Source organism: Chelonia mydas, chromosome 7 (genome assembly GCF_015237465.2).
Source record: "Chelonia mydas isolate rCheMyd1 chromosome 7, rCheMyd1.pri.v2, whole genome shotgun sequence".
Classification (NCBI taxonomy): domain Eukaryota; kingdom Metazoa; phylum Chordata; order Testudines; family Cheloniidae; genus Chelonia; species Chelonia mydas.
The window spans coordinates 109,354,539-109,642,896 of NC_057853.1; the positions used below are offsets into that span (position 1 = coordinate 109,354,539).

General features: G+C 41.5%; 1 protein-coding gene across 1 annotated transcript; it reads left to right on the forward strand.

Annotated features, from left to right (window-relative positions):
* The first annotated feature begins 19,039 nt into the window (after positions 1-19,039).
* GFRA1 (GDNF family receptor alpha 1) lies at positions 19,040-208,214 on the forward strand. Its single transcript, XM_007056322.4, has 10 exons — positions 19,040-19,687; positions 19,943-20,200; positions 21,218-21,520; positions 23,092-23,175; positions 137,220-137,559; positions 164,321-164,430; positions 172,920-173,054; positions 176,846-177,024; positions 202,534-202,587; positions 203,921-208,214. The coding sequence occupies exons 2-10, from the start codon at positions 20,161-20,163 to the stop codon at positions 204,080-204,082; spliced, it is 1,407 nt and encodes a 468-aa protein (XP_007056384.2). The 5' UTR covers positions 19,040-19,687; positions 19,943-20,160; the 3' UTR covers positions 204,083-208,214.
* The last annotated feature ends 80,144 nt before the right edge of the window (positions 208,215-288,358 follow it).

Below are 288,358 nucleotides of genomic sequence, written 5' to 3' on the forward strand. Positions count from 1 at the left end.
TTGCAAAGGAAATAAAGTCACTATCATTTAAAAAATATGTATTCTTTATTAATTGATTATAAAAATAGGGAGATAACTCACAAGGTAGCCCAGGTGGGGTGTGCGAGGAGGGTAGGAGGGAAGGAAAAGGCCACTTTAAAACTTGTTGAATGCCAGCCTTCTGTTGCTTGGGCTGTCCACTGGGGTGGAGTGGTTGGGTGCCCGGAGCCTCCCACCCCGCGTTCTTGGGTGTCTGGGTGGGGAGGCTATGGAACTTGGGGAGGAGGGAGGGCAGTTAAGCAGGGGCTGCAGTGGCAGTCTGTGATCCTGCTGCCGTTCATGAACCTCCACCAGACACTGGAGCATGTCCGTTTGATCCCGCAGCATCCCCAGCGTTTCCTCATGCCTCCTCTGATCTTCCTGATGCCACCTCTCCTCATGTTCATTGGCCACCGTCCTGTATTCTGCTATTGTGTCCCTCCACACAGCTCTGTCAGTGCCGGACGACTGCATGAGGACAGAGAACATGTCATCGCGCGTGCGGTTTTTTTGCCGCCTTATCTGAGGTAGCCTCTGGGATGGAGGAGGGAGGCTTGAAACATTTGCAGCTGCTGGAGGAAAAAAAGGGAGTGAAGTATTTAAAAAGATACATTTTACAGAACAATGGCTGTACTCTTTCACGGTGAACAACACTATTCACATGAGATTTTGGTACAAGGTCGCATTTTGCATCTTATATTGAGTGTCTGCGGCTTTGGTGTTAGAGATCACACACGCAGTTCCGGGCAACAGAATTCAGCTTGCAGGCGGCCATGGTAAGCCATAGTCTTTCGACTTCTGCAAACTTCATAACAGCAGCCCTCTCCTTTCCCATACTAAGCAAAGCCCATTGAGTTGGCCATTTACTGCTGCAGTTTTCCTGTTAACGTGCAGCAGCAGAAACCAAACTAATCCCCTCCCACCATCCAATTCTCCAGGATGATCGCTTTTCCCCTCCCCCCACCGCCTGGCTGGTATCAGGGAAGATCCCTGCTAGCCAAACGCGAACAGCTCGGCACCAATGGCCCCCCCTCCCACTGCATAGCTAACTGCGGGGAGGATTTCTTTTCAGCCACAGGCAAACAGTCCAGTAGGAACGGGCACCTCTGAATGTCCCCTTAATCAAATTCCCCTATTTCAACCAGGTTACCATGAACGATATCACTCTCCTGAGGATAACACAGAGAGATAAAGAACGGATGTTGCTTGAATGCCAGCAAACACCAGGACCGTACGCTGCCAGGCTTTGTCATGCAATGATACCAGATTACTTGCTACTAGCGTGGTGTGGTAAAGTGTCCTACCATGGAGGACGGAATAAGGCTGCTCTGCCCAGAAACCTTCTGCAAAGGCTTTTAGAGTACCTCCTGGAGAGCTTCATGGAGATGTCCCTGGAAGATTTCCGCTCCATCCCCAGACACGTTAACAGACTTTTCCAGTAGCAGTACTGGCCACGAATGCATCCCAAGTCCTCAAAGCTACTTAATCATTAAAAAGCGCTTGCTTTTATAATATGTATTATATTTAAAAAGGTACACTCACCAGAGGTCCCTTCTCCGGCTTCGTTGGGTTGGGAGGGTATTTCAGTCAGGGTGATAAAAAGATCCTGGCTGTCGGGGAAAACTGTGTGCTGTGTGCTCTCCCCAAACTCATCCTCCTCCTCATCTTCCCCATCAGCAAAATCTTCAGCCATGGTGGAGAGTATCCCATCCTCGGAGTCCATGGACAGGGGTGGGGTAGTGGTGGCGGCCCCCCTTAGAATTGCATGCAGCTCAGCATAGAAGCGGCATGTCTGGGGCTCTGTCCCGGAGCGTCCATTTGATTCTTTGGTTTTCTGGTACGCTTGTCTGAGCTCCTTAAGTTTCACGTGGCACTGTGTTGCGTCCCTGATGTAGCCTCTGTCCCTCATGGCCTCTGAGATTTTTTGAAATGTTTTGGCATTTTGTCTTTTGGAATGTAGTTCTGATAGCACGGATTCCTCTCCCCATACAGCGATCAGATCCAGTACCTCCCGTTCGGTCCATGCTGGAGCTCTTTTTCGATTCTGGGACTGCATGGTCACCTGTGCTGATGAGCTCTGCATGGTCACCTGTGCTGATGAGCTCGCCTGGCCAAACAGGAAATGAGATTCAAAAGTTCCCGGGGCTTTTCCTGTACACCTGGCCAGTGCATCCGAGTTCAGAGTGCTGCCCAGAGCAGTCACAATGGTGCACTGTGGGATAGCTCCCAGAGGTGAATATCTTCGAATTGCGTCCACACTAACCCTAATTCGAAATGGCTATGTCGATTTCAGCGCTAATCCCCTTGTTGGGGAGGAGTACAGAAATCAGTTTTAAGAGCCCTTTATGTCGAAAAAATGGCTTTGTTGTGTGGACGGGTGCAGGGTTAATTCGGATTTAATGCTACTAAATCCGACATAAACTCGTAGTGTAGACCAGGCCTAATAAAACTTGAATTTCTTGCTAGTGTTGCAAAAGATTCCTTTTCTGTGTAACCAATTTACAGAATGCAAGATGATCTGTGGGCACAGATACAACAATGTTCCACTTATATTTTTACTTATATGTCCAACACATATAGTGCTACAGTCTTTCCTTCCATTATGTAGGAAATATGAATGATAGATATGTATACACATCTGCAAGAAAACAACTTCTTGTACATGCCACTCAGCAGTTGATTTTACATTTGTATTTCACTTTTGTATCTGAAGTACGCTGAACTTTACTCACTATAAGCCAGATTCATTCTTGGTGTAACTCCAAAGACTGAAGTAACACTGGGGTGAGATTTTGCCCTGTAGATAAAGGTATATAACAGTTTTTTAAGTGATAAACTATAAAAAATTAGGCATAGAGTGCCTGTTTAGTGTTCAGGAGACTGATTTATCTTTCAGAGTTTTGGCATGTTTTTCCATTTCACATTAATGTGTTTATTAGTTCTTGCAGGAAATCAATTCAGTACCAAAAGCTCATTAGTCTGAATATACATTTCTTAATTAATGTGTGGTTAGTTCTCATAACTCTAGTGAAACTTTTCAAACTTTGAACGTGTCTGGGCAGTAGAATAATAGATTTGTTGTTTTTTTTTTAATTTGAAAACATAAGGTGAAAAATTAACACTTTCTCTGTCTCTTTCCCTAGGTGGCTCCTCTACCTGACCGCAGGCTTGTTTGCCATCAACTGGTGTCTGGCACCCATAGAGCAATGCAATCAGCAGCAGTTGCAGGGAATCTGCTGCCAGATGCCCCCTAGTACAGAAATGGGATCCAGACTCTGGTGTGACTGGTGAGCTATTGAAGGGAGGATGATCGCTGAGAATGGTTCAGGCCAGGTAGTTGCTGGACACCCCTACAGAAGAACCTCAGAGTTAGGTTTGTTCATCGTAACTGTGAAATGTATGTAACTTTGAACAAAACGTGATGGTTATTCTTTCAAAAGTTTGCAACTGAACATTGACTTAATACAGCTTTGAAACTTTACTATGCAGAAGAAAAATGCTGCTTTTAACCACCTTAATTTAAATGAAACAAGCACAGAAACAGTTTCCTTACCTTGTCAAATCTTTTTATAATTTTTTCCCTCATTGTTTTTAGTAGTTTATGTTTAACATAGTACAGTGCAATGTTTCCTCTTTTTTTTTGGTCTCTGTTGCTGCCTGATGGTGTACTTGCGGTTCCAAATGATGTCTGTGATTGACTGGTCAGTTTGTAACTCTGGTGATTGTAACTTTGAGGTTCTACTCTATCTTATGGTGGAGGTGGAGAAGACAAAGGATTGGAGGCAAGGCTCCTAAAAAAGTATTCTGATTAAGAGGGAAAGTTGCTGAGCAGAGAAGTTTCTGAGTGGAAAGCAGAAGCTCAGCAGGTTCTAGGTAGGGAAATAAAACAGCAGGGCTGGAAGTGCACAAGGCAGCCGATGAAGCAGTTGTTAGAAGGCTGGGAAGGAAAGGAACAGAACTAGTGTTTTTCCAGTAAATTGTTTCGAGCTCGGCTCCCTCCTTCTCCTTCCTTCTGCCCATTTGGATACAAGGAGCTTCCCACAGAACTTCCCAGTTGAGTAGTTTTCGCTGAAGTCTGAATCCTCTTCCTGAAGGAGAAGGTGGTAGACAGCAAATCCCCTCCATCTGTTGCTTATCACCCTATTCAGAACTGCCGGATCCCACTTCCCAGCACACAGTACCAGTTCCTTGGATGTCATAGGATTGCAACCAAGAAGTGGAGCCACCTAAGGGAGAGAGAAAAGGTAAAAATAAAATACTTCAACTTTTTTTTTTTTTTTTTACTTTCAGGAATTAACTAAAAAACCTACAATTATTGTTCTACTGTCCAGGAGACTCCCCAGAGTGTGAAGAATTTCATTAGGAATTAAAGCCATACTTGACGATAGTACAAAGGACCTTACTTAAGAGCACTATAAAGAGAACAATATGCAGTTCTGCTCTATTCCACTATACATCTATATTAAAATGCTATTTTTCTGATTTGTGATCAGGGTGTATAGCTCAAATAAAGTATGAAAAACCCACTTTTTTCTATTGACTAATAATACTTATACAAGTATGATAGATGTGCAATATTATGATTAATACAGCTCAGCCAAATTTTGTAGCCATTCCACACACAACTCCTATGGGTTTTGCCCGCATATAACCATTTGCAATAAGGAGCCCATTTATTTCTATATTTTGTTTCCTCTCTTTCATGTTCTCTAGTCCTTAGATTTAAAACTGCTTTTCTATGAAACAAGACTGTAGGTTGTATTTGTTCAAACTTCAACTAAGCTACTGAGTGTCATATTTTAGAAGTAACTAGAAACTGTTTGTATTAGATGTGAACCTGTCATCTGACTTTCCTTTTTTCAAACTTTGTGGAATTCAGTGAAAGTTGCTGTGCTGAGACTCTTCTGTCCACAGAATAGGTACAAGACAAACAATGACAGCACAAGTTTCTACATACTGCTCCACGAATGTGCCACAACCTTCATTTAGCAGCACCAACTATGAGAGGGTTGTGGCAAGTCTCTGTGACAATCTTGGCACAATTCTTGGCCTCTGTGCTAAAATCACCAAGATTGTCAGTTAATGCCAGTGATGTTTTGCAGTGGGTACTAGACTGAGATTACCAACACTTTTTCAAAGACATAATCAAACAGCCAGCAAATGGAAAACCTTTTGGCTACCAAAAACCTGAGCTGGATTCAGACTTGCAGCCTAGAGGCGAATATCTGATTTTCTATTATTGACCTCTTTTGACATTCCATTGCCCTCTGCTCTAGGATTTACTTCTGACAGTCACAAATGAAAATGGTTAGTTAGGACTAATACCAAAGAAGTAGAAGATACTTGAGGGAGCCTTTTATCTGCCTGAGATTTGTTCAGGTTTTGTTAGTAAACATTTGTCAGCTGTGACATCCACATAACAGGTACATCCCAGCTGGAAGTTCCTTGCTCTGTCTAAAAGGCAGAGATTCTTCCTCTGTAGAAGAGTTATAACTTCCCCCCTCCACACAGTATAAGGATTGAATAGTTAGTTTTATTTTGATTTTTTAAAAAATCCTCTCAATAATTTAAAATGACCGTTAACCTGTCAAATAGTCACAGTTTCAACTTTTCACTAGTATAATCATGTCTGTATTGTAGTAGGCTATTACAGCTGTCTGAAAAAGTATTGTTTGATACTGTAAGCATGGACAATAAGCAATAGCTTGAAATTTGTGCCATTTAAATCCTTTCAGATTTGGCACATCATTTTTTATTTAATTCAATCTGCTTACTGTAGAATAAAAAGAGTTTTGAACCATTGCAACAAGAAACATTTATGTGTGGAAACAATATTCATTTATATAGTGGCAAGTATATCAATTTTGACATTTATTTTCAATATTAATTGTACTTATTGATTGTTTTGTACAAATTGTAAATTTATTCAAAATATCATAGTAGATGACAATATTTTGGTAGGTTTCAGAGGAGCAGCCGTGTTAGTCTGTATTCGCAAAAAGAAAAGGAGGACTTGTGGCACCTTAGAGACTAACAAATTTATTTGAGCATAAGCTTTTGTGAGCTACAGCTCACTTCATCGGTAGTGATGCGCAACTATAGAAAATGGTCACAGTTGCATTAAAAGCATATTTCTGTTAAATATTTTAAGAGAAATTATAAAATCTGTAATTAATAAACTAAAATACCCTTTGCAGATGTTTTGACAAGGGTAAATGGAATGGCAAATCGTTGTTGTAGCATTGCTGTCAGTGCCACTGTTGTCGAAGCTGAGAAGGGTATTGCACATAAATTCCTATCTTGTGCAACTATTGACGAGAAAGAAATAGGAAGCTGCATTCTGGGTGATGTATGCCCCTATAGGAAAAGTCTTTTGAGCTGGAATCCTGCTTACAGATCATATTCCACATACACCTACACATTAAAGACAAAGTTTAGTCAACTTTCTTAAGTCTGTACACAGCTTCACTAGAATGTTGATGTTGTCTGTTGAAAATTCCACTCAACTTAATGTATATAGTGCTAACAGAACATTGGGAGAGCTGTAGTTTATAAAGTAACAAAAACTCACTGTGCATGCACAAACTACTGATTTTTTTAACCCCTTTTCACTCTCTGAAGTTGAAACTGATGTTCATGTACCACTGAAAGGCACATATGCTACTTGGAGATTGTCCCTCTGAGAGTTGAAGTTTCTACACTCTCCTCCTGAGACACTGTAGTGATTTTATATATATATATATATATATATATATATATATATATATATATATATACATACACACACATACACACACACAAGAAATGAATGATCCTACAGTTTTTCCAACTTGAAAATGGCTGAACTATTTTTGGTCACACTTTTTAAAAAATGACTTCAGACCGAGCACAAATATGCCAAATTTCAGCCCCCAAAGTAAAAGTCTGAAAAAGTTTAAGCATCTGGAAATGGAAAAAATTGAATTAATATAGAAATCTAATAGCATTAGAATGAAAATACTTGTGGAATCTTGAGCTTATAGGCTTAACATTGTAGGCTTCATTACACATTCCACCAAAAAGGTACGGTACTGTATGTGTGTTCACTTTCAGATATGGCTGTGATAGTGCAGTCTAATAGACACATTTGGCACCCTTTTCTTTCTTTTTTTCCCCTGCATCCCAGGTCTTCAAACACATTCCCACCACAATGGAACATTTTCCTCAGTAGTGTCTTGTCTCCTACTGATTCCTTCCTTTCAGTTAATAGCAACCAAAAGATGCTGGAACCTGCATCCTATTGGTACTTCTATGTCATTTCATAGGAGACCTAAGATGAAGAATAACCATATCAGTGTTTCTCCTTATAAACCATTTCTTATTATTTTATTTTAATATTAAAGCTCCAACAAGCTACAAGCTACAAGCTCCAACGAAGATTGTGGCCTTCCTATGTTAGGCACTGTGCATGCACATAGTAAGAGAAATTGGGCTGCCTCAAAGGTCTTACAATTGAAATGAGCAAGACAGACAAAGAATAGGAGAAAGAAAGCAGTAATATCCCCAGTTTACAAAGGGGGAACCTAATCCACAGAGATTTAAATGCAAGGAGTCCAGTAGAAAAAGGCAAACTCCCCCAATACTGTATTTTGAAAAGCTCCTTTTGGAAAACAGAAGCTAAGACAGAGTTTTGTGCAAGACATTTTGGTTGTCTGTTTGGAGGCTCAAGCCTGACTGTTCCTGTCTGTTTTTTCTTTTTTCTGTTTCTTAGACACTTTTTGAGGAAGAAAAACACTACTTAAATGAGGTGTTTTGGTGCTTCATAATACCCCTTACTATGCTTCTGTCAGTCTGGCCAATCTTATCCAAGATTACACAGATTACAAAATAAACACGTTCAGAAAGAGATATTGTTCAAATTACTTTATATTTTAGCAGCTTTGTGGGCTCTCCTGCTTGCATTCCCTGGTAGGTATCAAGATTTGACTTTCTTTCTTTCTTTTTTTTTTTTAAAGTCTTGCTCCATCTTGTTACGAATGGTGACCAATCAGAGAGTTAGCCAATTCAAACTTGGAGAGGTCAGTACTTCAGAGGGGTGAATACTTTGCTGCAGCTTTAAATTTAATATGAAAATCTATATTTTATCTTGATATTTGTTTGTTTGTTTTTGTCTCATCAGCCATAGTTTCTTGTGCTTTCTTCATGATCTCAGTTATTGTATGAAATTCAGGAATGTTACAACTTACTAGAGACTTCCTGTTCTTTCTCACTTGAGGCTAGTTGATTCCTAACCTTTATTCAACTATAAGCAATGCAGCTCAATTGGCTCTCTCTACACTACAGAACTTGCTGTGTTCTGAAACATGGTGTTTAAATAATACATGTGGGGTTCCAGTTTGGAAGAGACAGAAAATTAATTTTCAAGGCTTGGTAATGTATTTGTTTTTATTGTTTTTTGTTATTTAACATTCATATTATAGTAGTGCCTAGAGGCTGCAGTCAGGATCATGGCCCTATTGTTCTAGGTGCTCTACAAACACCAAAAAATACACAGTCCCTACCCTGAAGAGCTGTGTTAGCTGTATATTAAATAATTGTTCAAAATCAGAGGTGATGGGTAATATGGTGTAAATGGAGACTCAGACTCCCTTATTAGACTAGATTTAAAGCCATTACCCATGTGTAAAGAAATCTCAGTTGGTATAACTTACACAAACAGGAGTCAAAAGAAGGTGTAAGTTTAAATAGAAGAGGGTGCCTATTTTGACTTATGTTTTCTTAAATGCTCCAATCAGTTGCTTCTTTCTGTACTCCTTTATTTTGACTATTGGTGTGTAAATTACAAACTTTCTTAGATTCACTGGACGAAGTTCAGAGAATATACGTATGGGAATGTGTGGGTGTATATTGCATGGTGGTAATTTGTTATAAAACTACCTCAGGACAAGAGGGAGTCTCAGGCCTGATCTACACTTCAGAGTTACAACACTACAGCTGTGATGGTTAGAGGTGCAATTTGATTTTTTTTAAAACCAAGTTAGCTATTCTAGCATAAGCCCTAGTGTGGATGCAGTTGTTTTTACATCACGGGTATTTTTATGCATCCATATTAGGAGAGTTTTGCTGGTTTAACTATACTGATATGGATAAACCAGAAAAACTTTGTAATGTAGAGAAGGCTTTAGCTGTGTAAAGTACATATTGATGGGGAGGATGGAAGATGTAACGTACATCAATTTTGACTCATTCTAGACCAGGGATCTCAAACTCAGATCACCGCGAGGGCAACATGAAGACTAGTACATTGGCCTGAGGGCTGCATCACTGACACCTTTTCATATAAAGGTACAAAAGCCTGCACCCACACCCCCCCTCCCCGGTCCGGCCCCGCCCCCACACTAGCCCTTCCATGAGGCCCAGCACCTGCCCCTCCTCTTCCCACCCCTTCCCCGCCCCCATTCCAACCCCTTCCCCAAAGTCCCACCCCAACTCCACCCCCTCCCTGCTCCTATTCCAACCCCTTCCACAAGTCCCCTCCCCTGCCCCGCCTCTTCTCTGCCTCCTCCCCTGAGTGTGCGGCTCCCCGCTCCTCCCTCCTGGAAAGCTTGGCGGGCCACAGCAAATAACTCTGCGGGCCGCCTAGTGGTCGTGTGTTTGAGACCCCTGTTCCAGACTTAGACTCACCTCTAAATTTGGCCCACCATGTTTAAAATCCATTTCTGTAGTGTAGATGGGGCCAGTCAGATCTTGTGTCGTCAGAAGGAATGCAAGTCTTTCCTAAGTAACAGCAGAGAAAACAAATTATTATATTAATGCCCAATAATTTAGGGGAGAAAACAGGGGACTGTTTTTCAGAGATGTTCCCAATGACTTCAGTTGGTGTACTGAAAATCAGACCCTGGTTCTCTCATGTCCATTGGTAACTAACTAAATCTAAAATGAGTAATCTGAAAAAGGGTACAGAAATTTGATCTTGTTTGTATATGAGAAGGTTCTTTCTGCGGTATAAAATTAACAAATAGAAACAAAATATACATATTTTAATTAAAGGGTCACTGGCACATAATTTGGGCCCAATATTTAGGTTTTGTAAGATGAAAGTCTTTAAGAAAGCCTAAAATTGACATAAATATTTTCATGACTTTAAAAAAATTTCTGTGAAAGCTGTTTTTTGTTGAGTTTCTTTGCCCAGAAGTGATTACAAAGTTACCCAGGAAGCTGTACAAATGATATTCTTCATGTGAATGAACTAGCCATCCTGAAGCAAAGGCATAAATGGTATAAATTGGCTAAGCTCCATTGGTTCCAAAACAGTAAAGCTACTGAGTCAAAAAACATAGAACATAAGAACAGCCATACTGGCTCAGACCAAAGGTCCATCTAACCCAGTATCCTGTCCTCTGACAAAGGCCAGGTGCTTCAGAGGGAATGAACAGAACAGGTAATCCTCAAGTGAGCCACACTGATTTGCACCAGCTGAGGACATTATTGTTAGGTAATCACTTCCATTTTATCTCTTAACCTATTTTAACAGTGTACCTTCTTAAAATGTACAAAAAAGAGGTTTTGATCCTTGCTAGCTTTAATATCCCATATTTGCTTTATGAATAACCCTTTATTACTAACACGAAAGGAGGCAGATTTTCATTTGTGTTTGCATCATGATTATTTTAAAATAGCTAGGGTAGTCAATAGGTATTTCAATAGATTAAACTATCTATGCATATTAGGAATAAAGTCTCAAATTTGCAGTTTAGGAGATACCCAACTATAACTGTTCAAATGTTCTCTGTATCTGCGATAAATATGTTGATTCCCTTGCCTGTAAGTTTCATTTACATATGAGTCCATATTTAACATGTCATCATCTATATTGTTCCTCTTGTATGTTTAATTGCTTTACAGCAAGTTTTTGTTTGCTTACTATCACTGTTTGCATTATTCATTTTCATGTATTGTTTTATTGTAGGAGCATGAATTACTTCCAGTAGCAGCTAGGGGGCTCTATCAGTCCACCTTTTGAGATAATAAACAATAGAATGGTATAGATAGACTATCTGTCTAAAACATACTTTTTAGCCTATATATTAATGTACTGTATATACTAGCTAAAACTAGTGCAGCTAAAATCGTATGGTTTTTAAGATACATGCTCTTATAAGTGGCTAGGATTTTTTCACGTTTTAATTTCTCTGTCAAAGTAAATAGATAACAGTTTTATGTTTTCTTCTGATTTTTACTACTCCATATTTGTGAATTCTGGTGCAGTGTTTCAGTATCGTTATCCCATATCCTGTTGAAATTCAAAACCAGCTGATGCATATTAATGGGGTCTATTCTGTCATGTATAAGATCACTGAAGAACACAGCAACTTTTGTAGTTAACTGGCCAGATAATATTTAAAGCACAGCATTTCTGATGATTGTAGCTGGCAACTGTGAGCTTGGAAAAACTATTGGGTGAACAAGCTCACTTAAAAAAATTGTTCTGTGAATTAATAAACAGCGCAGGCTCAATTAAATCGTATGGAGGAAAAAAGCACTGAAATGGAGGATCTAGAAGCTTCATCTTCTCTTCTCATACAATCTGAAGGGTTGGGGGGTGGGGAGGAAGGGTATGGCACTTAATGGTAATACTTTGAATCAGTCTTCCTGTCTTTGTGCTCCGTTTGTTCTCTGACACTTGTTGAAAGCACTAAACCCACTTAAATGACAGGTTCAGTAAAAACTCCATCTTGTTTCCAGGCCACAAAAGCCCTTTCAAGGCTTCATAAACTCCTCAAAATTGATTTTTTGGGGGGGATAGTGCAGGTTTTTGTTGTTTGAAGGATGGACAGCATTGTTACTTAATCTGGCCTTTACAAAGGCTAAATGTCTTGGGCCAACTCTTTATGACTTATTCAAGCAACTACTTGTATTGCCTTCATGGAATGAAGGTAAATTCAGGACAAGTAAAGCAAACTAAACTCCCTCCCCTTAATGATTTCTGTATCTTCTTTCTTCTTCTTTGTCTCTTTCATACTGTTGGAAGAAAAGTGCCCGTAAAAATAGTGTTTTCTGGATCCTTTCCCACTAGTCTTTTGTTCTCGCTCCACTCTGTGTCACTCATTAATTCAGCCTCAGATTCACTCCACCTGTTCTTTCCCAAAAGAATTACATTTAGAAGTTCATGACATTGTTCTTTTCCCCAACATACTTCCGCTCAGCAGCTCTATCAGATCCACACTTAATAAAATTTATATTTCTCATGGCTCAATGGCTTTGACTTCAGTATTTTCATTCAAGTTCACTCCATGAAATGAGTCTGTGGCAGGGATGACAAACATGTGGCCTGCAGGCTGGATGCAGCCCAGTCAATGTATTAATTCAGCCCTTACATCAATTTACCATTCCATTGTCATCGTGGACTGCTGCCAGCAATAGCAATTGACACAGTGCTCCAGCACTATAGCTTTTGCACATGGAAGCTGGCTGCAAAGCAAAGCTGACTAACATTTTAGTCAGTTTAATTTTGCAGATGACTCCTTTTTAAGTGTTTGGTGTAGAGTGACCATTCACTTACATATGGACGGGGATGCAGAAGGAAAGCCATTAAGATTCCGCATGGAACAAGTACAGAATGTGCCTTTATATTTCTAACACTGACCCGTGGATTCCATTTGAAAATGTCCTTTGGCCCTCAGCACAGAATGAGTTTGATATCTCTCGCCTACTGAGTGCATCCAGTTTCATGCAATAAGGTGAGTCTAACCTGAAAACTAGAAAGCTAGTAAATTTTGAAGGATCTCTTTGCCTAGACTCACTTTGAAAGAAAGTTTTCTGAAGCTTCCCTTTTACAGTTGACTTAGTATGTCAAACAGTCCCCTTATCATCACTACGTTTTATCTTAGTAATAGTTGTTGTTCTTTCTTTATAGAAAAAGAAAAGAAAAATATCCTTTGAATTAAATTAGAAAATGTCTATGAAATGTCGGTGCCAATTTTTTTTAATTGACATAGATTTAAAAGTTAGCAAACTGAATGAAAAGCTTCACTTTGTTATAAACACTTGATAAAAATGTATCAGCCATCACAGACATAGCTTTAATAAAAAACCCTTAAAAAGTGAAGTACCAACAGCAATGCCAACAATCAGGGCTGCAACCAGGATAGGGCGAGTGGAGCAGCTGCCCAGGGCACAAAGTTGTGGGGGTGGGAAAATGGGGCGGAAACAGAGGCAACACCCTCGACTCACTTCAGCGGGGCACCCAGTCTGTTTGGGTTGGGAGGGGCAGCTAAAAAATCTGGGGGGTACGTGACCATACACCCCCCCACACACACGTCACCTCTGGGTGAAAAAATTACCAAAAAACACAAATATGCTTGCTCACCCCCGGCACTAAAATGCCTAGTTACAGCTCTGGAAACAATCGACCATCCTTGAGGACCAAGAGGCAGTGGAGTCATCATCATGGAGGCTGAAGCTCACAGTGAGCTTGGTGTCTGCCTTGTTTCTAAGGGAACACCAATCCACATCTTAAAAACCAGCATTATAATTGGTAGCATTGTTGTCAGTCTCCACAGAGACAGAATAAATGTGGAGTCTGGCGAATTGCTGAATTGACAGATTGGACTGGATTCTGGTACACCAGTGTAAATCGGGAGTAAGCCTACTGAAGTCACCAGTATAACTGGGAGCAGAATGTAACCAGAGGACTGAATTTCCCCCTCATTTCTAGAGGCAGTCTCTGCAGAGCAATATTTTAGGCATGTTAGGAGAGCCTTGTGCTTTAACTGCCCGTGCTATTCCTGTTCTGTAGATAATGGGACATCAGTGTCTAGTGTTTTCAGTCTGGTACCTAAACACTAAAAAAGAAAAAAAGGTGACTTGAAAACATGATTTGTTGCAGCGTATATTTAAACAATACTAATAAGACATGACAGGCACTTCATTTCAGTAGGGGTGCATACTGTGAGTGCCTTCTGAGGCATGAGGCCAGTGTGCAAGTGACTTTAGGTATCCAAGAAATACAATACTCTCTTACAAAGGTTCTATAATACCTGCACTGCTGGACGGCTAATAAGAAATTAAAATTAGTTTAAAACTAAGGGGGGGAAAGTGATACCCAGAGATTTACTAAGGACAAAATTAAGTCAACAATGGTACATTAATGACAGGTTTCAGAGTAGCAGCCGTGTTAGTCTGTATTCGCAAAAAGAAAAGGAGTACTTGTGGCACCTTAGAGACTAACAAATTTATTTAAGCATAAGCTTTCGTGAGCTTCAGCTCGCTTCATCAGATGCATTCAGTGGACTGATAGTTTAGTGTCCTTTTTCTTTTGTAGAGAAGCAAAGTGTGTGTTGTAAATGGCATGTCTAGTTTTTGTAAAGTCCAGCCACGAGGAAGTTTGTATGGAAGGTTGGTTTTTTATGAGAGTATCCAGTTTTGAGAGCTCATTCTTAATCTTTCCCTGTTTGCTGTAGAGGATGGTGATCAGATGGTTCTGCAGTTTCTTTGAGAGCGTGTGGCACAAGCTGTCAGCATAGTCTGTGTGGTATGTAGATTGTAATGGATTTTTTACCTTCAGTCCTTTTGGTATGATGTCCATCTGTTTGCATTTGGAAAGGAAGATGATGTCTGTCTGTATCTGTACGAGTTTTTTCATGAAGAACTCTAAGTGTAGAAGGAGTTCAAAAAGATTTAATCATTTCTGTTACAGTGCAGAAATCCTTGTAATTTGCAACTAATTTTCTTATATACACTGTCCTATCAAAGAGTCTATGTGAAGGGGAGCAGTTAGATAGTCAGAAAAAAAATTTATTTAGCACTGTGGCTTCTGCCTTGGCTTTGTTTTCAAAACATAGAGATGGGCTGTTAAATCTGTTTGAAGTAATGGGAGTTTAATCTTTTTCACCTTTCATGGGGTGCTAGTTTTTCAGTGTTCACCAAAAAGATGTGAAAGAAAAGAACAGTACTTACAGAATATCTGTAAAACTTTGAATGCACAAATTTCTAACTGGCTTTTGGGGGTTTCATAATCATGTCAATGACCTCCTATATCTGACTTTTAACACTATTGTCAAATATAAATTCAATTTCATAATAGTAGCAAGACATTCTGGAAAAGTATTCCCTGGAGGATCATTGCTCCTCTTATGTGGTTAAGTTACTCAGACCCATATCCACAAAGGCATTTAGGCACTTAACTAACATAGAAATCAATGGGAATTAGGTGTCTAAAGACCTTTGAAGATCTGGGCCTCAGCCTTTAGTTTCATGGTTTAGAACGCCATCCAAAGTAAGCGGTCATTAGCTCAGAAGAGCCCTGTTACGTTATTTCTTATATATACACCACGTAATACTGTTAAATATACTACATAACAGTAATATCGTATCAAGTTGTTATATTTTTGTGGTGGTTTTGCAAAGAATGAGCCTGATTTTCTTCTCACCTGCACTTATTTTACTCTGGTGTAAAATCTCTTTAAGTTATTCTTGATTTATGCCAACATAAGTGAAAGGTGAATCATGTCCGCTATGCCGTAAGATATTTATACCATCTGCATCATACACATTATGTCGTGTGATAATGTCAAATTTGGAAATGAAAAGAATAAACCTCATCATCCACTCCAATTTGTACTGAAACATTTGCAAGGCCAACTTGCTCCACTGTTTTAATTATCAAGTGTTTCAAAAGCTAGAAATAATAATTTGCTGAACATGACACTGTAAATGTAATTGCTAAATTAGTGCAATGGACTCTGAGATTTAGCGATAAATTAAAATATTAAGGACTGAGATTTAAAAAATCATATGTTATGACTATTTGCTCTCAGTATCATATTATGAATATACCTTCTGTAAAGTATGCAGAAGTTAATAGATTTTTTTCCACCTTAGAATAATATACATTTCTCACCTCTGAAATGTTAATCCTTTGTGAGATACCAGTTAGTTGCACTGTGGCATCACAAAGATTTGGAACTCATCTATGGAATAAGCAGCAGGGATGGATGAGATTCTGGGGAATCAAGATTCCCTTTTCATGCAGATTTGCCTGTTCAAGAAAGAGTGATGGAAGAAAAAAATGGGAAAACTTCCTATTTAAAAATAATTCTGCCTCTGTTATATTTTCTATATTTCCCAACATATGCCAGTGATTCTGAGCTTGTCTTAATGACAAAAAGTATCCTACAAACTTGTTATAAATGGTCAGCCTGACTCACTTTCTTATAAAAAGAAACCAACAAAATTCACCTTAAAGAAAAGAATATTCTTTAGCCAAATGGGAAACAAAGCTTGTTGTCAAAAATACATCAGGAAGTATACTTATTTTTGTTGTTGTTGGCGTTTATCTCAACTCCAATGTATAAAAGTGGAGAAATATAAACACTTGAATCAGGTTTTGCTGTTTTTGAAAACCTGAGAAAATCTGGAAGTTAGCGGTATTTTAGCTTAATTACATTTTTGTTGGGTTTCTGGGGAACTCCATGTAGTAGCAACTGTGGGGAAACCACTAAATAGCTCTCTGTTTGAACCATCTGTCATGAATATGTGACATATGTTTGCTTTGTTTATTCAGGAGCCAAGTGTAAATTGATACACTGAACTAGAATTCTGTCCAAGTGGTGGTATATATGGACTCATCTAATAAACCTGTGTACACACAAATATCTGTAGATCTATGAAGTTTGCTAGTAATTTGCAGTTAATTGAAAGTGCTGCTGTTTGCTTGTTTACAGACTGTGCTATAACCAAACTAAGCACATTATATACAAGGTGGGTGACTTTCTATTCTGTAAGTACCTGAGTTGTATTTGAATGTAGGACCCCAATATAAAACGGAACTAAGCCCTCTGCTCCTCTAAGTCGTCTTTGTACTATAAAGAAGAAAAGTGCATTTTGATTACTTGATGATTGCCTGTTCTGTTCATTCCCTCGGAAGCACCTGGCATCAGCCACTGTCTAAAGACAGGTTTCAGAGTAGCAGCCGTGTTAGTCTGTATCAGCAAAAAAAATCGAGTACTTGTGGCACTTTGGAGACTAACAAATTTATTAGAGCATAAGCTTTCGTGGGCTACAGCCCACTTCATCGGATGCATAGAATGGAACATATAGTAAGACATATATATACGTACAGAGAAGATGGAAGTTGCCATACAAACTGTAAGAGGCTAATTAATTAAGATGAGCTATTATCAGCAGGAGAAAAAAACTTTTGTAGTGATAATCAAGATGGCCCATTTAGACAGTTGACAAGAAGGTGTGAGGATACTTAACTTAGGGAAATAGATTCAATATGTGTAATGACCCAGCCACTCCCAGTCTCTATTCAAACCCAGGTTAATGGTATCTAGTTTGCATATTAACTCAAGCTCAGCAGTTTCTCATTGGAGTCTGTTTTTGAAGCTTTTCAGTTGCAAAATTGCTACCCCTTAAATCTTTTACTGAGTGGCCAGAGAGGTTGAAGTGTTCTCCTACCGGTTTTTTAATGTTATGATTCCTGATATCAGATTTGTGTCCATTTATTCTTTTGCGTAGAGAGTGTCCGGTTTGGCCAATGTACATGGCAGAGGGGCATTGCTGGCGCATGATGGCATATATCACATTGGTAGATGTGCAGGTGAATGAGCCCCTGATGGTGTGGCTAATGTGATTAGGTCCTATGATGGTGTCACTTGAATAAATATGTGGACAGAGTTGGCATAGGGCTTTGTTGCAAGGATAGGTTCCTGGGTTAGAGTTTTTGTTGTGTGGTATGTGGTTGCTGGAGAGTATTTGCTTCAGGTTGGGGGGCTGTCTGTAAGCGAGGACTGGTCTGTCTCCCAAGATCTATGAGAGTTAGAGATCATTTTTCAGGATAGGTTGTAACTCTTTGATGATGTGCTGGAGAGGTTTTAGTTGGGGGCTGAAGGTGATGGCTGGTAGCGTTCTGTTATTTTCTTTGTTGGGCCTGTCCTGTAGTAGGTGACTTCTGGGTACCCTTCTGGCTCTGTCAATCTGTTTTTTCACTTCAGCAGTTGGGTACTGTAGTTTTAAGAATGCTTGATAGAGATCTTGTCAGTGTTTGTCTCTGTCTGAGGGATTGGAGCAAATGTGGTTGTATCTTAGAGTTTGGCTGTAGACAATGGATCATGTGGTGTGTCCTGGATGGAAGCTGGAGGCATGTAGGTAAGTATAGCGGTCAGTAGGTTTCCGATATAGGGTGGTGTTTATGTGACCATCGCTTATTAGCACAGTAGTGTCCAGGAAATGGACCGCTTGTGTGGATTGGTCTAGGCTGAAGTTGATGGTGGGATGGAAATTGTTGTACTCCTCGGTTTTTTTTGTCTAAAGACAGGATACTGAGCTAGATGGACCTTTGGTCTGACCTAGTATGGCCGTTCTCATGTTACATTTTTATATTTCGTAATGAAATATTTAGTAGAGGGTCTTCTGGGTGTCTCTCTGGTCTCCCCCTATGCTTTAATTCCTACATTTGCAGTTGGAGACTGCAAAAATAAGACTGGGGTATATGAACAATCATGGCTTTCATGTGGGAACGGTATGAGGTACCTACTAAAGCATGTCCTGCTTTCCTTTGGCAACCTATTTCTCATTTCCCTGGAGCCCAGGGCACCCGAGGCTGACTGTAGGGGGGGAGTTTTCCTCCTGGACCGGAGGTGAGGAAAATAAGTTGCACGTTTTAACTTTTGAAGTAGCCAGGGTGGGAGCATGTATTTGAGATCGCAGCAGATGCTTGTTTAAATAGGTCTGGTTCTTGCTGCATGGGTCCCTGTTTGCTTCCTCCCACCGCCCGTGGAAGGGAAGAGGGTGCGCGCCGCTCTTACATGCGCTACCCAAGTCCAGACTCCACGCTGGAGCCACGTCCAAAAGTTTCTTTTTCAAACAGCAGGGGGGAGTTGATTCGTGTGTGTGCAGAAGAAGGAGGCACCTTTCCGCAGCCACCCTCCCCCACCCCCTTTTTGGCGGTGGGGGTGGGGCGGAGGGGAAGGAGTGGGAGGAAGAGGCAGTTTGGGGTTGGGGGAGGAGGTTTCGTCTCATCAAAGCGCAATCAGGGTTCACCGAGTGACTCCCACCTTGCTGTCAGCAATTCATTAACAAGTCCGGCGGAGGGGATCCGGAGCGGAAATTGTCCCGGCGGCTCCGGATTTACAAAACCGAGCCCTGGGGCACAGCGCCTGGCTGGCACCTTTCGGTGTGTCCCGGGAGGCGAGGAGCGCTGGTGGTGGGGACGGCCCTGCTGGGGTCAGGGCCGGAGCAGCTGTCCCCGTGGGTGCTTTGATCACCTTGGGGGCGGGGGGGGGGCAAAAAACCAACCCCCCCACCCAGCCAAACTTTCAGCGTCCCCTCCAGGCGATGCACGGCTTTGCCTCCGATGGAGCCGCCCGGCAGCTGCACCTGCCCGACTGTTATCACACCCAGCGCCCTGTGCGGGATCAATAACTCCGTCTGCTAGCCGCGCAACAGAGGGGGCCCGTTGTGAGCGCATCCCAAAGCCCCGCTAACCAGCGCGCCCGCTCTGCGGGCTGCCCGGCCGGGTCCCCGTCCCCTCCGCCTCCGCCGCGCCCTCCGGCAAGCGAGAGACAGACCCCCAAAGCTCGCGGGTTTGGGGGGTGGCGGTAGATTCCGGGGGGGAGAGGCTCCCACTCGGGGTAGCCGGGAGCTGTGTAGACACCATGACCTGGAGGCGGCTGAGGCTCTCTGTGTAAGTGGAAAATCATTTATTTTGTGTTCAGTCCGGAGCAATCTTTGATGGAAGCCAGGCTGTGGGACTTGGGGGGGGAGGGGGGGGGGAATCTCCTGGATTTTTTTTTCCCCTCCCTGTTTCCGAGTCCCTCCCTGGGAAAAAAGCGCTGCCCACCCAAGGAAGCAACCGAATCTCCTTCTCTGCCTCTGTCTGGCTCACACGCACCGCGTGAGTGTCTCGCTCTCTCCTTGAAGCGACTGCTTGTGTTTTCAGGTTGCTCGGACCTGAAATCTAAGCGAATAATCTCAGCGTTCGCGTAGCTGCTGGTGCTGGTGATGTTATTGGTGAAGAGGAGGCGAGGGGGGTTTCTTTCCATTCAATGGATCTGAAATCAGAGTCTCTGGACCGCCGTTGTTTTGGAATATCTACATGCTGAGCCTCTTTGGGGTGGCACATCAGCTCATCGGGGTGCACCATCTGAAGAGAACAAGATGTTTCTTGCTACCTTATACTTCGTTTTACCCTTAATGGGTAAGTTGCCGGCGTTTACATTCGCTCTCTTTACAGGGCTTCGTAACGCAGAAGGTTGCGTTTATGAGATCCGATGTCTGCGGTCTGGTTTAAGGTGAACGGGGAAGTTGCCAGTAGTTTTGACGGATTTGAATGAGCACAGACCACATTTAAAGCGCTCTGAGATGTAGCTCTTGCCTGGGTAGCCCGTTATTAAACTGGGCTCTAGTAAGTTAGAGGAAAACTTTTCAATAGTCGCTTTTCATCTTAATAACACTGTGGGGTGGAGGTGTCATCAGTGAGAAGAATGATTGATTGCATCGCTTACCTGAACATGCCTCCCTGCCTGGTTGCAAATATTGTAACAATACATGTTTACTCTGTGTGCGTAGTGAGGAAGGGAAGGATTTTACTGGCGTTGGGGAGTGGAGAAGGGTGGCTCATATCATTCGCTGTTTCCTTCTGCAAAAAAGCATCCGACGTGTCGAGAAATGTGGGAACTGGGGGGGGGGGGGCGGGGGGGACATAACAAGCAGCCTTTAAAAAGTGACTTCAGTAAAAAGAGCCAGTATCAGTCGGCGAGGAGACTTCTCCGCTCTCGGGTTCCTCATGAATGTAATTGAAATCCCAGCAAAACCCTTATGGGAAGCCAGGGCAGATATTTAACCCCTCAGTGGAACATAGGGAGGGAAGGGTTATTAATTAAATGAAGGCTGATGTAAGGAACAGTGAATATTTTACCATGCACATTAACCCTCTGTCTTCTCTGCGGACTTTCCGTAAAGAGATTTGAAGGCGAGCCATCCCCTTGAAACCTCATTTATCTTCCCAAACATTCAGAACAAAGCTCCTGGCTTGGCCGCGGGCTGAGTCAGCTAGCGAGCGGCTGCCTTTGGAAAGGGGTCGTGCGTTCATTTTGTAGGGCGGTGGGTTGCTCTCCCCAGGTTGGGCTGGCACGGAGCCCAGTGTCTCAAAACGAGTTTGTTTTTTTGTTTTTTTGTTTTTTTTGTTGGGTTTTGTCTCTCTCTCTCTCTCCAGACGTACTTTTGTCCGCAGAAGTGAGCGGGCTGCCTGGCGGGGACCGCCTGGACTGCGTGCGAGCCAGCGATCAGTGTCTCAAGGAGCAGAGCTGTAGTACTAAATACAGGACACTGAGGCAGTGTGTAGCCGGCAAAGAGAGCAACTTCAGCCGGGCGACCGGCCTGGAGGCGAAAGACGAGTGCAAAAGCGCCATGGAGGCGCTCAAGCAGAAATCTCTTTACAACTGCCGCTGCAAGAGGGGCATGAAGAAGGAGAAAAACTGCCTGCGCATTTACTGGAGCATGTACCAAAGCTTACAGGGTACGTTGCGAAACCCAGAAACAGCCCACTGCCCAAAGGCAGGGTGGTTTCCCAGCCCCTCTCAGCCGCAGCTAGCCACCACCGCGGAGACTAAATGGAGGGCCTGACCTCATAATTCACATTGTGCTCTTCAGCTGAAAAACTGAGGATCTTTCATCCGACTCAGGAACAGCTGCTGCTGCAGTCTCCCGTTGTTGGGCAATCCACAATAAGGGTTTCCTCCAGAGGACCCGGTTGACCTTTCTAAACCAAAGTCAAAAGATTAGGGCATTAGCAAGTGCCAAAGCGCCAGGAACAATCAATCTGTGACTTCGCCCTAACGGAGGAGTTTAAACACTTGTTAACTAGATCTCACTTCACAGGGACGCGGTGGGAAACGAATTAATTAGCTCCTGGGTGTAAGATAAAAGTGTAAATATAAGAAAAGGAAGAACAAGATACAGCTATGTGAAAGCGGATTTGGTACTTTGCATAGCATGCAGAGGAGAGAACAAGAAGCAATGGTCTCAAGTTGCAGTGGGGGAGGTGTAGGTTGGATATTAGGAAACACTATTTCACTAGGAGGGTGGGGAAGCACTGGAATGGGTTACCTAAGGAGGTGGTAGAATCTCCATCCTTAGGGGTTTTTAAGGCCAAGCTTGACAAAGCCTTGGCTGGCATGATTTAGTTGGTGTTGGTCCTGTTTAGAGCAGGGGATTGGACTAGATGACCTCCTGAGGTCTCTTCCAACCCTGATATTCTATGATTCTATGAGAGAGTTGCAGATGGTATGCCAGTGTTAAATGATAGGGTTGACTTTATACCCATTAAAGTCCTTGTCAAGTCTCCCAGTGAGTCTACTTGGAACAGAATCAGGTCCTTAGGTAATATTGCTATGTATCACCCACCTGGATTTTGTATTGCTGAAGAACCCCAAATGCCTTCTGAATTCAGTGGAAGTTTAGGGCCCCATCCTGCATGTCTTGTTGGCCAAGTTTGCCTCAAACATCCATTCTGAAGGTGCTTCCAGCTTTATATTGCTCCCTGGAAGCCATACAGTATGTATGCATTAGCCAATGAAAATGTCAGGTGGAATATTTTAATGGATTAATATATGTCTCTTTGTTCCAACTTTCATAATAAAGTACATTTACTGGACATTTGCTACATTATAAATCAATTTCCTTCCCGACTATTTTTTGTTAAAAGCACCTCTGCTCTTTCTCTTCCAATAATGAGTTGATGTAAGAAACTTCCTTTTCCCCTCCCCCCATCTCTTCTCCCTCTGAAGATAGGCAGTTCTTGTGATGCCACAGACTGCCTCTTCTGATTTGTGACTTCATTCCATGCTGAAGGAGGGGAGGGAGTTAATGGCAAGAAATGCTTCTTTCTTTCAAGTGTTTCCATCTTCTCCCATGGGGAGAGAAAATAGCATGAGCAATAAATGGGAAGCCCCTTGTAATATTAGCGTAGTTTTCTTTTTAACCCAATCTAATTATTTTGAGAATAAAAATAATGCCATCATGTGAAGTAACGAAACCTCATCCCCAGAATAATGTGTAAAAGAAACCCAACTCTTTTGTTGTCTTTAGGAAATGACTTGCTTGAAGATTCCCCCTATGAACCAGTTAACAGCAGATTATCAGACATATTTAGGCTAGCACCAATTGTATCAGGTAAGCAGATTTAATATTCTTTAAGTGAAACGTGACTACATCACTTCTGTCAAGTTCGGTCTATGTGAGTTTTCTGAGTTTATGGAGTAATCCTCTTCTGTAAGTACAGAGCAATGTGATTTGCTTTCTGGATCTGGGAAAGTCAAGATATGGTTATGGTTCCAAAATATTTGGAAAAATACTAAAATTGAAGAGGGTAATTTCCCTCCTCCCCCCACCCCCTTGTTTTAGCACTTGTTTTCAGAAATTGACAAATTTACCTGTAGGTGGCAATCTGATTCCCTGTGTTTGTAATTTACAATATAATGCCTTGTTGGAAATGTGGCTATGTAAATTACCTCCCATTAACATTAAGGGAGGTAGTGGGAATGTCATATTATTTTATACCTTTGTGTTTAAAGAAGAAGTTTTAGGATTAAGAATTGTCTCTTTTAGTTAGATTAACTGTCTTAGTTTTTAAAGATCCTTTCTTTCATAGCAGTTTTGCTTTTGAAAAAATCTGCTATGTAGTTGCCTTGAGCATTTTCTTGTACCATTCAGACTATACTGTTTGTATTTCCAGACTTAAATATTTTTGGTCCCAAACTAATATAATTTATTGGAACAATGGATTTTAGACAGTGAGATGTGTTACAGAAGAAGTCATTATTCTTGTTTCTAGTTTCCAAAATGTCCTGTAAGAATGCGGTCTGTATAAAATACCTTCAATTATATAGTGATATGATGTCAGCACGTTGAATATAGTATCATATATCATAATTTATATACAATGTAAACAGTTAATCTTGCAGCTAACTGCCTTTTTAAGGAAAGCAGCTTTGTTAATCACACTTTGAAAGAGAAAAGGTCAAAGGAACCAGAGCAACAAGAAACTTGGGGTGATTTTTCAAAAGAGCCTAAGTCCCATTTTCAAAGGTGACTTGGGATGAATAAAATTTTCAGCAGTGCTTAAGTAAGTTAGGAGCCCAAGTCTCATGGAAAGTGACTGGATTTTAGGTTCTTAAGTGCCTAAAGGTCAGAATTTTAAAGATATTTAGGTGCCTAAAGATGCAGATACGTACCTACGCACTTTTGAAAATCCCACTAGGAGTCTAAATTCAGATTTAGGTACCTAAATATATTTAAAATTCTAGCTCTGAGTTACTTTTGAAAATGGTATTAGGTGTCTAAATCACTTAGATGCTTTTGAAAAAAATTGCTCTTGGTCTAAAAAGCTACTAGTAGGAGAGACAGAAGGGACAGGAGACAACAGATTCCTGCAGGAATCTATTGTCAAAAAATACAAAGCCATTTCATTTTGGTGTTCTGGCAGCAAGCCACCTAAACTCTGTTCTTAAAGTTTATGGTTGATCTACTTAAGACCAAATTTTGATCTATGAAATTCTTCTGATCTGAATGGAAATGTCTTTTGTTACAATTTTTCTTTTTTCGATACACTGTTTCTTTGCCAAGGTAGTTTTTAAAAATGTGTTAGATTCCTCAGCTGCTCTGCAACAACAAATTATATACACTGTTCCAACAGCTGTAATGATTCCTACAGCCACCATTTATGATCGTGGTGCACAGGCTGAGTCTGAATTCTTGTGTACTTAAAATTCCCATTATCTCCAGTGGAAGTTTTTGGGTGTGCAAGGATTGCAAAATTAGATCCAGAGAAGTAAACAGAATTTGAGTTGCATTGTCTTATATTTCATTACATATAGAGGAAAAATGCCAGTATTTAGTAAATGTTTAAGGAAAAATTAGTAGGAAATATTTGTATTGTTAAGATTGTGATTTCTATTGTATATTATACCTTTTTGAAGCCTTATATAACTTTTTTCATGTCTGCATTTAACCAAGGTAGCAGAATTTATACAGGATTCTCAGATCTTGATTGTTTTCTTTTTTTCTGATTTGTATTAGCAGAATTGCCTGTAGGCAAGGTTTTCATATCTCGTCTTCTGCCAAACCTGGTCAGTGTTTACGTGAAATATAATTAGGTTCATATTCACCCTCATCAGGTTTATGTGGCTATCAATTGAAGGCAGAAGTTTGGCTCCATAGCTTTTATAACTTATTTTTGTGTATAAATACATATGCTTTTTACTAAGTGTACAGTCCAGAACAAGCTTTTTAGTCACTTATCAGAAACAATTATTATGACTTTCTACATTATTTCTATTTTACAAGACATGGACAATAAACAAAAGTTTGACTGAAAGTGAATGGTCCATACACTTCATCCAGCATATGCATGCCTAAGAAATGGAAGTGTGAGATTTTTTTTTTTAAAGCATCTTGCCCTAATTGTCAGTATTAGTCTCATATTACATAACCCAGGAATGATTTTAATTTGTCCATTCTGTATTTTCTTTTCTGTAGGCAATTTCCATAGTGTTTTGTTCTCTAAACCACATGGTGTTGTCAGACAGTTAAAACTTTAAAGTAAAATGAAGAACTTCTTTTAGTAGGGTCTGTTACACTTCGATTAATTACTGTATAAATAATATTCAATCTGAAAAATGTCACTAATGTAAAAAACTAAAAAATTCCAATGCTTTTTAGTAATCCATTTATTTGTTTATGGACCCAAAGGGTGTCTCATTGTGATGAAGTCCACGACAACTAAATTTTGCATTTGTACCTCTAATAAACCTGCAAAGAAGGCCTGCATTCTTGAAAAATAAAAAGGGTAAAGTGGAGAAGTGGGCTCAGTGTTAGTTGCAGCTGACTTAAATTATTTTTTTCCCCACAAGTCCCTTCCATAAAAGGAAGCCTATGACACACCATCCTCCTAACTCCAGGCCTGTGACTCTCCTCCCAAGTTAAGGCCAGGACCATCTGACCTTATAGATCCAGACCTCAGATTTGTCAGCCATTGTTGTCACAATGTGAACATGCAACAGAATCTGAGCCTTGGTGCTGGGCTCATGTAGGTTTGTTTTAGTAATCATGTCCAGTTCTGGAGCTTCTCTGTTTCCGTTGTGAAATGCATGCTAAGATTAGGGTGACCACCTGTCCCTAATTGGACGGGACAGACCCGAAATGTACATTTCCAGTCCCGGTCATGGGTTGAATGACTCCGGATCAGCATTTGTCCTGGATTCCCTGCACGCCTGTATGAGGCTCAGGGGCAGTGCCAGCCTCTTCCTAGTGTGGCGGCGGGAGGGGAGGCACTCAGGTGGGCCTTGCCCCCCCGGCCATGAGGCCTCCATGCTAGGCCAGAAGCCTGGCAGTAGTAAGAGCCACCCAGAGAGCCCAGGGCACTGCGGGGAGCCCTGGACTCTCCACCTGCCCTGGGCAGTGCTCCCCGGGGAATAGGGACATGGGTCGGGGCTGCTCTTGGGCATCCCAGCCTGCTGCCCAGGGCAGATGAAGGGTCCAGGGCTCTGCACGGTGGCCTGAGCCTGGGCGGCTCTTACCACTACCTGGCTCTGACTTCCAGGCTGGCCAGAGGGTAGGGCCTGGGGGAAGAGGAGGGGTAGGGGGTGGGGCTACTGCATGTGTCTTGGTTTTGCATTTTGAAAAGGTGGTTACCCTAGCTAAGACGCAACTTTGTAAATTAGCCTAAGACCTGGGTGCCTTTTTCAGATAATAGCATGTAGTTAATTTAGGGGTTTCATTAAAATTCCTGTTTTTTGGCTAAACCATAACTGCTTTTGAGAGACACCTTTTGGGACATTTATCTCCATTACAACTATAGTGAATATACAATTGATGAGGTTTTTGGAGATTAGCTTTATACCGTTAACCTCCATGCCTCAAGTGTGATCTTTCATTAGTATCTCAAATGTTTAACTTATTTAAAATTCAGCGATTTCATCTTCAACACAGAACAGTTTGGCCTCCAGCATGCAATGACTAGTAACCCACCTCTTAAAATGGCATTTGACGTTGTTCGTTACAACTGGAAATATAAACTCTAAAATAAATATTATAATTTTTGTATTCATAAAAGCATAACTACGTATAGTTGAAGAAATATTTACAAAAGGGATGGTTTCTGAAATGCATCATTCACAAAGTAGAGAGCCAATGAAGCAGAACAAAACGCTTAGGGCCATTTCTGTGCAGTGGTGTAAACAAAATACATAGTGGCAAATAGAAGAATATTTAATTCTACTCCTTCAGATGATCTAATGTTATACACACACAACATTAAACTCGACTTGCAAGTTGAATGGTTAATCACAAACTCATTACTTTGTTAATCTTTGTATATCCTTTCTCATTTATTTATTACTTTTGGAAATATATACTGATTTGCTGCACGAGGCACATTCTACAACAGTGGTTCTTAAACCATTCGTGGTCCAGGGAGAATTTGCTGGTGGCTTGTGGAGAATTGGTTGGTCACATGCTCCTGGCTCCTTATTGTTTCCAGCTGTTAAATCACATTCAAAGACCCCTAAAAATAAATAAATACTTTCCTAATCTTCCTTTTTCATGTAACTGATCGCTGTAGTTACAACATGGATGTTACATAAGTGACAACGTGCATAAGAGCAGGGGTTCTCAAACTTCATTGCACCGCGACCCCCTTCTGACAATAAAAATTACTATGTGACCCCAGGAGGGGACACTGAAGCCTGAGCCCACCCAAGCAGGGGAGCCAAAGCCTGAGCTCCACCACCCTGGGTGGGCGAGCCGGTCAAAGCTGAAGCCCAAGGGCTTCAGCCCTGGCCGGGGGGGCAAGTAACCTGAGTCCAGCCATCCAGGACTGAAAATCTTGGGCTTCAGCTTTGGCCCCGGGCCCCAGCAAGTCTAATGCCATCCCTGGTGACCCCATTAAAATGGGGTTGCGACCCACTTTGGGGTCCCAACCCACAGTCTGAGAACCGCTGCATTGGGGGAAGGTGTCCATGAATCAATCTTTTATAAGACATGGGTCACGCTGTGCAAAAGTTTGAGAACTTTCTGTTGTAAAAGATGTCTATAAGTTTGTAATTTGACAAACATGGTGTTTTTAGAATTTATTAGAGTATTTTTTACATAAACTTATAGATTTATAAAAGCAGAATTTAGGAGACAGCACATTATGCTTCAATAAGAATCTTTAAATTCCATATCAGCAACATAGCATGTAAAGTTTACGTTTGATTTGCACACTGAATCAGCTGTAAGTACAAATAAAACAAATTATTTTCAGAAAGAGATGGTCTCTTATGTATTAAGAAGCATAAGGTTATAAAAATGGGAAGTGCTGGAGTTATCACATTAATTATGCACATCAGTGAGATAGTTTAATAATCTCATGTACACTGTAAATGGAGAATGTTTAAGTACACCTCTACCGTGTTAGGGAAAGTTAACCTAGTTAGCATATGTGACTCCATTTTGGGTTTCCTCTCGGCCATTAACTGGAAGCGAGCACATCACATACCAAGGGAGGATCCTTCAAGGTGGACAGCTGGACAGTTTCAAGATAAGGGAAACAAAGGAGACAAGAACCAGCCGACGTGCCTGAAATAGTTGCTAATTCAGCTTTTTTGCATGGGGAAGGTGGCTGCAGGGGATTGGTAATAGATAATAAGAAGGCCTGTTTATTGGTTTAGGCCCCCCCAAGGCACACAGGCAGGATGTTTTGCCAACAGTATATAATCTTTGTGTAACCTGTAATCAGGGTCCCGTTCTGCTTAACAGATCAGTACCACACTCGAGCGTAATAAACCTACAAACTTTGAGACACTCTGCAGTCTGTCTTTATTTGGTTGCCTCAGCCTAGAAACGAACTGTATGTGTCCTAACTGAAATAATTTGTAACAACCCTGATATAATGCTGTCCTCGGGAGCCAAACAATCTTACCGTGTTATAGGTGAAACCGCGTTATATCGAACTTGCTTTGATCCACCTGTGCATGCAGCTCCGCCCCCCCCCCCCCCCCCGGAGTGCTGCTTTACCGCGTTATATCAGAATTCTTGTTATATCAGGTCGTGTTATATCGAGGTAGAGGTGTATTTTATAGTGGTAGGTTAGATTCTGGCTCTCCTTCCCCTGATGCTAGCACAGGGAATCAAACACAGGAGGGACTGGGGTGTTGAGCAGAGAAGAAAGAATGGGTTGGTGGCATTCTCCCTCCAATTTCATGAGCTTCAGAAGCCCCTTTCTAGATATAGTGTGTGGCTGGGATTCCCAGGTGAGTATGTCAGTGATGAGAGAGGAGAAAATACACTGCAATACACTTCCCTCAGGACCTGGTGGAATTCCATCAGGAAATCCACATGAGTTAATGCTGCTATGAGCATTAACAGCAATAAAGAGACAAGGTGGGTGAGGTAGTATTTCTTATTGGACCAACTTCCAATGGTGAGAGAGACAAGCTTTGCAGCTACATAGAGCTCTTCTCCAGGTCTGAGAAAGAAACTACAGGGGTGTTAAGGGGCCACTTCCCCTTGAATGGTCCCTTAGAATTTTTGCAAACTGCTATTTAGCTGTGACACACTTAGTGCCTTTCCCTGATCTGAAAAAGAGCTCTGTGCAGCTTGAAAACTTGTCTCTCTCACCAACGGATGTTGGTCCAGTAAAAGAGATTACCTCACCCACCTTTTCTCTCTAATATCCTGGGACCAGTACGGCTTCACACTGCATACATTAACAGCAATAACAGACAGACCCATACTCTTCTTCTCCGCAAGAGTAGAGTGGCTCTTCATATGAATTTCCTGGTGCATTAAACACAAAAGAAAACAAGTTTAAAGCTCAATAGGGTTTCTATATCTCACCCTTTCTCCCTCTGTAAGATCAGGTTTCCCTACCTATAGAGGGGAGAATTGAGAGGAAGTGCCATCAGGTGAACGCCGCAGAAAGTCCAGCGCTGGTTTTCCCAAATTTTCACAATCATGACTGATTTCTTCCTTTTTTTTTTTTTTCCTCTCAACATTTTAATATGTTTGAGTCCATTCTTCCTGACCCCACATTTCTCGGCTGTAATTCTTCTAACAATGTAAGTTAAGTATATCCATCAAAGGAAGAAGATGCATCTTGTAATTATTGTTTTACACTTTCTCTATGAGACAATCTTCTTTCCTTTTATGTAAGCCCCACATTGCCTCTTTCTTCCTTTTTGTCAAAAAAGATAAGTTAGTTTCTGTACCCTAGCCAATGTGACACTTTCTCCTTTTGGATCCTGGTGTATAATAAATTAACGGCTTTTCCTAGTGACTTAATATTGTATGACATACCCAAATCCTCCAGCCTAGGGCCTTTAATCCTGGGTCCATTTCTAAATGTGTGTGTGTATATATACATATCACATATTATATATTTTTTTTTATTTAACATTACCTGCTCTTTTTGAGAAATCTCTATAAGAATATTTGAGATTCACTGTATTTAAAAAAGAAGTATGTTTATGGTAAATATGTATTTGCTGGTATGGTAAATATTAATAAATATGTTTATTGGTTTCTCTTGACAGCTTAAGGTACACCAGTTAACTGTTATCTTTTATACTGTTGCCTTTTTAAAACATTTTAAAAGATGAGGCATTTCATATTAGAGTTACTTTCACCCAGTTTCAGATACAGTGAATCAGTTCTTATTAGGTTAATAGGAGTCTTGCAATTTACTTCAGAGAGGGAACAGGCATAGTACATCATAATATTTTAATTGATTATGTTTCCTATTGTAATTTTTTGGCTTGTGTCCTATTTTTTTGATGTGCAGAGAGGCCTTTTGGGTTTTGAGCACCATAAAAATAAGAATGCATTATTAATTATGATTGTACTTGTCTGATCACAATACATAATTGTATTTTTATGTGTGAGATGATTTTTGTATTAATCAGAGTAATAGTCCCTGAGCCAGTGTGATGTTGGTTACACTGGTATAAATCTGAACTAACTCTTTTGTTTCCAGTGAAGTTTTGTGGCTGTTTTCCCTGTCCAAGAAAAAAGCAGGAATCCATTTTAGTGGCATTTAACAAAGGACAAACAGTTTAATAAAAAAAGCTAATATGAAAATACACAATGACATTTCGTCTGCACATTCGCTTTGCAGAGACAAGGTTTGGTTCCAGTGAGATTGCAAGGTATCGAGGGTGCATAAATACTAGTTGCTGAATTCTACTTCTCCTTTCTGTAATCAGATTGGACCACATACGAAAGAAAATCGTGGTGATTGTTGACTCTCTGAAGCTCTTTGAGTTTCCTATTTTGTGTTTTCCCCATAGGATGAATCTGACTCTGACAGGGGAATTAAGTACTCTTCTGAAGTACTGGCCAACATAGGGTCTACTCCTGTTCCCATTGACCTCAGTAGAAGCAGAAGGGGGCTGTCTTTCCCAGTTATTACTCACCCAGTGCTTATGGGGCAGGTAGATTCTTCTCCCTACCAAGAGTCCAGCCTAACAGCTTCATGAACCTAATACACCATAGGAGGTAACGCAAAGGCCATTAATAAGGGGAGGGAACCTCCAGTAACATAGCTGAGAGTCTGTGCAGGTAGACCCAACATCTTTATGTATGCTGTGGAGAAATATTTTGTAGGGACTGCTTTTGTGGGGCCACTAGGGAGACCATTTTGGGAGGGCCAGTTGAGAGACATAAACGTAGCCAGAGGTTCTGTGTACAAGGTGGAAATCCTTGCAAAGTGCCACATCCTCTTTTTTCCATACCCAGGTATAGTAGCTGCTTGCTGGCTTCATGGAAGCATTGGGCCTTACTTCAAGGTACAGGGAAAACATCTGTCCCCTTACCACTTCACATAAATCTTCCAAGAAAAGCTTGTTTACTCAGCCTTTGTATGGTGAACAAGACATCACTCTAACATGTCAGTCAGTATTCTTTTTTGCCCAAAAGACTATCAAGTACTTTATGATTATAAAATTGACATTTCAATTTAGAAAGTTTCTCTTACTGGTATGTTTTAAATTATACTGGAAAATTCGTACTCTAAATTATTCTTGTCAGCCCAATTCCAACTGAGAATTCTTCGCACACTTTTTACACTGTCTTTTTTGTTAAGGGCTGGATTCTCTCACTTTTATTCATGTTGAATAGTACCTTCCTCCACAAGTAGTTCCACTGATTTCAACGGGATTATTTGGAGAGTGAGATAGAGAAAGGGAATAGAGAAGTCAGTGAGACAGTCATCCCAAGCTCTCTGTTCACAGTAGCAATTTTAGATTGGCACAGGGCTTCTAGCAGCGAAGACCTCAGCAAGAAGGATGGTATGGCACAAGGTGTCTGCAGGCTGTGCTCTGTTGTGGGCACAGGCAAGCAACCACTGAAGCCCCAAAAGCAGGCAGTGCTGGTGGTTGTGGACAGGACATGTCAAGTGTGGCAAGGGGAGAGGAGGAATGAGAGAACAAACCACATCTGACAGATTTTAGTCGCATTGTTTAATTGACTACTGTAAAGCACTCAGATAACACAGTGATGAGGGTGGTATAAAAATGAGGGTGGACTGATTAGGCATATTCCTGTGGCAGCCTCCACCACAGGACTACTGTGGTGCCCTGGCAGACTTTATGCTTCGTCCCTTGATGGAACCACAAAGAGCGAATGGGCAATAGGAGCAGCACCCTGGAGTGCTGTAGCTCTGAGTGGCATAGTGAGGTGCAATTTACAGCAGGTGTTTCTAGTTCTCAGTCTTTAATGTTAAAATCATTATAAAATTCATTTTAGAGCACTGTTTTTAAATGTGACTCTTAGAAATTATTTTGACAGTACTAGTAGTATCTGTCAGCTGTTGACAGTAAGTTAAAAATTCTGTTGGTAAAGTGCTTGTGGTTTAATGAAGACAGACAAGAATTCTTATATTGTAAGACGGAACTTATTTGTCATAGGATAAGATAATGTATGTTGGGGATTCATCTCAGTTGAGCTTCAGGAAAGAATGTTGTTACAGTATTTAACTTTAAAAGTATGATCTCAAAAGTTTTTGTTTATAAAATAAAGAAATTTGCCAGTGTAAACTTGGTCATATATTTTTACATTAGTATTTTACTGACTTTTAAAAAATACGTATTTTGGCACATTCTATCATTTTCTGTGGATGAAACTCATGCAGTAACTTAAATCATTGCTGCTGACATAGTTAGCTCATTAACAAATTTTATTATATTTTCTCAATAGTTCTCTAGTTATGACATGTAGTGCATAAAGCAATTTTTACACCTTTCAAGCTATTGTCCTGTACGAAGTGTACTCGAACTACAAATGTAACATGAGAGATACATTACACAGTTTAATGGCACAGAGAAGGCTCATCCTATGTAGAAATTTGCAGAAATGATGGGTTGTAAAGAGAGTTGGAGATATCAAACAATTTGAATAGAGCCCATAAATAAAGATGAATTTCTGCATTCACTGGCTATATGATTTTATCACTGTCTGGTGTCTGTAAAGTACATTTTTCCATTAAAGTTTTGTCATGCAACTGATGAAGTTCAAAAGTGTTCATGCTTTCACACTCTTCTTTTTAAATTCTATATCATAGGGCCCAGTGCTAAAACTCAGGATGGCAAAAACAGAGCTTCTCATTTCTCCTCTCCTCTTCCATCCCAATAGATAATTCCACTATTCTGCCTTTTCCCCAGGTTCACAACTTACATGTCATTGTTGATGCCTCTCTCTCCTTTACTCCTCTTATTCAGACTACTGCTAAATTTTGTAATTCTGTCCCTTTTTCTTTTACAAAATATCTAAGGCTTATTCCTTCCTTTCCATCCCTGGTTCCAGATCTCATGTCCAAGTGTTAGTAAACTCCTTTGACTTCATTAATGTCCTTCTCTCAGGTCTTCCTGACCCTCATCTTGCACTCCTTTGATATATCCAAAATGCCTCAGCCAAAATTTTCTTTCTTGTGTATGACTCTAAACAGAGGTGATGTATGGGGGGGGTCATGTGCCCCCCAGATTTTTTGGTTGCTGGGTGGATGACCTGTGGGGCTGGTGTTGCCGCTTGTGCCCCAGAATGTTCCTCTACATCCCTCCGGGGCGTGCTCCATAATTTGAAAACCTCTCTCTGGCAGTCATGTGCCTGCTCCCATGAACCTTTAAATTGTGCTTCCCCTGTGCTATCAACAGTTAGGTGTTGTCTCTGAACATCCCACCTCTATTTTCTGTGACCCTTTGCTGGCTCCACATTCACTCTATCCTTCTTTTTTTTTGTTTTTTTTTGTTTTGTTTTTTTGTTTCTTTTCCCTTTCAAGGCTCTGCACAGCTCTGCCCTTTCTTTCTTATAACTGGTCCCCCGCAACTCTCCTGTTTCTTCTTCTGTGCTGGTCCTGCACCTGGCATATCCTTTCTTGTCTGCCAGCCAACCCTCCCTTTCTTCCTTCAAAGCTTTCCTCGACACTGCTGTTTTCAGAACCTTTAAGTGATTCTCTGATTCTCTAGGAGCAGTTTCAAATGTAATTTAAAAAACAAAGCAAATGTGATGTGTACAGTTCTACCCAAGCAATCCCATAACTCATTCCTTCCACACACTCACTCTTGTGCCTGTCATATGCGTTCTTCTCACACTCTTTGTATATTGCTACTATTCTTCTTTTTTTAAATCAAACCTACAAAAATATGCTAGAGATCTCAAAAACCAAGTGAGGATGCAGCTCCAGCCCCTAAGAGCATACAGTCTAAACTCAGTATGACACCACAATTGAGGGTCATAAACAGACACATGGAGACAAGGGGGAAGAGGACAGAAAATGAAAAGGTACAAACAATAAAGCCATGTGGCTATTCAGGCACATGGCCATCCTGACAACTATTTATTTTTGGTGTTGTCGCGCTTCCTCCATCGTTCCTCATACACAAAATGAAGAAGTGAATTTTTGGGACAGATGACAATATTACATGGAAGGCAGCTGAGTGAATGGATTTCAGGAGTGTGTTTGGTGTTCATATAGGCCTTGATTCTGCAAAGACTTATGTATCTGCTTGACTTTATACACATGAGTACTCCCATTTGAAGAGTTAAACATCTACCTTGGTATTTGCAGGATTGGGGCATTATAATCTGCCTTTTTGGGGCATGGCCTGTCTTATTCTGTGTCTGTAAAGCACCTAGCCCTTTTGGGTGTTAAATAAATAAAAATGCAATGGATTTAAAATGTATAGATAAAAAAGTACAGTTTGTAGTTAAGTGTTACTCTAGGCACTTGAGTGTCACAGGATTCCAATATATTTTAATAGATTAAAGAGGGGGGAAACAATTTAGTTATTTAGATTAGTGAGCATAAAGATTATGCATTTGGATTTAGAAAATAAAAAAAATCCAGAAGATGTACAATTATTTATAAAACATAAATATTATAAGTAGCAAACTAGTATTTGCTAATGCCATTTCATCTAGTATGGGGATCTTATTTTCTAGATACATTATCTTGGAAGAATATTTTTAGGAGAGAAGGATAAATTTGAGATTTTTACAATTTTTGCTATTAAAGAAATTTTGAAAGCAAAGTTATGAAAGATTTTATTTGCTGTTTTGCTAGTAATCCCAATGTATTGTTCAAATATAAAGAGATCACCAGTTAGAACTTGCAAATAGATTAGGAATCTATTCTGCAGAGGAATAGTTTGTCATTATCATTTAAAAAGCAGATTAAAATATCTGTTAATATTGTTTAGTGCAGTATAGGAACACAAGTCTTGGATGTTAATAACAATGGAGATTACTTTATTAAGCAAATTAAAAGCAATTAAATCTTAACCACAAAAGCTTTTGTAAAATAAATACCTGATCGGAAACCCAATCCTGTGGGCTTATTCACATTCCTATTGCGGGACTACTCACAGGCCTAAGTGCTGCAGGATGTGAGCCTGACTACAACATCAAATTGTCATTATTATTGAAGATCATTTATATGGCCCTGTAAATGTATATGATACTGTACATTAGGATCCAAACAGACAAGTTCTATCCCCCAAAAGACCTACTATTTGCCCACACTAGTGAAAATAAAACATGACAGAAGAGCACAAAGTGTCCCTATTATAAAAAATTCTATTATAAGTTGATAAATCTACTTGTCAAATTCTTTAAAGGTCTGCATAGGTAAGGGCTGCACGTATTATTCCCTCATGAAAATTATGGGGGTTTATACATAAATTCATATAGATGGAAAATATGTGTCACTTCTTTCACTGACAGTCACTTCACTTAATTTTAGTTTTCCAAAGAGTGAAAAGGAGACTGGAAAACTTGCAATGTTCTAATGATGCTTAAGACCTGATGAAGTAAGCTACTTTGATATTTTGAGAGGTCAAATTGTGTGTGTTTCTAAGCAAGCATTCCCCAAGGCTGATGATGAATGAGATGTCTCTTCCTGTTTTCAAATTTCCCACCTTCACAGCAGAAAATTAAAGGGGACTCTGCAAAGAAGCCCAGCATGTTAAAATGCACTTAATCTTGTCTATAATTTGGTGTTAAAACTGTTGGAGGCTTGGGTCTTTTGCTCAATTTTAAAAAGCAGTCTAGGTTTGACAGCCTTGCAGTGCAATTAGTAGGTGAAGATCTACATACAATTATGCCTAGGCAGAAGGAAAAACAATGTTTTCAAAATGTAGGAAATGTGGACTAATTGTAATTCTGATTTGGGGAGTCATTTAGCTTTTGGTCCTGTTTTTTAGTCCCTTTCTACTATAAACAAAATATAACTTTATTTCCAATCCACCATGACCTTAAGTCTTGGAACACTACAAAAACAATGGCTGTGAGAAGAAGCATAAATGGGAAGAAATGCCTTCTCCTCAGTTTTGTTAACTTATCATTCTAGAATTGTTATAGTTTAATTTGTTTTTTACATTTTTAAGGAAGAATGTGGTCAAGAAAAGTCTCTTCTTGACAACCCCGGAAACACTATTAAGCTATTTCTTTATAGAACAGGTATGGCAGAAGCAGAGCTGAGTAAAACTACAGCATTGCCCTGCCAACATGTCTCGTTGCGGACCTTAAGGCACAATCCTTAGGAATGGAAGGGTAGTTCAGTCTCCATGTCTATATGGTTCTTGGCTGCTTTGTTTGGACTGACAATATGGGGACTGATCATAATAGTGATTTCTGAAGCATGGACACCCATCCTCTAAGCAATGATCATCACCGACTGATTCCATGTAGATTACTACACTTCTATATAATGACTATTTTTGGTTACTGCCTACTTTGACTCTGTTTGAACCAGTGACTTAGAGGTGAAAGGTTTCATATCTTTCATGATTCTTTGTTCATTCCTTGAGTAATCCAGTGCGATGAACAATGCATAATTCTGTTACATCTTTTTTATTATTTACAAAATGTGTGTTATGTGGTCATTTACATTACAATGGTAACTGTTGTGGGGAAAAGCTGTATGTCACTAATTATGTTCATCTATAATAAACCAGGAGATGTTTACAGTTATGAAATTGTCAATTTTTGGGTTTCTTTCCATTGCTCTGTGGCAGATTTACAGTATGTAGGTAACTTTCATTAATGATGATTGGGATTAAGCTTGTAAATTCCCTATGCTATCAATAGGAGAGTATTCCTTTTTCTTTCATTTATTTTAGATCTTAAACTTGATAGATTATGGTAATACTTCAGAGGAAAATATCAGGATAAAAATCTTGTATAAATCAACGTGTCCAAAGCCAACAAAACAAAAATTAACTATGACTCCACTTTTCCTTGTTTCAGAATTAAATGTGTAGTGTTGCAGCTGTAAGTAGTTACAATTCAGCTTTTTAAAATGAATTTGGGAGATTTAAGCGTGTGTATTTAACCCTAGACAGAACAAAACAAAAGCCACATCTGAAAGGTAATCAATAAGTGACTATACCTAGGACAGTGACTTGAGGCAAAAGAAATTGATTTGGTAAATGGCAATCTTTTCTCCAAAGCTGTACTCACTGGGATCTTTGGAAAACAATCACACGTTCCTGTAATGCAAGCAGTATGCAATATCTGGCCTTGGTATAGTAAACTTAAGTGAATTAAAATGCTGTCATTTAAAGTAAACCCATTATTTACAAGATACAGAAATAATTTTTTCCACAAATGTATAAAACTGGATAAACGGCATTGTCTCCATTAATAGCTATTTGTGTTAACTGAAGGACTCAGGATTGCTTTGTAAGAATCAGAACTGAAGCATGTAGACTGCTTTAAGTGACTAGTTTCAGTCTGTAACCAGAATAAGAAATATCTGTAAATGGGCTTAGAGTTCACCAAAAGGAGCTACTTTAAACATTTCCTATTCTTATAGCTGCCATGGGAAGAATTCTTTGTAACAGATAGCTACAGTATCTGCATAATGGGTTACACTTCTTTTGTGGCAAAAGGTGTCACTGATAGATGAAGGTGATAATTCATAATGTTCCTCACAGTACATGCTGCATCTTGAGCCAGATCAGAGACTCACAGAGCATGTCTTACAGAAAGAAGTGTTGTTACTTATCCTTCCTGGTGATTTTCTACATTTTTAAAGGATTTTTCATATTTAAAATATATTTTAACTCAAAAGTTTTGGAATTTGAAATTTATTTTACAAATCATCCGTTCCCTAAATCTTCGCTAATTGCAATGGTCTAATTTTTCACGACAGCTTTGTTGTGAGAGATGCTATTAAACATTGATAATTTCCTTGGTTTAGTTCTAAAAATTCCTATTTTTATTAGGAATCCTTTATGTGAAAGGGAAACTCAGTTGTGTGGTGGGGGGGGGGGTTACGTTTTTTTTAAAATGTGGTGACTTCTTAAATGTCTCTTACTAGTGTACAGTAAATGCATTTATTCAAACTGTTTGTTTTTAGAGAGTAGCAAAAGTATTTAAAATACACATCTCTCTGAATCTTCCTGCAGCTACTTAAAAAGGGGCCTTGGCCAGCTGCCAAGTAATACTATGTAGTATATATTCAACTAGAGGAGATCTCTCTGAGGATTTTTTACCACTGTGGGACTCCTGCTGTTCACATTACTTCTGAATAGTTTGGAATATCTTTAATTTGTTTTAACAATTTGAGTTCCAATTTGCATTAAGGGCTCAATGTGTGCTTGCACTGGGGGATACACAGCATTTTTGTTTGATAGGAGAAATACAGGACTTCTCCATTTCACATTTTTAATGCAGAAATTAGTATTGTTAGTATTTCTTCAAGGCAGTTTTTCTGTGCTTCTAAAATTAGCACAAAAAGTTGTACTGGTTTGTATAAATTATGACTTGAGTTCATTCTTTTGACAGCTTTGCCCTTAATTGTTTGAAGGTTTCAGTAAGAGATTGGCAGGGTTCTAACTTCCTTTCCTCCCAAGTAGCTTTGTGTTCTGCTCCAGTTGAGCAGATAGGGTTACCTTCTGATTCCTGTGCATGCCAGGCCTGACTATATTCATGATTGGCTATCCTGGTGAAGGCTGTATTGCTGTGGCTAACAAAGGCTTTTGAACGCTTTATGGCTTTATAAACAGGGTCATGAATTTGGCCCACAATGTTTTCAGGAATGACTATGTAGACAAGTTACATGCGTACATATGCAACTAGAACAACAGATATTCTTTTCTTAACTTGGTCATATTTATATTTCGAAGTAGCTTTTTTAATAGTAAAGAACCAAGTCATCCAATATATAATATAGTGCAGTAGCTGTAGTTTATACTATATTATTTTTGGTCAACAAATTTTTATGAAGACATTTGTAACCATGTAAGGACAAATGTTCTCAAATCAATGTACTGTAACTGGGTCCACAAACAAAATCAAGTTCTGCTTCACGACATTGATTCTGCTGATTTTCCCGTCAGGTCACAATGGAACCAATTTCAAAGGTTAGTTGTTGCAGAGTTTAGAACTAACTCTCTGACTTCCTTCAGTTCCTTCATTTCCACAAGCACCAGTGGAACCCAATCTGCTTCCTGTGTTGAGCTTTGTGTTAAAATATTTAGGGCTATATTTTAGCTTAAAGTATTTCTTTAATGGGAAACTTTTAGTTAGCTTTTTCTATTTTTTGTTAGGACTTTGTCTATTTGGATTGGTCAGGGTACAGCTCTTTTTTATTCCTGGGTCTCTCTGAGGGTCCCGTGAAATCTGCAGTACTGGCTTTGAGAGACTCCTTGTCTCATGTATTGTGCAGGGGAGGATCTCTCTGCAAAGGCAGAGTTGTGGTTTTTGTTGTTGTTTTTGGTTTTTTTAAGAGGCAAAAACTCCCACCCTGAAGCTGTCTATACATATGGCTGTGTGGAGAATACATACACTGCATGCCTCCCTAGCTGGGGTATAAATAGAACTATAGACAAGAGGCACTGCTTAGGTGAGTACAGTAAAGACACAGCAGAACCTTAGGGTATTTACCTTGCTTGGCTCCCTACATGTCCCTACATGACATTGGTGAGGCCTCATCTGGAGTACTGTGTCCAGTTTGGGGCCCCACACTACAAGAAGGATGTGGAAAAATTGGAAAGAGTCCAGCGGAGGGCAACAAAAATGATTAGGGGGCTGGAGCACATGAATTATGAGGAGAAGCTGAGGGAACTGGGATTATTTATTCTGCAGAAGAGAAGAATGAGGGGGGATTTGATAGCTGCTTTCAACTACCTGAAAGGGGATTCCAAAGAGGATGAACCTAGATTGTTCTCAGTGGTACCAGATGACAGAACGAGGAGTAATGGTCTCAAGTTGCAGTGGGGGAGGTTTAGGTTGGATATTAGGAAAAAACTTTTTCACTAGGAGGGTGGTGAAGCACTGGAATGTGTTACCTAGGGAGGTGGTGGAATCTCCTTCCTTAGAGGTTTTCAAGGTCAGGCTTGACAAAGCGCTGGCTGGGATGATTTAGTTGGGGATTGGTCTTGCTTTGAGCAGAGGGTTGGACTAGATGACCTCCTGAGGTCCCTTCCAACCCTGATATTCTATGATTCTATGATCTGCCCAAGAAGTGCTTTCCCCATTAATACTGATATTTTTAGCAGTGTAGCGTCCCATTGCTGGAGCCTTTCTCCATCAAGGGGAAAGGCTCTGGCAGGGGGGAAAGCTGCTTCATCCCTCTGCTGGAGCCTTTCCCCACTGCCTTCCCCTTCCAGAGCCTTTCCCTGTCATGTTTAGCTATACACTGCAGTGTGGACACAGCCTGCTTTTCACCATGTCATGTAGCTACACATACCCTATATGCTGCTGCCATGTAGACAAGAGTCAGTGCTTTTGGTGCAATAAGCACTGACCTCTTTTGGGGTAGCTTTTGTTAGTGCTTCTTTGGAGAAGAAGGACCCCCCATTTCCTGAACAATTTCCTGAATGGAGTAGACTGAGAATCTGCTATTTGAACACAGAGGAGCTAGAGGACTCATCTGATGCTGAATATTTCACGACAGAGGAAGACTGTGACTCTGCAGGGGAGGATTCTACCTTTCTCCAGGCTTTACACAAGCAATCCAGGTCAGCTAACTTTGTGTTAGAAACTAGTCCAAAAATCTACAAGGTATGCATCTGAGCCCTGGTCTACACTACAGGGTTAGGTCGAATTTAGCCGCATTAGGTCAATTTAAAAATGACACACAACTAACCCCGTTCCGTTGACCTAAAGGGCTCTTAAAATCGACTTCTGTACTCCTCCCTGACAAGGGGAATAGCGCTAAAATCGACCTTGCTGGGTCGAATTTGGGGTAGTGTGGATGCAAATCGACGGTATTGGCCTCCGGGAGCTATCCCAGAGTGCTCCGTTGTGACCGCTCTGGACAGCACTTTGAACTCCGATGCACTAGCCAGGTACACAGGAAAAGCCCCGGGAACTTTTGAATTTCATTTCCTGTTTGGTCAGCATGGCAAACTCAGCAGGACAGGTGACCATGCAGTCCCCCCAGAATCGTAGAGCGTAGAATGTTTCTACGCTCCTCCATCATCTCCATCCCTGTCAAAAGAATGAACTCAAGTCATAATTTATACAAATCAGTACAACTTTTTGTGCTAATTTTAGAAGATTCCCAGAGTCACTACCCTTGATAACAGAAAGTCAATGATTGCATTGGCTACTTGGATCACAGCAGCACCCCCCAGGAGACTTGCCCACAACAGCAGCTGTGACAGTGAGCTGAGTGGGCTCCATGCTTGCCGTGGTATGGCGCCTGCATGGGTAACCCAGGAAAAAAGGCACGAGACGATTGTCTGCCGTTGCTTTCACAAAGGGAGGGGCGACTGACGACATGTACCTAAAACCACCCGCGACAAAGTTTTTGCCCCACCAGGCATTGGGAGCTTAACCCAGAATTCCAGTGGGCAGTGGAGACTGTGGGAACTGTGGGATAGCTACCCACAGTGCACTGCTCCATAAGTTGATGCTAGCTACGGTAGTGAGGACACACTCCGCCTACTTAATGCGCTTAGTGTGGACATTCGCAATTGGCTGTATACAATTGAATTCTAAAAATCGACTTCTATAAAATCGACCTAATTTCATAGTGTAGACATGCCCTGAGAAGTACATGAACCAAGAACATCTGTCCCCTAGGGATGCAGTGTCCAGGCACTCTATTCTGGACCAGCTGATGAAGGTGTGGCAGATCCTCATACAGTTGTCCTAGTCTTGGAGGTAGTGCATCATCAATGACTACGAAAAAAAAAAAGTACATTCTCCTTGAGGATGCTGCCAGCTACATCAAAAGACAAGATTTTGGTGGCAGAATGGTCATGGCTAGAAGGAAGACCCATCCATACCTATGGTACTGTCCTGCAGAATCCTGAACAGCCATGCTGGGACTCATTTGGATGACTGATTTATCAGGTGACCTTTATTGTCAAAGGTCAGATGGAACAATGGAGTATAAGCCTTCTCATTTACAAGAGAAATGCTAGAAGCTTAAAAAGTTAGTTCATGAGGATGTAGAGCTGGCTTGGGATGAGATACGGGGACTTTTAATCTGGATGAGATGATGGTGAGAGCTGCTGCTGGAGAATGGATGCCTGTAGGTACCTGTGTTCCACCAGGAGTTCCAGAGAAATCATGAAGACCTGCCTTACACTGGAGAGAACTTGTTTGGAGAAGAGTTATAGGCTTCCTAGCAGAAGACAAAGGAGAAAAAGGCCACACTGGTTCTGGTTCTGGGGACTGTATCTCATCCACTACATTCTTCAAGTGAGGGGTCTGCTTTAGAAGCCTACTTTCATGTTGATTGGCTTCCGAGGATCTCATTTCCCCCCTGCATTGGGTGCTTGGCCTCAATAGCACCATAAGCTGAAGGGTCTTAAGCCCCCTCTCAGCGAGGACCAAAAAAGAGAGTGAGTATGTGTGTGTGTGTGTGTGTGTGTGTATGAGGTTCCAATGTGTTTAGTGAGCCACTATCAATAGCCTGCCAGGACTCCTCCTTGTTGAAGGGAGCCTGGGAGTCTTTTACCCTCAACTGAGACACATGCATCATGAGCCTTTTTTGATAGGGCAACAAACTCAAGATTTCAGAAAACTCACATATTTCCCCTCCCATCCCCATTCTATTCATGCCCCTGAAGAATACTGTTGGGCTCCTTAATATTAGAAAGAGATGCTGCCGTGAATCCATTCCTCCTGGCAAAGAATGACATAAATCCTCTGCCATTGGGCAAAAGAAGAGAAAAAGTGGTACTCCAGATGCTTCCTGATATTCAAAAAGAAGGGAATTTAGAGCGACAAGGAAGAAAAGCTCTGTTTAAAAATGTTCTCTCTCACCAACAGAAGTTGGTCCAATAAAATTTATTACCTCACCCATCTTGTCTCTCTAATATCCTTGGACCAACACAGCTTTGTATAGATCATTTTTCTGTGTGGGCTCATTCAAGAGCATAGTGGTGGTCTGGTTTCACCCACATGGTGGTTTTGGGGGCATTTAGTGCACTGGATGAATTGTGATAGATGTGTATAAGACTCATGGATCTTGAAGGGCTGGGGGGAGCATGGATCGTCATAAGAGTGGAGATGTGTTAATGTTTTGCATCTGCTGTTATGGTAAGCTCTGGTGCTGCTTTGACTTGGTGTGTCCTAGTCTGTAGGGAGCTTGCTTCTGATAATGAGATTGGGGGGTTGCTTGAAGGCTAGAAGAGTGGGTTCAGGAAAGATTTCTTGTTGGATGTGGTCCCCACAGAGTATGAGCTGTATTTGTTTAAGGATTTGTGTGGGTTCCAGTGTGGGGTGGTAGGTGACAATTAGGGGGTGGTGGTCAAAGTTTATTTTTTCTACATTGAAGCAGGTTGTCTTGAAATATTTGGGTGGCCAGTTCAATGGTACAATCTATTTCTCTGGTGGAGTGTCCTTGTTTGGTGAAGTTGGTTTTAAGTGTGTTTAGATGTGTTTCCTGGACTTTCTTCTTGAAGTGTATTTTGTGATATCTGAGTGCCTGGCCATAGTTAACAGATTTTTTGGTGTGTTTGGGATAGTTAATAGATCTATACAGGTAAGTGTGGCAATCCATGGGTGTCTGTATATAGTTGTCTGTAGGGTTCCATTGTTGAAGCTGATTGTGGTATCCAGGAAGCTGATGCTGGTGCAGAAGTCTTCTAGGGAGAGTTGGATGGTGGTTGAAGTTGTGTTGGAAATCTAAGAGGAAGTTTAGGTCATTTGTTCAGTTGATGAAAATATTATTGGTGTATCTCAGGTATATCATTGGTTTTGCGGTGCATTTGTCCAGTCTGAACAAATGGACCCACCCACCCAACTCTCTCTAGAAGAGTCTTGCACTAGCATCAACTTCCTGGACAATATGATCAGCTTCAACAATGGAACCCTAGAACCCATGAAGAGGTTGGCATACCGGGGAGCTATCCTAGTACCCATGGACAAAGTGTTGTTGAATGTAAAATTGTTATAGGTGAGAATGAAATGGATGGGTTTGGGGTGGAGATCTGAGTGTTGTTCATTGTCTTATAAATATTTGTGGCTGGCAACGATGCTGTCGTTTGAGGAATGTTGGTGTATAGGGAGGTTACATCCATGGTGGCAAGAATGGTATTCTGTAGGAGGTTGTTAACTTAAAACCACTTTCACCAAACAAGGACACTCCACCAGAGAAGTCGATCGCATCATGGAACAAGCTACCCAAAGACCCCGAGAGAATCTGCTTCAGTACGAGGGGGGGAGAACCACCTCTGACTGTGTCACCTACCACCTCGCACTAGAATCCATATGGAGTATCATTAAAGAATTACAAATCATACTCAATGGGGACTACATCCTGAAAGAAATCTTTCCTAAGCCCCTTCTTCTGGCCTTCAAACAACCCCTACCCCAACTTTGTTAAGCTCGTAATCCGAAGCAAGCTCCCCATTGACTAGAAATACCAACTCAAAGCAGTTCCAGACCTTGCCATAATAACAGATGCAAAACCTGTAGACATATCTCCACTGCTACAATGATCAATACCCCCTGCACCACACCTTTCAAGATCCATGGGTCCTACATATGCCGATCACAACATGCGGTATACCTCAGTCACTAAATGCCCCAATAATAACTCTGTGAGTGAAACCAGGCAATCCCTATGCTCTTGAATGAACTGTCTCAGAAAAATAAGACAAAAACACCATCTCACCTGCGGTTGAACACTTTTCACAAAATGATCACTCCATAACTGACCTCTCCATCCTTGTCCTCAAAGGAAACCTGCACAACATGTTCAAAAGATGAGTCTGGGAGCTTAAATTTATAACTTTGCTACACACTAAAAATCATGGTCTTAATAAAGATACTTGATTTATGGCTTATTACAGCAATCTGTAACCTACTAACCCCCTTTTTTTGTTCTGACTGAAGAGGTGTTAATGGGCCACTTTACTTGGAATAGTTTCTTCCTATATGTGTTAACTACTTATACTAAACAGTTTGTTCCACCTTCTGTTTAGCTGTGACACTGAGGGCAAGTCTACACTACAAAATTAAGTCTACTTAAGTTACGGTGTCATACAGCCACCACAGTAATTAAATCAATTTTTCATGTCCACACTACCCTTCTTCTCTCAGAAGTGTGCATCCTCACCAGGAGTGCGTCCACTGATTTAGCTGACAGCTCCCCACAATGCCCCACGCTATCAGCTGTCATGGTCTGACAGCCGGAACAGTCAACGCAGCGTCTGCACTGACACTGCCTTGACCTAACTACATTGACTGAAGCACTATGCCTATCACAGTGGTGAAGTTATTACATTTGGTGGGAGCAACATTGTAGTGTAGATGCTTTCAGTTACATTGCTGTAACTCTGTAGTGTAGACCAGGCCTGAGTACATTTGTCAGACCTGAAGAAGAGCTCTGTGTAGCTCACAAGCTTGTTTCTTTCACCAACAGAAGTTCATCCAATAAATGATATTACCTCACCCACCTTTTGTCTCTAATACCCTGGGACCAACACAGCAACAAGAACACTGCAGAAAAGAAGGGAAGGCTCTTAGCTATCCTAGAACTCAGGGAACTGAATTAATATCTGGACAAAGAAAAGTTCTTAATGGTCACCTTGGGAGTTGTTCTATTTTTCTTAGTAGATAATGACAAGGTACAAGTTCTGGACCTTGCAGTTCCGGGGATACTTTCCAAGCAGTGGATGTATCTCAGATTTATCATCGTGTACTTCCAGTTTTGTGTTTTGTTTCTTGGAGTTACATCAGTTTGGCCACCAAACTGAAAAATCAATTATTTGCCCAGCTATAGTAGCACAGACCATGCTTTATTCTAAACTGCCCATGAATGGAAAAATTACATATACCCTTGTCCCAAATGGTTACATATCTAACCTCAGTCTAGTTGCAATAACCATTTTTCTAAGCAAAATATTAGTTCTTAAGGACACCTGAATCAGAGGAAAACAAATGATGACTTGCAAGTTTAAATCTGTAGCTTTGCCAAGCAGACACAAATAGTTGTGGGAGAGGAGAGGTGTGGGTTCAAGTATTTGTATTTATGTATCAAGTGTTGTTTTTAAGTTTGTGTGTGGTTTACAAGGCTTTTTTTTTTTTAAATGCTTGAGTGAAGTGCAGAAAATCTTATGTGAGATCTGGTCTTTAACTGTATTTCAGTTCTTGGATGGTGGAAACACTGCAAGAAAACCAAATATCGTGCCACTCTGGCCTTATAAATTGCTCCTGGAAACAACAACAAATCCTTTTATGTAGGGAATTGGAATTCACAGCACTACATCATGATAAACTGTTTGTTATGGACTTAAGATATGGACTAAAATGATATAGATCTGAGTTTGGGTTTTATACTTAGCCACAGAAAAGAACGTAGAGACCTTATCTCCCATCCTTAAAGAGGGTCTCTTATGTGTTCTGTAGGCCTTCAACTCCCATTAAGTGAATGGAAAGACTCCAGTTTACTTCCATAAGAGTTGTCAGGTCACACATGCATATATAAGTCCTGTTAATTTCATTGAACCAGATTTTGTAGTCCTTATTCAGGCAATACTTCTACTTGGATCAGAATAGAGTTTTGCCTGAGTAAGGAGCGCAAAAAAATATAGTCCATTGGCAGTAGTGTGTGTGAGTGAAACAAATATAACCCATAACTAATTAACTTATCACTAATGTATAACTCATTACATTACCCCAAACTGTACATACAGATTCAAGTTAAATGTTTACAATATTTTTTCTTTGATACTTATCATTTTTATCATTGTAAAACTTGTTTTTAATCACTTTTTAAAAATAAATGCTATAAAGCTTTGGTAACTTTTCAGTATCTTTCAATAAGCTTTCTCGACCCTGCTTATTTCTAGAAAATGTATGCTTTATAAATACCCAGTGCACCAATATTTAAATGGCCATGTATTATCTGGGAAAACTCAAGCAGAGAATCAGCAGCTCTAACTATAGGAATCAATCAGCATAGTACTGCAAACGAGGGACCTCTTGTTACCTCTAAAAGAGCAGAACAGCATGAATTTTATAACTACTGAGTGTACTTCCAAGTTAATTACCATTCAGAGTCTAAATAAAATAATTCACCAGAAAAAATTGGGGATGAAAGAAATTTTAGCGGCATATAAACATCCTATTTATTATTTATCAAAATATAACTGGAGTTATGATCAGCATTATGTTTGAGTCATAAGTTGGGGGAAAGTGTATCTAAGTGACACTATGAGTAATAAATGTTTACAGTAACATGACTATGGGACTGTCTGGGCATTAAGCAAAAAGACATGGTTCTTCTCTAAGTGAAGTGTTGGAAGCATCATTCCTTGAGAAATTTTAAAATTATGCTGGAAAACATACTAGAAAGTATATTGCAGGGAAGAATACTACACTGATGGATAACTGCACTGATTTGATCCCCACTTTTGAGTCCAAGTTGTTTCGTTGAGGAACCAAAGAATACCTCAGAGCATGGGTTCAAGTCCTTTTCTGAACGAAGCTCTGAACCAAGGTGGAGTAATTCTCTTTATGAAGCAGAAAGGGAGATATCCAGAGTACTTTACACACTATCCAGTGAGTCATTTCTTTCCACTGATTCTTATTTTTGGAATCTTCAATCCCTCCAGTGACTCTAGTTGCATTTTGGTGAGAATCAAGTGACCAAATTTTCCAAGCACAAAGACACAAGTGGACCTTTTGTGTGGAAACTGGAACATGCTTTAGTTTCCTTCATTGATTTTTTTTTTAACTTTTTTTTCCCTGTTAATTGTGTCAGTCAGTTGAGGTTTCTTATGCTAACTCCATGTGAGTCCAGGTTAAATTTTGAAACCTGAATAAAGCAGCACAATGCCAATTGTATTTTAATCAATAAGCTCATACACAACTCTTTCATAGGGTACCCAAGTTTTGTTTGTATATGTAATCATTGCTATAGATAAGCTATTACCAACAGGAGAGTGGGTTTGTGTGGGGGGGGGGGGGGGGGGGGGGAGAAAACCTGGATTTGTGCTGGAAATGGCCCAACTTGATTATCATACACATTGTAAGGAGAGTGATCACTTTAGATAAGCTATTACCAGCAGGAGAGTGGGGTGGGGGGAGAGAAAATCTTTTGTAGTGGTAAACACCCATTTTTTCATGCTTTGTGTGTATAAAAAGCTGTACTTTCCACAGTATGCATCCGATGAAGTGAGCTGTAGCTCACGAAAGCTTATGCTCAAATAAATTGGTTAGTCTCTAAGGTGCCACAAGTACTCCTTTTCTCATTGCTATAGAGTTGCACCAGATTTGTAATACTCTTATGTATTTCCATCTTCTCTTACTTAAACATTGACTCAGTCCCATTGTGTTTAAAAACACAATGCTTCAAAAGTATCTTTTCTTGCTTTTTGGTTTCTTTTAGCCCTGCTTTTGGAAAAATCACATTTTTCTCAAACAGTTGACTTGATTGTTGAGTCAAGTATGTTATATTCCATCTTGCCAAATAGTCATGAAATGTGACTGATGTGGACAAATTGAGTACATTTAGAAGCATAATCTGTAAGAAGGTGAGGTGGAAAATATATTGCTTTCAACAATAAAGAATGCCCTTAAAGATTTATAAAATGGCAGTGTTTAATTATTTACTTCCAACTGGCTTTGACAAAAATGTCAATCTCTTTAAATTAGTGAGGTAGGAGTTTGCAATGTATTATGTGACGCAATTTACCCCTAAAAAGGTCATATTTTGACACGAGGAAAAAAGAAAGGGCAACGCAAGGGTACACAATTAAGTTGTGTTCCCCTAACTGTCCATCTCTTTTTATTTCCAGTGTCAGAACCTCTCAATTTTTTTTTCTGTCTGAAGTTTTATGATGGTGGTATTTATTATTACAGTGTACAAGGGCCTCTCTTAGAGAGAATCATATAGGTGTAGGACTGGAAGGGACCTTGAGGTCTTTCAGTTCAGACCCCTGCTTTCAAGGCAGGACTAAGTATTATCTAGACAACCCCCTGACAGGCTTTTGTCTAACTTGCTCTTAAAAATCTCCAGTGATGGAGATTCCACAAGCTCCGCAGGCAGTTTATCCCAGTGCTTAACTACCCTGGCGGTTAGAAAAATTTTTCTAATGTCCAACCTAAACGGCCCTTGCTGCAGTTTGAGCCCATTGCTTCTTGTCCTATCCTCAGAGATTAAAGAGAACAATTTTTCTCTCTCCTTGTAACAGTTTTCAAGTACATAAAAGGTTATGCCCTTCCTCAGTCTTCTCTTCTTCAGACTAAACAAACCCAATTTTGTCAATCTTCCCTCATAGGTCATGTGTTCTATATCTTTAAACATTTTTGTTGCTCTTCTCTGGAATATGGCACCCAGAACTGGACACAATACTTCAGTTGAGGCCTAATCAGCGCTGAGTAGAGCGGAAGAATTACTTCTCGTGTCTTGCTTACAACACTCCTGCTAATACATCCCACAATGGTATTTGTCTTTTTTTTTTCCCCAACAGTTTTATACTGATGACTCAGACTTAGCTTGTGATCCACTATAACCCCCAGATCCCTTTTTGCAGTACTGCTTCCTAGGCAGTCATTTCGTATCTGTGCAACTGATTGTTCCCTCCGAAGTACAGGACTTTGCATTTGTCCTTATTGAATTTCATCCTATTTATTTCAGACCATTTCTCCAGATCATTTTGAATTTTAATCCTATCCTCCAAACTCCCATCTTGGTATCATCCACAATCTCTGTAAGTGTACTCTATGCCATTATCTAAATCACCAATGAAGATATTGAACAGAACCGGACCCAGAACTGATCCCTGCGGAAAGGGTATTTTATAAATGTATTGTCATTAGATATTCTAGTTTCTAGGGTTTCAGAAGCATAGTGTGCTCTAGAATATAAATACTAGGAAAACAAGGAATAGTATATAAGTCCACAGTGGTAGGACCCCAGTGGAGGGGAAGGTTCTTGAATCTTTCTGCCTAACTGCTGCCATCAGAAGAGGTGAATTGAGCCACCTGATACTTCTTTCCCCGAAGAAGAGCTGTGAAAAAGAAGGGAAGCAAGCTCTACAACTCCCATCAAAAGACACTGTTGGGAGACAACCACCTTTTTGCTACCAATAGCAAAAAACTTCTGAGATCAGTGAGGCAGTCACCTTTGTTCCAACTCTGATAGTCTATGAGTCTATGAGTCCTTGTCCCAGAAGAAATCCTGCTGCAGCAATGATAGATCTTCAAGGGTAGGGAGGGCGTAGTGCCCCTGTTTGCGCAGGTAGTGTCACAAAGGGAAGGAAAAATATGGGACCTGATTTAAGAAGTGGAGATCCAAACTGTCTGGACAAGACTTGGATCCAAAACTTTACAGTTTGAGGGTTTGCTTTATCGCTAAAATATTTTCCTTAGTATTCTCTGTCCCCGTCTTAATTCGCATTTTATTTGCTATTTTGACATCTGCTGCATATTAAGCAGACATCTTCAAAGAGCCATCCAAAGTGATGCCTGGATCTTTCCCCCAAGGGCTTAAAACTAATTCATATCCTGTCAAAGTGTTACAAGTATTTTAAACTGTTCCTTCCAATGTGCATGGTATTTGTCGACATGAATATTATTATTATTTGTACTACAGTAGTGCCTAAAGGCACCAATCATGTTTGGCACCCAGTTGTGCTAGATGATGTACAGACATATAGTAACACATGGTCCCTGCCCTGGAGGCACTGAATTTCATTGGACCTGATGATGCTCAGTTATTTAGCTTGCTTAGGATTTTTTTGAAGTTCCTCTGCCCTTGTATTGTACTGTCTGCCCTTGTATTGACTAATGTCAAGTTTGTATCCTCATCAGATTTAAATAGCGTATCTCCAAACTGGAATCCATAAATATTACGGTGAGATTTCATGAGTTCTGTGTGACTTTCTCAGGGTGCCCAGGACTGAGTCATATCGTTACTCCTGAGAGAGACTGAGTTGCTGATGCTTAACTAGGTGTCATTTCCCTGACCCCTCCAGCCAGAGCTACACCAAACAGTCTCCTCTCGGCAATGCTAGCCTCAGTTTGCTGTGAAGATTAATAATAGGTGCACCCTAGTTCCCCAGCCCTTTTCGAGCATTCCCCTGTGATATCCAGCCCTTGTCACTGGCTTCTCAGAAATACCAGGTTTGCTATGTACACTAGCTTGCTTGATTCAAGTGAGGATCAGCTGTATAAAATCACAGCACTGAGAAATATTTATAGTGAAAACAATCATAACCTTTGATAATAAACTTAAGATTTAAGAGACAGTGAGCAAAGATAATAATGGAATCAGAAAGGTTACATATAAAACAAAATCATAACAAGTTTAATGTCTAGAAAGCATCATAACTTAATGGGCTAACATTCTGTCTAAAGCAGTCTGTTCTCACCAAAGCCTTCTCTAGCTAGAAGCACTGTAGGGCAGGTTGGGAACCCATTTTCATGAATGTAATCACAGTGTCAATTATTTCCTCAGGTGCAGGATAAAGAGGTGTCCTTTTGCCTTTCCTTATCCTCAAAACTCATGGTTGGGTCCCCGACTTAGGATGACCCCTCTGGGTTTTATTCCCTGGTGTGCTGTTTGCATGTTGACTTGGTATGCAAATAGAGCTTCCATTGTGTTGGTTTACAATACTTAATTTACATGTGGACTGGGGCAGACAGGTGAATATACATCCTTTGTCCAGCAGAAACCTATTTGTCAACCCTGCCTTGATTCAGACTTTAGAAACCTATTTTAATTATACATATATAACTTTTTACATAATGTCTGTATATACATTTCACAACAATATTAATGATCAGCATGATTCTGGCTTTCATTTAAGATCTTACGGTGATATCGTTTATGGATAAAAACCATGAAAGTGGGACACTAGATGTAGTGAGTTTGTCAGGCCTGTTGGGAGTCGCTGTCACAGAACAGTGAACCTCTTGCCATTGAGGGGGTCTTAGGGTCATGTTGTGCCATGGAGGAGCCCATGGGAGTAAAATGCTTAATTGGCTTTGCCTCATGACTACTGGGTATTCACATTTAATAATAACTTTGAGTAACATTACAAATACTCCTAACACAAAAACACAAGTGATTGCCATATATTGTTTGTAAATCTTTGGTAACACACTTTGGGATCATTCTGGATGAAATGTGCAATATAAAGGTAAGATCATTATCAATATAATTATCAATTTTATTGATAAAGCTACTTTTTGGAGGCTATTGAGGGCTGGGACATGTCAACAGGAATTTGCTGCAGAATCAATCCAGTCAGTACTTCAGGATTTTAGGAACCGTGTCTCAGTATTTAAACTTTAATTGCCTTTGACACCCAGAGACTCTGACTAGACAGTACTTTTGTACCAAGCCATCATCAATAATGCTTATTGACATTCTTTTATATTTTTAAAATTGCACATTAAAATAAAAAACTAATCAGGAGCAAGATACTCTGTACAGTGAGTATCATTAGACATACAATTTGAATTCAGGCTTACAAGTTGTAAACATTAGCTAACATCTTTGATATACCTCATGGGTTCTCCATAGGGAATATATAGATGTGATTTAAATTAACCAGTTGACTCATAAATACAACGGAAAGAGCATTTTTCTTGAAGTTTGAAAAATAAAAAAGGATTTGCAAAGTAGTCAGTTTCACCCTAGAGGTGATTTGAGACATAACCACTATACTGGGGAAATACTTCCCTACAGACAATAGATTTTGAACATACTTTGCAATGTCCATTTCTTACTCTGTGTGTGTGTGTGTGTGTAGGAGTAGGGGTGGGGGGTAAGGAGGAGGCTGCACATTGTGAAGATAAATGTGTTTATTAAATGCATTTTGTTGAGGGCTGTCACACTCCTGTATGTATGATATAATGAAATGTTCAACTTAGTTTGTTAAATAAACTTAGTATAGTAGTGTGTATTCTGGGAGATAGCTTAGTCACCAGACTTGCCTGTTGTTTGGACCACTGGTAGTCTGCAGAACACTCCCAGGTAGTCTGTGGTGCTGCATCAGTCTGTTACACGAGTGTAACACCTGCCAGACTTCAAGCAATGACCGACCACCCTTCCTGCTGGTTGGTGTCCTTAGAGTTTGTTTCATGAACTAAACTAAAAAAAATCACCTTATGCCTCATGCTTCACATCTATCTTTACTGGGTGTTTCTTTGATGTAATTGCAATAATTAAATCTGTGGGTAACACAAAAATGCATGGGCAGAGAATGGTCTTGTAGCCAGGCCAAGCTTCAGTGACTTCAAGAGATTAGAATAGTGAAAGCTGCAAGAAAGAGAAGGAAATTAGATTCTAGTAAATGTAAAATTGTACATATCCAGGGCAAAGAAATAAATAGCACAGATATTAAAATGGGAGGACCTGACCAAAGAGATTGTCATCTTAATTCTATCCCAATATATCTTTTTATGTAAGCAAACAATTCAGACTCTATTGCAACAATAATCAGGATTGTGATTTTGGAAGGTAAAGCTGAGTAATGTGAACCAACTCTCTCATGGGCACCACATGAAAAAAGTGTGTAAACCACTGCAGTAATATAGTCAGGTAGTTTACAATTCAACTTTCAATATGACCTTAGCAGGGACTTCAGAGAAAGTAATCTATGTTGCTTTGCTAAACTAAGATAAGTCATCAATGATTGTTAAGAGGGAGTGAATTTAATATATTTTTATATTCTGGAGATTTTAATAATACAGCCTAAAGTATTTGTACTTGAATTTGTTATGCTTGAATTAAACTTATATTTGCTTTAAAAGCAATTCAATTGAAAAAGTTTTAACACTACATTTTACATCCATTTAACATAGTACTACAAATTCCAAATTGAGGTTTCATGTTCTTCAGGGTATGAACAAAAAAAGAGCACTATATCTACATATATGTATTTTAAAAACATTTTAGTGATTAATTTTGACTGTCTGTAAAGTTTCTTATGAACTATACCAATGAAACAATCATGCCTTTTTAAAAACTTACTGCTTAGAGCTGTATCATTTGTTTTATTTATGTCTATAATCTATTGACAATCAAAGGTTTGAAACAAATAAAATTTAAAATGTGATTAGCATGTGTCTTGGTAGTTTGACTTTTTTCTGTTCTTTGTGATCTATTTTGTCAACATTTTCTTTGAAGCGGGGGGACGCTAGCATTTGCAGGCCTTGCAGAAGAGCTGTATTTTAAAGATTTGAAGGAGGAAATCATAGAGCCCTGGCAGACTGGCCCTGCATTTTGTACTGTAGTGAAAACAAGAAATGATTGGGAGTTGATGTTCAGAAAAACACAAATTGCGAGTGATGCTAGCAAAATGTCTAGAAAATGATTCATGACAATATCAGATTGAGATGGTGGAAAAATCTTCAATTGTACATACTACTAGGAGGCAGAATAAGTACAGAAGTAAAGAAAATGGCAAGTAGAGGCTTGTTCCTAATCATAAAAAGTGAAGGGAGACCAAAAGTAGAAGAAATGGCGAAGCTTTACACAGCATTTATCAAAAACAAGAGAATTCAGTGAAGCGAAAGTAGAAGAACACGGTCATAATTGGTTTCCATAAGACAGGAAAAAAAAAAAAAAGACTTGAAGACCTAGGGAAGTTGCACTTTTCTGACCAGAAATTTTAACATTTCCAAGATGAGCAGGCTTCTCAGAAAAAAACTACTTTCGAAAACATGGAAAGGCACAGATACTGGGATTGCAACCAAGCAACCTAGTAAGCAAAAAGCTGACTGGTTTTATTACATTTTTGAAAAAATCAGTCCTGGGTTCTGTCTTGTTTTAATGTCATGCCTGGGGTTATGGTTTTCACTTTTATAGAACCTTTTACCTTAAACACTTTCATATTCTATGAGTATTAATTAAGCCTACCCAGATGTGGTAGGCACTCCTTTATTATATACACATGGAGAAGTCATACAGCCTCATTGCCTCAGTTTCCCAAATGGTATCATCTGGATATAAGGGTTAACCATTTGTAAAAGGTCTTTGAGATCCCCAGATGAAAAGCAAAGCATTGTTCTCTTTCTGCAGCAGTGATGGTGCTGGGGGGGGGAGATTGAGCATCATGAATTTGTTTTTAAAAATGAAATAATCCCCTCCAATCCTATATTCAAATATTCCAGTTCATATCTTGTTTTAAAATGTATTTTATTTAGTTCCCCCCTTCCCAAAATAAATAATAATGGGGAGGGCAAAGACCAACAAAAAAGCAAAGGAATGGAAAAGGGAGGTGTAAAAAATAAAAGGGAAGAAGGGGGGATGGGAGGGAAAAGGAGAGTGATCTGTTTCCTTCCACTAGGAATTAAAGATGTCTAAAAGGTTAGGTCAAATCTTTTCAGATTTGCCTGAGGTCTGTCTTCTTCAAGATGTTACCTGCTGTTTAGCTGCCAGGTCAGTCAAGTTGCTATGTCACACTTCTGTCCTTGGAGGCAATCTGCTCTTCTCTCTAAGCAATATGAGTTGTTGGCCACAAGCACGGCTGGAGAGAGACCCAAGCTTTTCATGAGCTAGAGAGTTTCCAGGATGATGGGGATATATTCCAAAACACACGTCTGGGAAGTAACTTTAAAGGAGGTATCCTTAAAATCATACTGCCTCCTTCTAGTCAAAAGGACAGTTCCAAAATATGTTTGTCAGTGTGGCTCCAGGAGATCCACCCACATCTTTAGCGGCAGTCTGTTTTTAAGGCTCATGCATTGTAACCTATACTGGGACGAGTATGAACAAACTCTAATTTTCTGCTGAATCAACCTTAATTGTAGATAAATAATAGAGTTTTAATGCTTTGAAAGACACTTTCTCATTGGCTAGGGTTCAAGGATACACAGAAATCTTTATTCCTGGTCAGGCACAGGCAATCCAAATTAGGGAGGGTCTTTTCGGTCAGGACGTTGTTAATTGTTCACCTATTTTTAGCCTAAAAGATATTTTAATATACCTTCTTATACAAAAATATTTCCATAAAATACTTTCCTCTAGATACCTCAGTGCTAAAAGAACAATAGACACTTCAAGTTTCTTTCCATAAAGGCAGATCCACAGTGGTGTTGAAGAATTTTGAAACTTGATTTGTAAATTTTTTTTCGAATCCTAAAATGTATTGGCCTCTGGGCGGAAACCTTCTGTGAGAAAGCAGAGTCTTTGTGCTGGGGTGCTCTGCAAAAATTGGGGAGGGTGGAACAGAATTCAATTTCCAGGCTGCAAGTAGTGATTGAACTGCCTGTGAAGCAGTTGTTAGAGCACCTCTCTTGGGATGTGTGTGTATGGGGGGGGGGGGGGGGAGTTGGGTTACACTTACTTAATTTGCAAGTCATCTGACCCAGTTTTCCTGACAACCCTCCTCTGGGCTATTGCAGATGCTCTGCAAGGCACAGCCAAGGATGTACGGGGGTACAGATCCTGCCTCTCTCATGACTTGTGTGTGAATTGCCTTAGTTTTGCAGAGCAGCTATTTGTTCTGCTGCCTTTCAGGCTGTAGGGGGAAGTGAGGGCAACACAGAGTGGATTTGCGGCTCTGGATCATAACCTCAAACTGCCCGTTCCTTTTCTTCTGTAATTGTGAGGTGAGGTTCAACAGCTCTTGCATCCTGGATGATACATGTGTGAAATTATTCTTTCCTTTCTTTCCTTCATAGCCCTTTTTTCTCTCCTTTAAATTAGGTAACTTTCAATGACTCCCTTTTAATGGGACTGGCTTCTTGTAGGAAGCACAGAAATGAGTTTCTTTGTACAACGGGACTGCAGCTGCAGAGGACCTTTTTTCTAGGTTATAGTCTATTGTATTTCAACAACTTTCCATTTAATTTGTCAGTCTTAGTTCTGTACTGATAAAATTAACAGTATAGTATCTGGCTCTTTGAGATCAGGGATTGTTTTTAAACAGAAATTGGGCAGCAATTTTCTTTGAGAGGATTACTGTGAAAATGGTTAAACTTTCAAATGAAAAAAAAAACCATTATCAATTGCATGAATTTTTCAGAATATCTAGATTCTGTGTGCTTCCCAGTAAACAAATTTTATAGACTACACACATTTTCTCACTGATTCCCATCTACTGCAAAATATTCCAGTGTATGATATGCATTAGACTTGGGCTCATATGTTATTATTTTGGAATTCCTTTTTTTGTTAATAAAGCCAGACACCAGAAGAGGTGGCTTTATTTATTTATTTTTACTGTGACATGTAGCTTTAATATTCTTGCAGTGCATGATATGTCTAAACCCCGTGTTATCTGGGCTATTTGAATGAACATGTTAAGGAACACAGTTTATATGTTTATAGAGTTATTTTGTTCCCTTAATGATTTCTCTAATCAAAGCAATCATTTTTTGCATTTCCTCCTCACCACCACCCCCCCATCTTTTTAAAAGTGAATTTATTTGTGGCACATGGTGTTTAATTTACTGAATTTGAGAATGTGGTGTTCTATCCATCCACAGATCAGTAGAAACATTCTCCCTGATCAAGACACAGATTGTAAGAATGAGAAGGGGTGGGGGGGAAGAGACGGAGGGATAGCTCAATGGTTTGAGCATTGGCCTGCTAAACCCAGGGTTGTGAGTTCAATCCTTGAACGGGCCATTTAGGGATCTGGGGCAAAACTTGGGGATTGGTCCTGCTTTGAGCAGGGGGTTGGACTAGATGACCTCCTGAGGTCCCTCCCAACCCTAATATTCTGTGAGAAGGGGGTGCAGTTTCCATACTAATTCAGTCTTTGGCCTTTCTATTGGGACTACAAATAGGGTGAGAATAACACACAGATGTAACAAATAACAGTAACTTACTAGGCAGATGTGATGCAGTAGACTCCACCGTGAATAAAAGTGGGAATAACCCTCTGGCAGAGAAAGCTAGGAATTTGTCTACACTTATCTGCGCTGCTGTAGCATTTCCGTGTAGACGCTACCTATGCCAAAAGGAGGGGTTCTCCTGTCAGTGTAGGTAATCCACCTCCCCAAGAGGCAGTAGTCTAACCGTGCACTGGACCCAATTAAATGTGTGGTATGTGAGATAGGTGGACATATACTGTCCCAACCCAGTATTACTTTAACACTTAAAATCCATTCCAGGGCTTGACTACACAGTGTGTTAGTCTGCACCAGAGAGGTGTAAATTCTAGTGCGCACTAGTGTGTCGCGCATTAACTGGACCAGGTGGACCTTACTGGCCACACTAAAAGTTTCCTAGTGCATGTTTATGTAGTTCCGTTTCAAACAGTACGATGTTAATATGCACTAGGGAACTTTTAGTGCATGCCAGCAGGGTCCAATCAGGCCAGTTACTGTGGGACACTCAATTGCACACTTGGGTTTACACCCCTCTGGTGCATGTAGACAAGCCCCCAGTGTCTCTTACACCTCCATGTCCTGAGGAATAAAGCCAGACCCTAGAAGAGGGGATATATTTTTACTTTGTGAGTGTAACTTGTTTGAAGCTGGGTGAAAGCTGTGTCGGGGGCCAACTAGTACTATTTGTCAAATGGGCATTTGCCCAGTAGGAACTGGAGTAAGAAGTGAGTTCACATAAGCCATGGATATATAAAATCTCATAATCATAACTTTCAGTCATTGCTCACCTGACCCACACTTTAGCTGGTGATCTAGGACAAAATCCTCACCCTATTCAAGTCAATGGGAGTTTTGCCATTAACTTCAATGGGATCAGAATTTCACCCCTAGAGAGCAACAGTTCTGCATCTCAAAAAAGAGTGAGTGTATCCCTAGAGCATCCAATGGCCCGTGGAAATTTTGGCATTTTCAAAAGACAGAAGTTTGTTAGGTGGCTTCGTCAACAAGTGAGAACTAGTCTAAAGAAAAGTCAAATGTTTGCTTTAATGGGACTTGTATGAACCCCATTAATAAGACAGTTTTATCCCTATTGGGTTCACTGTTCACTGAGTTCTTTGAAGCCATATTATTCATTGTAGTAAACACTACACCAAATAGTAAATATTTGTAGGAAAGGCTTCTTGTTATATTGAAGGGGCTGGAATGGGAGGAAAAATGTGACTACATTGCTTGTAAACTAGTAGCTGCATCCTCTCAGAGTTTACCAGTGCCACATGCAGATTTACTGATATCTTTAGTACTGTACTATATAGCTATATTATTATCCAGAAACTCAAGTACTAAAACAATACTGTGTAGATTAATACAACATGGTTATGGACTGAGATAGTAAACTGTTACACATGGATTTCAAATGCAGTCAGATTGAGTCTGTATCTTTTCACCTTTATCTAATGAAACAAAGCAGTAGACAAATGAGGAGGAGCAGACACGCTTAACTTATGTGGCTTGTACAGTATGCTAATTATTAACTTAAACACAGGCCAGGGGTTCATGGCTGTGCAGAACAGATTAAATCATATTGGAATAGGAGTCAAATTCTACTTAGAGATATGCAGATGGGACACCTAGTGGAGTGCATCTCTCTGTGGGCAGATTTTACCCATTATTGTTTTTGATGAATATCATATTTCTTGATATTTTTATTTATAACTAGCAAAATATTTCTTTCACTTATTGGGATAAGTATTAGCAGGGGGAACTTTGAAAATGATGCAGAAATGTATCTGAAATTTACCTGAACATTTTTTGGCTTGAAAATAGGAATAGGGATCAGAGTAAACTTGTCGTCCTGCCTCAAATCCCGAGAGAGAGAGTATGTTTTAATACTTCCTAGAAAGATATCCATTGTATCTGACCTCACAAAAAGGCTGAGATGTATTATGGCTTCTAATGACTGAGACAGCCCATACCTGAGACAGCCCAGTTTTCGCTACATAATGAGAGCTTTCCATTGTGGATCATTGGTTGTTCAATAACAGTATCTTTCCTCTAAAAACTCACTAGAACAGCCCTTCTTGAGAGATTGCCAATACATTGTGATTTTATCGGGTGCAAAAATCTTGTGATATTTCTCATATTTCCAGTCCTTGCCCCAGACAAAGCCAGAAAGTACAAGGGCATGCCATTTTAAAAAATATTCTACTTGTAGGCTCTATCGATGTATATTACACATACATTACAACCACCCAATGACATACCAGAAAGGTACATACATAGTTCTTAAACATCATGCCTGCATTTGGTACTAAATTCTACCTTGTTTGGCAACCTCAGCAGAGTCTCTAAGGATTGCCATGCTTATTGGCAACATCTGCAGAGAGCTCATGTCTCTTGAGGTCTGGGTTTCATCTCACTGATGTGGCAGTATGTGCAAAGCTTGCAATGCCACTAATACTTTCAAATTCATCATTCATTTTAAGGGATTGTATATGCAAAAAGCCTTGACTAATATTCCAAAACCAGATCTTTGCACTGGGTTAATTTGATTTTTTTTTATTGGACCAGCTTTACTGTTAATGACCATTCTTTGAACAACATAATCCTAAATTATTTGCTTGATTGAGATTGATTTAGTACTTTATATAAGAACAAAGTGAAGCATATGGACTGGAGTTTATAAAGTGCCTACTTATAGTAGAGTACAAAGAAGACACTATTTTTACTTTGTTCTTGTACAGGTTCCTCTTCTTTTTTGGCCGTAGTTGATAGCTCCTCTAGCATATATGGTATTTCTGCAGTGTGAGTGGTGATTGTGCTCAAAAACTCAAGTTTTGGGAAATAAATGGTTGAGTTTATATATTTGTAGATTATAATCAATGACAACATTTGGTAGACATCTTGCTGGTGTGCAAGGGGAGGGAAAAACAAAAGGACCCTCTTCCACTTCTGCACGCGTGAATTTAGTCAAGTAGAATTCCCCTTTGCACACAACAGTCCACTGGAGGATATGCCTGGCTAAAAGGAAGGAAGCATACACTGTTGAAATAGGGCCATGTTCAGTCCCCCAAACGTGTTGTATAGTGTATCTCCAGACTTACTTTTTGGAATCCTGCGTTACTCTGGCAGAATTCGTGTTACACTGAATGCGCTGGTCAACGGCACCGCTTATCTTCATACTAGTGCTTCTACCAAATACAGGTGTAGCACAGAGCAAACAATATTTCAGAATACATTTATATTGGATCATTCTGTAACCTGTAAAAATAAACAAACCAAAATGGAGTTTTTCCTGAATAAGGACTGCTGGATTTGATGCATAGCTCTCATAATGCTATAATGATGATATTGCTGTATATTCAAATGATAAATTACATTAAAGGCTCAATTCTTCTCAGATTGAAGTGAATGGGAATTTTTCTATATACATCAGTAGGAGAAGAATAGAGTCTTTGGTTAAAAACAAATGGGCCATATTCTCTGCTGCCTTACACTTTCTGTTGTAATTACACCTGTTTAAAGTGAGTATAAAACTCTATCAAATCTGAACAGAATACACAAGTTGCAAGGCAGTGGATACTCAAGGCCAAATGTTTTAAGTTCTGATTTCCAAGGGCATGATGGAAAAGGGGTACTGGAGAAATCTACACTCTCTGTAGCATTGACTTGAAGAAGAGGCATTCATGTTTCTCTTCCTATTGCTGATTTACTTTGTTTTGTAAGCCTTTCTATGGAAAGAGAGATGCCTAGGCATACTACTGACCTAGATTTCACTGTCTCATCCTGATCCTATGAAACCATGATATCCATTTCTGACATTCTCATGAGATTATTCCATAGTGTTACCTAAGTTTGAGGCATGCAGGTGGTGTCACCAATATCTGGGAAGCTTCTTTGTTAAGTACATGAATCAGACAATGAATACATTTTACATTTAAATATCCATCAATAATAATGCATTTTTAAATTGTTCATTCACTTGAAAACGTGTGCATCTTTCTTTTGAACAGAAGGAAATTTCAATGATTTTGTTGGCATATAGTAGAGAAAGGAGATGTTTATTGTCTGTCAGCTATCTATTAATTTTTCTATTAGCACCCATAATGCTATGGTTTCCTCCACAGACTTGCTTTGTAAGGCATACATTCCAACATGCTATAAGTTACATTATAAGTTACATTTAGCTGAAGTCAAACAAATGAGCAAAAGAGAAAAGTTGCTGAGATTGTTCCTTTAATAAAAGAGCTTTTGTGGTGATGTATTTCTTTAGGGCACCTTTCTAGTTGATGTAAGGCATCTAGATGGCTTTAGGTGTAATATATTCTATAAATCAGCAGTAACTACTACCAAGAATATAGATTGTATTTTTATGTTAACGCGGTATACATTCGTATTGTGAAACAATCTGTGTGTGCAAAACACATGACGGATTTATCATTTGAGATGATAAAGCACTTACATTTTATCTGATTTTTGCAAGCACTATTTGAGTACAAAGAATAGATTTAGGTTTATTACAGCTATTACTAATAGCTTGCCACACTTTGTGAGATTTGCTGCTGTATTGATAGGATTTGCCAGTCAGTAACAATGATATGCTGAATAAGCGTAATCATCTTAAAATCCCTGGCTATCAGAAACTTAATAAAAAGAAAAGGAGTACTTGTGGCACCTTAGAGACTAACAAATTTATTTGAGCATAAGCTTTCGTGAGCTACAGCTCACTTCATCGGATGCACGAAAGCTTATGCTCAAATAAATTTGTTAGTCTCTGAGGTGCCACAAGTACTCCTTTTCTTTTTGCGAATAGAGACTAACACGGCTGCTACTCAGAAACTTAATAGTATATTTTAAAGACTGAAGCAGCAAGCAGTCAATTGTCACACATTATTATATGATGACAGTTTTCTTATTGGGACATATCAGGTTTATGAACTCTAAAGAAAGTAAAAACATATTTTAAAATTATTTACTCTGCTGTTATGTAACATGATGTTTACACAGACAGGTACTGTGAAATAATGCCTGAAACTGTCTGATCACAGTCTCACTCTTCTGCTTCTGGGTATAAGGTAAAATTACTGGGCTAGATCTACAGCTGATATCAATTTGTGTATCTTAACTGAATTAATTGTATAGATTCAGTCTTTGCGTGCAATCTTAAAGATCAAACAAAGATTTTCTGTATTTAGCAAATATGATATCAAGAGTACCATAACCAGTAGCTCCTGATGGAATACCAGCATATTGTAAAATGAAAATATTTGCAATATTTTATTTTAATTCTCACCTAAAATCCAATCAGTTTAACTAATAAGGGCTTTGTCAAGGTTCCTTCCCCACTCTGAACTCTAGGGTGCAGATGTGGGGACCTGCATGAAAAACCCCCTAAGCTTATTTTTACCAGCTTAGGTTAAAACTTCCCCAAGGTACAAACTATTTTACCTTTTGTCCCTGGACTTTATTGCTGCCACCACCAAGCGTCTAACAAATATAACTGGGAAAGAGCCCGCTTGGAAACGTCTTTTCCCCCCAAAATTCCCCCAAGCCCTACACCCCCTTTCCTGGGGAAGGCTTGATAAGAATCCTCACCAATTTGCATAGGTGAACACAGACCCAAACCCTTGGAACTTAAGAACAATGAAAAAGCAATCAGGTTCTTAAAAGAAGAATTTTAATTGAAGAAAAAGTAAAAGAATCATCTCTGTAAAATCAGGATGGTAAATACCTTACAGGGTAATCAGATTCAAAAACATAGAGAATCCCTCTAGGCTAAACCTTAAGTTACAAAAAGGCACAAAAACCGGAATATACATTCTATTTAGCACAACTTATTTTATCAGCCATTTAAACAAAACAGAATCTAACGCATATCTAGCTAGATTGCTTATTAACCTTTTACAGGAGTTCTGACCTGCATTCCTGCTCTGGTCCCGGCAAAGGCAACACACAGACAGAGAGAACCCTTTGTTTTTTCCCCCCTCCAGCTTTGAAAGTATCTTGTCTCCTCATTGGTCATTTTGGTCAGGTGCCAGCGAGGTTATCGTTAGCTTCTTAACCCTTTACAGGTGAAAGGGTTTTTTCCTCTGGCCAGGAGGGGTTTGAAGGTGGTTAGCCTTCCCTTTATATTTATGACAGGCTTAATTCAGAATCCTTCTTGAAGAAGACAAAGGAAAAAAAATAGAAATCTACCTCTGTATATCATAAGGGCCACCCAAATTCCACCACTGCAAATACTGCTATTTGTATGTGAAGATAAGACTCAGAGATGATTATCTTGGAACTCCTTCTCCTTCTCTTGAAGTATCACTCTGGTGTACAGTTAGAGTTTCAGTTTGTGAACTATTTCATTATTTCAGATTGTGTAGCATATACTGTTATGCTGCATAAATTGTACAGAGTATTGTTTAGTTTCTAGACCACTTTAAGCTGTGATTTTAACATCTGAAGTAAATCAACCAATTGTCAAACAGTTGGTTGCAGTTAGTTTGCATACTTCATTCTCATAGGTTAAAATGTTCTAATATTGTCTTTCTGGCACTTTAGAAAAGTCATAATGTATTTCACAGTTATGACTACCTAGCCATAAAACATATCCCTTTGATGTTATCATAGATGTGAAACATGACTTATTTGCTAGCTAGAGTGTGATTTTTTTTTATTTTTATTTTTTATATATATATCCAATAAATATTGTTTTAGTTTTCTGGTAAAAAGCCTGAATTTTCATGTTTCTGTAAAACTAGCAAAAATTGAGTGAAAGAGAACCTTTGTGTGTATATTTGTGTGTATAAGTTGTTATAGTCATATTTATTCATATGTACTGTGCAATTCTCCAGAGATATTCCTATCTCAATAGATTCCTCAAACTTGAATGCTCAGGGACGTCTATAGTTTCAAAGTTTTAACCTTAGGATACTCATAGGAGCATCTTGTATACTCTTGACTTGGTGACATGAGATGGCCTTCTGCAGTTCAAAGTCCGTGCCTTTCCAGCATGTACAGAGGAGGACTTCCTGGGAACCATCAGTGTTTCACAAATTGTCTGTGCCTGTCAGCATCTACCTAATCTATGTATTTATGTGGCCCCCCCATCACCATAATATCGGAGTATCTGTTCTAGTTTGTAGCAGAGTTCTTTTGGCATCCAGCAGCTCTTTCCATGGTATCTTTTTCTTTTACTGTCTTGATGAGTTTCTTGAAGAAATTTATTTCTGGTCAAAGCCCCACCATCATTAATGAAGTGCTAAAGTCCCTCTAAAGGTTATGAAATAATGGTGTAGGGACTGAAGTCTCCAAGAGCACTGGCAGCTTGTGCAGCATCCATGCTGAAATGGAGCTGATATATCAACACAAGCTCACAGTATGTGTGAACTTTACGGTGTAGTGATGGAAGTTTATATTAAGTATAAGAATTATGTGGTGCTGTGAAAAGCACCCTACATTCTCTTCAACAGTGGTGATCAGGTTCCACCTCAGTGAGCCATGCTGTGTGACTGATGCCCTTCTGTACAAGTGGGGTGTGAAAAAGTCCACCAGAATACAACTGGAGACTGTAGAAAGTTGACCCATCCTTTTGTTTTGTTTGCAATGCAATAGGTTCTGTTGTTACAGACAGACAGATGTGGGTGTTTTTTTTGTTATTTTTGTATGATTGCATCTCTCACTGATACAGTCTAAAATCTCTCATTGATCAGCCTAGCAGAGGTGCAGTTTGAAGGTCATCTGAAAACTCTCTTTGGGGGATGAGATTTTTCAGTTCATTGGCTGCCTCAAAGAATGGGGAAATAAAATCATTTTGGGATGACCCAAAACAAAATTAAATTTTTTTTATACAACCAAAAAGTTGAAAATACTTCGGTTTGTAGTTTAAAAATTTCATTTGAGTTGAAATGAAACATTTCATTTTTATTTTTAACCTTTTTAACAGTGTAGCAATGTTGCAAAAGAAGTGAACATCATTCTAAGATGTATTAACAGGAGTGTTGTAAGCAAGACACGAGAAGTAATACTTCCTCTCTACTCCATGCTGATTAGGCCTCACCTGGAGTATTGTGTCCAGTTCTCCGTCCCACATTTCAGGAAAGATGTGGACAAATTGGAGAAAGTCCAGAGAAGAGCAACAAAAATGATTTAAGGTCTAGAAAACATGACCTATGAGGGAAGATTGAAAAAATTTGGTTTGTTTACTCTGGAAAAGAGAAGCCTGAGAGGAGATATGATAAATTTTCAAATACATAAAATGTTACAAGGAGGAGGGAGAAAAATTGTTCTTCTTAATCTCTGATGATAGGACAAGAAGCAATGGGCTTAAATTGCAGCAAGGTTTAGGTTGGAGATGAGGAAACATTTCCTAACTCTCAGGGTGGTTAAGCGCTGGAATGAATTGCCTAGGGAGGTTGTAGAATCTTCATCATTGGAGATTTTTAAGAGCAGATTAGATAAACACCTGTCAGGAATGGGCTAGATAGATAATACTTAGTCCTGCCATGAGTGCAGGGGACTGGACTAGATGACCTCTTGAGGTCCCTTGCAGTCCTATGATTAACCTTCTTTTATAAAATGGAAGTGCAATTCAAAATTAAAAGTCATTTGGTTGTTTTGGAAATGTGTGTGTGTGAGGAGGGTTTTTCTTTTGTTTTTTGTTTTTTTCCAGGACAATCTGGTGAATTTGCGAACTGTTTTGTTTGACTGGCAGAAAAATTTCATCCAGCTCTACTGGACAGTGTTATAAAAATAAAATAGTTTATAAAAATAACAGTCTGATGCTTGGAAATGCTGAACACCCACAACTTCAGCTACAAAATCAGACTTTTTTTTTTTTTTTTTTTAAGAGATCAGATGTCCACTGACCTTTTGGTCACTGAGTCTGCTCTGGTGAGAGCCCTGTGTCTGTAGAGATCTGGCGACTAGATTTGTCCTTTAAAATGAATAGGAGAAGGAAATCAATTATAGAGGTGAGCTCTCAGTGCAACTAAAAAACCTTCAATTAGACAGTAGTGTCAAAAAGATATGTGAAGGCCAGATAAACATACTATGATGTGCAAACTCATTTTTTCATTAGTGACCTTTTCTACAGTAGCTCTCAAGCTGAAGATAAATTGAAGATGGCATTGTGCTCTCCCTGATTCAGAACACTGTATGGAGTTCTCTTATCACTGAGAGAGACGCTGTAGTAGTGGGACATGTCATTGTAATCATCTTCCTCCTCTTCCTTTTCCCCAGCTCCATAAAGAAGCACTTAGAAAGAACTGGCCCACATGATTGCCTAAAGCTATCCTGTCCTGCCCAGCTTCAAATCTTAAGGGGCCACCATTTTTTTACATTATTGCCAGAAGAATAACTTTCTGAAAGTTGTACTCCCAAGCATTCTGCTGGTATCAGTATGAACAGAAAACATTAATCTCAGTGGTACCCATTTACTGTTTCAGAGGACAGGCATGTATTCCAAATTACACACAGCGTCACAAAAACCCCATTTGGCATTAACTGGAATCTTTGTTGGCAGTCTCAGCAGAGAAGCCAAAGACTGAATGGCCACAGAGGATGGTCTATCCACTTGCCACCTGAGATTGTCCTTCCAGGAAAGACTGATGATGTCTTAATTCACAGTAGAATGGTGGACCTGAAATAGTATTTTTTTCTGAAATGTATATAGAGGAAAAGAGAAGAGGTCTTAGTGATTCTTACTATAAACACATCGGAAGTTGAAGTAGAGGAGTGTTTGTTTGGGTTGGTTTCCCACATACAATGAGTGAGAGGCAGTTTGTAGATAGTATGGAAGGTGAAGGATGGTCTTTGAAACAGGGTCAGAATTTTGGTGGAACTTAAACTAACGAGTTACAACATTCACAGGTAATCTTTAAACTTTATTCTTAGAATTTTTCAGTGTCAAGTTGTGTTTTAATAACTACATACTTTCTAACAAGTTTTCTTTGAGTAGCTGATATATATTTAATGCTTTAATTTTGTCGTAAGTTTTTATTTGGGACTTCTCCAAAAGTGCAAAACCTCTCATTTTTTAAAAATCTTTTTATTTCCCCAATGTCTGTCTGATTTATATTAAACTCCATGAGGGGAAAAAAAATCCTGAAGCAAGATGCCACCTCTGAGAAATTTAAGACAAAGGATTTCTTTTAGTAATTGAGAAGGCCAAATTTATGACATGCAGTATGTCCCGGCACAGAAGAGTATGAGGACATGAGCAGACTACTCGCATTGCAGATCACAGTGTAGGTGGGGAGAATAGCCACAGCAATGCAGGGCTAATACTTCCCCTTTCACACAAGGTCAGGAGTGGGCAAGCAAGGATGGAGGGGGGGGCTGGGGTCTTACTTCTACCCTCCTCCCAACGTACCAACCAACGCAACTGAAATTGAGCCGCTGTTGTGGGGAAAGTAAATTGTGCCAGCCAGGTAAAGGCTGATGCAGTTACCTCCTCCACTGGAGGAAGAGGAAACCAGAGACTAAATTGTGCCTCTGTGAGTCTGCTGTGTAGTTGCAGTGCCTGTTTTACTTAAAGCTCAGGCTAACTCCACAATCTAGCCCTTAATGGTCAGGTGAAAGTGCTTGAGCACACTGATCATGCAATGATCCGGCATTTCCATAGTACTTTTGTTAAACATAAAGGTGCAGATTCAGTGTTAATTTTAAAAAAGTGATAGAAATTGGGCTCTCTATATTAAGGGTGTATGATCCAACATGTCCTGGTTAGTCCAGGTCATCTTCTCATTCAAATCTCACTGGAAACATATTCATGGGTTTTATGTTAGTCTTTGGGTATGGGCTCTGTAGTTCTGTCACATTAAATATTGCAGCTTTTTTTTTAAAAAAAAGATGAAATTAAACTTTCATGAAATATTACTGGTTGTTAGGAACATGACAGAATCATCTAGAAATCCGTTTGTGCTATTTGTGCCAAATTATGAAGCCGCATTGATTGCTCTTGGTGTGTGTGTGTTTATCACTTTTGGCTGGGCATAATCCTTCCATGTTTCCACAGTTTTATTTCCCTTACACATACACCCCTTCCCAGCTGCCATCACCAGCTCAGTAATCACCCTCTAGCCAGTGTGTGGAATGTGCCGTTTCTGCGGCTGCTAGTAATACCTCTCAATAGCCAACAGACAGGACACAAGCAGAGATGTTTGGCATCCACTTCCTAACACTCTAGCTAGCAAGCTTGTGCCACCTGGTACCCACTGACCCAGAGTTCCCTGCTCGTTCTGAGGCCCAGTGCTCCAACAAAGAAGCTCTCTGTGGGCCAGATTCATTGCTGATGTAACTCCACTGAAGTCAGTAGAGCTGCAAAAGGGAAGAATTTGGCTCTATGCTTTATACTTCATACTGCTAGCGAAGCAAAACACTGAGTAATATTTGGTATTGCTTCACTGAGATTTTAGTCACAGCTGCAGGCAGAGTTCTCAGCTTGCGTGGAAATCTGAGATTTCATGGATTTTTTTGCTTTCAATCTGGCAGCTCCCAGATTATATGGATTTCTCTGCTCTGCCTCTTACACTTCTCATTGCAGAGGAATCTAATTTGGAGTGCATAAAAGCTCTGATTACACAGGGACTGCAAGATCTGGCTGGTGGAAGAAGGTCGTTTCTGTTCTCACAGGAGCTCCTCATCGCTCATGATGATTTTTTTTTTTTATTGAAAGTTTGGTATTAGTTTACTTAGAAAATGTAAATGTGAATTCCCTTTTCGTGATGCCAAAGCATGTGTTTTTACCATGCCAGAGATGTTTCTCCATTATTCCATTAAGTAGTAGGCAATCAGTGTGGCTTTCATATTTAACTGTGTTTATGTAAATACCCCAAGCGGCTTCTGTGATGCATGAATATAAACAATAATATAAACAATAAGTTCTGTCATAAATATAAAGGGAAGGCTAACCACCTTTAAATCCCTCCTGGCCAGAGGAAAAAAACCCTTTCACCTGTAAAGGGTTAAGAAGCTAGGATAACCTCACTGGCACCTGACCAAAATGACCAATGAGGAGACAAGATACTCTCAAAAGCTGGGAAGAGGGAGAAGATCAAAGGGTCTGAGTCTGTCTGGGTGAGGCTTTTGCTGGGGACAGAACAGGAATGGAGTCTTAGAATTTAGTAAGTAATCTAGCTAGATATGCGTTAGATTATGATTTCTTTAAATGGCTGAGAAAATAAGTTGTGCTGAATAGAATGAATATTCCTGTCTGTGTGTCTTTTTGTAACCTAAGGTTTTGCCTAGAGGGATTCTCTATGTTTTGAATCTAATTACCCTGTAAGGTATTTACCATCCTGATTTTACAGAGGTGATTCTTTTTTACTTCTATTAAAAGTCTTCTTGCAAGAAAACTGAATGCTTTTTCATTGTTCTTAAGATCCAAGGGCTTGGGTCTGTGGTCACCTATGCAAATTGGTGAGGTTTTTTTTACCAAACCTTCCCCAGGAAGTGGGTGCAAGGGTTGGGAGTATTTTGGGGGGAAAGGCGTTTCCAAACAACGTTTTCTCAGGAACCCAGAGAAATGTTTGGTGGTGGCAGTGGAAAACCAAGGGCAAGGCGTAAAATAGTTTGTACCTTGGGGAAGTTTTAACCAAAGCTGGTAAAAGTAAGCTTAGGAGGCTTTCATGCAGGTCCCCACATCTGTACCCTAGAGTTCAGAGTGGGGAAGGAACCTTGACAGGTTCTTCAATTTAAAATTCTTCCATCAGCTTTCCCTCTCAAAATCACCGGTGATGTTTCTCAAATGTTTCATTCTGTGGACTACTGGCAGTTCATGGATCATAATTTAGAAACTGATATACTCAATACAGGTGCCATTTTATGCTTATTGAGCAAGTGGTATCATATTTTGAACATTTTTACCCACTGTCCCATATTCTCTGTTTAGGACATTGAGAAATACATGACTGTATGACCATTTTGAGGCAATTTCCTATATTACAGAAAGGTGGTTGTAATAAATACCCTAGATTGCTAGGATGGTTGACCTGGGTGCATATATCATGACCAAAGTCTGTGTTCATCCAAAACAGTATTTGCATTAAGATAACACAGCAATCAGCACATAATCAAAAAAGGACCAGATAAGCACCTAATATGCAGTAATCAGTGAGTATTGAATTCATATTTCCAAGTATAAATGTATGTAAGTGTCTTTCACTGACAGGTTTATAATACAGGTCAAAGTAAAACAGATAATGATGATTGCAAGACTTTTGCATTACTTACAGATGTAACATTCTCTTTGAGGCAAATCCAGTTCTTTGTTCCCCTCATGTGGAGGAGCTGAAAGCCTGTAAAACAACCTAACTGACATGGTTCTGTTGAAGAGGAAGGGGGGGAGAGGCTGCAAAATCCATTCCAGGGGAGTTGTCCAAAATACAACCCTGTGGCAAAGCACATACCTATGTGGTCAATGGGAAGTGATGATGATGTGTTCACACAAAAAGGGGCGAACGACAGACTAGAATGATAGAAACAATTATTTCAAGGTCTCAAGAGAATGATTTTAGTTTGTGTCATACTTGATTCGGGAGGAGGAATTCTCAATTTTTCTAAAAATGCACCATTTTGTCTGGAATGTTGTAGCTACATGTCACTTGCTATGGATGGATTTGTCTGACTTCATGTCAAATCAGTGCTTATCCACAGAAATCTAATTTTGTTGGGGTTTTTTACACAGAAGGCTGTATGCTGGTGAGTGTCAGCTGGTATCTCTGCCTCCACATCTGTATCTATTTCAGTCCTCTCAGAGGACAAAGACACAAATTTGATGTTTTTTTCTTTTTTCTTTTCTTTTCTGGATCTAGATGATGGTCATAGCGACTGGCTATTGACAGGATCTGAGAGGTCAGATTTAGGGCCAAAATTAGTTCTTTTATAGATGGGTCAAACTCCATTGAATATACAGCTGTACAGGAAATGGCTGAATTTGGGCCCTGGAGTCTGGATGGATGACTTCTGAGTAGAGATGGAGGAAATTGGTTTGACTGAAAAAAGAACTGACTTGCAAAAAATATTAATGTGGGTTCAGTTCAAGTGCAAAAAAGTTGAAATAGCTTTTTTCAAATTACTAATACAACAAAAAGCCTCTTCTTGTCATAAACCTGGCCCGACTAGAAGTAGAATGTTCCAGAAATCTCAGAAGACAGTTCTTTATGAAAAACTTCTCAAGCACACCAAAGCAGAGTATCCTTAGATGACAGCCATCAGCTATGTTCCATACATTTGATATAGAAATAGACTTCATGTTCATCTCTAAAAGCATAGACCTCTATCAGTAGTGTTAAAGGAGAATCTTTCACTGTCAGTTACAGATACGCTTATAGCTTCTAATAAGACAGCCACTACACTCAAGAAAACCTCAAATTAATTCCACTCTAGCAGGTCTGACTCTGATTCAGTATCAGGCAGTGACGTTTTGCCTTTCTGTGTTTTTTGTTTGTTTTTTTGTCTCTTCCCTCTCCATGGAACATGTGTGTGAGAGATTGGGAGCTGTAATTTGTTTTAACTTTAGGGCCCAATACAAATTCCATTTAAATTACTGGGATTCCTGTCATTTAGTTTAATCCGAATTGTATTAGGCCTTTATCAGTAGTGACTAGGAATAATCAAATTAATGTAAATTAATACTGTTCTGAAACCAAATAACAGCTTTTATTGGCTCATGTACTAAAATCTCAGCACTGTTTATCCTTTGAATCCTTAAAGAAGACACACACGTGATGAGGGAGTCTTAGAAGGCTTCTTACACATGCTTAAGAAGCAGGTAAATGGATTTTGAATCCCTGCAAAAACATATCCCAAAACAAAAGCAGGGTATTCCTTAAAGGAGCAAAGTAGCCTCATGATGCACCATATGGAAGGAATGTATGTGTAAACTCAACCATCTCTGACCCCCAGGTGGAATCCCTTCAAACTTGTTTCACTTGGAGATCTAGAAGTTCTAAAGCTAGCTCTTAAATACAAAAGCAAAAAATGTACGCACTTTTTCCCAACCACTAATGATGTCAAAATGTAGTAATTATTAGCTTTCATGAAAATTAGGGCTACTTATCTAATTCATAAATCATATAGTTCTCTGGTGCGGTAGCAAAAACTAAATGACTTTAATGTAAATGAAATCATTATACAAACCAAAGTAGCTGCAGAATATGTAGAAATTAATTTATTTGTTAACCATATTTTTAAAAAAATCAATGAACTGCTGGACATTTACTCCTCAATTTTTGAAACAGTTCTCAGAAGTAGCTAAATGACTGCCATTATCCTGAGTGGGAGCCACATGTCTAAAATCTATAGGCAGTGCTTTGAAAATTTGAGGGTTAGTCCTTTCTTCTGCTTGTTTCCTTCCAATTACTCTAAAATGTTTTCATGTATTTGGAGGACTTCAGAAGACTGACATTGTGTAGTTAAAACACTACAAGTTAGCACTTGTGTAAGTTACCATTTCCCGCAGAGAAAAAGGTTATAGTTAAAAATACATTGTGTATTTGATGTTGCAAGATTTAAGACTTCTGCTTGCTCACAGTGTAACCATTGAAAACTTTATTGTCCCTTGTCAAAAAGTCATTTTAATTTAATTTTTGAAACTTGAATCTAAATCTGAGAGCATGCTTCCTTTATAATTATACATACTTATCTGAACAGCATATGGTGAAAATATATAAGGCTTTCCAATATAAAAGAATAGAACAGGAACACTAGGCTTTTATGGTGATTGCACCTATATGGGGGCTTTATAAGCTTACAATTTGAATCATTTATAGATGCACACTCAACACAGTTCTAAAGTAACTAGCACTGTGTGGGTTTTTTGCTGACTAAATGATAGGCAAAGCAATTTTCAACAAATGTCTCCCAGTAGGCTGTCATCATAGAAGCCTTCTAATATTGCTTTTCAACCTTAGTCCTGGCAGCTATCCAGAAATTATTACATTTATACCAAACTGTTTTGCACCAGGCACTTGCCCTTTTACTGTATGGGAACAGAATGAACTTTAAGGTTTACCTCCCTTCCCTCCAATTGTTTTTGTTGCAAGATTTTTTTATCTGTTTTTGCTTGCTGGAACATAAAAAATGATCAAACACTAAACAGATCCCTTTCTCGTAACTTTCAGGATTGTTTTAATTTGATTCTGTAGGGAGAGATTTTGAAAGGAACAAATGGGAGTTAGATGCCCTTCTTCCATTTGGGCCTTTGAAAATCTCCACTAGTTACAGTTAGTTTCAGAGTTTGAGTATTACACAAATAAACTGTACTTTGTAATATTTAAATTGTATGTTTAATTTAAATGTATTTGATTTAAAAGCCATGTTTAAGCTGTAGTGGGTGGATTTCAAGTGATTGTGTGGTGACTTCTATAAAAACTCTTTTATGGTTGTTACTTAATAAATGCATTCAGTTAGCATCTGTTACTATATCACTGAAGGGTATGAAGCTTTTAAAAAGTTAAGTAGAAATGACTCAAGGATGTAGGGTTTGGAGCCGTATTACCTTTAAGCTATATTTCAGGGTCAAGGCCAACTCAGAAATAAATTTGGGTTCAGACTTGCTGTCACTAGAATATCACAAGCTTTTAGTGTCTCATTTAGAGCACGTTTGAAATGGAAAACCAGTTCATTACAAATTTAGATCCAACTTGGAACCCAAACCCCAAGAAATCAAAAGAATTTGGAATTGAGGTTCCCATTTTAGCCAATTTCTAAGTACAATTGTGCTTTTTTTTAACTAAGTAGAAAAGCTTTTTAAAATCATACAATGAGACTATTTGACTAGATTCTGTAACCTTCCTTTTTTTCATCATTATACATCGTGCTCAGTATTTTGAAGATTGGGTTTATATATGTAGTGTGTAGTAACGGACATATTTAGAAATACATAGTACTTCACATTAATTTTCTGTCCTCACATAATGAAAGCGAAATTGTAAATTCTTTCAAAACTTGCAGGAGTCAAAAATCTAAGCACTGTTCACAAATATCCACAAATTCTGCCCTATGCAAGGTATTTGAAGACAAGTAATGCTAGATATATCTTGTTTTACAGAAAGCCAGCTGCCTGGTCAGTGCCCCAGTGAATTAATTTTCTTTGTTTGTGCAAGCCTTCTCTGAAATTAACTGCAAATGGAAGAATTTGCCTTTCCATGGATCTTTAAGTTTTATTTATGTTGTGGTTTTCTTGGTGGTCCTCAGACATGAAAATAATTCTTTAGTTTAAGAGTTAGTTCATTCGAACTATTGCCATGTTGCTTCACCTACTCTCAGGCAGCCTGATTTCAAGCCTTCCCTTCTACCACCAATGAGGTTTGGGAGGTATGTTGTCCAGTGTATAGGACACTGGACTGGGAATCAAGAGACCTGGATTATGTTCCAAGCGCTGTCACTGACCTGGTATGTGATTTAAATTACCTAGATTAAAAGTGCTACATATGAGCTGTTGTTATTTTTAAAGAGCTGTTGGAGCAGGAGAACTGGACCTTGAGTCCCCAGCCTCCCAGGTGAGTGCCTAAAGCATCAACCTATAGAATTATTCTTGCTTGCTCACTCAGTCACTCACTTGCATGCACGCATTCTCTCTCTCTCTCACACACACACACACACACCCCACTGACCCTTTCAGTTTTTATCCAAAGTGGAACAGCTTCAGCGGAGAGATCAAGGGAGCCCCACACCACAGTATCCCATATCTCAGTGCTCAGACACTCTGCTGAAAAGTGGGAGACCCCTATTCAAATCCTTCCCCCCCCCCCGGCCCTTAAGGTAGAGGGGGGAAATTGAACCTTGGTTTCCCACATCCCAGATGTGTTAGCGCCCCACTAGGCTAAAAATTATAAGGTGGGGACCACCTTCTCCTCAGTGTTTTGTATTGAATAAGGCAGGTGGCAAGCAATGGCTTGGGAACCTAACCCATCTGACTCCAGGAGAGAGGTTCCTGGTTGTGGATCACAAGCAGAGATAGGCATCTCCTTACAGCTTGGAGTTAGGTGCCAAACTCCGTGAGAAGGATGGGGCGTAGGACCCACTACTGTCATTGGCATCTCCCATTGGCTAACTTAGGTGGGTCCCCACCTAGCATGCTGACTTTTAGGTGCCTGTCTCTCCCCATTTAATGGTACGGGGAGCCTAGGCACCCAACTCAAACTTTGTGGATCCCAGTGTTGTTCCTGTGGTTTTATTGGGTATCTAAAAGTTCGTCACCATGACACCGAGCATGGCAATGCGAAGACCCCTTTGTGGATCCAGGCCTAAGAGATTTTATGGGCAGCCAAACTTTTTAAAGGTAACCTTATAACAGACATTTATGACACAGAAGAAGGGAAGTGTTTCTTAATGTAAACAGGAGAAAATTAAGTTTCTAGAGTTAGACTTTTTGGCTCCTATAAATAACTAAATAGTAGTGTTGTTTGAAGAGTTTCACTAATTTCCCGTTTAGATGAAACAGACTAATCGTCATGTTCAGTTCCTATGCATTATTTCTATCATCTATAGGGGATAGTTAGCCAAGTATGGCTGGGAAACAAGGCAAAGTTACAACAATAAGAATTTCACATAGACTATTAACTTAAAACTTCCAAGAGGCTTTATTAGTTGCAGAGAGAAGGGTCAGGTCTCTTTGTGGATATATCTCACGCTGGCTTTTAGCCTAACAGCTTTAAGGGACATTAGCTTGGAACTGAGCAATATAAGCAGAAACACGTCTGTTGCTGCTGCTCGGTGGGAGCTCACAGGTGCTTGTAATAAAATTGGTTATAAATCGTTTCATTAGTTTGCAAAAAGCAGATTTCTTAGAATACTGTACCCTCATTTGCCAGAAATACTTACTTTGTTTTAGACTGTATATATGAGTGAAAATGCTAATAGAAGTTTGCTTACAATTAATTAAGATGAGGATATATGGCACTTACAATGAATATACTGCATTTTTTCCATTTGCATGCTAAATACAAAAGATAATTGGAAAGGAAACAATATGGCATTTAATGCATCTATTCTTTTTAAAAGTGGCACATTTTCCAAAAAAAATAGATATCAGCCTTCTAGAATTATATAATACTCTAGACCCATGAGTAAAACTAATCAGATATGCCACATGCCCTCATTTTGTAAGTGCAATAGCTCATTTGGCTGTTAGCAAAGCCTTGCTTAGTGATGCATCAGTAACTAGAAACTGTCATTGTCTATATATGAAATAACACTTTTTTCTTTCTTGCTATTTTGTTCCTTGGGAAAAAAAAATCACATATCACATTTCATCTGTAGTGTAGTACAAACATATTTGGACACATCAAGATGGCTATAGACCATTTTTTAAACATCAGAAAGTAACTATAGAATTTTTAGGATTGTAAGTATGAAAATGTATTTTTACACAATAGGCAAATATGAGGGGTTGTTCACCCTAAGGTAACTTTTTGCATTGCACAGAGTACTTTATACTGTGCAATCTGAAATTAATATACGTACAGTTACCACACAGTTGAGAATATACATTTTAGAAGCATGAGAAAGGGTTATTTCATTATAAACAATATATTTATGCATATTACCCTGTTAGAAGAGCCTCAGCAAGCTGTTCACCAGTGAATTTAGCAAACAAGTCTTTCCAAGCTCATAGCTTTCACCCATTAGTCTGGCAATGAGGAGCAAGTTGCAGTTGGTGCCAGTCAATGGCTAAGCCTCCAGAAAGCACCAAACCACTCCCAGTACAGAAACAAACAGAGCAGAAAATGTTGCTATATCATCCTATTTTAATATCCTTTTCTTGGCAGATCATCATAGCACAATTGAAAGACTACCTTGTTATAAATAAGCTTTTATGGGAAGTTTCAGATAAGAATGAGGCAGCAAGTCATGGAGCTCAGCTGCTAGATTTTGTCCCTAGCTGCAAATGAAGTAACTAGGATAAGTTAATTGTTGTCAGCATTCACCTTCACAACAGACCCATATTAGACCGCATTCATCAAGATGGCTTCATTATTAGAGATCAAGCTGACATAGAGCTTGGCTGGCTTGTGCATCTTTCTACTGGAACAATTAATAAATTCATTTTCTGTCGGTCATTTGAAGGAATAACTTAATGTGATGAAGATTAATTTAACATATTATTTATTTGCCCCCTTATTTTTGTTAAAGTAAATTCAGTGATCGTAATAAAAGGCACTAGAGAGCCTCTGCTGGAAATGGAAGTTTTCCACAGATAAGATACAGTGTGGACATTGGCAATATAAACCTCCCTCCCAGTTACCTGTTAATGTGTACCTCTGTGATACAGAGGTCTACTGGTGCCAGCTGGCAAGGGGTTCACTGTTCTGACAGCAGCTCATAACAGGCCTGACAATCTCACTAGCACCCCGCTTTCATGGTAGTTAGCCATAAATGTTTTCATGTAAGATCTTGAATAAAAGCCAGGATCACACTGTCTGTTAATATTGTTGTGAAATGTATCTACAGATACTATCTAAAAATCATATTTGTGTGATGAAAATATGTTCCTAAAGTCTGAATCAATCCAGGGACGACAAAAAGGTTTCTGCCAAAGGATGTATATTTACCTGTCTGTCTCAGATCACAAGTAAATTAAGCATTGTAAGCCAACACAATGGAGCCGAATTTACATATGAAGTAAACAGAGGAGACAAGACACCAGAGGTTCAATCACACAGGGTTGTCCTGTCTCTGGGGGCAAACAATCAACTTTGTGTAAACTATAAGGAGAGTGCAAAAACACACTCCTTCATCCTGCCCCTGAGAAAGTAAATTGGACAGTGCGCTTGCATTCATGTTGTGGAAGAATCAACATGGTTTTTGTAAAGGGAAATCATGCCTCACCAATCTACTAGAAATCTCTGAAGGGGTCAACAAGCATGTGGGCAAGGGTGATCCAGTGGAAATAGTGTACTTAGATTTTCAGAAAGTCTTTGACAAGGTCCCCTCAAAGGCTCTTAAGCAAAGTAAGCTGTCATGGGATAAGAGGGAAGGTCCTCTCATGGATTGGTAACTGGTTAAAAGATAGGAAACGAAGGGTGGGAATAAGTGGTCAGTTTTCAGAATGCAGAGAGGTAAATAGTGGTGTCCCTCAGGTGTCTGTACTGGGCCCAATCCTATTCAACATATTCATAAAGGATTTGGAAAAAGGAGTAAACAGTGAGGTGGCAAAATTTGCAGATGATACAAAACTACTCAAGATAGTTAAGTCCCAGGCAGACAGCGAAGAGCTACAAAAAGATCTCTCAAAACTGGGTGACTGGGCAACAAAATGGCAGATGAAATTCAGTGTTGATAAATGCAAAGTAATGCACATTGGAAAACGTAAACCCAACTATACATATAAAATGATGGGGTCTAAATTAGCTGTTACCACTCAAGAAAGAGATCTTGGAGTCATTGTGGATAGTTCTTTGAAAACATCCACTGAATGTGCAGCTGCAGTCAAAAACGCTAACAGAATGTTGGGAATCGTTAAGAAAGGGATAGATAATAAGACAGAAAATGTCATATTGCCTCTATATAAATCCATGGTACGCCCACATCTTGAATATTGTGTGATGATCTGGTCGCCTCATCTCAAAAAAGATATACTGGAATCGGAAAAGGTATAGAGAAGGACAACAAAAATGATTAGGGGCATAGATCAGCTTCCATATGAGGAGAGGTTAATAAGACTGGGACTTTTCAGCTTGGAAAAGAGGTGACTAAGGGTGGATATGATAGAGGTTTATAAAATCTTCACTGGTGTGGAGAAAGTGAATAAGGAAGTGCCATTTACTCTATTTGCCATTTACAAGAACTGGGCATCACCCAATGAAATTAATAGACAGCAGGGTTAAAACAAAAAGAAGTATTTCTTCACACAACACACAGTCAACCTGTGGAACTCTTTGCCAGAGGATGTTGTGAAGGCCAAAACTATAACAGGGTTCAAAAAAGAACTAGATAAGTTCATGGAGGATAGGTCCATCAATGGCTACTAACCAGAATGAGCAGGGATGCAAAACCATGCTCTGAAGTGTCCTTAGCCTCTGTTTTCCAGAAGCTGGGAATGGGTGGCACAGAACGGGTCACTTGATGATTACCTGTTCTGTTCATCCCCTCTGAAGCACCTGGCATTGGCTACTGTCGGAAGACAGGATACTGGGCTAGATGGATGACCATTGGTCTGACCCAGTATGGCTGTTCTTGTGTAAAACAGGATCTCAACCAGTCTTGGTTGAAATGCTGCAAAAGGCATTGAGATGCACTTCCTTAGACAGAAAGTTAGTCTGTTAAATTTAATCTGTAGAAAGCGGGTTGTGTTATGGTATGGTTTTATATATAATCCTTTTCTTTCCATTATCCTTACTATCCTTTTAATCTTGATCTTTGATAATAAACTAATGTTTTTTTCGGTATAAATATCTCAGTGCTGTGAAGTTATATTAGAGCTGATCCTGAGTTGAATCAAACAGGCTGATGTGTTTAATGTTCCTTTAGGAACAGCATACCTGATATTACTGTGAGTGTTCTGTGGATAAGGGGCTGAACACCACACGGGGGGTGCTTCAAAGGGGCTCAGGGACTGGGGTTGCACCTAGTGTTAAGCTGCAAGGCAAAGTAAGGGGCATAGCCCGGAGGAGATTGTTTCAGTGGCTAATAGATGAGAGGCGTCCGGGAGCTTGACACCCAGTTAAGCACAAACAAGTCTTCCTCTCACTGGAGGCAGGGGAATAACAAGGTAACCTACAGTCCTGGGAACCCTGAGAACCATTACAACCACCTGTACAACTGAAATGGCAGCTCATTTTCCACAGGTATCTGTTCCTTGAATTTTCTGTGTAGACTGCTAACAGAGGTGCCATCTTATTATTTGTTTCAATAATTTTGTGTATCACGACTGCATCTAGAGGCCCCAGGATTCCAGGCACTTTACAAAACACAGACTGTACCTTCTCCCAAGATTTTACATTTTAAAAAGAGAAGACAACCCAAGGGAGGAGTACTATCTGAATTTCACAGGTGAAGAACAGAAAGGTTAAGCAATTTGCCCAAGGTCACACATGGAATTCATGGCAGAGCCACAGTTTGAACGTGGGCCTCCTGAGTCCTGGTGTCGTAGATTAACCATTAGACATTAGGCTTTTTAATTGTTCTGAGACTGGAATTCCCAAGTAGATTCTTGCAGTTGCAGTGCTTTTGTCTGTCACTTATGTCTTATGGGATGATTCTGTGGACAACTAGATACTGGGTAATATGTTCATCCTTTCTGATGACATAAATGGCTGGAAAGTGAGACCTAAGAAACTGTTATACTCTAGGTTAGCATTTTTAGATGGTGCTCATAGGTCCAAACGCAATGGCATTTTCTTCTAAATACACCATCTCATGCAGAGGCTAGTAAGCATGCAGTTTTCTAAAATTGGCGTAATTCAGAGCTGGATTTTAGTCCGTCAGTACACACTATGAATTCATGTGTATTTTGGCAGCCATGAATGATGTGAAGAATCTTATAAATCAGAGACAAAAAGCTCTTCAAGAAGAGTTGAAGCTGTAGAACTGAAGATAGGAGTGCAAGTCTAAAACTACGAATTTTAATACCTGTTTTTGCAGTATTTTCAGAAAATATAGAACCATTGTGAAAAGAAGTTCTAACAACACTGATGGCTCTTAATTTCCAAGTCCTTAGTGCTGTTGTTTGCAGATTCTTTCCTGGGATCTCCAGTCCTACAGCTCCCATTATGTATGAGCAAGAGTGAGTGAAAGTTCTGATTAAAGTGATGCTATCAACTTAAAAACCACACTTCTCTCTGAAAATGTGTTACTATTGTTACAAGTAACACCCAAGATAACTATAATTGAAAGAGATTAGAGGAAAAATAATTTCTCTTGGTTTTTCCGTTTGTTGACAGCATTTTTGCGCAGTCATTTTCACTGTTTCCCCTCTCATCAGTTTCTCCTTTTGTCGTGTGGGTCTTTCACACAGCAGTGGGGAGAAGAACATTCCATAAAAATATTGGCATATGATTGTAAAATCACTGGCAGGGTGATTCAGGGCCAAGAGTAGCACCTGAATCTACTTTTTACTTATATTTTGAAGTTAACTCTGCCTCTTAAGTACCATCATATATGTAAAAAGCTCTTAACCAAAGTTCTGACAAAATGGAGAGATTTAATCCAACATTCTTTTAAACCTGTCAGCATCCTTGATACCCTTGATCATGGGTTTATTAACCTGCCCATGGGCTGTGGTTGAAGTAGACAGGATGGTGCCTGAGTGTTTCCATTCTTTCCTCCAAGAGAGATCCAGGAGGATGGTCTTGGCTAATTGTTCTTTCATTCTCTCCCTGTCTCACTTTCATGGTGTTCCTCAGGGGTATATTCTGTCAGACAGTCTGTTCAACATGGACATGAAGCTGCTGGTGAGACAGTGAGACTTAGACTGTATCATCATTATGCAGATGACATAAAGCTCTCCTCTTCCATCAAAAGCAGATGGTGCAGTGTCTTTGCTTTCCTCGTGTCTAGCCAAGATCAGAACTAGAATGACAATTAGATGATTGAGGTTGATAGAGATGATGCTTGTTGTCTGGGGGAATGGCATAGTGTTCTTCCCATTGGCGGGCGGACAAGAGGACAATTTAGGAATGGAATGCTTTTCGATACAAGAATGCATTCAGATTGTTAAGGATTGTTAAGAGACATCAGTTGCCAGAAGCACCTTTTTCGTCTGTCTGATTAGGTGATTATGATCATTTCTCTCTGATATGGATTATTTATGCCTCCAATTTTATTATTGATATGTAGTGTACAGGGGGCTTCTCTTAAAAGCTATTTAGAAACTACAGCTAGTATAGAATGTGACTGCTCACATTCCTTGGTGGTATTAGCTTCAGGGAGTATACATGACACCAATTCTTCAAAGAGTGCACTGGCTCCCTATTCGCTCATGTGCCATTCAAGCTGCTGATACTGATTTATAAAGCCCTGCTTGGGAGACAACGTGTCTGATGATGCACTACTACGGAAGTTTAGTTACCTGGGGCCTTTTTTGCTGACAGTCCCTCGATTCTAATATCTGGGGACTGAAAAAAATGTAGCTAGCTACAAACTACCATTGAAAGATTTGGTTTTAATATGTAAACTACCTGCTATCACTGGAAAGAAGATGGTTCTTCTACATGGAGTGCTGGAGTGAAACAGTTATTCAAAGCAGGGATAGAAAATCTTCCCTCACTTCTATGCTCCCTAGCCCCATTCAACCTCTTCACCTGCTCCAAATTCCTACTTGCCTCAGACAAGCAGGCATATGGGATTTTGAAACCCCGATTCAGAGAGCAGCTGCCTCTGTTGATTGGAAAGGAACTGATGTGGATGATGCTATGGACTCTTTTATATAACCTAATGCAAAATGTTTGGATGCATGATAGGGTGTGGACATAAACTGCTTCGGACCCATCTTCCTCGAGGGTTCCAGGACTCTTGGTGCCGAGACTTGCACTCCCATGCATGGGGATCTTCCGGGGCAATTTGTCTTCTCCTCCAGCCGGAGGCATAAATATGAGAGGGGGTAAAGAAGATGTGCATCCGGGTTCTGTTGTTCACAGTCACTAAACATTTGTGAGTGGTAAGAAAATACACCTTCTGTTATTTGCTACTCAACATGAAATGAAAATATCTCCCACACACAGGCAGGAAGATATTATTACAACAATGGTGATGTTGAAACACATTTTATGAATTATTGATATATATTAGAACTTGATGACACTTTCCACTGATAGGGTTAAAAACAGAAATAAGTGTAGCTATACCAGTCTATGCCAGGTGAGGATCTGGCCCAAAGGGCTTCTCCCAGTGGAACCCATAAAGGCTGGCTAGAGCATCCAGTACTGGATGGCCATTCAGGGCAATGGATGGGTTGAGCACTGTGGTTGAATACCTTTGCAGAGACAGTAGCTCACGTGGGCATTCATGATAGATAAACCTGTCTGAGGACCCCCATTGTATTACAGGGCAAAAGTGGCGTTAATGACTAGGCTCACCTGAACTAGTCCATGTTCACTACTGAGAACAATGAGTGTTGTGTGATTCTAGTCCTTTGTGTCCCTATACTCTCAGCACAGTCATTGTGCTGACTGGAGGACAGAGAGAAAAAAATCAAGGTGCAAGAGGGCATACAGACCCCATGCTGTAGCAGCTACTAAAGGGTTAATGGGGAGCCAAGCTGCCTTCTCAGCTGGGTCTGATTGGTGGTACTGCAATAGCAGGGAAGAAAAAAAGGCTGCAGGGTGTAAGGAAGGAGTGGTAGCCAGAGAGGCTCAGAAACCACTGAGCACAGGAGCCTTCATCAGTGAATATGCAGGAAGCCACCCAGGTAGGTAGACCTCCGGAAGAAGAGGATCACAAAAGTGAGTCTGGGAAACAACCTACAGGAGAGGCAAGATAGGAAGCAGTAAGGGATTAGGAGAAACCGGTTCCAGCTACTTCCCACAGGGTTCCTTGGACTGGAACCCATAGGAGTGAGTGGGCTTGGGTTCCCCTACCAGCCCCAGCAGTTGGGTTAATTAAGCCTGAAGCACAAAGGACCCTGAACCCCAAGATGCTGGAGACTGACGACCCTTTACTAAAGTTACCGGCCTCCTGACTTAACAGCCTGTCCCCTCTTGAGAGAGGGGAGAGACTGTTAATGATCTGGCCAGAGAGCTAGAGTCACAGGAAGGAACTACCAGACATGGCACTGAACAGCGATTGGCTAAACAAAGAGGAAACTGAGGCAGATTTGCCCTAACACCCAAGTCAGTCATATGGGGGTGTCAGCAGCTGAAAGTAGCCCTGGGCACAAGGCCATATTGACACCAGGAAAAATGCATTTTTATGCTGATACCTATCTCATGTGAGCTGTTGTTGTAAATCCCTTATATAGATAAGGGGAGTCAGAGTGAGGCAAAATTACCTCTTGCCTTGTCTGCACTGAGATTCTGCTGTGAGGTGGCTTTTTCATGTTAGGGGGTTTCAGTATAAAAAACTCTTTTCATGGATCAGAGAGGAAGTTGTTTTGCCTATAGGGCTGAACACGGTAGTATTCAGGGATTATTGAAAATGGGATTATTGAAAATGGAGTTTCAGTTGTGCAGTTTTGGTTGTTGCCATTGCATATTTGGATATTTGTTGTTGCCATTATAGATTTGTATATTTTGTGAATAAAATAGGAAAAAATACTGAGTTTGTGTGACCAAATTTTGTTCCAGCAGGAACATGACCCACTGTCATGCCCCCAGTGTCTAGTTCTGTTTAGCAGTGGGGCAACAATATAATACTGTAATCATTTTTCTCTGCTGTGAGCCCTACAGAAACCAGTTTGAAACCTTGTTGAATTTGTCCCTTTATATTTCTTTGTTTCTAATGTTGACTGATGCAGTCTGCTAACCTTATACTAGTGCATTATAATTCAACCCACAGAGGTTCATAAGAATCTATCACACGCTGTTAAAGTGGCTGAATAATGAAGGGTTGATGTTCAATAGTCATAATCACTTCATTGTGCTTTTCTTTTCATTCTATTTGTGTACGTGCATTAGTGCTTGACTGAGCATTGATAAGGATGAAGATGTTTGGGTTAAAATATTTGTAATGTCACAGCTTTTGGGGGATATACCTATGGAAAAACAAAATAAGAACATCTGTTTGAAGGGCAATATACATTTCTAGATTTTATTTATTTCCTTCCCTTTGTTGTACAAGTAAGTTGTTGGGTTTTTTTGTCCAGTGTACCAGAATGTATTTTGGTACATATTACAATATTGCAAATTGAGCGGTGTGAGTTTTCTTTTGGAAATGCCATTGCTTTTTCTGAATGTTCACCTCTGCCCACTGCTTTAAAAGCTTTGGGCTAAGATGTTATTGCCTGAACTGATCAGATGTTTGATCTAAAAGAACTACTGAATACCTACAGTGGGTTACCATAATGAATATGCATTCCTTCCTGTTCAACGAAAGGAATGCTCTGAATACTGTATTATAGCAACTAATGGTTCATGTGAAAGACAGATATTTACAGTATTAAAGTTTCATGTCATGGGCCTAATCATGCAGTCCATGTTCATGTTTCATGTGTCTTCATTTGTTTGGAAATGGCACCTACTCTGTAGCATCCTCCAGATGTGCCAGTCCTCAGATTGGACGCATACATGGCCAAGAGCCTGTGTTGTTCAGACAGGCAGACTCATCTGCTGGTTAGATCATGGGATTATGCATCAGAAAACCAGAATTCAGGTTCTTGTTGTACCACTGACTTTTTTTTTTATTACCTCTTTGTCTCCATTTCCCATCTGTACAATGGGGATAGTAATACTTGCGCATGTAACTGATTCACAGGGGTACTGCAAGAATTAATGTTTATAAAGTGCTTTGAACATATACATCACTATATAAATGCTTATTATTATTTTATTGTAACTCATAGATATTAAGGTCAGAAGGGACCATTATGATCATCTAGTCTGACCTCCTGCACAACGCAGGCCACAGAATCTCACCCACCCACTCCTGCGAAAAACCTCTCACCTATGTCTGAGCTATTGAAGTCCTCAAATCGTGGTTTAAAGACTTCAAGGAGCAGAGAATCCTCCAGCAAGTGACCCATGCCCCATGCTACAGAGGAAGGCGAAAAACCTCCAGGGCCTCTTCCAATCTGCCCTGGAGGAAAATTCCTTCCTGACCCCAAATATGGCGATCAGCTAAACCCTGAGCGTATGGGCAAGATTCACCAGCCAGATATTGCACATGGGGCTAAGATGGATTGATTGAAATCAGTTATTTAAATCATGAATTTTAATAATGATATAAATCAGCAAGCAGGAAACCTTGATTTAAATAATAGATTTTAATCTTGGTTTGCATTTGTACTTTTTCATTATTTTCCTTAAGAAAGGTTGATTTTCATTGATTGGTAACCATTAAAACGTGTTGACTTGCAACTAAATATAGCTTGTATACTAAATTTGGTGGTACTTTTTGCTAACCAGGAAGAAACAATATATCTATACAGATTTATGTAAACAATTATATAGCTTAACGTACACATTCATATTTTTAATATACACATTTTTTAAAGTTAGAAAATGGTGAATGATGCATTTCTTAACTACTAGATGATTAATTTTTATTTGGATTTGTGTTAATCTCCATTCAATTAAATTAACAAAATTTAATTAAATATTGAATTAAAATAAAGAAAAATAGCTTTATAAAATTGTTTTTTATTAGTTAAATAAAATTAAGTTTTTAAAAACATGTTTTGCATTTAAAACTGATTTATTAAAGATAGTATTATTTGTACTTAGTGAGTTGAACTGATAGTTTCGGCCATCATATCCGTCAAGATTTTAGAACTAGTAGATTTCATCCTCTCACACTTAATTTTGATTAATAGATTGCAAGACGAAAACAATGCTTGCTTTTTTCAACTCCCAATTGGCTTCTCAACTTTGATTGAACTAGTCATTGAATTGAACTCATTGAATAAACTGAAAGGAATAATATATTCTCTCCTGCACCTGCAGAAGAGACTATTGCTATCAAAAGTTGATTTAGCACTTCATCACTTCCACCGGTTCAGTGGTTTCATTTTTAAAAAACTTTGGAAGCAAACATGCACTGCCTGAATATAGATCTTTATTTTATTTAAGTGATTTTAATAGATTATAGTAAGTTTAGACCTTAACCTACTTCGTGATAATTTTAAGTTTAATTTTAAATGTTCATTTTTAAAAAGAAAATTATATTTAATTTAAAATAAAATCAGATTTAAATCATGAAATGTTTTAAAATAATTGATTTTTATCCACCCTGTATTGAGCTGTCCATGTGAATAGTTCTGGTAAACTCTACTTAATGTACTTTGCAGTTTACACATGCTATCACAGTGACAGATGTGTAGTAATGTTGCTTATTGAACTACTGGAAGATGTTCAGATACTTTGGTGATGAGTGAGGTATGAGAAGCTATACAGACTAGATTAAAATGTCTTGCAGATATGCTGGTCCTTACATTATAAGCTAAGAAAAGTTATATTTACTTGTGTTATCTAAGAATTGATCTGAATCAGATTTGCCTATGAATCCCCATGCTGTTAGCTCAGGAATATCTGGTCAATACAAATACAAAATACCAGAAAGAAAAAACTCAAACACCTTAATGCAATCTACACAGTATTGAAGACACTTAAATTCTGATACAGCTTCCTAGAAAAAGGCAATAAGGAACAGAAAATCAAACAGTCCCTGTCTAGCTCAGTGTAATATGACATTCTAACATTTCTTTTCTCATAAATCTCTCTCTGGAGGATGGGAGCATGCTGGGGGTTTTCTTTGCCAGTCTTCCTGATATATATTGAAGAACAATTTGGGAAGCTGACATGTAGTTTGTTTTTTGTTAATAGGTCATTTGACGTCTAAGGATAGTATTTTATTTTAAAGGTTGAAGAATGTAGCTGCTGATCTAATGGATGCTTCTTGGTAAAATTGGTATTGTAATCTGTTTCGGCAAAGTCCATATTTTCCTTCTGGTATCATAATCATACATTTTATTGAAGCAAATATCACAATGGGAGAGGCAGGTTGTCAGAATAATTATTTGCTGTTAAAATTTAGAGGTTCTAGATTATATTAGTGCTGAAATTTTCTGCATATTGAATTGCATTTGGCATTTGGGTCACCAGCATGAGGTGTCAGGCAGGCAGAGATGTGCGACTGCATGGGGAGGAGGTTGAGGGTTCAGATCTGGTTGAAACTTGTCATCAGCATAGAAGTGGTGTTGGATAATGTGAGAGCAAGTGTGCTCGTAGAGAGTGGAACTGGGGAGGAGAAGCTGGTGAAATTATGCATCAAAGGAGTGATGGAGATCAAGAAGAGAACAATGACCTAGTGGAAGAATCCTAGGAAGGACAGCAGTGTCAGGAAGAATGAGTCATCACCTGTTGTAGATGCAGCAGAGTGATTAAATGGGATGAGTACAGAGACTTAGATGTTATATTTTTCCAGGAAAAGGGCAATGCTGATTTTACTAAGAATATTGTCAATTGAATGTACGGATCAAAACTTGCATTGAAACTGATTTCTGGAGAGAGCTGGAGTTGAGATAGTAGAAATTACATGCTGAAGGAGTTTGGAGAAAAAAAGTGTGCTATAACTGAAAAGACAAGTTGGGACAAAAGAGTATTTTTTTAAGGTAGCAGACCTTACTCCTAATGCACTCAATTCCTACACCAGTTTCTGATTTGAGGAGAAGGTCCTTTAATAATTAGTGGAGCCAAAGTGGGACACATCACCTTATCTGTTGTTGCAGTTCTCAGCGGCTTAAACATTTCCTCAGTTCCCTTTACAAATTTAATAGTTTTGACCCTATGTCTAGAATTCTTCTTCAACTTCAAACTATGCATACTTTATTGTCTTCCGATGAATAAAAAAGGGATATCAGCTGATGCTGTCAACAAACAGATAAATAACATTTTAAATAAGCATATCAACACTCAGACATTACATAACAAATATAATAACTGTCATCCAATGTTGCAGTTTAAATAAAACAAACTCAAACTGTTCTACAATGCCATTTAGTGACATTGAGGCGGGCACGATTTTCAAAAGTGACTAGGGACTTTAGAACTCAATTTCTAGGTACCCAACTGGAAACACCCTAAAAGGATCCGATTTTTAGAAGGAAGATGCTCAGCACTTTCTGAAAATCAGCCTCTTTTAGAGTGTCTCAAATGGAAGACCCTTTAAAATTTAAGCACATAAAATGAATAGTTGTTTTTGAAAACCTTGGTCAAGCTTCCAAAATCATAAATGTAACTATTACAGCATTTCTCCATGATAAGTTGCTTGTGTATGTTTGTTTGTGCTCAGAGTTATCCTGTTCATATACTATTTGCTCATATTGCTTCTCTCTGAATCATAGTTTTTTTCTAATACATTATGAACTGGCACCCATTCTTTGCAGGAATTACAGTCCTTAGAGAGAAATATGCACATGTCACTTTAAATTGATTAGAGGAGGACATTCTAGAGTGAGCATTTAAATGTTCAGGTTTCTCTTATATCATAATATAACCTGCAGGACTTTTGAACGTGTAAGATAAATCCATAATTCACTCAAAGACATTAAATATTATTTTTATCTTCAAATATTGGGAGAGAAATCATTTTAAAAGCTTATTAAAATGTTATATTTTAAAATATATTCATATAATTTATATTATCACTGATGCATAACCTTTCAAATGAATAATTCACAGCCGTGACTAGTCACTTTTGATAATCTATGGTGGTATGCGGTGTTGGTGTTCTACTGAGAGATTAACACTTATGGCCCAAGGAATAAAACTGAAAAATCCAATTCATTTGTTTGCCTATTCACAGTGACAGATATTTTCTTAAATTAAAACCTATTAGTTTGAGTTCAGAATCTTAAAATTGAATCAGTTCTAGCTCATTTTAGTCTTATAAAACATTATGATATATCATGTATTGCAGCCACAAAAGCAGTCAGACTATTGATTTTCAGCAACAGTTTTGCTATCACAGACAGAGAAGAATGTTTCTAACAAATATTAAGGAAAAGAATGGTTTGAAAAGGCTATTTGGAAGATGCAGGAAATTAACTAGCCTTTGCCTGCTCGTAATTGGATATTATACTTTTTCTTTAAAGTATGTGACCTTTAAGAGGTCCTTGGTTGCAAATTAAGGTTCCACAGTTAAAATAAAAATAAGTAACAAACGTTAATGCTGCTACCACAATATTAATTCAGACATATGCACATACTGTCTCTTTTATGGTGCATTTAACTACAAATGATAACATGTTAAGATGTAATGTTTACCAGAAAAAGTAGGAATATGTCTGGAGTATATGAAGTACAGCATAATTAATCCTGTTGGAAGTTTAACTTTTGCATTTCCTCTCCATTTTCTTTTAAGTGCCCAACCCTAAAACTCTATTAATGTTTGTTGTTGTTGTTTTGCACTTAGTTTCTATGTTGAGGATGGTGGGTAATGTACTGAGTGTAGAAATATCTGAGTTATTTGTGCAGTATTTACGAGAAATACAAGGGAGGCAACTGGAGAACAGTTCCCATCAGGTTTCAGAGGAGCAGCCGTGTTAGTCTGTATTCGCAAAAAGAAAAGGAGTACTTGTGGCACCTTAGAGACTAACAAATTTATTTGAGCATAAGCTTTCATGAGCTACAGCTCACTTCATCGGGTGCATTCCCATCAGGACACTGGAGGAAAGGATAGCTTTGGGAATCCCACTTCAGCAATAGGGGAGAGGGCTCAAGGCATGCCAGAGAGAAAAGGAGTGGTCTGGGGTCCCATTTCTATATCATCTCGTTACAAATCTCCTGGACTGTGGAGGCTTCTGAACTGAAGAGAAGCTATATCTTCATGGTAAAAAAAAAGAAAAAAGAAAAAAAAAGTGTGTTTTTACAGTGAGATAAAACTACCCGTTTGCATCTCACTGAAAAATCTAGTGAAAAGGAGTCTCTGTAGTTTTTACTGTGATGTAGTTAGGCAAGGTTAAATCCACTTGAGGGGGTATTGTGTTGGCCTCATCTAGGTACATCACATTAAAAACTGAAAATGCCTGAGGATTGTCTCTGCTAGGGATATAACAGCAGAATAGCTAACGTGTTAATTATCCTATTGTAACCCCCCTTCTTCCCCCCCCCCCCCACTGCTTTTTGTCAAGGAAGACATAGCCCGAATGTGTGAAAGAATGATCTCATATTTAAAAAGACATGTCTGGTGGGAGAAAGTAAGGGGCCCAGAAGGCATGGCTAGTGGATGATAGGCTCTAGGTAAATAAAACAGTAGTCAGGCTGCTTCTTGTCTTTAGAAAGTGTGCATCTCCCCACATTGCACATGCATGCACAGTGAGTCTCTCTGGAAGCAGACAATAATTTTAGATGTTTCAAATGGTGAGAACATAGGAATTCCCATTCCAGATGAGGGATCTGGCATCAGACCTATGGTCTAGTCCAGTATCCTCTCTCTGACAATGGCCATTTCCTGAATAGGACCTATAATATTTAGCATGTTCATTTATGGTCTAAAGAAAAAAGTACAAAAATGGCATTAATCAAGTTTTTCATTAACACCAAAATCAGAATGACAACAAATATAAAGGCTAAATGACTTGGAGAAATAAAAACAGGAGGTAACTTACAAAAGGTTAGGATTCAATACTAATAATTGCAAAGAGAGGAAGTAAACCACATAGCTACACACTGGAAGGCAGCTTTATAGGAAGCAACAAGTCAGGTTTCCCACTGAATGCATCCGATGAAGTGAGCTGTAGCTCACAAAAGCTTATGCTCAAATAAATTGGTTAGTCTCTAAGATGTCACAAGTCCTCCTGTTCTTTTTGCGAATACAGACTAACACGGCTGCTCTGAAACAAGTCAGAGATAGCGAGAGATCAGGGATCAATACTAAAGATGAGTTTGCAGTGCCATACTGTTGCTTTGAAAAAACAGGCAGTACTCTTCTGGGAATTATGTTCAGAAATATATCATGTAAAAACTAACAGTTCCAATCTCCCCAATGTGGAATTTCAACTTGCAGAATTTCCTTTCAGTTTTTATATGGCGGGGTACCCCCTGAGTTTTGCCACCCGAAAGGTGAATTCTGAGACATGTAGGATGTGAGGTACACCCACGCTGAAACTGCTGGCCTCTCTTCTGCCAACTGGCCCCACCAGCTCTTGGAGAAGCCATTCTTCTAGAGGCTCCTCTTACAGCTGCCCCTTCAAGGTGCAGTGGGGGAAGCAGTGCCCCCTTCCAAGTGCTTGTTGGTAGAATTTCCATGGGGCTGAGGAAAAGGGGAACATTCCACAAAGATGTAACTCCCCTTCCAGAGGCACAGACCCACACCCATGCACACACTGTGGAGGGAAGTATGGGCCCCTTAAATCCTAGCGCTGCTGTAAACAGCCCTCTAACAATCATAGTGTATCTGGAATATTTTGAACAACTGTAATCCCAGCACTTAAAACATTGAATAACGAGAGAAAATAAGAGATGATACAAGAATTGGGCAATAAAACATAAAAATCCGTGGGTCAAATTTATAGTTGAGATAACTGAATTGCAACTCGTTTCCATCAGTGGAGCTGTATCTGTTTATGTCAGATGTGAATTTGGCCATAAATGAGCCTGGTTAGGCAACTCAGAAAAATACAAAATGTGGTGCATGATCACAGTGTATAAATTACTTCAAAGATATAACGTGAATAATCCCATTTCCTTATTGACAGTGATTTGCCATTAAAAAGACGATATATTCCAATAGTAGAACAATTTGGTATCTGGTATACAACCATTACTTCCAATTTTTGTATGAAGAAACGTATTATCTGACATACATCTGAGAGGTAACTTTTGGCAAATGTTGACCCTTTTTATGGGGACCTCTATACACAATGGAACAAAAAGTAGTGGCCTAAAAGTGAAGTTTGAAAAAGTTGAGGCTGTGGGTCACAATACATTCTCTAACAGAGAAACTGAGTATCAGACTAATTTTGACTGAGGGAGGTGGTAAAGACCTTCAAGAGAAAGTTAGCTGTTAGTGGGACTGATGAATAGAGTAGTCCTGCAAAAGATGTTTCCATTCTTTTATCCTTTCCTTTGTCAGATGCTCTGAAACACTTCATATTCGAGCAGGCTCCCTGGATCATGCTGAACAGCAAAAAATCTATAAAAGTAGGATTCCATAGTATATGCTGTAAATAACAATACATGACATTGGGTAAAATGCCAAGGGTGTACTTAAGGACTGGATTCTGCTAATATTAATAAATCATTCAAAATGTGGGGTTTTCTTGTCATTTTTTCATGTCTGCTAAAACCTTTTGATTTAATTACAGCAAATTTAATAAGGGAACAAGTTTGTCTATACATAATTACTCTAATAAGTAACAAAAAGGAAACCAAATATTTTAATCTGTTTTCTGAATCTGACATGGCATCCAAAGTCATTTGAAAACAAGAAGCAGAGGAGATAAAAACAGATGTTGTTATATATTTTGTGTTAAGATCTTATAATTATTCTGCCTTTCTTTTCCCCAGTCCCCACCTCTCATAGATGTTATTTCTGAGTGAAGTCTCTGATCAAATGCTTTAAGTGGAATCCTCTTTCTTTTATAAAAAAAAAATGCTATATTATTTGTGAGTCTGGTCTAATGTACTTACATCAGAAATAAATGTATAATTAACCCTTTTTCACGATAAATTACAGTTAATTTTTTTAGGATTAGTGGAAAGTAGCATAACAAAGGGCAGATTTAGCATTCATGGTAACCATCACATGGGACCTTTAACACTCTTACAGGATTAGTGGAGGCAGTGATTCATCCTGTTACCATGCACACACAAATAGTGAGCAGCTTCTGACCATCAAAGAGGCTTTCCTAATTATCAGCTTTTACAAGTGAGCATAGAAAGATTAGAATATAAATATTAGTAAGATGGCTTTAGGGTTCTTGAGCAAACAAGATAAAATGCACTCTCCCCTCCAGCGAATAGTTGGATTTTGAATGAAATTTTGCATATTGTTTGAGATACCATATTTAGGAAGATCATTAATTAAAAGACCTGGTTTCTGAGAAAGTGTGGTAGGGTCTGTTCTCCCCCCTGCTTTTGTGAGGACATTATGTGTATTCTCTAAAATCTTGATTTTTCTTCCTAAACTGAGCATTCTTCCTTTATAGAAGAAAATGCCTGGGGCTCTGTTATGGGTTTTAAAAGAAATGGCCATTTGAGGGTGGGGAAGAGGAGTCAAACTTGAGAGGCAGTGGCTGACAGCCACTGTGCCCCTATGGTACTGGCAATTAGGTTAAATTTAGTTGGGTATTTAAATGTAGATTTGGTCCCTACATTTAGACACTCAGGAACATTCAGAAGAAGAATTCTTTTGGTTAAAGACTTCTGAATTAAAACTGAACATAATAAGTTTTTAAAAGATTATTTTAATAATCCTATTAACAATGGTAATTTTCCTCCTGGACTTTCTTTTGTGTTTCTGTAATTAGTACCTGTCTTTTAAGTTATGAAGAGAAAAGTCTTTATTTCTTATTAGAAATGAATTTACCACATTTATCTGTGTTTTGAGTTTGGGCTTTTTGTTTTTGTTGTTTTTGGTACCACGGCACAATGATGTCATGAGACCAAAATACACGAGAGAGGAGTCCAGAATTAGGTTAATAGAAATTAAAGGTAGAGATGGAATGAACCTTTTAGACACACTGTGCTTTCCCCTTCCCTTTCTAGGTATAGGATATAAATATTAGATGAATAAGTATTAGAAAGCAAGAATTTTCAATCAGTTCATGGCACTAACACTGTAGCACTGGTAGTATAATCCATAACCTGTAATACTGTATTTCAACTCTGCTGTATTCAGTTAGGGTTATTAGGTACTGGCCCATGTTGGGGGCAGCATAGAGCTGCGTTTCCTGAGTATTGGTTCAATGAGGCATCACGAAAGGAGGGAAGTATACTCACTGCTACACCTATTAAAATGCTGAATGTTCCTTTTTCCACAGCTGGTCAGCTCTGCTGGTTACTTCAGAGATTGTTTAAGTCAGGAACATGGCTCTTCTCTGACTGAAAATCAGTATTGTCTGGAATATCAATGCATGTGTCTATGGGGGTTGTGCCATCTGTCTTCCCCCACATAATTTTTTCTTTCTATAAAGCCCAGTCTATGCACAGTATATACAGTGTAGTATTCAGCTGTACACAAAAATGCATACGTATATGGGTTTGAGCCATTCATGTGGTTAACCATGTACTTGAACACATCAATTGTGGTATTGTAACAAATCCTGAGTAAGAGGCTGCATGTAATTGCACTTCCCCAAGAGCAGACCAGTGACAAGATTCCGACTCTCTGAGTCACTGTCTGGTCTCTGGTTCCCCCCATGCTCCAAGAGAGGAGTGATCTCAGTCCTATACCTGGCCCAGTTTACTTCCCCGCTCCATGTTGTTCTGCTGTACTGTCTGCCGTATTATGGGGGCAGAGCCAAGGTTGCACCCACTTCTGTCCCCTAGCCTCTGTACCTGCTGTACCCTTACCCTGCTGATTGTACATTCTCTGCTGTTGGTGGCACTTGACAATCTGTGAGCAATGGGTCAAAGACCACAATCTTGATCTTCACGTGCCAGGATGAAGAACATCAATCTTAATGACACACAAGATAAACAAACATACGACTATAGAAAGTCATTAAACAGTTCCAGTTGCTCAATAGCTCTTTAAAATCCTGCTAAAATATATGAATAAGCAATGTGACTCAGTACTTAAGTAAAAAGGAAATCAACAACTTTGGAATTCAGCAAAAGAAACTTAAAGGAAATGAGACATACAGGACTAGATCTGATCTTAAAGTATCCAGAGTAACTTCACTGATGTCAATGGAATCATTCTAGACTTCCTGCTTTGTGATGGAGATTAGAATATGACCCACAGAGTTAGAATTTTGTTTTGTTTTGCATTATGCAGAATAAGTGTGTTTACTTGGCGGTGGGGGGGTGGGGGACTGTAATGTATGCTGGATGTGCAAACTAGCCTGTTTGTGCTAAATATATCAGAGAAATTGTTCAAGAACAATTTATCCATAGGTAGTTTGCCATTATAATGTTTTCAAGGTCAGTTTCATCTTGCGTTCTCAGCTGTATGAGTGCCAGTTGCACCAGGGCATCTTTAACTTGTGCACTCAGTTTGGTTTATTTTCAATTTTTGCATTAATAAACAGATAAAATTTGCTTATTTGGAACATATCCATCCCATTTTGCATATTACCCTTCTTCTTTTGGACTTCTACACTTCTATTATATTTCAAACAAGCATCTGATCATGAGGTAATAAGTCCGAATGGGAAGTATGAATTGACTGTAAAATGGGACAAGCTGAGTTCCACTATTTTAAATTAAATGAAAACTAAATTATTCAGTATCTGTGCTCTCCTTCAGTAAGACCATAGTACTATGACTCCCTAAATGGAAACTCTCCAAATCCTGCATATGGTAAAATCTGAACGAATATAAATGTGAGTCCTGCATATATTAAGCTATTCATTCAAGACAATGCTAATGCTTTTTCTTCTATCGGATTACAAATTTTAGCATCAATTCTGCAAACCTTTCTTCACATATAGAACATGTGCATAACACATAACACATGCATATGGTTTGGTAGGATCAAGGCCCTTGTTTTCACCTCTGTTAGCATTGGTGAGATGCCGGACATGTAATATCGCTAAAGCTGTTTAGTGTCAAGGGGCCATTGGTGTGCTCCCCTATGAAAATGCACTGGGCTGCTAAATGCTTCTCTTTGGATAGAAATTGTTCATCATTAATAATCTGTTTGATGGATTATTAGTGCCAGAGTAGACTGGCATCTGCACTTTGGACATGATGTACCTGATTGTGCTAGCAAACTCTAACAACATGTGTCAACTACTGTAATTATCATATTGTCACTGTTTTCTACAGATGTAAAGATACATAATTCAAGCTGACAAGCCCAAAGATTTTATTGGAATGACCTATGATACCCTAACATCTCATTAATATAGAGCCAAATGCACAATATCAATTAACTATAAGATATAACCTCAGGGCTTCTTACCATTAGTAGCAGTTAAAAATTAATAATGCAACAGAAGTTTTTATTATTTGATTTTCCCACAGTGTGAAAACTAAAAACTTCAAATTATGAAACCTTTTTTTGTAAAAATGTGTATTTTAAAAATAATTAGTTCCTTTTGTATTTTTTATTTTACATTAGTGTAGAGCATATGAGTGAATAGCATTTAAAATGAAGCCATTGTTTATTCACAAATCAAATAAGCTACCGACAGCTGCCCTAGTGGCTTCCTCATTCAGTTAAATTAATGCCTAGGCCTTGCGGGGGAACAGTCTTCTGGGGAGAATGTGGGCATTTATTTTCGATTCCCATTCAATGTTGGGTCTTTTAATGTCAGATCCTATTTAATGTGCTCATGTTATGTTGAACTGTGTGCAGATTTATTCTATGGACCACTTGACAGAATTCGTACTATTGAAGTAACATACTTGAAAAATAAAGTCTTTACATCTTTTTGGAGCTAGCAGAGCACAATTCTGTCTTTATTTTAATTTAAGAACTACATAGTACAGAGAATAACTTCTCTTATACAATACTGTGTAGTTTTTAACCAAGCCTGAGTCTTTTGACCTTCGGACTCAGTCCAAGTCCTGTGTATTTAATCAGGATTTTCTTGAGTCCTAAAAGTGCTCCAATAGAACAGTGTTAGATGCAGCACAAGAATCTAAAGGGGTCGTGTCAATAGGGTTCAATTTTTTTCCTTTTTGAGGTGCTAGGAAATGTTAAAATATCTTTTTTGATACTGTTATATTTGTCATGATTAGAAAAAATAACTAGAAGCCTACTCGCATGTGGAAGAAGATGTAAAATTGAAGATGGGGAGAAGAACAGTACTATTGAAGTCCATCGAGGAAGAAGGCCAGTCCTCCTCACCCCATCCCCTTTAGCTGCTGGTTCTGTCCCTTGCTCATTTTAGGACTCTGTCTTTTGTAATAGCCTTTGGCTAGTAAATGATAAATTTGAAGCTTCATCCCTTCTCTCTCTCTAGCTGCTAGAAGGGAGAAGGATATTTTTCTCTTTTCACCAGAGTATCTTATGAGCTTCAAGGGGAAGTGTCTGCTAACGTTAATTCTACCACTCCTCCTAGAACTTTGTGGCTGCTCTGACGGTGCTCCCCATGAGGCTTTATGGAAATATGCTTATGAATATACATGACATAACTGGAATATGTTCTATGCTACATATGCCGTGTAACATATCTATGTAAAGGTTATGATCTACTGAATCTATTAATCCCATTTGTATGCATGTATCATTTTTGTATTCGAAGTTATGAATATTGGCTGTGTACTGGCTTGATTTCTAAATAACCTTAGTAGAGCATTTGGTCAGTTCCTGGAGAAAGGAATTCACAAAGTTAAGTGCCCAATCAAGAAGCACTTAAGGAACAATGCATCTTGGAATGCTCCAATCCACAAGAGAAGTCTTCCTGGAGACATTCAAGATACCATGCAGGCAATGGCTTCTGCCTGTAAAAACTGGGAGTCATGCATGGACATGTGACTTGCCCAGGTGACTCCAGAACTCCATCTTGGAGCTGCACTTTGCATAGGAGAGAGGAGGGGCTCTCCACCCACAAGAGAAAGTCTATTTAAGCCTGTGGGAGACCCCTCCATTTGGTCTTCAGCTGGCTAAGGAGATAGCCTCTCCACCCCCAAGGATACCTGAAAGAAACTGGAACAAAAGACAGTAACTACAGGGAATGTGAGTGATTGCTGGACCCAAACTAAAAGGAGATTAGTCTGTAAAAGGAAGCATACTGGAACTGGTGAGGTTTTGTCTGTATTCAGGTTTATTAGACATAGACTTGCAGGTTTTATTTTGTTTTACTTGGTAATTCACTTTGTTCTGTCTGTTACTACTTGGAACCACTTAAATCCTACTTTCTATATTTAATAAAATCACTTTTTTACTTATTAATTAACCCAGAGTATGTATTTATACTGGGGGGTAGAGGGGGGAAGGGGACAGCTGTGCATATCTCTCTATCAGTGTTATAGAGGACAAACCATTTGAGAATGAGGGGGGATTTGATAGCTGCTTTCAACTACTGAAAGGGGGTTCCAGAGAGCATGGATCTAGACTGTTGTCAGTGGTAGCAGATGACAGAAGAAGGAGTAATGGTCTCAAGTTGTAGTGGGGGAGGTTTAGGTTGGATATTAGGAAAAACTTTTTCACTAGGAGGGTGGTGAAACACTGGAATGGGTTACCAAGGGATGTGGTGGAATCTCCTTCCTTAGAAATTTTTAAGGTCAGACTTGACAAAGCCCTGGCTGGGATGATTTAGTTGGAGATTGGTCCTGCTTTGAGCAGGGGGTTGGACTAGATGACCTCCTGAGGTCCCTTCCAACCCTGATATTCTATGATTCTAAGGAGAGAGAGGACAGATCTTTGCTATTCTGCCTCTCCCAGAGGTGGATTTACCATGAAACAAACACTGCAGTGGCACGGGGGAGGGGGCCCCCAAAATGTAGGACCAATCTCATCTGACAACCTGCCCCCAAGTCCCGGCCGGTGGCTCAACAGGGCTCAGGCAGGCAGGCTGCCTGCATTCCATGGCCATTGGCTCCATGCTGCCCCCGGAAGAGGCCGGCTGCAGACATGTTTCTGCATGTCTCTGGTGGAGGTGGGGGAGGCAGCTCCGTGTGCTGCCCCTGCCCCAAGCTGTGCACGGAGACCTGCTGCCCCCTACCCCAAAGGGGCATGCAGTGATGTGCCAGCAGCAGTAAAGGAGGGCTAAGGCCCATGTTGCCTCTCTCCCTTCACACTGTGCCACTCCCAGAAGCGGCCAGCATGTCCCTGCAGCCCCGGGGTGTCTGTGCATTGCCCCTGCCCCTGCTGCCTCTGCAGCTGCCATTGGCCGGGAACTGCAGCCAATGGGAGCTCCGAGGGCGGCGCCTGCGGGCAGCGGCGTTCACAGACCCCCTGGTGTCTCCCCCCCGCCCTGCCTAGGAGCTGCTTCCAGAGGGGTGTGCTGGTCACTTTATGAACCGTGCCACCCAAGGTAAGCACCACCCCGCAATCCCTCTTGCACCCTAACCCCCAGCCCAGAGCCTGCAGCCCGCACCCAAACTTCCTCCCAGAGCCTGCACCCCTCACCCGCTCCCAAACCCCTGCCCCAGCCCAGAGCCCGTACCTCCTCCTGCACCTCAACCCCAATCAAGGTACCTCACTTTATTTTCATTTACTTCCTATTATAGGAGGAGGAGGAAGAAAAAAAATGAAAAATGGGGGGTGGGGAGGGAATAAGAGAGAATGTTCTTTTTCTTGGCTGGGTCCCAAGGGGGGCCCCCCGAAAATGAAGCTGCTTACAGGGCCCCACTAACTCTAAGTCTGCCACTGACCTCTCCCCTAGCTCCATGTTCTGGTGCATCCTCACTGAATAACCCAGTCTTTGCCTGTGCTGATAATAGTGTTCCAAAATAGCAGCCGCATGACTGACATGATTTTTTAGAAATAGAACTGCCGCCCCACATGGTTCTCACTAGCAGCGATGAAAGGGACGGGGACATTGACAGTTTTATTGTTTTGGAGCTTTAGCAAAACTATGAGCAGCAGATGAGGTGCTGACGTGTTTTTCTACAGACTCAACAAGGCAATAAATATTCCATTGATTTACTTTCAGTTCACATTTGAAAGGCTAGCCTTGCAAACATAAGGCTTAGAAACCATGTTCACATTCTTTTCAATCCTGAGCGCCTAAAGTTAGGTTTCTAAATTAATATGCAGGCACCTAAATCAAAGTGGCACGGTTTTTCAAAGCACCCACTGCTACTATTGACTTCAGGAGGAGGTAGGTTTGCTGAACATTTCCAAAAATTATACCACATCTATTTAGGAAACTAACCTTAAACAGCCAAGTTTAAAATTTTACCCTTTATACATAATATGTGTGCGTGTCCGTGTGTTTCCCCATTAAATCTTAAATTCTGTAGAAATTGAGGGCTCCCTCCCACTTCTACACTCGTCAAGAAAGCAGTCAGCATCCCAGAATGGATTTGTTAAACTCTTATTGGAGTATTTATTAACCTTGTTTGTTTTTTAAATATTGTAAATGTGCCCTTAGAACTGGTGACAAGTTCACCATGTAAAATAATAAATAAATATTGGCAATAAGAAAAGGCAGAGTTAATATTTTAAGATTTTTGTTCATATATATTGCAAAATTTGAGCATTTTATGAATCATATAGCAGAGTTCCGATATTCTGCACGTCAACTCAACATTTTGAGTTTTTTAAGATTCTGCTTTGACTTTTAGGTTCTGATTTGCCCACATTTTTAGTCAATAATTAGAGTGAATTTCTATCCCTAATGAAGTCAGTGGGAGTTTTGCCATTTCGACTTCAATGGACGCAGAAATTCACCCTCGTAGGATACATTTTAGAAAAATGTCATTCTTTCTCTTGCAACACAAATGTATATTTAACAGATGTTTGAATCTGCAAATCAATGACTGTAGTAAGGGTGACACAGTAACTTTTGTACCAGTTACTGAGCTTGATTCTGATCCTCATATGCTGCACACTGATGTAAATTAGAAATAACACCATTCAAGTCTTTAGAGTGATACCAGTGGAAATCAAGTATAAGTAAGCTCAAAATCAAGCCTTCTCTCTTTATCTGAATTATTTACAATAAATCAAGCTTTTTTTGTTAGATTAAAATGAACACTTTCTCTTCTAAATGTTTTTCCATGTTTCTATTCATTTACTTTGAATGAAATATACATATATCCACAAATAATAATCTGATTGCTATTCTCTGTTACACAAAATTCACATTGAAATCCCTGGAATTGCACTTGAGTGAGAGTTTTATTTGTCCCAAGTTCCCTGTGCATTATCTTCTACTTATTAATATTGCATACTTTCACACACACCATTTACTGCCTCCCATAACTCTTCTCTGCACCTTATTTCGAGGGACATTACTCTTTTGGTCACAAAGTTACATATATGCCACAAAAATTTGGTGTTGCTCTCTTCTGATTGTTGAAAATTGTTACATCAAAATATAGAATCATGGAGCACAGATTGCAGAAAGAGTGAATTACACCAAAGGAACAAATCCCACTTCATTTTAAGTTTCCTGCATGTATAATTATTTTGTGCCCCCCACTGTGGGTCTTTGTCACACACGGTGCCCCACATTTGGGCCTGGGCAGGCTGAGACATACGCTGCACTCCTTTGCCCACATTCTGGCCCTTTGGTCATGCTTGCTCTGAAGGAGACCACAATCTTCTGTGGCTTTAAATGTTGATCCTTGAGTTCTGTTTCCTTCAACAGTGCCAGCCAATAATATTTCCCATCTTACATTAAACAATAGTAGACTTTTTTTTACAGAGCAGAGAGACAATAAAAAACACAAGCTGGTTACACTTCAGGGTCTTGCTCCATTTCCCATTAAAGTCAGTGGGAGTCTTTGACTTTAATGAGAGTTGGATCAGACCCGAAATGCATAAGAATGGACATTGCAACAAGTTTTCTCAAGTCATCTTTGACTTTCATTACATAGAAATGAAGTAGAATGGTTTGACAGCTTCCATCATGGTAAATGCGAATGACTCAGTCTGTCTTAACATGTCACAACTGCAGTATCTTGGGGTGTGACATTTATCCGAAGAGAACATGTAACAGGCCCCTTTCCCAGTTTGGACTGGCTTGTGACAGTTATATTGCAGTCCTGTATATGAATGATAAAAAACACCTTATCTCAGGAGGAGCACTGGAGAGCACCTTTGGTGCTACTGTGCACACAGGAGGTGTGTGGTCTGCTCTGTGGACCAGTGAGTGAGAGCGCATAGGTCCACCCTCCCTTTCACACTTTTGGCATTTTGCTTCCTAGTAGCAATGAGCAGTCCCCATGCCCTCTAGAGTTGTAGAAAGTGCTACTGGGAGAGGTCCCTACACCACCATGTAAGGAATGGAGGAGGGAAGAGGCTTCTTGCATATCCCTCTGTGCCTGTGCAGGGCGCCTCACAATCTGGCCCTTTATCAGCTTGCTGTAGGGTACTGATATTTAAACCCCAAAAGGAGAGTTGATTACAAAAGTAAAAATTTACATTAGCCCTTGTTCCAAACACTCTTCTGTTTGCACACATATGTATAATTTTAGTCTTTCCTGTTTCCTAATGTACTGATTTCCTTTAAAAAAAATATCTCTTTGGTATCTATCTTCCCACTCATTATCCCTCTTATCCACCTGTTTAAACACAACACCAGGGTCCTTACTCTTGACACATAGAAAACAAATCCCTTGAACATTTTTTTAATTAACCACCTCAAGATAGACTGAATGGAATAAGAAAAATTTCTTGAATACATTTCCATTAACTGCTGTTTTGTAACATCAAAGATCTAAGCAATGCTTGTCTAGGAGCAGACTCAATTAGCATTTTATTCTGTGTTTCACTCAGATAGTTTGGCCATCTATTTAAGAGCATAGTCTTTTGTCTGCAGATGAATAGAGAATTAAAAATCCAATATAATAATGATATGCCAAGTAAAATTAAAGTTGGACAGGTTAGGTAATGTGTGATAAGTATGGCTATCCTGTAACTCTGCTCTTGATTGGATGAAAACTCAGACTCAGAGATGGCCACCCAGCTTTGCACAGCAATACTTGGAAGGGCATTCTCTGCCTCGAAGGCTGGAGACCACACGGGAATAGATGTATTGTGTGACCTCAGAGGCAGAGGAGGAAGTTCAGAGTGTGATACCACACCTGAGAAAGATGGTAGTGGTTGTCTGCGTTCACTGAAGTGGCAGTTAAGGATGAAGGTAGGATTCCTGAACAGAGAGTTCCTATTTGGATCTCCTGTCTGAGGAATAAAGAATGAGAGAAGGACAAACCCTTAAATGGGCAGAATCACACAGGCTGTCTCCTTGGGGAAACAAGGTTAGATGCAGTGTAGCTAATACAGCTTCATGTAGAAATAGATGAAGATAAGGAAAGTATTTTTTTATTTAGTTGTGTTTGTATATCTTCTTCTTAAGAAAATAAGAACAACCATACTGGGTCAGACCAAAGGTCCACCTAGCCCAGTTTTCTCTCTTCCAACACTGGCCAATGCCAGGTGCCCCAGAGGGAATGAACAGAACAGGTAATCATCAAGTAATCTATCCCCTGTCACCCATTCCCAGCTTCTGGCAAACAGAGGCTAGGGACACCATCCCTGCCCATCCTGGCAAGTAGCCATTGGTGGGCCTGTCCTCCATGAATTTATCTAGGTCTGTTTTGAACCCTATTATAGTCTTGGTCTTCACAACGTCCTCTGGCAAGAAGTTCCACAGGTTGACTGTGCATTGTGTGAAAAAATACTTCCGTTTGTTTGTTTTAAACCTGCTGCCTATTAATTTCATTTGGTGACCCCTAGTTCTTGTGTTATGAGGAGGAATAAATAACACTTCCTTATTTACTTTCTCCACACCAGTCATGATTTTATAGGCTCAATCATATCATAGTCCCAGTTTTATTAATCTCTCATATGGCAGTCATTCCATACCCCTAATAATTTTTGTTGTTCTTTTCTGAACCATTTCCAATTCCAACATATCTTTTTTGAGATGGGATGACCACATTTGCAAGCAGTATTCAAGGTGTGGGCGTACCATGGATTTATATAGAGGGAATATGATATTTTTTGTCTTATTATCTATCCCTTTCTTAATGATTCCCAACATTCTATTAGCATTTTTGACTGCCACTGCACATTGAGTGGATGCTTTCAGAGAACTATCCACAATGACTCCAAGATCTTTCTTGAGTGGTAACAGCTAATTTAGACCCCATCATTTTACATGTATAGTTGGGTTTACGTTTTCCAATGTGCATTACTTTGCATTTATCAACATTGATTTTCATCTGCCATTCTGTTGCCCAGTCACCCAGTTTTGAGAGATCTTTTTGTAGCTCTTCGCAGTCTGCCTGGGACTTAACTATCTTGAGTAGTTTTGTATCATCTGCAAATTTTGCCACCTCACTGTTCACCCCTTTTTCCAGATCCTTTATGAATATGTTGAATAGGATTGGGCCCAGTACAGACCCCTGAGGGACACCACTATTTACCTCTCTGCATTCTGAAAACTGACCATTTATTCCTACCCTTCGTTTCCTATCTTTTAACCAGTTACCAATCCATGAGAGGACCTTCCCTCTTATCCCATGACAGCTTACTTTGCTTAAGAGCCTTTGAGGGGACCTTGTCAAAGACTTTCTGAAAATCTAAGTACACTATTTCCACTGGATCACCCTTGCCCACATGCTTGTTGACCCCTTCAGAGATTTCTAGTAGATTGGTGAGGCATGATTTCCCTTTACAAAAACCATGTTGACTCTTCCTCAACAAATTATGTTCATCTATGTGTCTGACAATTTTGTTCTTTACTGTAGTTTCAACCAGTTTGCCTGGTACTGAAGTCAGTCTTACCAGCCTGTAATTGCCAGCGTCACCACTGGAGCCCTTTTTAAAAATTGGTGTTACATTAGCTATCCTCCAGTCATTTGATACAAAAGATTTTTTAAATAATAGATTACAGACTACAGTTAGTAGTCCTGCGATTTCACATTTGAGTTCCTTCAGAACTCTTGGGGGAATACCATCTGGTCCTTGTGAATTATTACTGTTTAGTTTATCAGTTTGTTCCAAAACCTCCTCTAATGACACCTCAATCTGAGACAGTTCCTCAGATTTGTCACCTAAAAAGAATGGCTCAGGTTTGGGAATCTCCCTCACATCCTCAACCATGAAGACTGATGCCAGAATTCATTTAGTTTCTCCACAATGGCCTTACCGTCCTTGAGTTCTCCTTTAGCATCTTGATTGTCCAGTGGCCCCAATGGTTTTTTAGGAGGCTTCCTGCTTCTGATGTACTTAAAAAAAATTCCTAACTATAGAATCATAGACGTGTAGGACTGGAAGGGACCTCAGTAGATCATATAGTTCAGTCCGCTACACTGAGGCAGGACTAAGTATTATCTATACCATCTTTGACAGGTGTTCGTCTAACCTGTTATTAAAAACTCCAAAGACGGTGATTCCACAACCTCCCTAGGTAATTTGTTCCAATGCTTACTATCTTTAGTTGGGAACTTTTTTCCTAATGTCTAACCTAAATATTCCTTGCTGCAATTTAAGCCCATTATTTCTTGTCCTATCCTCAGTGGATAAGGAGAACACTATATTGCCCTCCTCTATAACAACCTTTTATGTACTTGAAGACTGTTACCATGTCCCCTTTCATCTTCTCTTCACCAGACTAAAACCCAGTTTTTTCAATCTTTCTTCGTAGGCCATGTTTTCTAGACCATTTATCATTTTTGTTGCTCATCTCTGGACTTTCTCCAATTTGTCCACATCTTTTCTCCAGCTGACGCCTTATCAGTTGCTGAGTAGAGTGGAAGAATTACTGCCTGGGTTTTGCTTACAGTGCTCCTGCTAATACATTCCAGAATGATGTTTGCTTTTTATGCAAAAGTATTACATTGTTGACTCATCTTTAGTTTGTGATCCACAATGACTCCCAGATTATTTTCGGTAGTACTTTTTCCTAGGCAGTCATTTCCCATTTTGTATTTGTGCAAATATATTCCTTCCTAAATGTAGTACTTTGCATATATCCTTACTGAATTTCATCCCACTTATTTCAGGCCATTTCTTCAGTTTGTCAAGAACATTTTAAATTCTAATCTTGTCCTCCAAGGTGCTTATAACTTCTCCTAGCTTGGTATCATCCACAAACTTTATAAGTAAGGTCCGACTTAATTTGCAATATTGCGGAAATTTCAGATCCCACAATATTAGGCTTCCAAGGCAATTTTGATTTTAATTCACTCTGGCTGTCAGCCTTCTGTATGGTGGGGCTCTGGTTATCAGCCACAATTAACAAAGGTCCATTATTATTTTTCTACAAGTTTTCATGTCTTGTTCACAACTCAGCTGCAATTATTTGACAATCATCCCGTGAGTGAAGTGGGGCCTTATTTATAACTGTACTCTCTCTGTCATTATCCAAGTCATTTATGAAGATATTGAATAGAACTGGATGCAGGACAGATCCCTGCAAGATCCCATCAATATGTGTGTCCAGCTTTACTGTGAACCATGGATAACTACTTTCTGAGTATGGTTTTTCAAGCAGTTGTGCACCTACCTTGTAGTAAATTAATCTAAGTTATATTTCCCTAGTTTGCTTATGAGAAAGTCACATGAGACAGTATCAAAAGCCTTATTAGTGTTGAGATATATCACATCTGCTTCCCCTCTAGCCGCCAGACCTGTTACTTTGTCAGAGAAGGATATTAGGTTGGTTTGACATGATTTGTTCTTGACAACTCCATGTTGCCTGTTTCTATCACCTTATTATCTACTAGGTGCTTACAAATTGATTCTTTGATTATTTACTCCATTATCTTCCTGGGTACTGAAGTTAAGTTGATGGGTCTATAATTCCCTAGGTTGTCCTTATTCCCCTTTTTATAGATAGGCACTATATTTTCCCTTTTCCAGTCCTCTGGGATCTCTCCCATCCTTCACGAGTTGTCAGAGATAATCACTATATGTGCATACAAAGTATTTATCCTGTTTTATTATGTATCTACAGTAGACGTAATTTTCAACGTTCATCTGAGACACCACAGATTTTTTTCCCCTTTCCGGTAAGGGGAAATAACTATCATTCCTGGGAAATCATTGTGCAGTATCTGTTGATTAATTTTTCTTTTATAATGGTGATCAGTATAGTTCACAGCTGTGTTCTATATACAATTATGAATCTGATCATTTTTTGTTTCAATCTTTTCACCTTTTGTCTGCCGTTTTGTAATTTTAAAGAACAGTAATTAAGTAAAGATGAAAGAAGTATTCTATATAATTCTACAGGTTCAAGGAAATAACCTGAATTCCTGCGTTTCATATTCAGACAAATTACTTGTATAGTTGGAGTGGAATACCATTTTAACTATCCCTCTAAAAAGTGAATCCACTACCATTCTTTTACTGCAGTCAGCTCTTGAGTTTGCAAGTAAAATATGGTAATACCAAATACTTGCTGCTGCTTTAGGTGTTGGCAAAATTCAGTCAATTAATTGTGCATGCAGTTTTAGAAAAACTGAGTACAAAATGAAAAGGAGGACTTGTGGCACCTTAGAGACTAACCAATTTATTTGAGCATGAGCTTTTGTGAGCTACAGCTCACTTCATCGGATGCAGCTCGCGAAAGCTCATGCTCAAATAAATTGGTTAGTCTCTAAGGTGCCCCAAGTACTCCTTTTCTTTTTGCGAATACAGACTAACATGGCTCTTACTCTGAAACCTGAGTACAAAATCTATTGATAGGTGTGTCCTATTAAATATTACAATGAATAAAAATGTACAGCACACAATGTGACCTAACATAGCCCAAAGTAGTATAGTACATGCAGTATGCATGCAATTATGCAGGTTGAGGAATAATGTCTGTTTGTTTGTACATTGTCTGCAGTTCTTTTTCATCTCTACTGTAATACTCATGTATATAATAGTGACGATCCAAAATGCTTTACTAACACTGTTATAAGCTGTAGTGATTTGGTCCAATCTAAGAGGCAGCAAAGTTTTGGTTTGTTTTTTTTTAAGGTAACAGATTTTAGTGCATATGAGCACACATGTACAGAAAGGGCCTAGTCTTGAGCTCCTCACTGAGTCAAAACTCCCATTGACTTTGAATGACTCCATTGGAACTTTTCTCTGAATAAAGACCTGAGGATTGGGGCCTGTATATTTTGCAAGGCATTTGAAAGCAAAGGTTGTCTTTTATTGATGAAGTACTTTTCACTCATCATATAATTTCAACCTGTCTTCTCCCATTGCTGCTGTTTTCCAGGAGCATCATCAGCCACCCACAACTACAACGGGGCATGATTAACAATATAAGAAGCCTGTAAAAGAAATACTTTGAAGTGTTACGAGTGACTCTTTGGCTGGTTATAGGCAACTGTACTAACAGTTCAAGAACTGATACTGATTCTTTGTGTTTTGGCTGATGTTAGCTTTGGTTTTGTTCTTGTGAACATCTCCTCTGTCTGAGGCAACTGATTCTTGAGGCCATAGACATCCAGCATGCAGGTTTTCTATATTCTAGATTTTCTTTCCAAGATAAAATCCACTGCCACTATGTAAACAATTTTACATTGTGATTTAGAGCACTTCAGTTTATTTCCTCCCCCCCCTTTTTTTTTTAAAGCAAAACTCCTTAATGATATTTAAACCTGAGTGCCAGATGTGAAGGTTACGTATACACATCCCTTGGGAAATTAGCAGTAATTTCATTTATAGCATACACTGTATTAAACTGCTATTCTCATTCTCTGCATTCCCCTCCCCGTCGTCTCTTATCCCCCTCTATGTATTCCTCATTACTAGTGACCACAATGTTTTGGTGTTCACACTCTAATGAAGTAATATAAGGACAACATTATCAATTTACTTGGTTTTGCAACTGAACAGTGTAAAGTCACTACAAATATCCTTAGTAATGCCACTTTATAAAAGAGGTGCAACAGCCAATCTATAGTAAGGTTGAGTCATTCCATTGTATACCCAGTTTTGTGTGCGTGCATGTGTGTTCTCATACATACATGCCCTTGACAACAATAAAATACCCATTAGAAGTCCTTTTAGCTTCAGACATGATATGTTTGGTATGTGGCCAGCAGATTTTTTTTTTAAACCAAACTAGAGGTTGTTCAGACAAGCCCTCTTAAAGATAGGTCTTCATGTGACAAATGGGTCATAAGTTTGAAATTTTTTCTTGTCATGTCCTAACTACAAAACAGTTTGAGAAACTTCAAGCTAGCTTTATTTGAACAGTTTTGGTGAGAAGTGGTGCATGGGACCAAATATGAGGGATTGAAAGGCATACTAAGGATGTTCAGTGCCAAGTGAGGAATATCAGAATGTAAAATGTGAATCTGTCTGTCATAAATGTAAAGGGAAGGGTAACCGCCTTTCTGTATACAGTGCTATAAAATCCCTCCTGGCCAGAGGCAAAACCCTTTCACCTGTAAAGGGTTAAGAACCTAAGGTAACCTTGCTGGCACCTGACCCAAAATGACCAATGAGGGGACAAGATACTTTCAGATCTGGAGTGGGGGGGGGAGAACAAAGGGTTCTGGCTGGCTGTGTGATGCTTTTGCCGGGAACAGATCAGGAATGCAAGCCTTACCACTCCTGTAAAGTTAGTAAGTAATCTATCTAGAAAATGCATTAGATTTTATTTTGTTTATTGGCTTGTAAAATAAGCTGTGCTGGAGGGAATGTATATTCCTGTTTTTGTGTCTTTTTGTAACTTTAGGGTTTGCCTAGAGGGATTCTCTACGTTTTGAATCTGATTATCCTGTAAGGTATTTACCATCCTAATTTTAAAGAGGTGATTCTTTTACCTTTTCTTTAATTAAAATTCTTCTTTTAAGAACCTGATTGATTTTTCATTGTTCTTAAGATCCAAGGGTTTGGGTCTGGGTTCACCTGTACCAATTGGTGAGGATTCTTATCAAGCCTTTCCCAGGAAAGGGGGTGTAGGGCTTGGAGGGGATATTTTGGGGGAAGACGTCTCTAAGTGGTCTCTTTCCCTGTTCTTTTTTTAAAACGCTTGGTGGTGGCAGCATACTGTTCAAGGACAAGGCAAAGCTTGTACCTTGGGGAAGTTTTTAACCTAATCTGGTAAGAATAAGCTTAGGGGGTCTTTCATGCAGGTCCCCATATCTGTACCCTGAAGTTCAGATTGGGGAAGGAACCTTGACACTGACGAACTACCGAGGAACTATTGGTTGGTCCAAATATCCTGAGACAGTTTCCCAGTGTGGTAATGAACTTTACAAAGCTTGATCCTGTTGTCTCAGCAGTGCACCAATGCAACCCTGTTGCAGCCTTCCTGAGACATTGCAGAATCTGTTGCACTTTCCCAGGCTCTTCAGCGCCTAATTGTTCTGAGCACCAGCACCTTTGCTGAATTCACTGGGGCAGATCTGTTTGGTCGGTGCACTGTCAGGAGACTAGGTGCTGGAGCCAATGATTTTTGGAGGTACACAAAAGAGAGCTCCTATTCCTGCAGAACTTCCTCTGGGGCAGCGCAAAGAACAGAAGCTGTGTTCTGGGTACACCCACCCCTGGCTGCTCAGATATCCCTCAACACCCACAGAGCCCCATCAGCACAGTGTTCATTTGGAAGGATTTCTGCTGCCTTGGGGGCAGAGAGAGATAGTGCCATACAGCCTCTACTTCCTCTCTTTCTGAGCTTTCTGAGCTCTACTTGTTTGATCACCTCCGTACTATGCAATGCAGGGCTGGGTCTCATTTTTCTTTCTCGCCCATTATTTTCCTTTTGTCTTTTCTAATCTACACTACAGAGAACCACATTTTAATAATAAAATACTGCCAGATACAACGTCTGTTTATCATACAAATGCAGCTACAGGCCAGGCTCACTATTAAAATTTCTGTAAAGTAGTTGGGGCATAATTTAGACAAACTCATTTTACCAGTTTAGTAAATTAAAATTCTATAACGGAGGAGTTGTTGGTCCATTATTGCTATCGACACGTCTTTTTGCTCTCTAAGTATTTTAGCAGACCATATTAAAATTGTTTAGAATTGAATATGGCATGTTTTTGGGTATTATCTATTTATGACTGGATGTATAGTGGTCCTTACCACTTTGGAGTGTTGTAAATGCATGATATGTTAAAGACAATATAGATACTTTCTAAAATGTATATTGGCTGTTGATCTCTAACCCACTGGCAATGGTTATATTTACAAATAAATAAATACAACATAGTCTGTCATATTATACAATACTGTATATAGGTTTATTGCTTATGGATCATTGCGCTATCACTGACAGTTAATCCATGTTCAGTTTTTTCAAGTTAGCTTGCTGAACATCTGTCTCTTGCCAATGTAAGAAAAGGCTGAATCTAATATGGGAGTAAGGGTCTAATCCCATTATCCATACTCAAGCAAAACTATCACTGACTTCGAACAACTCATTACCATAGACTTTGATGGGAGTTTTTATCTTAGTAAGGACTGCGGAATCAGGCCTTAATAAATACTGAATACATCAATTAAAGTAAATAAACATGTAGTCCTATATATATATTCATATCAATATTTATTTTAATTTAAACTTGTTGACTACAACTAGTATACTTTAAAAATATTGTAAGGAAGGAGGATCTTGTGGTCAAGACCCTGGACTGGGACTTGAGATCTCTGTTCAGTCCTCAGCTCTGCCACAGATTTCCTGTGTGATCCGGAGCAAGTCAAAACAAATCTCTCTGTGCCTGAGTTCCCTGTCTGTAAAATGGAGGTAGAATACTTCTCTACTTCTGTGGGGTGTTCTGAGGATCCTTGTTAAAATCATTAGTGTTTGTGAGGCACTCAGACTGTGGTGAGAAGGGCCATATAAGTACTTTGACAAAGAGTGACTGAAGCACTGAATATGAAAAAACAATGTTTAAATAATGTTCGTCTGACTCAAATCAAAGAGAAATCAGATGAAACCCCCACCTTTAATTCCACATGCTTTTTGAGCTTTTCCAGTAGCATAAGTTAGAGAGGGCTTAATTTTGCACTAATAAAATGCTGTGGATGGCTGGGGGGCGGGGGGAGGAGGGGAAATCCTGCTGGGACAGGCCAAAATTCGGTGGAGACAGTGAGTGGTGAAGACTAAACGGCCTCTTCCCCTTTCTTCCAACTCCACTGACGCCTCTCAGTGAAATATGTATGCATTTGGTGATCCACAATCATGTAATGCATGGCTGGGCTGAGAGGGTGCCGGACTTGAGGAAGCCCTCTCAGCAGCAGCATTCCGTAGCAAAATGTCAGGTAGCATACGACTAGTTGGCAAATAAGTTTAATGCCGTCTGAATCAGTTTTAACTTAGGATATGTCTACACTTGTAGCTGGGAGTCTGGTTCCTATTTCACATAGACACACTTGCACTAGCTGTCATGGAGCGAGCACACTAAAAATAGTAGTATAGCTGGGGTAGCACAGACAGCAACAAGAGGCGGCATAAGCTAGCCATGCCATGTCCAAAATCACTTGAAGCTCATGGGTATGTACTCAGCATGGCTAGCCCATGCTGCCGCTTTCTATGGCCCATGCTACCTGGGCTACACTACTGTTTTAGCGCTCTAGCTCTAGTCAAGCTAGCATGTGTATATCTGTGCAAGCTGAGAATCACACCCCAGCTCCAAGTGTAGATGTAGCCTTTCACAGATTTCTGGTAGTGCTACGGGTTATGGATGCTTGGATTTGGTCTTGGAACCACAGCAGTCCTTTGCCTTTGCCATCCTGTTGTCCCTGAGGCTGAAGCAGAAAGTACTGGCCAAAAAGAGCTCTTATTGATGTATGTGAACCAGGGCCCCTCCAGCCTCCACCCATCTTTGTCCTGTGTGGTTGCTCTGGGCCTATGCAGGTTCCTCGCCTCTCTTCTGTACATCTGTATTGTCTCCGATAGGGACTTTTTCAGCCATGCTTCATGCCACCCTCCGTAGTACTGAAAATCCCATTCCTCTCCATCCCGGATGGTTTTTATAAACTCTATAAGTAGAAGCTTGTGAAATTATCCGCATACCTCTGGCCCTTGTGCAACTTTTTCTGAGGGCATGGTTTGGCCCAGAGCATATACGTTCCTTGGCTTTTGTCAACTGTATACAGACTTCATATCCTTTCAATGACTTCCTATCTTCTGCCATATCGCATTCAAGATCTTATATACAAGATCTTATATAATCTTACCCTCACCTATGTCCCGGCTCTGATTTTCCTCTATTCCAACTCCTGCTCCCTGTATTATCCTTAATCCTCTCACATTACTGCTCGTTTTCTCTTTTTCCTACTCCTTGCTGTTTACTTTCCACGATGCTGCCTTCCCCAGAAACTTCTCTTCTTCCTTATCTGAACTGTTATGCCATGTCTTGACTTGCATTGTTTTTTGTCTGACTTCGTTTTGGGGGGGCAAGGAACTTAGTTTACAGTGTGCTTTGTAAAGGGCTGTGTAAACATATGGTGTTTGTGTGTGAATTTTATTAATAAAAGTCAGTTATTTGTTGTCCTAGATTCCAAGGTTTTCTTTCTTTTCTAACCAGCCCAGAATTAAGGTGTTTGTATAACCTGGAAAAGTATTACCGGCCAAATTGTAAAAAGAAAAGGAGTACTTGTGGCACCTTAGAGACTAACCAATTTATTTGAGCATAAGCTTTCGTGAGCTACAGCTCACTTCATCGGATGCATACTGTGGAAAATACAGAAGATGTTTGTTTTTATACACACAAATCATGAAAAAATGGGTGTTTATCACTACAAAAGGTTTTCTCTCCCCCCACCCCACTCTCCTGCTGGTAATAGCTTATGTAAAGTGATCACTCTCCTTACAATGTGTATGATAATCAAGGTGGGCCATTTCCAGCACAAATCCAGGGTTTAACAAGAACGTCTGAGGAAGGAGGGGGGGGGTTAAGAAAACAAGGGGAAATAGGTTACATAAGCTATTACCAGCAGGAGAGTGGGGTGGGGGGAGAGAAAACCTTTTGTAGTGATAAACACTCATTTTTTCATGATTTGTGTGTATAAAAACAAACATCTTCTGTATTTTCCACAGTATGCATCCGATGAAGTGAGCTGTAGCACGAAAGCTTATGCTCAAATAAATTGGTGAGTCTCTAAGGTGCCCCAAGTACTCCTTTTCTTTTTGCGAATACAGACTAACACGGCTGTTACTCTGAAACCAGCCAAATTGTGTTAAACATGGTTAACTTGGAAAGAAGAATGCTTTGAGATTTTAAAACAAAACATAAACATACAAAACAAAATATTCAGTATATACGTAAGAAAATCATTCAACCCTGTAACATAATTTGAATTTACTCCTAATGACTTGTAATTTCCTTCTTCTGAAATGTGCCCCCATTACATTAATCAAATTGACATTGCCATGATATATTATCCTCATTAGAATGGTGATTCTTTTGTTGCGGTTAGTTAACAATTCAGTATCCACACAGTCTAACCAGTGACAACACTATACAGAAAATTATAATTCTGTTTTTTTGTTTCAGGTGTGCCAGGAATGCCTTTGATAGAATCTGGCATTAATATAATGCTATATTGCCTTAATAGTTAAACAGAGCATATTCTAGAATAAGACCATATAACAGAGAATGTATAATAGGACATATTTTAGATATATTGAAGAGATCTAGATCAAACATTAATTTCTTTTATTGTCTAGAATTTGTTTTCAGCTATAATGCTGGAAGCTAATTTGAATAAAGCATTTTCTCTCCCTTTTTTTCTTTTTCCTGTGGGACAGATTCATAAACCAACGTTGATCTTTTAAAACCATTAGATTTTACCAACTCAATAAGGCTTGATAGCTCTGGCCTAGTAATTCAAGTATGTATCCAGCATGATTATTGTGCCACGTGATAGCAGTACCATTTTACATTCAGGCAGCCAGGTTTTAAATATTTCACAGGGCATTAGAGGAACTATTGCTGAATCCAAAAAATTAACTTGTATATTGCTTTTGGCGCTCTAGATTTCTCCCACTTGTTATTGTGTTTCTGTGCCCAAAATCATGCTGTAGTAAATATGTTATAGGAAACTAACAAAAGTTAGGGGAAACCCATAGAATCAGACTTTGATTATGTATTTATCCAAGTTTGTTTGTTTGTACATAAAAAATCCATATGATACTCAAATGCAGAATACTGGTTCTTTTAATCATCTAGAGACTTACACATACATTTGGAGCATAGGAATATAAAATTGTTATCCTGGATCAGGCCAGCATTCTATCTAGTCCATTATCCCATCTCTGAGCATGGCCAATACCAGATGCTTCAGATGACATTGCAGTCCTTTTTACCCCCATTAAACTTCAATGTGACAGAGTAGGTGTGTGTCCTGCCTGGTGTTGAGCACAATTAATCTGTCTTTGCCAAGGATGGGAGGCAAGAAAAGAATTGGTAATTAAAGGCTAAATCCTGACTCCTGCTCGAAGGTTCAGTACCTGAGGGTTCTTTCTGGGAGCTAGGGAAGATGGACTCCTCCCTCTGTTTAGATTTATGGATAGCAGAAATTTGTGTGCAGAAAGTGGATGCAGACATTCCCAATATTGCTCTATGTGATGCTTAAAAAGCTATCCAATTCCTGTTCTGTGCTGGAAGAGCCAATGCCAAGAAGGGAGGAGGGCATTACATGAGCTAGATTTTGATCTCCTTGACTAAAGCAGTAGAGTTACTCTGGATTTCTACCAGGTTAATTGCAAGCAGACTTTAGTCTCCTGTATCTTCAGATTGCTGTGATGAGAGTTTTAATCTCAGCCTTCCCAAGAAATTGATACAACTCTTAGACAATGGCAATAAAGATGAACCATTTTCTACTCTATGGCACAGGAGCACTGAATATGATTCCTCCTAAAGAGGTTCTGCTACCTCATCTTTCAGAGACATGAAGATTGTTCACACATGAATTACTCATATTTATTAAAGTAATGCATGGAGCCACCAGAAAATCGGACTCCTTTGTGCTCAGCAATGTACAAACATAGCATATGAGACAGACCCTTCCCCAATGATTTTATAGTCCAAATAGACAAGACAACAAGGTAGGGGAAAGGGATAGAACGTACAGGCAGAGTGAACAATGTGAGGGATATAAATGGTGTTAGTCCCACGTTCTTTTGTTTTGTTGTTTAAATCCTTACGTTAGTAGAGACTTGATTTTTCCTTTTGATGTCTACAATAAACATGTTTAATCAAGGAAATATAAATGGCAAGAGAAGACAAGCATGCTTGATGCTTATAGAAAGCCTGTTTGGAGAAATTGTTCAGGAACAGTTCATCCATGTGAAAATATGATCCTTGTAAGACTGCCAAGATCAGTGAGGCCTGTGGTGATCTGATGAGTAAGTGCTGGTCATGCCTGGAGGCACCTTTAGTTTCTGAACCCAATTCTTCAAAAAAATTAAAACATTTACACAGAAGAGAATGTTTATCATTAGCTCATTGAGGCTATTTGCTTCTTGTTTTTTTCTGTTTTCTTGGTGCCCTTTTCAACATCTACATACCCCTTTGTGTACCTGTCAGATTTTCTAAAATATGTACAGATGTCAGAAGTGACGGTATTGGTTTGCATTATATCACTCAGGAAACAAGGCAACCAACCATTGTGGGAAGTAAACCGAGGCGCACACAGGAATAGGTCCCACACTTTTGTTTTAATGGCAAAGCTTTAGCAGTTGGCTTCACACTCCATAACAGTTAATACACCACTGATGGGCATCCCACCAGGTTACAGCTGTGTGGCTGCCTTAAGGGGACATACCATTCTCATGTCTCACTGAAATGATGTGATAGTTTAAGAAACTCATATACCTATGTAAAAACAGACCAGAATCCTGTATGAGAAGATTCTTGGGCTGTTATAAAGATCAAATCTGTTCACTGCTGGTCCTCCGCCGTACCTTCTGATTTGTCATTACCCGTTAAAATTATGTAAATCACTGAAACATTTTAGGTGCAAATAAAAGGTACCTGCTGTTCTGCCAAACGTACCAGCTGCACTCAAACAGGTAATAAAAGAATATATTTTGCACGGCAAATTATAAAATTATAATTAATTATAATTATAAATTAAATTAATTGTAAATATAAATTATATTAAATATATTTTATATTAAATATAAATTAAAATTATAGTTTTATAATTTTATAATTTTATAATTGAATTATAATTACAATTATAAAATTCCGGTCTTATTTAGTCCAAATGTGTCTTCATTCTGTAGTGTACCTTGAAGTTTGAATTTGCACACAGTTTAACATGCCTTACAGCATTCAAGTTTTCTTTGATCCCCTTGCTTATTAAAAAATGCAAATCTAAATTGCATCTTATTAATGCGTTTCTTTGTGGTAAAGCTGTGGGGGGTTAAAATCCCAGCTTCACTAATACATTTGGAGCAAAGTGCAAGGAGAGCGAGACTTTCTGCGGGCCATATTTTCTAATCAACTGTTATGAAAGATTTTTATTGTGTTTCTATGTCTTGCTCTCGTGGAATTCATGCAGATAAAGAGTAATGACATCTTTGTTATATAAAAACTATCTTCAGCCATGGGTAGAGATCCTTATTAATTTGCTGTAATTTTTCAAAAATGACAATGAGGAATCTTAGAAGGAAATTCAGAAAACATATTTCTAAATCTGAGAGAGATTTTCTGGATGGTGGTTCTTCTGTCAGCGGTAACTTTTTTTGTCATAAACGGAGAGGCTGTAATCATAAACAGTGGTCATTCATTTGTCCAGTCATATACAGTAGTTTTTAGATACAGTTTTCTCCCTTTCACAACTGGCCAAAAAACCTCTTTAAAAATACTGATATATTTACAGCTATTAAAATGTTCCTGACATTTCCTTTTATGCAACACTAGTCCTGTAACTCTATCTACCTTTGCCCTGGTAAAAGCTTTCTCTGCATGTTTAATGTTTCTTTTTCTAGAGTTGCAGCATGTGTCTGAGTTGCATCTTATGAATCCACTTAAATTGTTCAAAAATGTATAATGCTCTATACAATTTTTAGATAACAAATATACTGTACTTGTGGCGTTTTTAAACATGAGGTAAGTTAGATTTTGTTGCATTAAATACCAAGTTTCTTAATTATCATAATGCATCTCAACTACAGTACATTCTACAGTTAGTGTCAGCTTTTACAGAGACATTCCAGCAGCTAATGAAAGCTAGAGCTTTTGAGAAATATTTTACATGTGAACCACAACTAGCAAAAGTCACCTTTTCGCTCTTTCACAAAGAGGCAAATATAACTTTCTCATGGAACAAACAGTCTAGGGAACTACTAAACTAAGGTCTTGTGATAGTACTGTCAATACTGGTGGCTTCAGTTCTAGGACATGCAGGCTCCTATCCTAACTCAGCTGTAGGTTACCATTTGCTGTATGCTGCACAGAAGCAAGGATGCCATCACTTATTCTCTTTCCCCCTCCCCCTTTTTCCTCTTGCTATCTCAGAATCCCCTGGGATTGCTTCATTTACAAGAAGCACACAGTGGTCTCAGTGGGAGGGTACCTCAATCAGATAATAGAGGGCCTTTACTACAGGGTTGGGACAACTGATGGGATAGGTGTGTTAGGTTCGTGGTTAGTCATACACTGCGATAAGGGTGGGCCTTGAGGTTTTCTTTGTCTAAGGACGGGTTCATCACAGCATGGAGCTCTGAACTTCTGGAAATGTGGGAGGACTTTACAAGGCACTGTGCTTGCCTTAAGTGGCTTTGGTTAATTTGCATGGGAGAATGGCTGGTTCAAAAAAGTTCAAAATTATTTATCTGACTTGTAAAATTAGTATCTGTTTCCAATATATAAGACTGAACCGAAGATCCCTGTTCTATTATGGAAAATGTGAAGTACTCCAGAATCTTGTCCTATATTAAAAATTCAGGTACATTTTATTTTGCTCAGCATTTGAACCAATTAAAGTCCCAAATTATGAAATGTTATCCTTGGGTAAAGTCTTACAAATGTCAGTGTTTCAAAAATTCAGGCAAGTTAGTCTTGTGCTTTACATCATCTCTTCAAAAGCTCCACTGGGACATGAAGTCATGAATTGCATTCATTGTATGCAACTGAAAAATAGGACTGTTTTGCTTTAATCTTTACTATTATAGTTGTTTCATCCTTCTTGTAAAGTAGTGAATGGGTGCACCCCATTTGGCTTAAAGTAACAGATCTATCTACAGTTAATTTCTGGATAAATATGGGTTTCTGCTATTGATGTTTCTTGATCCACACAAAGTGGTTATATTAATACTGAAACATTATTAATCAATAGTTAGCTCTTTAAAAATACATCAGTAAGACTAGCCAATAACCTTTAAGTATATATCAAAGGCCACAGAGCAATTTGACGTACACACGTGGTCCATTAGAGAGTACCAGACATTTTAATTATTTTCTGTTTTTAGCGATAGTGAAACTTACAAAGCACATTGAAATGCCTTATTTTGGCATCAACAAATTTACAAGTCTGGTTGTCTTACTAACAGAGGTCCTGATTCAGGAAAACATATAAACACTTAAGTTCATTCTGCTTTCTTGAATTAAAGCCATAAAAAATGTATCATCTGAATAGTTTAAAGAGAGAGGCCAGATTCTACTCTCAATTGTGCAGGCAAACTGTAAAGATAGAATAACTTGACAGAAACACATAGTGGTGCTTTGGCTTCATACCACTCTCATTAAGTCCATTGGCTTCAGCAGAGTTACTCTGTATTCACACCACTGTAGCAAAGTTAAATCTGGCCTATAATATATAATTTACTTGTAAATTCTCACAAAATTATTCTGTATTCAAAGAGTAAGTGATATAATTTGGGGGAGGGTACACTGTTTTTCATATGTAAGAAAATAGTTGAATCCATACTTTAAGTGCAAAACTCACCTTGACCTAACTACTGATTCTTCAACAACACATGTATTGTTGTTTTTCTCTTCCCAAAAATGCTATATCGTTTTTGTTATTTAAGAAGTGTTTATTGTTGTGGAGCCCGATTCAATAAGGTAAGTTTTTCTTTTGTTACTCTTATGTTCTGGGGCTCACAGTCCTTTTACAATGCAGTGTTTCTGTTTAGGATAAGTATGTGGTGTGTGAAACAGAGTATTTTTGTTTTAATTTACAGCCAGATGAGACACCTTAAATTTTGTTCGAAAGGATAAATGGTGTATTTGAGACTGCCATACCAGTCGTCCTGTGAATGCCTATACTTGAGTGGGCTTTTTTCCCCCTGGCTCCTGTCACTTGGCCATGATCCAACATAAGCAATCTGCTGAAAATAGTGTGGGGTGTAACGCATTGTCATTCAATGCCAGTGAAATCTTTCGGTGAACATTAGTCACTGTTTCAGACATGGTAGCTTGAAGTGGAACCAGTCAATTATAGACGTAGAGGTTTTATGGCTACATTATTGCCATCATACTATCAGGTGTTCAGCAGTAGCGTTCTGTTTGATCAATCTCTGCCAAGACATTGATGGATAACTTTGTTCTTCAGATGTCAAATATGTGGGACTTCTATATTTTATGTATTTACTGACCCACTAACCTACAGTGGAAACCTCTCCTCTCTACAGTAGTTTGCTTTAATAGATGATCATGATTCATGTTGTTTAAAGTCTCTTTGTTGCTTTTAATGGCATTCTTAATCTCACTTTTTCCTCATGCTGTTGAAATGCAGGTGAAACCATACTATTTTATTGGATTTTCACTTAAAGAATGTGTGGAAAGCATCTTTGGTTTACCAAGACCTTGTAGAACAGCAGCTGGTGTTATTAATGGTGGAAATACACATACTGTGCCATGGTATAGAATGGATTTGGACAGTTAGATTTTTTTTCAGTATACTGATATGGTGCACTTTTTACACCTCTAGTACTAACACTAATTTTAAAATTCAAGGTTTAATTTGGGTCCTAAGCCTTTAAATTGGCAGCTGTTTTTTTTTTTTTACTAAATATATGAAGTTTATATGTATAGAATGAAGTTCTCATTACTGAAGCCTAGCATTTAGAAAGGTACAGATAGAACAGACTTTAATTTCTTTTGCAAGGGGAATATGTGAATACTATGACATAATATATTTGTAAAACATTATAATAGTGAATGTTTATTGTCATTAGACATTCTACTAGTAGGAAAACATACCTAAGTTGCTAATAATCTTATAGCAACAGCATACCTCCAGCTGGGATCTCAGTAGAACGCAGTAGATATCATCAGCTCAGCTGAGTTCCCATAAACTGAGCATGGTCAATATTTTAACGGACTTCCAGAGAAAGCCTTGTTGTTTCAAGAAAGTGTTTTGGTGATTCACCAGTTTTGCAATAGTCCCTCTAAATCAGCACTGAACCTCAGTGCCCCAGTTTGATGGGCACTATGTTGGTGGTGGTATCACTCAGATGAGGCATAATAATTAAAGTCCAGGCAACCTGTGATTATTAGAGCCTCAGTAGTGCTTTTCATCTGAATGGGCATGTAGGCTCACTGTCCTGAAAAAAATTCCAAATTGAATAATAATAATGTGGTAACTAAATTCTTCCCGTAGTTTAGATTGGAGAATTGCTCACTTCCCCTCCTAAAATCTCTTGGCCAGTGTGGCTGGTGCTGAGAAGTTGCAATTCTCCATTCCAAAAGTGGCTGTATTTCTGTGGTGTGTGAAATAGGATATAGAAATGTAAATTATAGTTATTTTATCTGTTGTTTTACTCATCACCAATTAAGAGGATATTTATTTTAATTTAGTGCCTGTAAACTAAAGTAATTAACTTCAGTTTATTATTATATTAATGTTGCCTAACATGTCCCATTATTTTTTTATGACTCTTTTTATGTATAAACCACTGATGGTCCTTTACTCTTGTTCCTTGAAGACAAGGACTCTGGTCAGGAGAGTTGAATGTAAGGCCCGATTCAGGATAGCACTTAAGCACATGCTTAAGTTGATTTCAATGGGACTTAAGCACATGCAGAATTAGGGCCAAAGGCCCTGATCCAAAGTCCACTGAAGTCAATGGGAGTAAAAGTGTTGTCTGCAATAGACTTTAGATCAGGCCTTAAATAGACACATACAGCTGAGGCATGAAGATGGGATACACCACCAAGTCAGCTACTGAGCAGTGAAATTAGCACGTCAGTTCCCTGATTGTTTGTTTCTATCACCTGTTTTGTTAACAATTCTCTGAGGGAAGGGCGATGTTTTATATATCTAGGAGAAGTATGTTTTAAGGAGAAACTTTGAGAGAGGTTAATGGCATACCAGTTCGGGGTCACGGAGGGCAGTCTTTGGGGATCATGTGCTGCAGGGAAGAGGGCCCAGAGCTGAGAGTTGGAGAAGGCTACAAAGGGGGCAGGAGGTAATGCGTCTTTTGTGGAGCAAAGAGAGGAGTGAAACGAGGCTAGAGCAGAGAGATAGGCAAGCACATGGTTTAATTGATTTGAAACTAGCTTAGCAACTGCAGGTTAATGAAAAACAAGAAAAATATATACAGATGGGTAATGTGTATCATATATCCCTCCCTCCCCTTCAATTATATATTTTTTCTATACTGTTCTATCTTCAGCATGTGCACAATAGAGCAGTGGCCATTGTTATTTCAACACTAAGTCATTAGCACAATGTAATTCAAGTAATTTACTATGTTCGAAAGTCTCTTCTTTCCCTGTCTTCCACTAAATACACCTGCATCAGTGCACCTTCTCTGCTTGACCACCGGCTTTTAAGGTCCCAATACAAAGTAACTAAAGCATACTCTAGCTCACTGAAGCTTATCAGTGAGAAATCTATGAATAGACAAAAGTAACCAATATCATTGACCTCAGTGGATAACTTACAATACATTACACTGCATTTATTTATATTCAACAGGATTGCATTGGACAAATTAGCAGGGAAAAGAACAACAGCTGGTGGTAGATTAATGGAATGCAAATCTGATTGTTCAGTAAATAGGACAGATAATTGCCACGATTAGCAATAGGAAAAGGGGGGATAATGCAGAGTCTCTATAGCTGCTATGGCATTTGCTGCCATTGCTGTTCTATGACTCTATTGCTCTCACTGCTGCCATGATTGCGGTCTTAGCCCCACCTCTGCTGCTGCTGTCATGATGACAGCATCTGCTCCTGTCCCTGCTAGTGCTGCTAGAACTGCGATTTTAGACTCTCTTCTTCCCTTTACTGATACTCCTTTTGTCATGACTACTGCTGCATGTTCCTCGGCCTGACAAACTGAAGAAGAATTTTAGGGAAGGTAGGGCTTTCCTGTGGGTAGTGATGGAAAGGGGATTTTTTTCTTCCTCCATGTTTAATATTTTTCATGCCTTTTTTCATCACTTTGGCTGTTATTGTCAGGTTTGATTCTTACTCATTTCCCCACGCCTCCCTCCTCTGATTTTTTTTTCTTCCAAAATGAATAATAGCACAAAGTAAGTATGACAGCGTTCCGTTTAAAGACGTTCCTACTTTGAGTATTTGCCCCAGTTAGAGACCTCAGCAATGAGCAATGGCATAGGTGAACTGATGCAAACCCCTAATGTGGACATGCAAAGCTACTATAAACCACCATTGGACTGGTGGCAGTTTTCCACAATTTCAAACTAGTAATGTTCCCTGGTGCAAATCAAGGCTTATTGAGTTTTGCCTGTCTGCACTAGGATAACATGTACAACTATGCTAGTGGGTGTAATCCCGAGCCTAATTCAGAACAAAAGAATAAACGAGAATGATCAAACAGAAATGCCAGTTTTGCCATTTATAAGTATTTATTTTCAGTTTCCTCCGCGCCCGAACCAAGCCCTCTCCCTTCATCCTTTACTTTCTTCCCTTGTGTCTAAATGATGACTCTAAATGCTGCTGATCTCTTGGGACTTTATTCAGACTAAAGAGTCCCGCACAGCTGAAGAGCCCAGGGAAGTTCCATGATTTTGCCTGACTCCAGACCTGCACAGGCTGCTTCTTGTTCCTCTCGCTTGGAAGCAACTGCATAACAGCGCTTTCCTTCCCTTGTGGACACTGTGGGCCAGATCATGGCCCTTGGCTCCATCCCTTTTGTGCCACTTTGGTGGTGTAAGAGGGACTGAGAGCTGACCTAAGGGGTCAGTCAGGAACAATATGTGGTCTCTTTTCCAGGTGTTTGAGGCATTATGACTCAGGCATTATGACTTGGCTGGAGATGGCTGTGCTCTGGTCACCCCTGGCTGGATGAGCAGATGCCCAAGAGGCTCATTTTAGCTGCCATAATTTAGAGCAGTCCTTAGCCTGAATGCCAATTCAACACCCCCATCACACCACAAAGTTAAGACCCTGATTTAGAAGAATGCAAAGGAGACTTTGAACCATCTCTCCACCTCCATCCCAGGTCCTCCACTGAATGCAGTTTGATCAGATCCAGGGATCTGGCCCTGTGAGTCCACTCACTTCAGCACCCTAGGGAAGTGCTGATTATACTCCGTGCCACACTGAATAGGGGACTGTGTGGTTAATCCACAATTGACTGGCAGGCAGCTAGGGAGAAACTGACTGTCTAGCTCATATGTCTTATAGACTGTATCCCAGCCAACAGCTTTGTATGAGTCTAGAGCTCTCAGAGAGCTGAGACAAGCCACTCTCCCTTGAATGGTCCCTTAGAACACAACTACTTATGCTAAACAATCTGTTCCAATTTGTAGTTAGCTGTGATGCTCAGAGTACTTTCCCAGACCTGAAGAAGAGCTCTGTGTGGCTCAAAAGCTTGTATCTCTCACTAACAGAAGTTGGTCCAGTAAAAAATATTACCTCACCCACCTTGTGTCTCTAACATCCTGGAACTGACTCAGCTCAAACTACACTGCATACATCTGGAACTCTCAGTCAGTAAGGGGACCCTCCTCTGATCACCTCTCATACTCATTTCCTCCTCGCTTCAGCACAGTCATCAGATGAGCTGGGGGGAAGAAGTTCCCTCACAATCATTGTGGTAGGTTCCTGGACCTCTACTGCTCCCTTCTCTGCTCCCAAGCAGCACTTCTTCCCACATATCAGGTTCTGTTTCTACCCACCCTGCTTCATAATCAGGCAACCTTGCCCTGAATAGGTCAGCTAGTGTGTAGTTGAGGTACTTGCATTCTAACACTTAAAGCTGAGATATTAAAAAATAGGACCCAAAGTTAGGCTCATAGGGAGGGATTTTCAAAAGCACCTAACTGAGTTAGGAGCCTAAGTTCCATTGGGAACTTTTGAAAATCCCATCCTGGAACTTTAAAGGAACTTCTGAAGTAACTTGGGAACTTTTTACCTCTTCCATTTTATTTTATTTTATCATTTATAAATATTTTTATTAAGGCAAAGTTACAATAACATGCTAACATACTACATCATACATTACTTACTATTATTTATTCAGGATAAATGTCAAATAATCCAGCTAAAGATTCTGGGTTGCTAGCTGGGGAGCCCTCCTTCCCTGAGAATGCTAAAATGACCAAAATTCTGAATAACTATCCTCTTTTTGGCTCTTTTCTTGTGTACATACTTGATGTGAAAGCTTTTCCATTACAAGGACAGTCCATATTGTACTACAGTACAATTCCATAGGAGGAGAAGTCACATTTTTTGATCAAGTGCAATACAAAGTCTTGCTGGTAACAATAAAAAAGTTATCATTCTGTTTAAAATGTAGATCCTTTACTGGAGCATGAAGTAAGCAGGTCAGGGGATCTCTAAGAAGCTGGCATTGGGGCATAAGATGAATCTCTTTAATAATTTCTTTTCAAAACCATCTAATTCCTGAAGTCAGTGGGAACTGCTGAATGCTCAGCATTTTTGAAAATCAAGCCACCCACTTTGGTAACCAAATATGGACTTAGGAACATGTGGTTGGGGTCCTGGTTTTGAAAGGTTTAGCTTGTGTTCTCCATTCATTGTATAAATTGGAGGACTTCTCGACCTTGCCTGCTGCTGCAGGTAAAATTCATCCTTTGGACTTCAGCTTCTCTCTCCATTTTGATATGCACACTCTGCTTCCACTATGGGAAAGACAGTTTTGCTGCTGAATATAGTTTTTTCCTTTTGTGTGAAAATTAGTAAAACTGTTTTATTTATATTTGCCCAACGTTTTTAGGCATTCACTTTCCATGTGAAACTTTTCACATAGCTCTTGATACATGTTAACAGCTTTGTTGTATAATGAAATGTCAGTTTTGCCAACAAGCCGTCTTTGGAATGTCATTGTAGCATTAAAATATTTGTTTGGAAATTTCAAAATAGTACAGCTCAGAGCTGGCCCTGTAGTTACATTTTATAGCAAATATGGTTGTCTAGATACAAAAAGTCAAAGAACAATAGGATAGTATCTGGCATAGTCACATAAGACATAATTAGATTATTAGAATGCACTGTCTTAAGATGTCTATTACTAAATTGAAATCCAATTATAGTTTTATGGCATTACTGAAAAATGTTTGGATATTTTGCTTGTCTTTGTGAAAGATCATTTCCTTTTAGTATCTGCTCCACTCATATCAGACTAATTTTTCCAAACAAATTTGACCTTAGTTATCTTGGAATCGGCCTTATGTTAAATAAAACATATTTTAATTTTTCATATCCACTACTAAGTATGTTTCTTAGCATTTGAAAGATCGCATGAGAAAATAATTTACAAAATAATCCTTTTAATTATAAACATTTGTACATATAATATAGTTATGCCATCTTAATAAAATAAGAACATATTCTGTTTCACTGGTGTAAATCTGGTGAAATTCAGTTGAGCTCAGTGGAGTTCTGTGGATTTACGCCACTGTAAGTGAGAGAAGAATTTGATCCCCGATGTTCATATATAGTGAACATTAAGCTAGCTTGTCTAGAAAAAAATATTTGGGGCCAAATTCTGGTCTCAGTTGAAGTCCATGGAGTTATTCCAGATTTACACTGAGAGCAGATCTGGCCCCTACTTTACAGTAATGGGCACCACTACAGATATAAAGCTGTTGTTAGTGTGCAAAGAGAAGGGCTTAGGTATTTCCTGTACTCCTGCCGTGAGGATTCAAATGCTAAGTTTAAATAATGTATGAACCTCAGATTTTTATAATTGATCATTGTATGATTTATACAGAGTAATTAGAATTAGGTTGAGAGAGAATTTTCAAAAGCCAGTTTCCTGTTAGCCAAAGCCATTAAATAACAGTAAGCTGCCAAAACAAAAATTAGGTGGGAACATAGCCACAAAGTTCAGAGTGTCTGCCCTGTATCTGATTTATAACAATCCTCGTTACATCAACGTTTACAATACCTTCTTATTTGTAACCATAAGGACTGCTTGACTAAATCTAAAGTTTATTTTTCATGTGATTGTTTAAAATCTAATCAAACGTAACTGAAAAACTGCAAAGATTTAGTGTATAACAAAAGTAAAAGGTGCAGAAGGTTGAAAAGGTTAATTAAAAATATAATGATTGCATTTGCGGAGAGAGAACTATTAATTACTTCACATCATGTGACTTGGAAACCGTTGATGATAGATATAAATTTTCAGTGGTGTAATATGGTCTGTGTTTTTTTTTAAAGCATACCTGTAACAGGAAAGGATAGGTATGGTTCATAGCTGATCTTGGAACCAATTTTGGTTAGGGTTCATTTTTTAAAGAATTAGCAAGGATTTAGCCCCATATTTAGAAGAGCCTACTCAAGTGTTACAGCAACAAAATTCCCACTGAAGTGAATGGGAGCTTTGATTGAAAAAGGATGTCAGGATTTGGCTCTTCGATTTTTCTAGTCTTCCAATTTTGCCCCAGAGGAGGTTTGCTTACAGCTTAATGCTTAATGGGGTTGTAGATATGGGAGAAAAAGGGGCAGTAGAAAATTCATCATTATGTAATATAATCTCTCTGAAACAGTGTATCTGATCAACAAAGTGAATTCTCATGTGTCAACAAGCACATTTAAATGTAATTTTTACCACGTCACTGGAAAAAGGAAAAAGAAGCTTGAAGGATCATTTACAAGGGTCACAACCTTGTATTATCTGATTTGCTATTATATTCATGCATGCTTTATTGGATTGGAACATAAATTTGAAAAATAGTGAAATCAAAAAGGATTGCAATACTAGAGCAAAGAGCTGGAAGCTTTTTCCTGTTTTATTTTGCTGGGGCAGCACTTTAGAGCGAGCCCATTATAAGAGAGAGAACAGTAGTTATGTTAACATGGTAATTAATCAAGGCTGAGGAAAAGAGGAAACAAGTTGTGAATTCAATTCTGCAGTAATAAAAAGAAATGTTGAAAGTTACCCTGTAAATTGGCAAGACTTTGGTAAATGGTCTCGCACTGTGTCTTGTGAACTTTGTGTGCAGTAAATCTCTTATCATGCAGACGATGTACACTGTAATATTTTCACATTTTGTTCTGTATAACTGCATGCACAATTTCAGTCTTAATTCTGTCCACTTAGTATCTGACTAAATCAAATAATATATTGAATGGAATAGCTGGGCAGCATATGCAGTAACATCGGGTCACTTTGAATAGTCCAGGGGAAATTAAGTAGAAGAGCTCAGCTGAAGCCTTGGGTCTGAGCATTCCACACCACAAAACCAGCCCCTGATTCAGTACAGTGCATGATTGTATATGGAATGACCGGAGATCTCTTCTCCAGAGGGATTTATTTTGTATAAGGTCCTTCTGATGCATAATTCATTCCAGATGCTAGTGTTGTGTTACACATTAGGAGGAACTTCACATCCTAAATCCCTCTAGGTTAGGGTTGAAATCATTGGTGCGATACGTGAGAAACCGTGACTGGATCAGTTAGCAGCTTCTACAAGTTTCTTTGTTTAGCAACTTCTAACTCTGGGCAGGTCTACACTACAGAATTACTTTGGGGTAACTATGTTGCTGGGGGGGTGCAAAAAAATCCACACCCTGAGCAATGTAGTTATACTGACCTAAATACCAGTGTAGACAGCTTTATGTTGGCAGGAGAGCTTCTCTCACTGACATAGGTACCACTTTTCGCGGAGGTGGCTTAAGTACGCTGATGGGAGAGCTCTCTTCCATCAGCGTAGAGTGTCTTCATTAAAGCGCTGCAGCTATACCGATGCAGCGTTTTAAGTGTAGAGCTGCCCTTTATCACTGTATTTCTCCCTCTCTGTATAAGACACCTTGGGGGAAAGAGGTAAAACTAGGAATAATGGGCCAAATTCTTCTTTCAGTTACTTGGGTGTAAATCCAGACTAATTTCTAGTGAAACTAATGGATTTAACCAAGCTTTGACTAAAGTCAAAATTTGGTTCAAAACCTGTATTCTTCAATAGTGCAAAGAGAATTATGTTTCCATATAAGCCTTCATTCTGTTCATAGCAGGGACTAAAAGGTGATCGTGCTCCAATAGAAATATGAACAAAGGCTTTATGGACTTGTCCCAAATCTTTCAGGACAGTGGGAATTTTTGCATTGACTTTAATTGGAGTACAGTCAAGACCTAAATGAGCACAGGTAACTTTTAAGCATTAGCTATGTTGGGATTCCTCCCCAGACCTTTTCCACTTGGCATATCCAGAATACTTCATCCGGTTCTGGGAGAACACTTTATCCAGTTTCTGTAATCCAATAAATCAGTTCCACGTTGGATTTGTCGCTGAGATTCTTTGACATACAGTCAAACTACTCTTGAGTTTATCAGGTTCAAGTGTAGGGGATGGGTACAGGGTACAAATCCAAAGTACAAAATCATTAATCAGCTTATATACACATTGTAAAACAAACTGCCGCATGCGCCTTCGACTCCACATCATGTCTTGCACTCTGTGATTGGCTCATTAGGTTTTGTAGCCAAGCCCCATTCTAGAGCATGAGCTGTTCATGTGTTGCGTTACATTCTAGCCACAGATGCAAGCTATCACATATTGCTTACCATCCTATAATCCCTTTTTTCTACTAGCTACATCTTTTACAAATTTATAGGGCTACAAAGCTATTATAAATTCATGCCTTGTTCATTATTCTGGGCCAAGCACATGAAACAGACTTAAAAACTATATTCAACTTCATTGTGCAGTGATAAGTCTCCAGACCCTTGTTTCCTCTGCTTCCTTACCCTCCAGATTGCAGGCTAAAACAAAGGGGGCATTATGTAGACCATGGGCATAGCCGGTGTTGCCAACTCTTACAGTTTTAACATGAGTCTGGTGACATTTGGTGCTTTTCTTAAAGCCCAGCTCCTAGAGACCAGTGATTGTGTGAGAATCTCAGCTTTATTTTTTTAAGGTAAGTTTCTAGCCCTCAGGGTTGCAGATAAAGCGTGAAAATATGACCTGCATGTGTATCTAAAGGCTGAGAAACGAGAAGACAAATAGAATCCCAAAATTCTAACATCCCATGATTTTTAAAGCCAGTCTCATGATTTTTGGAGACTTGACCCAGTATTTCTGCGCACTTGGGATTGGCAGTACATTATGTCCGAAGAGATGAGGGTTTATTTGCCACCCTTGCATGCCACTGACAAGTGTCCCTTCACACTCCCTTCTCCGTCCTTATTCCTTCTACAAAATATGAGTAAATTGGTGCTGCGGTAGCAGCACCTTAATTAATGCAGGATCAGATTCTGCTCCTTTACTTATCCTGCTGGACAGTTTCAACCTTTGGCTTCTACATGCAGAGCTGTGCCACTCTTCTATGCAGGAACAAGCCCAGGGTAGTCACCAATAACATTTCACAATGTTCCCTTTCACCTAATTAACATTTACCGCAAAGATCGCAGTATTCCCTGTGCTAAGTACACTGAATAGCCTCATAATGCTAATTACTTGCAAAGAGCAATTGTAATTTTAATGGCAACCACTGTAAATTGCTGTTTATGTACTGTAAGAAAATTAAAATCTAAGTTTTGTTTATTCTAAAATTAATTTTGACACTTAGATTATCTGTTTTTTGCAAAACACATCTATCAAAGGCAGGGAAATGATCTCAAATGTCCTTTGAGTTTGGTGGCAAAAATTTTAATAAGGGGCTCCCGGGATCTACGGAGCGCCTCTTCAAGCACATCACTGAGTTAATGGGCATTCTAGAGTCAACACCTTCCTGGACAGCCACAAAGCTTCACTATGCGCAGACTGAAAACTAGATGCAAGAAGGATGAAAGACGGACAACATAGGGAAAAGGGAAGGATTTTCTGGCCCGAGTCTGTGATACCTGTAATAATGATAAAGAAAGTAAGATGTAAACTATTTGTCTTTTAAACCTAAAATGTATTACATAGTTAATATCCGACAAGAGTCAGATTACTGCTTGTCTTCATAATTTGCATTTCATAAAACAGAGACTAGCTGAAATTGTGGCCTTAAATGTTACTACCATGCAAATAAACTGCAAGAACTTTTAAGTAAGTACTGTGCTAACTGTTTGTACCTACCAAAGGAGTTAAGAATAATTACATGATACTTTCACAATGTAGAATAACACATAAGTAGGCTCAGTTTGTAAATTTTAAATTAAATATACATGATTTAAAGGCTCAGGAAAATCTGGCATTCATGAGCATGTTTGATTTATATGTTCATATTCAATGCAAACACTGTTGATTCTGATTGCATACCAGTGTATGACTCTAGTGTAAGTATTCATTTCAAAAAAGTTGACTATGTACAATATTGTGATAAATATACTGTAGCTGGGTTCACAAGTAGCAAAATAGAAAGGGCAAAAGGCAATTGGCAAAATTCAGACTGTTGCAGCCTTAAAGTAAAAAAGTAATCTCTGTGCTATATTGAGAGGTGACACAGAGTAGCGTAAGTTACATGTTGGATATAAAATGTATAATGCATATGAGTGAGTGTAAATATCACAGTAGCTTTCTGAACAATTTCTGCCAAGTGCGACTTTCACTCAGCATAACTTTCACCACCGTTTTATTATCACTGCATTTGGCTTATGTATTTTAAGAAAATCATTAAAAATGTCACTTTTGATTTTTTTTTTGTCCCCCGAGGTCCTAATCTTTAAAGCACTTTTTAATTTCATAGCAGCATTTACCATATTTTGGACCCTTAATAAAATCATATACATGATTGTAAACAAAGATGTGAACATACTGCTCGATTGTATCTTGCTTATTTTTAAATCATTCTTTAGACTGTAGTGAATTATATGTTTGTGTTGGCATGTATCAGTTCAGAACTCATCCACAAATTCATACCAACTGCTTATCCTAAGACATCCTAATTTAAACAGTTTGGTATAACATTTGCCTTCCAGGGACAAATAAGCATGTAATTACTCTGTAATCACATCGTAATTAGTATGTACTATGCATATATTGCATAATTATATGCCCTACAGATGATGTGGTAATTATACTTGGATTTAGCATATAATTCTATATGCAGTATCACAGAGAAAAAACTTTGAGTTTAGAGTAAAGGTTATAATTATATGCTAATGTAGTACAACATTTTAACATTATTATAATGTTAAGATTATCCAAAAACCAAACATTTGAAAGCGATGAAAATCGTTCTTATAGTTAGACATGCAACCTGAACTCTGTGGTGCTGGCTACTATCTCCTCCATGGCAACATTGGCATATTTTGGTTTAGTATCTGTTCCGAGGACTTTGGAATAATTAAAATTATGTCCTTTTAATTAAAATATTATATATTCTATGGACCTGTCACAACTTGCTTCATCTGCATATGGAATTAGCTTTTCAAAAAACTATAATCTCTTGCTATTTATATAATTTTATGGCCCCATCCCCGTAGTATCTGAGCACCTTAAAAACATTAGTTTATCCTCACATATCCATCAGATAGGGAGCTATGTTATCCCCATTTTACAGATGGGAAAGTGAGACACACAAAGATTTAGGTGCCTTGCCCAAGGTCTCACTATAAGCCTGTCAGAAAGTTGGGAGTCAACTTCAGATCTCCTAAGACCCAGTCCAGTATCAAACAAAAAACCTCCCTTCCTCTCTGAACTAAGTATACATGGTCTGGTGTAATATGATTTGAGTGATAGGGCCTGATTCTAATCTCACTTGCACTAGATCAACACTCTTGTGTTTCCAGTGAGTGTAAGTCAGATCAGAATCAGGCTAGTGATGCTGAAGGCCAATTTCCAGTCCAGTGGTATAAATCCAGAATAATTCCAATGAAATCACTGCAGTTCTGGATTTACACTACTGTAAGGGAGATCTGAAGTTGGTCTCTGTGGTCTGTATCTTGAGTTATGTCTTGACTATACGATCTCTCATCTAGATCTAGTGTTTAAACTTCGGACATTGAATGTAAGACCTGATTGGTCCCTCTGGTTTATAGTGGAATGTTGTATCTGTCCAGGTTTTGTATTTTATGAGGAGGATAAGACACAAACAATTGTGATCTATTTACTAAATAGGAAAGTGGGATGAAGAAAGGCTTGGAATGTGCAATGTAAATTATTCTTCTGTGACTACAACATATAGCTGGACTGAAAATAGATCAAGTGTTTGCTACTTTTGTGTTGGATCAGGCTTCAGAGATGTAGGTATGGGAGATTGTAGTGTAATGCGTTGTTTATTTGAATCATACTGCCACTGAGTGACTGACCCTATAAAGGCTGATGAGTCTCAGCCCCACTTGTGCCACAGTCAACGCTCCTCCCCTGGTGCGGGGAAATGAAGAGGGTCATAAAAACAACAAAGAGTCTGGTGACACCTTAAAGACTAACAGATTTATTTGGGCATAAACTGGTAAAAAACAACAACACTTCTTCAGGTGCCACCAGACTCCTTGTTGTTTATGTGGATACAGACTAACACAACTACCCCCTGAAGAGGGTCATGTGACCCAATCATGCATTTGGAGTAGAAAAGGCTCTGATAGAGGAGAGATTTCAGCAGCAGCCTGGAGAAGGCTGCTGTGGGTTTCAGGAGCAGGAAGGCTCCTCTTCCAAAGTGGAATGAAAGCAAATTCGTAAATATCAAAATCCCAGAATTTTGGCCCGCTCTACCTCGGAGTAGCTTGAAAGACTCCAGGCAGTAAGACCCTGGGAGGGGCTTGATGAAGAAGGAAAGGATGAATATATGAACTTTTGAGTATTTTATTCTGGAACTACGTATGGTAATAAACCAGTCCAAGCTATTGCCTACAAGAAGGCCTTTGTGAATTACTGAGGAGCCCTGAAACTGAGGCAGGGATGCTGCAGGCCACCCCAAGCTCTGGATGCAGCGACCCTATTAAAGTTTAAGAACTTGCAACATTGTTTTGCTGTTCATGCTTGCAATTGAAATGATGCATAATGGGGAGTTATGACTGTTTCTTGGATCTGCAATGTTGGGTGGGTCCTGACTATTTATGGCAATTAAAATTATTTGTCGACCCCTAACTCCAATTTTCTTCTTTGTCGAATGGTTGGGTTTTTGAAAATTTTAATATTCAGATAAATTCTACTAAATTTGCATAATTCCTTACAACTTTCACACTTACCTTAATGAAGTTTTTAGTCTGTACTTTTCCATAGCTTTGTATCCTTGTGTTAGCCTTTAACGCTGATTGTAACCTCCATAGACTTTGTAAGGTTCAGGGTGCACCTATGGTCCTTTTAAGATTATCTTGCTTGTCCTGTAGAGGTGAGCATGGAGTTTACAAGATATGTAGGATGGGCTTACAGAGCTCATACGTGGTTCACTGCACATGCTAACCTTTCAAGTTCTGTGGACTGTGTACCTTGTAAACAATGTATTAGTAAGCATGTAGTCTGTAAATTCTGCAGAATGAGCATATAAACTTTTTACAGGTTGGGAAGTATGGTGGTTGATATGGTTATTGAATGGTATTTATAGAGTTTTTGGAGAACTGACTAAACAGGAACCTGTGTCTTCACTGTCTTCTTTCACAGTCGACAGTTTTTCCATGTTGCAACTCCATTGATTTTAATGGAGTTACACCAGGGATTAATTAGCCCAATATGCATTTACTGTATTTGTTTTACAAGGAAGATAAAGTGCAATGCTACTGACTTTAGTCATCCTTCATTTTCCACCATTATAATTTTAACATATGCTCATGCACTTTCTCTCTCATTGAATTATGAGCCAAAGAAGCATAAGAGGTGGACACGTTTTCTGGCAGCCAAGATTTCTTAGCTGACAAATATATGCTCAAGGTCTCATTAACTGTGAAATAGAGACAAACATTGTAACGCAATATAAACCTGATATATTTCTTATTTTTTACAGTGGAGCCAGCACTTTCAAAGGGGAACAATTGTTTGGATGCAGCAAAAGCCTGTAACCTAAATGATACCTGCAAGAAGTTCAGATCTGCTTATATAACCCCCTGCACCAGCAGTACATCTAATGAAATCTGCAACAAGAGGAAGTGTCATAAGGCTCTCCGTCTATTTTTTGACAAAGTTCCCCCAAAGCACAGCTATGGGATGCTCTTCTGCTCCTGTCGAGACATAGCCTGTACAGAAAGGAGACGGCAGACTATTGTTCCTGTGTGTTCGTATGAAGACAAGGAGAAACCAAACTGCTTGAATTTACAAGATTCCTGCAAGAAGAATTACATCTGCAGGTAAGATAGTACATGGCAGGGAAGTGATTAATGAGGTAGCAGGGAGAACCTTTGGAGCTGCTGAAATTGCCAAGACTCCAAATCAGAATTTCCACCGGGGAACAGGACAGTTGGGGCCGGGGGGTGGGGGGACTTGACATCTTCAACTGAACAACAAAAGTCTGCATCTGGTTACAGTATATGTCTTCTCAGAAACTGTAACTACTCACTACATGATGGAATGATCTTTTACCCCCCTAGGAAAGATATAAAAACAGAAAGCTGTTTCCTACAAAATTTTGTTGGAAACCTTTCCTTTACGTGTCTTCATGAAGTGATGACTTAGAATATTTTTTTCATAATTGACAAGCTGCAAGAGCTGATGGGAAATTTTAATAATAATTGAACACTCTAACACTGCTTGTGAATATTAGTGTAACTGTTAGTGGATAAAAGCCATAGCCAGGACCTTATTCACAGCCCTAGCATGCAGGTTGCTCACAGGGTTTTTCTGCACTGTCTGGGAATCCTCCCACTCAGGCTTTCAGAGCTGCAGTAGGCTTGGGACTGTTTTGTCCCACCTCAGTATCCCCACAGATATTTGTGTTTGGCTGATGTATTCATAGTTGTTGATTCACTGGTCCAGCTCCCAGCCCTCTTCCTCCTCTGTGTACCTGGGCAGTGGGTACCCCCAGAGGACATAGCTTTCCTGGGCAGAAGGGGTCCTCATGCCCTGAGCAAGCTCCCTGCACTGGTTCTGCGGCACACAGGGCCTTCTATGCCTCTAGGAAACCTCGTACTCCCAGTTACATTCTGTATGTTTATATTAGAAAGCCATTGTACTAATGCCGTATTTTAAAAGTTATAAAAGTTAGTCTCATTAATTGCCAGTGGATAGATCCCAATGTGTATTACCCAAATGTTGTGTATTAGCAATGAAAACAAACATTTTAAGAAGTCAAGGATACTGTAGTAAATTATCTGAGTGCGTTTCATATATATTTTGACTGCCCTGGAGTATATTTTGTAGAAATAATTAAGATTTAATATGATTATGGGCCTCACTATAGTATTCTACTATTAAACCTTTGGGCTGGATCCTAAAGTGTGCCTGAGCTCTGCTCTGTGCACCTGAGAAGGTGGCATAAATAGCCTTCTTCCCTCTCTGTCCTTGGGGAGGCATAGGGGCCAAATTGGAATAGCCTATGGTCTGCTCTAAGTTGTGTCAGTTGCAGTTGGAGTCATTGTGGATAGTTCTCTGAAAACATCCACTCAATGTGCAGGGGCAGTCAAAAAAGCTAACAAAATGTTGGAAATCATTAAGAAAGGGATAGGTAATAAGACAGGAAATATCATATTGCCTCTGTATACATCCATGATACGCCCCCATGAATACTGCTTGTAAATGTGGTTGCCCCAGCTCAAAAAAGATATATTGGATTTGGAAAAGGTTCAGAAAAGGGCAACAAAAATGATTAGGGGTATGGAACGGCTGCCGTATGAGGAGAAATTAATAAGACTGGGACTCTTCCACTTGGAAAAGAGACGACGAAGGGGGGGATATGATAGAGGTCTATAAAATCATGACTGGTGTGGAGAAAGTAAATAAGGAAGTTTTATTTACTCCTTCTCATAACACAAGAACTACTTCGTAGGCGGCAGGTTTAAAACAAACAAAAGGAAGTATTTCTTCACACAACGCACAGTCAGTCTGTGGAACTCCTTTCCAAAGGATGTTGTGAAGCTCAAGACTATAACAGGGTTCAAAAAAGAACTAGATAAATTCATGGAGGATAGGTCCATCAGTGGCTATTAGCCAGAATGGACAGGGATGGTGTCCCTAGCCACTGTTTGCCAGAAGCTGGAAATGGGTGATAGGGGATAGATCACTTGATGATTACCTGTTCTGTTTATTCCCTCTGGGGCACCTGGCATTGGCCACTGCTGAAAGACAGGGTACTGGGCTAGATGGACCTTTGGTCTGACCCAGTATGGCTTTCTTATGTTGTAATGCCCCCCACAGAGCCATTCCTGCAGCTCAGCGTCCCCAGAATGCTGCACACACTCTTCATCACGGGAGCAGGGAGTGAGTGGCATAGAACAGGCTACATCAGCTTTTCAACACCCAAGGATCCCTATGCAAGGAAAATCCCCAGCTGCCTGTTAAGGTAGCTTTTGGCCCCTCTGCTATACTACTGGAGCCAAGGTTCTGGCCTCTACTGGAAAATGGGGCAAGGCCACTGATTCTGAGAATTATGCTCTGTAGGGACTAATGGACTAAGAAGTAGAGAGAGTTCTCTATTCTAGTTATAATAACTATTTGCATTCAGAAAGTGCATGTTCACCAGGTTCTCAAAATGCTTTCCCAAGGTTATTTGCCCTGATTTTAACCCTGGGTAATAAGGTTATATTATACCCATTATACTGATGGATAAAATAAGAAACAGTTAAATGTCTTGCCCCAGGTTACATAGTAAATCACCAGTGGAACCAGGAACAGAATCCAAGAGTCTTGACTTTCAGGCATCACCACACAAACACATTGCTTCCCGTTAGGAATATGTACTTACAATACAGTATGTGCAAGGGGAGTGGAAGATTGTGGGGGGAAAAAAGGTTACGTTTCACTGGCCTCTAGCATATCCCATTAATGGGAGACTCAAATCCACAGACTTCTTCTTGAGCTCTTGTCACCGTTGAGTGGACAGTATCATACTTGAGTAAATGTACAGTGAACCTCTTTAAAAGTTCCACCATTTTTGATTGATTCTAGAGTTTTCAGTGACATGGTACCCATCTAGAGGAGACTAAAACTAGAAATGGTAATGTCTTTCAGAACAGTCTGAGTCCTTATGGGCATCCACTGTAATTTGCTCCACTGCCCGTATATGTTCTGTTGTACATCTTAATTTTTAATTTTGTTTTTACTATTTTGATAAGCAGAACAGTTATTTTTGTTAGGATGAAATGTCCATCTCATAAATTGATTTAGATTTGATGAGATTAATGTGGTGATTTAGTCTACCCGCCATATTGCCAGGCAGAATTGATTTTTTTATTATTATTATTTATTACTATTCATAAGCCGTCCCTGATAAATGTGATTCAAGGCTTGATCTGATTCCTGTCCTCAGGGACTTATTCCAAAGCCTCTCTTGGCAGCAACTTCCACTGCCCAAACTGTTCTCAGTTATGGGGCCAAATGCTACCCACACTTAGTCCCTGAGCTGAATGTCTCAGATAGGGGCAGGGAAGAGTTCTTTCTCCAACCCAGTGGCTTGACACTGTGCACTGCTACTATACCTTACAAGCTGGGTTTCCGTGCATCCTGTACGTTTAGGCCTGTGGATGCACATAGTCCTAGAACACCTGGCTTCCTGTCCTCTACCTCAATCCCAAGCCCCTTCTTCCTTGTGCATGGCTTCTCTAGAGTTCCATCCTGCCTGCCACACCTCCCTGAGCAGCAGAGCAATGGTATTTCCACAGTATTTTCAGCGAAGATTCCACTGCATTCAGTGCCCGTGGGGTGGATTTATCCCATAAAGATTTTCCTATTACTTACGCTGCAGCCGGGAATATTTAGTGTAAGTGCTGCCGTTACTACTTCTGTGTTTGTTGTCAGCTCTGGTCAAATGTCGTCTCAGCAGCTAAGTTGTTTAATAGTGTTTTATTTCATCAGATTTCATTAATCTTGCCCTGATTTTATGCCTTTTATATTACATCACTGCACAATCCAGCTTGGTAAAAATTGCAATTACCATTGCCCAAAGCTACAACCAGCGCTAAAATGAAAATTGATTTCTTAGCAGGTTTCCTATTCCGTTCCTTTTCATACAAATGTCAGTTCAGAAAGTTTGGGCTCTTTTCTGGCTCAGGGACCCATTGTTTCGTGGGTGTGGGTATGCAGAGGTACAGCACTAGTGTGGAGCACACTGATGGCATTGTGGGAGCATACCAACGTGCAGCAGCAATTCTGTCTCCTTTCTGGAGGTACAAAATGTCTCCTCCTTTCCCAGTTGCAGATGACCAACTGGTGAAGACAGTCATGCTTGACCCACCCTCCCAGGCGTTGTGGGGACTGATACTGACATCGTGTCATTCCCTGACCATGGACTCATGGAGAGCAATACCCAATCTTATGGCTGCTCCATATGTATGTGGTGGAGTACTCTTCTATCCCTCCTTCTCTGGCCCCTCTATACAGAGCCAGCCATAACTGTCCCCATGTCTACTGACATGGTAGTAGCAGGCTTTTTCAAGTACCTTCACATTTTTTTCTTCTCCCAGCAGACTGGGAAGAAAGGCAACAGCTCCCCACTGCTAGTGTTGAGATCCAGAAATACCCAGTCCATGTAGTGGTACCAGAGCCTAAATTAAAATAATTTAAACCCATGGCCTTTAAGCACTTGTTTCTGACTCCAAGGTTTTTTTTAGTTTTGTTTTATTTTGAAGGTAGAAGGGAAAAATAAATGAAGTAATATTTACAAGCACATATTTTAACCACAGTGAAATCCTCATTTGCGAAGAGTTGTTTATTTGCATGTATATCACGCATATCTAAGCACTTTCAGTATTATTCAGGACACTGGGGCATCCTTTTCTCAAAGGCCTCCTAAAATGCTCTCAGACTTTTTACATGGACACCATTTGTTAATACAAATGTTTGGGCCTGCAAACACTGATGCACAAAATATCTAGTTACTATACACAAATATCTATTTACATGCTTAGTTTTGGACATCTTTGAAAATTTCACCCTAGCTATACAGAACACTGAATCTGTCATAAAAACAGGATAAGTACAGAAAACAACTGGGCCAAACTACAGATACTGTCAACCCATTACTGAGATGATAGGTTAATTAACTTAATTTCCTTCTTCATTGTTCAGAAATGTACATAATCAGCTAGACAAAATAAACTTTTGAACCATGGAAAGAGGGACCAGAAATGTCAGTAAATGCAGATAAGTTTGGTTTATGTAAAGAATCCTAATTTTCGGTAAATGGCCATGATGTCTTAAAAAAAATGATCAGGATATCAAATAATTTTTTTTGTTACCACCTACCTAACTGCTACCTCTCCTTGCACTACAGCTCATGTACAAGTTTGAAACCCAGTCTTTCAGGCATGCATTAAAAATGTTAATACTAAAAATGAGCATTGATAACTTCTTATTATTCATGTTGATAAACAGATCTTCTAAAGACAGTCATCATGCTGTCTGAAGCTGTCTAAAACAGTGTGTGGTCCTGGCACAGTTAAAACGTCAAAGGAACCCTATTTTATGACTGCTTGAATCAAAAATTGAAACTAGTATGTTTTAGGACATCATTTTGCTTAGCCAAGAACGGCCATACTGGGTCAGACCAAAGGTTGATATAGCCCCGTATCCTGTCAGCTGACAGTGGCCAATGCCAGTGCCCCAGAGGGAATGAAAAGAACAGGCAATCAGCAAGTGATTCATCCCCTGTCGCCCATTCCCAGCTTCTGCCAAACAGGCTAGGGACACCAACCCTGCCCATCCTGGCTAATAGCCATTGATGGTAGGGTTGCCAGGTGTCTGGTTTTGAACTGGAACACCCAGTTGAAGGTTCCCTGGCGGCTCCAGTCAGCACTGCCGACTGGGCCATTAAAAGTGCAGTTGGCGGTGCTGCAGGTCTAAAGCAGGCTAATGCCTATCTGTCCTGGCACCATGCTGTGCCCTGAAAGCAGCCAGCAGGTCCGGCTCCTAGGCAGGGGGGCCACAGGGCTCCACGCACTGCCCCCGCCCTGAGTTCCGGCTCCGCACTCCCATTGGCTGGGAACTGTGGTCAGTGGGAGCTGGGGGGCAGTGCCTGCAGGGGTTGGGGAGAGAAGCAGTGTCTGTGGGCAAGTGCAGCGCGCGGAGCCTCCTCCTCCCTCCCGCCTAGGAGCTGGAACTGCTGACCGCTTCCAGGGCACAGCGTGGTGCCAGGACAGGCAGGGAGCCTGCCTTAGACCTGCTGCGCCACTGACCAGGAGCTGCCCGAGATAAGCCTGCGCCCCAAACCCCTACCTCAACCCGCAGCACCCTCTCACATGCCAAATCCCTCTGCCCCACAACCCCTACTGCACCCCAACCTCCTCATCCCCTGCCGCACCCAAGAGCCCTCACCCACTCCCACACCCCAACCCCCTGCCCCAGCCCAGTGAACGTGAGTGAGGGTGTGGGAGAGTGAACCACTAAGGGAGGGGGAATACAGTGAATGGAGGGCGGGGAAGGGGCGGGGCTAGGGTATTTGGTTTTGTGCAATTAGAAAGTTGGCAACCCTAGTTGATGGACCTGTCCTCCATGAATTTATTTAGTTCTAGCTGAAGGACGCTATGCCACATTTCTGCTGCAGTTATAATCTACAGTATCTCAAGACATTGTTTTCCTTATTTAATGAAAGTGTCTCTATTACTTGGGCTTTTTGAATAATATAGGTTTTGATTAGGTGCACCTTCCAAATCATTAATAAGGTTCTAAGCAGAGTACAAGTGAATTGGACACATAATTTATTAAAAGAACAGAAAAGTCGCACAATATTAATCCATTCATACTGTACAATAAAGATCTGAAGAGAATTGGGAATATAGTAGAACAAAATAAGTCAACTCTTGTTAAAATAAGAATGTAATTAAAAAATGTAAATTTCTTATCCTCTACACCTACCATACTCAAAATGGTCAAAGAAAGCAGTTTGGCTGATTTTTAATTGGAAGCAGCCAAAAAATAATTCTTGACTTGTTTCAGAAACCAGATGCTTTTTTTCCCCCCTTAAAATAAATGAATTATACATCATATTTAAAGATCAGGTTTTGCAGTATTGTAATTAGCACCTCAGTGGTGATTAGGACTATTTGGTGTTATAAAAAATAAAATAGCCAAGTAATTTATATGCCCATGCAGCACCTAATTTAAACAGTATTTTTCCCCGATATGCATTGCATATTGTGGTACCATTTTAGTGACTATAAACAAATGTCCCATTGCATATCTATGGACTGGTCCTTTCACATATAGGAAAAACTTTCCTCTCTGAACTCGCCTGTGTGGAACAGCTTCAGAATATGCAATAAAAATATGCAGAGAGGATCAGAGAAGAGAAATATTTCCTAAATGTATAGTATATCTACACCATGTCCATGCACAATAAATATTTTCTGGCTTTCATATATTTGGTGCAAGATATACTAATGGGGCTTGATGCTCAGACATCTGCTCCCGGCTGTAGATGAACACACCTGCACGCACTGTTTGGTGTATAATGTCTGCAGTTGCAGGTCACGATTCTGTGGTGTAGAAGCACGAGTCTTAAAATTTTGGTTTCAACAACCCATTCATGCAAATTAAATTTTGCATGTGACAGCTCTGTGATCTGTACACACAAGCATACAAATTTTAACTGCAGATGTGCAAGTGTGTGTTTGTGTGTGCGTGTTCGCATGCATAAAACTGTGCACACAAAATGGAGTCTGGAATCACTAAAAATCAGATGTTATATTTCTTAGAAGTCTGAAAAAGTTAACACAGACTGTAATGATTATTTTTAAGTCCTTTACAGACTTAAGAAGTATTATTTACCCAATAAAGGAGCTACTACATCTATACCCAGCTTCTACAAGACATGTGCAAAACTGCAAGTGCATTTTGCATACACTGTCTGAAAATGTGGGCTTTAATATGTAAAGTGACATTGAGGGTTTGTTTCTGTAGTACTTGGTATTCCAGTAATCTGAGCGATCCCAGTGCGTATGAAAGGATCAGACATTTAGCAAACTAGGAAATTTCCTGCAGACCATGTCCCCTCATGAATATGGTGCCCTGGGCAGCATTGTCTTCTAGTGGCTTCTTAAGCACCGTGGAGATGTTTGTGTGTAGACGTTATGGTGGTAGGGAATCTTTAGTTCCATCCTGTCCCTTTTATTCTCCTGGTGCCAGGGTAATGGAGTCTAGCAGCTTGAGCGTTCTTAGGGTACAGCTTTAATGAGAATCAGGGATGTGCGCTCTGGTGGATTTTGATAGCTTCAGGGGAGGGAAAAAGGGGTGCTTATTCTTTCCTCATATTTTCTGTGCTTTAGAAGCAAAATGGAAAAATGAAAGAATCTGTTTCTTTCTCAGTTCTCCTACCCTTTTTCTTTCTTCTTCCCTTTCTAGATTTCCCCATAACTATTAAGCCGCCTCATATCTCACCATTGCTATCTCTCTGCCACGTTATTCATTCTCTCGTATTCACTCTCAAGTCCTCCCCCAGCTGTACACCATTTCCTGTATTTTCTTTTCGCCCTCCCCCAGAATCCTGCCAAGTCCATCCCTCACTTATAGTGGAGGGGAGGAGAGCAGAATCATGGATGTCAGCATCCCGTCTGGGCTGGTATCCCATGGGTGCAGCTGGTTTGCTAGGCTGACCAAATGCCCACTGTCTCAGACTCCATATGGATCTAACTCTGTGTGGGAGGGGTCGCTTACGAGGGTGCTCATTGGGAGTTTTCATGGAGGACAAGGTAACAGCAGATTGTCACTGTGAAGTCTAGAAAGTCAGAGTCAGCATGAAGCAATGGAAAAAGCTCACTAACATGGCTAAGAGCTCTCTTTGTTTCGAATATCACCAGGTTGACTCATCACTGGATTTTGTGGTCTGTTACCATCCAGTTTTTAAGTTCTCAGCTATTTTTGGCTTTTTTACACACACTGCTTTACAAATTACACCCAGGTGACAGCAGAGGCATTCAGCTACTGGTGATTGTATTATAGACCCGGAGTGGTCTCTGCAATGCATATATATATATCCATTTTTCTTTCGCAGCTGGCTGGCAGCTGTTTCAGGTGGTTAGTCTGCTTTGGGTTTTGCAAACTGGGACCCCACAGTAGTTTATGTAAAATTGTCTGGGACCAGCCCTGAAAAAAGGGACATTCCTGATTATCTTACACATCAATTCCTGATTATCCTACCCTACTTATTAAAAAAAAAAAAAAGATTGTTTTCAGGGGGAGCAGAAGCTAGTATGTTTTGTGGGGGAAATAGGGTGGGTTTCCAGAAAATTTTTTTGCTAGCCTGGCAAAAAGTGCTAATGCAGGTTCTGCAAAATAAGCAAAAACCTGCTAAATTAATGAGAAGTTAAGACTGAGCTATTTCATAGTGCAAAAGTCAGGAAACAGTCAGAGAGGTAAGGTTACCACTGTAATGTCAATTTTACCCACTTGCACATATTCATTACAGCAACGTCTTTAATGAGCAGCCTAAAATAGGCTTAGGATTACTTTGTTTTTAGTAAACATAGCGTGTTTTACATTTCTTGCCTTTGAATGTCATTCTTGCAAGCCTCAAAACTAATTGACCAATTTTCAGTTGTTCTCTCATTTGTATATAATTCAACATAGACATGAACAATCCTTTCCTAAAGCATGGCCAGAAATCCCTTTGGAATTTAACAACAAAACATCCAGCAAAACAAAACAAAACAAAACATCCTCCTTCCCTAAGTGCACAGAACTGTTTTTGAGGTGCTAAAATCTGGCTAACCATTCCTCATTTATACTTTCTATGTTCTGCTCAAGAGGGTATTGAGGATTAGAAACCTGTTGGATGATTGATAGTCTGGAGTGATGGAGCCCCTCTAAACAGCAAACAAGAATATAGTAATTATACAAATAGCTCAGATCTATCTTGCTGCCAAAACTTTCATACAACTCCTTGCTTTACAGCCAGGAGATCCTCTCTCAGATTCGTTTCGTGCTTTAAGAAGCAGCAACTAGATAGTATCTTCCAATTGAGGTCTTTTGTCAAACAATTCTGAAATTTCAGAGCAAAAGACTGTTCAGTCAAGTAGAACTTTTCAGGGATTCCTGAAACCCTCAGTAACCAAGGGAAATGAGTGTAGTTCTCCTCTCCCTGTACTATAAAAAATAAAAGTTATATGTCTTAACATGGTCAAAGAACTATTCGATTTCTGCCAACTTCTGTTTTGTAAGATGTAGTTTTGGTGCTGTCTCTGATACTGCTCAAGTCCTGCTATTACTTTTAGATTATTTTTCAGTATAAAAGCTAACAGTAGCATTCAGTATTCATTGTTACCTGTCTGCAGTGTCCCCACAAAATGGAAAGAAGGACTGAACTGAGTGGACAAACATACAGTGATCGTCAAATGATTTGGGATACAAAAGATTGTACTTAGTATCCCTAGTATATCACTGTGTCTGAAACGATCACTTTTTTGTTTAAATCAGTGATGCAAGAATACTGCCTTTTTATTACTTCTACAGGGAGTAAAATAGGGATGTAGACTGTGGGTTAGAATCTTAATTAAAGGAAGTGGAGTTGCAACAGTTTGAATTTGGCCCATTTTGTTTTGTTTCCTTATCACAGTAGGAACATTAAGCTGCTTTTTAACGTTACATACTGCGACATAGAAATCATAGAATATCAGGGTTGGAAGGGACTTCAGGAGGTCATCTAGTCCAACCCCCTGCTCAAAGCAGGACCAATCCCCAATTTTTGCCCCAGATCCCTAAATGGCCTCCTCAAGGATTGAACTCACAACCCTGGGTTTAGCAGGCCAATGCTCAAACCACTGAGCTATCCCTCCCCAAGCTTAGTCAGAAATACCAGACTACTGCCCTAAACCAGGAAAGCTTAACTTTAAGCAACACAAGCTATTACATCAAATTCATCCTTGGTGTAACTCCACTGAAATCAGTGGAGTTATACCGAAGGTGAATTTGGCCATTACGTAGGCAAATCTGCAGGCAGTGTTAAGTAAAAGAATGTCAACTGATTCTACTATTACACTATATTGGACTTAGTAAAGGTTATTTATATCACTCTACATCGGACCACAGTGAGAATATTTCTAATTGCAGCTCATATTTTAAAACAGCTCAATGACAATGTAAGCACTGAAACTAGTAGATGATTATCTGTTTCTCATCAGAGCTCTTTGACATGCACTTGCATATTTGTGAATTTTAGATATTTAAATTTTTATTCTACAACTTCACTTTCATTAATTTTAAATACTGCCATCTTTGTTTTCCTGCTACTGTTGAATAAAATCCAGATTTGAAGTAAGGTACTGATATCTACAGAGAATACAAAGCAAAGTTAGAACTGAGCTAGTTATGTGTGATTCTTTGATTTTCTTCTAGCTCTGAAATAAGTGACATGGAGAAAGTTTCATGCTGTATGTTCACTGTTCAGTATAGATTTACTGTACCATTTGACTGTGACCTTGCCTCGGATTAATATATGATTTACATTCATATATTCTTGGCCATAGTTGCCATTATGGATATTTTCAACTGAGACAAAAGACTAGATGAGACAAAAGACTGTTATATTTCCAAATCTCTACTTTTAAGTATTTTTTCATGGTAATAGGTAGAAATAATACAAACACGAGCATAGTATGGATAGATGGCAAATGCCTGGAGATCTAGACTTTGTTGATGATATTGAGCAACACCCGTGCAAAGCTATAAAGATAGATACTTTTGCAAAAACAGAAGGACAAGTATAGCTCAAAATCAGTTATCCCAAAACTTCCTTGTAACCCAACATGGAACAGTAATATCATACTAGAAGGCAAAAACATCAAAAAAGTAGAACAGTTCCTTTATTTGGGCAGCACCAAGCTAGCCAATGGAGACCTCAAGAAAGATGTGACATCAAGGATAGGAAAGGCATCCACAACATTCACTAAGCTCAACAATGTATGGAAATCAAAGATATAGAGAATCAAACCAAAATTGATAATTTTCAACTCAAACATAATCTCAGTGCTAACATACATCTGTGAGAGCTGGAGATCTATTAAAATGTTAGAAAAATAAGTGTCTACAAAATAAATACCTATGTAAGTGTGACGGGTCCTCAGGGTGCAACACAGACAGTGAGACCGCTGAGCTCTTCAAACCCACCAACCTGGGCTGCCTCTCACACTGTTGTGATGCTGACATCAAACTACAAGCCTCTGACAGGCACTGCACTCACACAGACATCCACAGGCAGGGACACACCCAACTGAGTTGTATGAATGATCCCCCAGCCACTCATGAACAATCAATAGGGAGGCTCCAGCCAATTCCTCATCCCCTCAGTCTTTAACCCCTGAACTGAACTGTCTTGCACTGGTCAAAAGCCTGACCAGTGTAAGTTCATTACCTAGTTCACCACTTCATCAAAGGAAAGTGGACATGCACCAGCCTTTGTTAGCCTAAGCTGAGATTTCCCAAGCACTTTAGACAAACTCACTGGCAAGCATAAAGCATTAAAATAAGTGTATTAACTATAGAACAGTAGATTTTAAGTACATATAAGTGATAGGCATAAAGGTCAGAGATAGTTACCTTAAGAAAATAAAAAGTAAACATTCTGTTTACATTCTGGGTTCGGTCACAGAGACCCCCTTGGGACTGTCACCTGATGTGCTGAAACTACTTCTGAGCCCATTTTCCCTGCCAGCTTGGGACTTCAGAACCCTGCCTTGTTGAGCCAGACACACTAGCCTGCTGCAAACACAGACCCAGGTCCGAACCACGTCCCCCAGAGCTGCAGACTTAACTGAAAACGGCTTAGCAAGTGCTCCTGTCTCTAGCACCCAGACACCCAGCTCCCAATGGGGTCCAAACCCCAAATGAATCTGTTTTACTTTGTATAAAATTTATACAGGCTAAACTCATAAATTGTCCGCTCTCTGTAACACTGATAGAGAGATATGCCCAGCGGTTTGCTCCCCTAGGTATTAATTACTTAACTCTTGGTTCATTAATAAACAAAAGTGATTTTATTAAGTATAACAAGTAGGATTTAAGTGGTTCCAAGTAAGAACAAAGTAAGTTACCAAGCAAAATAAAACAAAACTCGCAAGTGTAAGCCTAATACATTAAGAAACTGATCACAGATGAAGTTTCACCCCCAGAGATCTTCCAATAAGCTTCTTTCACAGACTGTACTCCTTCCTAGTCTGGGTCCAACAATGACTCCCTCCCCTGTAGTTTGTTCCAGTTTCTTTCAGGCATCTCTTTGGGGCGGAGAGGCCATCTCTTGAGCCAACTGAAGACAAAATGGAGAAGGTTCCAGGGCCTTTTATATTCTCTTTTGTGAAAGGACACCCCTTTGTTCTTACTGTGGAAAATCACAGCAGCAAGGTGGAGTTTGTAGCCACCTGGGCAAGTCACATGTCCATGAATGATTCAGCTTTTTGCAGGCCCACGGCACTGTTTACATGTTAGTTTGAACGTTCCCAGGGAAGCTCAGATGTGGATTGGCATCTCCCAAAGTCCATTGTTAGTTAAGTACTCCCAATTACTTGAGTAATCTCTTCACAGCATGTTGGCCAAACTTTCTTATGTGTTCCTTACAGCAAACACTTTAAATACAAGCAGAGAGCCAACACTCATAACTTCAGATATAAAAATGATACATGCATTTAAATCGGATGAATATATTCATTTGATCATAACCTTCACAAAGATATGTTAACTGGCATATCTAGCATAAAACATATTCCACTTACATCATATTTACACTCATAAGCATATTTTTATAAAGCATTATGGAGTGCAGCATCACACACTCATTCTAAATCTCAAACTTTTAGTCTAAACAGGAGTTGAATCAAACAGCTTTTCTCAGCCTGACAGATGGTACAAGCAGGTTACAGTTCTTCAATACACCAGGTGGGACTACATTCCAGCCTGAAACCAAACTTCCCCAATTCAAAATCTTTGTCCTCCAAACATTCTTCCAGGTGTTGAGTTGCTGGGAAAGAGAGATCAAATGATGTCACTTTCTCTCTCTTTATATATCTTCCAACTGCTAGAAAGATTTTTTCTGTGGTGTGGGAGTCAATCAGGCCCCGCTGGTCAAGCAGTCTCCATAGTGTATGTGCCTTCTTCAAGAAGACTCTGGGATCACGGATTCAGTGTTGATGAGCCATTAACGACCATCTGGCTATTGATGGCTACTCTTTTGTTGTAACTGAAAGGCTGATTGTGGGTGTTCCCAACAATACAACATATTTAAGTAACACATATAGCAATACTTCAGAACTTCACATACAGCAACAGTACATGCAATCCAACAGGTTCTTAGTGTTCAAGGAGATCAAGAGTTACAGAATGCTACCTCACAAGACATACTTTGTACAAAACATATATCACAGTGGTGAGTATGGCAGTTTCAGGGTGCTCCTTTGAGGTACAAAGTGTCCCAATAAGATTCTGGGCATTAGATGGAGAGACTTCATTGCCAACAAAGCAATCAGAGAAATTGCGAACGAGCAGCTTGTCTCCACTAGAATTAGAAGGAAGCATCGGGCATATTTGGGGAATGTACTCTGGATGCCAGCACACATACTCCTGCATGACGCTGTCAAGTGGAAACCAACTGCTTTGAGGAAATGAGGGAGCCGAAGAGAAATCTTAAGAACTACCCTTGGCAGGAGGACAGAACAATCTATCTGAAGTCCATAAAGCAGATGGAAGCAACAGCTAAATACAGAGAGGGATGAAAGAGACTGGTTTCTGCTCTGTATGCCCAACATTGGTGCAAAAAGTATTTTGTAATATATGGGTACAAAATACTTTGATTATTTCTTTTATTACATTAAATGCTCATGTATCTGTTAAAAGTAAGTAAAACATTTTGAGTGAGATCAGTTCTGAGTTAGCTAGTTTAGTAGTTCCAGATGTTTAGTTCTGGCTGTTTGGCTCACCCGTTGGCTTCCGGGAAAGTGGGACCCACAAAGGTGACAGTAAGCAACCTTTATGCCCCTGTGATCCTTGGACTGATAATTGCTGGATCAGTCCTGAAGAACATCCTAGAGCAGCTTCAGGACTAGTTCAAGGTGTATTAGTTTCCTACAGTCCCGCAGGATAGCCAGAGTGCAACAGCACTCTGGCCACCCTCCCTTTTCCCCAGTCACACCTGCTTTGCCAAAAGAGGATGACAGAACCATGTATGGCAGTCCAGTGACACAAGGGATTTCCATATAGCAAGGGAATCCCTAATTGGCTAGTTATGCCAGCTTTAAGGCCTGTGCACAAACAGAGTGACATAAAACAGCCCTAACAGAGCTGAGGATCTACCCCACTATGTTTTCACCAATAGATTTCTCGGTAGACAGTCAGAAGTACAAGTCAGAAGAGACCATAAATACGTTTTAAGAGGGTTTGCACAGTCTCCAAACCATATAATAGTTTCCTGCGGGTCAGCTGCATTGCATTATAATTTACTCTAGTGTTTACAGATGATATTGCCACAGTCTTCTCTCCCAGGTGCTTTGATATTGCATCCATTCAGTGCTCACTTGTGATCCAGCCTTAGATATATATGTAAGGTCCAGTGGTACACCCAAAGTACTGCAATTGAATCAATATCCCTGGCTACTTTTTGAAAGAGACAATGGCTTCCCTAGGTTCCCAGCCTGTAATTCAAAGACACTCCTGGTTGCCCATCTAATGAAGTGAGAACAGCTGCATCCATAAAGGACTAGTTCTTTCTTAAGTAAAATTATTTCAAGAGACACTCTGAAAAGTGGACACCCGTAAACATGATGTAGTCATTTATATTACAAGCCACAGATTAAATAGCATAAAGAAATGAAATGAAAATATACAAAAGGTGCTTTATTAAAAGTTTTATCTAGTGGATTTGTTCATGTTATTGGAAAGCTTTGTTGCAGAGACAGGCTATAAAACTTACAAGCACCCTTTGTCAAAAAAACATAGCCTGAATGCAGTGCCAGATGTATTGGGAGACTTGAGAATGCTGCTTATTTTCAGTGCTTTCATTTCAGATGTTGTACCCTTTTGCTTCAGTCAATTTTGAAATGAACATATTGTTGCCTTAACTATAAAGTTGAAAAAAAAATCTTTCTAACCTACAGTTAAAGTTCAACTCATAATTTTGTAGAAGATTCTCAAGCAAGTGTTTTGTTTGCAGTTGGGAAAACAGAAACACATTATATACGTTTAAAGTCAATGCAAGGAAACAGAACTCCACAACACATATTTAATATAGGTTTGATTTCCTGTGGAATACTTTCCAGATGTTCTCTCAAACAGGCCTCTAGAAAGTATGGTCTGGGGTAATTTTTTGAAAACAGAAAGAAAATTCTGTTTTGTGTCACTGTACCAGAAAATTACTGTTCTAATGCTTTATTACTTTATCCTGTGTCCATAATTTGCACCATATTTTTGAAAATTGTTTTATTACACAGAAAGGTCAGTAGTATAAAATATATGTATTAACCTATTGCAGATAAATCATATTAATTTAGACTCGCATCTGAGAGTGGTAGTTTCTCTTAAGACCCAGTGGAGACATAGTTACCTTAAATTAAAATTGCACTAATACATGATCTTATGGTACTTAGAGGTTTAAACTAACACTGACAATCATTGGATTACAGTTCTGGTGAGTTCTTTTGTCTCGTTGTACCAGACATTGAGTATAAGGATATGTTGTGTCCCAAGTGATTAACCCATGCAAGAGAAGAGGAAATGAAGAAAAATTCCTACACTGCTGACTTGGCTTATCTTGCTTTGCTTAAAATGCAGTAGCAAAACATACCAGGAGACAGGGAGTATGTTTGTTGTTTTAGACCAGGGGTTCTCAAACTTCATTGCACTGCGACCCCTTTCTGACAACAAAAATTACTTCACGACCCTAGGAGGCGGGACCGAAGCCTGAGCCCGCCCAAGCCCCACTGTCCTGAGTGGGGTTGGGGGGGGCACCAAAGCCTGAGCCCCACCACTCTGGGCAGGGGGGCCAAAGCTGAAGCTCAAAGGCTTCAGCCCCAGGCAGGGGGCCTGCAACCTGAGTCCTGCTGCCCAGGGCTGATGCCCTCGGGCTTTGGCTTCGGCCCTAGGTAGTGGGGCTCAGGCTTCAGCCTCGGGCCCCAGCAAATCTAAGTCAGCCCTGGTGACCCCATTCAAAGGGAGTCCCGACCCACTTCGCGGTCCCAACCCACAGTTTGAGAACCCCTGTTTTAGACTAATTGTTACTTAGGAAAAGAAGTATAGCTAATGCAAAAACAGAAAAACACATTTAAATGAATGTAGGTATTGTCAGTTTTAAAAGTGTATTTTGTGTATATGTGTGTTTATGCAAATATTTGTGTTCTAATTGACTTTTTCACTGATATTTATTTTACATAAGATGAAGTAACTTTTTTTTAAGATAAATTAAATCAGGAATGGGATATCTGTGTGTGACTTAATACATTAAATAAATAATAAGAAAATAGTTGAAAATCAGCTCCTGAAGTCCAAGGTTCTGTATGTTACTTGCAAGAGTAGGCGACTGCCTGTCATCAGCTAATGTGGAGAAACAGCATTCTGTACTCAGCTCAGGGAGGGAAAATGTAAATTCATTTAATCTTCACTGTTTGGCTTTTCTCCCCTCCCCAAAAAAGAAAAACACAAGTAAATATTTGAAGGGGACTCCCTTCTCCCCCCTCCCCCAAGTCCCCCCAGAAAAACAAACACTAATTTCTTCTGTAAAGTTAATAGAACTGCTGGTTAATTAATGTATATAAAGATATTTCATAAGTTTTTAAAAACTACTTAAGACCTGTTAAAATTCATAGTTGTGCCCAACTACCCAGTAGTGTGTGTATTTAAATAAGTAAATATGATACCAGTTAAAAGCATGGAAGTTTAGAGGTACTGAAGGAAAAAAGTCAGCACAGATGGGTCAAAATAGAAACCACAGGTGCCAGTGTAACCCCCTTTTCTGTCTTTCCTTCTTTCTCCCTCCCCCACTTTTTTCTGGTGTTCAGTCAAAAACTTAATTGCTGTAATTACAGCTGCTGTTTCTACTTGCTCTGAGTTGACCAAACATTCCCAGATAAGGTGGCAGTATAGGGGCTTTAGTCACTGTAAATAAGCAGTTGCTATTTCAGCAGAATAGAGGGAGTGCAGGAAGATATTAACCATGTTCAGTAGCTGTTTTGAAGCTAGTTGGGAAATCTTTAAGGGCAATTATTCCTGTAAACTCATGCACGGGCGCACACAGCCTTAATTCAAAGCTGAAAGCCCTGACCAATCAATAGTGAAGTCTATTAGGGGTGCAAAAGTGGCAGGCATTTTGAGCACCGATCAGATGTTCCAACTCAGCCCTGTAGGGAGAGGATAAGGCTGCCAGCAGTAACCCAGAATGAATCTGTGGGTTGGATCTCAATACACTTTCCTGTAATTTTACAGGTTAATTGGACCTTACTGGTGTGAAGCAGTTACATGTTAAGGTATCTGTAAACTCCTTAGTCCCAAGAAGGAAAATAAGTAATTTTTTTTATATAGCATAGGCTTATAGTTAAGGGGATAGGGAAGTTTGCTACTTGCCTAAAAGGCTGCTGCCTTACTCTTGTTATTCTAACAAGAATTAGAATTACTTAGAATTAAGTAAGATATTTGTGTGAATATCTATATTGTTGAGACACAAAGTATGGCCTTGTGCCCTGACAAGTAAAGCACCAGTCAGAACCAACTCAGCCCTGCAGAGAGAAGCTAGAGCTACCCGGTTAACCCAGACTGAATCGGTGGGTTGGCTCTCAATATGTAATTCAGACTGTAATTTTATAGTCAGTGGGACTGAGACTGAGAAAACACCATAAAGGAGGAATTGTAGACTAAGGGCCAAATGTCTTCATTAATTGTATTACATCATTGAACCGAAGACACCATGTGAGCCTAACTGCGACAGTAATTGTCAGTTTTTCTCATTTGAAATTGTGTATGTGCTCAATATTGTTGATGCTGAAACAATTGGTTATGTGGTACACCTAGCTGACTGGAGTGGGGGGCACTGAAGCCCCAGAAGTCTGACTGCTGTGAGGCCCCGCCACTCTGGGGCATGCGGCTGAAGCTGAAGAAGTCACAGAGGTCTCTTAAAGTCACAGAATCTGTGACCCCATGGCAAAATCATATCCTTAGTTATAAATTACAGACATACAAAGAGAGAGTCTTCGATACTCACATACCCAAAGATTTCATCATTGGGTGGATCTCTCAACAAGTGGTCATCAATAGAGGGTTCCTGCTGGGACCTTCCCAATGAAGTCTTCCCACTTTAACCCAATCAGGGGACCTCATTTATCGCATTGTTCTGACCACATCTAACACCTTATGCATATGCATGAGGGTTCCAACCCTCCTTTTTCTTATCTGTACTTCCACACCCCATAAGTTTTGGGGTGCTCTGCTTTTCATAGGTTGTTCTCTAAGTTCCCTTTTTCCTTATTAGCATCTTATTAACATTTATGTCAACCTGTTTCCAGGGTAACCTGTGTTCAGAACAGAACTTTCTGTGATGTTACAATCAGGTGTCTTGAGGTCTTGACTTTCTAGATGGATACATTACAACATATATATTGAAACATCACCTATCGGCCCATTCTTTACTTATGTACCTAATTCACACTCATAACTCCTAAATACTTGTTAATCTTATACTCACATAGTCCTATCCTATTTATCTGTTCATCACACATTCATTATATACAACGTAACATATGAGTTCACCATGACAATAAAACACCTCAATGATCAAATGAACTAAGTGGCTAGATGTTGCACAGTGCCACAGAAGAGGCCACTTGATTTGCTTCGTACAAGAGAGGAATGGTATATTTCAGCTTGGCTTTTCTAGTTTGATGTAACTGAAATCACTGTATACACATGTTCATGTACTTAGCCTGAAATTTTCCAGTATCAGAGGTATGCTATTCTTCTGTTTGAATTTTAATCCAGCACATCCCTTAAAGTGACTGTGTTGTGTCTGCCAAATGGTGTCTAGACACTAGAGCAGGTTTGGCTAATTAGTGTAGTCACCCGGATGGCTCAACAGATGTCTGTGCACTCTGTACATTTCTGCAGCTGAGACAGAAATGGAAATGTAATCCACAGGCAATATTTCTGCTAAATCCAAATGGGAACCTATCGAGTATCCTTGCTAAGCTTGTCACATCTGGAAATTGCTCTTTACCTCATTTACTGACCAAACTTATGGACTTTGGGGAAATATTATCTACTTGCTATAACAAGTGAATAAATCATGTTTTTAGTAGTGTACACTCAAATCCACCATGGACTCCTGTATGGTCTCATGCACTTACGCAGTTTTGAAATTCTGTCCAATGGAGGTCAGTGGTACGCTCCCAGTTTGCAAAAGGAAAGACACTAGTGGAGTTAGGCACTTATGGTGTGGTTCACAAAAGACCCATTTTTAGGTACCTCTGCAATCCATAAAAGTCCCACTTGGCTGCCACCTGTGTGTGCAGGTGCCTAAGTATTTTGCAATAAAAGTTCTCTAGGTGCCTATATTTCTGCCTCTCTGCATGCCTACTGCTGCCTCCCTCTCAGTGCCTATCTCCTGCCTAAGTCCTAGAGCAATTCACAAACCGGGGATGGTAGGTATTCAGCCACTTAAGTCTCATGGGGGGGCTCGATTTGGTAGCCATATTCAGAGGCTGCCTACTGGGTCAGGTCCCTCACTCCAGGTCATACTCAACAGCTGGGCAGAGAAGACAGCATCCCTTAGCCTAGTAGATAGATTGTTCATCCAGGGTGTGGGAGACCTGTGGTTCAAGGTCCCCCTCCTGAGGGAGAGAAGGGATTTGAACAGGGATCATCCACCTCTTAGGTGAGTGCCCTAACCACTAGGCTATGGAATATTCTGATGTAGGTCTGCCACAATCTCTCTTATTGAAGTTCTTTCACTTCAGTTAAATAATTAAATATCATTTGGGCCTGTGAAAGAGCTAGAATGACTCTATAGCCCAGTGGTTAGGGCACTCACCCAAGAGGTTTCAAATCCCTTCTCTGCCTCAGGAGGAGGGGGACTTATACCAGGGGGCACCCATATCCTGAATGAGTACCCTATCAATAAGCTATTATGCTAAAGGTTATAAGGGAGGTCTTTCTCCTCCGCTATTTTGTTTTGCCCCCTCCTCCCCCCCCCCCCCACAATTTAGATAGCTGAACACCTCTCTTCCCCCAATTCATGGTTCAGAAGAAGAGATAGACATGTCCCTGCAGCCCAGACTTAGGTGCTGAACTATAAGACCTACCCTCTGGTCGGTATCTTCCATTGGCTAGCACAGACAATTGTTCCTGTGATTTTTCCAAAGCACCTCAAAGTAGGGAACTCAGCCTTGCAATGTTTAAATCTATTTGTGGATGCCACCCCACATACTTTTGAAAATCCCACTAGGTGCCTATCTGCATCTTTAGGCATCTAGGACCAGATTTTTAAAGGACCAGATGAAAGGTATCTATGGCTCTTATTCAGGAAAGCATTTAAGACTTATTTAGCTTTAAACTTAATTTTAAGTCTGTTCTCAACTGTTCTTCTGAATTAGGGATGCTTTCCTGAATCAGGGCTGTGACAGGGTCAGGCCAGATGGCTACAAAAGAGTGGCTGAAGGTAGATACATTAGTTCCAGGTTAAGCAGGTCCCTTTTCCCTGGGTAAAATAACAGGGACTATTCCAGAACAGTCAGGAACTTTCTAGAACTAATTAAGGCAGGCAGGCTAATTAGGACACCTGTAGCCAATTGGGAAGCTGCTAGAATTAATTAAGGCTAATCAGGACACCTGGTTTAAAAAGGCTCTCACTCCAGTTAATGAGGTGCGTGCAAGGAGCTGAGAGGGAGAGGGCGTGGGTGTGCTGCAGGAGGACCGAGGAGTACAAATGCTATCTGGCATCAGGAGGAAGGGTCCTGTGGTGAGGATACAGAAGGTGTTGGGAGGAGGCCATTGGGAAGTAGCCCAGGGAGTTGTAGCTGTCACACAGGTGTTACACAAAACACTATAGACAGCTGTGATCCACAGGGCCCTGGGCTGGAACCCGGAGTAGAGGGCGGGCCCAGGTTCCCCATCCCCCCAACTCCCTATTGGATACAGGAGGAGTTGACTTGGACTGTGGGTCCCCCCAGAGGGGAAGGTCCCTGGCCTGTCCCCTGACCCACTAGGTGGACCAGCAGAGACTGTGGGGATTGTTCTCCTTCCTTTTCCCCATGCTGGCCAGTGATAAGGTTATCTGAGTGAAAGGCAGATTTGAGCCATAAAAGTGGCCAAACTGAGGGCTACTGTGAATCTCTGAGGTGAGCAAAATCCACCAATAAGCGCAGGACCCACCAAGGTAGAGGAGGAACTTTGTCACAGGGCCTATATCCCATAGCTTCTTAATACAGTGAGTTATAGAAGAAACTGAAAATAGACAATGGCAACTGAATATGTGTGTTTAGTAAAGTACACACTAATCATTTGTACTCACAGGTACCAAAAAAATTACTCTCTTCGTAGAGATATGACCTGCTAGTTCTCCACCAGAGTCTGGGTTGTAGCGTGTTTAATCCCATATAATTTTTAAAGTCTCAGTATTTCCTTTAAAACAGCATCACAGTTGGTACAATTTATGCGCTTTCTTCATGTGTGAACGTACTCCTGATAATGCCTCATGGTGTCATTTAAAGATGTAAGCGTTAAAGCATGAGAGAGGAAGGTTTTGTAGTTTGGAAGCTGGACTAGGACTCAGGAGCTCTGTGTTTAATTCTCTGCTCTGCAACAGACACTGTGTATGGCTTTAGGCAAGGCAGTGAATTTCTCAGTTCTGCATCTGTACAATGAGATAGTACTTCCTTTCCCCAGTCTTTGTTTTGTTTACTTCAAAAGTAAATTCTTTGTGGAGGAAGGGCAGTCTCTTGCTTTGTGTATGTACGGTGCCTAGCATAATTAGACTATAGTCTGGGTTAGGGTCTCTAGGAGCTACTGTAGTAAAAATACATCAGCTGCAATAAAGAATTTTCCTATGCTGGGTGAAAATAATTCACTAGAATTAAAACTAAAGTGATAAATTTCCAGTACCAGGAAGTGTTCCTCGCTCTCTTTTACTATGCAGCACCCCAAGCACCATGATGGACATTTACTAAATGCTGAATAATAATTAGTAATTAAGTCCTTTGGAGACTTAATAGTATTCTGTTCTGGTCAATTCCTCCTATTCAGATGTTTGATTTCGTCAAAGCACAAATAATCGGATAAAGGTCTCCTTTAGGATGTCCCTCCCCCACAAAAAAGTATAGAAAACCATGTTAGTTAATGGATAATTGAAAAAGTTTATTCCTCATCCATATAATACATTAAAGGGGAAAACTGAGAAAACATTACTATCTTCTAAGTGGGTGTGTGAAACATATCTAAACATATATAATATACACTCAAGGTTAGAGCCTTCAACAGTCCATTTTGGTCATGAAGACCCTCCCTTTTTCTTCACAGCCTCTCCATGCATCTCTTTGAGCAACCAGCTAGTGCCTTGCGTTTCTTTAATTCCTACTTCCATGAGACTTCATGGTCTCTTCTCCAAATCTCTCTCCTTTTGGGGATGAAACTCTGGTCCCATTTAAGTCAATGGAAAAGCTCTCATTAACTTCACTGGGGCACGATTTCACCTCAGGTTTATTCCTTCTGTTATTTTTTTCCTAAATCGTTCCTCCAAACCCTTTGGGTGACATCCTGGGCCCAGTGAAGTCACTGGGAGTTTTTCCCTGAGTTTAAAAACTGCTAGACAATAGCTGTCCCTCTGATCACCAGTATGCATTGCCATACTTTTTCTTACTGCCACTCATGACTGTCCCTGCTTTATTACAGAGAGTATTGCTTCTGATGATCAACTGTGACACCTTTTGAATATTTTAAGTAGTCACATCAACAGTTTTAAGAACTTTTCAAATGGTTCATTTCCATAAGTGTATTTCTCACCCACAAATTTCAAGTGCCTTGGACCTTCTTTCATCAGTGCTCTATTCACGTGTAGGCCAAGGTTCGCCTCCAAAAAATGAAATACACAGAGAAGTTTTACATAACTCACTGAATACTGCGAAAACCTTACTGCTTTTAAATGTACAGTATTCATTTTAAAAATGGCATACATATCCACAGCTGTGCAAACAATGCCATAGTTCAATTAACCAGCCTTAAAAAGGGGCGAAGTGGCAATTGCCTCAGATAATTTCAAAACATCAAAGAGCTTTTTAAAAATACTCCAAAAAGAAATGTATAAAGGTGTAATTAATATTGCTTAAAGCAACAGGGCATGCTAATATGAGGTGAGTCCATGTGAAGAATTTGTTTTTATGTACAAGACTAATTTAAAAAAATCCTTGGGGTCTTTTTTTTTTAACAATATTTCAAAGCTTATTCATTTATCCCTCAGAATATTTGAAAGATCAAGATCATAAAGGAAAAATTGAACTTGTGTTCTTTCTATATTTTTGGCTGCTCCAAATATTTTTACTAGTGCTATTACTAGTACCACGTTTGGGGGAATTTTTTCTTCAAAAGACTGTTTTGAGCAGATTTGTATAGGATTTATCAATAGGATCATTCTTATTTTATTTGGTTAGTAATATGCACAATATTTAAGGTACACTTTTCTGAAGATCTGCAGTTTACTTTGAGGAGATTTCATATGACTACAATAGGACCATTTAATTTGGTTTTTTTCCCCACAAAAAGGAGAGATTATTTTCCTTCCTTGGAAGGTGATTTTTTTGGTGGTGTGCTCAATTCCTTTTTTACGCCAAAGGAGAGGAAAAAATAATTAATACGGGCATGCATGTGGAGGATTTGTGATTTGGAAGCTGGAAATTAATTCATTGTTCTGAATGTAGTTGTGTTATATATTTTACATTATACATGTGACTGCCTATATACACTATACATATATACACACACATCCTACATGAATATAGTCATGTACACTAAAACACAAACACTCATATTACAAATGTCACTCACTATCCAAATTATCAAAATTCTCAGCTAGATACTAGAGAATTAGCAAGACACTTAACCAAATAGTGTCCCTACTCAAAACCTGGTTAGAACTGCCACACTGAAGGAATATGAAATTAACATAATATTCAGAGTACCTGTTGTCAAACGTCTTTTGTATTAACCCATTGCTTATTATTAACATTTCCAAAAGGGTTGTTATCTCTGCTAAAGGAGTTTTAATATGATGTACTATGCTTTAGGCAGGGCTTTGGTTATCATCGACTAGGTTATTTTTGTATCTCAGTTTATTTAAAGAGCTGTATCACTGGTTTGGGCTGGCTGGTGACCATGCTGTCAGCTGTCTTACAGTGATGAGAACATTTTGGGCCAGATCCTCAATTAGTGTAAATCAGCATTGATCAACTGAAATTAATGGAGTTACAATAATTTTCCCCAGTTGAGGATCTGGCCTTCGGTTTTAATTTCACACATCACAGGACTTTTCTTTCCTCCGTAGACTCAGGTTTAAATAATCCGTAAATTTAGAGACTAAATATGTGTCAAAGCTAAGATCATAAGTAAAACGAGTTTGGTAGCTTAAGCTTAGTTTCCATTGGAAAGTAATCCACATCAGTATTTGGTACAATTAGTTGTCTGTTGAAGAGCGTTTAAGAACTAAGGTAGCATGGAAACTCAATTACTCTTGTCTCTAGAGAGAGACAGAAAGATCCTGCAGGTCAGGGAGAACATTTATTGGCAATCTAGTGCGGTGGAGCTCGAACCACAGCTGTCTGAACTATAATTGGCCTTTGAAAACTTAGACATGCGATGCTTCTAGATTGTTAACTTTCATGACCACAAATATTCTCCAGAAATTAACATGAATTCAAGCTGTATGCACTAGGGATCAGTTGAGCACTTCTGAGCCTCCTCAAGGGTTTACTACAATAAATAAATTCTTTACACAGGGTGTACAGTAAATGACCAGTGTCGCTACATCCAGGGGGTTAGTTATGGGAGCTTAAAAACATTTGGCAATGACAGAGCGTGTTAAGTGAGTTCTGGAGCCATGCATCTTGTAGTCCAAGGGAAAACTGGACTATTCTAAACATTGTGGCACCTGCCAATGTTTTTCAAGACACTAATCTGTGCTCCTGCAGCTCAAAAAAAGCCTTTGTTTGGGGGTTTTGCCTACTTACATAAATAATGACATTTAAATCTGTGGAGCTATTTTAACACCCAGATACTACTCGTGGAACAATCTTTGTTCCCTGCCCACATTGTGAAGATTTTGTGCCACACGGACTCAGTATGCTTTCCTTACCCACAAGAGTTTAGTCTATGTCCTGAAACATAATTTATAAAAATATCCTTATATGTAATAACCTAAGAAACTCCCAGTGGACTATCCTTCCCCTCCCAGAGGGGCAAAGTGAGGGTCTCATGGTAGTTCAGTAGCAGGTCTATGAACAGAACTCAGGTTTCCTTACTCTAAGCCCTCAGCTCAATCCAGTAGACTTCTGCTAAGTGCACATTTTACAAGGGCAAAATGTTTTCTCCAGTACTGTTACTCCACACATAATCAATAAACCCCTTCTTCTAGCAGATACTGTGTTCTCTTAATACAAGATTTTCTTCCAGATGTCATACTCCTGCTCTCTAATCAGAGTTCGGAATCACAAAACATGAACTCTTTCATGATGGATTCTCTTGTTTGCCTGTGTTTGGTGGGAAATGCAGAGCACTCATTTTGGAATAAAGTGTATATTTCTGCATGCGGTGTCCTTCGCTGACTGCATACCTTAACCCTTCTCAGATCTACACTCCAAAAGCAGACAGGGACATATTTAAAAAGGGAGTCTTACCAGTTTAAATGTGTTCTATGTATGTATTTAAGAAGATGAAATATTGACAAAAAAAGAAAAGTGCAAAAGGTAAGGCTGCCTGGAGGCTTGATTTTTAAAGATATGCATTTTTTTTCTTACCATGTTGCAGATCTCGCCTTGCAGATTTTTTCACAAACTGCCAGCCTGAGTCACGGTCTATTAGTAGCTGTCTGAAGGAAAACTATGCTGACTGCCTCCTCGCTTACTCGGGGCTTATTGGTAAGAGCTTTGCGCGGAGTGGGTGCTCTCTGAGTGTTGCTTGCAAATGGAACAAAAGAGTGACATCTTGAAGACCTGCTGAAAACAAAAAATAAAGTTAAATATTATGCCATGAGATTGTAGGCAGAATCCCCCAATTAAATCAGCGGCCCTTGTTTTGACTCTAAAATTCTTCTGGAGTAAATTAAGCTGTATAGTAGCAAGCAAAAGAAGGGCAGAGGATGAGGAAAGAAATGTGCTTGACTGTGAAGAAAATAGGTATGGAAGCAAGTAGAAGTAAAGCTTGAAAACAAAGCGGTCAATATTGGACAGGCCCATTGAGTAAAAAAGTGAATAGAGTAAAAAGAGTAGGTGACACTAAAACTTGCCAGTGTTTGCTGTTATCAGAAAATCAAGTGGTATTGACATATTTAGGGAACGCTTACCATGAATTGAAAAATGAGGCAGCAATAGACCAGATCAGTCTCATTTCACTTCCATCAGCTGTAGTTTTCATGATCTTCCTATGGCCCTTCAAACTGTTTTCTGAGATGCCTCTCCGTGGTGGTGAACTTATCTCCTGAAATCCTCTCCTTCTCCAATAATTCATTTTGCTCACTGCTACCTGCCTGACTCTCAACCTGGGGATGCTTATATGCAAGTCAAATTTCATATCCCACCCAATGCTGATTGATTCCTGATTGGGAGAGCTCATCTCGGGGAAGGGAACTTTCCACAGACATGTCATGGCTGGACAATAAAAAAAAAGGGGAGTGTTAAGACTGCAAAACAAACAAATTACAAAAATGGTCACTAGGTAAGGGGTTTTTTTCAAGCTCACAGCCTGCACCTGCCATGATGCATTCATAGCCCCTTTTGTTAGGAGTGAAGGCCCCAGCCGAACCCCTGAAGCAGATCCTGCTGTTAAATGAATGTCTTCTGAAATACCGTCCAGAACAAAAACATGTACAGAATGGTCTGATCTTGCTGGAAAATTAAATTAAAAGCAAGTCCTTAAAATGAATAAGGTAAATTATACCTGGTGACTACTAAGAAAAGACACGGTAGTTTTAAAGACTGCAGTCCAAGATTTAACAGAAAAAATAATATACAGAAAGCAAGCCATGGGAGCAGTGACTGATAAAACTTCATTTGATTTGTGAACAAAGAACTGAGTAGTGAAGAAATCAGATCCAGTCAATGAAATTAAGGGTGTAGCTGCTGGCAAGGAGTAATTCTTGTATTAATGGATAACTCTGGATAAGAGCTGTTGGCAAATTGTTACTGGGCCTAGTGACTTTTGTAGAGGATTTTATTGGATCCATTTTGCAATTTAACCTTAAGGATGACCCAGTTCATATAGAGAGGTGCTTTTGTGTTCCTGTAGGCAATGATATTGCACAAATAGTATAACACTGCATAAACACTTTCTGACACCAGGGATGTGGAATGGGTCCCTAAGGAAGTGAAATCAAAAGGAGATCTAACTTCTGAAGGGGAAAATAAACATTCTTCTTCTCTCCTAACAGCCCCCAGACACTTGCATGAAGATCAGAACTGACTAGTGTTATAGCAGTTTACACTTCTCAGCTGTAGTTCAGATAAACAAAGGAATGTACTAAAACAAACCTTCCTTGTTGTGGAATAACAAGATCCTGATTCTGATCTCAGTCAGACCAGTGTAGATCTGGAGTAAATTCATTAGCTTCAGTACAGAAACTCCAAATTTACAGCAGTCTAGATTAGATCAAAATCAGGGCCAGAGTCGTCCTACTGATATTGTAAAATATATGGGAAACAGACACATTTTGGTTAACTCGTTGTAGCAAGCTATTCCAGGTTCGTTCATCTAAATACCAGGCATCTCCAGCTAGCGTGGTGAAGATAAAATATTGTTCATTAAAATAGAATGATGTTTCATTTAGTTACTTCATAAGAGGTTGCATACAATTCTAAAGAGATGGCAGCAAGGTTTTGTAACCTCTGCACTGTTTGTTTCAGGAGCATGAAGGTTCTCTATGGAATGTACAGTGGGTCTGCCTCTGCTTTCATGTACACTGATGTAAACTAGAGGCAACTCCACTGAAATCAGTGGAATTAGAAGTAGAAGAAAACTGGTGTAAATGAGCGTAGAGTCATGTCTATTGGCAGTAGGTGAGATGTTACACCAGTTAAATGGAAAACAGGTTGCATGGAGTGGTGGTTTTGGATTGTATTGGTATGATATACACAGTTTGAAAGTATATTTTAGAGGAAGGGATTTTTGGTTTTGTGTGGGAGCTAATGAAAATCAATAAATACAGGGTTTTTTTTAAAAAAAGTGATAACCTGTAAAGAAAAAAGACATGATTATTTGGTGTAAAAAAAGGTTGGAGATAGAAAGATGTGAAACCCAACATATTGGTCATTCCTAAGTTAGGCACACTGGTCCCGTCTCTGCTCCCACACTGATTTCATACAAGTGTAACTCTATTGAATTCAATATAAGGTTTTCCATACATTTTCTGAAGCATTTTCCCTTATTTGTTTTCCACATCCTGTCCTTTTAATTTCCTTATGTCTCCCTGAAATTCCATAGGATTTTGTGTTAGTGAACGAGGATTGCAGGATCAAACACTGTAACATACTGCTAGGGATACCCAGAGCTAAGAGCCACTCCGTTACCTCTCTCACCATGGTCCTAACTGTCTTATGTATGAATAATTTAAAACCAGTTTATCAGTGCTAGAAGTGTGAATCTCAGTTACCCAATAAACTGTGTGTAAATCCTGCCAACTACACCACTGTAACATGCTGCTTATGAGCCGCTTGTGCTAGCTCTCTGCCTCAGCAAGAGTGAGTTTCGTTGGCAGTTGCACTTTGTATCAGTTCCTGCCCCAGCAGTCTGTCTTCCTCACGAGCAAACTCCTCAAGGCTCTCCTTGCCTCAGCCTTGCCTAGCAGGTCAGAATCAGTAAATTCCAGCCCCCAAGCTCCTCAGAGATGTTTCTCTGCAGTGTATGGCCCCTATCACTGTGTATTGACAGAAGATACTAAGATGGCTGTTCTGTTAAAGAGTCAGTACGTCACAGCTTATTCATTTACTGAGGTAAATACACCCTTCTGCTCAAACACAGCACAGAATTGGTTTATAGTAAAAGTAAAACAAGTTTATTAACAAAAGAGAATTGATTAAGTGATACCAGGTAAAAGAGCTAAGTGTAGAGACGGTTACAAGCAAATAAAAGTGGAAACATGCATTTAAAAGTCAAAAACTTAATCTATCAAGATACAGTTTTGTTCAAGATGGCCTCTCTCACCCACAGTCTCCTTTCCAGCTTTTCACTTGTGGGGTTTGCCAGGACCCAACACAGAAATCAAATCACTTGGTTTCTTTGTCTTGTTAAGGTGAAGGACAAAGCGGGGGTGGGGGTGTCTCTCTCTGTTTCTTATATCCCAAAAGGGATTTCTTTGTCATACAAGTCAGGAAGCCCTCTTGGGAGTTCAGTCTTCTGTGATTCCTTGGGGTGCAGGAGCCATGTTAATTCTCTGTCTCTCAAGTTCAGGAACAGGATAAATAACTCCAGCTGGTTTAGCTGGATAGCTTTGTTTACTGCTAATATTTAAAAAGAGGTTAAACCCATATTCCGTTGTCTTGGGCAGGCAGACCTATGTATCACCTTTACCTAGGCTGTCTTGTCTTAAACATGTTTTAGTAACATCTTACAGAGGCAGTTTATAACTTCATACATAAGGTTAACACATGCATTTTACAATGATATTAATAACCAGCATGTTGTTAGCTTTCATATGATCCCTCACAAGGCATATTTTGTGCAGATATTATTGCAGTAGTGTGTGTATATGGGAGAGCCTAGAGTCACAAGCACATAATTCTGGATCTTGTTACAATTAGCTGATCTTTTGGCCTGGGCCCGATGACTCCTGTCATTCTGCTTTCTTGCTGAACTTCTCTTCCTTCTACCTTGCTGACAGTCCTGTTGTAAAGCATATGTGCTTAGCAATTTAACAATCTCTGCTAAGCCTGGGCCAATTCCTGTAGTCAAATTTCACATGTTCAGGGTCACACCTTGGTTGGAGGAACTTAGTTAAAATTTTTTTCATTCTTAAAAGATATTCTGATTCGAGCTGGGAGATATGCTGAGGTTCAGGCCAGTTTTGCCTCTGCCTAATGCATGACTTTGATGCCTGCTCCAGATAACATGATACAACAATTGGAAATAGCGACCACAACAGAGCTATTATGACCTATTTTACTCCCAACTGCCATGATTACCCTGCTTGGTTAATGTCCTTAGCAGAATTTTCAAGAGGCCATCTTACAACAAAGAAAAAATTCCACACACACGGGGGATAAAGGAATCCACCCCAGGAAACCAAACATATAATCTACTTGGGTTCACATCTGCCCTCAGGTTTGAATGACAGACTTATTTTCTGCTAGCTGCTTTTCCAGCCACTCTGTTTTTTCCAGTATATACAGTGTATATGCTGTATGTATACCTTCCTCATCCTGTTTTTCCTATAGTCACTGACTCTGATCATAGCTTGTCACATTTTACACTTTCATCTGCTCTTTACACCCACTTTTATGGCCTTATTACCTCTTCTTCTTGAAAGTCTTACCTTAGTGGCCCTTCCAACTTCCTTCATGCCCTATTGTTTTCTATTTCTTTATCAAGTATTTTTATCATCAGTTTTTCTGATACTCGTCTATTTTCTTTCCATTAAAAAATTCTGGTTTTTCATATTCTCTCTACATTACTTTCTTCTTTCCGGATCATAAATATCACATCTTTGAAACAGTGGGCTGAAATCATCAAAGAAATAATGGGTAAATATTTTTCATTGCTTTATTTTAATTTCATAACATTCCTATTCTTATTTATCTACTGTTACATTTTCATAAATAGTGCAAGTGATATTTGCTGATTTTGCTCTATTCCCCACCTTCATTTCATAAACAATTTGAACGGTTCTTCTTACACATATGCTGATTTTATGTAGACATTGGGTAATTATCACTACAACTTTTAGTTACAAATTGAGAGTAGATAAAGTGATTGCATTCAACTTCAAAAAGAAGTTGGGGGGGGTGAGTCTTATCATTTGCAGCTAACTTCAGTTCTGCGTAACTTTCAGGATTTCTTTAAGACCGCTTATAATGTTCGTTTTTCTTTGTCTTCCATTTCATTTGTGAAACAATTTAAATATTCCTGTCAATGCCTGAGTGACTGAAAGGCACTCACATAGTGCCGCACACATTGATGTGGTAGTTGGCAGCCCCCCTTTTTTTGAGGATTATAAATTCTAGGCTGTATGGACCAAGTTGGCCCTTTCAATCTGCACTGTGGGTCTCTAATATGTATCTTCATCCATTCCACATGCCCGGCTACCACTGACAATACATTTACTCTAGTTGGGAGCAGAGAGAAGTTTGCCCTAAATCTCCAGGCTACTGGGTGAGGGATGTAGGTGCTGAAAAACTTATTCAGCCAACAGCTGCCCTCATTAGTGCAATTCTGAAGTAATTCTGTTGACTTTTGGGGTTGGAATCAGTGGAGTTATTTCAGATTTACACCAAGTTAACTAAAAGCAGAAGGGGAATATAAACTTTAAAAAATACTTGAAGAATGAGCCATTTAAAATAATTAAGGGGATGATTGGTCAAGCCTTACTCAAGTTTGTGAACGCTTACTTAGACTGGGAATGACTTCAGTGAGTCTACTCATTTGACTAAGTGCTCACCAAAATGAATAAGGGCTGCATAATCTAGATCAATGGAGGGCATTTTCAGTGTTTCCTTTAGGACATGTAATGCATTCTTTATTTTGGTTTAGTTGTTGCTTTGCCTGAGCCTGAAATGTAAATATTAAAATACTTATCCAATAATTTGTGCAAAAAAAAATTAAAATGGAAGCACAGATACATGATCATAGTTTGTTGGCAATGTTTAAGAAATGCAGTCATAAAAACATAGACATTTAGGCCTGCTCAAGAGGTCATTTGGTCCAGCCCCTTGCCCTGAGGCAGGACCAAATATAGCTAGACCATCCCTGACAGGTGTTTTGTCCAACTTGTTCCTAAAAACCTCCAATTATGGGGATTCAACAATCTCCTTTGGAAGCCTAGTCCAGTGCTTAACTATTCTTATGGTTAGAAAGGTTTTCCTAATAGCTAACCTAAATCTGCCTTGCTGCAGAGTTACTAATAACTTCTTGTCCTATCTTCAGTGGACTTGGAGAACAATTGATCACTGGCCTTTATAATAGCCCTTAACATATTTTAGGACTGTGTAACGATGCTGGTTCTGGTGGGACCCAACTGAGAGTGCCAGTTCAGAACAAATTGCTTCAAGCAGGGCAGTTACAGGCCAAGGCTGGGGTTTCTACGCACACCAAGGCAAACCAAACCAGTCAAACAGAGAAGACTTTGCTTCTACCCTACTGGCTAACCACAAGTCACACAAACAATTCCCTTAGACACTCCAGTTTCCCAGTATCATCACCAGTGCCACTCATTATGGGGACAAATGGTTATGAAAACCAATACCCCAGTAAAAGAAAAAAGGCTCTCTCGATCCCAAAGGACCAAGCCCCAGACCCAGGTCAATATACAAATCAGATCTTACCCACAAATCACGCTGTTGCCAATCCTTTAGAAACTAAAATCTAAAGGTTTATTCATAAAAGGAAAAAGATATATATGAGAGCAAGAATTGGTTAAATGGAATCAATTACATACAGTAATGGCAAAGTTCTTGGTTCAGGCTTGCAGCACTGATAGAAAAAACTACAGGTTCAAATCAAGTCTCTAGAGTACATCCACAGCTGGGATGGGTCAACAGTCCTTCGTTCAAAGCTTCAGTGTAGCAAAGTTCCTCCAGAGGTAAGAAGCAGGACTTAAGACCAGTTGGAGGAGCTGCAGCAGTTTTTTATATTCTCTAGCCATGTGGTCTTTCTTTCTTTGTTCCAAAGACAAGCTGTCCATCACATGGCATGGAAAAATCTCAGAGTTCTGTCCATTGGCATGTCCCTGCATACCTGCTGAGTCGCAAGGCGTGTCTGCCTTCTCTCAATGGGTCAGTTGTATAGCTGATGGTCCTTAGTGGGCCATCAAGCAGGCTAGGCAGAACTGACACCAACTTGTCTGGAGTGTTCCCCAGAAGCATAGCACAAGTTTGAAATACAGACAGTACAGAGCCAATATTCATAACTTTAACTACAAAAATGATGCACACATATAGACAACATAATCATAATCAGCAAACCATAACCTTGTCTTAGACACCTCATTTGACCCCATTTATACAAGATTTGGTGCCACTACAGGACTTTGGTTGCAACAGTGATCTATACGGTCCCAGCTTATGTCAATAACATGACAGACTGTTATTATGTTCCCTGCTCAGTCTTCCTTTTTTCAACACTAAACATGCCCAGTTTTATCTTTCCTCATAGGTCAGATTTTCTAAACCTTTCATCATTTTTGATTCTCTCCTCTGGACTCTCTAATACTTGTGCACATCTTTCTTAGAATATGACACCAGGATCTGGACACAGTACTCCAGCTGAGGCCTCACCAGTGCTGAGTAGAGTGGGACAGTTAGCTCTCGTGTTGTATATGAAACACTCCTATTACTACACCCCAGAATTATATTAGCCTGTTTTGCAACTCCATCACACTGTTGACTTGTGTTCAATTTGTGATCCACTATAATCCAGCTCTTTTTCAGGAGTACTACCATTTAGCCAGTGATTCCCCATTTAAAGTTGTCCATTTGATTTATCCTTCCTAAGTAGAGTACTTTGCAATTGTCTTTTTATTGAATTTCCTCTTGTTGATTTCAGACCAATTTTCCAATTTGTGAATGTCATTGTGAATTCTGATCCTGTCCTCCAAAGTACTAGCTACCTCGGCCAGTTTGGTATCATCCTCAGATTTTTATAAACATACTCCCCACTACATTATCCAAGTCACTAATGGCATTGACACTAAAAGCAGAGTTATTAGTAAATTGAAAGCTGCAGGAAATAAATTCTAGCTAGTTATGAAGATTAATTATATTGCTTCTGTGTTCCTCTCCTACCACACTGTGGGCAGAACCTTTCAGAACAGTGGAGTCTTGGTGTTAGCACCCCATTGAGATGTATGAGGAAGTTCAGATCTCTCATAGTTATTGTTTCAGACTGTCTGCAAACTCTAGTGGACATCTCAGCATCAATTACACTACAGTCAAGTTTTCACACGTTTCTTCACAACCATACCAGCTAGAATCTTTTTTTAAAAATAAAATAAAAATGAAAGCTGAGATTCTGCACTCCACACATGATTCTGAGAGCTAGGGCCTTATGCACCAGGCCGATAGTGTTTATGTGTTAGTGTTAATGTTAATCCATCCCTGTTTCTGTCTTCCACTAGATGATGTTTGTCACTTCTTTGGGTAATATATATAAGGGTAGGACATTACAAAGATTACTGATGGTACAGTGTGTTGCTCTTTGTTCATAGGCACAGTTATGACACCAAACTACATAGACTCCAACAGTCTCAGTGTTGCCCCATGGTGTGACTGCAGCAACAGCGGTAACGACATAGAAGAATGCTTGAAATTTCTGAATTTCTTCCAGGACAATACATGCCTTAGTGAGTACATATTATAAAATGTCTTCAAACATACATTTATTCATGTTGCAACATGTGCTGTATGGGGTTGTTTCACCTAGTTTTTAAGTACATTGTAATACTTCAAGGCCACTTCTATGCATTTTGATAGATTGGATATGTAGTAGGTTTAGAAACTAGAACTAAAGGTACTTGAGCAAATCTACCTGATGTTCAAGCTTGTAAACGTGAGAAACTGTGGGAGATAATTCCAAATAACAGTGGTACATAATGTGGAAAAATTCATCTACCAACAGATTATATTTTGGGTGGCCATCAGGGAAGGTCTCTACCAGAAAATTGCAAGATCTAAGTGGGTTGTGTATAATGTGAGAAATAGACTATGAAGGTTTTCATACAGATATACATGAATTGGGATTTTATTATCAGTACTCTCTCAGATATTTGACATTTGGTCACAAACTTCACTCAAATGATTTTTTTCACAATGAGATCCTGATACAGCAATTTAATTGAGATTGTTACGTTATGGTTTTAATAGCCCAACTTACTTCCAGTTGAGGGTCTCTGAGAAGTCAGTTTTGGTAGACTTCCTTTCCAAACTTCCTTTTGCCAGCACCCTTATAACTCAATGATAGGGAGCGCAAGCCAGAATTTCAGAGAAACGGTTTATTGCTGATGTAGGGCAATACAACATTTAAGGTAGTCAGAGGAGTCATACAGCACACAAACTTGGTCACCTCTTTTAAAAAAAAAACTCTGGAGAGTTATATTAGCAGTGGGTCTGAAGTAGGGCATTCTCTAGTTGGGGATAGGGGAGTGATAGTGAAATTCCATCACTAGGCTATCAAAGACCCTGCGCTTCTCTAAGACCTTGTCTCTAAGAATCTTGCAGTGGTTTGTAGGGTATGTGCAGCTACATGCCTCAGTGAAAAGCTCCAAAAGCTCCCCACTGCCAGAGCCTTTCCCCACCTGTATTACACCTGTCAGAGCCTTTCACCACTGCTTGCTTCTTTCAGTGCCGTGGGAAAAGGCTCTGGAGATGGGAAGGCAGCAGGACACTACACTGCTAAAAATAGCAGTGTGGATGAGTGAGGCTCTGCTTGAACATGTGGAGAGCTGTGTAAGATATATACCCTTGTGTTCAGATGTGTAGGGCACTCTGCTCTACTCACTGGGTACTCTACGCTACTCACTTAAGCAGTGCCTCACTGCAGACACTGTTATTTATGCCTGTTCTAGCTGGGCATGTAGTGTTAGTACTCTACACACCATCAAAGGTGTTGACTGCCCTAAAACCATTTTTATCTTTTGCCTCTACCCAACAGTCTCTCAACATGCAATACTTCCATTAAGCATTAGTTCTGTGTGCAGAACGATGACAGGGTTGAGCCCTATTTGTTAAAAGCCTTGGAAGGATTGCTACTCAGGAAAGGTTAATGTAGATCATTGGTTAAGCAATCAGTTCCGAGTGGGATTCTAAACGAGACGGGGAACTGTATAGCATCCATACTTTCTCCAAGCTGCCTCTCACACATATAACATTTCATATTTTGCTAATTTGTAAGTGTGTTCATTAGTCATTACTATCATTTTACAAGTTCCTTTTAGACTTTAAGTGTACACCAATCCCATTGTCCCTGCTGGAATAAAAAGTTTAATGACAATAAAGCAGTGACATTAGAGGTCACTATGAGAAAAATTATACTTACCCTCACAGGGAAACCTCTTCTTTGTGAAAAAATTTAAATTAAAGGTGTTCCTGGTTTAGTAGCATTTCACAGAGGGAGAAAAAGTGTTCTCGTGTCTTTTCATAAATGGCCTTTCAACATGGGAGAAAAAAGCATTTGTTTCAGAACACAGACTAAAGAAATCAGTTTTAATTTTTAAGTATAGTATTATTTACATGTATTCTGCTGTTGGAAAATGAAGAATTATAGGTCCTGGTCCTTCAAACACACATGCATAACTGTATGAATGTGAGTAGTCCTGCTGAAGTAAAAAGAAATACTCACATGTATAAAGTAAAGTGCATGTGTGTTTGCAGAATCTGGGCCTTACCTTAAAATGGCCAGCCTTTAAAAAGCCAGAATCCCACATTTCTAAGGCCTAAATGATAGTACATTTTGAAATCCCAACCAGTGTTCCTTTAATTCTGTTATAACTCCCAACTGTGGCATCTTTAAAAAGAGGTTGGCCCATTTCAAATCCTAAAGTCTTTTATTCAACTTTATTTTTATTAATATTTTAAATGTTCTTCTAATACACACAGTGTTGCTTATTCTACACACTATGACCTTGATCCTGCATACACTTGTGCACTGGATAATTGCACTGGGTTGAATGGGACTCAGGTTACCCAGGGGTATAAGTGTTTTGGAGGGTTTGGGCATACATACCAGATAGTGGAGTAGAGGGGAAGAACTGGTAAGCAAGGGGAAAAGACAGAGCAAAAGTGAGTTAATACAGATGATTGAAACAGTCAGCCAACTACTAGAGCAGTTAAGCGTTTGCCGTGGCATCTTACTCTTATTATGTTCGTCAGCTATGTTATAGTTATAAAATTCATGCACATTGTTACAAAAACATAAATACACAGAAGGAGGAAAAAAGAAAAGAGAGAGTTATAAGAGTAATTATAAGAATTATAATTTTGTTTTAAATTATAAGAGTAATTTTATTTTAAAAACTAGAGGGTGTCTCCATATTCTCCTGTAGCTTCTCATACAGCACTGAAAACAAGAAGCTGGCGCACTACTTACTTTAGGTAATTATCTGGTCTCCTATGACATTTACTGTGTGAAAAATACTGCAGCTTACCTTGTTTAAGAGAGAATACTGGACAGGAAAATCCTTTCGTACTATTCTCACTTTGCCCCCCATCAATCCAACCAATTGTAATGCCTTTTTTATGAATCAATCTCTGTTTGGTGGAACGCTAAGATCAGATTCTAGAATAAACTGCATCTTTCTAAGATGAGGGCTAAATGTAAATTATTTTATAGTGAGATGGATGCCAGTGAAGAGTATTGTTAATAACTTCCCTATTCAAGTCCCATGTGAAATTGTTTGGTTTCTTATACAGTGAGGTGGAATAAGAAATCCCTAAATCCTTGCTGAATCCCCAAGGACCTGATTAAAAACTGTTTTTCTATTCATTTGTATAAAAAAAAAAACCCACACAACCAATTTACCCTTGCCATAAACACACTCTTTAATCCCATGAAATTGATAAACTTTCTAACCTTTATATTCTAAACTTTTAGTTTAAACACACTTCTCTCACTTTGTTTTGTAGATTTTGTTTGGAAACTGGTCGTCTTAGTTAAACAGTCCCTTGTTTATGGGAACATTGGTTTTAAAAGCAAGCTGTGGAAATAAGTCAATATATTGCTTGCTATTTGTTGTTGGCTTGTTGCATAACATAATTTATCAGAATTAGGACACAACATACATATTGTAGTTTAAGCCTCACCAGTTAAGTTTTTTGAAGCTTTTGAATGCTAATTTGCTCACAGAAGATTTAGGGTTCTGAGCTTCCATAAAGAATGGCTGAAAATATTTCAGGGAGAATTTAGCAGTAGATAAACCTGTGGCCCCAAAATTCACATTTCTGGCATGTATTCAAAATAAATTGAAACTAGCTTTTCAATATAAAAACGTGAGTTTGAACAAATAAGGACAAGATTTTGCATGGGAGAGCATTTTTGGAGTTATTTCTGTTCTATGGCATCAGGTTATTTTAAATGCCAATTCTGCTGTTTGTGGCATTGGTTTATATGCAAAATTTTCTCTGTACTTGTTTTCTACAGAAAATGCAATTCAAGCCTTCGGCAATGGTACAGATGTGACTGTGTGGCAGCCAATCCTACCAGTACAAACCACCACAGCGACAACTACGACAGCTTCCAGATTTAAAAACATGGGTTCAGAGAGCACCAACAATGAAATATCCACCCACAATGATTTACCAGCATGTGCAAATCTGCAGGTAAGTTTGTTTCGTAAGTGCTACATCGAGACAGCAATATAAATGTGCAAAATGGAAAGAAGGAAATTGTTATCGATATAGAATCTGTCACCCCTGCCTGCTGCATATGCAGATACCCAGATAGGCTTGAATTAATCTGTATTCTGCTCTGTTGGTTCTAATGTTGAAGTTATTTATCCCATATTTTGTAATATGTTAAACACTCTTACTTTAAATAAGAAACATAAATAAGAATAGGTTGTACTGGTACAGTAACCCAGGAACAGGACATAGTTATTTAGTGGAACCACAGCTTTGAATATGAAATTGGCATTCCTGCTACCCAGCCAATATAGACCAAATAGAGATGACCATCAATCATTCAAAGCAAGCAATCATTCAAATTCAAAAGTTCCACTGAGTGTGAACTAGTGTACCTTGAATCTTCTTCTTGGCCCTTCATCATGTTAATTACACCAACTTAGACTCATTTAGATTAAAAAGTGAATGTGAACATAAGAGTGTACATTGGTATAACTGACATGGGAAAGGGGGAAATGATCTAGATTACACACTCCCCTCTGAATTGGGCCCAGTGTCCTGCTTCAGTTAGTCACTTCATGGTGTGGCATTGAATCTAAATTTTAAAGAGGCTAAACACTTGCCCAAGGCCATAAAGGCAGCTATCAGTAGATTACAGAATTTGGGCAGGAAAAAAACACAGAATTTTGGCAGGGGAGAACATGCGGTGAAAGAAAATTTAAACTGAAAACATCTCTAAGCCAGAGGATTTTAGAAATCCTGTATTATAAAGATTTCTGGTTGTTTAAAGATACTGACTTTGCTCAAGGACAGATCTGCTTGGCCCACTTTTAGTTTTGTCTTCATAGTGGGACAATAGCAATATTACACAAATTAACTGCTTTCAGCTTTGTTATTAAAGTTTCTATCCGACATGAATTTGGTTTTACACTGGACATCCAAACTATGGATCATAGGGTTAGAAGGGACCGCAAGGATCATCTAGTCTAACCCCTTGCCAAAATGCAGGATTTGTTGCGTCTAAACCAGCCAAGATCTGAAACTCATTCTTTCCCTATGAGATAGCTTTTACATTTTTCTTACTTATAAAATATTTGATTGTTGTATTCTTACTGTCAGAAAATATCAGTGTCCACATTTATTTCCAGGGACAATTTGTATATCTCAAGATTTTTCCAGCCTTTATTCTGCTTCCTCATTTTTCCTAACCATTTCCCCATCACCAACTCCTTTTAGTTTCTCCCTTTACTTGGCATGTCAAGTGGGCAAATTTCATATAAACCTAATACATTGCACAGGTGTCATTTACTTGGAAGATATATTGGGGTTAATGACGGTGAGAATTGCTTTCTCTTCTTTTCTTTTTACTGTGATTTTGCATATCTATTTTCATTATTAGTCAAGTTTTGTAAGTAATTGCTAATTAACAAGGGATGTATTTACATAGGCATTAGTGACTTGATTTGAAAAAAATATTCATGTTAAAAAAGAAACACAACTATTAAAAAATGGACCTCTGAATTCTTGTGTTTAAAAACAAAAAAATCATGGAGAAAACATTAATTCACTTCATATTATATTTAATAAGTTGCATTGATGAACTGAGTATTTCTTCCTTAGAGCAGGGATCATGTCTATATTCCCTATTTGTACTGCCCCTAGCAGATCAGGGCCTCTCAGTGCTACCAAAGTACACATAATAAATATTGGATTGGAAATGGCAGACTCTCTTAAATCCCATTGATTTCAGTTGGAGTTCTGAATGCTCAACACGTTTGAAAATCAAGCCGTTTTTCCAAGTAACTGAATTAGCCTCCACTGTCTTCCCTCCCTCCCTGCCCCAGTCTTCTAGCATTTGAAAAGTCACATTATCATCTCAGTCAATCAGCACTGTTTGGGGCAATATCGTCACTTCACAAGTACCACTGATACAGTAGGTCAGGAGTGACATAGGCGTAAATGTCTCTGTGGAGAACAGTCAACCTCACAGAACTGACCTACTAGCGTTTAGGAATGTAGCTATACCCATTTTCAGAAGTACCTGAAGTTATCTGAACCAAACAGCTTTATCTCTTATGAGATGTAACATTCCAGGATCAGCACCTTCCTTGCCTCATAACTGAAGCCAAGCATTTAATAATGGAAAGTTTAAAGCAATCAAATGAAGGTTACTCTGTTGGTTTTTATTGAACATACATTTGTCAGACAATGTGGTGCTACTTTGAATACGACACTTAAAATCAAACTCTAAAATATCATAAAGGAACCAAGCTAGTGGAGACATTTGTAGTACATTTTGACAAGCTGTATTGTTCGTATGATCCCCTCCCATGAGAAGTTTTCCTTTGTAATATTTTCAGAACCTGCACTAGTACTACCGAGAGCCCTCTAAGGGGCTTTGTTACAGTCTTAGTGTTGGAGATCAAAGACTCTTTTAAAAAAAAAGAGCATACAGCATAAAAATTATGAAAAGAAGAATTAAAGGCAAAAGTATCAATACAACAAGACAATTACATTTTAAGCGAAAATGAAAATGATCGTTCAGATGATGTTAAGTCTTCAGATCATGGTAGGTACAGGGTTGGGTTTTTTTATACAACACAAAGGGGGGTGGGGTGAGGAATGGATTGATTAGTATAAAATGTCATAGAAATGACTAAGTATTAACCTCCTGAAGTTGTAGAATATAGGGCATTAGGTAGCCTGCCAAACTGCCATGTCAGAAATAATTGGCAGTCATATTAGTAACAAGAATGACACTGGCTGAGCTATTGTTGGTACATTTTTTCTGACTTCTTCAAAGAGGTCATATGGAAAAGACATTAATGGTTTAATCAATTTGTATGATCTCTGGTACACACACATTTTCAAGGTGCTAGAAATGCTGGGGATGTTTAAACAAAATATTTAGATAAGCAGCAAGTATCAAAGTCAGTATTTACTTCAAATATTTGTTGGAGGTTTAAAATCATTTTTTGCTATAGTGATATCATTTTAAAATTGTTCTTCATGTAAAATTACCACTTACAGAGACTCTCCAGGTTCTTGAATTATAATATTCTTGTCATTTCTTTTTCAAACTGAAATACTGAAGTGTTGACTTCTGATGGAAGCTTTTGCTTTGGGTTTTCTGCTAGTTTGCAAGTGAATTACTTTATTAGCATAATGTACTCTATTATGTCCCAAAATTATCTCAGTACTTCATGTTTATCAGGTGGATGCCTGACTTCAACAATACTTATAGACACTTCAATATACCCTGCTTCTAGGGAAGTTCCCCAATGCATGCAAAAAAAAAAAAAAAAGTGACCAGTGGCTAGATCTATGTAAAATGCTCAGCACTTTATAATTGTTGCTCAGCACTCACAGGATCAGGCCATAAAATATTGTGTACAAAACACACATGAAAAGAAGAAAAAAGAATGTTAGTATTAGTAGCTGGAGCCTTGTGTGCACAAACTGTTTTCAAATAATACTTAAAAAAAGCTTTCTCGTGGCTTTGCTCCATGTTTAGTTCTCTTTCACTGCCATCTTTGGCACCTAGTCTAGTTCTTCTGCATAACTTGTTTCCAGCACTTGGTGTGATCAGTTAGCAAATGTGAAAAATCGGGCCAGGGGCAAAAGAATAATAGGCACCTACATGAGACGAAGCCCAGAATATCAGAACTGTCCCTATAAAATCAGGACATCTGTTCACCCGAGCAGCACTCCAATCCAAAAATGTACCTCGCACTCCACGCAGCATATCTCCATTGGTGCTGTGAGTCTGCTCAAGATTTAGTATTAAATCACTCTCCCGCAATGTCCCTGGATGTATAGAGGGCCAAGGTGAGGCCAATAATGAAGTTTGGTAGGACAACCACCTCAAAATAAATGGCCATAGTAATATGATATTTAAATGCTATATGAATTATTGTATACATCTGATCTATGATATCAGTAAATACAGAACAAGAAGAATTAATAATGACTCTCGTGGAGAGAGGTGGAATGTTTTAGTAAATATTTTGTAACTGAAGATTGTGTTAATTTAACAGAAATTGCTGTGTTTTCACCAAAAAGAAAAGGAGTACTTGTGGCATCTTAGAGACTAACCAATTTATTTGAGCATAAGCTTTCATGAGCTACAGCTCACTTCATCGGATCCGATGAAGTGAGCTGTAGCTCATGAAAGCTTATGCTCAAATAAATTGGTTAGTCTCTAAGGTGCCACAAGTACTCCTTTTCTTTTTGCGAATACAGACTAACAGGGCTGTTACTCTGAAACCTGTGTTTTCACCGAAATTTTGCACAACAAACGCCAGCTACTTCCCAATCAGTTGCAGGTTCCCTTAGGGCATTCGTTATAAAGGCCTTGATCCTTCAAGCCTTTGTGCAGCATGCTGAAGGGAGTGTGAGATTTTTGAGCTCCTGTACAAATGTGGACAGTGGATGCAAATATAATTCAGTACAAAGCATGGTCCTTCAGAGTGAGGGCAAATAACTGTGGGGCCCCTTGTGCACTTGTTCTTGTACTCTCAAAAGCACATATTAAAAAAAGGCAGAAGGAAATGGGAATATTTCAGTAATGTCAACTTCAAGCGTTCAAAGATTGTCAGAAACAAACAATCATGATATTTGCTTAAAATAATGAAATTTAAAAAATAATAATGGGGGTCTTTTTATTTGCCTTCTAGTTTTTGAGTCTTTAAAATACACTTGAGTCACATTTTCAAGCTTTTCTCCTCAGCAAATGAGGGCTGCAAGCAACTTTTTTTAAAAATTAAAGCTGAGATTTGCATGTATTCCCATGACTCCAGGAGCTGAGGCTTTAAGAAAATCACCAAATATTGCAAGACTTGTGATAAAATCACAAGATTTGGCAACACCGGTGTTTGAGGAGACTGAGCCCTATGCACAATCTACATCATGCAAATGAAGCACTTAACTATACTCTTTACTCGTAGGCCAGAATGTTGCAGGTGCTCAGCACCAATCAGTTTCTGCCCAGTGCTTGCAGGCAGAATCCTGTCTATAATTATTTAATGTTTGCAAGTACATAAATGTTCAATAATATGTAAAGTAGGTATTGGTAGAGGGTTAAAAGCTATAATGTAGTGCTCTGAATATCAAGCCACAACAGGTGTGCAGCTTCATGGATTGGTAATTGGGTGGTGGGTGAACATAAATAGGAAGCATAGTGAGCACGTAGGTGTTTTGTTGATGTGAGAACAATACAAATGCTGAGGCTGTGCTCTGAATAAAGACACACTGAACTTTATTCCTCTGTGCTGAAGTACTTGCTACTTTGTCTGGCTGCTACCCTCACCTTCCAGCCCTTCTGTGTGGTCTCCTATTTTTTCTGCTTCTTTGCCATTCTGCAAAGAACAAGCAAGGGGTGACTGTCTCTGTTCAAATGCCCTTCCAACTCCGTCCCTCAAGAAAACACTTTTTTGGCTATCTTCTTCCAGACATTATAACCATTCAGAAAGTTCTAATCTGTGGCAAAAGATTAACAGCATGGTAATGGTCCAATTGCTCTGCCAGAATAAATTGTAAGAAAAACATTTAGAATATTGATTAAAAGTTTCATACTAGAAGATTTAAATTTACCTCCTGTATTTCCAGGATTAGCTGACGTAATGGGGTCAGCATGCTGGTACAAATGATTTATAGAACACGTATTGGCAGCTTTTCTTCTCAAAAGGAGCATCTTTTAATGTAGCTCAGCAGCAATTCTGCTTTACCTAAAGAAGCCCTGTGTGCTTTGCATTTTCGTATTAGTATCTGACAGTCGGAGATAATCTAAAATTTCATCGTTAATCTAATTTGGACAGTATTGATCTGAATTCTGTGTTTTCCCAACGAAGAGGCTGATTTCCTACTCCCAACACATTGACCTCAATGAAGTTTTCTCCTGATTTACCTCAGTGTAAACAGAAGAATCAGAACTCAAGAGTTTCCCCCAATAGTTAAAACAGGTCCTATTTAGTTTCACACTTGCTTACTGTAGTGGTTTGATGTCTTCCTCTGAAGCGCCTGGTGCTTGCCACCAGCAAAGACAGAAAATTAGACTAGATGGACCTTGTGTCTGATGCAGGATGACAATTTCCATGTTCCTAGGTGTGAAAGCAGGTACATTGATACTTGAGATTAAATAATGCATCATGATTTCCAAAAAAGAAGGTAGTTTAGCGTAGACTTGCTCTTAACTGTAGCAGCCACAATTGTACAGAAGTACACAAAATAGACCATCTTAGCATAACTCTGTCGAAGTCAGCATAATTAATCCATGCATGAATTTGGCCTCATGAGGCTGGTGGATAAATATTGATTTCTCAGTATGCAATTTACTTTGCCACGGTCTATTGATTTCAACAGACCAATTTACACCAGCTGAGGATCTAGCCTGATATCACTCTGCATAGGAATTGATGTAATATATGTATGTTTGTGTGTCCATGTCAGGACGATATTTAAAGAGGTGCTGGTTTTGCCAATAATGGTGCTGTATATTCTTATCTGGGAGTTATATATTATGAGAGAGTAGCAGTTGGTGGGGTTCACGTGACAAACACAATTTGTTCCCAATTTCACCTCTCCAGACTAACCTGCTGTGTTTTAACAGAGGGCCCATCAACATATACCCAGTACCATTTTTACAGCAGTATATAGATAAATATCTAGATCCTTAGCTGGTTTAAACTGGCACAGCTCCATTGACTTCAGTGGAGCTACACTGGTTTACCTCAGCTGAGGATCAGTGCCCTAGAGCTCTTTTGAAAATCTGGCCCCTATATTTAATTATTAGTCCTAAAATGCATGAAACATTTTTAATTATATACTGAAAGTCAGGTTCAAGGAACTTCTGTTATAGAAAGAAATCAAGATGGTCGATTTTGCATAGTTCAATCGGAATTTAAATTATGTTTTTGTGAATCGTATGCTTTTTATTGTACCCAAATATGATACATATATATTATTGGAGTGCATAATAGTTTAGAGTTATTTCATCAGCAATAAAAGATTTTACAATTCATTTTTTTTAAAAGTTTTAATAGTCTCAGCATCTTTAGTACATTATAATAATACAGCCTTTTATAGCTGACTGTAAAACTTCAGATTACAGTTTTAGGAATCATGCAATTTTGTTTTATAGTTTAATAATTGTTCAAATGTGAGGTTCCTAAAAACCAATTTAATGACTTATAAAAATACCATTTTACCAAAATCTACTGCACACCTTTAAAGAATACTGAAATTTCAACTGCTAGATACGGACAGATTATAGTTTCTATTCTCAGAAAGCAAATTACTCCCACTAAAAACAGATGTAACATTTGCAGCATTCCCTTAAGCCACAGTTGTTTCACTGTTTTACAGCAAAGTCTCCTCTTATAGGAATAATTGTAGAAATATGAAGCACAAGACTAACTGTGGATCAGAAAATCAGAACATTTCCAATCGTGCCAAATGTGCCTATGCATAATTAGTGCTATAGCTTTATAAAGTGGTTCATCATATTAAGGGTACTCTTAATAATAGGTGACTTAATTTCTGTCTCCAAATTCAAATCAATCATATTCTTTCCCTTTAAAATAGATCACTTACTATAACATGCAAAAAATGGCCTTAAAGATGGCGCACAGTATTATAATTTAATTTTAGGGCATAACTACAAGTAATAACAATTCTAATGTATCACCCTGTAATAGAAGACATATTATCATTATACTATGAACTGCAATTCTAATGTCCTATATTTGTGGAATATGTCAAACTGTTTAGTATAAAGAATATTATTTGCTATTTGCTAAATAGTTTAACATTGGTTACAAGGTGTTGGACATGATTCTGATCTCACTTACACCAATGTAAATCAGAACTAATTCCAGTGACCTCAATGGAGTTACATCAATGTAAAATGACAGGTTTCAGAGTAACAGCCGTGTTAGTCTGTATTCGCAAAAAGAAAAGGAGGACTTGTGGCACCTTAGAGACTAACCAATTTATTTGAGCATAAGCTTTCATGAGCTACAGCTCACTTCATCGGATGCATACTCAATGAAGTGAGCTGTAGCTCACAAAAGCTTATGCGCAAATAAATTGGTTAGTCTCTAAGGTGCCACAAGTACTCCTTTTCTTTTTATCAATGTAAAACTAGTTCAGGCAAATGGAGTACACCTATCTAGTGTTCTAGTGGGATGGGGATGCTGGATAAAATCTTGGTCCCATTGAAGTCATTATTATTTGTATTACAGTACAGTAGTGCCCAGGAGACCAAGTCATGGGCGAGGGCTTCATTGTGCTGGGCAGTGTAACCAACAGAACAAAAAGATAGGCCTTGCACCAAAAGAGCTAAGTAAACTCCAGTTGACTTCAATGGGGCCAGGATTTCACCCTATGTATTATTTGTTCAGTAAACCACTTGGCACATTTTGAGTGCCACGTACATAATAAATATTTTACCACGATGAACTGAGTTAATTTAATATATTCCCACAGAAAGCATATCAAATAGAAAGAGAAACACACACACACATATACACAAAGTAAGGGAAGTGTCTGCCTCAGGAGATTAGTAATTGGATATAGAGACATTCACCTCTAAGACTTTTAAGTTTGAAAATGACAAGCTTGGTAGTTACCAGAGCTGGTTGAAATTTTACGAAGTATTTCTCCACTCAAAAAAAACCCTGCCTTTTTTTAGAAAGCATGTTTATGTGAAAAACTAACTTTTTCTAATTTTTCATTACATTTTTTATTGAAAAATAATGTGATTTTTAAATTTATTTTTAAATCAAGAGTTATCAGAATGGTTATTGAAGTTTTTTATTTGCTGACCGTTTATTAAACCAATAGTTTCCTTAAGCATTTTGATCATTATTTTGACTTATCAATCAGGAAAAAATTGTAAGTAAATGAAATTAAGTGTCTATTTGGAACCCCGCATTATTATTATTACTATTTATGGTTGGTATTGTAGTAGCTTCTAGAAGCCGCAGCCCCATTGTGGTAGGTAGTGTACAAATATAGTGCAGGGAAACCCTTCCCCAAAGAACTTACAGTCTAAGACCTCAAGCCTGCAAAGACTTAATCCCATGCTTAATTTTGTGCACTGTGAGCTGTCCATTGATGTCTAACTTTAGACACCACATTTGGCCGTTTCTGTTGTTGGCTGAATGAATGTTAAGAATATTATGGAGTTGAAAAGTCCTCCATTCAGGTATATGATGTTTTGTATTTCTTCTTTTTTTTTTCCCCCTAGAAAAATGGGACAAATGACCTAATCTTACCTTCTCAAATGAAAATTGGTTTAGGATACAGCAACTCTCAAACATGCATCTTCATCACCTGTTCTCCACATACTCTAAAACAAAACCTAATGAGCTATTAATGGCTTTGATTACAGTCCTCTTACCTAAACTGACAGATTCTGCAAAGTGATGGATGTTTTAACAGTGATCAGCATCTCTATCATATTACATCCTGGTCCCATGACCACATTTCCCCCTCCAGCACAAAGTTTGTAATCTTACTTCTGGAGCTCGAAATGTCCCCATCATACTGGCAGCCATAATGTACCAAGTACTAGAATGCCAGCCCTGAACAGTAATGTCCCTTTTTAAAGTGCTCTCTTATGCTATTGAAAAGATCCTCCCTTTTGAATAAAATGGAAGCAGAAGAAATCTCAACAGTAGTCATGGGGAAAATTACACTCTCAAGAAACAATAACCTGGATGAATTCTGTCTCTGTCTACGTGATATCATTGCTTACCCATTAATTTCACCTTCCAATGACATGTACATCACCTCTCAATCCCAGATAGTCTGCAACTCCCTTTTATCCCTTTTATCATTTCTACCCTTTCTCTATCTTTCTATCTCTTCCGCTGTTCCTCTCTTCTCCTTTCTCCTTGCAGCTCTCTTACTTTACCTTTGCGTATCAACTTAAGAAATCCGCCAGATCACACTATTATGAAATTCACTCCAGTGTTGAGGCTGAGTGCAGGACTCTCTGCACGCATGCCCCAAATAGGAGCTATGTGTAAGGGTGGGTTGCTTGCTGAGTGGAAGCAGTGCTGTACCTGTGTAACACAGGAAGGGTCTCCACACCAGTGCTGGCTAGGCAGGCCTGGAGAACTAATCCCCTTGGGTCCAATCCTGCGCTGTTACACTGGTGTAGATTTGGACTAACTCCATTATTACAGTGATGTAAATTCTTTTTGGGTGTACTTTATAACAGAATGTTATTGTTTATAGACATGATATTTTGTATCTGTCCTTATTGCACCTATACGTAGCTTATTATAAAATAAACTTTAGAAAACAAAAGCCCTTGGTATTATACAGAGGATAAGATGAAAATTCTTTCACTAAACACAATAACAACATGGGAATAGTTTCCTTCCCATAACCAGCAGTAAATGAAAGAAATAGAGATGAATCCATAAATGACTAAAATATAATAAAAACTTAAAAAACAGTCATCCTAAGCTATACATTGAAATTATTGTATCACATGCTGTAAAGGTAGCAGGGATAGATGATGATAGATAGTTGAGCCAGGTTTATAGGAGAGAAAATGAACCACAGCTTTTTAACCAAATTGGCTAACATACACTCTTAATAAAAAGCATTAATGCTAACGAAGATGTGAATATAAATATATTTTTATTCTGCTTTTAACCTGTCTGCTCATTTTACCTATAGTCTTCAGTGCACATTTACAATCAAGAACTGGAAATAAATCAATCTCTGTTATTCCCTACTGACCTTTTCTCCTATGACTTCTAATCAGCTGCCTCACCTGAATAATAGATCTCTGCATTGCCCTTAAACCATTCCACTCAACCACTTTTTTCAATCTATTATTCAGTTCTGGAACGTAAGATGCTGTCCCCCATTTTAGTCCCTCACCTTCAAAATCAATGGGAGTGTGAAGTGTTGTTTATTTTATTCTTTACTTTGGAGAATAAGATCCTAAATATTTCATACAGGATCCTGGTACTAATCAGTGGACTGGCCTCAACCTATTCTACCACATGTTAAACCCTCCTGTGTGAGCCACAAGTAAACAGACTGTTGTGCATCATGCAGGCTTTTTTTTTAATAGGTTCACACAGCATGCATATCCTGAAGAATTATAGGATTATCCTTCCCTATAGGTTTTTGAAAACAAAATTAGGTAGTCAGGGCACTAATTTACTAAGTGCTGTATTTTACTGTGTATTTCTTCTGTTAGAGAGTTGTTACCTTTTCAGAAGGCTCAACTTTGTGCTAATGGCCAGAAATTCCAAGTTAGAGGTGCAGAGTTACACACACATACGTTTGTGTGCGCCTAATTGAGGCACGCCAATCTTTGATGTATGTGTGTGAATCAGGTATGTGCATATGGTGAGTTAGATGCCTAGATGATCATGTGCCATGATAAATAGCTGATTTGTGCAAGCATGTTGGATAATTGGGCTTATAAACTAAGCATGCACAGATGAATGCAACACAGTTACAAGCATCTAACTCTGAAAACCTAACCCTAAAGTTGTGTCTTCAATTTGTATATACATGCAAAAATTTACAATAATCATATGCTAAACAAATGTTATTGTTCATTGTACTCTTTACTATTGGCCAAAATGTGATGGCATAAAAAAAAAAGTTGAATGTGTGTAAGTTAAATTCTTTAGGGTCTTTTGGGATTAAATGTCCTATATAAATGTAAATCTTATTTGTGCACTCGACTCGTGCACCCTTAATGATCCAATTTTGCATACATTTGCATTCTTTTGCAGCAGGTTTGTGCGTACAAGAAGCTATAGATGCAAATTTAGAGGGCATTTTTGAAAATTTAGCTTTTTTTTTTTTTTTGGATACAGATATGTACCCTGATCAGCCTGTGGTATACTTGTCCCTGTTGCAGAATCATGTACTTATCAGGAGTCATCTGGCCCACAAATAATTGTAATGAAGATTTTGTTTGTGATTAGATGTGAGGATATAATCATGATTATTGCAGATGAGGAATGAAGGTCATTATTTATAAATAGACAAAAGTGAACTGGTTCAGTTAAAATCAGCTCCACTCTATACCCAGAATGTGAGTTTAATGAGGGTAGTATACGGCTCAGGGATTGCTAATGGGCAAGGTCCTTTCACCATTAGATTGCTGGTCAAAATCCAGTCTAAACTGGTAATTAGCAACAGTTAGCATCTGAAGGCAGTTTGCTGGGTGGTCTGTGAGAGATGAATTTTGCTCCCTGGCAACAGAATTTGTAGTCAAGATCAGGATTCGTAATGGGCCTTAAGTATGCCAATGCCTAACTTTTAGGCACCTAGACAATCACAGGAACAACACCGCGATCCACAAAGCCTCGGCTAGGTGTGTAGGCTCCCTCTATGATGAATGGTGAGAGAGAGGCACCTGAGAATGTGGATCCACAAACTCAACATGATAGGCAGGAAATGGCTTATGCTAATCAATGGGAGAAGCCGGGGAAGATAGGCACTCCCCCACCTAATTTGTGTGCAGTGCTCAGATTCCACCTAGATCTACACAAAATGGTTTGTGGGGAGTGCCTCCCTTATAACCTGTAGCCCAGTGGTTAGTGCACTCACCTGGAATATGGGAGACCTCTGGGCTGAGTCCCTACTCTGCCTGATGTGAAAAAGAAATCTGAGCAGGACTCTGCCACTTCTCAGCTGACTGCTCTAACCACTGGGATACAGTCATCTCTCTTGCACATTCATTATTTAATTATTCAATTATTTAATTAAAATGGAACACCGTCACAAGGAGAGATTGAGGAAGACCCCCCATCAGAATATTTCATAAACTAGTGATTAGGACACTCCCCTGAGAGGTGCCAGATCCCTGCTGAAATCCCTTCACCTTATCAGGAGGAATGGGTCTCCCACATGCTGGGTGAGTGCTCTAACCATTGGGCTAAACATTATAAGGAAGATGGTCCTCCTTTCCCACAGCTGTTTTGTGTGAGTTAGGCAACCTCTGAGCACACCTACTGGACTGGGTCCCTTCTGTGAATTAGGCAGACAAATGCCTGTCTTTCCCTGGTCCATGAATTGCTTTGGGTCTTAGATAGGAGATAGGTGCATGGGCACTTAAAGGGAGGCAGCAATTTGCATGCTGAGAGGCAGAAACATAGACACCTAGGAAACTTTTACTGCAAAAATGTAGTCACCGAGCAAGTTTAGGTGCCTAAAGGGGTAGCCGGCAGCCAGGCAGGAGTTCTGTGGATTGCAGTGGCACCTAAAACTGGGACTCCACCTCACCCCCAGATTTAGTAACCTAAGTACCTTTGTGGATCCAGGCCCAAGTGTCCACACTACAAAAACCACTGCTACATTTAGTAGTGCTTTTTTGGTATTTTCAACAAAGAGGCCAAGGACTAAGCAGAGTACAGAGATTTGAACTACCAGCTGCACCCTCCGGCTCTGGGTCGAGACAGTTGTGCTGACTGTGGTGTACTTGACTCATGAATAAATTGAAGAGTTCATTCTCCACAGCTGTCAGTCACACACTTACACACACATACACACACACATACGTATATACACCTAAAACAAACACAAACAAATGCCTTAAAGTGAATTTTTTGGAAGATACAGAAATATGAGTTTCAGAGTAGCAGCCGTGTTAGTCTGTATCCGCAAAAAGAACAGGAGTACTTGTGGCACCTTCGAGACTAACAAATTTATTAGCGCATAAGCTTTCGTGGGCATCCAATGAAGCGGGCTGTAGCCCACAAAAGCTTATGCTCTAATAAAGTTCTTAGTCTCTAAGGTGTCACAAGTACGCCTGTTCTTTCTGAGAAATATTAGTGTAGCTCCTGCACATTCAGGAAAACATTTGCCCCAACAATCCTTTAAACAAGGTCCTCTTCAGGTAGTCCACTCGAGTCTCCACTGCAGCATGTATGTGCTTGTAGAACTTTATAATTTCTACCTAAGCCTCTCAAAAAGGTGTTAAAATTTGATGGTATATTGCACCTTCAAAGATTTACCTCCTAGAGGCCACCAAGAAGTTACAAAATCTCTGAGCACATGAGATCTTTCCTGTCCTGCGAGAGCAGCGAATCTCGAAGACAGAGAAAGGAAGCTGGAAAGAAATATCCGAAACACTAAGGGATTTTATAATCATATGCTCATAAATCCTTGGCCTCTCTGATGAGACTCACTGCCAGAGGTGACAATTAGTGCCATTTTTATACATGTCAAGTATCAGGGGGTAGCCGTGTAAGTCTGTATTCACAAAAACAACAAGGAGTCCGGTGGCACCTTAAAGACTAACAGATATATTTGAGCATAAGCTTTCGTGGGTAAAAACCTCACTTCTTCAGATGCATCTGGAGAAGTGAGGTTTTTACCCACGAAAGCTTACGCTCAAATATATCTGTTAGTCTTTAAGGTGCTACCGGACTCCTTGTTATATTTATACATGGAACCTATGCAAAATATTAGGATTTCTTGATTTATAACACTTATATTTTTCTGCATTACATTATTCTGCTTTAATACAAGCCTTCCATCATTTCTCTGGATGATTTGGGCAATGAAACAAAACAGAATTATTTCCTGTGAACATAATTTTGCATAATCTGATAATTATTTGCATAATCTGATTATTATGGACTCATAATTTTCCAAAATGTGATGCATAATTGCTAAGAATTTAAAAAGCCCATTCATTTTGCTTGTAAGCATGCATGTGTGTGTGCAGTGAGCGTTTTAGCTGTGGCAAAAAGTTAACTATGTTGTTAACTATGCACCTTTTTCCCCACAGCAAATTTGAGTAATTATTCATAGCAGATACAAGTAGATGTTAGAAAGTTATAAAGGGTTTTATCCTGCTCCCGTATAAGTCAATGTAAAAACTCCTATTGACTTGCATGGTGTAAGATCAAACTCATAAAGGATATGGGAAATAGAAAATCAGAGTATAATTGTGCAAACTCCTACTCTCACAAATATTTCCCACTCACTCAAATAGCTCCATTGACTTCAGTGAGGCTGTTAGTATGAGAGAGGATTGTTCATGTGTAATAATGGATACAAAGTGCTTGGGGCGAAATCCTGGCCCACTGAAGTGAATAGAAGTGTTGCCATTGACTTCCGTGGGGCCAGGATTTCATCCATGACTATGGGCTCAGTCCTGCTCCCATTCAGGTAAAATGATCAAAGTCCTATTGACTCCAATGCGGGTAGGGTGATGCCTATGTATGCATATAAGGCCACTTCACTGCCTGGCATTAGTATGAAATTTCAAACTCCAAATACTGCAGGCATCCATTTTATAGTTTGTTACAAAGCTGACAGGGCAGCTCAAGGGACAGCTTAACTAATGGAGGGCGGCTGATAGGACTTATTGGACTGATTTAACATTTTATTTTGTCCTCACTTAAATCCTTTGGAACATGAGTATATGGTAGAAAATAAAATTTTCACAAGGAGCATTAGCATGATATTAGTTTTACTTTCACGAATTAAAGTGAGCTAGGAATTTAATAACCCAGAACGCCAATGGTAAGTATGAATGCGTCGCTGGAAAATGATGCGGAAAGATTCACTGAAGGTAGCATTATTCTAATGAAAATAAGAATAAATTATTACAGTCAGCGCTGGTAGCCTAACACGTCCCATTTATAAGACCCTGTTTTCAAAGGCTTATAACTTTGCCAAAACCTTACCTGCTTGGGCTGAAATTTTCTATGTTGGATTTTTGCTTCTGGCTGATTTTTTTTAATGTCTATTGCCTTCTCACTGTCAGAAAGTGCAGGTTGTTCCTGTTTGTCTTACCTGGATAAGTTTTATTTCATTCTTTAAAAAGTTAATGTCCCCTCCTCTTCTATAATGAGTGATTTTATTCTGAATGGTATTTTCAATGCTAAAAAACAGTTTAAGTACCTAGCAAGTGCAACATGTTCACTAAGGCCCCAACCCTGTAGTTGTCCTTGCCTAATTGCAGGCTTAGGGCCTTAAAGCTGGATGGAGAAAAAGTGCTTTAAATAAAAAAAGCATTTCTATGTCACCTCATGGGAGTAGATTGCTTGGGACCATAAATGCAAAATTCAACAGTTGTTCTAAATCATAATTGCTCAAGATTGAATTCTTTTTATAAAGCAATCCCTAAATCATGTTGGTGATGTAATAAAATTTCACAACAGGGATAGTCACATAAGTACAGATGTAGCAAAACAAATATACTTGCATTCAGGTGTGTGCGCATTCACAGTTGCCAATTTTACCATATAGATAAGATTACCTTAGTATCTGCAGTTTTCCCATGTACTTCCCTATACTTACTATAGAAAATATCTTGAATGCTTTCATTTAATTATCTAAGGTTTTCTTCAAGGGAATTGTCAAGTTTTTAAAGTTGACCACTATATTCTGTGTGTGCGCACGCGTGCTCACATTACGTACTCATGCACATATACGATTTACTATATGGTTAATAAATGCAAAAATCCTCAATAATTTAGTCGGTTAAAAAAGGCTCGGTCAGGAGGTTCTCTAGACAAATGTTTTTGACAATTCTTTTCCCCTTAACATTTGTGAGTGAATGTAGCTCTCAAGAAAGAAGCACTAATATCCATTGCTTAAGCCTGGCATCATGCTGGAGAACAGCATCTTGCACAAGCACCACAACAGCTGCTCAGCTCCCTCCACAGACAGACGTTCAAACAAGCCAGCTTGCTTTCTCCTCCTGGCTGCAGAAATGCAAATTGCCTCTCCTCTGGTCCTGCTGCTGGAGGGTGGAGGCAACTCGTGGCCTCATTTTCCCACTCTGCCTCTCCCTCCATTGGCAGTGTGGGGCTGTGTACATATCCTATAGCCAGCCTTGGCAGGCAACCGGCGTGCTTCCCGACCCTGCTCTCTCAATGCAGCTGAATCCTGACCTGCTATGCCACTCCTAGGTTTTTCTTAAGCAGAGACTCCCAATCATATCAAACTGTGCAGAGATTCTGTGATAAACGTGAATGGGACCTTGCTTGTGCGTAGCACATTTAATGTGTAATCTCTCACAGGATATGTGGGTACCTTATGGGTTTACTGAAAGCAGGAGTATCACTAGTGCTTAAACATGTGGGGTGAAATCCTGGCCCCCAGTAAAGTCAGTGGGTTCAGGATTTTAACCATGGAGTTTTTTTATTTGTAATTAAAATACGACTGTGGCTTGTAAACAGGACTTTAATAGCTTTATATTCACTTTTGTTTTCTTTAACTGAATTACAGTGCACAATATCTAGATGCTACTTATAACTGGTATATAAGTCACTGGGTTGGTGGCGGTAGAGAATCACTGGGAAGATGGGTTTTAATAATAAAATCCTAAAGTACTAGATTTTGGATTACATGGTTTTCGGTGTTATAGCTGGGGTGGGAAAAAACCCAAGCAGCCTAAGTTGTTAGGATATTAGGCTAGCAAAAGTTATTCTCCTTATGCTTTTTAGTATTCTCTTTTCTTCTCTGCCTTTCTTAATGCAAACATGTTTGCTTGAGGCATATCCATAAAAAGACAATATTAGGAATGTTCTATACTATCCCCTAAAAATAGGAAACAAGAATCTAGGGCTATATGAAGTCATTTAACTCAGATAAATGAGTGAGTGAAAAGGGAAGCAAACCCAGAACTAGTTACTATACCACCATGTAAGGTTAGATATTCAGAAGATCCTAGGTAAGTCATTTTTGGCAGACTAGTCTGTGTATTGCATTCTGCACTGTGCTCACTCAAAAACTAACTGCTTGAAAAGGTGTTTGAAGATCTGTGTATCTGGCCATGCACAATCAGGAAGGATTTGTTTTCCACAGAATCCTGAGACAGATATCTATCCTGTGGTCGCACAGCTCTTAGTTGCCTTACTCCTAAAACTTGAGCACACAAATTTCACTCAAACACAAACAGCACGATGCCCTGTGTGGAGAGGAAAAGGAAACTTTGCAGGTAATCTGCCTTCCCTGGCCTTTATGAACAATTTGTGCCCAGATAAGAGAGCGTTATAGAAATAAGCCATGTTTCAGCTGCCTATTGGCATTGGAATGCACACACGTATAAGAAGATTCACTATGTATTTTGTAAGATACTTACCATGTATTTTGCTCCTAGCATTGAAGACTGATACCAAAAATGTTTTGGTAATATCTACCATTAAAATGTACTTACAATACAAAATGGGATGATACTGTTAGGCAAAATGACCACACATAAATTCATGCTTCGAGGTAGCATCTTTGGGGCTGATTTAGCAAAAAAAAAGTCTGACTTCTTCATGGTGAGAGGTTTCAGAGTAGCAGCCGTGTTAGTCTGTATTCGCAAAAAGAAAAGGAGTACCTGTGGCACCTTAGAGACTAACAAATTTATTTCAGCATAAGCTTTCGTGAGCTACAGCTCACTTCATCGGATGTATCAAAGCTTAAATAGCATTACACCAGGCTGTGCGGCACAGAATTCAGAATTATTGTATGCTGAATTAGATCCTTATTTTAGTATACTCTGCTTCTGACATGCACTTTGCTTGTTTTTCCCACTGAAAGTAATTTATATTGCAGCATACTATTGTATCACTGTACTAATAAGAAAATACTATTGACAAGTGTGATAGATGCAGCTAGCACTTAGTGAGTGCAGAAGAGTTAAACTGATTGCATTTTTACACTCCGTGCATTTTTCTGTTTATTGTTTGTGTCCTGCTGTTAGGAAAATAGGTTGGTTGCATAGTAAATCTCTAATCAACACTAGAAAAGAACAAAAAGAACATGTAATGTCATTTGTTATGAATATTTCAGGAGTGGGGTCAGCCAGAGGATGTTTGAGGAGATTTCTTCTGCTCTTTTTTTTTTTAAACCTTGTTAATATGCTTATCGCTAGCCAAGAATTTGAAAGGATGGCAAAGCCACACCCATTAAAATGACCTGAAAACAAGCATGAAATATATGTATCTGTCTTAGTTATAGCTACATTGCTTATCACCATAGTATTTAAGAAATGTGGCCCGTAAAGTACATATTCCCTCACGAAACCTGAAGACCAAACTATCAGAGAGGTACTGGTTTGCCTGATCAGCTGCTCATTCTGTGCCTCTGACTTTTCAGGCTGAGTACTCCATTGCTCCCTTCTTTTCCCAAATTAAAACTCACTTTGGTTTGGAACAGTCCACCATGGATCTCTAGCGCACGTTGAATACCCTATATGAACACTACATGGTATGTGAAACAAAATCACTGCACTGCAAGCCATAAAATAGGTGGCCTCGCAAGCTCAGACCCATGGGGTTGGGGGGGCTTGGGGAGCCCAAGCCACACCATCCACACTATTGTTTTCAGTGTGCTAACTCAAGCTGAGCTAGCGCAAGTCTGTCTGCCAGGCTGGGAGGCTTGCTCCCAGCTGTAATGTAGACATAGGCTACGTAGCAATGCCGCGTGCCTTTCAGGGAAACAGCTAGCTGCTCTGCTAGCTCTGGTTCTCCTTCCCCTCCAGGAAGAGCATCTGTCAGCTCTCTGCTGGGCATGAGGTACTAGTTCTTTTCTGAAATGGCCTGAGAAGCTTTCCGTACCAACCAGATGTCTCAGGACATTGGCTTGGGCACAGTGCCTTAGAGGAAGCAGGGGAGTGGTTTAAAACCCTGAGACTGCCCAAGCTAAACTAAGACTCCTGATAGATGTGCAGCATAATGAAAATTTCATCAGACAGAGTTCACGAGTGTTCAAATTCTTAAATATGAATCTTTGCTTCTCTACCATAGTAACTAGGTTCTTTACAGAATTAAGGGGCACGTTTTACAAAATATAAAAGGGTAACTCAGCACAAGACTGATGACAAAGACAAAACTGAGGCAGCTTCTTAAGACTGGCCAGCATTTCTGAGTCCAACCAAACAGGAGTTTCTTGCAAAGCCACAGTTATCAGTCAACCCATCTCAAACCTTCTTAATCGTTCCTTGTGGGATGGGCTTTAAGAACTGTAGTTAAAGTTACTGCTTGTCTTTATAGTAACAAAAGGAAAAGGTGTACAGTAATTTGGAGGAGTTTTAGATCAGTGAGTCAATTACTTGTAACTATTCATTCTACAATCAGCAATAGATTACAGCTGAATGCATGAATCGTTAGCAGATTTGATTTTAGCCGGTAACACAGATCCCAGACCTCTTTTCTTGAGAATTTTTTTTAAACTTCATTTCCATTGATTTTTTTATGAGCCCAATCCTGCTCTCATTTCAGTCAGTGAAAAAAATCTCATGAACATTCTTATGGCAGGCTCAGGCCTTATATGAAGCCTGAAAATAAGTCTAATTTTGAAATATGCAGGAGAACCTCAGAGTTACTAACCCCTCAGGAATGGAGGTTGTTCGTAACTCTGAAATGTTCATAACTCTGAACTAAATGTTCTTTCAAAAGTTTACAACTGAACATCGACTTAATATAGCTTTGAAACTTTACGATGCAGAAGAAAAATTCTGCTTTTAAACTATCTTAATTTAAATAAAACAAGCACAGAAACAATTTCCTACCTAGTCAAATCCATTTTTAAAATGTTCCCTTTATTTTTTGTTGTTAGTTTACATTTAACACATCACTGTATTGTAATTGCTTTTGTCTCTGCTGCCTGACTGTGTACTTCTGATCCAAATGGGGTGTGTGGATGACTGATCAGTTTGTAACTCTGGTGTTTGTAGCTCCGAAGTTCTACTGTAGTCTTGTTAGCAAAAACAACGAGGAGTCCTCGTGGCACCTTAGAGACTAACAAATTTATTTGGGCATAAGTTTTTGTGGGCTATAACCCACTTCATCAGATGCATGGAGTGAAAAATACAGTAGGCAGGTATAAATATACAGCACATGAAAAGATGGGAGTTGCCTTACCAAGTGAGGGCTCAGTGCTAACGAAGCCAATTCAATCAGGTTGGATGTGGCCCATTCCCAAGAGCTGACAAGAAGGTGAGAGTATCAACAGAGGGAAAATTACTTTTTATAGTGACCCAGCCACTCCCAGTGTTTATTCAGGCCTAATTTGATGGTGTCAAGTTTGCAAATTAATGTGTTTTATTTTATCTTTACTCTGACTGAAAGGCTGCTCTTAATATCTTAGGGACAAACCCTGTTACCGGTGTACCAGGCATGGAATTACACTGTCCTGAGGGGTTCTTTGAGACTTGGGTTTGGGATGGCATCTACAGTAGCCTACATAAGACACACTTGTATTCCCCCAAATCCTCCTGCATCTGGAGCTGCAGAATTTCCCCTGCCAGAACTTCACTCTACAGCGTGCAAGGGATGCGAGCCTCTTTATCTTGTATAAGATTTGGGGCTATTTTATAGATAAACAGATAATGGGGCTCCACATCATTTTTCATTTTTGTGTGTGAGTGCATGTGCATCAAGACCATCAGTAGTGTCTGAGTCCTGACTTGGTTCCCCAGGTAAAGCACTCCTTTCCTGTGAAGCACAGCACCATCCATTGTTTTGTGTTCTCTGCTCTTTGTGCCTAAGAGTCGGGCAGGAAGGATTTTCCCTTTAGGATGTAATTACTGATATAAGCTTCCCATAGTGCACTCTTCTGCCCACAGGTTCTTTCCCTGCTTCCCCTCCCCCCCAAAATTACTTGTGATTTAGTGATACACTATTGTATTATAGTAGTGCAGCCTATGCCAGTATTTCCATTAGAACCCATTTTTTCAGCTTTATAATTCAGCAGTAAAAATCTACTCTTCCAATTTGAAACTTGGCAGATAATGTCTCAGCCTGGAAGCTATTTTTTTTCCTGCAAATCCCCCTCTCCCTCCTCCCCAAAAAAGAAGGTGTAGTGTTGTTTTATTTTGAATTACAAACACTATCCCTTACACTTTGAAGGGAGAAAAGGCCACTTTAAAATACTTTTTTAAAATCCAAAGGAAGAAGGAACTTCTGTTCTATTTGAAGCAAGTGAATAAATGTATTAATTGTTGTTAAAATGGTCCTCATTAAATATATAGATAACTGTTCCCAAATTAAAGCTAGTGAATGATGAAAGCTTTTGTTGATTTTGGATTCTACCTGATAATTGTTGATTTCACCCTAAAAACAGTTGTCTTCTAAAATGCAATTATACTTTCTGTGCTGCACTGGTTATGTTGCTTTTCAAGATGAATGTAATGGAAGAGGAACACGACCTTGTTCTCTCTTTTCATTTTGAGAGCTATATTAAGTCTTAAGAAAAGATAAAATATAATCCTTGGTATACAGCAGAAGCTAATTAGAAATAGTAATGTCCTAAATGGTACAGTATTCTGTAACCCAAGCCAGGCATAGCTACTAGGAAACACACATGGGCAGTAGACAGAAGCTTGTATTAGGACTTGGATATCTAGCACATAGCAAGGAGGTAGGAAATATCAACGAAGGCCTTCCACAATTTATACTGTAAAAACCAAAGATCTCATCCTATGTTCTTTGGATCTCCACTTTCCCATTTGACTCAGTGGAAGGATGTGCTGAAAAAGAAATGCAAGATTAGGCTTTACTTTGGTTTCTCCTTGCTTGTCATGTTTCCCCTTGCGGCAAGCCAACGAGGAGTGAAATCAGAATTGCTGTCACCGGAGAAAGTCATTTCTAATCTGGCCAAGTAGCACTCAAAATTCACTGCCAGAGTTTTATTTTTTCATCTAGAGGCTAGACTCACAAAAGGACTTAGGTGCTTACCTGCCACTTTCGGTGCCTGAATCCAAGAATCGAGCCCCACTGAGATTCACAAAAACCTCAGCTGCTGCTGCTGAACCCTGTGGGTGCCAAAACTTGCTCTGCACTGAAATTTTTGAGGTAAAAGGTCAGTAGGTGCCTGTGTTTCTGCCTCCGCACATATGCACTGCAACCCCACACCTAAGCCCCAGAACAATGGATGGACAGGGGATCCTCTCCGTAACGCCCCTGTGGGACCCGACCCAGTAACCATGCTCAGAACTCACCTACTGAATTGGGCCCCTACAGACAAGTTAACAGAAAATGAGAAGGAGGATGACGTCCGTAATAACTTTTAGCCTGGTGGTTAGGATACACACCTGAGACGTTGGAGACCTCTGATTCCAGTCCCCTCTCTGCCTGACGGGGAAACAGGATTTGAACAGGGATCTGCCACCTCACGGGTGAGTGCCCTAACTACTGGGCCATAGGATATTCTGATGAGGGGCCCCCTCAGGTTCTCCTGTTGAAGCTCTTCCAGTGTAGATAAATTGAGGAGGGGAAAGGAGAGAGAGAGAATGACTATATCATTTGGTGATTGGAGCACTCACTTGTGAGGTGGGGCACCTGGTATCAGTCCCCCTGATCGTCTGACTTCAGGTTGATTTATAGTTACATTCCTTAAAGGAAAGAAATGTTGTTCTGTTTGCATAATCTGGTAACTTTCCAGAACACGCTTTGTGGCTGTAGCACGACACAGAAATTAATATATTTTTATTTTAAAATACTTTTATTGGTTATCTTAACATCTAGGTAAAATTATATTAGCAGAAGTAAAACACTTCAAAATATGGTATATTTTTTCCTAACTGTTAAGAATACACTGGTCAAAGTCCATATTTTCTAGTTAAGATGTATTAGTGTTAGTTAATATTTACTGAAAGCATGATCATACTCCATTTTTCTCTACTAGGATCATATGTGTCTTTTACATAGACCCTTGATTACTGACTTAATTTATATGTAAAGAGAAAAGGAGTACTTGTGGCACCTTAGAGACTAACCAATTTATTTGAGCATAAGCTTTCGAGAGCTACAGCTCACTTCATCGGATGCATACTGTGGAAATACAGAAGATGTTCTTATACATACAAATCATGAAAAAATGGGTGTTTACCACTACAAAAGGTTTTCTCTCCCCCCACTCCACTCTCCTGCTGGTAATAGCTTATCTAAAGTGATCACTCTCCTTACAACGTGTATGATAATCAAGTTGGGCCATTTCCAGCACAAATCCAGGTTTTCTCCCCTCTCCCTGCCCTCCCCCCCAAACCCACTCTCCTGTTGGTAATAGCTTATCTAAAGTGATCATTCTCCTTACAATGTGTATGATAGTCAAGGTGGGCCATTTCCAGCACAAATCCAGGGTTTAACAAAGAAAATAACAGAACGCCACTAGCCGTCACCTTCAGCCCCCAACTAAAACCCCTCCAACGCATTATTAAGGATCTACAACCTATCCTGAAGGATGACCCAACACTCTCACAAATCTTGGGAGACAGGCCAGTCCTTGCTTACAGACAGCCCCCCAACCTGAAGCGAAAACTCACCAGCAACCACATACCACACAACAGAACCACTAACCCAGGAACCTATCCTTGCAACAAAGCCCGTTGCCAACTGTGCCCACATATCTATTCAGGGGACACCATCACAGGGCCTAATAACATCAGCCACACTATCAGAGGCTCGTTCATCTGCACATCTACCAATGTGATATATGCCATCATGTGCCAGCAATGCCCCTCTGCCATGTACATTAGTCAAACTGGACAGTCTCTACGTAAAAGAATAAATGGACACAAATCAGATGTCAAGAATTATAACATTCATAAACCAGTCGGAGAACACTTCAATATCTCTGGTCACGCGATTACAGACAGATAAGCTTTTACCAACAGGAGAGTGGGTTTGTGTGTGTGGAGGGGGAAGGGGGGGAGAAAACCTGGATTTGTGCTGGAAATGGCCCAACTTGATTATCATACACATTGTAAGGAGAGTGATCACTTTAGATAAGCTATTAGCAACAGGAGAGTGGGGTGGGGGGAGAGAAAACCTTTTGTAGTGGTAAACACCCATTTTTTCGTGGTTTGTATGTATAAGAACATCTTCTGTATTTCCACAGTATGCATCCGATGAAGTGAGCTGTAGCTCACGAAAGCTCATGCTCAGATAAATTGGTTAGTCTCTAAGGTGCCACAAGTACTCCTTTTCTTTTTGCGAATACAGACTAACACGGCTGTTACTCTGAAACCAGTTTATATGTAGGCATTTCTGTGGCCCTCATCACGGTATTAGCTGAGTGCCTTATGCCCTTATTCTTCCTGGCTTTTTCAAAATCTGTATTTTAAATTCACAGCGGGGATTAAAACTGCAAGGGCTTGTCTACGCGGAGATTTAATGCGCTGTAAACCAGGCTGTAAATCTGCAGTGCACTAGTTTGCCGCGCACTCACTGGGCATGTGGACCCGTCTACTGCACATTAAAAGTTCCTTTGTGTGTTTTGATGAACTACCATTTGAAATATAATGGCTAGCTACTGGGCTGTAGAGTCACACCCCGTCTTGCCAACTACTAAGGCTCTATGTAGACAAGCACTGAGATTATATTGTTACTTCAAGACTGTTGTTTTACTATTTGCTCTTCATTCCTACTCATTTATTATAGAGGCATGTTAACATGAAACAGAACAATCAAGAAAAGATTATTCAAACAGAAATATCCATATTACGTGTATAAATATAGATATATACTGTTTAACTTTTGCATTTGTCTATAGGCACAGAAGCGGAAATCCAATGAATCTGTAGACACAGAACTCTGTCTTAATGAGGTAAGAATGTGGACCGTATCACAGTAGCACTTTATTTTTCATAATACAAATATCAATCTGAAATGTAATAATCCAGGACCCAATCCTGAACTCTTTCCTCAGACAAAATTCCCATCAATATCATCATGGCTGGGTACCAAGTTATCATAATAAAGGGAGTTTTGCCTGAGTGAGAAGCTCAGGATTGGGTGCAAAGTGGCTGCTACCCTGGTACCATGCAGTGGTGAGCTAATTACATTTTAATTCCTACATAGTTGTTGGGATTCCCTCCGAGACCTCTTTCCACTTGGCTTCCCAAAAACTGATTTTGCAGGTCAAATAGTAATTAGTGTTGCACCTAGGAAGTGTAATTAGCTAGTAATCTGCAGGAACATGTAATCATATGGCATTTACCAAGTTCCAGAAATACAGCAGATTTCATTTTATGGCTGACAGAATACTGATTTAGGATAAATGAAATGACAGTTATATAATACATTAGGAGCTAGATTGACAGTCCCTGGAGACTTGGAACCTTTCCCTATGCTGTTCCACCAGCCTGCTTCAAACCTGACCAATAAGGACCATCCCTAGAGGTGGAAGATTGACTCTCATGGAAACTAAACTAATCTGTAACCTTTCTGCTGGCTCAGGGGTTAAAGATTATTCCTTGTGTACCGTCCCGTGTACCTGCACATAAACTGCCAATCTGCCCCTAATATTATCCTGTTATTTTACTGTGTATAATGTATAGCTGCATATTGTATGTAGCATTAGTACTTTTTGATCATGAAAACACATGGGCATATAACAATGCAGCAACTGGGAAAAGAAACTAAATGGACATTGCTCCTGTTGCTAGGCCAACCCATAAACCTACTCTGATGGTGGTTCTTACCTATAGGAATCCAACAATACTTCGTTTTCAAACAATGCTTGCTGTTGGCTACACAAGACAAATTTCATAGCAAGTCCTGCATCTGCTTTTTAAAAATGAATTTCCAAGTTGAACACAGAATCTCTTTAAAATAGTGCTTGATTTTAGAAGGTTAGATCTTCCAACTGGGTTCGCTCTCAAAGTGTGTCATTTGTATTTATTCTTTTTTTCCCTACCTGATTACTTTGATGGTGTCCCTTAAATGTGTTTTGATAGTTACAGTCAAATTGTATTTTAATACTACTGTCTTTTTGACATCCTGTTTTATCCTTCTCATATACTTAAATTCATAATGGTGAAATACATGAAATTGGAGGGGGAGAAACTGGCAGGATGAATTTTATTAAGTGCATCTAAATATATTACAGTATAATGAAAATGCTTAACAATGACCAAGGAAAGTGTTGTCTCTTGCAGAATGCTATTGGGAAAGACAACACAGTCAGAGTCTCCACAAGTCACATATCGTCAGAGAATTCATCTGCTCTTCCTACAAGCTTCAGTCTAAGCACACTGCTCATATTGATGACAATTGCACTCTCAATCTCTTTGTTCTTAAGTTCATCAGAAACCTTGTAGCTGCATTACAAAAGGACACGTTAAAAAAAAAAATTCTGTTCCCTGTCCTCTGTTGTTTATCTGAAATTCCAGTTCTAGGAGCTGAGTTGAAGCACTCTGCTAAAACAGTTTCATTCAACTGGAATTTTTCTTTTTCTTTCTTTTTCTTTTTTTTTTTTAAGCTTCTTGTGATATTTAGGGGCTTTGTGAAATACTTGATGCAGTGCTACATTCCGAACCCAAAAGGCTTTTGGGCATGCCGTGTTATAAAGAGACAGTATGTAAATTTGCCTGTTAAGCAATCTGTTTGGATTTTTTATTATTATTTCAATTCTGGCCTTTACCTGAGAAGGAAGATGTCAGTTTTCTTAAGATCCTATTTATCTCATTTAACTATTTTGATTTTAAAATTAAATGAACATCAGACTAACGAGGATGCCAGGCTTTTGTCACATGGTGAATGTTCTCCCAGAGAGTGGACTTCATGAAATGTCTTCATTTGATAGATTGCTACTGATGTTTAACTTTTTCAGTGTATTAGCATTCTCCTCTTTAAATGTTTATGTAATGTAAGTGGTTCTGCATTCCCTGCTGAGAAGCCATTATAAGTCACATACAGGTGTAACGTACATCTTTTAGTTAAAATCTCATAAAAAACAGAGTGTAATAAACTTTTACCAGTACTTCTAAATTTTAATTACATTTAGCCTTAACAAGGGGTGAAAATTCCTTAAATTAACAAGAAGCAATCATTGTGAACACTTCATAATGCTAAATTTATTTACATTTACAAGGATATACATAATAGAAACAAATTTTGCTAAAGAGTTTCAATTGTACAATTGTTGGTCTTCTATACTTCTATTGTAATAATACAGTCTAGTTATTTTATTGTTGGTTTAATAAAAATGACATACAATTTATTTCATCTACTAAAACAGCATTATCTGCTTATATTTACATAGTATATCAACTCTAAAAATTAAGGGAGCTTTATGCCTTAGCTCTCCGATCACGCCATTATAGACTGAAAATAGGACATAAAACAGAAATGTGAAATTTAAATTGTGTATCATTTCTTATACTGTTAAAATCAACACGTAAAGGGATCATTGCTTCAGTTGTGGGCACAGTCATGCAAACCTCATCTATGTAAGTAGTTTTTACTCACATTAGTACTCCCATTCAAGCCCATGGGACTGCTGATATGAGTAAGGGTTTGCAAAATTGCCAGTGCACATGATTTAAACACTTTTGTTTCATTTGGTGACACCAACATCCTATGCTGAATCATGATGATTTTCTGCAGTATCTAGAAGGGATTTTTTAAAGCTTTAAATGTCATCAGATAGGCAGCATGTCTCCTAAGGGCTGTCTATATACCTGACTGTAGTGGCTTGGTGACTGTTACAAGCAGTTATATCTAAATGATCAACTGTAATCTGTTTTTGATTTTATTGAAAGTAGATGATCACTTTACTAGGTGTAGAGTTCATCACTCTGAATTTATAGTTTTACACTGAAACCTACATGGTCTATTCAGGTTTGGCTGAAATGTCCAGATCAGCTATTTGCAATAAAAATATAAACTAGAGATCATTGACTTCAGTGCTGCTAGCAATGTGAAAATTATACATCTCACTAACCAATTGTTAAACTATTGGCTGATCCATATTTGGGATTTTTCTTTTTACCAGGCTAATAAAAGCAGTGCAAAAAATTCTAAAAATCACTTTTGTAGTTTTGGTTATAGTCACATAACATACGATTCAAAGCATTCTCTGACAAACATCTAGAGTACCGCATTCCACTAAACATAGCAAAGTAGACAACATTACTCCTTAATTCTGCACTGATTAAAAAAACTTCACATTATTTTCAAAGGCATAGGAGCTGCTTTTGGAGAAGAAATATATAGTCTATCGTTACTACAAAATCCCCTGTGGTTGCTGTTGCTTTTCTTCTGAAAGCTAATCAAATTATTGAAAAATAGTGGCAACAAGAAAAAAAGATAACTAGATCCAAGATTTAAAAATAAATTCTTTTATGTCAAAAAGAGTTGGAAGTATAATCTATTGACATGCTAATGCATACAGAATTATAATAGGAACGTTTGACATTACCCAATTAAAAATATTTTCAAACAAATCCATAAACATTAAAATGGTTAAACCCTTCTTTGATCAACAAAGGTTTCTTTTCAATATCATTTATATTCAGCCCATTAAATGTTAAATAATATCTGGAGCTTTAATAATCTGCTAGCACAGTGCATACATTTTTTGAAGATTTTTATACATTTGTTTTTACTACAATATCTCTATATTATCCTGATTATTATAGCTCTGAACCAGTGCGATTCAGAATAAAAGCAATTGATCACTTAACACTGTAAACAACAAGTCTCATTAGCATCTGATAACAAAAGGAATTGTTATTTGGCTTAACAAGAGTCATGTGTATAACACAGAAATAGACTACATTTTGTGAAGCTGGCCATGTCTACCACAAGCAAGAAAGAGCACTCTGTTTTTTTCCTGGATAAATTTAAAGCACACTGGATTCTTAATTTAAAAATAAATTGCTTATTAAAGAAGCCAGAGGAAAAAATTATGAGTCTGACACTTTAAAGAGGTTCTTACAGACATCACCATGCAAATATTGGTGGATTTTTAGCAGTTGGATGTGGCGCTGACGATGTCAATTTAGCACGGTGACCTTGTCAACACAGTTATTTGCTACAGTACTAAAGTAAGCAAATCGTTTCATTTTTTCTTTCTCCTTACAGCTATCATAATTGCATGTACTGAGTGCTAGGCAAACACACAAAGACTGGATTTCACACATTCATTCAGTGCATTTCTATTACCAGTATATCTACAGCAGTGTGAGCAGCCATCCAAATACAGGATGCACCTATTGATGACACCTAGGCTTTAAATTGGAAATGTAATCAACTCAGTTCTTAAAGTAAGCTATATGTTTAAATTAAATCATGAGTTAAAATAAAGATACACAAGCCATCCTTTTTCATTTAACGTAATGAAACAGGTAGTTTCATTAGAATGATTAGAAACCCATCTCCACTTTTCATGTTAAATGTATCTGATTATTGTCTTTGTTTCTTTTTTTAAAAAACAGCATGTTAAAGCGCTAATGCAGAATGTGTTGCTATATGGTCAGCATTTTGCTCTATTTAACATATGTCTGACTTTCTCAAGTTATTAATATACAAAAGATACAAGACTATGAGCTGCAGTAGATACTTGCAATTACTAGTAACAAAAACATAAAATATATGGAGGCAAATTTCACTCTGTCAAGTACAGAGGTCCTGCAGAAGGCCCTGTGCACCACTTTGGTCATATACTAAGAGTCTGATCTAAAAACTTGCTGCCAGGGCCCCTTACATCCCATTAAAGTCAGTGATTGCGGAGGGCACTCAGCACCTCGCAAGACTGTGTCCATGAGCCTTCCTTGGCGCATGGGCCCTCTTCCCTTGAGGAAGATTCACCTATATCGTGTCATTCAGAAGAGGCAGGTGATCTTAATAATTTGTAACACATTTTATAGGCTCTATCTGGATCATTTTTTCCAGTAATTTTTTATTCAGTGACATCCTGATAAGACCCATCCTTTTTGAAAATGAGTCCATTCATAACCTGAGGACTGTTGCCCTTTGAATCAGTGAACTAAGAATATGAAAAACCACCAGGCCTGATAGGAAAATACTTTTACATTAGTTCATGGTCATTTTGCCTTTGCCCCTCCCTGTTTCTCCTTAGAAGTATTGCTATTTTTCCTCAAAGTTGTGGTGTATCCTACTGCCCATAAAATTGTATGAGACATGAGCAATATTATGGAGTGTAAACACCAGGAAGTAGATATGCCTTGAGTACATGCTAGGGGTAACAGTAGGCCAGGTCTAGAGATGGTTGAATTAAAAGTGACATATCCAGGGAGGCAAGGTAGATATAAACAGTAAGGAAGAAGAATGATGCTTAAAACACTTGCTGAGGGAAGTCAGTCACAGATCTGTCATGTGATAGGCCTGTCTCATGCTGCCCGTTGGAATTCTTTATTGCTGACAGAGCAGAACACTAAAAGTAGGTGGACTGAGCCAGGGATTGTTATTCTGGGGAATAGCTCCTTTTAAAATGGGTAGCAAAAGCTGGGCAAGTGAGAGGCCCTAATCTGGCATGTATTATTTCTTTATTATAAACTATCAATGCCAAACAGTTCCGCTTTATTTGCCTGTTCAAAAAATGCAACTATTTTGCTTTACTACATTGGTGGGATCTGACCCACTGAATGATACACATTTACTTACAAGAGCCCTGCATTAAAAACTGAAGCAGGATTCCCTGTGATGTCTCCCAGATTCCAACGGCTTTATGCATACTCTCCACTTTGCATCTCATGAGCCCAAATAGAAGTGTGTTTGCTTCCAATGAAATTGGCAGGAAAAGTAATCCAAAGATTTCTCATCTTTAATATATGTTCTGTTTTGCCAGCTCACTTCCTTCGGTGATGTTTCACTTTATGGCCATTTCAGGCTCTCTTCAGTTCGGAACGTCATTCTCCCCTGTTCCCCACATTACATTTTTTCTCTAAAGATTTGCCTCAGCATTTTCTTTGAGCATATCCTTTGCTTCTGTGAAACGTAAACTTGGTTGAGAGCAAGATGTTCCATGTCTCTATTGAACCTCTTCATGCAAGAGCACTCAACTTTTTCTCTCCAGCTTTGTGGGAGACGCTCACCTCTACCAGAAGAGTCTGTGGTTTGTATAATCCTCTTGGCACTCTTTGTTTTGGGTAGAACATCTTAAAATAAAAAGCGGAATTTCTGTCCTGCGGGAAATTTTGAGATTTTAAAATTTGGATTCATCCTGAATTAGGGAAAAAGTCAAAATTTTGGAATTTTTTAGGACGTGACATAGCTTGTTTTGACCTTATAGAAAGATTTCATTTCAATAAAGTTGCTCTTTTGATAAAGTCAAAATGTTTCAATTTTGACTTTAATATTGTCTTCAAAACATTTTGACTATTATAATTTAAATATAATATAAATGTCAAAATGAGAGTTATAATGAAAAGTTTTGACCTTATCAAAATGAAACATTATGATAATTTCCAGCAGAAAATTTCAACAAAATCAATACATTCCCATGAAATGTTTCAGTTTTGTAAAATCAGCCTTTTATGATGACAAACGTTACATCAGAAACATTTTAACCAGCTCTAGTTTTGAGGCTAAGGGTTGGAGTTTTTTTTAAGCACATTCTTCAGCTTAGTATAGTATCTGTCAATCACACAACTTAATTCTCTGTCTTTACTTGGCTATATTATGTCTTTAGGGGAAGTTTTTTCTTCATAGATTATGTATTAAAAGTGGTGACCTTGGTAACCATCAGGCCAAATCCTGAAATCCTTCTGCAGTGTTTTTTTAATAGCTTGCCTAGGTAAAATGTCATTGATTAAAACGTTAGAAAGAACTTCCAAGGTTTGGCCGAGAGAGTTTGTAACTTACAGGAAAAAGAGCAGGGAGTCAACCAATTTCTCAGTGGCATTTATCAACATAGAGTGTGGTATCTAGTGTCATGTGATACCATTCAGCCGAGGTCTTAGCTCCTAATGGTATGTCTACACTTCAGTAAAGATCTGTGGCATAGCCACAGCTGGTCCATGTCAGTTGACTCAGGGCTCAGACTGCTAAAAATTGCAGTGTAGACGTTCGGGCTCAGGCTGGAGCCATGGCTCTGAAATCCCATGACAGGGGGAGCAGAGGGGAGAATCTGAGAGCTTCAGCTACAGCCCGAGCCCAGACTTCTACACTGCTCCTTTTAGGGCCACAACCCCCACTAACCCAAGTCAATTGCCTTGTGCTCTGACACTTAGTACTTCAAGGTTTTTTTTTATTGCAGTGTAGGTCTCTGTTCCCATTTGACCAGAGCAGCTGCAGCTTCTGCTGTTTTCCTTTGCCCAGGTATCAGTAGCTGATTTTTGTCATTGAGTCACTCATTGTTAATTACTGACTAGATAAAGCAGCCAAACCTGATACCCACTTGAGCACAGTTTTTGTCCAGTTTTCCCCTTTTGTAAAAACTCCAAAATACCTGAATTTTTCTGCACTGCCTTCTAATCTTCTAGAAGGGAGAATTTGTAGAAATAGGGAGAAACTGGGTCATGTATTTAACTGTAAACGGATTTCTTCAAGTCACTCCCACCAAGGTGTCTCACTAATCCACCCTTCTCCCTATAGACCTCCATCCTGTGAAGTCCTGAGCATCTCCTGCAACCTGCTGAGCTCCTTCAGTTCCTACACAAGTGAATAGGAGTTGAGGGGGCTGAGCACTTGATGGAATCAGGCCATATTTATCTTCAGGCCCTCTCCAAGCTGGTGGATTTAGGCACTGACATGGTAGATTAATGTAGGTAATTAGAGATGATATCTTGGCATGACACGACTGTCCATGTTTGCTGGCTTGTGTTCAGTGGTTTTGAATGTGAGCACTAATAATACGCAGGTCTGTATGGCTCTATGATCAAACATGCTAGACAGCTGGAGAAGTCATTCAAAGACCTGCGGGTATAAGTACAATAAATAGCCAATTTTATTCTTGTAGTTCATCTCCTATTGTGTACATTAGTTTTGGTTGAATCCTTTGTTTACTCCTAATTTTCTCCTCTTTGTAGTGGGTGACGCCTGAGATTTTTTGGCTAATCTTTGAATGGTAAAGAGGGGCTTAAAAGGATTTAATAATGGGATACAGAGCCATTCACCTCTGCCACTGGTTTGAATCAGTTCAGTTCCTAGTGGACATCTGGCCATGTTACATAAACAGGCAGTTGTCAAAGGAGAAGCTATACCCTGAATGGGCCACAGAGCCTGAATTAACATGTCACCCCTAGATGCAGTAGGAGTATAGTAACAGGCTAAGGGTGGGATAACTGGCATTGCCACTACCTGTGCTGTATGGTACCTGTTCTGTGCCTTTACAAAAGACTTTAGCCTCCAGGGCTGCCAAGCCAGCCCTAAATTAACTTACAAACATGCTCGCATACTGTTTTTCCAGAAATTCAAACTGACAAATAAGCCCATACAAGCTTGCAGGCTCATTGGCACTCACCCATTAAGCTCATGATACAGAGCAAGCTTATTAACCTGATGTTTAGTTTGCCCATCACGCTTGCCCTTCATTGTGAACCTTAAAAAATAAATCTACTGAGCCACAGGGAAATGTAGACTTCTTCAAGCACAGGAGCCATAAAGCAATTTTCAGAACAAAATCAAAGAGTTGGGCTTTTATCCTGGGTGTCTGAGTGAGCTAGAAGGAGTGAGGAGTCTCAAAGTCTTGGTGCAAGATCTCAGAAAGACACAAAAGTGTTGGCTGATGACCACAATGCTTAATTTAAGTACAAATACTGCAAACTGTAAGGGGCCAAGAAAAAGATGTTAATACCCTGAAGCCTTAGGCTGGTAGAAAAAGAGACCCAAATCCTGCTTGTCTGACTCTTGTCTGTAGCCCCAGTGAGACCAGTGTGGGAATTACTCCCATGACAATGGCAAGCAGGAATTAGTGGCTGAGGAACCAACAGTTTCCAATAGCATGAAGAGAGGAGAAAGGGATTATTTTTTTCACATCTGATTTCTAAGGTGCTATGTTCCCTCTACACAATAGTAGGTTATACACCTTATCTCTAACTAAATTAATCTGAGAAGACCCCTGTGTGCTAGAGATGGAATTCCATCATGCAACGTGTAGTTAAATATGAGTGCATCTTTCAGGGGGTCCAGACTCTTGTTTTATATGATCTGTAATCTGTTTATCACCATCTTCCCACCCTACAAAAAAAAGCATGATGGGTAACAAAGTAATGAAAACAATGGTCCTAAACAGCACACTGCCATGTCTTGTTAGGCTGACAGTTCACTGTAGTCATTAGGCATATATACAACATGTCTTATCTTTCCCATGGACACGAAGCAGACTAAAGCCAAACAGTGGAAGAAATGGCTTCACAGCACTATGACATGGAAGACAACTGTTGCCAATTTGCCTTTGTTTCCCCGCCCCACCCAACGGTTATCGCCACTGAGTTTGCTTAATGGGGTTTATACGATGTTATGTCTATCATCAACTTGATATTGATATAATTAGCTGTGATTAATCCTCATGCTGGGAAGCTGAGGGAGTGTTTCTTTTAGCTGAGGGTATGTCTAAGTTTGTGTTCTTTTTATATAATACAAGTTGACAAGAACTACAGCAGAGGGGGAATAGAATGAAGTTTGGATTTAAAGAATTTTTATTATTTGAGGTCAATAAAGGGATTGAGTGGGGATGGGAGGAGGGATGCAGGCTGAGGTAACTGGCAGCATTTGGAGCTAGAAGGATTGATTTTTCACTGTGATTATAGTCTATACATTGAGAACAGCCCAGGTTATTTTTTCCTTTCCCTCCTCCTGCCTCCCTCCCCGCCAAAAAACCCCATCCAGTTATCCCTACTTCCCTTTTTGGAGGAGATTCTTACACAATTATTTACCTTATTATCGTGTGTAAATTCTCTATATGTTGTCTTATGGCTTTCTGTACGTCCCACTGTAGGTTATTATGTGTCAGGTCCTCTCACAGTCATTCTGCCAGATACTTTGTTGTGTAAAAAACAAAAAACCAAAATCAACCCCACTGTTGACTGTTCCTGTTGACTTAGACTTGAGCTAAGGACATTGCTGTTTGGACTGTCTGGACTTTGGAAGTAACTTCTTGATGTTTGGATTTTTCTGTTGGCATAATGCTCACGCATGACTATTGTACATAGGCGAAAGAAAATCCCACCCAATAAACATTGGTTTCTCTTTTTCTTAAAAAAACCCCCTGTTTTTGTGGTTTTGTACTGGTCATTTGTTTTGGCATGGCTGACTCCACAGAGGGACAGTTTTGACTCTAAAAGAAAAGCATTAAGGGTTTTTTTTCATTCCTCGTGTTCTACATTTGACTATGATCTAGGAGACAATGTAATAAAAGATTTGCCCTTTTAAAGTCAGTGCATTTCCTGGCTCAAAAGTCCTCTGTGATACTGATATATGGTGGCCCACCAAAATGCAATGAGCAGGGAACATCAAATGCAAATGGTTGAGAGACAGGAGCAACAGCAGTCCTCTGTCCATGAGGTCTCTCTTTCACAAACACACAGACAGGATTAGGCCAGAAAAAAGGACATTTGACATTTTGGCATAAGACAAGTAGAAGCCCGGAGATAGTCCTCTAGACACTCGGGACTCTGAAAAAGAATAAGAAGAGCATAGATGTCACTCCAAAAAATGGAAAAACAAAATATTTCCAGAATGAGGAGTGTCCTGAATTGGTAGAAGGAAGGAAGAAAACAAGTTGTAGGATACCACATTGCACATGCTCCAGGTACAATCAGTGACCCAGTTAGAAAACGGCACCATTATCGCCTCAATCATCCATTTTCAAACTGTGCTTTAACATACCAATTTAAAAACATGCTGCAGGCCTCTCTATATTGCATCTGCACATGCCAGTATCCAAGTTAAAACAAAAGGGTCACTTCAGAGTGTCAGAGTTTAAGGCCAGAAGGGACCATTAAATCATTGAGGGAGACCTCCTGTATATCACAGGCCTTTGAAGCTCACCTGGTCATCCTTGTATTGAGTTCAATAACTTGCGTTCGACTAAATCCTATTTTCCAGAAAGGCATCCTGACTTGATATGAAGACCTCAAGAGATGGAGAATCTACCACGTCTCTTGGTAGTTTGTTCAATGGTTAATCACCCTCACTATTTACAAATTGTGTCTAATTTCCAATTTGAATTTATCTGGCTTCAGTGTCCAGTTATTGGTCCTTGTTCTGCCTTTTTCCACTAGATTAAAGAGCCCTTCAGTATCTGGTGTTTTTCCGCCCATGGAAGTACTTATACGCTGTAATCAAGTCCCCTCTTAGTCTGCTTTTTCATAAAGTGCTCAATCTGTTTAACTTAAGTCTCTCGTTGGCAGACATTTTCTCTATGCCTTGAATAATTTTTCTGGCTCTTTTCCTCACCACTCCAATTTTTGACATCCTTTAAAAAATGTTGACACCAGAACTGTATGAAATTTCCCAGTACTGGTTTCACCACTTGCATATACAGAGGTAAAATCACCTCCCTACAGCTACTCACTTCTCCCTTGGTCATTCATCAAAAGATTGCAGGAGCCATTTTTGCTACAGCATCACACTGGACGAGCTGGAACTTTCATATCAGTTATGGGAATGCTTAACTGATGCTCAACTGTGCTGTCAAGCATGTAATGCTTAGATACTTTACCGGACAGAGGACAAGGTCTCTATCTCAACGAGTTTTTAAAATTTAAATTAATATAATTTGTGGAGACAGAGGCTGGGGAATGGGATGCAACAAAAAATATATCAACAGCAACGGTTAGCACCTGTCCTATTAATGCCATACCCTTTGTTTTGATTTTCCCCCTATTATCCCCAACAATAATCTCTGTTTCGTGTCAGTCCTTGGAAAGTAGAGGCTAGAGATCACTTGGAAGACATTTGTTTTAAAGAAGAGGGAATGGGAATATGCAGTGATGAGCTGCCAAAATCTTAACAATGGGTTCCCTCCTCACCCCACGAGGGGGGTCATTGTCCACCCCCGCCCCCGGGACTCCTGCCCCATCCAACCCCCCCGCATTCCTTGAAGCCCCCCCCCAACCCCATCCACCCCCCCTCCCCTGTCCCCTGACTGCCCCCAGAACCGGGCAGGAGGGTCTCGTGGGCCACTGTAGTGGGTGCCCACTCCACCCCTAAGAGCCAGAGGGACCTGCCGGGGGGCGAGGTGGGGAATCCTGGCAGTGCTTACCTGGGGCAGCTCCGGCAGGTCTCTCTGGCTCCTAGGGGCAGGAGACAGTAGCTTGGGGGGAGCAGGGGGAGCGGCTGCTCCCCCACTGATCACATCAAAAGTGGCGCCTTAGGCACCGACTCCCTGGGTGCTCCGGGGCTGGAGCCCCCACAGGGAGAATTTGGTGGGTGCAGAGCCCCCACTGGCAGCTCCCCACCCCACGCCCGGCTCCAGATCACCTCACCTCCGCTCCGCCTCCTCCCCTGAATGCACCACCCCGCTCTGCTTCTCTGCCTCACCCCCTCCCCCCCGCCCCCGGCTTCCCGCGAATCAGCTGTTTGGCGAGAAGCCTGGGAGGGCTGAGAAGCAGGCGGCGGCTTCCCGCTCAGGCCAAGGGTGGCGGAGGTGAGCTGGGGCAGGGAGCGGTTCCCCTGCGTGCCCCCCGGGTTTCCTGCTGCGGCGTGGGCGGCCCTCCTCGTGCCCCCCTGCCCCAGCTCACTTCCACCTCCCTGGGCCTGAGCGGGAAGCCGTGGCCTGCTTCTCAGCCTGCCCCGGCTTCCTGCACGAACAGCTGATTCACGGGAAGCCTGGGGGGGGGCAGAGAAGCAGAGCGGGGCAGCGCGTTCAGGGGAGGAGGCGGAGGCGAGCTGGGGCTGGGGCCGGGGCCGGGGCCGGGGCCGTGCTGGGGTTGGGGCGGGGAGGGGACCTGCCGGTGGGTGCTCTACACCCACCAAATTTTCCTCTTGGGTGCTCCAGGGCTGGAGCACCCATGGAGTCGACACCTAAGGCGCCACTTTGGGCCGGTTAAATTTAGAAGCCCTTTTAGAACCGGTTGTCCCTCGCGGAACAACCGGTTCTGAAAGGGCTTCTAAATTTAACAACCGGTTCTAGCGAACCGGTGGGAACCTGCTCCAGCTCACCACTGGGAATATGTCAGTCGGGGTTAGAGATGGGCTTCTGCATCGAAAGATGCAGACACAATGGAGGGGAAGAGGACACAGAGGACTTAACAAGAATGAAGGGTGAAGGGTGGCACATCTCAGTGCCTGGCATGCTGAGCAACATCCACTCCAGAGGTAAGTGAAAACAAGCTTATTTTAGATCACGGAACAGCTGGATCAGTTTAAGAACCACTGATAGCCTCCCTCTCAAATCTTCTCTCTGGTTTTATTGACCCTGAGGTTGGGGATTAAACACCCATTGAAAAATTATCTTGTCAACATCTTAAAATAAAATAAAATAAAAAATTTACAGCAGAGGCTAAAAAAATCATTGAATCATAGGACCAGTTGCGGCACTTAGTAGAATCGTACTCAAATATGACAGGTTAAAAAAATCTCTCTATTGGCAGTATCTTAGACAGGACTTCAAAAGAGAGTTATCCCTTGATCCCTACATTCACAAACAACTAGGGATTTAAATGAAAGTTATAAATGGGCAGAGGAGGAGTTTGCAGTCTGTTGGTGACGATGCTTTTTGGAAGGCAACTAGACAGTCTAGTTGTTTCTGGGCAAAGACAGAGGACTGCATACTGCCAGCTAAGAATAAGGCTATGAGAATGGAGAGGGAAATAGCGGAAGGATGCGCTAACTTGGATGTAGGGAGTTCTTCTGTTTCTTGGAGACTTGGTCTCCAATGTGCTACAAAACCAGAAGGGGATTCTTAGATGCCTGTGACTTGGATGTATAAAAATGTCCCTCCTCCCCCTCCACCCACACAAAATGCCCAACCCAAACTATCTACCAGTCCTGACTCTTGCATAGGTTTTGGCAAGGAAGGCCTTTATGCATTACAGTCAGCTTCATATTGGTTCGGTTTCATGTTCAGAGAGAGGAGTGCTATTTCCAAAAACATTTTTTGGTAAAAATAAATGCAATTTTTTTGGCACTACGCACGTGTATTTGGACCTGAAAATTAAGCACAACTCCATCCAGCATGGCCATAAACTTTTAACGATATTAATTACAGAAAATTACACAGGCCCAATCAGGAATGACCTAAAATAGTGCAGGTGTGGGGGAGGAATCCAATGTTATTGACGAAAGCTGCTTTTGTGTTAGCATGCTACAGGTTCTGTTTGATGTGGATGTGTAATTCACAAAACCTTTCATAAAAACACATTTATGCTTTGTACCATTACGAAATAAAGGCCGGTAGTCAATTGCTTTTGAAGTGACTGGGATACAATCTTCTGAATAGCTATTACAAATAAAAACCACCATAAGTGGGGTTGGCTAAACAGGAAATATTTATTCCCAGGTTTGCAAGTGCAGCACTTTACTCTTCAGATGAAAATTTAAGAAAATGCTAAAAAGAGTGAGCTAGAAAAGTATGCCACAGAGTGAGAAAAAGGAAACTATCATCTCCAAGCTAATGCAAGCTTTTTGTAGTGTCATTGGTTGTAAATATATTACTAATCTAACTGATTTATGCTAATCTCCCCTTTGTTGAATGCTGAAATCGGGTTACAATTAATAAGGCCTAGTTTACATCTGAGTCCAAAATTATTTGTGCACATAGAAGCTCTCTGATTTTTGGATGTTTTAACTGTTGAAAAAATGCACAATGCCGTAGGCTCTTAGTATTAATAAAAATTTAGATGACTTAAGTATTTAGAGTAGGTTATTAAGAATTGATTTTGCCATAACCCTTTATCATGAAGATAAAGAACACTGATTGATTTCAAAAGAAGACAGGTGTCTCCTCTCAGATCCTCACTGTTACGTCAGTATTCTGATCTCCCTACCTACATGAACGCCCCAGTGAGAGCTCTATGGGTGTGAAGAGAACAGAATTTGGGCACTGATGCCCACTGGCCCTCAGAGCACATGCTTTGAAAAAGAAGTTGTCTTCTTAAAGCCACAGGGTCATGGTTGCTCACTTATTCATTGTCAGGGGGCCTGCATGGGTGTAAGTTATGGAGGAATTTGTCCCTCACCCTTTGACAACTTTAGAATTAGCGTGTGGGGCTTAGAATCCTATCCCAGAGACATCAGTTTTAGAATTAATTTGTTTCTTCAATCATGTAAAATGTAAAAAAATAAGTTCTACAGTGAATAGGAAGACATTTTTTTTCCTAACACACTTAACGTGTTGTTTTATAATTCTTTGATTTCATTAAACAACATTTTAACATTAGCACTTATACTGCCCTGTTTTTGAGATCTCAAATTATACCATCAGCAGACCAGCTCAGTGCATTCTTCCTCCCCATTGTCTTCAAATGCCACCAGTTGGTACAGCCCAAGTGGGTACTGGAGGCATGCAGATGCTTAACTGGGGGAGATGCTCTTACAGGTATACATCTGGCACCAGGAACAGTTGTCCTGTCAGTTTTGGAGCTGCTTATGTATCTGACATGTGGTTAGGCTACAGATAGACTCTCTGTGTATTATTCTCTTGGATGATCTTTTACCTTGACATAAAAATATTCATCACTACTAAAAAGAAGAGAAAGAGAGAGGAGGAAAAAAGAAACATATACTATAGTCCCTAAAATGCCTCTGTTTTCTGGCACATCAAGTATTGTTTTGAGATTAATTCCCAAAGGGAGATTGTAATTACATTTTTTCCAATAGTGACTATCAATGAGACATGCATGTACTCATTTGCAACACATCAATGAGTTCATTAAACATGGTGCAAACTAGCATAGAAGAGTAGAACTGAAACAATATTCTTCCACTGTTGAACTTGTATACTTGGACTTTTTTGTGCTTATGGAGACCACCTACACTTGAAAATAACCTCACATTCAACACCCAATGATATTAATTTCACTTGATTTCATGTCCTAAGGTCAAAAACGTTAATCAGAGCTGCTATCATTAGTTCAGTTTCCTTTTCTATTAAGCGATTATAATCATTTATTAATGAGTCATGAAGTTTTAATAATTTTTCACTAGGATGAAATTGCTAAACACTAGTTATGACGCACACTGTATGGATGCTTTGTTTCACAATGTAAATGTTGCCTGATGTTGCTTTAAAAAAATCCCCATAAAATAATTAACTGGTTACAAATGAGCATTTGAAATGGCCTTTTTCATCATATTTATAAACAATACAAAGACAAAGCAGGTCATTTTGTCTCATGTCTAGACTTGTTGCATCTCTGGGTCTTGTGACTTCTGCAGTCCTTCATCAAAAAAGATACCCACCAAGACTGCTTACTAAACAGGAGATAGAAGAAAATATCACAGCTTTGGTTTTCCTTATTTTGATTGTTATAGCATTGGACCATCAAGGTTCAAAAGCACGAGCCAGGGTCTTTGAGCTAATGTAGAAGAGAAGCGGCACAGCACTTCAGATTGCCAAAAAGTAATGTCTGAATTCTGGGTTGGATTTTCCTTAGCTTGCTATTATTCATGGACACAACTAAACCAATGCCAGACACGCAGCTCAGATTTGGCTAAGGCTTTTATTGGTTAACTGACTTTTTACATGCAACAACCAGAACTCCTTAAGAAGAGGACCAGAACATAAGAAGAATTGACAGGAGCATAATAATAGGTAGGTAAATCAGGACATCAGAAATATCAGGGGGTATGTTAAAGAAAGCTAAGTTAGCCCTGCAGTAATAACAGCTTCTTGGTATACTGCCTCCCCTACACCCACACTCGTTTACTGACACAAGCGATATTTTTGATGAGGAGAACACATCTGATTAGACCCATTACAGAAGTAAGTACTCCATGCTGCACAGAAGCCAAATGGTCTTGAGTACCCAATTGAAGGAAGAGAATAAACTGAGTCCAGATGGAATCACTGTTAACTTGTATGATACCCACCTACTGCACAGCTTGCAGGTCTTAAAACAAATGGTCAATCTTTTTAGGTGCCTTTCTGCATTGATAACAAAGAGACCACATGGAACGGAGGCTCTTTATGTTGCATGTTTTCAAAGACCTGGCCGAGGAGCTCTCTGGCCCATTAACGATGATTTTCCAAAACGACTCGGGCACTGGGGAAGTTTCAGAGGACTGGAAGAAAGCAAATGTTGTGCCAATGGCTTTAACAGGGTAAATGGAGTGATCTGGGTAATTATAGGCCTATAAACCAGATGCTGGTCCTGGGCAAAATAATGGAATGGCTGACACAGAACTGGATTAATAACAAATGGTGAGTAATTAATGCCAATCGACGTGAGTTTATGGCAAACAGATCTTGTCAAACTAACAATATCTTTTTGGATGAAATTCCAAATTCGGCTGATAAAGGTAATAGGGCTAATCTAATATACTTAGACTACTTCTTCGAGTGCTTGCTCATGTCGATTCCATTCTAGGTGTGTGTGCGCCTACATGCACAGTTGTTGGAGACTTTTGCCCTAGCAATATCCGTAGGGTCAGCTGTGGCGCCCTCTGATGTGCTGTGCTCATGCTTCAGTATATGAGGCACTGCAGGCCCTATGCCCTCTCAGTTCCTTCTTACTGCCCATGGTGGTTGGTCGGAGCGCCTCTCTCTCTCTCTTGCATCGCAAGTGGTCAGCAGTTTCTCTCCCTTTTGACTTCGTGTTCCTGTAAATAGCTTTGTTTATTGTAGATTAGTTAGTAAGTAGGTGTTAAGTACTGTAGTTAGTCAATTAGGATCCCAGCGGGGACTTTGCCAAAGGCGGGGCATGCCCCGGTCACTGGGGTTTAAGCCCTGCGCTGACTCTAATAGACGTATGCCTATTAGTGACCCGCATGGTAGCTGTGTGAAGTGCCTGGGGGAATCCCACATCCAAGAGGTGTTGCATCTGTAAGAACTTTTGTCCCAGGACACAGAAAGAAAGTGACATTTGCTTGAGGGCCCTCCTCATGGAGGCTGCTCTCCGCCCAGCCTTGGAGCCGTCCCAGCCAGATGCAACACCCAGCACTTTGGCGTCGGTGCAGAGAGCACCCCCGGCATCGATCCCCTTTGTCAGTGCCCAGGAAGAAGCGGGACCCAGCACTGAGGAAGAGGGACCAAGGGGCATTGGGTAAAGGACCTGTTTGGGCTGCCCACCCACAGTGGAGCTGCAAGGGAACACATCCCCTAGGGGACCTCCTACCTCACAAGGGATCTGCCACCAACTCAGGGAGAGTAGTAGGGGACCCAGACGGATGGTGGAGTCAATGCCTTCCCAGCTCACGGCACACAGACAGCAAAGGACTCTCCCACCACAGCCGGCACCACATGCAGCAATGGACCCAGCAAAGGCTCCCTGCGAGGGCAAGCCAGCCATGAAAGCCTTACAGAAGGCGAGTGAGCACCGCTAGTCACTGGAGCCGAGGCATAGCCCTTTGTTGCCATGTCCCTGGTCTCTGCATCAGCCCAGGTTACCGGTTCACTGCTACAGATCATCGGCACCATGCTCCCGGTCTCTGCTCTCATGCCGGGTCTCGCACAGAGAGAAGTGCCGGTCACTATATGGTCGGCACCAGTCATCTTCATGCCACCCCTCTCCACGCTCATGGTCACCATCACCAGGACCTGGGGACGCTCCCCAACACAGCGCCGTTCCCCCTACTCCTGGCACTGATCACCCACGGTGACAGTTAGCCACCGGACTCAGGCGTTGACCGCCCTGCCATGGTGACAGGATGAGGATTCCTCAGGCATGAAGAGGGAGTTCTGCCCCTGGTTGAGACAGCACCATTGTGACTGGGCTCCTGAGGCTGTGTCCACCACAGTGATGCTGTCCTGGCAGCAGAGCCAGTGGCCAGTGCAATCGCCTTACTGGAATGCCTGGGGCATGCTGGTTATGATGATGCCCCTCTCACCAAATGGCACTGAAGGCCCCAGGCTTGGTGCGCAAAGCGCAAGCAGACACTGAGGTGGAGGGACAGGTGCCCACCCCAAGATCCCCTTCCCCACGGAGGATGATGCCCCGGGCCCTCCCCCGACAGTTTGGTCATCCTCATCCTCTCCAGATGAGCCTGTGGCAGGGCCCTCTTGTGCTCGCCCATTGGATGACTTTAAGGAGTACCAAGCCCTGCTCCGAAAGGTGGCCACTAATTTGGGCCTAGAGTCGGAAGAGATGGTGGAGCAATCAGACACTTTGTTTAATATGCTCTTTACATCCACCCCTGCACTTGTCACGCTCCTGGTGCACAAAGGGATCCTAAAGATTGTCAAAGCCCTCTGGCAAACCCTGTCCACCCACTCCCAAGAGAGCTGAGAAAAAGTATTTCATCCCCACCAAGGGGTTCAAATACTCATACCTGCCTCTGGGGTTATGACCAGGGTCCCAATGGGGGCCAGCTCAGTTAGGGTGAACTGCAAAGAATGAGGCAGATGATCCCCAAAACTGGTGGATATTTCAATACTTAGATTTATCAAACCAGCATAAAACAGCTTCTTTATTACCTCACTGATTCCCCAGAAGCCAGCAACACAGTTCCCTTGAAGTAACCCAGCCCTAGGCCTCCATCCAGGTACCCAAGTCAAATATGAAGAAGATTTCTGAAAATCTTATTTCATCATATAAAAGAAAAGGTTCCACCAATCCCAAAAGATGGGACACATTACCTCCCAGGTTAATGAATATTCCAGATCTTACCCAAGATACATGCTTACAGCCAATTCTTATTAACTAACCTAAAATTTATTTAAAAAGAAAAGAGAGAGTGGCTTGGTGGTTGGACCCCGCATCGGTATTTCAGGGAGTTTCCTTCATGGTCCCAGCCCCATCGCTAACTCTGGTTTCTGATGCCTTGGACTTGGGAGACCACCTGTGCAAGCTCAGTCCACAAGGTTGCCGGTCGGGAGTCAACCACTCTCTCCACATAAATGTCAGGGAGCTCAGGGTGGTTCGCTTGGCCTGTCAGGCTTTTTGGTTCCACCTACAAGGCAAAGTGGTTCAAGTCCTGACGGACAACATCGCCCTGATATTTTATATCAACAAAGAAGGTGGAGCCAGGTCGCCTGCCTTCTGCCAGGAAGCCCTCCAGCTCTGGGACTTCTGTGTGCAGCATGCCATTCATCTCATGGCAGCGCACCCACCCGGAACCAGGAACATATTAGCATATTACCTCAGCAGAGCCTTCTCGTCTCACCACGAATGGTCACCCCGAGGTGGTCAGCGGGCTCTTCCGAAAGTGGGGATCTCCCCAGGCGGACTTGTTCGCGACGCATCAGAACAGGAAATGTCACCTGTTCTGCTCATTTTGGGGGATTGACAGAGACTTCTTGCCGGGCGCCTTCCTATTCACGTGGTTGGGGGCTCTGATGTATGCTTTCTCACAGGAGCTGTTGCTTCACAAAATCCTCATGAAGATCAAGCAGGACAAGGCCAAGGTTATCCTGATAGCCCCAGTTTGGCCTCACCAACACTGGTTCATCACGCTGATGGACCTGTCAGTGACGACCCCCGATGCAGCTGTCACTATGGCCTGATCTCCTGTCCCAGAATCATGGCAGGCTCCTGCACCTGAAGTGAGCAGTGCTGCACCTAACAGCTTGGTGGCTGCATGGTTAACTGCAAAAGAGAAGGAGTGTTTGGCCCACATCCAGCAGGTCCTGCTGGGTAGTAGAAAGTCCTCCACTAGAGCAACCTGCCTGGCTGAACGGAAATGATTCACATTCTGGGCCTTGGCCCAAGGGGTTAGGCCTGAGCAGCCTTGCTGCAGTAGATCCTGGACTACCTTATGCATCTCAAGCTCCAGGGCTTGTCCCTTTCATAAATTAAGGTCCACTTGGCTGCCATATCAGCCTTTCACCCTCCATTCCAGGGCAGGTCAGTCTTCGCTCATAACATGATGGTCCAGTTCTTGAAAGGTCTGGAGTGACTCTGTCCCCAGGTTCAGTACCCAGTCCCTCTGTGGGACCTGAATTTGGCGCTCACGCGACTCATGAAAGCCCCCTTTGAGCCTTTGGCATCCTGTTCCCTTCTTTTGTTCTCCTGGAAGATTTCATTCCTGGTGGTGATAACTTCTGCCCCAAGGGTCTCCGAGATTAGGGCACTTACCTCGGAGCCACCCTATATGGTGTTCTTCAAGGACAAGGTCCAGCTGTGGCCCCATCCGGCTTTCCTACCCAAGGTGGTTTCGCAATTTCACATGAGTCAGGACATATTTTTGCCAGTCTTCTTCCCAAAGCCTCATAAGTCTGAGGAAGAATGTACGTTGCACTTTCTGGATGCCAGGAGAGCCCTAGCCTTCTATATCAAGAGGACCAAGCCATTTCGCAAGTCAACACAGTTGTTTGTCACGGTGGCAGATAGGATGAAAGATTGTCCAATGTCCACCCAGAGAATCCCATCTTTGGTCATCGCCTGCATCCAATTTTGCTATGATCAGGCAAAGGTGCCTCCACCAATGATTGCAACCATCCACTCAACTAGAGCGCAAGCCTCGTTGGAGGCCTTCCTGGCCCATGTGCCAATTCCAGATATCTGCAGGGCTGCCACACGTTCACGTCTCACTATGCGCTTACCCAGCAAGCCCGAGACAATGCTGGCTTCGGTAGACCAGTATTACAAGCTGCACGTCTGTGGACTCTGAGCCCACCTCCAGGGATACTGCTTGTGAGTCACCTAGAATGGAATTGACATGAGCAAGCATTCAAAGAAGGAAAAACGGTTATCTACTTTTCGTAACTGTTGTTCTTCGAGATGTGTTGCTCATGTCTGTTCCATTACCTACCTTCCTTCCTCTCTGTCAGAGTTGCCGGCAAGAAGGAACTGAGAGGGTGTAGGACTGGTGGCACCTGATATACCGACGCATGAGCGCAGCACTGCAGAGGGTGCCAGAGCCGACCCTACAGATACCTCTAAGGCAAAAGTCTCTGACAACTGTACACTTGGGTTTTCACGCACCTAGAATGGTGTGGAAATGAGCAACACATCTCAAAGAACAACAGTTACAAAAGGTAGGTAACGATTTTTTCGATAAAGCATTTGATTTGGTACAGCCTGTCATTTTGATTAAGAAACTAGAGTGGTACAAAAGCAATATGGCACAAACTAAATGGATTAAAACTAGCCAACAAATGTAATTGTAAATGGGGAATCATTGTTAAACAGGTGGGTTTCTAGTGGGATCCTGCAAAGATCAGTTCTTGGCTGTACACCAGGGGTAGACAATGGGCGAAACATAGGCCAAATCCAGACTGCCATATTCTTTTGAACGGACCCCAAAATCTTTTTATTTACTTATTATTATCATTATTGATTTTTATTATTATTATTATTATTTATTATTATTTTATCTGAAGTCTGGACCTTGACCAAGAAATTTGGACCCTGACAAAAAACAATCGACTACCCCGCTCTATACTATTTGACATTTTTAGCAATGATCTAGAAGAAAACATAAATTCATTACTGATAACATTTGCAGATGTCACAAAGACTGGGGGAAGGGTAAATAATGAGGAGAACAGGTTACTCTCATAGAGCAATCTGGATCATTTGATAACTTGGATGCACACATACAATATGTGTTTCAATACAACCAAGTATAAAGTCGTACATCTGAGAACAAAGAATATAGGCCATACTTACAGGATGGGGGACTCTAGCCTGGGAAGCAGTGACTCTGAAAAAGATTTGGAAATTATTGTGGATAATCAGCTGAACATGAGCTCCTAGTGCAACACTGTAGCCAAAAAGACTATTGTAATACTTAGATGGACAAACAGGAGAATATCACATGTGAGTAGCAAGTTTACATTATCTCTGCATTTAGCTTAGCTACGACCACTGCTGGAATACCACGTCCAGTCCTGGTGTCCACAATTCATGAAGGCTGTTGATCGATTGGAGAGGGATCAGAGAAGAGCCATGAGAATGATTAAAGATTGAAAAAAACATACAGTGAGAAACACAAGGAGCTCAATCTCTTTAGCTTATCAGAGAGATGGTTAAGTGGTGACTTAATCACAGTCTATAAAGGCAGGATCCATGAAGGGACTTAGGCATTGCAATGCTGAGTGTCCCAGTGCCTAACTTTTAGGCATCTAGAAAATCAGAGGAACACCCCTGCAAGCCACAAAGCTGAGTTAGGCACTTAGGCTCCCTATACAGTGAATGAAGAGCGAGAGGCACCTAAGAACGTAAGCCACAAAAGCAAGCACGCTAGGTGGCGAGCTACTTAAGCTAGCCAATGGGAGATGCTAACCAGAGTGGTGTGCGCTCAGCCCTGCACCTCTCTCAGAGATAGGTGCCTATGTCTGCTTAGCAAGCCATGAATGGGAACCCACTGCCTGGTGGGAGGAAACTTAGGTGTGTAAGCAGCTTTTTGAGGGAATGCGTTAGGCACCCGCCTCACTTCATATACAAAATGTCAGCGGTGGAGGACCCTCCTTGGGGAGCCTAGCCCAGTGGCTAGAGCTCTCACCTGGGTCTCTCATCTCCCAGACAGCTGCCCTAAACACATTCCCAGTCACCCTCTCCCTGGCCTAATGGCTGTTCCATGGTGGATAAAGACTTAAACAGTCATTGGGCCAAAGAATGAGCAAGAGCAAACAGGAGTGACGCTGTAGCCCACTGGTTAGGGCATGGAGATGGGAGATCCTGGGTCCAGTCCCCCTGCTCCAATCATGCTCATTATTTATCCAGCTTCAACAGGAGAGACAGAGGGAGCCCCCACACGAGCCTTGACCATAGTTCATTGGTTAGCACATGCTACTCAGCGGCGCGCTGTCTGTTCCAAATATTTTTTCCTCCTCTGGCAGAGAGGGGAAAATTGAACTTGGGCCTCCAACAGCCCAGGCCGGTGTTCTAACCACTCAGCTGAAAGTTCTCAGGGGAGCACCACCACTACCTCCTCGCCTGCTCAGGATTGGTACTTGCCCGTGACTTAGGCAGCCGAATGCCTGTCTCTTCCTTGTTCATGGGGCGATCTGGGGCTTAGGCATGAGATCGGTGCCTTGACGCCTAGGGGGCGGAAGCAGTGCACATACCCAGAGGCAGAAATTTAGGTACCTCAAGAACCATTATCCTGAAAAACTTAGGTGCCAAGTAAGTTTAGATGCCTGTGGGGTTTTGTGGCTCTCAGTGCTGCCAATATTGGCACGTAGGCACCTAAGTCTGGGGTTTAGGTACTTAAGAACTTTTGTGGATCCCACCTTAAGTACCTACATAGGAATTTGATATGAGAAAGTTCTTCAGTCTAGCAGACAAAGATATAACCAGAGTCAATGGTTGGAAGTTGAAGCTAGACAACTTTAGACTAGCACATGTTTTTAACTGTAAGGTAATTTACCATTGGAATAACTTACCAAGGTTTGTAGTGGATTCTCCATCAATGACAATTTTTAAATCAAGAGTGGACGTTTTTCTAAAATATCCAAACTGGAATTAATTCAGGGACGTCCTATGGCCTGTGTTACGCAGGAGCTTGAACTAGATGGCCACAATGGTCCCTTTTGGCTTTATAATCTAATTATGCATTTTTAATGTGCCCAATATTGCAATTTTGTGGCTTCTGCTTCAAGTCTAAGCACTGAACTTGGGTGGGTTTTCCTGGATGTTGAAAAGCAAGAACCAAATACCACTCTTTAGCCATGTAGCAGTTATAGAAACTATGACATTTACTGCAGTTCTGCATAACGCTCTTGCTGGTTGGGTTCAGTACAAAATGTTGACACTACGATGGATCAGTCCGGGACAATTCTCCAAAGAGTATCCCACCATCAAGACACAAGAGGCCTGATTTAAAACTGTGTTATTTCAGTCCTAAGCCAGTTGCACGCCACTGAAAATTGCAATAATTCTAGGTGCTCACTTTCCATTTGAAAAAGAAAATTGAAAAAGCTTACACAGAGTTCTTCTTAGGTTCCTGAAGAAGAGCTCTGTATAAGCTCAAAAGCTTGTCTCTCTCACACCAACAGACATTGCTCTAGCAGAAGATATTACCGCATCCACCTTGTCTCTCAGCTGTCCCTTGGCAGGCATTAAGGAGTCATATCCTTTACAGTTTCCTATTAAAAAAGCACTGTTCTCATTCCATAGTGGAGAAGTTGCGGTCCTCACCAGCAGTTACTGGGAGCCTGGCCTGCAGTGACTTACACTAATCTAAGCAAGATTATTAAAACATAAATTCATATCGCTTGTCTTCATCTTGCTGGGCTTGACTCTCACTATGTTCATTACACGGTAACATGGGGTTATATAATCTAAGTTTTATAACTCTCTGAGGACACTTTGGGTCAAAAATGAGCAAGCCTTGAGATTCCAAGGCACACAAGAAATATCATTTTTATTTGAAGAAACAACAAAGTGCTGTGAGAGTTATGGCCAGGACAAGTCATAATAACCAAGACTGTACCAAAGGTAATTTTACATTAATTGCATGTGAAATTGATGACTAATTAACAAGAAGAAAGGCCACTCATTATTTCACGTGGAGTGGCAAGGTCCATCTGAATAGCGCCTTGGGCATATGCACTATATAGCATTGCTGTGCAAGATGTCTTGTATTTAAGAATGCCAGTTAATTCATAATATATAGTAATGCCCATAATCAAACGCACTGCATGAAGATTACACAAGGTGAAGAACAAGTGGGTGATCTGATCATTAAGGATCACCTCTTCCCTGGGTCACTGAGTAGTACCAGCAATGTTTAGCTGGTGTGACCGGGGTTTTGCAGATATTACAACAGAGGTTCCTCACTGCAGGAGTGAGGTGCATGAAAATGATCAGCACAGAAAGAACTACAGTGCATGACGTGTCTGTGTTGCTTAAGGATATTCAGGACAAACAGCTAGAATATTTCCTTGTGTACCTAAGCAACTCAAAAAAGACTAGGCACCAACAAATGTGGGGCCAAATGCTGACCCCAGCATGCAGAAGGTGACTTACTACCCTTGCAGAAGATCACCAGCACAAAGCCCATGCACCAGTTAAATCTCACTTAAGCTCTCAGGCCTTCACTGGCCTCCTGCACAAGGTTGGATTTCAACAAGTCCGGGTAGCTAGGCTGTAAACTGGGGCAATCTGTTGGGGCTTGTGGGAGGTAGTTCCTTCATGCACAAAGTAGCTGCTCAGTGCCTGCTTGGCAGGTGAGGTAGGGCACTGGAAACCTCCTGGCTTCAGCACTAAGCTCCAGAAGAGCAGTAAACAGAGCAGCCATGTACTGACAGCAGAGGTGAAAGTAAGCCAGTATGCCCCGGCACGGTGTGCCGGTAAGAGCCGGTGCACCGTACCGGTGACCGGCTTTCCCAGACAGCAATTTAAAGCCCTGGGGTAGCGGCGGCAGGGCTGTGGCAGGGGTTTAAAGGGCCCCGGAGCTCCAGCTGCCGCTACCGCCCCGGGCCTTTAAATCCCCGCCGGAGCCCTGCTGCCAAAGCCCTGGGGTAGCGGCGGCAGGGCTCCAGAGTGGATTTAAAGGGCCGGGGTGGTAGCAGCCACTGGAGCCCCAGGGCCCTTTAAATCCCTGACAGAGCCCAGCCACCACTGCCCCAGGACTCGGACAGCAGGGCTCAGGCGGGGATTTAAAGGGCTCGGGGCTCTAGCAGCTGCTACCACAGCGGAGCCCAAGGCCCTTTAAAGCTCTGCCAGAGCCCAGAGCCCTGGGGTAGCGGTGGCAGCCGGGAGCCCCCAGGGCTCCTCAGTGATTTAAAGGGCCCAGGGCTCTGCTACGGTAGTGGCAGCTGGAGCCCTGGGCCCTTTAACTCACCCCCGAGCCCCGGGGCTCCCAGCCACCTCTGCAGCTGGTAGCTCGGGGGTGATTTAAAGGGCCCTGGGCTCCCAGCCACCACTACCGCAGCTGGAGCCCTGGCCCTTTAAATCAAGATTTAAAGGGCCCAGGGATTTAAGGCCCTGCCTCTTCTGGTTGAGGCCACGCCCTCTACCCAGGACTCCGGCGTACCGGTAAGTCCTCTAACTTACTTTCACCCCGAGCGACAGCCTGTCCTTCCCACCGAGCAGCCTGCACCATGGAATACAGGCCCAAGTACAGAAAGTGGGGACCCATAAGCCTCTTCCCTATCTCACAATGGAACACCTCTGGTTCCAATGGAGCGAAAGCTCTCCCAGCCTGGGGAATGGGGCAGGGGTGAGGGGTTTACCGGACTGCTGTACATCAGCACTTAATGGATTTTGTGGGGGGGGGGGGGGGGCGGGGAGGGGGATTGGGGCAGGGACATTTCTCTGATAGAGAATAGCCATCTACCCATATGCATAGGATTATCAGTGGCTGGTGAGCTGAGTAGTTTGATCACCCAACCAACTATCGAAAGGCCAAATCTGGGGCTGATTTAACAGTTTGCTTTGTGCAAAGTCAGTTTTAACATTTCCTCTGTATAAATTAGTTTCCCTAGATTGATTGTTTGGATCTTTCACTCAGGAAGTAGATGAGAGGGAAAATATCGTTTTGTTTTTTTTTAAAGTAGTAAAATGTAATTGTAAAACCAAATTTTAAAAAACATGACAAGATGAAGCTAATGGCGTCTCACTAGCTGCTCTGAAAAGCTCTTGTATTTTAATTTTCATCCATAGCCATTTTGAAACACTTTCAATCCATTAGAACTGCGCGACCATGAGGCTCAAAAGGTATATTTGCTACAAATCAGCACAGTTGCACAGCAAAACAATATGTAAATATGGTCTGATCAGAAAGCAGTTATAATAGTCTAAAGGTTTCCAAAACAAAATACTCATTACTGAATAACTTCCCCAAAAGGCCTGCTCCTAATACATCTTATCAACCGATACAACCTGAGACTGTACATTAAAAAGGTGTTGTCCAACAAGCAAGGCAATTCTGAGATTAAGCATAACAGAGCAGATTACAAAATTACTAGAACGTCAGTCACCCCATTTTAGGATCGGGCAATGCACACAGTGTAATTCGGGGACATACGTTAGCACAGCACTTAGAATGGTAAAGTACCTGTAAAATAAAGTGAACTGTAGTCGTCCCTGATGTAAGCCGGTGTCGCTCCACTGATTCCAGTGGCGTTAAGCACTCTGCACACCTAGGACATTGTATAAATAATAACGATGTATAACTTGCATCAAAAAACCCCTAACTTTAATGTTAAATTAGAAAGTTTACACACATTAGACGATAAACTTAGAAAATCTGTAGTGAATGATAAACTATAGCCAGTGAGCATTTCCACTCAAGTTTTGCCTCCTTCCCTGTTCCAGCTCTGCAGCTGGTTTAGTAATAAACAGCACAGCTCTGCTTCAAAAGATGGTGCAATCAAAAGATTAGACTTCAAACACCTGGGGAAAAAAAGACAGCATTTCACTCAGTTTCAAACTGTAAACAATAAAGTCTGCTCAGCTCAGCCTCGATTTAAAGTCCAAGTCATTTTACACCCATATATGCCAGTCTTCTTCCCCGCGCCCAGCCTCACCTTACTGCAAATTAACATTTTATTGCATTAACAAGCAGCACAAGAATATAAAGGGATGTGCAGGTGGACTAAAGGAGCCAGTAAAAGCAGACACCAGAGGGACAACCCTTCAGTGACAACTTGCAAAAGACCAGGTTACAAACTGTTGTTTTATATATATATATATATATATATATATATATATATATATGCAGTTCAACTCCATGTTAGTCCAGCTTTCTGTACAATGAAAACTCATCTGTGACTGAGTAATTGTGACCATATTTTCACATTATGCTAACAATTCATGCAGCCATGAATCGAGCTATAACATACATTGTAATAATTGGTGCCGCATTCAAACAAGATCATTTAAAAAATAGATTTTGCTCCTCCCATCCTAACTCCATTTCACAAAAATAAAGGGGCCCTGAACATCTGAAGTGCTCTGTACGTGAGCCCTCATGCTGAAGATTCATGGTTGGGCTACGTGGCGCTCTACAGTGTGTCATTGCTAAAGCACACTAACGTGCTGTGCAGAAATTGGGCGGCGTACAAGCTGTTAGTGTGCTTTAACATAGTGCTGTTTGCAAGCGTATGAAGTGAAAGCACATTAGGGAACCTTTAGTTCCCTACAGGGGCTACAAAAGTCTATTAATGCTCAATGTGTCAGTGCACGTTAGAACGCACACACTCACTGAGCACATTCCCCCACCGTATAGATGAGCCCTAAGTGGCCATAGGCAGCTCTCGGCATTATCAGCTGTTGCCACTGCCGAGAACAGCTACCAGTCAAGTTTGTGCCTATGTATTATTCAATGGGATTTTTTAGGTAGGAAGCCCCAACCTGCTCCTGCTGCCCTGCCTACATATGAGCATAACACTTGCCTCAGAGGGTTTCTTTTCCCTCTGTTGCCTAGGCAAAGTGTAAAGGAGTCCTCATGGCATCATTCCCAGTGCAGACCCATCACACAACAAAAATAATGCCCCTCCCTTGTAAGGCAAAGCCTCGCCAGACGTGCGCCTGTGTGATTTAGCCAAACATACAGGCTAGTCAATAGACCCTGGCTCTTGCTTTACTGCACTCCCCTGTATCCCATTGAAATCAGTGTGAGCAGGCTGCACAAGGGGCGAGTCAGAACACTGTTTGGTTCCTAAGTCGTGTGTAATGCTGCAAGAAAGCAAACGCTTCCTTCAATGTCCAGTCAGCTGCCACCTCAACAGGCTCTACCTGAAACCCAAGTCAAGACCTTTTACCCCTGCAGTTTGCTTTCAGTTGGGAGTGTCTCAATAATACTCTACAGGTCTGGACCAAGGAAGGTACAATGCCAGTGTGGCTCTGTGACAGAGACAAGCATGCTGCCATAAAGAAGCTGGTCAGTTCCCAGAGACAGCTGAGGAATGGCTAATGGCCAGGGATCTAGAAGGCCACACGGAGTGCTCATGGCCAGCTGGGAACTCATTCAGGCTTTCTCCAGCCACCTGCATCTATTTCTGATACTTAAGGCCCTGCTAAGTACCCGTGATTGAGTACTTTACACTCATTAATGTATTTATCCTCCCAACACCCCAGTGAGGTAGGTACATGCTATTATGCCCATTTTACAGATGGGGAGCTGAGCAGAGACTCAGGGCTTGGCCACACTTGCGAGTTAGAGCGCATTAAAGGAGTCCCAGGGCGCACTAGCTCACTACCCGTCCACACTGGCAAGGCATGTAGAGCGCTCTGACTCCATGGCTAGAGCGCTCCCGGTACTCCACCTCGGCGAGTGGAATAACGTTTTGTGCGCCCCCGCTGGAGTGCTGTGGCACCAGTGTGGCTGCCCTGGTCTGTTACTGCGCTCTGATAGGCCTCCAGAAGTGTCCCACAATGCCTGTTCTAGCCACTCTGGTCATCACTTTGAACTCTACTGCCCTGCCCGCAGGTGACCAACTGTCAGACCCGCCCTTTAAATTCTCTGGGAATTTTGAAAATCCCCTTCCTGTTTGCTCAGACAGGCGTGGAGTGCTCTCAGCGCATCTTTCCAGGTGACCATGCCTCCAAGCGTCAGGCAATCCCCAGTATGGAGCAATGGCGAGGCGCTGGACCACATCATATTTGGGGGGAGGAAGCTGTCCAGTCCCAGCTGAGCTCCAGCTGTAGGAATTATGATACCTTCGGACAGATATCAAGGGCCATGCTGGAAAGGGGCCATGACCGGGACGCTCTGCAGTGCAGGGTTAAAGTGAAGGAGCTGCGGAATGCCTACCGCAAAGCCCGCAAGGCAAACAGCCGCTCAGGTGCTGCCCCCACAACCTGCTGTTTCTACAAAGAGTGGAATGCAATACTTGGGGGCAACCCCACCATGGAAACTTTAGAGCCCAGTTCAACAAGGCAGGAGGAGGAGCAAAGCGGGAGCGAGGGTGCTGAGGAGGAGGAAGACACCCCGGCATCCCTAGATGCATGCAGCCAGGAGCTGTTCTCAAGCCAGGAGGAAGGTAGCCAGTCGCGGTGGCCAGTGCTTGGGGAAGGGCAAACACCAGAGGAGGTTCCCGGTAAGCGGCATTTATTTTGGGTAGGAAGTTGTTCAGTGCGGGCTCTTGGGGTGAGGAGGGTTAGGGCTGCATACATGCCTAAATGCAGAAGAGGGTTTTGATGTGCTCTCTCACATCGTGGTAATCGGCCTCAGTGATCTCTTCAAAGGTCTCATCCAGAACTTGGACAATGCACTTCACTGTGGGCCTTGTCCCAGTCAGGCTAACTTGCCACTGTGCTGTGCGGAGCTGGGGAGGGACCATTGCTGCACACAGGCAAGCTGCATATGGGCCAGGGTAGAATCCACATTGCAGTAGAAGACCCTCTCTTGCTTCCCAGGTCACCCTCAGCAGCGAGATATCTTCCAGGACAAACTCCTGTGGAAAATTTGGGGACAATGTTCAGTGTAGGGGGGCCCCTGCTGCTGTTGGCTCTCTCCAAGGCACAGAAACCCAGAGGACAGTACAGCCATTAAACAATCAGTCCCCCTTGCCCCTGTGCTTATTCACCATTTTGGGGCTCCCGCGGGTTATGGGCGCTCGCTTTGGGACGGGCAAATTATGCTATTGTGTAGACTGTGCTTGCCCTTAAGTACGGGGGAATCATTGCTCTGTCTGGTGTGAACAATGCTGCCTCTGTTAAGTGTTCCATTTTGCCTTTACAGATGCAACCTTGAGCTCTCAGCCGTCCGTGTTATCACCGACCGAAAGACTCCAAAGAATCAGAAAGAGGCCACGTAGAAGCAAGGAAGACATGTTGCACGAAAAAAGAACAGGAGTACCTGTGGCACCTTAGAGACTAACAAATTTATTTGAGCATAAGCTTTCGTGGGCTACAGCCCACTTCATCGGATGCATTCAGTGGAAAATACAGTGGGGAGATTTATATACATAGAGAACATGAAACAATGGGTGTTACCATACACACTATACCGAGAGTGATCAGTTCAGGTGAGCTATTACCAGCAGGAGAGAGGAAAACAAACAAACAAACAAACAAAAAAGCCTTTTGTAGTGATAATCAAGATGGGCCATTTCCAGCAGTTGACAAGAACATGAGAGGAACAGAAGGGGGGGGGGAAATAAACATGGGGAAATAGTTTTACTTTGTGTAATGACACATCCACTCCCAGTCTTTATTCAAGCCTAATTTAATGGCGTCCAGTTTGCAAATTAATTCCAATTCAGCAGTCTCTAGTTGGAGTCTGTTTCTGAAGTTTTTGTTGTTGTAATATTGCGACTTTTAGGTCTGTAATCGGGTGACCAGAGAGATTGAAGTGTTCTGCGACTGGTTTTTGAATGTTATAATTCTTGACGTCTGATAGTAATTCAGCATTCAAGTAATGAAAATCAAAAAGTGCAGGAGTGGCAGGACAGCGAAAGGAGGATCCACCAGCAGAATGAGCAGCGCCCGCACAAAAGCGTGGTGCTCTGGCAGCAAAGCACGGATCGGCTGATAAGCATAATGGAGCACCAAGAGGACTCTATACAGGCGCTCGTAGCCATGCAGGTGGAGCACTACCACAACCCCCCTTTCCCCGCCCCCACCCCCGCAGCTCTTGTCCCAAAACTCTGTCCCTTGTGCACTCATGTCACCTCCAACCCACTTTCCCCAACATCTGGGTTCTTATCACCACCAGCTGCCTCCAACACCTGTAGCTTCACCACCCAGCCCTGAAAACTACGACCCTTACCCACTGCACTTAACCCCCATCACCGTGCAGTACAGCCATCCTGAAGTGCAGCACTCATTGCACAGCACTCCAGACAGGAAGGCTGAGTATGATAACAGGACATACGCAAACCTGTGACTGTACCATTCCCCGCCCCACCCCCTTGCCCTTTGTGTTTCCCAAGCAGTTGTGTTTCTTTTCAATAAATGCATTTTCTTTTCAATAAATGGATTTTTTGGCTTTGAAAACATTCTTGATTATTGCATAAAGTAAAAGATACCTTAGCCCAGGAAAGAAACAGGCACTGCAAGTCAGCGTAGCAAACACAGATTCCTACTAACATTGGAACCACGGCACTTCACGCCAGCGCAGGGCACCAGACATTAGTGTGGCTTTCAGCCTCAAATTGCTCCCTCAAGGCATCCCTAATCCCTGCCCCTCTAATACCACAATATATACTTTGCCCCTCTAATAGCTCTGCTCTCTGGCTCTTCAAATTCAGCCTCCAGGTGTTGAACCTCCGAGTTCCATGCCTGAGCGAATCGTTCACCCTTCCCTTCACAAATGTTATGGAGGGTACAGCACGCGGATATAGCCGCGCGGATGCTGTCATCGGCCAGGTCCAGCTTCCCATACAGAGAGCACCAGTGGCCCTTTAAATGGCCAAAAGCACACTCCACAGTCATTCTGCACAGGCTCAGCCTGTTGTTGAACTGCTCCTTGCTGCTGTCAAGGCTCCCTGTGTAAGGGTTTCATGAGCCACGACATTAAAGGGTAAGTGGGGTCTCCAATGATCACAATGGGCATTTCGACTTCCCCTACGGTGATCTTCTGGTCTGGGAAAAAAGTCCCGGCTTGCAGCTTCCTGAACAGGCCAGAGTTCCAAAAGATGTGTGCATCATGCACCTTTCTGGGCCAGCCTGCGTTAATGTCAATGAAACGCCCACAGTGATCCACAAGCACCTGGACAACCATGGAGAAATAGCCCTTCTGATTTATGTACTTGGAGGCTAGGTGGGCTGGTGCCAGAATTGGAATATGCGTCCCATCTATTGTCCCTCCACAGTTAGGGAAACCCATTTGCGCAAAGCCATCCACAATGTCATGCACGTTACCCAGAGTCATGGTTCTTCTAAGCAGGATGCAATTAACGGTCCTGCAAACTTGCATCAACATGATGCCAACGGTCGACTTTCCCACTCCAAGCTGGTTGGCAACCGATCGGTAGCTGTCTGGAGTTGCCAGCTTCCAGATTGCAATAGCCACCCGCTTCTCCACCATCAGGGCCGCTCTCAATCTCGTGTTCTTGCACAGCCGGGGTCAGGGGGGGGGAGCTCCTCACACAGTCCCATGAAAGTCTCTTTTCTCATCCGAACGTTCTGCAGCCATTGCTCGTCATCCCAGACTTGCATGACGATGTGATCCCACCACTCAGTGCTTGTTTTCTGAGCCCAAAAGCGGGCGTTCCACGGTGGTGAGCATGTCCGTGAATGCCAAAAGCAAACTCGTGTCATATGTGTTACTTGAGTCAATATCATCGTCAGAGCCCTCACTGTCACTTTGGATCAAAAGGAATAACTCGACTGCCAAGCATGATGTGCTGGCGAGACTCGTCAGCATACTCCTCAGCAGTTCGGGCTCAATTCCCGCAGACCGAAAGGGAAGACAGGGCGCGCAGTACAAAAAACATTGAAAGATGGCACCAAATGTGGGCGGAAGCACAGGGATTGCTGGGATGCGAACCGATGCATCACAGGACGTTGGGACGGGACCCAGAATGCCCCACCCCCTTCCCATAAGCCACAGCGCCAGAATGGGAAGAGGTGCTCTGTGGGATAGCTGCCCATAATGCACTGCTCCCAATGCCGCTGCAAGTGCCACAAATGTGGCCACACCAGTGCGCTTGCAGCTGTCAGTGTGGACAGACTGCAGCGCTTTCCCTACTGCGCTCTCCGAAGGCGGGTTTAACTCAAAGCGCTCTACATCTGCAAGTGTAGTCAGGCCCTAAGTGACTTGCCCATAGGCCAGAAGGAATTGGACCCATGTCTTTGAGGTCCCATACTAGTACCCTACCCACCCTTCCTTCCACTGCAGTTGTATTCCTGATGCTGCCTGATCTTCATGCTCTTCCTCACTCCCTTAGCCCAAGTGAAGCAGAGGCCAGGCAGCACAAGAGGCTGAGGATGGGAAGAAGCTGGCGAAGAGTGCAGACAAGCTGTGCGCTGAAGGGACAGCCAGCTGGAGGGGACAGGTGGGGTTGGGGAGATGGAGAGAGCCTCACAAACTCACGCAGAGGTGGGTGGGAGGCCTTCTGTTCCAATGGTCCTGGCTGGGAGGTGACTAAGGACGTGGTGGAGGCTAAAGAGGGGCAGTTAAGCCACTTGCGGAGACCCAGGGGTCAGCCCCATTGCTCAGGACATAGTCTACATGTTCTGACTCCTGAGTGCAGCCAATCATCTCACCCTTACAGTCTCCAGGGCAATGCAGTACCTATCTCACACACTAATACAGAGTGGCAGACATGATAGCACACTGCCATGCCGCTTGTCCCCGATTCCGCACCCACGCCAAGCTGTACCCATTAGCTACCCAGGGACACAGGTGACTGAGCCATAGGTGAGTGGTGGGCACTGCAGCTAAGTCAAAGTCCAGTGTGGTTTTTGCTCTGCAGTTTCATACCACACACTCGGCAGTCAAGAGGTCTTTTAAGAAAGTTGTTAAAGGCTCCTTGAGGCTATATTCAGCACATACCCATACAATGGAGCCTGTTTCATGCCTTGATCTTCTGGGTAAGCTCATCACAGTCAATAAGCATGTTTGCACAAATGGATGCTTGCCAGCATAGGCAAGTGTCAGGGCTAGCCCCAGGGAAAATGGCACCCTGGGTGAACTTGTATTTTGGCGCCTCTGGCCCCCATGGGCATAGTGCCCCCCCATTGCCCCTGGCCCCTGTGGGTGTCTCTCCATTGTTCCTGCCCCTCCCCCGGGCTCCTCACCCCACTTTGCCCAAACACCTGCATTGTGCTCTCCTCCTGAACCCCTATCCCTGCACTGTGCCCCCTTTGCCCCTAACCCCTGCACTCGCCTTCTGTGCCCCTAACCCCTGCATCCCCCTCCTGCGCCTACATGGGGAAACTGACCTAGATGCACAGAGCAGCAGGCATTGCTACTCGCTCCCCCCTTCCAACACGGCTCCTCGGCACACCCCTTAGGGGGCTGTCAGAGGAGGATTGACATCAGGGCTCCCTGCATTTGGGTCACTTTCCCCACCTGGGCTGTGTAAGGGGAGGGCAGCAAAGCAGCAACTCCTGATGCTCGCCTCACAGCAGAGCCCAGGTGGGGAAAGTGACCTGGATGCACGGAGCACTTGGTGCTGCTCCTCACAGACCAGTAGTGGAACGTGGAGGAATGCTTTCGGGGGAGAGGCGGGGGGTGAGCAGTATCTATGCATCACCGCTTGTTCCCCACCCCCATATTCCTCCACCAGGAGGAAGCACAGAAAAATCTGGGCAACAGCTGGGAGCAGTTTCTGACTCTACACCAGCAGTGTGCACCTCGGCGCTGCCACACAGAGTCCCCTTGACCATGGTGCCCCTGGGTAGTTGCCCGGGTGGCCCACTCCTAAGACCAGCCCTGAAGTGTTGCACAATCTAGAACAAGGTTAGCAACACAACAGTACTGTCTTCCCAGCTTGTCTTGGCAGGGAGAAAGGCATCAAGTGCACACAAAAAGTACCAGAATCTAGGTTCCACAAGTTCCTTTTTACCCAGTTAATTTAGGCAAATCAGCCACCATAATAGATTGTTCCTTTCTCCAGTCAGTGTTTTTTTAGTGACACAGTGCCCCACAACACTATTCAAGATACTGTTTAAGCACATTATAAATGTGCATTTTCTAATGCTGTTGACAAGGCAAACTACACACAACATGCACTACAAGCAGAATATACGGTAACCACATTAGTAAGACTATCTGATAACACTGCTCCTGTTACAGGAGAGATTTGTGCTAAAAGTTTACCTACAAACACCCATTCCTAGCACTCCTAGCCTGAACTCTGTCACAGGCGCTCACAGGCATGCTGGAGGCTGCGTGAATTATGGAAAGTAAGAAGGTATCACCCTTTGGTCTCATTTTTTACCTCCACAGACCCTCCCCATCCGTCACCCTCACTCTCTGAGTAAGGTAGGCCAAATCCCTGACTCACCAGCCTAATAATCATTTGAAACTCCTAATCGCTTGGTATATACATATCTATAGGAGAGCCCATAGCATCATGCCCTTAGGAAGTCCCTTAAGGACTGGAGTCTGCAAGAGGCTTAATCTGAACAAAGACCCAATGTTGATCTTTAGGCTTCTTGGCAACTGATTTGTCTATGGCCTTGTCTAAATGGGAGGCTTAGTCCAGTTCCAGCAATTAATGGCCGGCCACTACAGGTAGATAAGGAGGTAGAGAAGTTCATTTGCATTGGTGGAGCTTACCCTGGCTTCAAGCTGAGGGAATTGGGACAAACTCCCAATGTAGACAAAGCCATAGACTGTTGCCAAGAAGCCTAAAGAGCCACATTGGACCTTTTTGGTGCTCAAGCCTCTTTGGGTATGTCTACACAAGGGTTAAAAAGAAAAGTGACTGGCCCACATCAGCTGACTCGGGCTTGGGCTGAAAAAATTGCTGAGTCGATGTTTGAGCTTGGGCAGGAGCCTGAGCTCTGGGATCCTGTGAGGGTCCAGCAATTTTTCAGCCTGGCTCCCAAGCCCCGCAAGCCTGAGTCAGGTGACCCAGGCCAGCCATGGGTTTTCTAGCCCTGTGTAGACGTACCCTTTGAGGCGCCTGTAACTGACAGCGTTTTTGGCTTTTCGTCTGTAACTGCAAATTCACTGTGCCTCTAGCCTAAATCTCAGAGAGCCATTAGAACTAGTTCTCTTCTGTTCATTTAGTAAAACCATTCCCTGGGAGTAGATAATTTAAAAATCCATCTTTTGACCTCCCAAACACACAAAGGGTTCCAAGATGTTTAGCTCTCACAGGCAATGAAATAAAATTAAAAGAGGCCAGAGAGCATGTCATGCCAGACCCATTTACTGTTGAACATGATGAGGAATACATAAAGTTACCTGATCTATTAGATGAGGTTCCTTATGCCCAGTGAGAGCACTAGTGGTTGCTGTGAGCAAATCCTTGGGTCAAGATTTGGAAAAGTAATTAGCAGGTTTGGGTGTATCAATTTTGGGTCCTCCAATTTGAGACCTTGTCCTGGTCAGGTCGGGTGCTCAGAGCTTTCTGAAAATCAGGTCTTCTTTACAGCATCTCAAGATGGGCTCAAAATTATTAGTCATGTTTGAAAATCTTGGACTTGTTCTTTTCGCTTTAGCCTTATATGTCTCCTGTGGCTCTGTCGTTCTAGGCTTACGCATTTAATAAATGAGCAGTGGCATCACTAGGATACACAGATCATTTTTCAGCATGCATGCTGGCTTCTTCCAAAAAAAAACATGCATGCAAGTGGGTGTGATAATTTTTCAAACAGTCTGTGGAAGGGACTCTGTTGGAGGTCAAATTAGATTTTGAAACATAGCTATGGTAATTGAAGGGAAGTTCTTTTTACCTTGCTAATGCAAGTAAACACAAATCCTGTGCCAAGCCCCATGTAGAATTTATGACTTAATTCTATGTTAAATTTTGCTGTTGACAGAAAAGCAATGTCAAGGGAAGCTTGAAAACACTTTTTATGGAGTCTAGCTTTCCTCTTGTCTTTGTGCTTAAACTTAATAGAATTCTTCCTGTGATGTTCATTGCCCCCCTCTGACCCCCTTCCAATCCTCCCAATGACACATATCCTGAAGTATGGATTTTCCTCATTAAGAAAGTGTTCCTGGCATGGCCCAGTCTGTTTATGGCAGAGGTAGCCTCAGTACAGTTGGTAGCTATCCTCATAACACGTAAGTGTATCCTGCTGAGGACAGAGGACCCATCATGCAGGGCTTCATCTTGATTCAGGTGGCCCCAAATCTCAATCCAGCAAGTTGCTGATGAGGGAAAGCATAAATGTCAAGAAGTGCTATCGGTCTAGCTATCAAGCCTCCCCACCCAATCATCTTGCCATCCAGGCACTAATGTCATGTTGAAGGCAAACCACACATTTTGCAACCTTATGAAGCATAATAAACTCATAGGCAAATGTGCAAAATAAAATATCTTAGGCACACTTAGGCTCTTTCAGGTCTAATGTGGTTCAAGAGAGTATAGTAAAATTCCAAACATTCCAGCTGAGCAGCTGAGCTTCCCCTCCTCCAAAATTTTGCAATTAGGTCTGTTTTCTAAAATATCGCTATAATAAAACAAAACAACAACAATAATAATCTGCTTCCTTTGTGTGGCTGTTCTTTCACCAGGTCCATTTGCATTCTTGCTCACCTCTTGTTGGAATGTGTCAGCCCTGCTCAAGTATCTCTGATTGTGTTGTTTCCTAGTGACTGTAGCCCATAGCGCTTAGATGGTATGGGGATAGACACCTGAGATTAGACAGAGCAGATATGTTCCTGAGGCTTTGCCTGTGTATATTACATATGCACGAAAAATAACAAGGCTGAATCCCAAATAAGAGAGGTGCAAAAGGAAATTGAGGAAAGTGGAAATTGAGAACCTGGCTCAAGTTGTTATTAAACCCTTTATTACCAAGAAGACAGACCCACTCCCACCTTGAGCATTTAAATATTATGCTTCTTTCATCTATATGTGATCTGTTTATATTTTAGGAACATTGAGATTGCCATACTAAACTAGAGCAGGGGTCCATCTGGTGCAGTATTCTGGTCAGTACCAGTTGCTTTAAAGCAAAGTACATGAAACCCAAAGTAGGCAACTATGGAATAACTTGTCTCCACAGATTGTTTCCGCCTAACCCTTAATAATTAGAAGAAGTAGGTTTAGGACAACTTTTAATCTGTAAACTCATTGGGGCAGGACCATGTCTTCTCTGATGTTTAGAAAGTGCCTAGCCCATTGTGTGCGCTAACCGAAATAACCAAATAAATAAGACTAGAACTGATAAATATTAGCTACAGTGCAGTGCTGCTGTCAGATAATTTCATATTTTGTGGCTGAGGGGCTGTCTTATAAATATGTCCCACTTTTATTATTATTCATTTATATGTCAGCAACACCTAGTAGGGGCAATTAACATCAATGCCCCTTTGTGCTAGGCATTGTGTGTATGCATGGTGAGATACAGCCTTCACCCCAAAGAGTTTACAATTTTACTAGACAAGGCACACAAATGATGGGTGAAAGGCAGTGCTGCTATCCCCGTTTTTCAGCTGGGGAAACAAAGGTACAGCGAAATTAAGGGACTTGCCTCACGTCATACAAGGAGTCTGTGGCAGAGCCAAGGAAATGAATCCAGCTCCCTGAGTCACATCCAATGTTGTAACCATAGCATAGTCCACCCTTAAATCCTTAAACTCTGTACCAAGAAATTCAGCCTTTGGTAGGAAAGGGTTACTTACACAGCTGAAGGAAGAGAGCTGTAGAGACAATTAAATGCCTTCTACCTGCAGTTTCCTTCCCTGCCCCTCAGTTACCTGCTGCCCCATGAAATGTACCATCAATTCTAGAAGTAACAGCTCTATTCAAGGAGTCTATACATAGAAATTAACTACAAGCTGGAGGGAGAAGGTTGAGATGATAGAGGAGGTGTTTTGTCCTATTAATGTATTCCAATATATCCTCTTCACCTCTGCCCTGTGCAGCTGTACTAAAGAAGAGAGAGAGAACAATCTAATGCTACCTCTAGTAACTATCACAGACAGCAGGTGTTCGGGAGTGAACGTCCCAGAGCCTTAAAGAACAGCTGATAATGGATGAGTTCTGTTAAAAATAAAAGCGGGGAAAGCTCAGCTTTTTTCCCCCACTCAGGGAGCTATTCAGACATTCCTTGATAGGAACAGAGCAACTCAGCTCAGGAGCTGCAAGTGTCATTTATTTAATTTGTGGAGTCGGGAGGGATTAGAAAAGTGCCTAGACAATTTAGGAGCGCAACTCACTAAAGTTCTCAGGCACTTTTGAAAATCTACCTCTAGTCGTAACAACAGGAGCAGCAGATGCTGTGTGTCACCTCTCAGAATTGCAGGTCATTCGGGGTGGTAGGATGCCTGTACTTGTTCTTTGGCTTTTGATCCGGCTTACTGCCTTTAGGTCGAATTCTGCTCTTTCAGTTATGCCACACCAGTGACCTGAATCTAATTCCAGGGGTAACAGACTAGAATTCAGACCTGTGCCTTCTTAGGAACAGGAGGCAGAAGAAGAAATTTTGACTGATCTTTTATCATAATTAAAAATTCCTATATTCAGGGTTCCCATAAAATCTCTGGAGACATTTCATCAGATTACACTGAAGTTGGTCAAACTATTTTTAGGGCTTAGTAATAAATATAATGAATGACTGTGTGACATTGCACTCCATATGTTTATGGAAATATGCGTATGAGTGTAAATATAATGTAACTAGAATATGCTTTATGCAAAAGGTCTCTTGTAAGGTATCATTATAAAGCTTATAATCTACTGAGTGTGTTCATCCTATTTGTATGAATATATCATTCTTGTATCTGAAGCTAGAAATATGAAGTATTACTCTGAACTCCTATTGTAACTAGGCAAAGTGTGGGCCATTAATGGTGGCTTGGAATCTTGATCGCTCCCATCAACTAGGAAAATTGGTGGCAAATGGCTTTGTTTACTTGTAAGCCTTCCTGTATACCTGTATGCCAGACAGTGAGTAATGAAGTTTCACAGGTCATGTGATCATGTCACCTTAACTGGAATCCATCTTAAACCTGATGCTTTTCCATTTAGAAGGAGGGGTGGGAACCCAGAGAGACAAGGGATTCCCGCCTTGTGCCAAAGATATAAAAGGGGGTAGAATGGGACAAAGGGGGGGTCCCAGTCATGAGAAAGCGCCTATTTTTCACCTAAGATGCCTGCTGGAACTAACAAGGATTGTACTGGGGAAAGGATTGGGCCCAGATTAGGAAGGAGTCTAGTCTGTGAAAGAAGCTTATTGGAACATCCCTAAGGGTGAGATTTACCTGTATTCAGTTTCTTAAATGTATTAGGCTTAGACTTGTATGTTTTGTTTTATTTTGCTTGCTAACTTACTTTGTTCTGTCTGTTATTACTTGAAACCACTTCAATCCTACTTATTATACTTAATAAAATCACTTTTATTTATTATTAAATCCAGAGTAAGTGATTAATACCTGGGGAGCAAACGGCTGTGCACATCTTTCTATCAGTGCTATAGAGGGGGACAATTTATGAGTTTACCCTGTATAAGCTTTATACAGAGTAAAACGGATTTATTTGGGGTTTGAATCCCATTGGGAGCTGGCTGTCTGGGTGCTGGAGACAGGAACACTTCTTAAGTTGTTTTCAGTTATGTCTGCAGCTTTGGAGATGTGGTTCAGACCCTGGATCTGTGTTGCAGCAGGCTGGCTCAACAAGGCAGGGTTCTGGAGGCCCAAACTGGCAGAGAAAATGAGCTCAGAGGTAGTCTCAGCACATCAGGTGACAGTCCCAAGGGGATCTCTGTAACCAAATCTGTCACAGACTTGTTTTGGGTATTGTCCATCTGCTTATATCTTTTTTAGGGCAAATTCTGCACTAACTTACACCCTGCATAAAACTTACTGGATCCATTTTGCTCTTATCTGCACTGATGTACCTTAGGAGTTACTCCACAGTCAAGCAGAAGGGCTGGTACTCTATATAGCAGAGCATAGCTGTACAAGGGAGGACTGCTCCCCGCCCACCCACCCACACACACAAACACACAAACCAAGCACAACCTGGCCCATGGAGTGAAGTGTTCTATTAAAAACTACACACACTAAGTTACAAGCAGAAATTGATTGCAATGGGGAGAGACTCCTTGACCAATATCCCCTTCTCTTCATGGCAGGAGTGGTGACCGGGACCTTTTGCCACCTGTAGCTCTGTGAGGATATGTAACGCCGACAGACCCCAATCATCGGCGGGAGGGCAATCGAACCTGGAACCTCTGGAGCTATATGCATGAGCCTCTACTGCATGAGCTAAAAGTCACGTGGCTCTTAGCGAAGGCTGTAGCAGACTCATTAATCTCTAAGTAGTCTTGGTGCCACTACAGAGGACAGAGCACCACACCCAGCTCTACGTTATGCCCCACTAGTCTGAGCACAGAGGGTAAGAGGATGGAACGGGATTACACTTGCACTGTTTTGATCCCCAAAGCCTCTGGGGATTGTTGCAGCCCGGTATAATTTAGAGCAGTCTATAATTTAGAGCGTGTCTATCAGTGGCAGGAAACCCTCTCCACCACACCTCAGGAGAAGCTGAGTATCTGACTATACGATTCCATTCCTAGTGAGTGAACATGCAGCAAGAGTAGCCTGGCTTCTCTCTATTCCCCTCTGCAAGGAGCTGCAGAGATTGCACTTTCCAACACAGGATAGCAGCAGCTTATCAGCGCCTCTTCTGCTCCCATTTGCAAGCTGGCCCTTGACCTCTGTCTGGTAGATAATGTCCTGGGATGCAGAGGTTTACACTGAAGAAACCTGGTATTTCAGAGTGAAGTTTCACTACAAGTGGCGTGAAGCTTCACTGTAAGTGGAGTAAACATCCAGTGACACTCAGAGAAGCCATTCAGGACTTGCACTCTACCACAACCATTTTCACTCTAACTAGCAGCAAGTTCCACAAAGGCATATTTCAGCAGCAGGGACTAGACCTGGTGGCTGTCCTAGTGGAACTACAAGACTCCTTGCCATCCCTTTAGGCCCTGCTCCTTCTGCATCCCCACTAACACATGAATTTGCCACCTTCAACAGGAATCTCTGAGGATTTGAAAGATGATTTGAGAAAGTTTCCATGAGATAGCTGTGAGGGAAGACATCACGAAATACTAAGCAAACTTCTGTGTGAGTGTGTGTGTGTGTGAGAGAGAGAGAACTCACTGTACTGATAAACTTTAAAATATGATTTACTCTGTGCAGGCAGCAGTCTCAGACATCAAAGCTTCAGATTCAGCACAGTGTCAAAAAAAACATGAAGCTTTAAGACTCGACCAAGCATCAACACCAAGCCGAAGCTTTTACTCTTGAGACTGCTGACTGAACAGATTAGACTTAAAAACTCTCTAAAACTGCTGGTAGAAAAATAAATGACTAAGTGCATACCATTTGCCCAAGTGCATCTTTATTTATCCTGCTGCACTTCTCACATTGGCATTTAAGCTCAGCCCATTTTTAATGGAGGACAAAACCAGCTGCATAGGCACTGGCTAATGGGCTAAGGATAACAAATATATTCACCAGCCACACAAAGGCTGGGACAAAAAGGTTTGTTTATATTCAAAGAAACAAAGACTGTGAATCTGGGTATTTCCTCTCTTACAGTGAATGATATTGTCCTAAAGCCTTCTGTGTGCATTAAACGCTCCCCTTGGGCATGTGCCTTTTCAACTCTGTTGAAGTCAAGGAGATTTGCCTGGAATGCTACTTATGTGTATTGCTGTAGTGTCTTGAAGTGTCAGTGCTAGGCACTGTACATAAATGTAGTGAGAGGCAGTTCCAACCCTGAAGAGCCTACAATCTAAATAAGCAAGATGATGGCTGGGAAAAACAAAGCTTTAGCACCCCGATTTTATGGCTAGATGAGGACCAGAAGGATTAATTAACTAGTCCAAGTCACTCACACAGCTTGAACTCAGATCTCTTTAGTCCCCATCTTGTGTATTAAACACAAAACCAGTCTGCCTCACCTTTAAACCAATGGGTGCCATACACATCTCGCCAAGGGCAGAGTCCATCCATGAGTGAACAGCTGAGAAGGCTTTGAGGGCTACAGTTCTGTATCTTGAATCTGGAATACTTTCTTCCCAAGAGGCCCTCATTACAGAATTGAGTTGGGGGGGTATTTTTATACTGTACTCAGAAGTGTGCTAGCTGTACACAGGCTGCTTCAGAAGGATGGAAGCAGCAAGTGACCATCTTTATTTACTGTGAGTTGTTCCCAAGTGACCCCTCCAGCAGCCTTCGATATATTTCTGAAGCCATCTCTATCCTGTCTTAGCAGGAAAGTTAGTCAGCAAGCATAGAGTTGAGCTGTGGAGCTGGAAAAGGCAGGCAGCTATAGTGGGACCCAGAGGAAAAAGAAAAATAGAAATACGTATTTACTGACAGCAACTTGTAAAGGTGAAATTGCCAAATTTGAGAAGGCAATACACAAAGAAATCAACGCACAGGCACCTGCCAGACAATCCATGCACTGCATGGGACTCCACCCACAATTGTGGCTTCCTGCAAAAAAATAAATAAAAAATTGAAGAGGCTATTCTACGTAAAGAGGCACTCTGGGTTGAGGCTAACGGCTAGGGGCATAGTCTGATGTGTGCATACCTGGCTTGCTGAGCTGTCGCTGAGACACCTTGCCTCACCCTCAGCAATCAGATTTATGTTGGTTTTACAAATAGCCTGCCCAGGGTATGAGGCAGCAAGCAGCACAGAAGTTGTCACAGATTAATGCTGCTTTCACAGCACACGTGCCTGCCCATATTGGCAGCTGTTTACCTGCTGGGCTAGAAGGGACCTACATGGATAGCGGAGTTTTGTGTTTCACGATGTTACACAATTGATTTGGTGTTAAGAGACACTGAAGCCACGGGGTTTTCCCCCACCCACACCTTTCCCAGAAGATGACGGTCTCCTGCACATCTCAGGGCCAAATTTTGCTCCGGGTGACCTGGTGTATATTGGGTATAACTGCATCAATTTACTCTGAGGCATATTAGAGTAAAATCTCCCCTCTTGGTATTTAACCCTGACACAAAACAAGTTGGGAGGGAAAACAAAAAGGGAGCTAAACTATTGAATGGATATCCCAGATAAGAGTGTTGGCAGCCTGCAGAATGCCAACCCTCCTGGCTCTAATTAACACTAAGGCCATTTAAGAGACACCACATTATTATTCCTGTAGTAGGGCCGCAAATCAAGTTTAGTGACATAGAACAAGTTGTCAATAGACCTACAGATCCGCAGGAGGACTTTAATTGGATAAGAAAATATGGGAGGGAGGGAGGTGGGGGTGGTGTTGAGATCTTTTTATGAGCAAAGGATGTTTCCATGCACTTTAGCTTGGGAAGAAAAACTTTTTCTTTATGCTGTTTATAATAAAATCTACCAAACTACCAAGTATTCAGCTTTGCAATGAAAAAGAGCATCTTGCGTCATTTGTACTACCCCACAGTGCTTTTATTAGGAGCAAAGTTTTGTGCTTACAAGCACCACTTGAAAACCATGCTCTTAGGAGCTTTAAAACATTCCCTACAAGACTTTCTTTCAATGCACCATGTTAATCCCAGTCCCCAGGTTGCTTCTTTATCCAAGTGGCCCCACAGCCACCATATTTCACAGCCATGGGTAAAATATTAATGTATTCCCAAACTCCAAACCACAAACATATTGGCTCTTCGGAGAGCAGGAGGGGGAGGGTAATACCTTTTATTACGGAACAATTAAGTTGTGTGGTAGGCATGAAAATCTTGATAGGACACACAAATGTGTCCCATCACACTCACCTCTGTCATCTGTGAGCTAGGTGGGAGAAACATGAAAATACCAACTCTCGCTCAGCAAAACTTGCCTGAGCTTGAACGCAGTTTGGGATCACAAATACCATGCAGGTGAGGAGCCAAGAGACATCACAAATGAGAGCGATGTGACTTTTTGATAAGAGAAATAGACCCGGGGTAACCACAGACTAGAGAACAGGTATTTTGATTTTCAGTCAACTATTCTGATACGTGATACAATCAGCATCCCTCCCCCTTCTTTTTAACCCTGTGAGTGAAATCATTGCTGCTGAAAGGTGCTAGCCTATCTGAACCTTGACGGAAGGACCCACCCCCCTCCATTCTCCTTCCAGGGGGTCCACCCACAAGAATGACAATGGCCTTCCCCTCAATTGAGGGGTACTGTCATGAGAGCCCTGGAGACTGAAGCTCTCTGCCCACCCAGGATACAGGTGGCAGCAGGGCATTCTCCACCCTCACCACCACCACTACCACGCAACTCTAACATGGAGGTAATCACATGTAGGGCTTAGAGCAGCGGTCTCCAAACTTTGGAGGGTTGCTCCCCCCCTTACCCCTGCCTACACCCCCCACCTCCCCTCAGAGCTGGGGCTGGGAGCAGCACAATGGGCAGGGGGTGGGACCTAGACAAAGGTAAGGAGGTCGAGGCTGGAGGAGGGTCTGGGGCTGTGAGCAGGGCTGCAAGGCTGGGGGTGGGGTCGGGAGCAGAGCCACAGCCAGGCCGTGATGGGGGCCGGAAGGCAGGCTCGTGGTCAGGTGTGGCCCCAGGCCGGGAACAGCCAGTGGCCGAGAGTGGAGCCATGCCGAGGCTGGGGACAGGGCCAGATGCAGGGCCAGGTGCTGGGAGCTGGGGAAGCGGCTGGGCTGGGGGCAGGACTGGAGCAGAGCTGGGTGGCGGGGAGGAAGCCTGGCCCTGTCACTCCTCCGCCCCCCAGACATTATTTCATGCCCCACACTTTGGGGACTTCTGGCTTAGAGGATAGCTTAGTCTCCATAGCCTGGCTGAGACTGCCAATGGAGATGTACCTGTCATGCTGTGGCCACACTTGCCCTAGATGCCGTCTAAAAAGGAAGACACATGATTGGAAATCTGCAAGGGCAGGAATCCTGGGCTTTGGAATTAGCTTGGCAGGGAGTTGACTGAGGCAGGAACATGCCAGAAATGTAAGTAAAAGCTCAATAAGACACCTCTTGCAGGAAACTATTTGTGAAACACACACTGAGGCACAATAAGTTTCCCAGGGGCATCTTTTTCAGACCCTGCCTACCCTCTGATTCTATGGGAAATGAGTCATTAATTTCCCAAGTGTACAGTGGTTTCCCCAATTTCATCACTGTGGACTGTATCTTCCCATAGCTTCAGATAATACATTTATTGTTATGTATCCCATTTATCTCTGGGCAATGTTCTACCCTTCTTAGAAAGGGCTCTGGACATGCAGCTCTGAAGTTAAAATTGCATGAACAACTGATCAGTGTTCATGGTTAAATGTAATCAAATAAGACATTTTTCCTCTGATTAATTTCAAGAGCATTGTCAAAGATGGCACAGACAATATTAAACTCACAGTGCAAGGCAAAGCGGCAGCAAAATGTCTACTTTCCAGCTGTCTGCTTTGATGAGTGAGTAATGATTGTCCCATTCCAGGTTGGGAGGAAGACAGATCACATACAAAAAAGAAGGTGGTATTCTTCATGATTCACCAATAGTGTACAATCTTTCATGTATTTCTTAGATTAACATATTCTCAGATGGCATTTCCCAGAGGGGAAAACCTGTCTCAAGTTGTTTTTCAGGCTCTTGTGCACTGTCTGAACAGATAGTTATGAAATTGCCTTGCTAATGCTGACAGTGAAAACACATTCTGTTATATGCTACAATGAAAACATGCAAGTTGCCGCATACTTGCTCTCTCAATGGTACAGAGCAGCTTGTTCTGTCAGAAGCAAAACTACCATGCAATCAAATAACTGGATAACAACAGAGGGCTTTTTGTGTTACGGAAGATCCAGATCAGCTCACCATGAAAGTACAGTCCAGCCCACCTCAGCCAAACTGCTTACAGTGCTCTCTACGCACTGCAAGTCAAAGTCTGCTCTGCCTGTTCTGAAACGTTCAAAATCTCCCTCTGACGCAGAACCACACACACACACACTCGCTCTCTCTCATTCCCTCTCTAAGGACTGTCATCCTGAACTCAGTGACATTGAGAGGTTCCACCCCCAAAACACACAAAACAATAGTCTGGCTCCACATCTGACTGCAGGGCTGGAACAGTGAGACACTCTGATGGGGCTGTTCAGCGGCATAATTAGGTGTGCAGCTGGACCAAACCAAAAACTCTAAGTCCATTTACACCAAGAGCATATGAAGGGGTCTCTGATACTGTTTTCCAGGCTTAGCTGCTCAGAGGAAATGTTTCACCTCTTTTCCCCCCACAAGTGTGTTGGGGTTTTAACATCCTCATCAATCAGAGACAATTCTTATTGTGCAAACACATCAACATGCAAATACCCCCACACACACACCCGCAAAGCTATTCTTTGTGCTGCAATGCAGCTTGGCTCTTTTATTAAAGTCATCCATTTCTGTTTCCAGAGGTATGTATGGTTCCTTATTCTTTGAGAGCAGCTCAGAGGCCTGAAGTGAATTCCAAAGGACAGGGGCTCATGGCTACAGTTTAGTTACATTTTATGTAAACTGTACGTCAGTAACCGTTGTTGCCTTGACTTATTAGACAGCCTCCAAGTGTAATGATTAAATATGAATATCATGGGAGATTTATTCAGACTTGGTCTTCACTCAACACCTGAGACATCAGCTGTAATGAGTTTGTAATGCAGAGATTTTTGTTGTTCATCTCCAGATAGCAGCCCATGCTATCACTTATAGAATTTGACGGATATACTTTCCAACAACAGGGTGGTAAGCAGAATGGCAGGATTCTGCAGAACAGGCTTAAAAATCCATGCATCAGAGTTGTCAGCTATCTAGATACCAAATTTACTAATAAGCCTTACTGGTGCAAGGACTTACATGTGTTGGCAAAAATGTCTAAAATATATAAACAGGGCTATTTTAGGTAGGGCCTATAAATGAATCTCCATCTTGTAGCATTCCCCAGAGCTTTACATTGAAAACATCTATGAAGATGGTAGTTTATAGCCTCAGATCTCCAGTTGGCAGATATTGTAATAGTAACACCACCTGTAGGGAAAAGTCTTTCAGGTAAACTCCCTTAGCCCACGTCACGTAGTTTTCAAATCTGCTGTTATTTTTAAATAAACAAATTATTTTAACAAGTACCTACATAAATGGCAACCAGCCTACCAGGCTCGCCTCAACAGGGCCTATGCACGCAGCAACCACAGGCCAGATTCACAGTTACAATAAAGGCTGCACTGGCTTACTAAAGGCACCATAAAGTGGGCAGAAATAGTCCCCTGAATATTCCCGCTGCCCCAGAGGCTTGCCTAACCTGCGCAGAGCTGGCTTAAGGGCTCTGCACCAGCTCTGCTCCTGCACCACGGAAAGACTGGGGGAATGGTGAGTGTGTACTGCACTACAGCTATTCACCTTTCCCCACAGCCCACTGGGGATCTCAGGGCATAATTTAGGTCACCCCTACACTCCCCTTCCCCACACTCCTAAAATACAGGGAGCCAATAGATGGCTTAACGCTCTATTTGCAGTAACTGAGAATCAGGCCCTCTGCGTGTAGCACCGCTTCCAGGCCCTTGCTTCATGTTATTGTACCTCACAAAGTCAGCTCGGTGTTTGACCGGGTTTTCTGTGCACAAAAGAAGCTGCAGTGTGGTTGCTTTGGCTTTAACGATGATTCTCCTCAGCTTAGCAATTAGCGCAGTCACTGAGCTGTTTTACAGGAGGCTTTTCTGTGATGCATCTTTCTGCAGCAACACAGGATCAAAGAGCCAAGAAGGGAGCACAGAGCATATATCTGCCACATGTTCCTTTAACTCTGCTTTGGTTGATGTTAATAGTTCTGACTTTGGTCATTAACTCTCTTTCTCTCTGAGATTTTTTTGCCTCTTGCAACATGTCTGAGAGCTTTCTCCCAGACTAGCAGCTGATGACAGGGAGTCAGGGAAGAGGAGCCTTTGATGGAATCCAGCCAGCACTGTCACATAAAGTATTTCACCAGTGAAAGAAGAGATCGCTCATCATTTCAGTTATTTGTCTCCTGATGACATTTTTTTTTAGCAGTCTTCTCTGTCCTCACATTAGTTTCCCCATCATTACAGTATGGTGACAATATTTACAAACTTGTCACTTGCCTCAGGAATCTGAAAGTATCTACAGTTACATAACCTCAGTATTTTCCATTTTTGAGGTGTTTTCTATGGGAAGTACAAAGGAATGGTGCCGATACTGCAGGAACAATATCTGTTCATCTTACATTAAATTGCAAGTAAAGTTGGCTGAAAAAAAACAGGAAAATATTTTGAGAACTATATGCACTATTTTTCCCTCCAGAAACATTTGAAATATTGGAATGGTTCTGTTGCAAAGGTTTTAAGCTTCACTCCTGTAATACAAGGCTTCCCAGCAAGAGCTCTCGCTTGAATTGTTCTGAGTTTTCTGGATAATCGGTAATAAATATAACACAGATCTGGTAAACCATCCCCATAGCAAAGGGATAGGGTTGCCAATTTTCTAATCGCATGAAACTGAACACCCCAGCCATGCCCCTCACCCAAGGCCCAGCCCCTTCCCCACCCCTTCTCCAAGGCCTCGTCCCCTGCTTGCTCCAGCCCTCTCCCTCCATCGCTTGCTCTCCCTCACCCTCACTCACTTTCACCAGCTTGGGGGAGGAACTTAGGGTGCAGCCAGGATTTGGAGTGCGGGAGAGGGCTCTGGGCTGGAGCAGGAGTTGGGGGTATGGGCTGGGGGGTGCAGGCTCTGGATGAGGCCAGAAATGAGATGAGGGAGAGGTGAGGTGAGGGAGAGGGCCCCAGGCTGGGGCAGGTGGTTGGAGTACAGAGGGATGAGGGCTCTTGCTGGGGGTGTGGGCTCTGGGGTGGGGCCAGGGATGAGGGGCTTGGGGTGCAGGAGGGGGCTGAGGTGTGTGGGGAGGGTTCAGGCTCTGGTAGAGAGTTTGGATGCGGAAGGTGGTTCAGGGTGTGGGGTCCCGGCGGTGCTTACTGTAGCTGCCAGGAAGCAGCCACCAGGTCCCTGAGGCCCCTAGGTGCATGCACAGTCAGGGAGGCTCTGAGCGCTGCCCTGATGCCCGCAGGCGCCACCCCCACAGCTCCCGTTGGTCACGGTTCCCGGCCAATGGGAGCTGCGAAGCCGGCATTCATGGCGGGGGCAGCGCATGGAGCCTCCCTGGCCACCCATGTGCCTAAGGACCGCAGGGACCTGGCAGCCGTTTCCGGGAGCCGTGGGGAGTCGTGGGGAGCCAGGGCAGGCAGGGAGCCTGCCTTAGCCCCGGGCCCCCACTGCGCCGCCGACCGGACTTTTAACAAACCGGTCAGCAGTGCCGACTGGAGCTGCCAGGGTCCCTTTTCGACCGGGCGTTCCGGTCGAAAACCGGATGCCTGGCAACCCTACTCAGGGACTCCCAACATGTGGGACTCGCCCCCTACTGGGGGACTGCCAGATACCTCTGGATAAGTGCACCTGCATCTCTCTCTACTGCACCTGCTGCTGGCTCTATTTTCTCTCCCCCTTTTTCTAGGTGGTGCTGCAGGGCATAGCTCCCTGCATATTCTACAGCAAAAGGCAGAGAGAAGCAGTGTAGCACTGACAGCAGAAGTAGAAGGGGTGAGGGATGAATGAGAATGTATAGTGGTGCTTGCAGTTCCAGAAAAGGAGTGTATATAAATAGAGAGAGAGATACTGAAAATATGTTCTTAGTCTGGGACTGGATGCAAATCACCAGCAAAGGTGAAAAAAGGGGTTTCTGGTAGATAAAAGCTGTTAGCCACCTATCTGTTTACATATAAACTGAGTACTCGCTCCTTCACACTGGGTCTTCCATCACCAGTCTGAACTGAATGCAAATGAAGGATTGTAAGAGATTTAGAAAGAAACTACGAGGAAGAGAAAGGTGTGGGGGTTGGAAAGCAGAATTCCAGAGCTTCAGGGGCACTTTAAAGGTTTGCTCCATTATATTTGGGGGGGCAAAGAAGGCACCTGGGCATGCTTCACTGTGGAAGTAAAAGGACAGCACTTTTGCTTCGTGAAAAAGGGGTCACAACCAGGCATGGTTGAAAACGCTGGGGAGTATTTTCGGTGAGATACTTGTCTTTAGACAAGAGAGGAAGTGGTGAGTTAAAGTTCAGTCTCTAGAAAGCATGTTTTGATTTTGATTTATATGTAACCATTTGTTTCCAATATTCTTACTCACTGAATCTCCATTCTGTGCTAATAAACATATTCTTGTTTTCACTATAAATATATTAAGTGCTGTGGTGTTAAGCAAAGTGCAGGTCCTGAGTTGACTCTTACTCACAAGCTAGTGTGTACTTTTCCTTTGGGAACAAGAGGCCTGGTAATTCTGTGAGTGTTCACTGGATAAGGGACTGGACAAAGCAGAGAACACTCTGAGGACACCACCACTGGTGTTTGCCAATCACTAGCTGTACAGGGGAGAGTGAGGCCTGAATAGACCTGGAAGACCCTGCTTGTGCTGCCAGAAGTGGATGGTTTCAGGGAGCTGATCCACAGGAGGCACAGACAAGACTGCATCATGATAAGAGCACGTAGTGGTGTGGTGACTCACAACCCTCGGTACCACCAGGGAGTGTCACAGTGGGTGAACTGAGAAGCCAGGACCTCTTGCCATAGTGGATAATTATGGAATAACCTATCCATAGGGGGAACGCCTTCCTAATCCAATTAGCAAGTGGTTGTCTTATGTGCTGATGCATGAGGGTTTATAGCTCTAATTGTTTAATGTAATAGCAGATCTCATGTTATACATACACATGTCTAACCAATCTGTAAAATTCTACAGTGCTCTGGACTTATATCTTGTGGCAATGAGTTCCATAGGGCTAATACACATCTCAAATATCCGTTTTAAGTATATTGCCGTTCAGTTTTATTGACTGTCCTCTTGTTTTTGCATATGGAAATTTTTCGACGCCTCTGGTAGTTCTCCTCAACGATTTCCTCCCTACATCTATTTCTGCTATCCCTTTTCTGAGACAGGGAAACCAGAACTGAATGCAGTATTCAGGGTGAGGGTGTGCCATCAATTTACTGACAGCATCAGAATAAGTTCAGTATTATTGTCTTTCTGAGGCTTTATTATACATCCTAACATTAAAGACCTGATTAAATTAATGCTGCTTTACACCTCTCAGGCAGTCTAATAGAACTTTGAAGTGAGTGTAAGTAACATCCACTTTAGAGCCTGTTTTCATTGCCAGAGTAGTGTCAAGTGGCTTTACTGTACATGAGAATCAGGCCCTACATCTGCACATTCAGCCACTCAGGTCTTTTACCTGAGTGGTTACATTTAGTTAGAAACCATTAAGATGTATGAATAGGAGTTCTAATCATTCCTTTCAATGTACATTCCTTTAATTTTGTCACAGGGAAAATCCTCTTCTGTCATGATGCCCATTTACTTAAGCCTGGTCTACACACAGGTTTTGACACAGTATACCTCTGTCAGCTGGGGGCAGGGAGGGAAGGAGGGTGATTGTTTTTACTGAAATAATTATACCAGTACAATCCTGAGCATGGATGCACCTATACCACTATAAAGGAATTGTATTCCAGTATAACTTATTTCCCTTCCTAAATAGCAATAAGCTATGCTGGTATCAGCCCCTTTAAACCAACATCACTATGTCCCCACTTGCGTGTCATCTCTAGAGCTGTTCAGAAATTTTTTCGTTGGAGAATTCATCAAAACCGAAACTTTTCACCAAACAGGATTGGTTACAATGAATTTTTTAACTCCAAAATATTTTGGAAAAAAGCTTTGACGTTATCAAAAGGTTTTGTTTTGACATTTTCAAAATGAAATGTTCCTTTTTGAAATGACTTTTCATTTAGAAATTAAAAATTATATATATTTTTAAAAATACAAATAAATAAAAAACAGTCATAATCAAAATGAAACCTTTTGATTGATCCCAGACCAAGTCACAAGTCATTCACAGTGTCAGGAATAAGGGCTTATCTTCCCATACAATGCTGCAGCTGCGCCACTGTAATCCTTTAGTTAAGACACTCCTACACCGATGGAAGCATTTCTCCCATTGACATAGTTAATCCACCTCCCCAGAGAGGCTCTCCTGCTGACATTGTGCTGTTTAAACAGGAGTTAGGTCGGTATATAAGTCAGATTTTCCACACCCCTCAGTGACGTAATTATACCAATAGAGAGCTATTGTATAGACCTGGCCTAAGACACAGAGGTCCTCATGCCCAGTCTTTCAAGCAGATCATAAGGCCATCTTGCCTCTCTTTGAGGTGCTATATACTGTTTCTTTAAATGTTTCATGGGGAAGAGGAAAAAAAAAGGGGGGGGGAGGGGGTCTAGAGCTGTTCTAGGCAAAACCTGGCAGCTAGCAAGGGGTGAGAACGTAATCTGAGGGCTAATACTGTTTTCCTTATTCTAACATAATTCTTTGTTCAGTGTTGGAAGAAAGTGATTCTTTCTAACAGCCTTTCCATTGCTACTGTGACGGAGCAAGGCCAGATGGCTATAGAAAATAGTGGGAGATAGATATATTAGCTCCAGGCTAAACAAATCCCTGGCACCAGGATAAGTGAAATGGCAGCTGCTCCAGGTCAATTAAGACACCTGGGGCCAATTAAGAACTTTCCAGAAGGCAGGGAGAATGCTAGGTTGATTGGGACACCTGAAGCCAATCAGGGGCTGGCTGAAACTAGTTAAAAGCCTCCCGGTTAGTCAGGTGGGTGTGCAGGTCAGGAGCTGTGGGAGGAAGTTGTGCTGTTGGAGAGACTGAGTATTATACACCATATCAGGCACAAGGAAGGAGGCCCTGAGGTAAGGGTGAAGTGAAGCTTGAGGAAGTGAGGGCTGCTGTGGGGGAAGTAGCCCAGGGAATTGTACATCTCATATTTCTAAAAAGTCAGCTACCACAGCTGATACTATTAAGGTCCCTGGGCTGGAGCCCGGAGTAGAGGGTGGGCCTGGGCTCCCCCTGCCTTTGCCCCCTGACTAATCACTGAGATTGGGAGACAACAGAGACTGTGCAAGGAAGGATAACTTCTCCTCACCTCCCTTGCTGGCTTATGATGAAAATGGCTCAGTAGACTGTGACCCTTGTCCCTAGAGAGAGAAGGGTTATGTGGAGGGTCACAGTGAGCCTCTGAGGCTAGCGAAATCCACCAGGAAACGCAGGACCCATGGAGGCAAGGACAGAGCTTTGTCACACTACATAACACTCCCCTCTTCACATAACATCTGACAATTAGGAGTCTTATACTTTCCTTGAGGACAACTTGTCACAGAGGATATGGATCCTATCACTTTTTCCTCATTCTAAGGACAGGTGGCTGCTCTGGTTGGCAGATCTAGAAAATGAATGATTTTCTTTCAGACATGATAGATATGCTCCCTAGCCAAATCTGACCATGATCTACAGATATCTTCTTTAGAAGATTGACACAAAGCTTGAAAAATGGTGCACATATCCCTTGACAAGCGCATCTTCTCTGCAAAGAAGTGACATAAAATAGGAAAGAAATTATCTGTACTTCTTGGCTATTCCATCATTTTATCTTCTGATTGAAAAAGCTTTTAGCAAAATGATTTTGAGGTGAGGAAGGCTTGAGGCAGTGTTAAAACAAAACACAGTATTTTGCAAAGTGATTTTTAACATTATTTTTGGCTTCTGCATTGTTTGTAATTTCCTAGGAGGACTTTTGTTCCTTGACATTTGGCAGACATTGGATGTTTCTCCCATGGTACACTGATGCTGGAATTAACAGCTGTTTGTAACAGCTTCTGCTGCCTTTGCTTCAGCTCAAATCAGGGAACGGTGTTTTCTGTTGAACTGCTGATGCAGATGCACCAGGGTAGGACAAAACAATAAGCCAAAGGGTACTGTGCTTCTCAGGGAATCTGGCCAGAGCCCCACAGCATAGTTGGGCTCTACTCCTGCAGGACACTAATTAGATACAACGGGAGAAGCTTCCTCTTGTCTGCAGTCCTGGGGGCCCCTCCAGAATCACCCAACTCCACTCCAGCAGTGGAGTGTGTTACTCTGCCCCTGCAAAAGGTAGCCATGATGTTGCCAGGCAGTGAAGTCAAAAGGGAGGGACCGTCTCCTTCAACATTGGGTAGGGGCTTCCTGGCATGGGGGTAAGGAGGAACTAGGAGCAGTAGAGAGCTAGTAGAGAGGGTAGGTGCTAATTTGCATGGACTCACCATTTCATTCTGGACCCCTACATCTGATCAGCTGCCCTGAGCACCTAACCACATCTGCCTGAGTAGACAGAGTAGTAAGCCGCTTCCCTCTGTGGGAATGAGGGCTTCTGTACCCCTTAGCATTTGTCCCATTGCATGTGCTCAGCCACTAAACATCAGAAACACAGGAAATTTCCCTGCATAATTTTACAATTTTTAATTTTGTTGCTGATTTTAAATGATGCCTAAGCCCCTGATCCTGCCACAATCTTTACAGGTGAAGCTCCTGGGGGATCAGGGGCTACAGGTGGACAGAGCTCCATAAAGCATAGCTGCACCACACCATCACAGGGCACCCTGACATAGGCCACAAAGGCCTTTCCATCACAAGAATGACATTCACCTTGACACCTCCTTCCACACAACTGCCCCCCCAACACCCTCCTACCCCCTGTAGCGGGGTCTTATTGGAAAACCCAGGAAGTAGATGGGCGCAAGCCCACCCACTGCTAAAGGCCCCTCCCTCAGCCTAGCGGGAGGGACCACTGGACCCAGGGACCAACTGATTACGGGGGACAACTAATGAAAAACAGGGACCGGAGCGAGGGTCAGAGGTTCAAAATGAGGATACCGGATGAGGACACCGAGCAGAGAACCCCGGACAGCGCCCACTGCTCCTCAAAGCTGTCGAGGGAGTCAGTGGACGCTGCCCAGTGGAACTCTGCCCGGATGCGTGAAACTAGGGAGGAACGGAAATAGGCCCCGCAGTCACAGAGCACCCCCTTATCCAACATCCTCCTCCTGGTATTGTAGATGGAGACTTTGGCCAGAGCCAGGAGGAGGTTGACGAGGAGGTCTCGCGACTTCGTGGGGCCACGGATAGGGTGTGCAAAAAGGAACAAGTGTGAGGAAAAGTGCAGCCAGAACCTCAACAAGAGGTTCTGGAGGAGCCAGAACAGGGGCTGCAACCTGGCGCATTCGAGATAGGCGTGTGCCAAGTTCTCCCTCACACCGCAAAAGGGGCAGGCCTCAGGTGTAGGGGTGAACTGCGCCAGGTGCACGCCCATGCTCACGGCTCCATGAAGGAGCCGCCAACTGATGTCGTCGGCAGGCCGTGGGACCAAGGTGGACTAAAGGCTGGCCCACCGGGGTGCCTCACCCTCTTTAGGTGGAAGATAATCCCGCCATTTGGTGTCGGGGCGGGACATGAGGGTGAGGTAATGCAATGTAGGGAGCACGAGCATGTACAGATGGTTTCTGGGTGCGGTTCGAAACTGGACTGGCTGCAGAGAATGCAGCTGGCTCGGCGTGTGGCAGCAGGGAGGCTGGGGGGGCTCGCGGAACAGGGACCCAAGAAAAATGTCCGGAGGGCCAGGGGTGAGGGGTGGGCGGGGAATGCCCTCTCGCAGGTCTTGGCGCAGGAAAGAGAGAGAATGGGGTGACAAGGCGGCCTTCACTTCCTGGAGTACGTGCCTAGGGGTCGGAAGGGTGGAAAGCCCCATGTGAAGTCCGAATGCGCGGGGCTCCACCCAGTCCTCCCTGTCGTAGTCCAGGAGGTCTCTGACTCTGGTGGTTTCTGCCAGGACCAACCTCTGACACACGAAGGGAGACTCCGCCACCTGCACACTGAGGTCGAGGTTGTGTAGCAAGGGCTCCGCAAGGAGGTCCGCTCCCTTGGTGGCCACAAATGACCTGGTCGCCGAAAAAAGCTTCCAGGTCCAGAGGAGGTCCTGGTAGAAGACTGGCAGCTTGGAGAGGTCTCGCGGAAGGCCTCTCAGATCGAGAAAAAAAGAGCTGCTGGTCATATCGGAGCCCTCGGAGGCAGGCATATGCCAACGTGCTCCACGCTGGACTGCCTGCACCATAAAGGAGCCTCTGCAGGGCCTGGAGGTGGAAGACATGGACCTGGATGCTCAAGCAAACCAGGCCCTGTCCTCCCTCCTCCAGGGGGAGACTCAGAGCCCCTGCAGAGACCCAGTGCAGCCCCAGTCAGAAGAACTCCAGAGCCATCCTCTGGAGCCTGGCCAGGATTCTCGGGGCCGGGCTCAGGGTGTTGAGTCAGTGCCAGAGCATGGACAGGACCAGTTGGTTCAGCACCAGCACCCTCCCTCGCAGGGAGAGACACCAGAACAGTCCTGTCCATCTCCGCAGCCGCTCACCCACCCTGGCCTCTAAATCCTGCCAGTTCTCCGGCGGAGAAGGATGTGTGGCGGAGAGATAAACGCCATGATAGAGCAGCGGACCCACGCTCCACCAGATGGCTTGAAGCGCGGGTGGGAGGGCGCTCACCTGCCACCCGTCCCCAACCACCCGGCCAGAGCTCTTGACCCAGTTGACCCAGGCAGAGGAGGCAGCCGAATAAACAGCCTGGCAGACCTCCACCCGCACGAGGTCGTCCGGGTCCTGGACCACGAGGAGCACGTTGTCAGCATATGCCGACAGGACCAGCTGTAGCTCCGGCTCCCGAAGCGCCAACCCCATCAACCTCCAGTGGAGGAGATGGAGAAAGAGCTCAATCACCAGAGCATACAGCTGGCCCGAGAGGGGGCACCCCTGCCGTACTCCCCGCCTGAAGCTGACTGGCTCGGTCAGGGTCCAGTTGAGCCTGACCAGGTACTCTGCGTTGGAGTACAGCACCTGGAGAAAGCTCACAAACTGGGGCCCGAAGCTGAACGCCCGCAGGGTGCCCAGGAGATACCCATTGTCCACCCTGTCAAACGCCTTCTCCTGGTCCAGGGACAGGAGGGCGAACGACAGACCATCCCTATGCCCCAGCTCCAAGAGGTCCCGGACCAAATACAAGTTGTCAAAGATGGTCCGGCCCGGGACGGTGTAAGTCTGGTTGGGATGGACCACGTCCGCCAGCATGGACCCCAGCCACAGCGAGATAGCCTTCGCTACGACCTTGTAGTCCGTGCTGAGGAGCGAGATGGGACGCCAATTCCGTAAGTCGCGGAGGTCCCCCTTCTTTGGCAATAAGGCAAGCACAGCTCGCCTGCACGAGAGAGGGAGGACCCCGCTTTGCAAGGACTCGGCCCAGACGATGACAAGGTCCGGGCCGAGGACGTCCCAGAACACGCGGTAGAACTCCATGGTCAGCCCGTCCATGCCCGGAGATTTATTAGTGGGCATGCGACGGAGGGCTTCCGAGAGCTCAGCCAGAGAGAGAGGCAGCTCCAGCTGGTCCCGGTCACCCGCGCTGACCGTCGGGAGTTCGGTCCAGAGCACCCTGCGGGCATCGGTCGGATCCAGGGAGAATAGGTTAGCGTATAAGGGCCTCCCAAAGGAGGCAGATGTGGGATCGAACAAAAGCGCCCCAGGCTCGATGGTCCTCCAGGGCCCGGAGCTCCTCCCGCTTCTCCCAGTATGCTGCACGGAGGAGTGGATCCTCGGGACCGGAGGTGAGATGCCTCTCTAGCTCTAAAACCTCCCGCTCCAACTGCCCTATCACCGCATCCCTCTGCCGGGTGGCGCCCCAGGTGCAGTCGCGGCAGAAGAGCTGTGCGCGCACCTTCCCCACATTCCACGACCGCCTCACCGAGGGAATGGCACACCACTGCCACCACCAGGCCAGCCAGAACTCCCGGAAGGACACCACGAAGCCCATGTCCTCCAGCAAGCTGTTATTAAAATGCCAATAGGCCGGCCCCGGCCTCTCTGGACTGAGAGATGCTGTCACGGTCACCAAGTGGTGATCCAAGAACAGGGCCGGCCGGATGCCGGAGGCGTAGGCTCATGCCAGCTGGAACCGCGAGATATAAATGTGGTCCAACCAGGAGTGGCGTGACCGATTCCCCTCCACCTGGACACAAGTAAAGGTAACATTGTCGTCTGGGTGGTGGTCGCACCAGACGTCCACTAGGGAGTGATGATCCACGATCTCCCTGAGGACGCCCGCGGCTGCCTGGGATGTCTCGACTCCTGAGCGGTCCTGCTCCTCGAGGGTGGTGTTGAAGTCCCCGCCCAGGACCAGGCACTCATGAGGATCCAGGGTGCTGAGGAAGGCCGATGCATTCGGGGCATAGACGTTGATCAGGTTTAATTTCAGCCCCTCTACACAGGCCCGGACGTGCAACAGGTGACCCCGCATGACCTCGGCTACCCCCAGCACCTCAGGCCGTAGCTCGGGGGAGAACAGGGTGGCCACCCCAGCTGAACGGGCGCTGAGGTGGCTAAAGTAAACCTTGTCCCCCCAATCCAGCCGCCAGCTAGCCTCGAAGGCTGGAGCCATGTGGGTCTCCTGCAGGAAGCTCACAGAGTACCCCCCCTCCTGAAGGAAGGAGAGCACCTGGCTCCTGCAGAGACCCACGCTACAGCCCCTGGTGTTCAACGTAGCAAAGACGGTATCCTTCATAGGGAGGGCTGGGGTGAATCCTCATGGGCAGGGGAATTGACGGCCTCCAGCAGGCCCTGCAACAACCCATGTTCGACCCCAAAGGTCATCAGGGAGTCGCGGAACTTACAGACCTGCCAGTAGGCCAGGAGGCCCTGCCTCCCAGTCCCTCTCCCCTCCCCCAAAAGGCCCTTCACGGCCCAGAGGACGCGATGGAAGTCCCCCCAGCGCTGGAGGGCAAGCTGCACCTTGCTCTTTGAACCAAAAGCGTCCAGCAGGAAATGGCGCAGCTCTTCCCTCAGCGCAGAGGGGGACGTGGCAGCCAACCCGCCGCTACCCTCCGTTAAGGCCCCTAAAAGATCTTCGCGGCCTGCAGAGACAGGCAAGCATGGAGCAGAACCCTGGTGCAGTTGCGCCGGGCAGCCCATCACCGGCACAGGAGGGGGGGGCGGAGGGAATAGTGTAGCCCCCATGATGTTAGGAAGAGGGGACACGAAAACCACCCCCTGAGAATTGTCCATAGACAGAGGAAACTAGACAACCTCGGGGGCGGCAATAACATGGGCGGTGGCAGGAAAGGGGGCAAACGACTCATCAGGAGGGAAATAGGATGAGGGGGCGGGACGGGGACTGGGCGAGGGTGAGGACAGAAGAAGGGGCAGAGCAGGGACAAGGGCTGATATTGGGACCGGGGCAGGAGAGGGGCCGGGAGCAGGGGTAGGAACAGGAGCGGGGACACTGATGGATTCATGGTCCCCGGCAACCAGGCTATCCGGTTGCAGCTCCTCTCGGCCAGGAGCAGGGGACAATGGGACCTGGCTCAGAGAGGGGGTCTGCGCTGATGCCGGGCACGGGAGCTGTGAGAAACACGTCACCTGCAGCCAAGGCATCAGGCACTACGGAAACTTCAGTGGGGGCCCCCCTCCGGAGGGGAAGCCAATCGTTCCATCCGGGCGCTAGAGGGCACGCCCACAGGCTCGGGGCCCGACCGCTCGGCATCAGCCGTCACCTCTAGGGGCTCGGCGGCCTCAGGTGAGGTGCCATCCGCGGCCGGACAAATAGAGAGAGCCAGGGGCACCCCAGGACCAGAGCGGGGGCTACAGTTGGGAGTGAGGGGCAGGGAGAAGGAGGAGGGGGTGGTGGAACTGAGCCACCATCCAGATCGAGGCCTTCTGACTGGGGGTCGTCCTCCCCCTGGGTGACTGGGGTCAGACCCAGGGCCTCAATCTCCTCGAATATGGAGGTAAATCCAGTCCCCACGGCCCCAGAGTCCTCTCCGTCAGGAGCCAGGGCAGTAATAGCTCCAGTATCGACAACGGCAGGGGGCACAGATGGCAAAGGGGCCAGGAGAACTCCTACAGAGGCCTCCTTGGGAGGGGACTCAACAAGGGGGGCGGTGACACCTCCATCTGCTGCCATAGCCAGCGTCCCCTGCTGAGCTCCATCTGGAGACACGACAGAAGTTGTAACAGCATCAGCCCCCCGCAGCATTTTTCGGGGGGCTTTGTGTCCCTCCTCATCAGAGGGGAGGGATCGAGCCCGCAATTTACGGGCGCCGCGCTTCCCCCGGACGAGCACCCAGCCCTCTGAAGTGGAAGTGGAGGGCTGGTCAGCAGGGGCAGGGCCAGGGGGAAAGGGCGATCGTTTTGGGGCTCGGGGCGGCAAGGGCGGGACAACGGGAGGAAGGGAAACCTCCCCCTGGGGCAAGCCCTCTCCCTCAGCCGGCAGAGGTCTTGCCACCCTCTCTCCTCCACAGGAGGAGGGGCAGCGGCAATGGCAGCCAGGCTGCCAGGGTCACCAGCGATGACAGGGCCGTGCCCTCCCGGGTCTCGGGGGTCCCGGACGCTCCTCCGGGCCAGGCCAGGCCAGGGGGCAGTCCCTCGGCTGTGCCCCGTCGCCCGGCAGAGGAAGCACCGGGCCTCCCCTGTCAAATAGTGGGCCCAGTAATGGGCCCTCTAATAGGGCACCAAGAAGGACCTCTCGAGCGCCACCCCGCCACTCGTCGCCGGCGGTACTTGAATCTGCACCTGCTGGCGGAAGGACAGAACGTGGCGGAGGGCGGGGTCCTTGCAGCCCAGTGGGAGAGGGCTGATGATTGAGATGGGTTTCCCCAGGGTGGAGAGGGCAGGCAACAGGGCAACGTTGGGCAGGAAGGGCGGGACGGAGGTCAATACCACCTGTACGCCCAAGTCCTCCAGGGGTTCTAGGGCAACGAACACACCCCCACGCACCGCCATGCCCTTCTCTACTGCCTCCTGAGCGGCAGCCTCCGACGCTAGGAAGAACACAACCTTACTGTACATCTTGGAGGCCGCCACGATGACCGTGGGCCCTACCACCCTCGACAATGCCCGCACGTACGTTTCAACGTGGGGCTAGGTGGACACCAGGAGGTAGCGGATGCCATGCCTCCTGGTCAGCAAGGGGAAGGGGCCCAGGCCACCAGGAATGGTACCGGAGGCGACAGTCAGGGCAGATGGCGCGGTGGCATGCTGGGGGGCAGCGGCCACCTGGGCGTACGCTCTGGGGGCTAGGGATGGGGCGCCCCCAGAGCTGGTGGAAGGAACGGCTGGGGAAGGAGGAGCCGCGGCAGATGTCGGGGCCGCGGCAGGGAGGGCAGCCCCACCAACGGGAGGTTTTGTTTTTCAGGTGGGGCCTTTGCCCTTTTTATTCCCCTGGCCCTTTTTGCTGGTGGAATGGGTAGCCATGGCAGCGGCGGAGTCTAGGCTAGTAGTGGCCGAGAGGGTAGCCACTGGGGTGGGCAAGGGAGGAACTATGGGAGCAGGAGCAGGAGCAGGGGTGGGGGCAGGGGCAGGGTCCTCCTCCATAGTGGAAAGAGGCAGGAGGAGGCCCTAAATTAGGGGTGGAACAATGGACATCTACTCCTCCCCACTAGACGGCAGGCAGAGGAGGAGGGTCCAGCAAACAGGCTGTGGGGAATAGGGAAGGTGGGACAGGGCCAACCATTCCTCCCGGCTAGACTGTATGCAGGAAGGAGGGTACCAGCGTGGGGGGGGGGGGAAAGTAAGGGGGCACTGGGGGAAGGGAAGAAGCAACCACTCCTCCCCCCTAGGCTGTAGGCAGGGGAGGAGGGTGCTAATAACAGAAGGACACGGGGACAACAAAGGAGAGGGGGACAATCATGGGCGCAGGGCGGGGCGCCGGCTGCTCCGGCTGCACTTGGACGGGGAAGGACTATGATTGCATCGGGGAGGTGCAGTGATCAGGGTAAACAACTTAAAAAAAGGGGGGCACAAGCGGTCCGAAAGGGGACATGAGCACACTAAACTGAGGGTGGGGCAGGGCAGGAGTCAGCGGGAGTCAGGGGGAACAGCAAACAACTGAGGGTGGGGTGAGTAGAGCACAAGCTCGGGGGGGGGGGGGGGGGGGAGACCCAACTCCGGAGGAAGGGCAAGGCAGGCAAAGTAACAAACTTGCAAGGGTTGGGGCGGGGCAAGAACACAAACAAACCCAGGAACCTAGGATGGGGTCAGGGTGGAACAGGCAAACAACCAGGGAAAAATCTTCCAGGGAGCTACGGGAGGAAGGGAGGAGGAAACTGGGCTGGGGGTAAATGGGGAGACCCCCCCCCCACCCAACTACAAGTGAGGGAGGGGGGCCAAGTCCAAACAAAAGGGGAGGGAAGTGCACCCACGGACGCTTGTGGGGCTCACTCCAGTCTTTGCTCGCTGCTGGAAACAGTCCCAGATGGTGGTGGGCGAAGAAGCAAGCAGCCCCATCGAGGGGCGAGCAGCAGGTGTTGATGGTCAGCTGGGTTGGTGGAGGGGGTGGTGACAAAAAGGGGTGGTGGTGGTGAAAGAAGATGTGACAGGGGGCAGCAAGACTGCAGGAGGGCTCCATGCCTCTCCCCCAGCTCCCCACAGCAGCAAAAGGCTACCAGCACCCCAAGAGCACAGCTGTTAAAGTTACTCAGTCAAACAACCGACCCCCTCCACAATTCCTCACAGCAGTCTTCCTACTCCTCTACAAGGCAGCAAGCTTCAGAGCAGCAGCAAGCAGGCGGCAGCCAGCCAGGTGAGGTCCCAGGCAGAAAAGGTGACAATGGTGGTGGTGACGGTGGTGGGGTCTTTGCTTCTCCTCCCTGCGGAGGGGTGCGGATGCGGTGGGGGGGGCGCTAGATGGTGACTGGCAGTAGCCAAAGACTGAAGCGAGGTAGGGCTAGAGGGTGGGGGTTTCCAAGGGGGATGACCCAGATCTGTGGCGGTACTGCCAGGGGGCAGCACCCTGGCGTGAAAGGGGCACCGGGGTCTGGGAGGGACTCGGGGGGCCCAGCGGCAAGCGGGACACCGGCCTGCAGAGGGCGCTCCAGAGGCTGGAAACGATAATTCCTTGGACGACCAGCAGGAGGCGCTGCAGGGGTGAGTCCTGCCCTGCCACACCCCCTCAAAAATAGAAAGGGGAAATGAATGACACTGAGAAGGTGAAAGCCGAAACCCCTATCTCAAGCAGAGTTGTTACCCTCAAAAAGGTGAGGTACTAGACATGAAATCCACAAGGGACCTGCTATTGCTTTCTATACAGCACTGCACAATACTAGGGTGATGGGTGGCAAGATGGATCTATCTAATTATCTAAGACAGCAGACTGAATTAACCAGGGCTAAAAAAATTTATCCCATCTCATGAGCATTTATTATTAATGACCCATCTTTTCCTTATTTCCATTCTCCTAATGCCTTCCCAGCTATACTACAGACATGCACATTATAAATGGGAACATGCAAAGCTAGCATGAAAGTTCATTTTAAACTATATTTAAGTTAATTTCTTATCTTTATTAAACTAGCCCTACTTTAATTCTAATGGCTTTATATAGACCAGCATGAAGTTCATACTCTGGATAGTGTTTTTAAATACTTTAATTGTTACTCTGCCACTTGGAACAGAAGATAACATGATTCTTTTCAGCTTTAAGATTCTCCAACAGCGTTCAGTTTAGCATATTAATAAGATACACGTAATGCATGTAGGGTTTGACTCTGCTGCCTTGCATTTATACAGGGTAAAAGCGGTAGAAGCATATACCCATTTTACATGAGTGTAAATGGCTACACAAGATGTAAGGGAGTGGAGAATCCGGTCCATAAAGTTTTGCATTTTGGAAAATTATGCCTCTTCTACAGACTTTTGTTTCCATGTTTTGTTTTGTTTTTTACTCACAGTGAAATGCTGAAAACAGAGTCCAGTCTTATAAGGTGCCCAATGCTTGGTGTCAAGTACTCTCTCTGTCAGATGCAGTGAGTCCCCTCCCGGCCCCCCAGCCATTCACCAGACTTCTGTGAGGTGAATCAGTCTTTGGATCCCTGGGTGTTGTAAGTGTCCCTGGGTCACAGCAGCTACAGCACTCTTTCCTCCCCTGGTCTCTCTGGCCCATTTCCTGGGCACTGACTCTGTCTGCTACCCGTTCTCAGAAATGGAGACCCTCAGCCCACCTGCCTTGGGCCCCCCAGGACCAGTGCCAACCCCCAAGACACCCTAGTTGACTAAATGCACCCTCTCCCAGAACTCCACCCCACACTCCGAGCCTTTAACTCTCTGAGGAGGGCATGACAATTGTGAAGCATTTTACACACAGCCTGAGATGTACTGCCCAGAAACTAACACGCTCTTTTACACTTCACGTATACAGCAGAAGTATACAGATCATACGAAATAAACCCGATATGCATTTCCCTACCGCCGTTTCCTTACCACTCCAGAACATTCTTTGTGTTGAGGTTAGGTTTGTCTGGATCCACACAGGTACCTTCTGTTCCAGAGCATGCTTTGTGTGCCAAAACATATAGTCTTATCCCCTAGCTCCTGTGACTGCCCTTCCTCCTTCCTGGGTGTCGCTCTCCCTCAAGTTCCCCCTGAGAACTCTTAATTAATCCCCTGGGTCTGTCACCTGGCTTCTTTTGTTCTATGTTTGGGTAACGTTCCACTCGCTCCACTTCCCCCTTCTCTTCCGGTAAGAGTCGGAAGCTCTGTCTCCCTGCTGAGCAAACCCATCGTCCATTCAAAGCAGCATTGTTGTTGTTACGTATTGCCCATTTTCCCTGCTCTGGGGAAGACATGCTTTCAGGCTGGTAGACTGTGGTGGATACAGCTACAGAGGGGCATTCATAATACTGTAGTTTTCATAATAGCAACTCCATAATATTAACCAGAATTAATGTGTTGTTCAGCCAGTCCCCAAACTCATCATACCGTCATGGGCTTCAATGGGAGCCAAGTGTGCGCAGCATCTGGCAGGATATGCTTGCTCCTCTCAGGCCTGGGTCCATTGTGTAGAAGGTGAATTATATACTGTATATGCAAAGCCTCCGGACCGTAAGCTATATCTATGCATAAATTTTGATTGTGATGGCTCACTAACAGGGCTGGGTATATTTACATGGGTAAATGTTTGCATGTTCCATTTGTCACCAGCTTGTTTCTCATTCCTTTCCCACACTGTGATGGGAATTACATACCCTGCTCATTGCAGGGAAGGAAGACGTCAGCAAATCTGGGGGAGACTTTGTAGTAGACCTCTTTCAGTAGCTCTTTCAGAGAGTTTAGATAAGCCTGGAGGAAGTGGGCCTCAGTAGGAAATTAGGACTTCAAAATGGAAGTGTTTGGACTATGAGAGGGGTGCTAGGTTCTAAGAAGGAACGTACTTTGTCCAGACCTCTGGGGTGAGGAAACAGGACATAGGGATGAACTGCACAAAAGAGACAGAGCCTCTTGGCCTGAGTCTCCTCTCCCACACATTTTACGCTCTTGTGCCTCCATTAGTATCAGTGGAGTCACTCCATATTTACCCTAGAATCAGGCCCTTGGAGATGAGGGAGGAAGAGTGTAGCTGTTGGTGTAGTGTCCATTGGAGAGAGGCATTAATTGTGAGTTAACCCCTTGAATGCTTCAGAAATACTTTGTTTCATACCTGGCTCTGTAAATTCTGAAGTGACCAGGGTCAAATTGATCCCACTGACACCACCAATACAAGGATACACATTTCAGGCCTCATATGTTGACCACTGGATCAAAATCTCCTGGATTTCACACATTTCAAACACCCATTTTTTCATGATTTGTGTGTATAAAAACATCTTCTGTATTTTCCACAGTATGCATCCGATGAAGTGAGCTGTAGCGCACGAAAGCTTATGCTCAAATAAATTGGTTAGTCTCTAAGGTGCCACAAGTACTCCTTTTCTTTTTGCGAATACAGACTAACACGGCTGTTACTCTGAAACAACACATTTGAAATTTTGCACACAAGAACATAGACGTCATGTTTGGCAATTTTGCTTTGTGAGGAGAGATAGAAAGGATTGAAGCAGCAAAGAGAGAGCCTTATACACATTTAAAACAGCCTCACCAAAGCACTGCAGTGCTTCCAAAACCTTGGCCTAACAATGCTGCTAGTCTTCCTTGCCTTTTGTTAGTTCATTATCCCCTAGTTCAATTTAGACTGTAGGCATATCTGGACATGAATCACGCCTTTATATGTTTCTAGAGCACTTTTGGTGGCTCAGTATTCAGTAATAATGATCATCACAGTTATTAGAAACCCAGGGAATTCAGACTTAAGGTTACACTTAAAAGAAGCCTCAAATACTTCAAAATATGGAAACGCACAGTTAGGACACTCAAAATTAATTCTTAACATACACCCTATGGCGAACCGCCTAGCTCCCCCTCTGTGTTCCATTCAGATCTACTTTGTAAGGTGTATTTATTTTTTGATCAGAGCCTTTTTCTAAAAGCTTTAAGAAGCCTGCAGTAGTAGGCTGAGGACATATTACATGTGGAAAAGCCACTGTAACTGTACCCATTATTGGTGTACCACAGCACTTTCTTAGCTTAATTGACTTCATGCATTCATGTCTTCAGTACAAAGTGTGATGCTTCACCATCACACTAATCTTTGCTCTGTTCAAGAAGTGAATGCTGTAATTTACTGATCTGGGCCTCGGAGGTTTGTTTATGCAGCTACACACAGCTCTGTGTCTAATGACATTTGGGTAATTGGTGGTACATGAAATCATAATGGGAGTGATTGCCTTTAGCCTGCCATTTGCCTGATCAGGAATTTGTAGACCATGGTACATTTGTTTCTGTGGCCTTTCTATGACCACAAAGCAGACTGGAATTGGCAGAACCCTAGTGTATTATTTAGAGTAAGTCACTGATAACATGAACCTGTTTGCTATGAACAGATAAGCCTCTCAGAAGGTCTGATTTTTCGAGAGCTATTTAAAACTGCACTCAGCTTCATGGTATTTGAATGCCCATGTCAGAATATTACTACCCAGGCAGCATTAAGGTTGTTTCAATGCCTTAACTATGAATTCCCACATTTTCAAATATTTGTATTTCTTGTAGATTGAACCTTACTGCTGAATTTCCTGGGTTTTCTGATAACTCTCCTGTAAGCTTTCTTTTCCCACTGATACAAAATCTCATCTTTAACTCAGCCTAAAAGATATTTTTCTTAAGTCGTGTGGTTGCTTCCCCCACCCCACCACCCCAGACTTTTAAAACAGAGTTTATGGCATACATTAGCAGGTAGAGAATGCTGAGGCTGGGGACACAGGGAAACTCAGGAGCTTAGAAGCTCCACCTTACCCTGACTCTTCCACCTCCATGAATAATCTGGAGTCCACACAAGTTCCATGATATTTGGTGTCCCTTACAGCTTTCGCTTCCTGAGGGCCTTGTAAAATCTGTAGAGTCGGCTGCAGGTCTTAGCAGACCAAGAGGAAATATGGGCTCAATGTGGACTCAAAGTCCAGAGCAGCTGCTGCAGTTTTTGATACAATCTACAGGGAGGCAAGTCTGGGGCTGGGATCAGGACTCATGATCTGGAAGTCCATGCCCCTTAGCATGCCATCCTCCCCCGGGAGGAATGATGCAGTTACTTGTCCCTTTTGGGGGGTGAAGGGGGAATATATGAAAATTCTGCCCCATGCTGGTGATGTGTGAAGAGCTGCTCTCTAGTCCCCTGCATGGGAGCATGTGGTGTTTCTATTGCCATCTGACTCTCCCATGCAGAAGGTGGTGTTAACAAACATACTGCTGCTATCTTCTCTAGGGAAGGCAATGAAGAGTTTCCCACCACGTGCCATCTGCAAGGGAGGGGCTCTGAAGATAACACTGCTTGGGGAAGGATCTCTGCTGCATAAGGTATATCCTCCTCCCTCCCTCAACCCCCGTGTGTCTAGCTCTGAATGCCAACAACCACATGAGTACTAATCACTCATTATTAATGAAATTTTAGGAGGACCTACAGTATCATATTTGGCCAGGACTGAGCTACTTCCCTGGTACATTATTAGGCCTTTGTACTCCACTGGCCAGAATGAGCCTGTGATGAAAATGCCAATGGATGAAATTCCCACACCTTTGAAGTCAGTGGGAAAACTCCCACTGCCTTCATTGGGACCAGGATATAACCCAGTATATTGCACTTGCACTAATGCGGGGGGAGGGCAGCTACTTTAATGCAATAGTGAAATGTTTGAAATTTAGCTGGCGGTACATGGAAAATCTGCCAAGGGAGCAAATTCACCTTTTATTAAAACAAAGCAAACTGGCCAATACTGCCAGGCTCAACAGAAGCTTGATTAAAGGCAATGGGGAATTTACAAATCCGGGAAAGAGCAGAGCACTGAAAAAATAAAAAGTGCTAAATCAGGGAAAAGTAGCTAAAGAGAAGCCTGAAGGGTCTGAGGCTGGTCACTATAGATGCAAAAGCTGGACTGCCTCAAGGAGAGGGGATGTCATGTGGGAATGGCAATAAAGAAATCTTCAGGGAGTCAGTGCAACCCCTGTATCTAATCACACCGAGCACTGGTATCTGTCAAAGTGCATGAAGCACCTTGTTAGAGCAGGGACACTGATGTGGATCCAGGGGTACTGGAGCAATTTGTACAGTGAGCCACTGAATCACACTGTAAACCCTGTATACAAAGGAAACCATTTCCAGCCAGATGCGGCAGCACCTATGTGTGGATCCCAGGGTGTTTACAAAAATACATGTGCCCATCAAGACAGAGCTAAAGCACGGGAGCTTTGGAATACATTAAAATTAACGTAGGCTCTGTCTACTGGGCCCCAGTGTAACTATGGAACATTCTGCAGTAAAGTGAGTTGGTGAAATCCCTGCTTTGCACCTTTACAGCATTAGGGGCTTGCACTGGTGTAAGTGCATCATTGTCGCTTTGGCTGTAGTACATGAGCACTCCTAGAGAAAAGCCTTAGGAAACTGTTTAATGATGACTCCTGGTTCCTCATTCTCACTGCAGTGACGTGGCGCTGGCAACACGTGGGGATCTAAAAGTGACATCTTTGAGGCTGATTAGACACCAGGTATGTGCACCTGACTCAGGAACGAGAACCACACAAGAACACACGTCCTGATGTCCTTTCTAGACTTGTCACTGGCACTGATAGTTTGGGTGGCCAGACCTTAGACAGCAGGAAGGAGTCTCTGCTTGCTACCGAAGAGAAGATGGCTCTTTCAGGAAGCTGCTGCACCACACACACCACAGACAGCGACCCGGAGCAGCCAGCTTCAACTGTCTGAGAAGCGGCTCCCTCCTGCTTCCCCATTCAGGCACGTTTGCAAGGGAGAGCGGCACAGCGGGAGGACAGAGCCCTCCCCCTCCCCCCCCACAAGTAATGCAGGACAGGGAGAGCTCAGCGGCCCCAAGCTGGGCGTGGGGGGGAAGTAGGGATGCTGGGCAGAGGCGCCATGTGGGACCAGAGGCGCAGAGTTCCTGCATTCTCAAGGGGTACTCGACTCCTGCTCCATCCCAAGCCCCCACCCCTGCCACTCCTCTTCCCGTCCCTGCCCCTCCCCCACCTCTTTCTGCTCCCACTTCCCCCCCACCCCCCGAGCCTCCTGCACGCTGCTGAACAGCTGATCACGGCGGGTGGTAGGCACTGGGAGGGAGGGGGAGGCACTGGTTGGCAGGGCCCACTGATGAGTGGGAGGCGCTGGGGGCAGGGGAGGAGCTAATCCGCAGGGCTGCTGGTGGGTGTTGAGCACCCACTATGTTTTTTCTGTGGGTGCTCCAACCCCAGAGCACCTATGGAGTCAGGGCTTATGTGTGGGGCGGTCACATGTTCTCTCCCCTTTAGATTGTGCCCCCCCAATATGGGGAGGCACCAGTCATCTATGGTGGAAGGGACAAGCTTTCGAGCTTCACAGAGTGCTTCCTCACGTCTGGGGAAGGTAACCAGAGTGTTCACAAGCTGGGACAGATAATTAACCATAAGGGGTTCACACTTGTCTTAGGAGTTTACTTACAATGAAGTGGGCACTGAACATCTCTGCAGTCATAGGACAAAGGAGGGTAGTAGGCAGTCAGGTGTGTAACAAATCATTATAATGAGCCATAAAACCAGTGTGTCTGTTAAGTTCTCGGTTTTTAGTATCCAGCAGAATTATGAGTTTAAATTCCCAGGCTTGCCTATTGAAGGTGATGTGCAGGTTTCCTTTGAGGACGAGGACGGAGAGGTCAGATATGCAGTGATTGCTTTGTGAAAAGTGTCCGCCCACAAGTGCTAGGATGTTTTTGTCTTTTATCGTTTTTCTGTGTGAGTTAATCACTATGCTCTCCAATGGTCTGGTTTTACCCACGTAGTTGTTGTGGCTTTTGAAGCACTGAGTGAGCTACACCATGTGTAGGCATGTGTAGGACCCATGGATCTTGAAAGGTGTGCTGTGTGGGGCATAGATCATTGTAGCAGGTTAGATATGTCTGCAGGTTTTGCATCTGTTATGCTGGCAGGGTCTGGTGCTGCTTTGAGTTGTACCCTGGTCTGAGGGGAACTTGGATCTGATGATAAGCTTGGCAAGATTGGGGGCTTGTTTGAAAGCCAGAAGTGGGGCTTTGGGAAATATTTCTTTCAGGATTTCATCTTTGTCTTCACTAGGATTTTACTTTGAGTTAGTTAATTTGATTTAAGAACCCACCTTTTTTTTTTTCCAGTGAAGACAAGGCCCTGGAAGGTTCTGGAATCTCTGATGCCAGGGACACTATTCCCATTGCACTAGAAAAAGAAAGCAATGAACTCACAATTATATTGTGCAGTTATTTTGTATGTGCAAATATAGTTACATGGGTGAGAGGCAACAAACCCTCTTTGCCCAGCAGAGCCTCCCCTCCTTCCAATAGACAGGATTTGTACCACTTTTTCCCTCCTCCCATCCACCCTTCCCTGTGTCTGGCATGAGCAGTGTGTCAACAGACGCCTCAGATTCCAATGACTAAATTAAATGGAGTAATCTGATCAGGATGAAATGCCAAATGAGTCACCTCCTTCTGCATCAGTCCTAGTGCCACCTGCCCTGTGCCTCTCTGCTTTCCTAATCTGCTGCTCAGTGCCTGAGATAACAGGAGATGGACATAAGGGAGGAGATAAGGTTAAAACTTTAGGATGGTTTAGCTAGAGAGACCTTGTAGCACAAGGTGACATTTGTGTGGGATCCAGCCCTTGCTTTTTTTCAGTGGAAACCGGGGGGTGGAGTATTTCCTAAGTGTGGAGCAGCTTGCAGGATCCTGGCCTTAGCAAAGAAAATGCCAAAGAAAGAAAAATGCAGAAGAACTGCAGACTCATTTCCAATGGAGTCACCACTCCCCCCCACACCCCAACTAATTAAGTTGGGTCCCTATTATATATGTGTATAACACTTTTTTTAATAGCATTGATCAATTTCCACACTAGGATGAGACATTTAAGGAAAGAACAGCAGTTTCTTACCTCACCCATCACAAATATGGCCCCCCACGTTACACCATTCCCTCCCCGACACGCTTTACAACAGTTAACTTATCACAAGGGACCGTGTAACTATGGGACACCAGGCTCGTCAAAGGTTTTAGTTATCCAATTATCAGACAGACATAACCACACACAGCTAAACTAGTGTAAATAGTTTCTCTGCTCATTCATCCTGTTCACTTGCTTCAGGCTTTGCTCTGCATTCATAAGCAAACTCTGTTTTCTCTCTCCCTCCCTGCTGTGTCCTTCTTGAAACAAAGCAAAGGCTTTGTAATATCTCCTTGTTCTCATGCAGGGCACCTATAGATCTCTCCCATTGCTGGATTTTTCTCAAATTCCAGAAAGCAGGAATATCTAGATATATATCACCCACCCATGGTTTACTCTTAGCATCTGCAAATGCTACACCCTGAGGTCCCAACCCTCCAGTCAGATCGCTGTGGGCACGGAGTCACACACCCATGCAGACTCCCACTGAGATGAATGGACTGAGCATGGGTCCAAGCAGATTCAATTGCAGGATCAGGGTGGCCCTCGCTGCCCAATCTCACTCTCTGGCACGTGGGTGGAGTTAAACCACAGATTATGCCCAGGAGTGGAACAGGGGAGCCATGGAAATGGTGGAGACTCAGTTTTTCAACTAAACTCCATTTGTACATACCCCTGCCTTGCTACATATAGTGAGCTGTGGATATGGAGGCAAGGAGGATTAGGATATAGCTAGTAAACTCCCAGCAGTCAGAGCACAGGGCATTACAGTACATATTTCATACAGTGCTGTGATAGCAGCCTGGGTTTTGGAAGCAGGCGGGTATTTCCCCTGCCTCCATGAATCTGCCAGTGAACCCGGAGTGCAGAATTGTAACTGTGAAGTTCCTGCCTGGCCAGGGAATTGTTACAGTATTAGGGCAGTTTTTTGGTTTTAAATAAAAGCAATAACCTCTGTGTCTCTTTTAAAGCAACAGCCACCTATTGTAACATAGACTGTGATAGAGTTTCACTAGTAGGATTCATTCCTTAATTGCCATTTAATATCATACTCCCTTATCTCATACCTTGGCGTGGTCCCCCTTAAAAACGTGCCGGTTGCCTTAGATAACCACAGGCCGGATTTTCAGAGTTCGTGAACACCAACAACGCCACCTGCCGTCAAAGGGAGTCACGGGTGCTCAGCACCTCTGGCAACCAGGCACTAACCTCAGTAGCTGATGTAGTCAGTGGAAATATGCCCATCCATAGACACAGACACCTTTAAGACACCGTTGTACTCACCCCAGAGCAGGCCAAGATCAGGTATGGCAAAGCTCCTGGCATAAACTGGGGCCCTAAATTCTATGGGCTTCCCTATAGGCCACAACCCTGCCTGGAATATGTGCTGTGCCACGTGTTGTGGCCTTGCCCCCGACACATCCCTCACACCCCCAGCCCACACCTACCCCAGAGCTTGCATGAGGGTCTTTGGGAGGCAGCATTACAGCTGTCTTCCACAGTGCCTGTCAAACGAGAATCCTTCCTTGGCTGGATATTGGGCTTTTAGGGCTTCCTTATGCTGCTGTGGTGCTTTTATGTGGCATACAGGGGCTGGAGCTTGGGTGATGAGCTTGCCCAGGAGCGTTCCCATGTGAGCTAAAGGAGCCACTGTGGCTACCAACAGAGTGGGTTCTCATCCTTTGTGTGGACCAACCAGCAAAGGGACAACATCACACACACACTTAGCCAGCATGTTACAAAGGTATTTTCTACAGCATTGATAGGGTTCTACAAGGGTACTATGCAGCACAGACACTGGGGATATTATTATTTATTTAGGGTAAAATTGGCATATTTTGAAGGTTGACCATTCTCTAGGATTTAGTCCAACAGCAGGTACATTTCTTCATCCTTATGTAACCTGATGTTGTAAACTTATTTTCATTGTCCTCTGTTGTGTTCCCAGGCTCACATTCTTTTTGTAAAGTCATTTGCCAAGAATATACAATATGTTCTTGTCAGGGCAGGCAGTGGGTTAAACGTGTAATAGTAGGTTTGCTTATCTTGCTTGCCTTACTAGGATTTGTGTGTTCCAATACAAGCAGATAGGTATATTAGCAGGTTACCTTTAAAACGGAGGCAAAAATCTGCTTTCTGTTTTGCTAAATCCACAGCCAAATGATTTTTGAGGGGGATACTTTCATGGGAGATAAGACTAAAATCAATGATAGGACTGTCTGAAGACTGAAGTTTCATTTTTATCTTCAGGAAAAAAAATCAGGAATCAGCTATTCCAGTCTCTCTCTCCAAGGTTTGGTTCAAAAATATCACTTATACACACAGCAGTGATGAAAAGGCTATTTATTTGAAGGCAGATTGTAGCGTAAAGATTCTCTGACCCATTTGTTTATGAAATTAGATAAGCATAAGTAAATAACCTTGTTTACTGCAATAAAGGACCTTTATGTTATGTGAAACCAAAACTTTGATATGTGGCAAAAAAAAAAAACCCAAACGAAACCAAAAAAACAAACAAAAAAAAACTAGTATAAGAAAGTTCCAAGAGGGGATAAAGATAACTTCAAATATTACTATATGCTCAGACGTACGGCTAACCCTATTATTTGTTCAGATATTACTCAGTGATTTAAATTATTTCATGGGGAAAGTGCATGTGACAGGTCATAAAGAATAATTCCACACATCCCACATCTGAATCACTTGCAAAATATGTGAGGACTATTTAAATTCACCCACTAAAATGTGGGTTGCACCTTTTATTGAGAGTGGATGGTGGAAGATCTGCTTCAAATAAATGGTTGGCAGAGTCTATCTAAGAACTACAGGAAGGATACATTTGAGGTTTCTCTAGATGGGACTGGGTCAGAGACTCCACAGTGTAGGAGAGATTTCTCCGATGTTACTAAGGCTGATTTTACTGATTAATCAATGTTGTGATATCCTTTGCAGAGCACCAGCTTCTGTAAAGTTTCATTCAAAGACCTGACATGTTTTCCAGCTTAGGTAACTACCTAAATCAACAGATATGCGGGCAGCTGGCCGTGACGTATCCCAACCCCTTTTGTATGGGCAACTGAATCCAAAGGGAAACTAAGTTTCCAATCAGTTTTCCTTTGCAGCTGGCTTCCTGTACAAGTTTGCTGCAGGGATAACCTGACTAGAATTAATTGCTTTCTTCGTGGGTCCTACATCACACCCTCTAAACACAGATCTGGCTGCAAGCAGAAACTAACTAGAGTCATGAAATCATAGTCAGTTTCTCTTTGCAGCCAGTTCCCTGTGTAAAGAGCTTAGATCCTAATTCAGTAAAGCACTTAATCACATGCCTAATTTTAAGTATGTGTTTAAATCCCATTGAAGTCAATGAGACATAAGGGTAAGCACATGCTTAGATGCTTTTCTGAATAGGGATGGGATTACTCACATGCTTAGAGATAAGCACATGCTTAAATATTTAGCTGAAGTAGGGCCCTAACAAAGTTGGAAAATGACTAACAGTGAAGGAATGCAAGGAGTGCAGAAGGACACCAGGTAGAACAAGGTTCCCAGTGTCAATTGCTAAGAATAGTATTTGAAATATACTGTCCTCCTAGGTACTGATACACCTATTCAGCTCCTCTCTATTCAATAAGATAACTCCTTTGAACTTCAACCAAAAATGTAAGAGTTTAAATCAAGCTACTAAATTCTCTGGCATTGAAAAATCTTTGATCAGAATGAAAATTTTTATGTTGTGGCATTGCCCAAAATGTGCAAAGCACTTTCCAGAAAGAGAAGACAACAGTCTTGCCCCAAAGAGCTTACACATTTTATTTTTTTAAAGGGTGTCTCTTCTCTTTCAATAGCATATAGGTTTTTAGAATGATTGGGTTCCCAGTAAGTATTCAGCCAGCAGAATTATTAGTTACCCACCAATAATCATAAAAGTTATAATTCTCCATATGCAGTCACTATGGTCCTGGGTCTGTTGTGGATTCTATTGTGCTGAGCTCCTTACCCCTACTTTATATGCACATTTGTTACCAAGCAGTGTTAACAATTATAGTTTATTAGCAGCTTCTAAGGGAAGAGCAGATATATGGAATAAAGAACTCCCTTTTCTATCTGCTCCTTTCCTCGAGGCTTTGAAATATATTTCCCATGAGTTTCTTCACTTATATAGACTGACATTTTTCCTCATAACAAATTCATTCTTTACACTTGCCATCATTACCTCTGAAGCAGAGATCTTCCCTGAATCACTTGAAGTAAGCAGCTTTTAAAAAGCCATACCTGCTGGACAAATGCACCTTACCTTTCAACAGTTTTCTTTCCTTTTCTGTCCCTGAGCTGTTAATGTAGCGAGGTGAGGTGTTACCTTGTAAAAAAAAAAAAAAAAAAAAAGAATAGCCACACCAGCAGTAAAGTGTTTCTTTTCTCTCACCCTGCATCGATTGATCTGTGTTTCTTCTGCTGTCTGTCCTATGCCACTGCCTCATGTGAAGCCTCCACAAGGCCACTAAATCTTATCTGATTCTACCTTTTCTCTCCTCAACAGCTATTAATTATCCACTCCTTACTCATCCTCCTGACACATCTGTTCTCATCACTTCTTCATCCTTTGACCCTACTTGGAATCATTACCAGGCTAATGTAGTGTACTTTGTATTCTTTGGACACAGGAAACCAATTGTTTGCATGGATTACTACAGAGCTTCACTGGAAGAATCAAACATTTTCTTAAGGCCTTGCTAATTTTCCTCTTCATTTCTTCCATATGACAAACCTTACCATTTATAATGCAGGTTTGTCGATTGCCCATGAAAATGCCATATCAAAATTTTTTTGTCCAGTACATACATTGTTATGTAAGCGGAATGCTTTCTCACCTACACTTGAGAGGCGGAATGGCAGAAATCAGTGGCAAATTTAAAAGGCCATTAAAGATGATATATCATAAGCAAGCCTATTTCTATACTTAGGTTTTTGGTAACACCTTAAATTAGGTCTCACTGTATATGCTGCTTGTTTTACTTGTTGGCATTTCAGCTTGAACAATGTTAAGCAATGAAGTTATTTGCTCTTTTAGTTTCACTTTCAAATTCTGAATGGTTAGGTTGCAAGGGAATTTTTATTTGTCAAAAAATCATTTCTACTGATTATTTTAAATGAAAGAAGTATTTCTAATGGCCTAGGAACTTTAGTAAAAAAAATATATTAAGCCAAATCTATTTTCTGGGTCAAACTTGGGAGTAGGGTTGCCACCTTTCTAATTCTTCGTAACCAGACCCGTAAGCTCTGGGCAACTGGCAACCCTAAATGGCGTGCAGACACAAGCCCAAAACTGGACTGTCTGGGTAAAAACCGGATGGGTGGCCACCCTACTTGGAAGTTGACAATGGCCATGTCACATATTTCAAGATCCATAGATTTTTTTTTTTTTTTTTTTTTTTTTTTAAGGCCAGAAGGGACCATTACGATCACCTACTTCAAGTTCACTTGTGTTTGAGCTATGACATATCTTTTAGAAAGACATCCAGTTTTGATTTAAAGACAAGTGATGGAGAATGCACCAGGTGCTTAGATAAATTGTTCCAATTGTTAATTACCCTCATTGTTAAAAATGCGTACCTTATTTCTAGTCCAAATTTGTCTACCTTCAACTTCCAGCCATTGGATCTTGTTATGCCTTTTTCCGCTACATGAAGAGCGCTCTATTATAAAGAATCACTTGGTACTTGTATACTGATCAAATCACCTCCTAGCCCTCTCTTGGATAAATTAAACAGATTAAACTTCATAGAGACTTCTAAGTCCTTTTCACTGTTGCTGCATTCCAGGATACTGTCTCCCACCTTGTGTGACCTGAAGTCTTTGTTCCTAGATGTATGTCTTTGCATTTGTCTGTATTGAAATGCATGTTCTTCTGAGGGAATTCTGCCCCCAAAAATTAAATTCTGCACACAGTATTTTAAAATTCTGCATATTTTATTTGTCAAAACAACACAGTATAATCATGCCAGTTTCAATTATTTTAGTAATTTATTTTAAAATACCCATCAGTTAGTATGTTTGTAACAATACAGACAACAAAAAAGATTCAGGAAATGTCGCTTAACTGGGGCTCCAGGTGTCGGCCCTGGGTGGCTGGGGCTCCAGCAGACAGCTCGAGCTCCACTGTGTGTGGAGCTGAAATTTGTTGTTTTCACCAAAAGTAAGCATTTTGGTGAAAAATCACAAATTCTGCAGGAACAAATAGAATTCTGCAGCGAACATTAATTCTGTGCATTCTATTTTGTGCAATTGCCCAGATTCCCCCATGAGTATGGTTCAAATGAACCAAGCCTACAAAGTGATCCAAATCAGCCTGTGCATCTAACCTGTCCCCATCATTTACCTCTCCACCAACTTTTGTGTCATCTACAAATATTACCAGCAATGATTTTATATTTTCTTCCATATCATTGATAACGATATTGAATAGCATAGGGCAAAGGACAGATCTCTGTGGTACTTCATTAGAAACATTTCTATAGGATTTAGATTTCCTGTTCACATTTACTTTGACAATCCATCTGTTAAATAGTTTTAAATCCACATAATATGTTCAATATCCCTGATGAACCTGTTTCCTACTGAAAAATATCTGAAAATGCTACATTTTGAATTTTACTAGGCCTGTCAACTGCACAAGTGTAATCATACTGAAACTGGTATGTAAGAAAGGACAATTTGGCTCAATAGAATAAGTTTTGAAAACGCACACAACATTTTGTAATATTTCTTTTAAAAATAGTCTGACAGGTTAGGTTTTAAAAGACTGATCCGTGACTCGCTGAAGTCATTCGGAGCCTTTCCATTCATTTACATGGGCTTTGGATCAGACCCTAAGCATACCACAAGGGCATAAGGCCAAAATGAAGCTATTTTAGACCATGAAGTAAAACTCCTGTTGCCCAGCCAGTGAATAGGACTGGAAAATACAATATCGGTCCCATAGCAGTATAGACAATCCAGTGATAACTCTTGATCATGGGCATGGAAGCATGTGTAGAAGCACATGACCACTCTACAGTTAAAATGAGACTGATTCCTTAGAAATAACCTAAAGTAGATTTTGCCTCCATCTTCTAGTTTTTGTTGTTGTAGGGCTATAACCAAGTTCACTCACTGCTAGGTACCCCCTTGTGGACAGACATGGCATAGCCTAGCAGCTCTCTTGTTGGGCTAGCCCCCGCTGCTGACCATCACGCCAGCATTGTGGCAGTTTCTCTGTCAGTAACTTGGCCTGCCAGCTGGGCTCAGTAACCCTTCCGGTGGGCTTGTACGCCTCACTTCCTTTGGGCCAGTGGGGCAAGCCAGTCTGACCTTCTACTCTGGGTTCCAGCTTGGTGCCCTGCACTGAACAGCTAGGCTTGCTCCTTTATCTATGCTGCAGTGTTCCCTGGGCCACTTCCTACTCGGCCTCTGAAGTTCTCCTCTGGGTCCCTCTGCCTCTCCCCTGCTTAATCAGGGTCTCTCCCAGGCCTCCCTACCTGGATAGTTTTTCCTTATTCTGAGATTTCTGCCTGCCAGTCTCTCTCTCCAGCCCATGCCGAAGCTGGGCTTTATCACCACTTAAGGCCTGCCTCTCATCCCCATTACTGTAGCCACTTTCTGCTCTTCGTATGGTATTTGCCTGATTCGCCTCAGTCTGTAATCAGCTTGTCTTAGCCCCAGGCTCTCTAGCCCCCAGGTCACATCCCCCTGTTAAAATGACAAATAAGCAAAACTTTTAATAGCCTGGATGTTGATTAGTGGATGGCGGCTGCATCCCTTCTCCCCAGGTTTCAGAGTAGCAGCCATGTTAGTCTGTATCCGCAAAGGGAAAAGGAGTACTTGTGGCACCTTAGAGACTAACAAATTTATTTGAGCAGAAGCTTTCATGAGCTACAGCTCATTTCATCAGATGCATGCAGTGGAAAATAAAGTGGGGAGATTTTATATACACAGAGAACATGAAACAATGGGTGTTACCATACAGACTGTAACAAGAGTGATCAGGTAAGATGAGCTATTACCAGCAGGAGAGTGGGGGCTAGGAGGGAGAGAAACCTTTTGTAGTGATAATCAAGATGGACCATTTCCAGCAGTTGACAAGAATGTGTGAGGAACAGTGGGGGGGGGGGAGGGGGAAATAAACAAGGGGAAATAGTTTTACTTTGTGTAATCACACATCCACTCCCAGTCTTTATTCAAGCCTAAATTAATTGGATCCAGTTTTCAAATTAATTCCAATTCAGCAGTCTCTTGTTGGAGTCTGTTTTTGAAGTTTTTTTTGTTGAAGAATTGCCACTTTTAGGTCTGTAATCAAGTGACCAAAGAGATTGAAGTTGTCATAAATATAAAGGGAAGGGTAAACACCCTTAAATCCCTCCTGGCCAGAGGAAAAATCCTTTCACCTATAAAGGGTTAAGAAGCTAGGATAACCTCACTGGCACCTGACCAAAATGACCAATGAGGAGAAAAAATACTTTCAAAGCTGGGTGGGGGGCGGGGAACAAAGGTTCTCTGGGTCTGTGTGTTGCTTTTGCCGGGACCAGAGCAGGAATGCAGGTTAGAACTCCTGTAAAGGGCTAATAAGTAATCTAGTTAGATATGCATTAGATTCTGTTTTGTTTAAATGGCTGATAAAATAAGTTGTGCTGAATGGAATGTATATTCCTGTTTTTCTGTCTTTTTGTAACTTAAGGTTTTGCCTAGAGGGATTCTTTGTGTTTTGAATCTGATTACCCTGTAAGGTATTTACCATCCTGATTTTACAGAGGTGATTCTTTTACTTTTTCTTCAATTAAAATTCTTCTTTTAAGAACCTGATTGCTTTTTCATTGTTCTTAAGATCCAAGGGTTTGAGTCTGTGTTCACCTATGCAAATTGGTGAGGATTTTTATCAAGCCTTCCCCAGGAAAGGGGGTGTAGGGTTTGGGAGGATTTTGGGGGGAAAGACATTTCCAAGCGGGCTCTTTCCCTGTTATATATTTGTTAGATGCTTGGTGGTGGCAGCAATAAAGTCCAAGGGCAAAAGGTAAAATAGTTTGTACCTTGGGGAGTTTTTAACCTAAGCTAGTAAAAATAAGCTTAGGGGGTTTTTCATGTAGGGGTTTTCACATCTGTACCTTAGAGTTCAGAGTGAGGAAGGAACCTTGACATGGTGGCAGTGAGATTATCCTAGCTTCTTAACCCTTTACAGGTGAAAGGGTTTTTCCTCTGGCCAGGAGGGATTTAAAGGTGTTCTCCGACTGGTTTTTGTATGTTGTAATTCTTGATGTCCGATTTGTGTCCACTTATTCTTTTATGTAGAGACTGTCCAGTTTGGCCAATGTACATGGCAGAGGGGCATTGCTGGCACATGATGGCATATATCACATTGGTAGATGCACAGGTGAACAAGCCTCTGATAGTGTGGCTGATGTGATTAGGCCCTATGATGGTGTCGCCTGAATAGATATGTGGACACAGTTTGCAATGGGCTTTGTTGCAAGGGTAGGTTCCTGGGTTAGTGTTTTTGTTGTGTGGTGTGTGGTTGCTAGTGAGTATTTGCTTCAGGTTGGGGGGCTGTCTGTAAGCAAGGACTGGCCTGTCTCCCAAGATCTGTGAGAGTGATGGGTTGTCCTTCAGGATAGGTCGTAGATCCTTGATGATGTGTTGGAGAGATTTTAGTTGGGGGCTGAAGGTGATGGCTAGTGGCGTTCTGTTATTTTCTTTGTTGGGCCTGTCCTGTAGTAGGTAACTTCTGGGTAGTCTTCTGGCTCTGTCAGTCTGTTTCTTCACTTCAGCAGGTGGGTACTGTAGTTGTCAGAATGCTTGATAGAGATCTTGTAGGTATTTGTCTCTGTCTGAGGGGTTGGAGCAAATGCAGTTGTATCGTACAGCGTGGCTGTAGACCATGGATCGTGTGGTGTGGTCTGGATGAAAGCTGGAGGCATGTAGGTAGGCATAGCGGTCAGTAGGTTTCCGGTATAGGGGGGTGGTTATGTGACCATCGCTCATTAGCACCGTAGTGTCCAGGAAGTGGATCTCTTGTGTAAACTGGTCCACGCTGAGGTTGATGGTGGGATGAAAATTGTTGAAATCATGGTGGAATTCCTCAAGGGCTTCTTTTCCATGGGTCCAGATGATGAAGATGAAGTGTAGTGCAAGTAGAGTAGGGGCATTAGGGGACGAGAGCTGAGGAAGCGTTGTTCTAAGTCAGCCATAAAAACGTTGGCATATTGTGGGGCCATGAGGGTACCCATAGCAGTGCTGCTGATTTGAAGGTATACATTGTCCTCAAATGTGAAATAGTTATGGGTGAGGAAAAAGTTACAAAGTTTAGCCACCAGGTTTGCCGTGACATTATCAGGGATACTGTTCCTGACGGCTTATAGTCCATCTTTATGTGGAAAGTTGGTGTAGAGGGCTTCTACATCCATAGTGGCCAGGATGGTGTTTTCAGGAAGATCACCGATGGATTGTAGTTTCCTCAGGAAGTCAGTGGTGTCTCGAAGATAGCTGGGAGTGCTGGTAGTGTAGGGCCTGAGGACGGAGTCCTGCTGTCAGGGTGCCAATGCCTGAGATGATGGGGCGTCCAGGATTTCAAGGTTTATGGATCTTGGGTAGCAGATAGAATACCCCTGGTTGGAGTTCTAGGGGCATGTCTGTGCGGATTTGTTCTTGTGCTTTTTCAGGGAGTTTCTTGAGCAGATGGTGTAGTTTCTTTTGGTAACCCTCAGTGAGATCAGAGGATAATGGCTTGTAGAAAGTGGTCTTGGAGAGCTGCCGAGCAGCCTCTTGTTCATATTCCGACCTATTCATGATGACGACAGCACCTCCTTTGTCAGCCTTTTTGATTATGATATCAGAGTTGTTTCTGAGGCTGTGGATGGCATTGTGTTCTGCACGGCTGAGGTTGTGGGGCAAGTGATGCTGCTTTTCCACAATTTCAGCCCATGCACGTTGGCGGAAGCACTCTATGTAGAAGTCCAGTCTGTTGTTTTGACCTTCAGGAGGAGTCCACCCAGAATCCTTCTTTTTGTAGTCTTGGAAGGAAGGTCTCTGTGGGTTAGTATGTTGTTCAGAGGTGTGTTAGAAATATTCCTTGAGTTGGAGATGTCGAAAATAGGATTCTAGGTCACCACAGAAGGATCATGTGAGAGAGCACTTGACACACAAGTTTCAGTTCAGGATGGTTCTCTCTCTCTCTCTCTCTCTCTCTCTCACACACACACACACACACACCACAATAACCCAATTCTGTCCTTTCTTTTTCTTACTCAGCATAGTATGCAGTAATCTTACATGAACCTGAATCTTGCAAGTTATTTAGGGTTTTGGCAGAACTGTCACTTCCCTTACAATACAATGCTTTTTAGGCTTGCATTCATTATTAAAGAAATATTATTTGTCCTAGGATTAGTCAGTCCCAGTGTAAATGCTTGAAGATTAATTTGTAGTGATTTATCTGGGTCATAGATCAGTACATTATACACAACAAAATTGCATATTTATCTAATCTTGTAGTAGGACATACCAAGTTATTATGGTAACGCATGTCAGAAAATGAACAGTTTGCATTCTCTTTTGGTTGGAAATGAAAATTGTTAGGTAATTCTCTTTGTCGGGTTGTCAAAGGAGAGGTGTCTGTAGATTTTTGAAGTCAATTGCCATGAAAAGCATTCCCATCTCTCTCACCTTTCAGCATGAGGCCGAAATCTCACATTAGGATCTAAGAATTCAGGCTCCTGTGGAGTCCCATTGCCTTCTATTTTCTTCCTAAACCCATGGAAGCTCCATTTTCCATGGGCATACAATATATCCTCATTTTTTTCAAGGTATACAGGGGGCTAAACAAGTGGAATACCTGGTTTATCTTGCTTGTGTTGCTAAGAGCTACATGCCCATATCCAGACAGATAAAT

What these genes read in the sequence shown, in the direction of transcription:
- GFRA1 (XM_007056322.4), top strand. Translation starts at nt 20,161, where the DNA reads ATGTTTCTTGCTACCTTATACTTCGTTTTACCCTTAATGG. An exon ending in CCAGGACAATACATGCCTTA is followed by an intron (nt 173,055 to 176,845) that starts GTGAGTACATAT and finishes TGTTTTCTACAG; the next exon opens with AAAATGCAATTCAAGCCTTC. An exon ending in CAGCATGTGCAAATCTGCAG is followed by an intron (nt 177,025 to 202,533) that starts GTAAGTTTGTTT and finishes ATTTGTCTATAG; the next exon opens with GCACAGAAGCGGAAATCCAA.